The 270,629-nt window shown below is 40.0% G+C and overlaps 2 protein-coding genes across 9 annotated transcripts; both read left to right on the top strand.

Moving 5' to 3' along the window:
* The first annotated feature begins 80,243 nt into the window (after nucleotides 1-80,243).
* TMEM108 (transmembrane protein 108) lies at nucleotides 80,244-242,125 on the top strand. Of its 8 annotated transcripts, none has more exons than XM_039571751.1 (6): nucleotides 80,244-80,299; nucleotides 87,987-88,116; nucleotides 158,501-158,582; nucleotides 231,586-232,698; nucleotides 240,242-240,396; nucleotides 241,780-242,123. In XM_039571751.1, exons 3-6 carry the CDS (start codon nucleotides 158,543-158,545, stop codon nucleotides 241,900-241,902), a joined length of 1,431 nt encoding a protein of 476 aa, XP_039427685.1. In that variant the 5' UTR covers nucleotides 80,244-80,299; nucleotides 87,987-88,116; nucleotides 158,501-158,542; the 3' UTR covers nucleotides 241,903-242,123. The 8 variants fall into 8 exon arrangements, with proteins under 8 accessions (XP_039427685.1, XP_010397146.1, XP_019141407.1 ...); XM_010398844.2 differs by lacking the exon at nucleotides 80,244-80,299 and adding an exon at nucleotides 80,321-80,450; XM_019285862.3 differs by lacking the exons at nucleotides 80,244-80,299; nucleotides 87,987-88,116 and adding exons at nucleotides 95,119-95,213; nucleotides 95,500-95,645.
* A 3,261-nt stretch (nucleotides 242,126-245,386) lies between these two features.
* BFSP2 (beaded filament structural protein 2) lies at nucleotides 245,387-266,958 on the top strand. The gene is made up of 7 exons (XM_039570101.1): nucleotides 245,387-245,961; nucleotides 254,231-254,313; nucleotides 256,197-256,353; nucleotides 259,837-259,998; nucleotides 265,094-265,225; nucleotides 265,691-265,911; nucleotides 266,712-266,958. The coding sequence occupies exons 1-7, from the start codon at nucleotides 245,506-245,508 to the stop codon at nucleotides 266,713-266,715; spliced, it is 1,215 nt and encodes a 404-aa protein (XP_039426035.1). The 5' UTR covers nucleotides 245,387-245,505; the 3' UTR covers nucleotides 266,716-266,958.
* Nucleotides 266,959-270,629: the final 3,671 nt, after the last annotated feature.

The raw sequence follows: 270,629 nt of genomic DNA, 5'->3' as shown, positions 1-270,629 counted from the left end.
AGCTTCCTATTTACTGTTTCCATTATTTACATAATTTAGGCAGTTTGTTAAAACATTCCATGTGTGAAACATTCTGGGTTAACCTCAGCCAGCTCTTACTATTACATGATGTATTGTTGAAGTTTCTTACTCCTGACTTTATTTCATTTTTAGGAGTTGTTGGTGACTGTTGACAAACAAGTTCTATGGACCTAAGGATCTGTCCCATAGAGAAAAGTACAACTGCAGGAATTAGACCTTTGCAAGAAGGTTTGGTTTTTTCATGTATTATTAAGTTAATCTCTGAGTTAGTAGATGTTCATTTTAAAAAATAATGTATCTGATACCTCTGCATTCCAGTAAAATTTAGTGTACAAGGTCAAACAATGGCAAGATAAGGGGATGCTTAGGAAGGCTGAAGATGATAGGTTGCCAGAGATTAATTACGCAGTAAAAATGAGAGTTTCTTTGTTTAGAATGAATGGTGATAATGACCTGAAAACAGAAGGTGCTTTAAATGAAAGGCAAGTGACTAAACTTCTGTGCAATGTTCTTTCTGTTAACTCAGAGGCTGGAGTGACTTTTAAGGCTGTATGCTACATGCATAAGCAAAGTGTGTTAAAAATCCTTCATAAATCAGTATTAAATTGTTTTTGCCTACACTGAAGGGAGTTGAAAATATTATCTCATTCATTATTCAAAAATGTCTGTGTCTGATAGAACATGATAAGGGAATTCTAGTGAGGACATAGAGTTAAAAGATGTAGAATGCAATTCTTAAAAGATTGCTGTTGTCCTGGATTATACAGACTTTCTACAAGGGCATGGAGTGATAGCACAAGGGGTAATAACTGTTTAAACTGAAAGAGGGTATATTTAGATTAGATACTATGAAGAAGGGTTTTTTTGTGAGGGTGGTGAGGCACTGGAACAGGTTGCCCAGAGAAGCTGTGGATGCCCCATCCCTGGCAGTGTTCAAGGCCACGCTGGATGGGGCTCTGAGCAACCGGATCTAGTGGAAGGTGTCCCTGCCCATGGCAGGGGGGTTGGAACGAGATAATTTTTAAGGTCACTTCCAACCCAAGCCCCTTCATGAGTCTATGGTTCTATGGTATAAGGTTCCACTTTCCTCTTTTTAGAGATGATGACAACTTTGCTCTAAAAGGACACTTGCTATTTGGCTGTTCTTTATTAACTTGTCTCTCCCCAGTGCTCTACATTGAGCCCAAAGTGCAAGTCTGAATAAGCCAAATGGCTGATCTACTTACTCAGCTTCTTTGTTTTATATAACGAGGCCTGATGATTTTCCATTTAGATGATCTGTTTTGAATCTGGTACACTAGTTATTCCATAAAAGCCTGAGACTGCCACATCTTAGCTCTAAGCATGAGAATTACTTTGTTGTCTCTGCCCTGTTGTGACACCTGGATTTTGTTCATCTGCATGAAAGACATCTGTACATCTGCATCTGTCCTCCTTGGAGACCTTCACGCTAAGGGTCTGCAGTTCCATGATTCACCAGCCACTATTGCTGGTATGTAGGGTTCTGGAGCTGTGTGCAGCTGAGCTGATGGCTGATGGATAGGTAGATGTCTTCTTCCCTTTTTCATGTGTCGCAGCATGGCTGTGGCTGCATCCATCATTATGACTGGCTTGTACCTTGCAGTCTTTCTGTGACCCGACATGAAATTAAATAACTGGCATTTGAGTCATTTGAGGTGTTGTGATTATAGGAGACAGGGTGGCTAAGAATTTGATCACAGTTCATCATTACCTCAACAAATTAGAAATTAGCATTCATAAGCAAGACTTTGTCATAAACTTAAGTTTTAGAAGTAGGACTGTACAATTGAAGTCTGAAGAAATGTACTGAAAATCCCATATAAAGTCTTAACATAGTTTAATATGTTAATATGTAATAGGCACATTTATGAGAGTCTGTAATACATCTGCTTTTTCAAGCTAAAAATAATTAAACATACCTGTGGTTAATTGTAGACTGCCTAAAAAATTCAACCTTGGGGCATAGTTCTAAGTTCAAATAGCTACTGGACTTGCTATGTTTCACTCAGTCACTTTGCTACAGTCTGGCAAGTTGAAATCATCAACTTCTTTCAAGAATCCATTTGCTGAGAGTCCTGAAAGTTACCTGGAGCAGAGATGATGAAAATCGTAATGAAGGAGAGGACATCTGCTTTCAAACGCTCCCACAGCTTTAGCTGTCATAGCCCTTTGCCGCTAGAGGACAGCAAGACCTCAGGAAAATGGAGTTGTGTGAGGAGGTGAGAAAAAATGAGAGAAATTGCTTACACAAGAGTTAAAAAAGCGTTAGTTCAGAAGTTACATGCTTCTAGGTATAATCAATCTTCTTAAAGGTTGAGTCAGTTTTGGAAGATATTTTGAGACAAAATACAGAGGAGGCAGATAAATAAAAGCTGAAGTTTTAATGCAGTACTTTGTGTATCAGTTATAGGTAATGTTATTTGAAAAGTACAATACTAATTAGCTTTGAGAGATGTATGCTGTTTCCATTAAATTCATATATAGTTTTGTATTGATTTCAGCCAGAACAGGGCTTTGCTTTGAAACCTTAAATAACTGGTACGTGTTCTGATTTTTGATGAAGGAATTAGATACCCTTATGTAGAAAGGTTTTTACAGTCTGTTATTTAGAATGGAAATAATAGACTGAACACACTGAAAAGGAATCTCCTGCCTCTACGCCTATCTATTACTTTAATCATATTTATGTTTGTAACTTCTAATGCAAGGACTCATTAAAAGTTTCAACATAAGATACAGGAAATGTATTCGGAACAGTGCAATTCATAACTAAAATCAAACTTTTCACCTTCATGGCTTTAGTATATCACACAAGAAAAACTTATTTAATCTTTATGGTAAGTCACTTGGTGATATTTCTCCATTAAGAGTTCAAAAGCCTCTTTGAAGTGACCTTAGTTTGTCATAAATCTGAATTGAGTTTTAACCAAAAATTACACAATGAGTTATAATCCTAGTAAGAAGAGAGCTCTTGAACATCTATTTTATCATCACTGAATCATCACTGAACTGAGAAGGGCATATCAGATTTTGCAGTCTCATGGTCATTTTATCCCAGGCCAGCTGGATTAATGTGTATGACCACAATGCTGAGGAACAACTAATCTTGTTCACCAGAAAAGTGGGGTGAAAGTGAAGGAAATATCCAAACAAACAGCAAAATAGAGACATACTAATGACAAGCAATTGCTGTTGCCATGCTCTTTATTGCTTCAGCCAAGAGCCAGAAAACTACAGTGGTGCATAGCAAGGGATTAATATAGAGAAATATGCTGAAACTTGCACCTAATAATTTCGACGATCACTTACTTACAAAATCTTCTTGTGTTAGTGGGAATGTGAAATTCAGTAGGACCCAAGTGAAATTTCATGAGTAGTTTCATACTGCATTGTTCATCCCCAGACCATCTGCCTTCTTGGCAGAGCCAAGTGTCCCAATAAATTATCCTGTTTGGGTTTTGCAAATTAGGCCTCCTAAATCTGAACAAAATTTGCCTTGAAAACACATGGAAATGGTATTGTCGATTTTAAAAGTTTGGTACCTGAGTGAGTTCGCTGGCTTTTTTATCCTGCAGTGACTAGGTTCAGCATCTTTTGTTTCCCAGAAGGTTGCCTTGACCAAGGGGCTATAGGCAGGACTGGGCTCAGACCTTCTGCAGTTGTCTGGGGAGAACTAGTATGTCATACAGCAGAGTGCATATTTTGTGGGACCATAAGGAACTGTAAGAATCATGATTCTCTAAGTCAGGGATTAGGATTCCTCCTGCCTTCCAGCAAGCTAAAAAAAATGTATTTTGTCTCCAGATGTACTCAGCTGTACCCAGATGAGGATGAAATGATCTCTTACTTCATTTTAAATGCCTAATTCTGGGAAGCACCTGAGATCTCAAGAGTTATCAGGTATAAACCATAGTCATTTTTCATCATTCCTTTAGGTAGCTATTATCTCTCTCATTCTGTATTCTGTCTGTGGTCAAGTGTGACTCTGCCCTTGTAGTCTCTAGAGGTCAGACTTTTAAAGCCACAGAGTGCACTGTCAGGGCTTAAAATTTGGTGTGACAGTGCTAGAAGATGCCATATTTAAGTCTCTTTCTAGAACAGTCTTTATCCAGTGATGCAAATGGTTGCAGTTCTCTAAGGTACCAATTTAGCAATGTCCTTAATCATGCCTAATCTGTAATCATGTCAGTATTTACTTTGAAATCCAAGGGGCTAATTCGTTCCTGCCATTTTTTTCTTGAAGTTGGTGTCTTTCTTATCTTCAAGCACAATCAATTTTGGTTTTAGGAGTTATAAGGACAGCCACAGAGAATTTCTTTTTTCTGACTTGGTCAAATGCAAAAGAAATTATATTGAAATTGTGTGAGAAATTTCTTCAGAAATCCTTGCATTATTAGGCTAGTGGTAGAAGTGCCAGCAGAGGCATGGCATGTGGGATGTTGAATCCTAGCTTTAAGAAAAGAAATACTAGAAAGCTTCCCAGAAGTTCTTAGCCTGTGCATTTGAAACTCTGATTTCAGATCTGAGTGGGTCCCATCAAAGGACTATGCTCTGAACTTCCAGAGGCAGGTCCTTTTCATCTAGCTGAAAATTAAACACTAAGTTCCTTTAGTTTTTCATTGATGCCCCCAGTTTTAATTATGTAGATTGAAGTGCTTATTACTGAGGGGTGCTGCTATATTTTATTATGTGTACTGCTAAACAGGATACAATTTCAAGAAATTAATTGGATAGTGTGGAAATTGCTGAAATGAATGAAGAATCTTAGGTATTTTCCATGGAGTTCATGTTGTTAGACAGAAAATGTAGATACTTGTGTGCTACATTAGTTCTGCATTTATGAGCTGAAACTGACAACCACATGATGTAGAATTTTATCTCTAAACCATTATGTGGATATTTTTGAGTCAGTTTATGTAGTTTCCTAAAAAATTTCTCACGCTACTGGGGTAGCAGGTTTTTTTTAGCAATTCATTGTCTATTGAGTTTAAATTCTCTATATGAGACATGTATTGAAACCAAATTACGTTTCTCTTTTTATAACTGCAGCAGATTCTGAATATCCTGAGGCTATAACTGACTGGCATACAGAAAGATTAGATAACCATTGCATAATAGGAGTGGCTGGAGAACTGGAGCTGCATATACTCTTTTAAACATATGGAATTTAAAAAATGTGACTCAAATGAAGAAAGACTTCAGGTCAGATATATATTAAATTAAGTTACAGCTTTTGCCTTGAAGACTTCAAAAGAAAGGACATGCCACATGATTATTACTTCATTTCTGAAAAGTTGTTTGCCCAGTTGTTCTTTACCTTCCACAAACTAATTTTTTCCCCCTTTCAGTCTTCATTCCCATGTCACCTTTCACCATCTTTCAGTACATGCCAAAGGAATAGTCAGACAACCAGATAGACACTAGCAAGGCCTCTTCACTGCTGGTACTGAAGTAGGAGTGCTGCAACAGCCAAACATTTCTCTGGATTCTTTTAGGTATTGCTCTGCACCACAAGTCTGACCTCATTCCCTCAGACCCTAATTTAGTCTTCTGTCTCTTTAAAAAAAACCCCAAAAAATACTTCCAACAACTGCTGTTTGAAGAGGCATCACGTATGATAAAGGAAGGGGAAAAAGATAAGAGTTATCTTTTTGGCTTGGGGTCAACATAGATGAAAGTATGTTCTGGCAACTGGAAGACTGCAGTCTCATCAATATCTGTGGTAGGAAGCAGAGCACAGGTGTTTCAAATCGTGGAGAAAAGACAGGGCAAAGTGCTTGGTGTGAGGTACAGTCTTTAATACCTGCTGGTATCTCAAGTGCATTAGACGACAGTCTTTGCAGTCACAAGGGCTAAACTTCTTTTTGAAAGTTTCTGCTCTGCACAAAGAAAGCAAGCGCTAATGACAGGAAAGACCTAACTCCCCAGGGCAGTTTCTAAGAACAAACAAAGCAGACTTTTTCTATGTGTTTTAAAGACCTTTTAAGGTCCTTTTAAAGACTTTTAAAGACCATAATGAATTCAAAGGGAAACTAGGCTATAAAACATCTTTCAATGTACTTATAAACAGCAAAATATCACTTTATTCTTAAGCAAGGTAAATAAAGCCATGAAATACATAGCTCAGACTTGTCAAAAACATACTGCCTTTGAATCAGAAAAAATATTTCCCACTACATCTTCAAAACAATTTTCAAATTCTGTCTGGCAATGAGACTAGTCTTCAAAACAGTAATCCTACCTAGCTTTAAATTGTTAAATGTCAGAGCTGAGCTTATGTTCACAATGGAACTAAATGATGAACAGCACCAATCAAATGACCTTTATTGAGTAAACAATTTGTTGCAGTCTCTGGTGAAGCCTTTCCATTGACATGCCTTTAGATTAGATGATACGTTAGAATAAACACTACTGATAGCTAACAGTAAAGGAAACAGTCAAAATATTACTTTATTTCCCCATCCTCCCTAAAGCCTGCCACTTCATTCTCGTGTACCTGCTAAAGAAATGCCCAAGGCTGCTTGAACATTCAGAGATTTCTTTGAAAATTAGTCTGCATGGAAGAGAAATTGAGAGCAAGGGCAACCTTCTTCCTACCACATAGGTGATGGAAGAAAATAACTGTAATTTTTGGGTTAAAGGCCATCTTGTGTCAGGAAGTGAGGTTGCAACCAGCTTTTCTTTTCCCCCACAATACCTGAATATCTTGGAAATTAACTGGGCACAAGTGAAGTACCTTTGCTTTGGGGTATGATGGCAGTGCTTCCTCAGGGCATCAGGAATACCAAGGTGGGGCATTCATATCTAGTAAACAGCAAACTCATGTGCTTGGTTTCAGAACCAAGTGTCTCCAAATTCCTTCTGCTGGCAATGTGGCATTGCCTTTTTGGAATTGCATTTCAGGGTCCATTCCCTGCAGAATGTGCTATGGAAATAAGGCCATGTTTCTGTTCTCATCTTGTTGCAGTTTAGGGCATGGTATTAAGACAGGATAATGGCACAGAATTACAGAATATGCTGAGTTGGAAGAAAACCACAAGGACCATTGAGTTCAACTCCTGGCTCTGCACAGGAAACCCAAGAATCACACCATGTACCTGAGAGCATTGTCCAAATGCTTCTTGAACTACGTCAGGCTTGACTTGATGCTGTGACCACTTCCCTGGGGAGCCTGTTCCAGTGCCTGACCACCCTCTGGGTGAAGAACCTTTTCCTGATACCCAACCTAAACCTCCCCTGGCACAACTTCAGGCCATTCCCTCGAGTCCTGTCACTGGTCACCACGGAGAAGAGATCAGTGTCTGCCCCTTCTCTTCTCCTCATGAGGAAGCTGTAACTGCAATGAGGTCTCCCCTCAGTCTCCTCTTTTCCAGCTAAACAGAAAAAGTGACCTCATCCACTCCTCACCAGGCTTCCCCTCCAGACCCTTCACCATCCTTGTTGCATGCCTTTGGACACTGTCTAATAGCTTAATGTCTTTCTTATATTGTGGCACCCAAAACTGCCCCCCAGCACTTGAGGTGAGGCTGCCCCAGTGCAGAGCAGAGCGGGACAATCCCCTCCCTTCCCTGGCTGGTGATGCTGTGCCTGATGCCCCCCAGGACACACTTGGCCCTCCTGGCTGCCAGGGCACTGCTGACTCACATTCAACTCAACCAGGACCTGCCCTGGCGAGGATACTGCAGTGTTTGGATACATCTTTTCAAAGGCCAGTGTGTGCCTTTGGTTAGCCTGAAACATAGAATGGTGTTTAAGTGGTATGGCTTGTTTTTCTGAGCATAGGCAAATATGTGTTCCATATGAAGTGTCTCCTTAGGCACCAGGCACTTTCAGAAGGGTGTGAAAGCAGAATACTAGCCTAAGAATGCAGCTCACAGACAAATGATGAGAGCACAGATGGGTTGCAGTGCCTGAAGCCCACAGGGAATGAGCAACAGAGTTGAGCATGTGTTTTCCTCAATGATGGTTGGGTAGAGACTGTGTTCCATAGTGGGTTCTGATTTTGTATTTCAGTGCAGTCATGAATTTTCATGAGGTTCAGGAAGCTACCTATTTAGTTAGTCACACTGTAGGGAAATTTTCATATGCTGAATGTACGAGTATCTTGCTCTCTTATAGCATGTTGTCATTGGGGGAGAAGTATTGGAGTCTTCTTTTTTAAGTTATTTAAAACAAACTGGTGAAAAACAAGTGTAGTAAGCAATCAGGTCAGTGCTAAAAAGTTCTCTCCCCAATTCTGTGCTAATGAATGAGGAATTAACTTAAATCCATGACAAATTCAACTAAGAAAGTAATCCATCTTTCTGTGTGGTAAATGTCAACTTGAAAACTCTCAGTAAGTTTATCAGGTAAAGATAATTGATCTATGCATGTTCATACTTTTGATATTAATCCAGCTGTTTACCTCCTTTTATGTTTGCTCCTCATTAGTTGTCACACACATAATTTATGATCTAGTTTTTTAAAGCATAGATTTCTGTACATTGGTTCCTGTATATCTTCTTGTAAAGTTTTGCTGTAGAAAACTTAAAAACTGAGAGGATCATATCATACTAATGTATAAACCTGTACAGAATGACTGAAAGAAGCAGCATATATCCCCTGCAAACTGATATTTTCTCTTTGCAGTGTTCCAGCTACATGGAAAGGACATGAAATTATTTGATTGATTTTTCCAGTAAGTGATGCATATATTTGGTTACCTGGGACATCTAAAGTTCATCTAAAACAAGCTGTGCAAGATTTGGTGTATTTGGCAGGGTGCTTGTCAGCGTTCAAGGTCATGTGGCTGGGTGACCTGCAGGAGCTCTCGAAACAGCTGAGGTACAAAAGGATGGGAAGAGTAGGAGGCTGCAGGGGAGCAAAGGTGGAAGTAGGAGCCCACCCCAGGGCAACACGTCTGGGTGTAAGTGGGGAGGTGAGAAGTGGATATTAACAGAGCTTCGTGCAGCTACACTTCCATATGGTTAAACAGCTGTGTGCTTGCTCCTCTCAGAAACATGTTTTCCTATTACAGCTTGGAGCTGATTTATTCAGAGATGCACTCCAGACCACAGCATAATGAAGCAGAGCCTTGCTTTCTATCTGTGTTATGATATTTTAATTAAATACCAGGTAAAATATTAAAAAACCCTCTAGGTGACCTAGAAATCTAACTTACTTTTTCATCAGATTTCTTAGAACAATGTTGAATTGGTCTTAAGATCTGTTTGAACCAGTGCAAAAATGTGGCCTAAATACCAGTGTCTAATGTGCAGCCATAATTCTTTATTTTAAAGAATCTTTGTTAGGAAAGGTAGAAAATCAGAAATATTATTGTTGCACTCTTCCTTTAAATTACTTAGGCTGGCTTGTGAAAATGAAGAGTAAGCAGTGGTATTGGCAGAAAAAAGTAGGAATTTCATTAAAAATGTAAAGGAGAAACCAAAGGTGAAAGAAAATTAGTGCCCTGAAGAATTATTTTTCTTACTACATGATTCTTTCCTAGATCCATAACACCACTGAGCAGATTATTCTATTCTTAATTCTTGTATCTTAAAAGTCTACATTTTAATTTACTCAGACTGTGGAACCTTGCATTTTTAATCTTTGCTAATGTCTGTTGTAAATACCATGTTTGCTTTGATGAAAGAAATAATGTTTGGGGGAGTTAAGCTTTTTCTTCAGTCCCTCTTGCTTAACTTTGTTATAATCTTTTAGGTAAGCATTTTAAAATAAGACATTTTAAAGAGATTTGGAATTGAAATTTGGAATAAATTTGGAAGATTTTAGAACGATACCAAATCTTAAACATAGTTGAGATGTTTGCTGACATGTCTTTACTGGCTGACAGAATATACTGTATAACAAAGCTATAAAGAATGGCGAAATTACATAATACTTGGATTTGAGTCATTCTTCTGGGCTTTTGGTCCTGAGATAAAATACATCAACTTCAGATGTAGTTTCAACAGCTCTTGTTTTTCTCCATTTGTAAGTAGCGCAAACATTACTGAAGCATCTTTGTACAGACATAGGTAGGAGTCACTCATCCATGTCTTTTCTGCAAAGCTGGTGCAGTTAACAGGACTGGAAATCCACAGCCTTTACTCTTTGGACCTTCCTTCTTCTTCCTGTAGAAGTAATTTCTGCAGATCCAAATTAGCCTGAAATCAGTGAAGACAGAACTGAACCCAGACAGTTCCATAAATGACATGTCATCTTGAGGTGAGGCTGTGACAGGAAAGGACTTTCTACTGCTTATGTTTCTACTTCTGCAGAGGAAAAGCTCAACCTGGATATAAACAACTCTTACAGATTCTGTGGGATGGATGAAAATTGTGGTATAGTATCACACATTGCACCATTTTCATCACATTTCATAATTTTGTAGAAAACCGCCTACTTTATTTACCCACTTCTTTCAAGAAATCTATGTTAAAATACTTCAGTTGTGATAGCTCAGTGTCCATATTGCTTAGTCATATTTTGACTCAATCCCCCTGAACTTTATGGAAAAATATGTACTCTATTCCGTTTTTAAACCACCTATTCATGCATCCATATACCCAAAAGAAGTTGACTTTTAAAGAAGTGATTCCTAAAGGTTCCACTAAAATATGTACTCACTTTGCAAGCAAATGTGTGTTTCTTAACAAAGCAGATTGAAAAACGTAAAGGTGCTTGTGAAGAACTCTAGACCTTTACACAAAAGCATAAAGAATCACTAGTAACATCGCTGGATTTAATAAAAGATGTAAACAGAGAACTGCTTTTCCTTAAAAACAGGAGTAAAAAATTCTCTCCTATAAAAATCTTCTAAAAGAAGAAGTAGGATTATTTCAATTGCACAGTTCACATCATAAATTTTCTAAAGAAAGTGTAATCCTGTGTTAATGCAGCTTCTTTAACTTGACTGTACAAGGTTTGGTTTGAACCCAAAAACCTCTTCAGGAGTTTTAATATCTCTGTGAATAAGCTCTGGAAGAAGAGTGAAATTCTACAAAGGAGACTTTGCACCAGTTTTTTTAAGTCTTCCAAAAAGAGATTTTGCAATTTTCATACATCAGTGTGGGGGGGGGAGGGGGCGTTGTGTTTGCAGAAGCTCAGTCTTTTAAGTATATCTTCCTTTTTTTCATCACTTTGAGCATATGGTTATAAATCTCTTTTAGAGTGACTAATGATAAAATTCTTGTAAATACATCAGAACTGTATTTTCTAGGGTGGCAATTCTGCATCTCAGAATTTTTCAGTCAGCATTAGATTTCTTTTAGTCACTTGATTTCCTTCAACCACAATGGTGAGCTAGATTCAAGCACTGCACTATAATATCTAGGAGAATTTTTTTTTTTTTAATTTCGGTGTCAGGTGACATGATTGTAAATTCTTTTCAGATCTTGAGATGTTTCATTGTTCTCTTCATGGATACTGGATCTTGAAAAAGGGGGAGGGGATTGGGAAGGTGGCATGGGCATAGAAGTTAGAAACCACTAAATGAAGGCAGAAGACAAAATGGCATGAAAGGAGAAAAGTATAAAATAAATGAGATAAAGAAAGCTATAGATGAGCATTCAGCTTCAGAAAGTCAGAAGAATGTATCTGACAGACCACAAAAGCAAGTGCAAGGGGCAGAGTTGATTGAAAAACTGTTTGCTACATTGCACATTTTCATCAGAACCAAGCTCTGCACTTAGTTGCCCAAGCCTTCAACTTCTCAGGTACACTGGTTCCATCAAATGGAGCTAAATTGATCCCATCTTTCTTTTGCTTGATACCAATCAAAAGACAAGAAAATGAAGACATTCCGAGGGCCCGGCAGGCTATGAAATGTATTTTGAATAATGCAGCTACTTCTACAATACCAAATGAAATTTATCAGCTTTGCTACTGTGCCAATTAGCTATAAATAGATCTTGTCATTAGATAACACAACAGCTGTATATTTGATATGATTTACTTTGCTTCTTCTGATGGCAAACAATGCTACATCTTAGTGCCAGATTTATTTTGAAAAGGGGATTTCTAGCTGATATAAAATGTCATCATTCCACTGAGTTAAATCCATCTAAGTCTCAGTTTGAGTGTTTGGCCAAAGTGTTTGATAGCTGGTGCCAAGAAGGGTAACAGTAATGCAGTAGAAAAAAAGAAAGAGTGAGTGATGAGAGATCTTCATTTTATGAAACGCTTATCTGATTTGTGGGTTAAAAAGTTGTGAAATGATAGGGGCAAGTTCCTATCTTACTGAGCAGCTCATTTACTTTTATGGATACTGACCACAGAGTCCTGTAAACAGAACATATGACTGCATACCTTAATTCTACTGAGGGAAAAAATCTTTCAAATGCTCTTTTGCTTTGCTTTATGTCATGCAATGGCATTTAATTGTCCAGTGAATGAGAACAGCAATCTGCTGGCTTGTTTTGATAACTTCACAATGACAACAGGATAGTTCAATTACTGTTTCCCATCCTATAGTAATAGAGATGTATTTATTTAATAGAGATATATTATTTGAACTTACTGTTTTGGATCCATATCAGCTCTTGTTTTTCTCCACAGTTTCTAGTAAACTGGAGTCTGGTGTTTGTATCATTTCTAGATAGTATCAAAAGACTGTTCGATAATTTGTGCAGGAATTGGTTATGAATTTCTTCAGACATTTCTGAGGTTTGAATCAAATCCACCTCGGTTAGGACCTATGAACTATCACTGATTATACAAGAAATAAGACTGAAATGAGTTAAACTGCTACAAGGTATATCAGATGTACAGTGAGTACCCTGGATTACTACACTGGCTAAGAAGAATGCCTCAAGGTCCTAAAATTGCATGAATAGTGAGAGTTTTTCTACTGATGCAGTAGATAAAAATGCAGTTTCCTGATTTGCATTGACTTTTAAAATAATGGTAGTCCTACAGAGCCAAGTGCCAGCAATTAAAAAAGAAGCAAACCCAAACCCCCACATATATTTGAGATTTCCTCTTTACAAATTTAAGATTAATTGTGTTTGACCGCAGTCAAGTACAGTGTGATTTTCAAACCTTTCTAATTTTACTTAAAGGAGCATTGAAGTACTTCCATAGATTCTAGTTCATATTTCTGGTTAACCATATTAGAGCTTTGACAGTTGCATTTTTCCTCTGCTGATTTTATTCCTTTTGAAAACTGTTTCCCTCTGTCAACTGTATGGAACAAAAGCAATCTCTGGAGCTGATTGTCATGGTACTTTATTTCCATATTTTTAAACTGTGTGAAAAGAAAGAATCCAGCTTCATAAAGCGCTTCTAGCTTTCCAGAGCAAAGTTCACTCGGTGAACATATTCAATAGCAAGCATTTAACAGAAGGTACAAGGGCACTGTTATACTTTGGGCTTATATAGGTTCATAACTCCCCAGAGGACAGGAATAGTTGAAGTACAGACTGTTTGTAGTGTCTAAAATGAAACATATGCATTAAGTCTTTGAAGGAAAAAGGTCTAATTTTACTGGTTTTTAATGCCAGTAAAGAAGAACCCAGCTTAATGTTTGAGGCAGCTGTCACCTCCTTAAATGGCATACAATGGTGGATAATGCAAAATTAAAAGCAGTTTTGTTTAAAGGCAAAATCAAAGAAAGCTGTACCCTATGAGCTGTTCTGTAGCCCTCTGTATGTTCTAAGGTGCAATGATCTTTGCTGATGCTATCTTCAAATGGAAAATACAAGTGAATTTGAGTGGTCCACAGAACATCAAATTTGTAGTGTTGTTTATCAGAAGATATTGAAAGACTTTGGAGAATGTTCACAACTCTTACAATGCGGCATCTTCAGTTTGAGTACTTTACTATGAAAGTTGTGGGACTGTATAGTGAGAAAGATGTGAATGCCAGATGTTTACTGAAATAGAAATTCTTATGCTTCCCATCATGCCAAATCTTTTTGCACATTTTTAAATTATTATGCTGCATGTACTGAAGCACTGTGTTTAGATGTGATAGCTGTGATATTTCATTCCACAGTATTTTAGTTTAAATAAACAGTCTAATTTAATACTTCAAATAATATTTGCTAAATATGAAAAATGTCACCATGTTATATATGTCTCTTTAATGTATGGGGATGAAGCATTTTAATAAAGTACCTTTTTAATGAAATAAAGGAGAAATATCTACTTTAAAATATTTTTAAATTCTGAGTCCTTTTCAATAGCAGTATAAATTAGATGGAGTGGCAACCATTTGACTGTAGTGCCTTCAGTTTTCTTAAAAATAATTTGACTTGGGGAGGGAGCCTCAATACATGTAGAGCACAGGAGAGAGAGATGAAACCCTTTCCAGTGCCTTTCCAGTAAGGCAAGTGCTGATAATGCAAAGTTTGTTCAACATCCCTATGGAATTTCAACAGTGACACCTTGACCCTCGACTGGGATATGATAGTGCAGATTTCTGCATCTATGAAGAATCCTTTTTATGTCATTGGTGTACACCTAAGTGCTTTTCTATCACAGTTTATCATCTGTTCTATTTGTTTTAGAAGATCACAAGTATCTAACTATATAAAACTGGGCTTAATACAATTCAAAAAGATAGAGCAAGCTAAAGAAAAGGTTGATACCACAAAAATTGCCCTTTTAACAAAATAAGGTCAGTGTCAAACAGAGTTTTTAATCTTGTTTCAGGAAATAATGAAATGAAAACAATGCTGTTCTTGATTTCAGGTTCACCATTCATAACATTGCTTTTTCTCCCTGCAGAGAGAGAGGGAAGTGATCATTCTTATAATATTCTTTCTCCATCATGATAAGTAAGATATTGCACCTGCAGGCAGATTAAACCTACCAGCTGTAACTAAGACCAGAATTGCACCTCTCTTCTTTGAAGGAAGACATCGAGCACTTTGCCATATGCTTACAAAAATGTTTTCTTTTGGCTTCACTGTGCTCTGGCAGTTCAGCTACATAGATATCTTGTTTATTTACACTTGATTTTTATGTCCTTATGAAAAAGGTCTTCAAACAGCATAAGTAATGTATACTCATCAGTAAGCTGCAATACCTAAGCTTAAAGAAACATTGAATTACCTGTGTTTAACGCCATAGCTTGTACAGAAGAGTGTAATTATTTGCAAAGGGGAGATGGAGAGTCAGTAGCTTCCCCATTTAGAAAGGAGCATTTATGAAATCACTTGCCTTATGTTTATTGTGTTACATTAAATGCTAGGAAAAGCAACTATAGATTTTTCAGATCCACATCCTCAGATAGAACAATATGTTTGAGAAGCCAGGTTCAAATAGCAAGAGTGTTGTTATGCTGTGGGTCTCATTTTGTTGAGAACTGTGCACACACAAAAGAAGAATTGTGCTTTTAGCTTACAAATTATATCTTAAATAAAAGTCTATGTGTTATAAAATGGATATAAATGAAGACCAAAAGGGAGGACAAAGATTCATTGGGCTGGTTTTGGTCAATCTGATAGTCCATTGTGTTAGCACACTGGCACAGCAAAGATGTAAGGAGAATAAATAACAGGGCAGATATGCAGATGTTAAGGTTAACATATGCCCAAAGTATCACAGACAAGAGCAAGGAAAGCATAAATTATGTTACTGTTTGCTTGCTTGCCTGTTCATTTAGTAAACCTAAAATGAATTCAGCGTTGACAGATCACCATGTCAGTAAAATTTGTTTGATAGGTAGAGATGCATGCACACATTCTGAAAATGCATACCAGTCTTTTCTGGTTTCTTGCAAAAGAGAGGGCAGCCAGTGGAAAGATGCGAAGAAACAGCAGTTAAAATACGAACTTGGAAAATTACTTTTTCGGCAGCTTTCTGGATACGTATGAGCAGAGCCAGCTTGCACTGATCAGGACCAACAGAAAGGAGGTTGCAATATTGCAAGATAATGAGATGTAGATCCTATGGTTTGATAGCATGCACAGAATCTTAGAGGTGGAGTGTAAGTTTCTAACGATTGAGATTCAGATGCAATGTGGGTGTGAGGATTTTAGAGGGAAGTCTAACCCCAAAGTAGTGATCAGCTGCTGTTACGAATACTGATGAGAGAGATTTGGTGATTGGCAAAGGAAAGAGAAGGGAGAGATTAAAAGAAAATGTAAGAATGTCTTCGTTTTACTCATGTTGATGAATCTGTGAGACAGAAGGAGACAGTTGAGTCATTCAGTTTAACTCGTATTAGTGAATGTTACTGGGTGCTACATGGCTCTCCAATGTATTCTTACACAATCTCCAAAGTTGCAGCTTCTGCAACTTACTTACTTCTGCTACTTATCTATCTTTTACTGATTCACTACCTTTGTCAGTAAAATACTGTTTCTAATGTCTAACCTGAATTGATTTTGCTGCGGGTTGTGTGTCTCCTTCAGCCCTTTTTTTCCATATTATCTACCTTTCATTCTTCTCATGCAAAAATAATGTAATCACTTCCTTCATGGGAACAACTTTTTTCTGTATATGATCCTATGAAGTTGTTGAAGACCAAGATGCTTCTACTTTGGTGTTCTCTAGTAGCTGCTTTCTAGTATTAGAAACAAATACTGAGGAATATTTGCGCATAGCTCTTTTTGACCAATGTGTTTCAAGAGCTGAGTAGACAAAACATGTTCCTTCCCCAAAAGATATCTGAACAAGCTAACATCACTCATTCTCACCACTCAGTTTGTTTTGAATGATTTTGCAAAAGGCCTGCAGAAATCTTGATTTTTTTTTTTTTGATGATTTGGCTTTATGAGTAACCTTTCCAGAACAGATCCCCCCTTTTTCTTTCTTTTTCCTGTTCATTCTTATGCTTTCAGTGAGTTCATCCACATTCCAGGCTTCAGAGCAAATTCTTCATGTGCAAGCTAATGTCACCTTCTCTCTTCTTTCTCTTCTATCTTCCTGAGACAAACTAGGTTAAATGTGGGGCAACTGAGTTATGCATTTGCATCTCTTATTTCACACCCCTGATCATCTGCCACCTGATTTCTACCACCTTGTGTTTCTTTCTTTAGTATACAGACATCTAAGTTGATCAGTGATTTGCAACATTACTTCCTGTTGTTCTTCTCATTTCATCTTCAGCTATTTGCTCTGACAATATTTCTTTTGCCCATAATATTGTATTACTATTAGTAAAACTGGATTACAATACAATTTTAAAAATCGAAAGAATTTCTCACAGTAACGTGTTGAAAACAAACTGTTCCCATGGAGTGGGTTTTCTTCTGAAATGACCTGTAACACTACAAGTGTCGAGTCTGTAATGTAAAGAAAGATGACGAAAGAAGTTGTTTAAGTGTAAGTGCATGGCAAGTTATGGTGAGAACTGATATCTCATGTTCTAAAAGGATGATCACAAAGAATACAGCACTTTCAAGAATTTATTACTCTATAAACTGCACCTCAAATTTTAAATGAAGGGCTATAATCCTGTGAGATTGCAACATATAGGATGGATAAATTGAATTTATATATATTTATTTCCAAACATAACATAAGCAATAAAACAGTTAATATGCGCTATGCAGTAAGAATTGCACTAGCATTTTTATTACATAGTTAAGGGGAAAAAACATGTCAAAGGAAGGAAAATAACATAATTCTTAAGTTTAAAGTTACTTCTAGCAGCAGGGGAAGTAGTCTAAAACAAAAAATGCTTACTTTACAGAGTATTCTTGTCTATGAATGCTGAATGTGAAGGTCAACTGACCCTGTGGCCTCAACTTTTGTTTTGTAGTGTAATGTGTGCTTTGTTGGCTCTGATACACAAGTTCCTGTGATCAGAAAACATAATTATAGAAAAACAGCATTTGAGTATTGAAGGTTAATGACCTTAGTGAATTCGATTTCATGCTATCCACAAGACAATTACATTGAGTTTGTTATAAGGCTATTTTTAATAGCTGCTGGACATTTTCCATTTAAGAGAGCATTTCCCATAATTACAGAGCATGAAAAGCCCAAACAACTTCAAGAAATTTAACCCTTTTTATCGAGTCTGGGTTCATAGCTGATGAAATCATCTGACTCCTAGGTATCAAGGTTAACGTGGAGTTTTCTGGAAACCAGTCCCTGTGGGTGCAGTGAACAGGGTGCTGAGCTGTCTTTCCTCCCACGGACATCCAGTAGGAGCAACAAGATTGGACAGTCTAGATTAATCTACTTCAGGCTTTGTTCTTATCTTGACTAAGGAACTCTGGGCAAAGTATTTAGTGAATGTTTTTAGGCCATTACAGCACAAGGTGTCTGCTTTCTGACGCACCTTTGCTTCTGCAAAGAAAGTGCTCTTCAGACAAAGTTTCAGATTAACCTTCATTTTTGCTTTAATTCAAAACTATAATAACAGTACTGTAGATAAATAATGCCCTTGTAGCTAATGTTATTGAGTATATTCCATCTTCATCCAGAAACTTTGGTGTAGACTAATGATACTGATTGGGTGGCTCAAAGCAACTGTCTAATAACTGTCAAGGAAAACTCCATCCTTGTCACTCCTCTTGACCTTCAAATTTTTAGTGCTTTTCCTGATGGTCTTCTAATGAGTTTAACGATCCTGTAATTCTGCACAGGATAACTTACATATGTAAAATATATGTAATATATACAGCTAATTAGGCTTCACAAAGGAAAATTACTTTCTTCTCATAATAGTTTTAGAAAGGCAATTTATTCTCCTTTGACTGCAGAAGTAGTCTTTTTGTTTATATCTTATTTGACTTTCTACAAATATTTTGTTAACTGTTCTAGACTACTCACTAAGCTTTTGTTCAGGTTCCAATACCTGATAATCACAGGCTTATGAGTCTTCTAATTTAGGTGTGAAGACACTGTTGTGGTCTGTTGTCTATCTGTGCAGAATGCCTGTCTTGTAAAGAGCATTGCTCCCTTATAGTCAGTCCTTCAGGCTCTCTGCTGTTTCTTTCCTCAAGTTTAGTGATAAACAGAATTCTGCATCAGCAGCTAAGTATTTCCTGAAGAATTCAGTGGATTGCTAGAATCAAATCCTAATATAATACTATAATATTTCCTATAAAGAAACTGTTCATGTCTTTCAATGTCTGCAACACATGCCTGATGTTCTTTATGTTGTATCTTACATATCATATCTGTTTTGATCTGACATCCTGATTGCTCATTAAACTGTAACTGACAGGAAATTTTGACAGATATATAAAAGTATCATACTTGTTCTGTACTTGGTGTGCCATTACCTTATTTGTGTGCAACAAATCTCCTTTTAGATATTTGTTATATATATTCTTTTTTTTTTCTCATGTATTTATAGATCTGGAGGTGTACTTCAAATGTTTTAGGGAAAAAGCAAATGGATTAGAAATTTAATGTGATGTACCTGCATTATGAAAGGACAAGTTTATTGACTTTTGGCAAACATTTATTTGTTTTCTGTCATTCCATTATATTCTTAGACAGTAACGGATGGAATAAAGGAAATACCAGGTTTGCATCACTGTTTTCCAGTTTGGGGACATATTTTGTATTTGTGGCTTGAGACAGTATATTGTCTTGAAAGATTGTATCTATAAGGCAGTAGCTTGGAAGGATTAAGTTCCTCACATAGCTATCCATTTATCAGACACATGTTAATATATATGACCCCTTTTGGTTTTCTGTGAGCAAGGGAATGAATTGCTTTGTTCCTAGTTGCAGAGTTATATTGGTGAAAGACAGGAGAGTTTTCTCTGTTTCTGTAAACTGTCAGGAAATAACTTGTATGGTCATTTCAGTTTTACTACAAAATTAGTCATTTGATGTAAGATGCTTCACTCTTCTTGTAGATTACTATAATTGGATATAAGTAAGAGACTGTAACTACATTGACTTGAGAAGCTGCAATGCTGCTGAAACCAATCCCATGTCTGACAGTGATCCATAACTGCTGTATGCTTGATTATTTATAGAAATTTTTTTTTTGTTAGGTCAGTTTATTCCTCAGTTTAATTCCAGTCTTTCCAAGGGCGATTTAAAAAATGACACTGTTTACAGGCAGAATCCTGTGTTCTGGTTTCTGGTACAACTATAGACTTGATTTAATTGTCTCGTGGAATGGCAGTTTTCACTTACACAGTATTTGTGTTCTAGCAGTCAGCAGTTTTACAAATGCAGTGGATGCAAGGCTTTGTTTTTCAGGGTGTGTGGCAAATCATCATTGGATTGTAAATTGATGGTGGGTACTGCCATCAACGTCTTAGCTGCTTCACTGGTTACCAATCTGGAGCAACAATGTAAAGGAGGAATTTAGACCTTAATGACAACAAGTAAATTAAAATAATCTATTATTTACAATGGGAAAACCCCCTCAACTTTGTTCATTTTCTCTTGTGGGGTGGAGAGGTCAATACCACTTCTCATTTATGAGACTTCTAACTAGCTTGGAAAAATGAATCCTCTATGTCACTTAGGTTTATATTATATTTCTAGGCTGACTGCTATTGTCCCTTTAAATATTGTCAGTGCAAACCCATTACTGCTTTGTTTCTGCAACTATGCTCATCACCATTTTGTTTCTTGAAAGGAAGCAGACACAAAAGTAATTTTCCAGAAGCTTGTGACTTTCTAATTTTAACACTTTGAGATTTGAAACTCAGATCTCTCTTAAAGAAAACAGAATAGGAAAATTTGTTTTCTACTTTCCTTTGATGAGTGCTCTAAAACAGACTTCATTACCAAGCACTAAAACCAAAATTGTCTGGTTGTAGTCTGAATAAACAAGCTATTCTTCTAAGCAAGAATATATTTTGGAAGTCAGAGCAACTTTGAAAACAATGGAGACAAATTCAGTAAAGCAAATTCGGAACATCTGCAGGTGAGATGAGAGAAATGACTGTGCATGTTTCACAGTGACCTTAGAAATATAGTAGTCTGTGTATGGACTATAGCTATGGCTTAAGTATTGCATTGCAAAATTTAAGACATTAACATGAATTAAAACTTTAATTTAGAATTCCTATTTCACTCATTATATACTTCATAGCTGCAGTAATACAATTACAGAATAAATTAAACCTGTAATTTTTCTGATGATCTTTAGATGAGTCTTTGCAATTCTCCCAGTTTATGGAAATAAATTACTTACAACAGACCACAGGATGAAATGTAAAATGCCTTTTCCCTTCTCGTCTGTAGGTAGATGTTAGGCAGGAAAACAACAGGTAATAACCTTATTTTAAACAATATTTTGACTCCTGTAATTTTCGATAAGTGAGTTAAAAGCCTTAGCTGTGTATGGATCTAAGAAGCAATTACTTTGAACCTATAGTGATTTAATATTAATAGTAAGATGCTTCTTTACTTGAAGAAAAGCTAATGCAAGAAGAAACTGTCATGAGTAAAATTAGATGGTATAAAGGACCATTTGTTTTCATATTTTCAAATAAATGGGTGCTCCTGGGGGCTTCCAGAATGCAAATAATGGGGAATGTAGAAATTATTACTTCACTTGCCTTTAACTGAAAAAATTATTAGATTCCCATTTAGAAATGTTTTTGCAATGTTTTTATTAATTAATGGCTATTAAGAAGAACTCTAAGACTTAAAAGTAGGAGATAAATCTAGTCACCATGTAATTACTTTACAATTAGATTAGCAATAAAGACTTCATTAAAATTTTTGTAATATAAACTGACACAAAATATTTAGATATTTAAGAGCTCAGGCTTTAAAATTATTTAGATCTCACTTATAAGATTACAGCCTTTAGCTTCCCTCCCTTAGAGATAAACTCTTCTTCAGTCTACTGTGAAATAAATCCCTGCAAGATGGAAATCTTGAAATTGTTCTGTTGGAACTTGCTTGAATGCCATTAAAATATATAGAGGATAATTTTCTTTGTATCCCACTCACTTGTACCAGTAACTGTAATTTTAAATTGTAGTTCCACTCTGTCTCCTAGTATGGGCATCTCTTTACTTTGTGTGAAGCATTATTCTGCATACTTACTTTACTTATTGTATGTACTTAGTGTTAATACAGGAAATAGTGTTAACACAGGAAATTAGTGTGCATTAGCTATTGAATTTCAAATTCACCTGTTAACTTCCTCATCTAAACAGGACTATAGAGGAACAAAACACCCATTTCAGGCACAGTTTAAAATAGAATTTACTAGTCAATAGAATCTTGCATCTCCTTCCTGTAATTTCATTAATTTTCACATAAATAAAGGCAAGGGTGGATACTCTCATTAAATCACCTCTGTTCATGTAAATGCTAATATTTTTAAAATTCTGACCATTTTCACATACATTCCATACCATATATACCAACACCATATTTATGGGACATATAAATATGCATCTGTATATGCCTTTACATGTACCTAAGATACTATCTGTAACAAGAACATATAATTTAAAATTTTATGTTTGCTCCTGAATATCAAGATGTAAAAAGACCTTCTGTTTTCTCATTATTATGAAATGCATTTTGATGTACATGCATACATATCTGTTACTGAATTTTAGCCATGTTTTAATTTCAAAACTAACTTCACCTTTCTTCATTCTCTCACAAATATGGTTACAAGAACAGGCTGGTCTAAACTACTATCAGTGTCTGGCCGTTTAAAAGTCCAGTTGGATCATGCATCTTCAATTTAACCTCGTTTCTAGTGTGACCTGGATTATGGTTTTCAGTAATCCATAAAAAAGTTCTTCTCCAGGAATGTTTATTCAGTTGGCAGTAAACAAATGGGAAGTCTCTCATACATGTGTGGCTCTCTTGTACTCACGTGAAATTATTACTGGAAGAATTTTGTATTTTGAAGAAAAAGCTGTGGGTTTTAAGGTCTTGTCTTTACTGACAAACTGAATATCTAGAGCAGAGAAATGACAATCTATGGTATGTAGATTCAACACAATACAGAAGTTCTATTTTCTCCTCTTGCAACCATATGTTGATTATTTCTTTTATAAAAGCGATCAAGAGTGAGTTTGCTATGAAATGGTATAAAACCATTGCAGTCCATTCATCACTCTTACTGTTTGGATTTTGATAATTCGTATACTCTTTCAGAAAGAAAGGACAAAAGGCAAGAATAAAACTTTTTGCTTCATTTTTTTTTTAGGAAAGAGAATGTTTTTATCTGTTTGCAACAAAGACAAAGAAAGGAGGATTGGCTACTTCTTGCAGCCCTTTCAGCTGCTTCAGGCTGAGGTGACAGGAGGGCTCACAGAGAATAGTGATGGTGATATGAAGTTTAGTGGGATTTTGCATTGCTGTTTCAGAGGGGAAGCAGTAGCCCACACTGAGACAATGTGTGCCCTCATGAACTCATGCACTCATGAATATCAGAAGTAAAATGCAGCAGTATGTGACATCCTCTTGAGGCTATAGCACCTTCTATTCATCCAGCCCATTACTTGAATTTATAAAACTGACTGAAGAGCAATGTCAGGAGTTAATAAATACAGCTCTATTCAGAAAAGGAAATGCAGTTTTTAGCTGTATTTACTGAAGCACCATGGTAGATCTTGTAGGAAGATCTGCGAAAGGAACTGTTGTTTGTACACCAAATTAGGCAGATCACAGCACACAAAGGTGCTTTGTTTCAAAATTATATAATAAAAGCTCTGCCTGTATTCATGCTGTCCTTATGGATGTTGCCACTTCTTAGCTATTTTTCATTCATTCCCCTTTAGTTCAGAGGAGATACTAAAATATAAAAGGTCAGCTCAGCAAAGAAGATATTCTAAAGACAGTTATAACAGGAGGAAGCCTGGTGCATAAAATCCTAGTAATTAATAGAAAATAATTAGTAAATGCCTTAGGCAAGGAGAGATACTGAATTCCTCCTGGAAAAGAAGAAAATTATGTTATTCTGTTATATTTTATTCTTCTGAAACCTCTATAGAACTTGAAAGATCTCCTGAAATTAAAATGCATCGGTCAGAATCTAAATGCTTCAAAATTAAGCTAGAGATCCATGAGTCTATGTGGTCCTTTGTGATCACCAAAAGGTACAGAAACAATTAGAATAAAAGGTACTCGAATCATACGAAATATGCACAATATAAAATACATATATAGCTCAGCAATCTTCAGTTGTAAACATGGAATTAGACAAACCCAACAGTGTGATTTTATCTCTCAGCTGAATTCTCTTTGTTCAAAGAAAAAGAAAGCTTGCAAGATTGGGAAGAGGGTGAGATACACCTTTTCCCATGTATCTGTGGAAACAAGGTACCCACGTGAGGCAAGAGCCATTTGTACTAATCCCTGTGCCTCTGTTCATTGAGGGGTATCTTCCTTTCAGTCATGCCCTTTCTCTCGTGGCTTCATGAAATTTTTGCTGCCTATTTGCATGGAACTTGTATGAGAAAAGAACCTGGTCAGAAGAACTGTAGTTATTATATTGAAAATAGACATCAGCTTAGCTACAGCTGTAATAGAGCACATGACCATCATTAATGGCCTGGACTCTTCATGAAAAGTGTGGAAGAGCAGCACCATGGTCAGTATCGCTAGCAGGGCCATTCTAGGCTCATGCTTGTTGCCAGCTACTCTTCAAAATTGTCAGAGCATTTACATGATCTGGTGTTAGGCTAGAAGGATAGAGTTAGACACAGTTCCGTGGCAGTTAAGCTTGAGTATTAAAAGTGTTAGTCACAAGACAGTTTGGATCAGAAACTGTTAAGAACGTCCTGAGTATGTATCAAAGTATTTAAAAGGGGTGGCTAATTTTACATCAAGATTGTAAGCAAAATGCTAGGTAAAGAACAAAAAAATTGCTTTGGGAGTTGGAGAACAAACTGTATCGCCAAATAGGAGTTTTGACCCAGGAAGAACTGTGATTCTGTGCCCAAGCACTTAAATAAATCGTTTTTTCTTTATTTCCTTTGCTTCTGAAGTTTTAATACACAGAAAAGGCCAGTGTAGTGCTTTTGAAAGTAACCAAATTTCAGAACAGTATTTTTTTGCTGTGGTATTCTGCTCTCTTCGGGGAATATTACTTTGAAAAACTGAGGATTAAAACAACAGAGAACAATCTAGGCCTACTGGTGGGTGATGGGTAGGGAGAGAATATTTTACAGATTTCTTCCTTGCCTGGAAAGATGAAGGGCTGGTAAACACAGCATTGAAGAGGGGAAGATAGAAAGAAGTACCAAAAGTTATAATCTAAGATGCTTGGGTGGAAAAACAAAACTTAGGAGTATGAAGAGATGGTGTTGAAGATGTTCTGTTTGTTTTCAAAACAGAGGGGATAAGAAGGGTAGCAGGGGAATAGAGGAAATTGTGTGTGGTCCATGAATCCAGAAGTCTTTAAAAAATTAATTTAATTAAGCAATTTAAAAAATCTTATCTAAAAAATAAGTAATCTACATTGAGTATCCTCTGTCTGGTGGGGATATGAATCCATGACCCTCAGGGGATATAAGTCGTCCAAATGTTGTCCACAAAACTGGATGCTGCATTTGGGTTCCACTCTGACTGACAGATATGTAAAATCTCATGAAGACAGACAGCTCCCCACTGGCTCTGCATCTGAGGGAGGTTCCTGTGCAATGTTTTAATTAAGGTTATTTATTTCTTTATTATGATGATTGCATTTTAATTGCTCATGAAGCACCCCAGGGGTGGAGGTGGAGGTGCCTTATAAATATTATATGACAGCATGTAAGGGGAAAGTGTTGCAGTTTTAGAAAATAAACCAGCAGCTACATACTTCTGATGCAATCTAAGAATGAAAGCAGAAGTGCTTCTTTAAACCCTCTCATAGCTTTAGAATAAATAATATTATCTTATTAGTCTTCTCCATTTAACGTAGGTGACTGGCAGGGTAAGTCATAGTTGTGTCCAAGTCGTAGCTACATGAAAGATATCTGATGTACATCTCCACTTACAGAACTCAATGGGACCTTTTGGATAGGGTCAGGGTAGACATTTATACTTCCCGTGAAAGCTCTGCCTGAATAAATCTCTACTGGGGAGGTAGAATGGGAAAAATAGCAAAATAAGGGAAAAAATCCTGTTTTATGACAGCTAGTCCCTCAGTTGTTTCTTCTTCAAGTGTTGCTTATGTCTGTGTTTCACAAGTGGACAAGTTGGATGTGAGATCCACATTGTACAAAGGTGTGGTCTGCTTATATGGCTTTATATAAGCCTTAGGCTGTCTCTTTCTCATCCAAGGAATGGTTTTGAGCCAGGGACTCAAGATCCTTGTTTATATTTCTATATATCTCTCTTCATGTGCACAGATTCTGGCAGTTATAAATTCTTGTTCATGGCAGAAACTTGTATTATGATGCATTGCAAAATATGTGCATCGAGCTGAAGTGGTGTTTTTTGTTGTTTTTTCTATGAGCTATTTTTGCAATTTAATTCTTGATTCATGAAAGTGCTTATGGATGGACAAAGATTTATTTTCTTTCTACCCCATATTTATTTTCAATGCTTAATTTATGAATTCAGAAAGTGGTATTTTTCAAGATGTTTTTTTATCTGGCCAAACTGGGCTTTTTTTGCCTTCCTTCAAAATTGAAAACTGTTCCTTACAGAAAAAAAATAAAACTGAAGCATTTCATTATTCTTGAATTATTTGACATTGTACAACAATTTGGAATTTATTTGAGCATTTCAGGCTTAAATATGCACTTTAATTAGGAAGAGATTTGGCATTTTTTCACACAAACACTGAAAGAGGTACCTCATTGGGTTTATAAACAAGAACTTCAGTACTATCTATCAGAAGATGCTTTTATTCAGCAGTAAACATAAGACCATATGTATATCTCTCATTTTCTCCATCTTATTCTTTAAAGATTGCCGCATACAATAAAGCACAGGAGCCTGGCATACTGTCCAAATTGCAGTTTGTGTACTGTGACAGTAGAGCCTAAAGAGTTCTGGTGCTTGTCACACCTCTTTGACCACATAAAAAGTTGATTTAAACAATGGTTATCTTCAGGAATAAGGTACCCTAATTTGTGGCAGGATAGTTCCATGTAGTTTCTGTATGTATCATTAATACTATGGGTTGATATTAATGCCCTTAGAAACTGGCTGCTTTATAACTGTTACTTTTTCAGAGCTAATTCCCTTATCTCAAATAATATAGAATTCTGCATGTGAGAATATCCTGTTGTATCCTTGCTGCTAAAAATAGTGTAACTATTAATATGGCTACAGCTTGCTGTACATATGTGGGTGGTTTTCATGTACAGAAATCAAAACCACAACTTCCAAAACATTCTTCAGATCTGCTCTGTCTTTATTTTATCTGCCTCTGCTTTGTTTTGCTGGCAATGTTTCAGAAAGGATATTCTGCTTGTCCTTTGACAGTAAAGAATCTCCTCAGCCTCTGAAGAAAATAAAAATAAGTAGTGAGGGATATTTTATGTACCAAACATCCATGCTAATGATTCAGTTGCCAGAAGTGCATACACTGATGTTTGTTCCTTAGCCACTCATTATTACATGAAGTTGTGGTAGAGCCAGCTCTTCAGCACTGGGAACTCCCTTCTGTGTAGGTTCTGTACTTTGAGGGCCCTAGGTTCAGGGCAGCAGAGCCTTTGTAAATAATTTCTCTATCACACTGTGGTTATTCAGTCACTGCACACAAATAATTTGCATATGAAATCTGACAAAAATTGTTCAGTTGTTCCCTCTTTGCTTTCTTTGATGTCTCTTACCTGCTTCCCTTTTTGTCTTTACAGCCTGTTAGTTTATTTCTGCCTCTTCCCCTGGTCGTTCGTCATCTTCCATTTCCTCCTACCAATTCCATTTCCATCCCAAACAATGCTGTCTGATGCAGTGCTTGCAGTACTCAGACAGCTACAGCACACAGGGACATATATGAGCTGGCTTTGTAGTAGCTCATTTTGGTACTGATAGCACAGTTTCTGTTTTTGTCTAAAAGTCCAAATATGTACCCCTGCCCATGGAGCCACTGTTGATGTCTGAGCTAGTTCCCAAATGTGCAGGCACAGTGACTGCTTTTTTGGTACACCCTGAGACTAATGCAGACAAGGTTCAGTACATTCACTGCCTCTAGTTTTCAGATGCTTAGTTATTGTTTAGAGTGAAAAAGGCACCTAAATTATTAAGGAGCTACTGGCTTTAATCAGTTACTTACATGCAAGACCTGTTTACTCTGCAGGAAGCTGGTCTTAAACTCTGCAGGAGTCATGGCATCTGCAAGGCCCTGACTATGCTTTTCTTGATTGTCTGAATATTTTTAAAGTGTGTTAGAAGCATCACAAAGGGTACAGATAGAGAAATTTTTTAAGGGGATTTGAGGTTTTTTATTGATTGATAATTTATGGAAACTGTTTCTGAGCTTGAAAAAATTAATTCACTAATTATTTTAAATTTATCAGAGATTTAACTTCTTTTCATTATCACCTCCCTTGCATCTCAAACTGAGTTTAATATTAAAGCATCTTTATTTGATTTATTAGTTTGTGCACCTGCATCATCAAAAGTTTCAACATCTCTTTGAGAAGAGTGTTCAGTGTTTGCTGAATAGGCAGGGAGAAGGCATTGCTTAGCAGTGGTCAAATCTACAACAGACTGCATTTTAATGGGAGTGGATGACGTGAGTGAAAAAGTCAACCAGTCAACCACTTCACGAATCTGGAATAAACTGACTCAAAGCAGGACAGAGGTGATGCTTAAAGGAATTTATGCAGTTACTTTACATAACGATGATGTGGACAAAATATCCAGAGCAGTGGCTTACTCATGACTCTAGACAAAGAGTGCAAGGTGCTTAGAGAAAAAAGCCTCTAAAAAAGTGTTTTGATAGATCAGGACATTTCCCTTCAATCATGTTAATCTCCTTGAAGTAGTATCTTACAGTATGCCATTCCCTTACCTATTAGCAAATCTCTAACCAAGGATGGCTTAGTTATGTCAATAAACACATTTATTACTCTTCCTGGTCTTGCTGTTTCTACAGCATTGGAATAGTTTAGGAATTTGGAACATGCAGAGGATAGGGCAGCATATCAAATATATGGATTACTAAATGCCTGAAAGTTTTTTTTCCCAAGGAGGCCATTTTAAATGAGTTATGGAATACTAGGTTTGTGAGATATTAAGCTCTGTAGCAAACTGGGACAGTGCCAAGTTCCCTAACCCTGGTACCATTTGTTTGCTAGGTGGCATTTGTGCCTGTCTCTGCTTGGATAGAAGTGCTCTCTCTGTTTGTCTTAGCCACTATCCCACTCAGGTTTTCAGGTTTTTATACAACTGTATTTTTGTTAATTGCTGTAATGATTTTATTACATTGGTAGTAGATCTATTTCATATTGGAATTCAAGTAACATGTCTTGTAAGATGTTAGAAATGCCATGGTAAATTACATTAGCTCTAAGTGCATTTAGCAAATGATGATATAGTCTGACTTAATTTGAAAGACCTTGAAGGGTCAGATGCATACAACATATATGCTCAAGGTGGAAATTCTTTTCAAAAAGCATATTAAACCCAGTTTAACAGCAGGTTAGCTCAAAAAGAATAGAAAAGGCATATTCTGTATGTAGAATGAGTACAGAATATATCTGATTCTTTTTTATTCTTCTAGGTTTTTTAAAATCCATCTGCAGCCATCCACTGAGTGCTCTGGGCACTCTATGTGATGGATTAAGAATTACAATATAAGCTTTGACAAAACTTGTTACAATTGTATCTCCATTTTCTGAAAACTCCCTCAAAAGCTATATAAAATATGGAGAAAAATAGGGACTGGGAGAAAATTAGTCCTTTTGGTGTCCAGGAACTCCTCGGAGTTACCACGATCCTGTTGAAATAGTGCCACTATAACTGAAATGCTCATAGAGGGAAGGTCAGGGCCTGTGTATGTTTTGAGGGAAGAGTCTTGTTGTGAACAATTTAAATAGCAAAACAAAATGTCAAAAAATGCTTGGTATAATTTTTTTCAGATTGTCTGAAAGACTTTCTTTGAAAGATCTGAGACTTGATAGAATATTAGGTTTAAGTTTTTTCCATAATCTACACTGAATTACCTACTCCTCTTCTGCAGAGATACATGCAGCTGGAGACCTCTGTTTCAAGGTTATCTTTAAGGTGAGAAACCTTTGTTATTGCTTTTCAATCATAATACTTGAAACATGAAGAAATACTTTAAATCTTTATGGATACAATTACCTAGTCTTCAGCTTTCACACTTCAATCATAGTATGACTCTTAATAGAAACAAATTTTGCAAATGCCAAAACAACTTTATTTCTTGGACACACATTTCACTTTCTTCTTGTTAAATGCTACATTTAAATCCTGTAAAGTCCATTTTCTCTCATCCATTTTCTTAGCATATGAACACGATTGTTTAAAGAATAAACATAATCTATTTTTGTTCAATGCATTTAGTTCGATGCATTTATGTCAAGATTCTTTTGCCTTTCTTTTGCCTAGTTTTTCTTTGTGTGCCATTGTCCTGTTTCAGTACTGTCTTTACAAAAGATTCTGTTTATACTGTCTTCATATCTCTGCACTGATATAAATGACTATGTTAAATGCAAGGCAACAAGGAAGCCTGCTCTTACTTAGATTACAGCTCCCAGAGATAAAGATTTTCTTTCTTTGTATCTCAAGCTAAAAGTCTTTCCTTCTTTGTATCTTTTTTGTGCTGAAAATTCAGCCTATGGATATTAGGGAGAGATGAGGGAAGGAAGATTTTGTAATCACTGACAGGGGTACTTGATGATCTGAAAGGTCTTTTCCAGCCTAAATGATTCTGTGATCCTACTGGGAACTTTCTATTCCAAGGTGCAGGAGATCTATTTCTAATTGCCCCAATCAGGGATTATTTATGATAGACACAACTCACATTACACAAAACCATAAAAGTCTTTCAGGGTCCACAGATGTTCCTTTCTAAACATTTGATAAGTAGGTGCAACACATACCCAAGTCATAATGAAGTAATGTCAACTGGTGGGATGAACAGCAACTGAAGAATGCCAGTTACTCATTAACTCTCAAAGATTCTGTAGGAAACCAGACATCAATATGTTGCCATCATGGTGTTAATTTTCATTTCTGTGCTTTGTTTCTCCATGTAATTCCTTGGCTGGAAAACCAAGATAATTTTGAGTTTCCCCACTCTTCGTTCCAGAAAAGTCAGATACTGAAAGTATCTTGTGCATCATCTTGTCGTCTGTATTTTCGTAAGCCTGAAGGTATAATTTTATTTCCAGATGAATTTGGCTGTAATTCTTTTTTAGTGATTCACAAGTATTTTATTTAGCAGGCTTTGCTGAAGAGCACTGTCAGTGAAAATACCTGTGTATCTTTTTATTTAGCCTTTATTTAGGTGAGATCACTTTTGACTGGTAAAACTAAAGACCCTGCCAGGTGAAGATGTAGTTGAGATTCCTTGGAAGTTTGACAATGAAGCTTGTTTGGGGTTTTGTCTTTTCCAGTTCTCCTTGCTTCTGCATTGCAATTTCTTTTGGGGAAATCAGATTTCTTTGAGCCAGACAAGTTGTTTTTAGTTCTTGTGCAATTGGCTTGAGGGTATTTTCAGTTTCTGTCTGCTGTGTGAGACTGTCATTTTCATTTTCTGATGTTGGACTAATCTGGAGGTGTTTTGCTTTTTATGGTTTCTGTTGTATCCTCCCAGTATCTGTTTTCCAACAATAAAATTTATGAAAGTAAATTTATGATTGCTATTTATTTAGAGTTGCTGTGACAGACTGCTGAAGCTCTTTACCTAATTTCTGCTATTCCTGCTTGCCTTCAAATAGAGAGATATTTTCTAAAATACTGAAAATTAAAGTAGCTGTTGCAGTTGAGATATATTGTCATTCTGAGACATGATCAAGTGGTAGAAATATATTTAAAGTTATTGATTTATATTAGCCATCACAGAATGGGTATTCAATAACAAAACTGTATCTCCTAGAATGCTGAAAACATTGCTATACTTCAGTTGTGAAACATTCAATATTTGCATGCTTTTCCAATTCAGTTTACCTTGGCCAGCTGGTTATATATTCTTTCCAAAACCAAAGATATAGCTATTGATACATGTCTTAATGAACATTTAGAAATGTAGCCATATGTATGACGCACTGTTACCGGGTTTTTTAAATTTCTGTAAGGAGCCTGAAGATTTAGGCCTTTTCTATAACTTTTATTGATGTCACTGTTTTAAAAATAATAACTTTATGACTATATTCAGAACATAATCTTTTTCTGTGAATGTTTTTTTAATGTGAAAAGTACAACCTATGTGTCTGAAATAACAGCAGCTTTGCCTCCCATGACTATTGGGTAAGAAGATGACACTTTGAAGACTGTAATAATTTTGGCAGAAGCTATTCTGTTGAGAAACATCACAGTGTATGGAAATGCTACATGCTGTTATGTGGTGGTGTTAATTGGCATATAACAATGAATGCATTATAAACCTCTTACATTCTTTTAAAGTACAGTCATGCTATGTGTTTGGTGGTTGATGTATTTAGAAGTTTAAATAGACAAGCTTTGAAGAACTTCAAAGTGGTTTTGGTTTGAACCCCATCTAACAATAATGTGTAACTTACCTGAATTAAATTAGCAACCAAGAAAATGGTTTTCATCCTGCCTTCATTGAAAAGTCCTATTAGAATTATTTTGAAGTAGCATTTGCCCATGGTTGTTTTGGGAGAAAGAAGGAAACATACTAACTAGTAAGGATGATAATTTCCTTGTTGATTTCTACAAATAACTTCTTAGAGTCATATTGGTGTTGATTGTTTTCATTCTCCCTGGTTCTTCTACCATGTAGGGTTGGTCTTTGGTGAAATCCATATTGTGCAGAATGGATCACACAGTGTGACTTCATACTTGTATGTTGCTCTGTACATTGACTTTTCCTAATTCTGCTTCTTATTACGGAAAAATACCATTAGTAGAAGCCATGTGTCCTACATAGCTTTAGTGTTATACAGCATCCTAATACTAGAATCAAGGCTTTGATGGAGTTATTATAAATAAGACCATACACTTATACAAACTCTGACAATGGTGATTGCTTAATTCCATCAGTTATCAATCAGTTCCAAAAAAATACAGTATGTGCAAAAGATATGTAATAAAGGATTAAAAAAAAAATTAAAAGGAAATGTGTGTGTGTAAAAAAATACTTCTTATTACAGTTTGGATTGAAGGTGTTGTACAAAGCAGTTTCCTTTCGATTCAGTGTAAATGAAGGAACAGTTAATTCACTTTTGTTCAGCCACAGCAAAAATAGAAAAAGCAGAACACAGCAGAAGCCATTTTGGCTAATGCCTTTTCTTGGGAAATGATAACACACATGGAGGAACTAGGATTGACTGGAGAAAAGACAGAAGGAAAAGGAAATGCAAACAAATCAAAAGCAAAGAAGCCACAATGACCTTTAGAAAATTAAGGGAGAGGCATTCTTGGGTTCGGTACTGACTGCAGTAAGGCATGGAATTACTCGCTGGGGTTCAGGGAAACAGGAGTTTACACTCCTTTGTATACAAATAAGGATAGTATTAAAGGTACTTGGGCTTCCATTATCAATTATTCCTCCCCAAGGAACTAATTTGAAAGCTTTCAAATTCTAGAGACCAAGTAGGTATCCCAAGGCAGTCTTCTATTAGTAGCTCAGCTGATCTGGTCACCAAGAATAGTAAGGCATAACAAGACATTCGAAAATAACATACAAGGATGTACTGGAAATGTGTGTAACTGCTTGTTGGCTTGCTTCCAGGATTAGCTGCTTAGACTGTGGAATCAAAATGAGCATTTGGATGATCTAGCAGCTCCTACTGCAGAGCACAGATAATAAATCTGCAATTAGTAATTCGCTTACTAAATACATTTAGGAGGCCAGATATTTTTTAGTTAAAACTTGTAATGGCAGGGCACTTTCCATCTCTTGAGGCTTCTCTGCATTTATTCAGCAAGCAAGGGGTGGAGAAATCAACCCAGTCTTAATTTTCTAGCCTTGTTTTTCAGCTGTCAGAACAAGTTATAATTTTCGCCTACAAACTGCAAAATACTGACAATATAAATGGATGGATCAGATTTGCTATTCTTGTAAGTGGGTACGATTTCATTGAAATTAATAGAGTGCCATCAAATTTGTGTGAAAGTATCACTACACTCCTAAGGTTTCAATATGCAGTTCAGAAATACAATATTACCCTTGGGTTCATGTGCATGAACTTTTACTTGGATCTCTTCCACCTCTTTGCCACCTCATTCCTGTAACTGCAACTGAATCTGTCTATAAAAATATTTGTATGGTTAAGATGGTAATTTACCAGCTTGAGGAAAGCTTATTGTAGGAAAACTAGTTAAAGTTGAGTGAAGTTTTTCTATTTTATCCTACGCTAGCCAACACTCAGAATTTTAATACCTTGAAAAATAATGATATTAGAAGATTGAGGCAATCATTGATTGACAGTAAAAACATTGTTGCAATAGTATCAGTTTCCCACAGAAACAAAGGGAGAGGAGTTTTGAAAATATGTTCCAGCTTAGCCTTTCAAGTTAGCTTTCCTCTCAACACAGATGACTGACTGCTTTCTGAGCTAATCCTGACATTTCTTTCTGTAGTTGACCAAGTAGTAGAGCTACTGAAAATTCTCTTTGGCTTCACACAGATCAAGTACTCTGTAAGTTTTGACAGGATAGAAGTTGAAGAGAGCATTCTCTGACAGCATTATACTAGCTTAGAGGCAAGCACAAATGATTTGTTAGCCAGGTTGCCAGCAAGGTAAATAAGAATTAAGATATTTTTGGGAAATGTTGAAAGCTGTAATATTAAATACCAAGAGTCTGATTTGGCAAAATAAATGGGATATATAAACCAAAATTCAAACTTCAGTGATGTGATGTTTTCACTTCTCCACAAACCACTACTTAACTTTCTTTACCTCTTCAAGTTACAATTTCAGAAAAACTTGAGATGAAGTAACTTGACAAAAGGTTCCCAAAAGTAAATGTTTGTAAAGTAGAAAGAAATCAACAGATGTTATCTATATGGCATCTATGTCTTTCAGAGGCAGCTGATGCTGTTTCTGCCCTGGCAATAGAATAAGGATAGTGCTACCACAGTTAATATTTTCTTTGTTTACGGTCTCTTTTGCTCATATGAACTTCAGTTCTTATGTTCACTCTTTTGTTCATATTTACTTCAGTGGAGTAAATCCTTTTGAACATGAAACAAAGGAAAGGAGAGAATGAAAAATCCTGGAAAAAGAAGAATTATAAAGTAGTAGTAGTAGTAGTAGTAGTGGTTGTGGTGGTGGTAGAAGTATAGAAGTGACTGGAGTCCCAAGCTGCAGCTCTCAGAAATCCATTGAGGCAAGACCATAATTGCAACAGAGGAGAGTTTGTGCATCATTTTCCCAGCAACCTTTTCTTATTGTGGTTGTTGTGTTTGGGGTTTTTTTAATCCAATATTCATAAAATTTGCATGGGTCTGACATTTGCTGCTCGTTTTTCCTTATAAAACAGATCAACTACCCATCTGTCTACATAAGATAGAAATACTGTACAAACTGTGAGCCTGTATCCAGACAGGAAAATAATCACATCCTTTCATCTTCAGTGTATGGAGAGATGTCTGGAGTTGAAACAGACACAGAAGAAAAGAGACAGTGACTAAGTAATTCCTGCCTTTCTATTGTTAGGATTCAGACAGCTTGGTCAGCAGTCAACACAAATAAATTCCAGAAGGGAGTTACAATCAAGACACTCATGCTCTCCCATTCAGCCCAAAATAACATGGAACACTGTTACTTCTAAGATGTAACTCCAGAAATGATGGGTAATGGAAAACAAGAACCATAGTGAAGAAGTCAAGATGAGAATAACTAGCTATATCAACCTTTATTTTCAAATCTTAGTTTAAATTAAAGTCTGTACTGGTTGTGATCTATTATAATTCAGTTGTTTTCTTTGGAAGGGATTGAGTGAAAATTATTTTTATAGCTTTCTTCAGATGATTGTGAAAAAAATTCATGATAGAAAAAGACGTATTTTTGGTCAGCCTAATCTGAGGATTTTATAGTGTACCTGGCACTGTGGTTTCTTAAGAGTACCTCAAAAAGTGACTAAGGAAATTTCATACTTGGCTAGAAGTTTCTTACTGGCTCAGAAGCATATACTGAAGTGTATACTGAAACATCCTGTCTTTTATTTCCTGTAATGTGTTACTTTGCCTAGGAAAAAGATGCCAATTGTGTGAGATGTGGCTTGTGGGACAGGATGTGCTCATCCAAGGTAGTACAGAAGTTGCAGTTCCTGGTTACTTATTGATTCACCATGGCTGTTTTATAAAGTTTTGCCAGACTCTGCTTTTGCAGTACCTTGTAGCACTAGTTAACATTGTGTGTATATAAATAAAGTACTTAAAATATTGGTAAACACATGCTACTTGTTTGGATATTGTGCAGCATACAAATAGGGCTTTTTTTTTGAATATTTGATAGCTTAATATACCGACTGTGGTCAAATTGTATCTGAGTGTTATGTGTTTTGAATGTCCAAACCATGGCCTTACCCAAAGGTGCTAGATTCTGCTGAACTAGGAGCCATGGAATCTTCTCTCTGTGTTGGCTTTGGTGGGAGGGTTGAACATCTCTGACCTAAACCACCACTGGCATCATGTTAGTGCCCCTGGGATGGCTGTACAGTACGAGTCATGGGCAAGGATGAAATAAAGACCTTCATTTTAGGGGCTGAGGAATGGACTCAATATTTTCTGATGTCCAAGACCTGAGGGGTAGCCTAGAAGGTCTGACAGTGTTCTTTCATGTCTCTTCTGTTTTTCTGGCATATTCTCTTCTATTTTTTTTTTCGCCTGCCCCCACAGACTCTTCACATACAATGAAAAAAAAAATCTTTGAATTTTTGTTCTGGGTTAGGAATGGTACTCCCCAATTCAGTGCCCCCACTGAGTCTTTCAAAAACCACATTGCTGCTTTCTCTCACTCCCCTGTTTCCTGCTCCCTTCCCACTGCAGTGTGATGGAGTTGAGAATTGGAGGCACAAAAGGCAAAGATCACAGGCTGAGATAAGAACAATTTACTGGAAACAGCAATGAGATAAGAAAGTGAACAGTAAGACCTACAATATTAATAACAAAAGTGTACAAAAGAGAAAGCAGTTCACGTGCAAAATGCTCACTGGGCCTGACCTGACCCAGCCATACCCAGAGCCACCCTACTGCTCTCTCCAACTTGGGACTGGCACCATACTAACCCAATCCCCTCAACTATCCAGTTTTCTTGACTGGATGGAACCCCTTCTCCCTGGAAGAGAGTCCCTTCCCCCCACCCCTGGCAATGACATGAGGTGGTATAGAATAGTCTCAGTGTCCTAAGTCATGCTTCACTCCTGGTTACTGCAAAAACTAACCCTGTCCTGTCTAGAACCAGACACTTCCATTTGAATATTCCTCCAAAGTGTGGGAAACATTTTGGATTCTTACTTTTCTCTACCTCTATTTTTATTTTCTTTTGAGGTTCCTATTGTTAAGAAAGGTCCTGTGACAGTCTCTACCTGTCTGTGAGGCACAGCAATTTTTTTTTTTATTCTCTCTCTATTGTATTGGGGTTTTTGGGGATGAAATTCTACACCTGCATGTAATATTGAAAGTAAGGATATCACCAGTGATTTTTATATTAACATTATATCTTTAATTCCTTCTTAATGCAACCTAATGTGTTAGCATGGTTTTTAGGTACTGGCTGAATACTGAACAAATGTCTTTATTCAGTTCTCCTTGATGACTCCTTATTTTCTTTTTTTTTACCAGGATCTTATTACTAATTCAGAACTTATCAGTGCATATGAGTAGTTTAAATTGTTCTTTCCAAGGTGCACTGCCTTGCACTTTTCTACTTTCAATTTAATATGATCGTCATAACATCCAATTGCTTTGTTATAATAGGTCCTGGTGGAGCTCTTCAGAATCACTTGTTCAAAGGTTCCTGAGCGTTTTATCCTGCTGCCTTGTCTGTCAGTGCGGTAACATGAAGCACTTTTGCAGGAGTTAGGAGATCAATATGATACCCCAATGAGAAAGCCTTGTGCAAGCTAATAGAAATAAAACCAGTAGGTCTCCACATACATTATTATTAAAACCATGTTTCTCTTATTTAAAAATGACCTTTTTTCCTATGGGCTTTAAAATTATGCCTAATGTAACCCTTTATTTTTAGATGAACTTTACTTGGCAATTCAAAAGGATAAGACACCATGGAAAATCGGTGTTTTTTCTAAATTGCATTGTAAAAATCCCTTCCATAAGGGGAAGCCCTTAATGATGTATTTGAATAACAAAATGTACTTTCAAGGAGAAAATAAATGAGAAATTGTTCATCAATTTTAGAAAGCTCCTTTAAATAGACCCTACAAATATAGAGAAACAGATACAAAACATTACTAAAATATGGTAGTATTTCTGGCTTAGTGGATGCCATTTCAATCTTTTGCAGTATATGCATACCCCTACATTTGAAATATCTTTAGTATAGTATCAAATCCTTTATTGCTCTTGGCATTTGATGGTTTTCTAACTAGAGTTAGAAAACTAAAGTTAGAAAACCTGACCTTTTAAAATTTTATGTATTTGCACTTACTTGGCAAACCTTTTGCTCTCATTACACTTTTAATTAATAATACAAAAATATGCCATTTTGAAGTTTTGAATAAAATGGTTTTCCAAGGTATTGTTTTTTTTCCCCCAGGCAAGTTTTTGGTTTTCATTGTAAATTGAATCTTCTCTCCTGTTTTTTTGTTCTTACTTATCCCATGCTTCAATCTGTTTGTTGATTGATTCAGGAGGATCTTGAAAACCTTTTAAACAATTCCTCAAAATAAAATATGTTGCTATATTCAGGGTAAATTATTCTGACATGAAAAATAAAATTCACCCAAAATAAAAGCTATATTGAATACTGGCTTTAAGTTAAGATTCCAGTAAATTTACTTCTCTCCATGCAAGGCCATCTATAGCTCAATGAAATTATCATCTAGTAAACTGGTTGGTATAAATGAATTTTCTGTAATTTTGTGGTCACAAGGACCTAAATGTGTCAGTCAGGCTATTGTTACTCTTTCCCTTCCTGTGCATCAAACATTAGATTAGGAATTAAATTTTATGCTTGATTTTAGTAATATTTTCATTACTTAATTATACATAAAATCAAATCTCCGAGGATTTTTGTCTATGGAGTCATGAACCTCCCATCACATCCATATTTATCACTTGCACGAGAAGATTAAGTTGAAATGCTTGTGTGGTACATGTTGCATATGTAAGAAGGAATAGAAGAAGGTAGAAATTAAATCAAAATGGTGTTAATTGCTAATAAATGCAGGATGCACAGCTGGAACGAAATTTTGTTGTTGTAGGTAGAGTCAAGATTCATGTTATTTAGATGTTTAGCAGTATCTGCAAATCTGGTCTCCTTTATATATTCTTTCTATTTTCAGTGTTTCAAAATGTGGACTTGGAAAATGCGAAATCCACACTCATGCCCAACCCTCCCTATCTTCACTCTAGAGACAGCAATAACATAAACCTATGGGAGAATATTGCATTTGACAGAATATTGCTATTTATATAAGCTATTCATTTGCTTCCAATATATGTGAGGAATATTATATGGAAAGGTTCTTTCTTACTCCAAATACTCAATATTCCCTTACAAATAATATCAAGATATAGACTCAGAACAATGTAATTTTTCAGATTATCATAAATATAGGGATTTCACAGGGCACAAATACGCTCCCTCTCAAAAAACCATGCAAGATGCCAGTCAGTTCTTTCAATAAAATAAACTGCTTGCCTGTTGTAAACAAAGCACCAAGCCATATTTCACAATTGCATAATAGATGGAAATATTTTTCTTTAGTATTTTAAATAACAGCCCCATGAGAACTCCATTCTGTCTTTCATGATTAAAACATTTCTACAGAGGGAGTTAGAGATTAAAATCTATTCATTATGGAAACTATTTTCATGTTGTTGGAGCTTTTATGAAAGATTCCAAGTTTCCACACCATTTATTAGGTAATAACATCACAAGAGAGAACCCCCAGGAATATTTTAGATTGGAGGAAATCTAATAAGGACTTTCCGAACTGTGGCGAACATGATTTGAAAATATTTTAAAGAAATCTTATCATTGCTTTGGAAATAGGGAATAATCTCCCTGCCCCACCCTCCCATACTATCCATTTGGACCAAAGTCATAGCTTTGCAATTAAATCCAAGTTATTATGAGTCATATGGTGACTTTCCATTCGGTAATGGCAAACCAGGATGTTGGAGCAGTAGTCATCAAAAGGATTCACTGAACTGGAAAATGCAGTTTTGCCTATAACTCCAAATAATTTAAAACCTATGGAGATGTGATGATGGGCTTTGCTGGCTTTTTATGGAGAAATATTTAAAACTGTCATCTGTTTAACAGTAATTTTGCTGGAAGATACAGCAACTGAACAGTGTAAAAACATCCAAGGGGAAAAGGAGATAAAAGTGTGGTTTATTTTGTATTTGATTGCCCTGTAAAAAGGTCAAATGTAGACCTGTGACCCACTGGGTGAGAAGCCCACCTCTTTTTCCAGTGGAAAGTGATGGATTTTTCTTTCTCTTGCTAACATACCAAAATCCAGAAAGATAGCTGTGCTTTTCTTTTTTATTTTATCTGGAAGTTTCTCAGGGGGTTTTGTGGATTTTTTTTTCTTATACTGTAACCTTAGAGCTTAGAGAAAAAAAGAACTGGAAATCTTTTGTGCCCAGAACCAGTGCAGGGCAGGACTCCTGTTTTGACCACTATAATGCAGTTTAGCTCAAGTCTCAGAAGTCTCAGTATGCTTGTGAAACCTGTCAGATATAAGGGATTTTCTGATGGTAGGCAGCTGTCTATGCAGACCTGGTGAAAGACAAAGAATTCCCTGAAACTGCTCAATGTACTAAAGAGGTACTAATGTATCCTTAATATATGGTAAATACATCATCCTTGGCTGTCCTACTGTACCTGCCTTGTCGGAGCAGGCGCCGCATTTCTTTATTGACTTTATTTGTTCTATTTTAGTCTATTTCTTTAAAATATCATCCAACTCTGGCCCTGTGCAGGATACCCTGAGAATCACACCATGTGCCAGACAGCATTGTCCAAATGCTCCTTGAGCTCTGTCAGGCTTGGTGCTGTGACCACTTCCCTGGGGAGCCTGTTCAGTGCCCAACCACCATCAAGGTCTAAAACCTTTTCCTGATATCCAACCTAAACCTCCCCTGACACAGCATCAGGCCATTCTCTCAGGTCATGTCACTGATCACCTCAGAGAAGAGATCATTACCTGCTCTTTCTCCTCTCCTCAAGAGGAAGTTGTAGACAACAAAGAAGTAGCTGTGGGGTCTCGACTCAGTGTCCTCTTCTCCAGACTGAACAGACTGAGTGACCTCAGCCACTCCTCATATGGCTTCCCCTCAAGGCCCTTCACCATCTTTCTAGCCCTCCTCTGGACACTTAAAATTTTTTTTTTCATTTTATTTTAATGCTATTTTTACACAATTACTGTTTAAAGGCTTCAGATTTTCAAGGCCTGTAAAAGAGAGTGAATTTTTTAAAAGAAAGCACCAGTACTTCTTTAATCTATTGCCTTTGGCTTTATGTCCTGGAGCTGCTAATCTATATTTATTTGCTTTTATTTTTAGCATGTGGTCATAAAGATCTCTGCAAAATTATTTTGAAAAGCTTTGCATGTGTGTGTGTTTGTGCATGTGTTTATGTAGGGGAGTATATGATGGATCATTATTAATCCATACATTACAAATTCATTTCTCTTCTGTGGTATTTTTCAAAGCCTTCACAGACAGGAGCTTCTTTTCTTTTAGTATCTACCTGCTCTGGATGCTTTTATCCTTATTACAGTCTCATAAGTAATAAATTTTAGAGTCATCTGAAAACTGTAGTGTGTGATAAAAAGATTCAGCATTTGTCCAGGCCAGAAGGCTGCAGCTATCCAGCACAAAGCAACACTGTGCAGGGATATCTGCACGAGAATACTAGAAATTATATAGCTGTGTTCACCTAAAAGAAGAGCTGTGCTAAATGCCATTGCTGAGAACACATCTCTAGCATGAGACCAATAAAAATGTCAATAGAAACTGTTGCAAAATTAATCCAGTCAGGAGCCTGCCATTAGCAGGCAGAGTCCCCCTTCTATGGTAACTGATAAGTTCCTGGAATTGATCAGTAAGTACAAAAATTGGCAATCTATTTCTTCATAAGAGAGAACAGTGCAAGACAGTCTGAAAGATAATAAAGAGGTCTATTCTTTCACTGTGCATCATTTTGTGCCATAGAGATCATACTTCTTACTTCAGTATTTTCTAGCATTATATTTTATAGCTTTGTTTATTTGCATTTCACCATGCTTTTTTATTCTTTCTCAAATAATATAAATTATACTTCAGAAAAGGAGAATAATCTACTTGGAGGATTTTCTGACATTAGTCAGGGGTGTAAATACCTTATTGGATCAGTCAGTTTGCCCCTTTCCAGACACAGCTATTCCTTATGATATATAATGGCCACAACCAGTGTTTGAATGGGAATTATTTATTACTTTTATCTTTTCACTGGATAAACTATTCCATGCTCTGGGACAGCCCATGAACTAAAGGTATGTTCACTGCAGGGCAGACAAAGCTGGACGCACAGCAGGATGGTCACTAATTTAAAGTCGTATCAAAGTAAGATTTGTCAGAGTATGATTTTGATTTGGATGTAGAAAAATTTAAAATCGCTGAACAGAATGGAGTTACTAGGTATTCATGACAATGAAGAAGAGAAAAAACCCAGGAAAAATAACAGGAAAATAGAGGATGAAAAGGTAACAAAGGAAAAAAAAACAGTAAGGGAGGAGGATTTTAAAACAGATTTTGAATTTGTTAATATCTGGGCCCAGGTAGAGATCATATACAGACAAATTATAAAGAGGAGGTCATTAAACCCAGTAAACTTCCAGGAGTTTGTGGACGCAGAAATAAAAATCAAGCTGAATTGCAAAATGCGTAACAAGTTTCACAGTGCTCCTTACTATCATGGCTTTTGAGCATAGGATGGAGTCCAGCTGCTCAGTGCCTGAAGTTCAGAATATTCTTCAAGAGCTGGTAATAAAACCGTAGAAAACATGATCATGCATAAATGGAAATAAAAGCCAGAGCATAAAAAGAACGTTTTCTTGCAAAATCCCTTAATTCTGAAAGCTGCCAAAGGCTGAGATGAGCTGAAAAGATGACAGAAAGCTCAAAACAAGATAAATTATGTTCTTCATAATTAAGAACTAAAACTCTGAAGCTCCTTCTTCAAGGAAGAGATAAAATGGTTCAAAATAGGTAATTTTAGAACATTAGACATTAAGTCACCAAGCACCCTTCTGACTAGTGTTGCCCCCACTGACAACACTGAGTGTAAAAGCCAGGAGCTCTGAATGCAACTGCTTTGAAGTTCCTTAGCTGCTTTCATAGTAACTTTCCGTGAATGTTCTAGGTCAGAGACTGCTTTCATCTTGAACCCCTAATTCTGATGTTGCTTTTCCCAGTGGGTCACACAAAGAGTTGTGGAAAGTCACTATGAGTTTTCTAACTGGAACCGAATTCATAGCCCAGAGTGCAGTGCTTAAAAGGATGGAATATTTCATTCTTAGAATGGTGTGTTATGGCACAATTCCGTTAACTGGAACAGGAACAATCTGTTTATAAAACGCAGGCTTCATTTAGAGAAATGACTCTTTGTGAAGTTGTTTCCTAGACATCAGCAATTTCTCTGTGGCTGTTTAATTACAGAATAGCATTCTTAGTTATAACTTTTCTTATTTAAGAATGAGGTCAGAGAATAAGTCACAACAAAATAAAGATAACCTGAAGCTGGCTCATTTTGTTCTCAAGGGATAAAAATTCACAGTCTAATTAATAAATTTATTGGAGTTTTCTATTTTGTTTCTAGAAAGAAGAAAGTACTGCAAATAACTAACTGGAAGGTAGCATGTGTGCTGGTGAGTTACTTGTCTCCATAGCACATACCATGTTTAAATATTAAGCATTTCAGCAAAGACATGCTCCCACAATGAGCTAAGTTATAATGCCTTATGCTGTAGGTGGACAGAATGACCAGAAATTAAGTTAGGGTTTTCTCATGGAAGAGCGGAATTTGCAAATATACTCAGTGCCCTAATCCCCTAAACTCAAAACAGGTGAATATATTAATGTCTTCCTGGAGATCCAGTCTGCACTCTGAGCTATGAACTCAGTTCCAGTTACAAAATTCATAGTGACTTTCCAAAACTCTTTGCGTGCCCCACTGGGAAGAGCAAGAGCAGAATAAAGGATTCAAGATGGAAGCAATCTCCAACCTAGAACATTCACAGAAAGTTACCACAGAAGCAGCTGAGGATCTGCAAAGGAGTTGCATTCAGGGCTTCTGGCTTTTAAAATATGTACATCCCATAATTAGTTACTGCTCTTTGGTAGGGTTAATCAGAGCCAGGTGTAATTTTCCATTGTCATCTCTGAGTCTTCTCAGACGCTTCAATTAATAGGCTTTGTCTTATTGATCATAATTGGCTTAAAGCCAGGTATTTTGATTTTTCTGAATTTATATTTTCAAGTAGGAGCCAGAGAGGCAGATCTGTCATCACTAATCCACAGAATACAAGAATCTGCGAAGGACGTTTTCCTTCCCCTTTGGGTGGTACCTTGTAATCGTGGGTGATGCAGTTCTGAGAACACTGTGATGATAACTGATACTTTTAGTTGCACAGTAGGCATTACAGAGAACTGACAGCTAAGTGAAATTGGGCCCAAAATCCCAATAGAAAAAACGTGTAGACCAAAGTTTTCAGATAGATTATTTGTGATTAGAGATATAGGTTTTCTTCCTTTTAATTATATAATTCTGAAATCCAAATACTTCCAAATGAGTTCCAAACATACACATGCAGTTGCCGAGACTTAGGAATTTTGTATCTGAATTCTGCAGCCGAGCCCATTTCTAGAGTGGACCCTGATCACCTCTCAGTTGCCTTTCGGAGTGCTTACCTTCCAGGCATTAATTGTTGATATACTGGAGTTTTTTTAAGTACCACTGCATCCAGTGGTATGCTGTTTTCTGTCAGAACTTGGCTGGCCTTAAAAGAGAACTTAAAATATTTAATGTTAGAAGTCTCCGAGAGGGCATCTGGTCCAACACATCCCACGCCAACAGCTTTCTAAAAGCTGGGGGTGACTTGCTAACAGAAAAGACCTTGGGTGGAAAACAGTTTATATACACAATTTTGGAAAAAAACATTTTGTATACAGCTCTCAAGAAAAAAGGATGCTCAGCATTTTATAACGTTGGATCTAGAACTGTTGCAGAAAGTGAAATGTATTTCAGGTGAATGTGCTCACAGTATCCCAAGAAAAGTGACTTTGCACTCACATTCAAAATTTCATTGTTTTCCATCAATGTATGATGTTGGATTTCAAATAAGTATTATAAAAATAAACTAGTAAGTCTGGCAGTCAAGCCCATCTTGTGAATATACATGAAAGAGATCCTTAATTTTTCCATGTGTCATGATATATTTAAAAAATGGTGTATCTGCAAGTTTCTGAAATACAGATTAATTAAATAAATATAAATATGAACAAGAACAATTATCTAGCATCAAAAATATTAGCTATTTCATTTTCTCCCTTTGATATGTTTATTAAAATTATCCAAGATGCAGAAATTGCTGCTGTGTAACACTGTGATTCTCAGCAAGATATCTGTATTTTGTTATTAGTTCATTAAATCTTTATGCTGTTCATCTTTAAAATATTTTAAAATAGAATACAAATAAGCCCTAATTCTGGTTCCGATTTCTAGACTTTCAGAAAACTGGATAATGGCCCAAAACCAACAGGTTGATAAAAATGGAATACAAAGACTATTCATGGTATTATCACATGAACGGAATGGGAGTTCAGGGTCTTCACATTTTCATTAGAACTGGAAGAGAGTGAGTTGTTTAAAAACCATAAACCTGTTTATAGGAAGAACCTTTACGAGATCTATTTTCCCCTCAGATTATATCTTAAAGTAGGCAGCCAAACATAAAACTACTCTCCCTCCCCTCTCTGCACCACCATGAATCTTGGGATATCTTAAATACATAAGCTGAAGTTAAAATCTTGGCTATAGAACTAGGTGGTCCTCCTAGAAGGGAGTGCTTGCTCAGACATGGATTTCTTACCAACATAAAGTTTTGCTAAATGCACATGGAACTTGCAGTGTCCATACCATTCTCCTTGCCAGGTCAAGTGGACATTTGTCATGCAGCAGTTGTGTGGTTTTTGTTGCAGCAGTGATGGTCTTGTGAACACAATGAAATCAGTTATAAATCAGCTACTTTGGCTATTGCTTCCAGGCTCAACACAGAATGACCGTCTAGGTGTTTATTTCATTTCCTGGGTGCTTTTTGTGGCATAAACTGAGCTCCATGTTATTACAGCTTTGCATTTTGAAATTTCCTATGCAGCTTAAAGTTAACAAACTGATTAAACTATAATTTAATTACATACCTAAGCTGTCATCACTGTCATCACAGTGCAGACATGTCCTGCTTTGCACAGAGCTTATTTTGATAGGTTGATGAGATGGTGCAGAGACCTTGACATAACCTAGAATCATGCCATAGGGTTTCCCAGGAATTATTTGTCCCAACACTTTGCTCAGTCTGCAGTGCAGAGGTGACTGGCTTTGGAGTAGAAAGAGTTGAACATGTGCCTTTGATTTCGAGGGTACTTATATATTTGATTAATGATGCTGTGGATCTATATCCCTTTCTGGGAGCTGTATCCGGGAACGTTTTCTTCCCTGAATAGATCTTATCCAGCAGAGTATTATTGTGAAATAAGTCTTCTGTAAAGATGCAGAAATCTCACCTTTCGGTACTATTTTGCAGATCTGAAGATCACCTGGGGATATTACATTTTATTCTAGGTGGGTTATGAGGTTTTCACCATTGTGTGCAATCCTGCCTGTCTAAATTACATATTCAGATAAGAAAGAAATGATCTTTCTTTTCTCCTTGGTAAAAAATATCATGAAATGGGTTTTGGATGTAGGAAATGTTCTCGCATGAATATTTTAAGCCTAAGAAAATTACTGCAAAACATTGGTTAAGCAATAGGGATTCAAAATGTGTTTGACTACAACTTGAAATGATTGATTCACAGAAAAATTGACAGACATTTTTGAAAATTCTGGAGTTGCTCTTACATTGATAATCTTTATGTCTGAATTTGCAAAGTGTAATTTCTTTTAAAGTCTTTACATGAACAGCAGAAAGTGAATTCTGATATAATTTTAAGGGAATTATATCAGAAAGTCATTAACTAGCATTTAAAAACTACAGTCCAGACTCTATACATCTCAAAATTTAATATGGTTCTAATTGGGTTTTATTTTCAGAACATACATAATTCCTTCTTGCAAATTAGCCATTATTAGTGAATCATTCTCTACATGGTATGCATTATAAATCCTGATTTTGAGAATGGGTGATCTTGACTTTCTGGCTGCTACCTTTTCACCTGCCACTGCGTTTGCTTATTCCTGTGGGATGCTGAGAACCCTCAGCTCCCTCTGTCTTTCACACAACCAAGCTCTGAGCCTGCTTAGATTCCTTGATTAAAAGTTTGTTCTTCCGTTTGCTTTGTGCTCCCAAAGGCTTTTCTTCCAGGCAGCCCACATTCATTAAAGACTCTGTGGAAAACACATGGGACAGACTTAATTGAGCAGTGCCAGTCCAGAATAGCAATGCCTGTTCAGTGAGAACAAGGTGCAAGACAGTTGGCATCTTGGGGATTGTAAACCGTCACCAAGGTCTTCAGAGGCAGGTGCATTTGCTGTGGACAGCACGGTGCATCAGGGGATATTGCATCTCTCTGTTGTAGAAACAGTGATTTTAAAGGTTACTGTATATCTTTACCCATTACAAAATATCACACTACTCTTGAACTATATACTCTATACACTGTACTCTTCATCCCATTGCTTATTCCAGATAGTTTGGGTTTGGGTTTTTTTTATTGTACGTAACAGAAACGGACTTTGGTCCTGTTTCTGCATCTACTGAGATACAGGAAGTGTGCCATCCACTTAAACAAAGGGCAGGAGAAAAAAACCCAACACTGTCTTACTTGGTGTATTGAGCAGTGTATGTACTACCCAGCGTAATAAATACTTCACTGATAGCTAGCAAGTACTTTTGCATGTAAATTAGGCATGAAGTATAATGCAATTATTAATCTCTGATCTAAAATATTTACATTCTTAATTGAAATACAACTGCAAGTGTGATTTGCAAAGTTATCACAAATGCTACTTAACTAAAAAAAAAATAAGTAAGTACCAAGAAGACATGCAGATTTCCCAATAAGGTGATTCAGCAAAGAATATTTGATCTTGGTGAAGCAAATTCTGCATCTATTTCCCAAGGGACTTTAAGGAACTACAGAAATAGAATATTTATTTTTAAACGTAAATTAAAGTTCTGGATTTTTGCCTAAGGACTGGAATTTCTTCTCAGTGACAAAAAGTCATAGAACATAATATATTTTATAAAAATGCTATTCTAAGTAGTAACAGTAGAAACTGCAAAGCTATTTTTGATCAATATACAGATATCTTAAAAATATACACAATATACATAAAAAGGGGAAATTGGACATCCATATGCAGATGTACCAGTTTTGATGCAGTTTTTCCATGTTTCCAGAAAAAGAGATTTTTGCAGCTTGTGTGGGAGTCCAGACTCATGAAGCAACAGTCAGCACATAGAACCCCAAATCAAACAAAATTTGAAGCAGCCTGAATGCAAAATAACCCACCTGATAACCACCAGTGCTACTGGGGATGCAGTCAGGTCACTGTTTTGTTTCCTAGATATATTTTTACCTGTTTTCTGAAGAAAGGTGAATTGAGAGACTTTTCCTTTTTCCCACAGAAAGGAGAGGTGATGGAAAAGATTGTTTGAAGCAGTTTTTGAAAGAGAAGGAACTAAAGTTTGATGTGTTTTAGATTCAGAATGGATGAAGTATGGAGCTAAGACCCTTATGAAGTCAAAAAGATCTTGTTTAATTTTTCATCTTATGACATATGTCTAACATTTAGAAAAATCCATTAGATAGCACTGCCCCAAGTACAAAAGCTCATCTTTGGAATTTCCAGCATCTGCACAATAACGAAAATTTGCAGTTAAAAGCACAAATATCATATCATTTCTACTTTGTAAAGCTTTTTGATATCTATAGGAGCCATTTCTCCTTCTGATATTATTGAACCAGCCACTGATGTTTGGTGGGTTAGATGTATGCTGATGATTCTTCTTGCTGCTTTACTTGTAAAACTAGGACTTTTATGAACAAGTCTATTACATTTTTAAACTAGATTTCAGAGTCATTAATTTTGTTGGTTTTAATTGGAAGTTCTATCACCATTCTGGTGATTTTTGAGAACAGAAATAGCAAAAGCTTGGTTGGGTGGCCGTGCTTGAGAAGGATCCAGACCCAATCTCTTGCGAACGCAATGCTGGATGTGTTTGCTTACAGGTAAAGGAAGAATATGCCATTGAGCATTTTACTTTTAACTCCTTATGCACTATCATGAGCCCAAACTCTCAGAAATAGGTCACAGAAACTCTTTATATGTTGTCAGTTAAACTGAAACAGTTTAAAAACTGAAAGAGTTAACATAAACTGAAACAGTTGCCTTGCAGGGATGATTGATATGGCCAGTTAATTCATAGCATGTTATATGCAGCTGATATTTTTGAAATATTTCCCTGCAATCCCACATTTGTCCTGTTCTCAGGAACAAACTTATAACTCCCATGCTCTTGGATATGACATAAATAAAAGGAGAGAGTGAGATTGTTGGGGGAGTTGAAAATAAACCAAATAACTTTGCAAAATATCAAATATGGAAAAATTATGCAGAATTTAAGACAGGCGAAGACATTACTATTCTTAATATTTAATTTTTTTCATTCATTTCTGAGTGGTGAATGACAGCCTTTGAATAAATGACCAGCAAACCTTTTTCTTGGATGCAAATCAAGAGTATGATTTTTCACTAGGGAAATGTCAGAACCTTCAGAATTTACAGTTTATTTGATCAACACGTGTACAATTTAAGAATATATTTTCATCAAAAGTACTCTTAGTGGCAAGGCAGAATAAGATTTACATATCATACAGCTCAATCATTTAATCACCTTCTCAGAGCTATTATTTAATATTGAAGAGAGAATGTCAGGAGTCCTAAAAGCCTGCTTTTAAGAATTCTTTTTTTTCTACAGTTTATTTCATTTCTTTCAGAAATTGCATATGGTTTTTCCAATTCATTTGTGTTTGATAATGAGAACTTACTGTGTTTTATGGGCATAACTTGCCTAAGTGAAAGGTCCTGCTTCCATGCCAAGAACCTGTTTTTTAATAATAGAATCACAGAATGTTTGCGTTGGAAGAGACCTTTAAGATCACCTCTGGTTTTGCTGAGTCCCAATGCTGTGATACATTAGAGGTCTGTAGTCCAATGGAAATGTCCTGATGCAGAGTAAAGCTTATAAAAGCAATACTCAGAAATGTTTCTGCAGCACAAGTATGTTGTTGGATACTTCAATGACCACGCCAAAGAGTCACTCTGTTGTAAGTCTCCAAATGCAGTTGGGTTGTAATTGCCATCTACATTTGCTGTTTTCTCATCTTTCAACAACTTGCTCTGCTAGAAAAGCACTGTCTTCTCTGAAAGCATTGACTTCAGTCCCCCATGGCTGGTCATTTGATGAAACAGGTTTATTATGTGGGCTTCTGAGTGAGAAAACAAAAACAGCAATAAAAAGAAAGCAGATTGGCAGTTGCTATGGCAATTCCATCCTTTGCTAGGGTTTGACATAAGTCTTAGGAGCTAGGGGAAATGCTTGGAAACGGTAACTATTATTTTTTCAAGGGAATGTAATTTTCCATTGTGAACAGATATTATAAAGTCAACAATTTAACTGGTTCAACTGGAATCTAAATTTTATATTATCCATTTCTTAAGGAGGAGCGAGGGACATTTTCTGTAAAATAGTTGTATTGTTACCTGCATTTCCAATTATGTACTGTCAAATTCTCTTCCAGATAATTGACTTTTTCCAAGTATATATTGGTGACGATGGTTAATAATATCTGAGCAAACACAAACCCAGTAAAGTGTGCTATTTTTTGCAAAGAGTTTCATTAATTTCAATATAAAACATGGTGCTAAAATAACTTGTTTTTTTCCCAGAACCTGAGAGGAAATCATTAATTGAGTTTTGGGACACAACTTTGAGGGATGATCTCTGGGGATTTTCTGAAAATGATATAAAGTTGCAATTATGTGGTATTTATCCATACTGTGTGTTCAGTAGATAACAAAGGACTTCCAAATTAGAAGCTTGATACCAAGCCATTTTTCTCTGGAGAAGAAAATTCTAATGACAATGTACATACTACTGCAGCTAAGCTTATGAAATAGCTCTGCAGTTTGGGTAGACTAATGGAATATACAGTAATACTCTTCCCCATTTATTATTCCAATTCCAGACATCTAAAGGCTCGTATTTATATATTGCTTTCTTACTCTGAGACTCTTCTTATATTACTACTTATTAATTATTTTGCAGTGATGGACTTTTTATATTTCTAAGGATCTATTCTATATTGAATAGATTTAGTGGTTATTTTGGAAATGCAATACTCAAAATTCTCTGTAGAAAGTGCAGCACAACCATGGGACATCAGTTGTGTATTCTTTGATATTTGTTTCCAATAGAGTTGAATTTGTAGAAGATAATGGTTGTTGTCATGAAGGACAATCGATTCCTACTTCCTCTTTTAAAATCAGTGTACTTATAAGAAAATTTAAACTTCTACCATTTGGGAATAGTTGTATCCAATATCCTGTATTTTCTAGCACAGATGTAACATTGGGGAATATACAATGAAATGCTCTCACTGCTGTATCTGGAAAGACAAAGGAGACATTCTAGGAAAATGAGCTAAGAGTGGAGAAGAAGCCATTCAAAAATACTAACAGATGAAAATATGGAGTCTAGCTAACAGCTGAGTCACTGTATACGCTGAAATAAGCCTGCAAATTCAATCAGATCGTTGTCTGGCTTTCCTTTTTTTCCTCAGGTTTTCTGCAAGAAGATTTTTTGTCAAAGTACATTGACAAGGCAAGATAATAGTAATTTTTAGGGCCCCATTTTAATGAAAATGTCATTGCACTTTAAAAGATATTGTTTAAAGTATACGACAACAAAATGCAGTCAAATTTATAATTATGCTTGTGTTTCCACCAGAGTTGTAGTCTAAAAAGAACTTCAAAAGAGAGGGATCTCTAACTCACTATTTTCCTATTTTGATCCAAGAGATTATGATTTACAAAACAAAACAAAACCAACAGTCAAACCACAACACAAAAGGGAAGAAGTTAATTAATTGCAAGAAGGAGCACTTCAAAGGCTGAACATGATGTCTTTCTCTCTGGTTAGTACTAGTTGCTTCTGATTCACACAAATGAGAGCAACATTCTTGTGTGCTTCAGCTCTGAGGTACACAGGAATATCGGACACCTATGTGAAGAGAAGACTCTTCATGCATTTGGATGTATTCTTCCTCTGAGGAAGTCAGCTCCTCATTGTCACTAAATGTATAAAGACCCTCAACCCTTTAAGTGAAATGATTAAAAAAACCAGGGTAAACAACCTCTGGGTACTTCAGAAAGACATATTTCTGAAATTAGGGGATATTATCCTAAAATCCTCATATGCTTACTGTATCCTGGGAGGCTTTCAGGGCTGACTAAATAATATCCTTGTAACAGCTAGTACTTACTTTTTATTTGTTATGGGATATTAATTAGCCTTGGAGATGACCCAAAATTGTGCATAACCTACCTGCACAAATTTTCATACTCTGGTGTGCTCTGTAGGGAATGCCCAGGCATGACTGAGGGCTGCATTTGCCCAGTCTAAAAATGAAGACAATGGATGCGCAGAGCAGAACATCACTAGCTGACTGCGAATGTATATAGACTCATTCTCCTTTAAAAATACACCTCTGTATAAAGAGCTGGTTCAGTTCCCTTAAGCTTGTGTAAGAGCTTTTCGTGGAGACTTTGGGCTTAGCCTCAGCAGATCCCCTGACATTTCATACCCTGGTGTGCTCTGTAGGGAATGTCCAGGCATGACTGAGGGCTGCACTTGCCCAGTAAGTGACCCCAAATGTAAAAAATCAGGGACTGTGGGCTGGCAGCAACAAAGGTGTTACATAGCACTTGGCAGCTCTGAGAATCCATTAGGAGATCTCACAAAGAATATTTCTCCAAAAGAGATCATCTGACCAGAAGCCCACAGCAGAGCTCTTAGAGCCTCCAGGGAATTACTTTGCATGCTAACATGTCTAGGCTTTTTGAATAATCTGTGCTGTAGAGAGATGCTCCAAAAAGAGTCTAGAAAAATATTTTCTCAGGACTCTGAGGATGGAAGTATCTATTAAATTGTGCTGGTTAACATTTTATAGTATTTTCTTTGTATTACCATCCAGGCAGTAATTTCCTATTGGTTATATGCTGTAAGCCACTGAAACAGTTTAATACAGTGGGGCACACAAGAGCCAGTGTAGGTGGGAACGTTTTGTCCTCTGGCTGTCTGCATTACAGGCTCCTCACCAACAGGAATATACATGCAAGAATCCAGATTTTTTCTTTCCCTGTAATGGTCACAGACTTGAATGTGCTGAACAGACAAGTTGGAAAGGGTCTGCATTATTCAAGACAGACACAGAAGGACATCTCTAAGTCTATACAGTTGTTGCAGTGTTCTTTGCCATCTGTCTCACCTGGAGGTGCAGAGGTGAAGGAGGCCAGACTGATCTAACAAGAAGATTATACAAATAACTGTAATGTTGGAGAGTGAGATTTCATCTCTGCAGTCTCTGGCTCGACACAGAGATGACCCTGAGCACTAATCCTGGCACTGGAGACTAGTCTAAACCTAGTGCTCTACAGAGGTACTCAAGTTAGGGTCTTAAAAAAGTGTTGAGTCTTCTGTCAAATGCAATCGGCTACAGAGGTGTGGAACAATTATTCCAATCAGAAACACAACACACACATTTTCTTCTTCCCTAGCATCCTAATATCTGTCAAAGCAAGGCTTGCATTCATTGAGCTTGACCCTGTGTGCTGTGGCTAGGGATGGAAACATTTTGAGCTGCAGCCTGCATAAACAGAGAGGCTCAATTCCTTTGGCATCCTCTGAAAAGAAGAAAGAGAAGTAACAGTGGCGGAAGTGAATAACCCAATGAGTTGAAGAAAACAAAGCAGTGGGAGGTGTTCTGGAGCATCTACATATCTTGGTGCAAGAGCACCAGCTCAATGACATTATCTTTCCTGCCTTGGATAATGGAGGTTGCCAAAGTGAGACATGGATTCTAGCAGCTTTGGGAGAAACAAAGCAGGAATAGGCAGGATTTGCACACAGACAGATATTTTCTGAGCAATTAAACCTTTTTAGTTCTGCAGGTTTCTCTGTGATAATGTAATTCTGATAGTTTTACAATGTGATAAGCTTGGAGAGAACAGGGATTTCACATTAAATGGAGGTACAGTGAAAGTGTCTTGTAAGGTTCACACCCCATATATCAATGTATTTAAAAACCCAAGTAATTTTGGATGATATCTTACATTTTAATGTATTAGTTAAAATATGGTTCATGGTCTAAAATTAAACAGCCTAGGGTGATCATATGGTAGAGGATAAAATATTCATCTCATTATAATTACAGAACTTAAATATAGAAGATTTAAACCTAGTAATGTTGCATTTTGAAAAAAATATTTTATTGTAATTCTGGGGGGTTATGTCAGCAACATCCACCCTAGGATTTTGAAATATTATTTCCTAGCCTTAATAAATGCATTTTCTGTTGGATTCAACTTCTTTCCTCTGTAAAACAAGCAGACTAACAGTGTCTTTTTCACTGAGTGGCACAGAGAATCATGGTACAGAGAATTCCCGAATTAAAATGTACATTTGCAATAATACTACTACATGATTAATGGAAGAAGCTGTTTCCTTCCCTGCCAAAAATATACGCACAGCAGAAAAATCCCCTTGAAGTCTACCCAAGGAGGATGTGAAAAATAGTCTGGAGAAGAGTAATCAGAGGCAAGGTAATACCAGTTTTCAAATGGGCAAAAAGGTTGCTTAAGAAGAGATATTCTGGGTCCATCCACTCTGTTATTCTAAATGTAGCACCCTCAGAGGACATAAAAAAGCCAGTAATTTGTACCAAGAAACAGCAATCCACCTTCATTATGCACTCCCTCCCCTGTTTATTGGATGTCTTAGATACAGCAATTATGGCAAGACTACATGGCTGGGAGCTATCATGGAAAAAACATGGTTATGAGAGAACTAGAGAACCTGCTTAACTTGAAATGGGGACAGCTCCCATTCCAGCTGTGATTTACTATTAACTGCGAAGACACCAAGGTTTCCTGACTCAATAGCTTTTGAAGCACAAATTTCTGGCCTCTCTATGGCTATAAAAAGCCATAATAACATTATAATAGGATTTTAGATTGTAGCAAGGAATATAGGATGCAAATTCAAATACCACTGGGTAGATTTGTCATAAGAATATATGGCTATAGACAAAATATCAACAAATCAAAATATATGTAGATATTAGCTCAGACTTCAAAAAATGCTTGTAAAGGACAGAATGAAGTCAGACACGCATGAAGAAAGCTATTGCCAAACACCTCAGCCTTTTGCTACCTCTTCAAAGTCCACAAGGAATAGTTTAAGCAACAGCTCTAGTAAATAAATAAAAATCATAAAGGGGTATTAGATGTAGATCCTTTTCCACATTTTATCTTTTGATTACTGCAGACAGATGCTATTCATGTGGAGCATGCTTGTTTAATTGTGTTGCATTTATGATGCTTCCTTTGAAATTTTTTGTCATGTGAGCAACTTCTTCAGTAATAGCCTAAGCTGCTGGGTCTGTTTTATACTCTGAATCTCATTAAGCAGGTGACACATAGCTGTCTGGGAGGTCAGACCAGTGCTCACTCAATAATGTCGTATCATTTTAATGGTTCTTTCTTTCACTTTGTGGTATTGTTATTTCATGTTTGTAACACCCGGTAGTGCTAGAGAGCAGCAAAGCACAAGGACCTGTCAGGAAGAGGTCTCATTTAAAAAAAAAAAAACAGGGAAAATGGTACACTTTTGTTGGGTTTTTTGAGTGTTTGATATTGGCAGTCAATCAGGTTGTCATCAAATATAGTCAAACATGATCTTTCCTTCAGTCTTGTCAACAAAGCAAATGGCATTCTGCTCTTCATTGTATCTGTAGTTTTCTGTTCAAAATTCTGTACATTTCATGAGATTGAACATACACCTTTTATCAAGACTGATTTTGTTTTGTAATTAGATACTTGATAAGCCTCCAGCCACTTTGACTCTATTCTCCTTTTCCTCCTTGTATAAATCAGCAAAATTAAATGGAAACCTACACTTGTGTCACAGGCTGGTGCTGTACTCTTCTGGTGTCATGAAGAACAGGAGAGTTTGAGCAACTCTTTCCTTCCTACAAGAAGTAATAATTCCTCTGGCAATAGATTGCTTGCTAGGTGAAGTTAAGTGAACATGCTCTGACCTGACTACCAGCTCATTTTGTGCAAACTATTTGAACTATTTTCATTTTTTGGAAGCAGAAAAAAGTATTAGTTGCACAGAACAACTTGTGTGCCATGGATTTCTGGAGCAGATGTGCAGATGTGTCGATATTCCTGCTTCACTGCCTCCTCCATAACGGTTGAGGTAAAACTTGATCTTCTGTCCAATTAAAGACATTTTGACTAAAAAGTGGCATTTCTCAGGGCTGCATCCAAAGCTGTAGTAGCAGCAACAACAAGAAGAGGGGAAAGACTGCACAATTTCTATTGAGAAACAGTCCTTTGCTTTTCCCCATCCGCATACCAAAGCGAGTAAACCACTGCTAATCTTAACATCAACGATCTGAACCAGAAATTAGACCATGTCCATTATTTATGAGGATGGGTGGAAAGTAAATAATCTTTTTTAGCATTAAATTGCAAATTTGGAGAGAGATATGCTGGTTTTGGATGATATGACACAGAGAAATAAATCTTACTGCTTTCCCAATTTAACACATCAGATTCTAAAGACATAAAAGTGGTTTTATTTGCTGCATCCCATTCGGTTACTTCCCCCTTTTGGTCCTATATCTTAACGCATTTACTCTCTGCTGTTTTGCAAGAGACCAAAGTAAAGCTTGGGTATACTATCAAGATGGTATAAGGAAATGTGGGCCCTAAGCTTCCTTTCAATTACACCAATGTAAAGGAAAAATTTAATTGGAATTACATTTCCTTGGTGCAAGGCCTGCTGACATCAGTGGTCCCTCTACTATGAATCTAGTAAAGTAAAAGACAGTTGATGGATTTTTGTTCACTGTGGATGATGGTAGCATCTGCTTTTCTACTGCCCACACCTGAACACTAGGCTACAATAAAATTTGCTGCTTGTTAGTCTGTCATTGCAAATCGGGTGCTTTGATATAAAGGAGAAAAAAAATAGTACAATAATTTGTACAATGTTTGCCACTGGCAAATTTTAAGGAATTCTTATTTAACAAGAAGAGACATTCGTTCCCCATTCCTTCATGGTGGGTTTTTTTTCCCTCCTTTACCCAGTGTCACTTTAAAGTCTTGTTTCTTGAGTGATGGTGGAAAAATAAGTCCTTTTGTAAAGAAATAAGGACAACCTCTTTTAACTGTGCTCCAGGCTGCTTTCTTTGTCGATGTCACTCTGCAGCCACTTGATGTGAAACAGTCCATATTTACAATCTAGAAAGACAACTTTTGGAATGTGTTGGAGGCTATTGACCCTAGAAAAATAAGCTAGCATTTCCATTTAACTTCTACCCTGGAGGCTTCTCACTTGCATGTTAGAATTCATTATCTACACAGAAAATCAAGCTTAAAAAATAACAGGCAAAGGGTCTGGATACACAAGTGTAGAGCAAAACGGTTTCTTATATATCGCAGCAAATCTCAAAGGGCTTTCTGGTGATGCTGATGTAAATTCAAACAGAAAGCACAGTTTTCTTAATGTCAGGGATATAGCACACTCCCAACCATGCCATCAATTTTTGTAAGTAATGCTGTTTTTCTTCACCCTTCCTACTGCCATCCCTTTCACCCCCATGCCCTTTTCTGCCCTGACATTTGTACGTTTGATCCATTAGCTTTTTAACTCAGTGTTTTCCCTTTTTACTTTCCTCAAGGAAGATACACTCAAGGGCATAGCCTGGAGTCATTTACTTCTTCTTTGCAAGATGTTGCCTGTAAGAGTATATTACTATCAGGCAGATATTCTTCTGCTCCATTGAGTGCTTTTCCCTATGCACTACTTGCATTATGGAAGAATTCATTAGCTGATTGACTCCTATCTCTTTCCTCACAGCAGCTGGTAATGTTATCTATGAGCATTCAATTTAAATCCCAGTCCAACTCGATGTTGTATGGTCATGAAAGAGCAGGCTAAGGCTGTGTCTGTACTGAAGGATAGTGAGATCAAGCAGGAGAAAATTGGGTGTTTGTTCAGGAACTACAAATTCCTTATGTGCAGCACTATGTCCTTTTGAGAAAAGAAGTTTATAGTTTTCTCACACACAGAGTAGAGCTTATCTTCTGGTAATGGAAATGGACATTGATCCACTGACATTACTAGAGCTATTTGGATCAAAGCCAATTAAGGACTTGGCCCCTTAGTCTTGCTTTCCCTTTTTCTCAAGGAGAGGCTTCCAGTCAGAATATACCAACAGCAGAGATGGTTTATCATCACTGTTCAAAACAGACACATCTCTGTAAGGAGCACTAAAGAGAGCAGGGCACACCTGAGTTCCAAAGACCATTGATATGGGCTTGAGCAGCCTTGCTGCACATGTGCATCAGCTTAAACATAGCACAGTGCTATGTTATGCTGCTGTGTGTTTTCAGAAGTCAGTTGCTATCTCCACATGAGACTGGAGTATATGGAACTGCCATCCCAGCTGGAGCTGTTGTGGAAAGCAGTGAAAATAGGGTTTTACATAGCTGAGATCTACTCTGCTGCTATCTAGCACATTAGTGTGGTGGAGGATTGCCTATCAAGGAGAGAGTTGTCTTTGCTGGTGGCATCTGACTGCTGCTCTGAAGCAGAAATGAAAAAATAACTGCTAAGAATTTTTTTAGGCAAACTGCATATAAATTTCCCCTAAAATATAAAAGAATGGTGATTTCATTAGTCCTTCAAAGAGATGAGAGTCAAAGGACAGATTAAAAGAAATTAATGCCGATTTCTTAGGACTAAGCTTTTTCTGCATCCTTTGCAGTGTTCTGGTCTCTAAAGTAAACTAGGATTGCCGTACAGAAGGGAAGGTGAGGTTCAGTTCCTTGCTCAGCAGGAAGGTTTGTTTGACTCCATTCTAGTGGGGTTTTTTCCCCATGGCTTGGGGCTCTTCACCAATAAAATCACTGAGGTTCCAGAAATACAATCACCACGTTCCTGTTCTATCCAGTCTTTCAGGATCAATAAAACATTTGCATTTGAAATGTTAGTAAATTCTTGGTCCAATTTTATACTGGCTACAAGATTACCAACAGCAACTTTGGTATGTGCTTGGGCTTCAGACCTATGTTGTCAGTGTCATTCCTTCATTCCTTCTCCAGATGCATGCAAGTTACTTTACTTAACTAGTTGCACCAATTCAATAACAAAAACCAGGTGACTAGCATAGATTTGTAGATGATAACACACAGGATATTAGCTGAACTCTTGCTTATATTTACTGCTTAGCGAATATATTTTGCTGCAGATTTTAAATGTCCTTCTCCTTTTAGTTCGACCAAAACAGATGTTGGCTGATAAACATAAAAGACAGGCTGCAGGATGTTAAAATATCTTGAAATAAATATGGACACATGTCACAACCATCACAAATAAGGTGCCATATATCCATTTTTTACTCAAAATGTGTACATTTTTTACACAAAATGTAGCTTATGTTTCATGCTTATGAAGTTGTTAGATAAAAGTTTTGAAAGCAAAAGCCTAAAATCTGACATGTACAGCTGTATTCAGACACATAAATAGAAGTGCATGACTAAATTGATAATAAAGGTGCCTGGATTGCTATTTCTTTTAGACTCACAACTTAAGTGATGACTCATGATTTTGTAAATAACATTTCTTACACAGAACAGCTAAAGCAGGTCAGACAAGAAGGTGACCTTCCCTGGCATCTTTGGCAATGCCCAAGAGTGGATGCTTTGAAGAGAATATTAAAAAATGACAAGCATACAGTGACACTACTATCAGTATATCCTCCCAACTTCTGTCTGTTTAAAACCTTAGAGGCATCTCTTAGTTTGGAGTTCGCATCCATAACTTCAATCTCTAATACTATTTGATTCCCATTTAAGGATTTTTCTTGCATGAATTTATCTAGTAATCTTTTGAGTCTCTTCATACATTTGTTCTCCCATGGCCATCAGTTCTGCTGCTGAATTATTTCATTGTGTTAAATTGTTCTTCTCTTTTGTTTCTTATTCATGTCCCTACCTTTAAAATACTTTTAAAAACAATGTGGCAAGTTTGATCTCTCCTAGTCTCTAATTATTGCTTCAATATTTTAAGAATTATTTAAGAGTGCAATTTTCACTTAGGAAAAAATACAGTTCTCTTGTTTCTAGTGTTCTTTGGTGCTAACTAGGCTAAACTTTCCTCTCATGTAGAAACTCTCTGCTAGCTTCCAGGAGGCAGACAATGACAGTACCATATGTCAGTTTGTGATGTTCCCAGGTGGTAGGTAAGTGATTTCCAAACACAGGAACAGATTGGTGATGTTTAGACTCCTTGCTCTCTAAGGAAAAACACTCTAGTATATCTCACTGTTGTAAAAGCAAATCGATTTCTTCAAATATTCTTAGAGAAGTTGGTTCTCGAAATGCTAAAATTAGCACACACCCGAACATTTCAGATAAATTAGAACACAGAAATAAATCCCCAGTAGCAGAATGTGTTGTGGGACCTCATAGATCTCTTCCCTTTCTAACTTTTGTTATATTGTCATTCACGGTTTTTAAAATTTATGCGTCTGACAAATAGGAACCCTCTGGAACCTATTAGAGAGATGTAAGCAGCCTCTTAAAATGAGGGTGGTGTTTGCTAATGGTACACCAGTACCTCTGAAAGTTTGCAAAGATTACCTGTCCAATCTGCCCAGCAAATCTGAGCACTAGGTGAGAAATACATTTGCTGCTGGCCTTAGTGTGCCAAACCTACTATTTATTCCTCCCTAAGGCATCTCCTTCACATTTCTGCTACTATTTCAAACTGCTTGTTAAGGAAAAGATGGCACAAGTATGTCCTCAAATTCTGACTTTTTGAGAAAGAAACAGTAAAATAGAAACATACCAATTTTGATGGAAAAATATTAGGATCTTTTTAGATTCAGCATACAGACTCCTGCAAAAGGGCCATATGAAGAAAGAAAGATCCTCAGAGCAGCTAATAGCCACTAACCAAGACATTAATTTGGGTTAAAAACAGACCTGGTTAAATCAGGATGTTGAATATGGGGCAAGGGCTCAAGCAAGTGCCATTGTATCTGATGAATGCCTTACACTGAAATGATTGGCTTTTCCAGGATGGAAGTCTCCGAGACTCTCCGGATTCAGCTCCTGTGCTTTGTGTAAGAACTCCACCTCTCTTGGCAGCAGAGATATTAACTGTTGTGATGGATGGTTAGATCTCTCTTCTGTCCAGAATATGGGAGACTCAAGAAAGGCAGGACAGTGGACCTGTGCCTCTCATGTGTAAAGAGTTGGTTGCCTTGATTTAAGTAACCTGTGTTCAGCATGTCTCTCATTATTCCTGAGAAAATACTGGCAATTCTTTATAAAAGGAGCAGCAAATGACTGAAATCTCAGAATTTTTAATGCATTCTGGTTTTCTGACCCGTTGTACAAAAGCATACATCAAAGGGCCTAAATTGTGTCTTCCTTTGTAGGGGGAGTAGGTTTTAATTATACAGTACTTTTAAGAATGTGAGAAACACTGCAGAACAAAACCATTGTCCTTATAGTTACTGCTCCATCTAGATAGAAATGCTTTACATACAGTAAAGGTTTCTGAACAATGCAATGGACATATAGAAATATTTTCTATAAATTATGTGGCATATGCAATATGCAGCATGGCATAGATATTCAAGTGGTTCAATATGGGATGATACTCATGACTTCAGCACCCCAGAGTAACTGATCCTTCCACTGTTCCTTCTGTTTCTTGTCTCATTGCCAAACACATGTTCTTTCTTCTGTGAGTGCGATACACTAGGACTTTTTTAAACTTTTTCTATCATTATCCTTTAAACAGAATATAAACTCAAGGCAGTTTGTCACATTTTCAATCCATTTTATTATTGGGTTGCAATTGTTCAGCACAGACTCTGCTCCTTTCTCCATAACTGAAACTAATACTTAAGGGAGATCCAGAATAAATTTGTATCTTCTGTAGAATGCCAGTCATGTCTGCACAACGATACAACAAGGAATTTAAAAAAAAAGATACATAATCATCTTCTAAAAACAGCACTTGGAATTGCTCAGAATTAACTGCTGACTGTTCAGATCTTATAACTTTTAGTGGGTACTGTAGTGGAGATCATTGCATTTTTCACTAGTGTCTGCATGACCATGAAATAAGAGAAGTGTAATTTGGCATCATTTAATCAGAAGGATGTCTTTTCTGGTGTACAGCTATTATTTCTGTCCTATGATATATTTTTGAGCTTTAAGGTAATCAGATTTTACTCACCATGTAGACTAAGGGAAAACTGGCAACCTACAGACAGTATGAGACACTTGCCATGAACTGAGAAAGAAGTAAAAATAAATGTTTTTTTTTCACTGCTAGTCTGCAGACAGAACATTTATTTTTTTGAAGTATTTCTGTGTAATAAAATTCTGAGATTCTATTTGATTGTTTATCTTTCTTATTTTACTTACAATGCATGTGGGACTTAGTCCATATAGATAGTTATAATAGACAGTTAAATTGAATGAAGTTTTTACTAGCTGCACACTGGGGTTTGGGTTGAGTTGAAAAGTCTGAATCTGATTTCACATTCAACTCTCCTTATGAGTCAAAGACATATGACAGCACTGGAAGCATGAACACTGGAACAGCAAACTCTGTAAATAAAAGGCAAGTATGGATATGGAAGAAAAATGTCAAATTTAGATTCAGAGTTCATATCTGGCATTTTGATTTAAGTTAAACTCCCTTTATCTCTTTCAGCTTTCAATTAAAAAAGGTAGGCATTGTGTACTCTGTTGTTAGATTCCCAGAAACTAGGCAGTTCCTGCCAGCTGCATTCCATTTTTTCATGCTGTGCTTCCCATCATCATTTTCAATAAATCTGCTATGCAAACTGACCTTGATATTTAATGTAGGGATAAACTTGTCTATTGATACTGAGATATTGAATTTAAAGCATGGGAAATTGTGTATTCTCACTTCAGTGCATTTTGCTATTGATGGTATCTCTCAGCTTACTCCTTAAACTCTGGTGGTTGCTAAAAGCTGCATCAGAACCTGAAGTCACTTCTCATTTTTCACCCCTACCTAGGCAACCTTTTCTGGAAATCAATTTGATTAAAACAAAACAGGAATTTAAGCAATACTTTATATTTAGGTCTATTGGAAAAAAGAGCATTGTGTAGTACCAAAAGGCAGTGCTGGTTTCTCTTAGCTGGTCCTGGCAAAGCTACTCCAAGGGATGACACATCTCTGTTAGTCTCATTTCATGCAAAACCAGTGGAAATGCTAAATGTTGGATAAAGCAGTGAAAATAGAGATGATAATAGAACTGTAAAATAAAGCAGTAGGCCAGGTGCTGAGAAAACAGTCTGGTTTTGCTCCATTTGTAGATAAAGCTGTGACTGACTTTAATCATTTCACTTGTACTACGAATTAATTAGGACCTTAAGGGTTGACCAATGCTGAATAATCACTCTAGCAATCTACAGTGTGCAACCTATTTATGTAATGGAAAGGGCAGGAATAATTACAGGTTATAAATAACTTGGTAGACAAAACATGAAGACAGAGACCTCTCGTGTTTTTATATGAAATCAGTACCTTTTGATCCTTTTCCTCTTTGATTTCTTATTGAAGAAAAGATAGTAATCTCACATTAATATGCTGCTTTTCACCTCAAAGCACATCAAAAAGGTATACATGCATAGCAGCATGCGTGTGTAATGTCTTACATAAATATTAGGCGTTCTACTTAATAGGAAATGGCAAGGAGATGGAGGCTTAGAAGACGAAGTGGGAAAATGCCCCAAATAACCATTTGAAATTTGCTGGGCATTTAAATCTCCAGAATAGAATTATCCAGGTTGGTCTGGTTCTGGGAAAGGGATTCCTGAACTTTTTAGGCCATGTAGCATCCAGCATTTCAGGTTTATCAGTGCACAGAGCCACCATCTGCATGACAATATGGCTGCACAAATTTGGCACATATCACTGTGCCTTCCATGATACTGAAAGTAGTTTCATCAAAGCAATTGGGAATTTCAGTGATTTGCAAAGGCCAAAAGGATCAGTTTTGTTTCATCATCTGGGTGACAATCATGCCCATTGCCATGGTGATGAGGAACTGTGTGCTCTAACTGTTGATGGTCCGTGGCTTCGGGCTGGTGATTCCACTGCTGAGCACGGTGCTGGCCTGATCCTCCTGAACTTGCGGAAACAAAAGTCATAGCCTCAGGTTTTTCACAGGAGAGTGAGCTAGAGAATGAAGGAGAAGTAGTCCCTCCCTAGAGCTGGTTGCTGTGTGGCAGAGGACATCATTTAGGACTAATTTTGTCATTCCTTATCTGCAATAAGTACTACACGGGCCAACCAAAGTAAAGGGGGATCTGACAGCTCAGAATGAATGGTCTGAGAAGCACGTGCTAATGGACAGAAAAAAACCAGCAGGTGTGTTCCTCATGGTCAGAATAGAGGCAACAGTGTATGATCACTCCAATCCACACATCAGAATATAGAAACTTTGTGTCATATATATTAGGTTTCATTCTTAATTTTCTTTGTATATTAGAAATCCACAGAAAGGAGGTAGCTGTGTGGGACTGATATATGGAGAACTTTGCAAATGTTGCCAACACATAGAGTTAGCAAATAAATTTAGTAATAGAAAACCATAGAATCATAAATTGGGTTGGGATGCAGGGTTGGGTTGGGAAGGGACGTTAAAGATCATCTAGTTGCAACTCCCCTCCACCATGGACCGGGACATTTTCACTAGGCTGGGTTGCTCAGTACCCCATTCAGCCTGGCCTTGAACATTTCTTGGGATGGGACATCCACATCTTCCCTGGGCAGCCTGTGCCAGTGTCTCACCACCACAACAGCGAAGAATTTCTTCTTAATATCTAATCTAAACCTGCCCTCTTTCAGTTTAAAGCCTTTGTCCTATCACTACATGCCTGTGTAAAAAGTCCCTCTCCACCTCTCTTGTAAACTCCTTCAGGTACCAAATGATGCAATAAGGTCACCCTGGAGCCTTCTCTTTTCCAGGATGATCAACTCCAAACCCCAATTCTCTCATCCCTTCCTCTTAGGGCCCTAATGATGTAGCAGAGTCGTAGGCAAAAGTAGGAAGGCAGAGTCTGAGTATGCTTGGGAAAGAAGGGAAGAAACACCTTTCAGGGTGTGCTCAGAGCCTTGCAGGAGTGATCTGAAAGCAACAGTGGCATGGATGGAAACATAGGCAGGAAGTTTACATTTTGATGAAATCTGTCCAAGCCTTTCTTCCCCCTCAGTACTTCAAACAAAGCACCCTGTGTTACTCTAATGAATAATGGGTCCAGAAAGGTGAGCAGTAAATAGCATTTTCTATTGACCCATCAAGTAAATGATGCTTTACATAGCCTTTTAATCTTGGCTCCACTGCATTGTTGTGGTATGGTATAAGCCCTGCTAATGCTAACCTTGATTACAAAAAGCATTGAGTTTCTCAGATGTGCCATTTCCTTTTGAAACAGCAGCAGTTGAGACAGACTGGTTTCCCAAGGGCCCAGAGTAACTGTTTTCTTTGAAGTACTTTTCCCAGTTGATAATTTGGCCTGATCCTATGATGATAACAGCCAAGTTATTTGGTGGTTTTTCATTGTTGTTTTGTTTTATTTTGTTTTGTTTTTCCCATTAGCAGCATGAATATCTCCCTTTGTTCTATAATACCATCAGCCTGAGACCTCCTTTGGAATCACCAGTTCAGTGGTCCAGCAACTTAATGGTCAATCATAGTCTGGTCTATACCAAGTATTTTCTTCTTCTTTTGGTAGAACCACTGCTTTAATCTGCATGGTAAACGTAATATTGATATAGGACACACTCTGCCTCAGACTGACACATAAAAAACCCCCTCTTCATTGTCTTGTCTCTTACCTGGACAATAATTTCTTGATTTCACCAAGAAAAATCATCAAAAGCAATGATAGTGCTGACAACTTCTGTGATGACTGTCAGGGTAAGGACACAATAGATAGATTTCTAGAATTTTTTCTAGTGAGATTCAGAAAGAAGGTGTATCTTTAGTTAAGAGTTAGTAAAAAAATGTTTTAAATCTTACCCCTTGGTGATAAAATGGCAAGTGAGCGACAGCCTAGGGACATTGGTATATTGATATATTGGATTGAGATCCTAGTCAGGGGCCAAAAACTGTGTGGAAATGTCTGCAAAGGGCATCTGTAGCACTTATTTTTATTATGTGTTCCCAAATACTTGTGTGATTTCGTTCAGATGTGATAAGCTGCATTGAATTTTGCCTTTGCATAGTTATATATTGTTTCTTGACTTGGTTTCTCCAGTGTAACACTTTTCTTCATCAGCAAGAACCTTGGATTTTGTCCTCTTCTCACAGGTGTTTCCTTTTCCCAGACTAGTTTCTTAACATTTTCAACACTTCCCATTTATTACTCCCCAGCTGTCACATCACACCAATAAATTCATGCAGTAAACATCTCAACAACAGAATAACCTGAGAGAATGTAAATCAGCACAGAGCAGCTCAAAATCTGTCATGATCCAAATTTATGAAGCCCAGAGGTCTATAGATTTGAACCTCAATCACAGTCATCTCACAAAGAAATCTGCAGCCAGTTGTGTGCACCAACACCTACTTTATAACAATCTTCATAAGCAACAAAATCTATTGTTCCATTTCAGGGAAATTCAGTTTTTCTCTCTTAAATGTTTTTCTTACCTATTCTCCTCCCCTCCTTTTCCTTGACAAATCCTGGAAATCAGGCCTTATCGAAAAACTCTCATTTGAAATTTATGTGCAAGGCACAAGTTAAGTAGTCTGTGTGCATGATGTTTGTGTGTGTGTCCTGACAGAGAGACAAAACTTATGAAGAATGGCATTAAACCAGCTAATACATTTGGGACAAACAATTAGGCTCCAGATGCTTGTCCCTGGAAACACGTCCATTTTTCCTGACTCAGTCATTTGAGCTAGTAAGAGGTTGTGCCCATCCTACCATCCTAAATAGCATCCTTGCTATTTATCAGAACTATAATAATAGTTTTTTATGCATCAGGTTTTCCTCAACTCATGACTTGCTAGCAAAGCAAAGTCATCTACAGTAGTTAATCTGGATCTGCAATCCTGTCAGCACAGGGTAAATTTGAGTGACATGAAGGAATGGATGTGAGGGATCAAGCACTGAAACATCCAAATGATTCACTGAAAACTAAATGAAGATTTAAGAATACACCTGTTCATCAACCCTGAGACAGCAGTGAATAAATGTGTTTCAGTAATGATCCAAAGAAACAACAAGGCACAGCCCTCTATTACTAGGACTGACAGGAATAAGAGCATGGGAAAATAATTAATTGCTTGCTGCCTGTATTGGATTAAGAAGTGAGTTATCCAAACAAAGATGGAGAACATAAAGTGAATCGATACTTCTTTTTATACCTGATGGGGCAAAAATCTACATGCTTGACTTATGCTGGCACAACCTATTTATATCTGTGCTCCTGCAGACTTAGTGGAATTTTTCCTGTAATCAGATGTTCATTGCAGCACCAATGAACCTTCAGTCAGGACCATGCCTTTCTATTCTTCAGTAGAGCAGCACCTGCAGATGTGAATAAATGCGTCAGAATTGTCATCTTTTATTTTTAGCAAAGTGGATAAAAATTAGGAATTGAGCTATAGCAACCTCTCTCTCTCTCTGAAGTATTTTGTGCAGTTGGAGGTCATTATAGTTGATCTCTGATTTTATGAAGGCTTATGTAAATTAAAATCAGGATTACATAATTCTATGCATTGAAATCTGCTACTATTGTTTTCATGCCAGATAGCTAGCAAATTGATAATAGCACTGTGTATGCAGTGATTAATTCAGAATTACTTTCACAAGCAATGACTGATATAACTATCTTCCTTCTTAAAAAAAATTCCTGAAAATTATTTCCCTTTAAAAAAAATCCATTCTTTTTGTAAAATAACTAATTCCCATTGCTCCGTAATATTACTAATATTTTCCTCCAGACCCTTTAAAGATAAGACAAATAGGCAGCAATCTCAGAAGCATGCAAATCATAGAAACATTTAAATCCTGGCAAATGATTTCTGAGGAACAGTTTTTAAAACAATGTAAACAAGGCAGACTGGAAGGGCAGAATTGTGTTTTAACAACCAGGATTTAGAATCTGACAAAGTTGAAATGAGAGAGATGGAATTGAACTGCTTCTGGCTAGTGAAGTAAATGGCAACTTACCAGACTTTTCTGTTAAAGAAATGCATAAAGAATGCCTCACCTTATCAGGTGCTGCTATTTCCAGTGGCATATACTGTACATTCAATTAGGCAGAACCTTACAAAGAAACTCTGAGCTTCTAGACTACCCTATGTTGTCTTGCTGTACCACCTACAACCTTCAAAATTAACCTTCATTTATACCAAATCTGTAAATCTGTCTCCACATTTTGAGCAAACTCAGGTCTGTTTTTCAATTGTGTCTTCCCTCACATTTTCCATTCAAACAAGAGCAGTGTCCAGAAAATTACAAGTGTACTCATTTATATTTCAGTGAACTTGGGCAGCTCTTTAAGTATGAAGAAGCAGAAACCTTCTTCTAGCAGAAAATGTAGCTTGTTGAACAGGAAATACCTCCCAGGTCATCCTCTTGAATTGTCCCAGTTGCTAAAAAGAGTGGTGGTAAGACCAGGAAACTTAGTATGACTTGTGCCTTATCTATTTTCTTTTGTAATCCAGGGTGTCTGATGAAAATGAGTAAGCATTGCTAGACCATGCTCTAGGTATGTTTTCTTAAGCAACTTATTTTTCATTAAAATTGCCTATACACAAAGATTCATGTTTTTAATATTTCACAGTCATTTGCTGCTTTAGAAAACACTCTTGAAACTGAAATTTCATTTTAAGCAAAATGCAAGGAAAATTAATTCTGCAAGAGGAAACTGTCTGCTTCAAAGCCAGTACCAAACACACAGGGGTTTTTTGCAAGAGCATAATGTCCTTCTGGCCAAAAAAATGTCTGATACCTTACAAAACATTTGGGAATTTGCATCTTCTAAAGGAATTATTTCTTACTCTTTCTGTACAACATTTAGCACTGTTGTTGGTCCCATGACTGACTGGCGCAGTTTCATACTATTTTTAGTATTTCCTTAGACCTTCATTGCTCAGTTCTCTTTAATTTTTTCGCATTATGGACAAAAATATCCCCTGACTATTTGTATGTCTGCGATAAACTTATTAACCAAGATTGTTTGTGTCAGGCAAACAGATTTCATTTCAAAGTGAAATGTAGGTTGTTTCCCTTCCTTTCAATTCTTATGTGTTTCCTATCCTTTGGTCACGAAGTTGACCAATTACAATTACACTCCAGAGGAGATTATCCCGAACAGGTTTTGATCTAATGCAAAAGATAGCTCCGTTTTCTTTTCATTTCCCCTTGTATTCAGGGGCATTAGTTATTTATAACCTGGTAATTATTTTTAGTCATTCAGCGGAACAAGATAGGAAGAAAGCAACAGGTAAAGAGAAGGTAAAATCACTTCTGAAGCTAAAAGAAATACATTGTTTCAAAAGCAAAATCCTCATTTGGATCTAAAATAAAGTTCTTGATCCTTGGAGTCAACAGCAGGGCTTATATTGACGTCAGCTGGACAGTGCCACTGCCAGAGGTCTTGTGATGCCACTGCAAATGTGCAAAGGGATGAGAGAGCCAGTAGCAGCTATTGAAGTACAAAAATACTGGTAGGTCAGCATTATGTAAACCATGACTGTGTATTTAATTTTTCAAATTTTTTTTTTTTATAATTCTGGTGTTGTTCAGGCAGACTTTTAACCAAGTTTGTCTCTTTAGACTACATTTTCTTTTGCCTGGGTGTATTGTGTTCCTCATATGATCTTTCTTGCCATGGCTAGAACAGAAAGGAAATAAAAATCAGAAGGAAAGAGGAGAATCAGTTCTAGTTTGCTTTAATAGTGGTGGAGTCAAAGCTGATATTAATATAGATAATGTGAGAACACAAAGTTTTCCTGACAGTCATGAAGAGAAACTTTTGTGATTGGAAATACCTGTAGTGAGCAATGAAAATATATATATGTGCATGTAACTATGTGCATGCAGCTGACAAAGAAAAACAGGTTCCTTCACTGCTTACTTTGAGAAATGGAGAATTGCAGCTCTCCATTAGGTAAAGCATTTCTTGGAGGAGATGAATAAGCAAGTGCCTAGCAAGGCATTGGTGAAGGTTGAATAGGGCTGAGATGAGGCAGGTGCCACACTGAATGGCATTATAAATCAAAAGGCACGGAATAAATAAAAACACTGCTTGGAAGAAGTTGATTATGGATTGGCTAAAGTTTGCCTTGAATCTGTGATGAGGCTGGAGGGGCAGAGGAAGAATGAGTTTAGAGATTTCTTATTGAAGGAGGATGAACTCTGAAGACTTAGCTGTCTGAAACAGGTACTAAATAATTAAAGCTGTAAGTTGTCTAGGATAAAAATGGTTACATCAAAGCTGAAATGTGGTCAGTGTCTCCTAAAATGAATTCAGAAGGAGAAAGGAAAATTTAAACGTTTGTTTGAATTCAAACGTGTGTTGCATGAGTGCTAAAATTCCACAGGCAAATTACATTAGTTTTACAAATGTCCTTTGTTTTCTGTTCATTTCTTCATTCTTTCCTTCCATCATTCCAACAATAACTGTAGTGGGAAAAAACTACTCATGGTCCTCCTCTAAGGCAAAACAAATTGAAAAAAGAACAGCACCAAAACATATTCATTCTTTTTTACCAAATACAGCATTGCCTTTACATTTTCTCTAATTAATTCAATTTTTGAATGGCATCTTAGGAAAAATAATTTATACACTGAGGTACTACTCACACAAGTGAAAAATTCAGTAAACTGTTAATATTGTAAATCTGTTACAATTTTCTCTGCTCCATTACATGCACATGACTTAAGTTGAAGCTCAGCATATTTGAAAAGTCGGATGTAATTTTGAGTCCTGAGGGAGCAAGGCTTAATAAGTACTCATACTTCTTCTTGCTTCATTATTACTAGATTATTGCTTTCTTATTCCACTATCTTCACTTGTATGACTTGACAGTTCAAATAGAAACTCATTGACTTGAAAATGAGCCCTGTTCAGTTGGCTCTACAACTTTTGCCTTAGAGGAGAATTTTTAATGATGTAAACCTTGAGAAACTGCAGACACTTGCATAGGAAGAGAAAAGAATGAGGCAAATATTTCCACTTTGTCTTCAAGAGAAGAAAGGGTATGCAGCGAACAGGGTATTTTTTGTTCCTTTGTCTGCAGTTCTTAACCAAAAGCTTTAACATTTCTGAACTCCTTATTCAAGCAAAATTAACTTCAAAGTCTCAGAATAGTTTACAGGCCTGTAAAACCATTAGGCTCATCTTGGTTGATGTGTGAACTGCTAGAGGGTTAATAACAAGGCTGAATTAAGCAAACAGACACAGAGATTGGAAACCACCATTTTCCATGTACAGTGAGGAAGTTACAGGACAGATGGAAGACATGTAAACTCTTCAATGGCCTAAGAAAACTCCTGCGCTTTTGAGCTGAAAAGCTTGATGCTAATGCTGAAAAAATAGTTTATTTGGGAACACTGATGAAAGAGGACATGGATGCTGTGTTGGAATTGAGCTGCAAATCACAACATTTATTTGCTACTGCATGTGTGCACATTCACACTCAGACATAGTTTGCTATCTATTCTGTGAATTCACAGCATGGTGTGACGCCCCTAGTGAGGGATTCCCAAGCCCCCTAGGGTTGGTTGGTTCAAGTGCAGAAGTCCTGCTACTGTAAGTCTAGGCTCAGCAGCTACCAGCCCAACTCCTTACACTGCTACCACAGGGCTGGGTAAATTAGTACAAATGTCACAGCCTGAATACACCTATTTTCTTTCCAAGGATTGGCTTGCTGGCGTTCCAATGCATTGGATACTGTTCATTTCAGAGTGTGACCGATGTTCAGCTAAACGCCTCTAAGTGTGACATATTATGAACAAATTCACCCACATTTGGGACCCTCCTTTATACTGGACATGTGTAAGAAGCCAAAACATTTGCTGATCCATCCTTTCCAGGAAAGTCCCTACATGATTCATGCAAATATCAGCAATTGTGCTATCTGCACTGAGTAACTTGTAATTGCTTTAAAATCTAGACAAAGTGGAGGGTGTGCTTGCTTTATTGGATGTTCAGAGGTTATGGAGCTTGCCAAGAGACTAAAGACCTGCTTACAGCCATCTGCAGAAGTGTCAGTCTGTGGCTGCATCTGGTTGACAGTGGGAGGGTTATTACGAGTCCCTGAGGAGTGTCCTGACAGTGCATCACCTGAGCCCAGCACTCTTACCAACAGGAAACCAGGGAATGGCACTCTTTAAGACTCATCTCTCTGATCGTAATGCTGTGCCTGACAATTAATGTCAAAGTTAATTAATAGAGCTAATTCATACACATTATGAGATAAATACCCAAATAATATCATCAGAACTGATGTGGGAAATGTAGAATTTGGAGATTTGTATTGCAAAGCTACAGACTGGTCTTTCCAGAATTTTGGAAGAGTCAAACACCTGAACCCACAGGAAACCAATGGGCAGAGATTGTTCAGAGGGTAGGCCCTGTGAAAATGGCTGAGAACCTTTTACAAGCAGGGATGAAAGCAACAAATGGCAGAAATGGTAGGCAAAAAGAGGATGACCAAGTGGATGGAAAACAAAGAGGGTTTTTTTGCCCTGGACTATACTAAAAGAAAGGAGAGCACTCTCTCAAAATTATTTTATTTTTCCTGTAAACAAAAATATCACACTCTGTCAATAAAAATAATCAAAAGAAATCAATATACTAGAACAGAATTCTCCTGCCAGGTTTCCATGTAGTCAGTATTTTTACTCTTTTCTTTTTTTTTCCCCACAGAAAACAGCCATATTTTATTTGTTCTGTCAATGCTCCACATTTATTTTAATAATAAACAAAAGGCAGATACCTTGGCCATACCTTCTATTTGGCTGAAATACTTTCATACTTTAATTGGAAGTCATATTTAGACAAGATACCTTCTTTTTCTCAACAAAGTGATAAAAAATACTGTTGTCAGAACATGGAAGCTGTTGTGGAACTCTTCTGGAAAGCTGCTCTGCCTGGGGCATTTCCAGGAGTCACACCATCAGACAAGTAATGCACAACTGAATCAAAATCCAGCAGTATGCTTTGTGGTCGAATGCACTTAAAAATCTCTACAAAATGCTAATGTTTACATGGCTGAATTTACAGCCCCTGAAAAAGACTTATAAAATTGTTTTGTTAACGCAGTTGTTCAAATACTTTCATCCAGCTATCAAGAAGAGATCCAGCAGGCTCTAAATGGTTACATTTTCATAAAACCCAGAAATAACAGTGCCATGATGGCAGAGGGATAGTTTTCTAATTGGATCAGGGACAGTGGAAACAATTTTAATCAGACATCTGTTTCTGAAGTCTCACTTCCTAGACTTGTAAGTTATGTGACAATTAATTTTCAGTACAAAGTGTCGCAATATTTGAGGTTGGAAACATGAATTTTCTATTCCTTATCTATTCCTTCTCTCCCTGAAATGCACAGAAGAATGTCAGAAGAAGACAAATAGCACATCTTATTTTAGTCTTCTTAATTTGGAGAACTATAATAATTAATTAATCCAACACCTTGCTAATTGGAACATGATTGTAGTTTTAGAGATTTTTGCATTTAGGAATAAGAACTGCACTATCTTTTCAGGGGAACTTTTAGCTTAATATAACCCTTTGCAACTTATTTAAAGTCTTCGCTGTATATATAATTGTGGCTTCTGCAAAGTTATTTTACAAATAAATGCATCTAATAAAAAACTGCTGGAGATACTATAAATCTGGACAGAACAACTCCAAAGGAAAAGAGATGCAATTTAGGAAGAAAAAGCAAGGAAAATTTTACTTTACCTGTAAATGAAATGACACGTGACAGATGGTGAGCACAATCTTGGGTAATCTGTTAGTCCTTGTGAGTGAAATCAATTAAGTTTAGAAAATCTATTTATTGCCAGGGAGATTAAAAACTAATTAGCAATTATAAAGAAATCTGAAAAGATCCTAATTATAATGAAGCAATGAATTTAGTTTCTGCACAGGAGGGAGGTTCTAAATACATGGGAATTTTGTATATTATCTTTTGTTTATTAAGAAAATAGCAAGCCCTATCTTTTTGGTATTTTGGTGATGATGTCTGGAAAGGCCACCTGGATATTTTTATCACAATGCTGACACAATAGCAACATCCCAAATACCAGTTTATTAAAACCCGACTGCAGGATTAAGTACTTAGCTAAGAGCATTTTGCAACAGATAAGAAAATAATCTTGTATTTTTTTAAAATTTTCATATTCTTTCATCTTTTCCTGCAGTTGCATTTAGTTTTAATTAGCCTTTTACTTGCAACATTAAAATAATATTTTTTTCTTTTTCTAAGAGTTGGGCATAAGGAGAATAATTTAATTTCCACAATAAGTTTCCATGAGATGTACATCACCTGGGCTCTTTGACTGCTGGAAAGCACGTGTTAAACCCCAGCCTAAAGTTGGTGGTGGAACATTTCTGTCAACCATACAGACATAAACTAGAGAAACACCTGAAATGAAGGAAAAGTCAACAACAACAAATCCCTGGAGTTTATGGGACACGTGAAGATATGTGGCTTGTTGAAGAGACTTAGGTATGTTGTGGAGGGAGGTCTTATCGTCACTTGCTGTCCAGATTGCCTGAGTTTCTTCCCTGCTGTGCCACTGTTGTTATTCCTGACTCTGATAGACACATGGTAAAATGGAACTTAAGCCTCCACTGTTTTGGTGTGATGTGACGACCTTTCAGGAACACAGCTCCCACCAGCAGTGATTGCTCGAGCAGTACTAGGAATTCTTTATGGATAAGGGCTACTTTAAGCTAGTTTTCCTTGTTAACATGTTTTTAAAATTGCTTTTCTCTGTGTAAATTACTCTCTTTGTGCTGAACCAAAAAACCAAATAACCCTAAGTTTACTTTCAGCTACCAGTGATCTTCCTCATAAATGTGTTTCATTAAGATATGGGTGAGGTATACACACATCCTCAACACGTCTGGTTTTGAACAATCTCTTCAGCACATTTATAAGAGAAGCATCCACATTTCAAAACCTGGTATGTAATATTTAGATACAGAACTAAAATAATCGTGGCAAGCATTGAAAATGTTATACTTTAGTTTACTCTTTTCAGCGGTATACTCCATGCTCTTCTGCAGAACCCCTAAACAGCTACAGGCTCATCCAATCAAAAGTACTCTCAAAGTTTTTTGAATTCTCCTGTAAAACCTAAGGTTTTTCCTTCCCTCTATGAGAACTTTCAAAGCATTAGTAATTTTTTTTTGTTTTGTTGAAGGTTTTGTATTTTTAATATATTGCTTCTTTTCCAATCTCTAAGATATTATTTGCTTAATTAACTGCTTGGAGACTTCTGTTATGTTCATGCAACCAGCACAAGAACAACTTTCCCCTATTAATAGCTGCCTTTTTGAGAGCCCATCTTAATCAATATGCATAAAAACAAAATCTGTGATAACTTTCCTCAAACCATTTAATATATAAGCATGTCTTATGTGTAAATGCCTTTGGCATTCATAGCTGATCATCTTTTCCTTCTTCAGTCCTTCCCTTTCTCTTTACAAATTCTGGGGAGCTATGAGATGCTTCTGAGAGACAAAAGAGGATAAAAACCCCCAGACACTAAATTTAAGGTTTTTGAAGTCTGTAGGCTTAACGTTGGATTTCCAGGACCATGTATAAACATTTAATTAAAAAGTGCTCAGTCCTAGAGCTGATAGGTATTTATAACTTCTACAGGCAGGTAAGCATTTAAAATGCCTGAAAATCAAACTATTTAATTAAATATTTTAACCATGTATTCAGGGACCCAATGTTAAGCATAAGCATAAATACAAAATTACAGTAGTAAAAGAACACTCCACCACCTGCTGTTATCTGACTTCACAATCAAAATTAATCCATTGGATGCAAAATTAGAAACATTGTTTTTTAAACTTTCTAAAATACCTCAAGCCAATGCTGTGGTCCTGAATGAATGAAACTCCAGTATTTTCCTTATTCTTCACTACTTTTGTTGAATCTTTGTGAGGTCCTTCCTTCTTTCATTCTAACTTATCCTTCTTAGCACATACATAATTTCATGACTTTGTAAAGACCTAGAGATGAATTAAATTTGAGATGAAAGGAAAAGAGATTAATAGTGAAAAGGAAGAAGCTTTCTACTTTAAAAACGTGGCTCAAATACTACAGATTCATGGCCAGTGCTTTTCTGAGAGGTATTTATGATCACAGATGTTTATAAGCGAAGACATTTTTGTAAAAACCCTTCATGTTTCAGAGACAGTTTTATGCATCTAAGGAACATATTCTTAACTGATCTCCAGGTTTTATTTTTAGAGCAGTGCCACAATATTTTAGTATAATTTATTAAAAATTTAATATGCTGGTAGCTCTCAAGTTGTAAATGAAGCATGTAGGAGGAGAGGGATTACTACTGTACAGCTTCTGCAACAGGGAATAATTATAGTCCTTCTAGAAAAAGAAGGGGGTGGGAAAATACTGTGTAATAAGTTGTGTATAGTTTTTCCTTTCAGTGACAGACTGATTCAGTTTTAAAAACTGCAAACCTCCAAGCTCCTGCTGGGTGTTGGTTACCCACCATGCGACTGGCCTACAGAGAGAAGGAATGGATACAGTCAGAGGACTCATCTGTGATTCCTCGTGGCTGTAGCTCTGAGAGTCGACAACTCAGTGTTGCTTGTGCACCTCATCCTGCTCCTTTGAGGCTGATGGGGATCTATCAGGCTTCAGTTCTCTTGAGTGCTAAGGAGTCCTTCAAGGACAAAGAATTCTTGTATATACCCTTGTTCATCCCATTTTACAACTTCCTTTCATTTTGCAAAGATAAATTTTACTTTATGTCTAAATCAGTTCAATTTGGATTTTCTATGCACTAAAAATTTACATTTATTTTGGTTTGACACACCTTTTTTTTTTTTCCATTAGGTAGAAGATGAATAATGTCATGTGTTTTTACAAGTCCTATGAGGATTCTGAAAATTTCTTATAACTATAGTTATAACATCAAAAAGAATTTTTTTTCAGTGAGAAAGAAATTCCAATCTTTTCCATTTGTCCTTTATAATTACTTATGAATTACCTCAAAGGAGCCAAGCTTGCTAGCTTTTTTGACCAGAGACAACATAACCTCTCTTCAAAGTGTGAGTCTCTGAAGTGGCTGAACTTTAGTCTTCTTCAGAAAACATCTTTTAACCTGTAAATGTCTATTGCTGGCTAGTTAAATAAACTGCCTTAAAATGGTCAACCTCAGTATGTGAAACATAGGCAGATGAGTGATCTCTCTGAAATATGGTTTCCATATGTGGTTTGTGTGAACCCTGGGATAATGTTTTCTTAGCAGCTGAAATTTCCTCCTGAACTGCACTAAGCAACTATAGAAGAAAAAAAGCTTTCACAGAACAAAATTATTTTAGCATTAGTTTAGCAGAGTTGATGGACATTCTGCCAAACAAATCCCCTCTGTGAGGAGCAAAGGGGTCTATTTAACTTCAGGCTGTTAGTTTATTCCATATAGGGCAGCAGGTAGATTAGGCAGACTGATGCTCCTTCTCTGTTTCACTATTAACCAGAGTATCCACAGACTGGCAGACATAATTGAGGCTGCCAGCCTGGGAAACTCTCCTCATATCTATTTGCTCATCATATAGGAAGGTGAAAATCTTACACTTCCTAGTCAGTAATAGGTTACTCTTACTACAGCTTCATTAACACATTTAGCCTAATAATTTAATAGTTGTACTGTGATTGAAAACATAGCTAACTGCAGATGTTGTTGGTTGTTGGTGTATGATATAGATTCAGCCATTCATGCAGTGACTTGAAGGAAATTTGGGGCAAAAGAAGAAATGAGAAGGGAAAGCCTGAAAAACACAGCAGTGGTTGGTTTTTTTACTACTGACAAAGTAAAATCTCACCGAATAATCCATAGTTTCAATGTTGGTAATATTTTACCAGCAGCAACTCTTTCTTTAATTGGAAGGAAGACTACAAAGATCGTAAAGCCTCTTGAATGAAGTGCTGAGCAACCAGGCAGATGGGGAGACCTTGTTTGGCCTTTCAATGTCTAAAAGGGGGCTTATAAGAAAGATAAGAACAAAGTTTTCAGTTGGGGCAGTTGTGATAGGGTAAGGGGTAGTGGTTTTAATCTAATAGAGTGTAGGTTCAGAGGGTGGTAAAACACTGGGTTCCCCAGAGAGGTGCTGGATGCCCCATTCCCGGTAAGATTCAAGGTCGGGTTGGACAGAGCTTGGAACAACCTGATCTATTTGAAGTTGTCCTTGCTCATTGCAGGGGTGTTGGACTAAATGACCTTTAAAGGTCCTTTCCAACTCAAACCATTCTGTGATTGTTCTACACATCAGAATCTCTGTGTACCATTTTGCACTCTTAAGTCCTAAATTCCTGACACACTCAACATTTCCACTGAAGTAATAAGAAGTAAAAAGTAAGACAGCCTACACTGCCAGAAGACAGATGTAGCAGGTTTGTATTGGCTGAAAATAATTATACAGCAATAGCAAACCTAAGGCAAAAAGAGGTAACCAAAAAAAGGTAGGATTTTTCTCTCTATTGGTTAATATAAAAAAATGCCAACCAATAATGATTGTGGCTAACGAGGGGAGAGGAAGGAAAATGTTCGTGAAGCAGTAGTGCTTTGGGTAAGGCATTGAACAGGAAGGGACCTGGGTTGAGAGCTACCACCGTTTCTAGATCTGCACTTCCGAGGCTCAGTTTCTCTTGTACCAGCCACACCAAGGTCCCTGCAAACGTTCCCTTGCCTACGGGATAAATCCTAACTCAGCAGTAGTAAATGTCCTTTGGAGGTCTCTTCCAGCCAGGCTCAAACCTGTAAGAGTTGTCCTGATAGCATACGAGCCCTGGTGTAAACGAGTGGTAAAATACTGCCAGGATGTCAAACAACCCACTGCTCGCAGCGGAAGGGGCTGTGTGGAGGGAACCGCTGTGGCAGCCACCTGTAATTTCACTGGAACGCCGTATTCCTGCCAACACCTTCTGTCGTGCAGTTAACCTTTCCAGCCCGGCCACCCTAAGCCCCGGGCTTCCCCTCTCGGCGTACTTACGGCTAATCCCCCCTCCCAGCCCCGGTAAAACCCTGCCCCTGACAGCCCCTGCCGCAGCCGCGGCTTCTCATTTACATTCGCTGCCCGCGCCTCGCCCCCCGCCGCCGCTCCGCGCCCCCGCGGCGGGGCCGCCGCCTCCCCCGCCCTGCCGCAGCCAGGGACCCTTCCCGGGGAGGCCGGGCCGGCGGAGCCCCGCCCGCCGCCGGGGCAGCAGCAGCAGCAGCAGCAGCAGCAGCAGCAGGAGCAGCAAGAGCAGCAGCGCCGCTCGCTCCGCAGCGCAGCGGAGGTGAGCGGCGGCGGTAAGCGGCGGCCGGCTCGTTCTTGCCGGGGCTCCGCCGCCGGGGCGGGGGCTGCGCGCTTCGGTTCGGCGGCACAAGCTCCGGAGTCAGGGGTGCGAGAGGGATCAGGTTCCGCTTGTGAGACGCGTTCGCTTATCGGTTTGTCTTCTTATTCTTGTTTCACGAGAGATCATCTGAAGTGGCAGCAGCCTGGTGGCTTGCACCGATAGTTTAAGGAGCATTGCGTTGTAACTGTCCTTCTGCAGCGTAGTGGGCTCGGTTATATGTGAATAAGCAGTTTCAGGGGTAGGCATGTAGTGAAAATAGCGTGTGGATTTTTCCCACTTTTTCCGAATGGGTGGGAGCTGCGAGGGAAGGTGATATTAGTATCTATCATTGCATGAAAAGCATCGTATCTCGGGTAGAAGGCAGGATGTTTTTATTTTTTTTGTTTTTCAGGCAGGAACTACCAGGTGCTTGTCATGACCAGTTTGCAGAGATGTGTGTTAGTAATACACAGCCAAAGGCACGAGACTACTCCATATCGTAATGAACTGAGCCTGTGGCTTGCATGTTGTATTTAAAGTAGAACACTGCATGTAAGACGGCATTCTTTTTAAAAGATGTCTTGAAGTGTAACCACAGAAAAAGCCTGTTGTAGTAGTGATAGGCAGTTTACTAGAGGTAGCCTTCATGTATTTCTCTCATATAGTAGGAGGGGCCAGATGACTGTTTCAGGAAAATATTTTAAAATATTTTAAAGCATAGATGGTTGTAACAGAGATAAAACAACTATGGATAAGTAATTAAGGATTGAACAGACTTATATGGGAAAAATTGGGGAGGAAATTGAACTACGCTATGAATAAATGGCCATGCTTGTGCAGCAGAATTACAGAATACATACTGTATGAGAGAAAATTCACCTCTCTCAACTGCAGAAAGCAGTCAGGCATTCAAGGTCTGTGGAGGGAGTCCTTTATATCGAGAGGCTGCTGTGGAAAAAGCTGCTAATTAAAGCAAGCAGGATCAGTTCCTCTTTATCGACAATTTAATGTTTAAAAATGACCCTTTGACTGCCTGAGAAGGTAAATCAGCAATGAGAATGTGCTTTTGATGAATGAAGGTGTCATTCTACACCTGGCCTTTATTTTTTGGGGGGCATGGGGGAGGAGGGGAAAGTGTGCAAATTAGTAGATTGGGGAATGCAATCAAAAGAAAAAAAAAATTAAGCAATCATTTTCTGATAATGCTTTGCAGCACTACCTGTGGAAAGCAGATGCAACGGTTCAAATCTATGTTAAGTTCTGAGTCTGATGTTTGCAGAGTGATTTTAACCAGATAATTTGTAGGAATAGATAACAGTATAGTAACAGTGACACTACCTGTATCTGAAGATATTCTAGTGACTTAAAAACTTAATTAGATCTAAAACTACACATGCAAGCAACTGGCTGTTGCCTACTATGCTGTTGTCCCAGAGTGACCTATTCCCCTCTAGTTTATGTCAGACTTACTGTAAGTCATAATCATAAAGTAGTATTTTATGCAGTGAAATGATTATGCTAAATTTCTTACGAGCTATTCTGATTGTGGTGGACCCTGCTAATCAGTTGTGTGAACACCAGTTATTCCTTTAAAAAAAATGTGTTACTTCTGAGGATTCGAAAACTGCAGAAACATCTTTAATCCTATTAGAACTGATGGAATTTGCTCTGCCCTTGTAAACTGATGTTCTCTAGACTAATGCCAGGTATGGAACAGTTTGAACTTTTGTCTTTCCACTGGAGAGGTTAAAGAAAGAGGGAAGCCAGTTACAAGTGTTACAATGGCAGAGATGTAATTATGTGATTGCACCCAGGATCTGCAGTTACAACAGCCTAATGCAGAATAAAATAAAACAAAACTCAAGTTTATTATTGACAAAATCTTTTATTTCTGCTAATAAAATGGATGTGTCAATATAATGCTGACATATCTGCAATACTGTGCATACATTAAAGAGATTTTATGTGTTGTCACTGCCTTTAAAAGTTTGACAACACTGGGCAATCTTTCCTCTCCTGGCAACAGGAGGCAATATTCCTAAGTGCTTGTGCTGTAGCATCTGCTCTGGTGCTGCCTTCGATTGGAGGTCTTGCCAGGGCTGAGTTTTGCCTTAGCAGATAAGCTGAATCAGCACAGATTACATTTCTTCACAGCCTGTAGCTCCCTGAAACAAGAGTTCAGCTAAGCCAAATCCCTTGGTGGCCATGCAACAGACCTCAGTTGCATCAAGAAAACCAACCAACTCACGCTCCAGTCTAGTCACTGGATTGTAGGTAGACCAGAAGTTTTGGCCATGCTATAAATTAGATTGATCAATTGCCAGGTAAATTGAGGCAATTAATGTAATTAATTCTAGTGTATGTGTTTGCAAATGATTTATTCTTGTCAGAGTTTGTAGATCTGTGTAGAAAACCTTCCCTGACTTGTTCCATGACATCCTTGCTTGTGCAAAATATGAACTGGTATGCCTGGCTGTACTTACTAAATGACTAAATGAATTAATAAGAAACATATGATTTTTTATTAATAGGTACTAAGTTTTTGCATCCAAAGCTCAGCTGTGTTGTGGAGCAGAACTAAAGACAATATGGTGGTTAGAAGAGATCTCCTTTGAGTGATAGGGAGCAATTTCATGACTGTGATACTGAAGATATTTAATCAATAGAACTTAAAATCAATAGAAATTTAAGTGAACCAAAAATCCTGTTATTCCCTGAATTATTTCAGGGAAACCACTAGACACAGTTACTGTGGGGTAGCTATGAATGACTCATCTGGAGACATGTGCTGGCCACAGTAAATATACAAAATAGAAAGAATGAAAATTTCTGTTAAGTTTTTAACTTAGCAGCCAAAAAGAGAAAGCTTCATAGTTAACTCTCTTGTCTGACTGAAGACTGAGTTATTCTTCAAAAGAAACAGCAGTGAGTCCAGGTTACAACTTTGGATCTGCTCTGTAGTCTGTTATAAATAAAGCTTTTCAGACTTCGAATTTGAGATACTAGGACTCAGAATGGTGAGGTTAGAGGTGTTACCAGTAGATCATTAATAACAGGAGTGTGGTAAGTGTTGAAATAAGGAGTGATGTGTGTAGGAAAGGATGACCTATCTCTTGCTCCTGGCTGATGGAGGAAATGAATTATGCAGAACACTTAGCCCCCTCTTTGGGCAAGAACATGACACATCTCTGCTTGGTACTGAGTAATCCTTGCCACTGACGATGATACATGTAATCCACAGGTAAAACACTCATTGTGACCTTTGGTTTACTGATAGCATTCCCTGAAAGAACTGTATGAGCTGGCATGCTTGCCAGTTTTCCTTTGAAAAGCTCTCTGGAGCTGGGTAAGGGTCCAACTTGTTCTTTATTATGGCAATGAATTCTCTGTGCTTTCTCTTCATTCTTTCTGCATCAGAAAAGCAGGTTTTATCCAGTGTGCTGGGAGGCTGAGGGAAAGATTTGCTAAAAATTGCCTTGGCAGTCACCATTTGGGAGCATGATATAAAGGGCAAGACATAAATGTAATTCTACAAGTGGGTAATGCATTAAATGCTGAAAGTAGAAGTACTGATCTTGCTGCAGGCAGCAGTGACCACTGGAGCTTTTCTCCTAAGAAAAGCATAAAAGGAGCCGCATGATTCTTAGAGGAAGAAGCATCTCTAACATCTAGGTACATTTTCAAAGTCATTTTTTCATCAGTCCATTCCATCCCTGAAGCGTGGAGACCTCAACTGAAATTCTCACATACTGTTCAGGACCAAGTTTTTAATTTAGCCAGGTCAGTAACATACTATGGTGAACCTGTTTCAAAAAAAGAGTTAAGTAAATTTGGGAACAGGGTTCTGTTTACAGGGTTGTAGAATTGCTGATGTTGCAGGGGCCTCTGGATGTTGTGTGGTCCCATTCCCTGCTCAAAACATGTAGAGCAGGTTGTGCAGGACTGTGTGCAGCTGAATTTTGAATGTCTCCAGTCTCTGGGGTTGGCGACTCCACTGCCTCTCTGGGTCACCTGTATCTGTATTGGACCAATCTCACAGTGAGAGTTTTCTTCTGTTTAAATGCAGTTGCTTGTGTTTTCAGTTGTGCCTGTTTCATCTTGTTCATTCAGTGAGGCCCTGAGAAGAGCCTGGTTTCATCTTCTTTGCTGTCCCTTCTTTGTCATGTGGGCATGCTCCTTGTCTGTGGTCAGCTTGTCCACTAAGGGTCCCAGATCTTGCTCTGCAAATCCATTTTGCCAGCCAGTTGCCCTCCAACCTCTGCTAGTACAGAAGGAAAGAGAGGTCTAAACAGAAAGGCTGGAAGAAGAGAAAACGACAAAGGGAAAAGAGTAGGAGATGTGGTGGGAGGTGGGTGGGAGTGTGCAGAGGAATGCAGGCATCTGGAGACATTATGCTGGTTGCAGCAGGCTGGTTTACCTCAGCCCCATTATAGTGCTATTGAGGGAAGACCACATGTCAATCCACAAGTGCTTTTATGCCTGGTAATTTAAGCAGGATTTAATGCATCCTGTCATTATAAACAATGACATTAGTATGAATCAACAAGGATGTGTGAGTTTTTTCTCTGAGGTTGGTATATACGCTTCCAGGGCAGCCAAGAATTTTCAACAGTCTTTGCAATGGCATAAATTCAGGCAGTTTTAGTGTAATTTAATAAAAGGTTTGGCTGGGCAGCTCACTTTGCCTTATTAAGCTGTCTATTAAGGCAGACTTTTCCAGGAAGGGCCCTTCAGTAAAGCATCATGATGCCTAAAGGAACAGCAGTAGTTCTATGACAAGCCACTAGTAGAATATGTTAGTTATGGAAGAGATGGGTGAGAGAAGCCTTCTGTGGTCACTGGCATTCATATTTTAGTCCAGGGGTAGTAGTCCTCTAGAATAGATGGTGCAGGACTACATTTAGGAGTCCTTTATGGTGGTCGTCAGATGGAGGTTGTGCAATAAGGTTGGGTCTGATGTTTTGTAACACGTGTATGCGTGTGCATTAGAGCACAGAACTCCTTGGTGTTTGGAAATCACACAGGCATACTGAGAGTCTTTCATAGCTCAGAAGTAGTTGCAACTTGTCCTTATCATTAGTCCATACCCACATCCACTGTAAATAGGTCACTCAAAGTCATTGGAGCCATACCTGTCTGCCCATTGTACTTTTGTTTTTTCTTCCAGAAGATTGATAATCACCCAAGAAACATAAAACAGTTTTCCTTTTCAAAGTCACCAGAGGTATGATCCATGTGATCCATGCTAAGGTGTTAGAACAATGACATCAAAGTTCTCTTTACCTGCATCCAGGCACATGCCAAGGCCTATGTCCCAGATGTCCCTTTTCTTAACCTGCTGCCTCTTTCTGCCAGGTTGAGTGATCCTAGTCCATATTTCGGTGAAGCTCCTCTTAGTCCCACTATTCAAAGGACAGCAGCCACTCACCTCTGTCTAACCCTGCTTGCTTTAGGACTCCTTGGTGCTACAGGGAAATGGAGACTGATCACCTCACTGAGATGGTTGGCTGTGTAGAGACAAAAAGACTTGCTGGCTGCCTCTCCTGACCTACAGGCCCTGGTTCATCCAAAATAAGGGTTTAATGTGTTAAGACTGGTGGATTTGTATTCTGCAAGAGTGATACAGTATTATGCCAAAATCCCAGCACAAGCATGGTGTAGCAATTGTAATACATAGTGGAATTGCAATGCAAGCCGCTTCCCCATGCCAGTCTCTGCATGCTCCACTGTCATGAAGAAGGAGGATTTGTCCTAATTAGAGAGATCCCAAACTGTGTGTTGAATACAAATATAGCCTGGAAATTTTCAAATAACCTGCATAGTGTGGCACTTTCAGTGTTTTTTTCCTAGCAGTTTGCATTGTGGTGCTTAATTTGCAAGAGTGTGTTGTATTTTTTCCCAGTGTTAGGTCATAACTGTCATTTTACCCAGTACTTCTGGAGGACAGATCTTTTACTTCACAGAAACCAAGTCCTGAAACATTTTGGGAGTAAAAAGAGAGCCTGGGTAATGTTGGTGATTATTTGGAGATTCAAAGTCAAGGATTCTAGGGTAATTGTGCGTGACCTTTCAGATCTGAGATCTGTCTCCATCAAGGAGGAGGCACAGATCTATTAAAACATCTCTGAGGATCAAGGCTTTTTCTGGCTCCATCAGGAATTTCAGGTCTGAATAGCAATCAAACCAGATGTAACATGTGCCATCAGTGTGTGACGTGTCACCTCTGCCATGCAGGGATGGGATGGCTTTGTGTGCCACCCTTCATGGTGAGAATTTACATCAGGATGTAAGGCTACAAGTGGTTCATACAGCATAAAGTGTCACCACTGATGATTTTTAGGCATTCTGACTGAAGTGAGTTAATTTTCAATTTTCCATAATAAAAAGGGAGGGAGAGAGCAGCCTATGGAAGATGTGTATACTACAAACCACATACACACAAAGCCATACTAACCTTTGAAATACTCACGAACAATTTCTGTGGAGAGCAGGGACAGCTTTTAAGCAGCAGGAGCCAAAATGTGGAAAGCAGCAAATATGCATCCCATTTGCTGTGCCATGGTGCTGGAGCCAGGGGTGTCTGGTGAAATCTCATAATGAAACAGTTGTTAGAGCAGTTGAATACAGCTCAGCAAAGCAGCTCTTGAGCTAACACGGGCTGCCTGTCTGCCAGTAAACAGATAATTACACTCCGTTGTTTCATTGAACTTTTGTGAAAACAGAAATATGTTTATGTAAAATCCACCATGAAAATGTGTTCTGCTTGTGGATCCTGCATAGAGGGATCAGGATATTGGAGAGGGGTGTCAGGTACAGAAGTAATGCTCTATATGCTGAACAATCTGCAGTGGAGAGTCAAGCATATGTAAGTGGCTCCCTCATAGCTTTCGCAGAGGAAAACTGTATTGTATAAGCAGAGAACCTGTTGCTTGGTTTTCAGAGGTCCTTTTGATTCAGATGACCAAATTTAGATGCCTGGAAGGCACTGCATTCCTGGATACATTTGAGGAATCTCACTGTGATTCCCTGAGTACTTGAAGAAAAAAAAACCAAAAAAAAAAACTCTGACTGAATTTTCCTGCTGTCCCACTAATTCATTTTGTTCCTGAAAACCATTGAACAGTGGCCAAAGTCACTTTTTGGGAAGGTTTTTTCTTTTTTATTACCTTGATTGCTGAATATAAATCTTGGCCACTCTGTCAACCTCCAGTTTCTCAGATTAGTAGCTTTCTTATTCTGAAACTAGTATTTAAATTGAATTTAGTCTCTTTCCACAAGAATCAACCTTTAACAGATAAATTAACAAAGAAATTGACAATTCAGAGATGCAATTTTTGCCATGTTTTTTGTTAAGTGTTTGAATTTCATAAAATTAGGAGCATGTTGTCAAATATATGGGATATACACATATGGAATGTGACAGTCTGGAAAGTCTGAGTCTGCAAAGAAATCCTAAAGAGTCTTCTAATTATACTCCCCAAAATCAATAACCTACAGAAACAATGTTGTGTGTAATCTATTACAATGAAAGCTCTGGAGAGCAATGGGAGCCACATGGCACAGAGCCGTATGTATTTAAATTGAATGCCTTATAAAATGAGATGAATAAACGTCTTGGAATAACACACCCACTTCTGTAAATTTACAGGTTGCACCAGCTGGCAGATTGAAAATAAAGAAGCAAGAAGCTGGAAGAGTTTTTATCACCAGGAAGATCTGAACCAATGGACTGTATGGATATAGATATGTTTGAAGGCATCTGCTCTTCCCATTACAAGGTAAGGCACAAGTGGATTTCTCTGCTGGTTTGTGTCTCTTCAGTGCAGTGCAGCTCCCTTTTGTGGCACTGCCCAAGATGGTAGTAGAGGTGTTTTCCAAAGCTTGTTCAACTTAGTTGCTGACTGCTAGTAACTGTGGCCAGTTATTAATAACAATGTGTAAATGGATGATATGCATACCCAAAAAGCCTCAAGTTTCAAAAGCCAATAAATTCTGATCCTCGGGGCCTGTAAAATTCAAAATTTTATTATATGAAGTATCTGTTCAGATAGCTCTACAGGTTGTCTAATTTTAGCATGTGCTAATAGACCTTCCTACTTACCTAAGGCATATTTTTTTATGGGCTTATTAATTGCTGTAGATTGAAGCAGACTTGAAACCTGTACTTAGTGTAGTGGCTAATCAGGAGAAAAAGTCTCTGAACTGGATGCTAGAAAATGTCTCTGTCTGGAGATGCAAGTTATGCCATTTTCTTTGTACAGTTTTTGTGTTCTTTCACTTTCAGGATAATACGGTTTGTTTACAAAATCTCTTTAATTTTCCTTTTTTTTTTCCCTACCAGTAAAAATAATTACTTACTGGTCTAAGGTGAAGGTGATGGAGAGCTTGATAGATTTTCTGGGCATCTTTTGCCTGATGCCCAGATACACTGTCACTTGCTCTGAATGTTTTCTTTAATGAGTTGTTTCCAGGGAAGGTACAAAACACAGATCTTCAAAAAGCTACTTGAAACTGGTGGAAACACTTGAGAAACACATTAACTGAACTTGTTTTAAAGTAAAATTTCTCATTTTCAAGATGATGTAGTTCTGCATGTCTGGAGAGTGCCTATATGGGATGACTTCATATTTTAACAATTCTGATCAACACAAGTTTGCTAGAAGAAAATACAAAACCATACCAGTTCTGTGTTACTCAGGAGTTCATATCAGGCAGCTGAGCAGTTGGAAAAAGAGGCAGCTGCAACTGGGATTAGCTGGTCTCTGCTTTAACCCAGAGAGGCTGAAGAGAGGACATTCAGCTCAAGTCAGTGTGACACTTCATTTCTCCATTTTCACCAGCCAGTGTTAAATGATAAAGGACCAGTCCTGTGCAGTGCACTGCAATTACTTCTGTTCTGTGTGGGGAGATATGACCACCAGTGTTACAGTCTGCCATTTCCACAAGTGTGAGAGAACCAGTCTCCTTCTTCTGTTGTGGAAGAACTAAACTGAAGAGATCCTTAGGTGGGGAACATAAGAGACTGTGGCACCGCATCCTGTAGGTATTGGGGGGGCTCCCTTGCATGCTGAAATAACAGGGATGATATGTATTAAGTATTCAGAAAATGCAAAGATAAGCAATAGCAAACACAAGTTAAAAGGAAAAACACATTCAAACTCTTGAGTACTTGGGGCATTCCAGGAATTTTCTGTAACTGTTGTTAGGAAGGAATGTACATAGATCATAAAAACCTGTAGGATCTGGTCTAGATAGCAGACACTTCTCTGGAGAGTTTTATTTCCCCTACTAGATGGTTGTGTAACCCCTGGTGTCCACACTCAAGTGCCCCAGTGGAATCTTTATAGCCACCAGTTATTGCCAGCTCCCACAAGTACAAATGCCTGCTGCTGGTCTGTGCTTTCTTGTTTGAATGCACCTTTACATAAGACGTATGCAGTGGGGGTGGGGAATGACAGCTTTGGTTCTGCGTATGTGAAGGGACAATACCATTTCCTGTGCCACCTTGCCTGCTTTAATCATGTCCTTCTCTGGATCAGAGCTTCTGAGTTTGTGCTTCTTGGCACAGCAGGGAGCCCAGCCTTGGACAGGGCCTCTGGCTGTTGCGTGGCAAGTAATCCTTCCAAATAGGATTTGCGTTCTTGCAGCAGCCGTTCTGGGGATAGAGAATGAATACATGGAGGCAAATTGTGCTTACACAGACATAGCTCAAGCCCAGCCATTCAGAACACAAGTTGATGACAGAGTTGCACACAAGTTGAGTATCTGAAAAGAACATGTACTAGTGGCTAAGAAAAATGTACAGGGTCAGAGTAGCTGCAGTATCTTAGTTAACTGGATTTATTGGTGCTGCTTCACAGCACAAATGTTGTTAGAGCCCCAGAGTTGCTTTGTTACTTTTCATCTGCCAGAGTCTGTTGTCCCTCCAGTGTTGCTGTGTGGAAATGTGAGCTTGTTACCAGCTACTACTGTGAACGGTCTTGGTCTTCACTTAAAACTCCATTGCTCTTTTAGTGCTGTGCACTCCCTGCTTTAAAGCACCTGAGATGATCTACTATAGTGACTCTTGTATTGGTATAGTTTATATAGAATAGTTTATATGGTAGATGTTGTATAGTGATTCTTGATGGTAGCCTGCAACTGCAGGATAGAATAAAAAACTGGAGGTAATAGTGACTTAAATCAAAGCCAGAGTTTGAATTCCTGAGCTTTTAAATTGTGGTTTATTTGTGGGCATTATTCTTGATAGCCTTTTGGCTGTGTTTTTCTGGTTTTGGCTGAGAAATGCTTGAAACACCAAACAAAGCTTAGGAACTGGAGGAACAAGCTGCCTTCTGAGTTATACCCAACACAGATATTCCGATACTACAAGAAGCTGAGTTTCAGTTAATATTAATTTCATGAAAATGAAAGCCTGAAGAGGAAGCACCTGAAAACCTCTGAAATGTCCTAGATTAGAAAAGTTAAAAACTGAATAAACATATTCTTCAACTCATCCAAATGTTTTGTAGCTCTAGTTTTGTTGTGGGTTTTTTGTTTGTTTGTTTTCTCTGTAGAACATAAGGACATGTTTTTTCTCCGTATTGAAGCACTTGTAAGTTTTAATTGAAACATTTATTTTTAAACTTAAGGATAGGTGAATCAAAATGAGTTCACTTTGCTAGGAGTTTGCAGTCCAGTGAAAGATTTCCTTAAATTAAAAAAAAAAAAAAAAGGAATTTGCTTATGACTTAGTCCTGTCTTTCTCCTGGTGCACTGAATTTTATGTTCCTATTATTCACTTTTCTAGTAGTGCTAAGGGACCTCAGGCCTTGATGAGGCTTCAGTTGTTCTGCATACCGTGCTGGGTTCCACATAAATTGCAAATGCATCTTTCTGCAAAGACTATATGATCAAAGAGGCAAGAGAGATTAGATGGGTATGACCCAGGAGCATAGGGACAGTGAGACATTTTTCATCAGCATGGTAAGCAGTGCCTTCAGGAACCTGCAGGCAGCCATTTACATATACAGCTCTGTAGCCTTGAGGTGATCATGTTTTAAGGTGGTGGAGAATCAAAGCATTTCATCCACGCAAGTGGGGAAGGATCCGAAGAATTGCCCATCGTGTCACTATAGTACTCCCTCTATGCTGTTCTGATTTGAGTGAGAGCAGTTTGATTTAAATCAGCTTGGAAATGGGAGCAGGTTCTTGGCAGTGGGGGAAGCCTTTTCCTTTTGGAAGGGAACATGACATACAGCTCGCCTGTCCTGCTGGGTAATTTGTCCTGACATTTGCTGGCACAGTAAGTTCTTACTAACTGCAGTGACACTTGCCCCGTGTGACATAATTCGGAACACTTTTTCATAATACCTCCACTTGAACTGAAAGCAGCCAAACTGTCTTTTCTAATTTCAGCCCTCTTGATCCCTTGTCCCCAGTGATAAGTTTGCAGTTTCCCAGTGCTGCCTGAAGTAAAATGATGAGATAGCAGCTAGCAATCCAAGGTTTTTCCCTTGTTGCTACTCAAGAGCATGCTAGAAGTCACTGATCCTTTATGAGCTAAATCCTGAAGGAGTTAGCTTCACAAGTTCGCTCTCCCAAAGCAGACATTAAGATATAGAAGTAACAACAGAGCCACCTAATAATAAAATGTGTTGTTCTTGCCTCTATTACTGATAACATTGGTCATTAGTCACAGAATATTATATTCAAAACCCATCAAAAGGAAAATGGTATGAAGAAAGATCACAGTCTAAACACTCAGAAAGGATTTTTCGGGTTTTGATGTGGGGATTGTTTCAACTTTGTTTTCAATTTGTTTCTAAAAGGAAAGTATTCAGTATTCTTTAGTAAAGAATACCTAAACACTTGTTGCTGCTTATTCATCTATTCCAGCAGCCATGTGAGATGCAGCAGTTATTTCTTGATGACTAGGTGGAAAATAAAGTTGTTTTGATAACATTTTGTTTGTGTTGATGCCACTGAATGTACATAATTCAGTCTACTTGGTGACCTGGCCCTGACAAGTTTGATTACTATTTCTAACAGTAGATGATAGTGTATCTTTTGGGGTGGTAGGAGACAGTGGGGATGAAAAGTCTTTTGGATACAGTTAAATGTTGTTGAATGTGGTGGGGAATCCATCAGCAAGTGGAGAGAGTTTGGGAGTATGATCTCTTGTTCAGTATCTGGTATGAAGGTAAACTGGTATACTGTGTAAATCAGACTTGGAACTCTGATAAAAAGATGAACTTGCTATGAGACTAATCTAAGTGGGTCCATCAGTACTGGCAGAAAGAAAGAAGCAGGAATGTGGCTATGCAGCATGTCATAGTGCTTCCTCTGGCTTCTCACCAAACGTAGAAATGAAAGCTGGGAGACTTTTAGGTATTTAATTATTTAGCCTCAGGCTCCTCACAGCCCATAACAAGCCATAGTTTTGAGGACAACCTCGTATCAGCTGGATGGGGTGGGGAAATGCCCTTAACCCACCCCCATACAGATGGCCACTGAGATTAGCCCAGGATCATGCAAAGCAGAGAACTAAATTCCACTTCTAAAACTAAGCACCAGACCTGGCTATGCTCTTACATCCGTAGGCTGATCTTTCTGCAGAATGAGTGGGCCATACCATTCCTGTCCTCAGTTAGATTAAGGATCAGCTGTACATTTCTAGGTCAGATTTAAAGTGAGCAAAAAGGTCACACTTCAACTGTTTGCTCTTCAGGATGAGAACTGAAAATAGTAAATGGAATACAGAGAACTACAGAAATTCAAGAGAGATTCAGTTTTCAAGAAGCAGGCCACACTGAACTTTTAAACTCTAATCTGTCTGCAAAGGTGAAATTGCAGCTGAGGTAGCATCACTTTATGCTAAAGAGGTCCCGACAAATGAAGATCCTCATACAAGAAATTAAGTCAGGATAGAAAATGTATACAGGATGACTTGTGTATTTGTTTTTCTATCTGTGCTATTAATTGCATGTTAAATTACTAAAAGTAAATTTTTTAAAGCTCTATTTGTGATTTAACCTTTTCTTTTTTGTTTCTGTTTTCCCCTTGTTTTTTATTCCTCCTTACATGCATGTGGTGATTGCTTAGATTTAGTTAGACGTTAAACTGCTTAAAAACAAGCCTTTGCAAAAGCAAATGCAAAGTAACATTCTTTTTAAAAAACCTGTCTTTTGGCATTTAGCATGCCAACAGCAGTGCTGAGAAGTCAAGGGAATGCCTGCAAGTAGGAAGGCAGAAGCACATCAAGTGAAGTTTCACAAGTGAAAGGTAGCATCCTCTTTTGCAACTGGTTGGGGATGTTTACGGCTGTGAAAAGCTTGCTGACTGCCAAGCTGTCGAATCAAAGTGCTTAAAAAGTAGGGAAAGATTTTGACTTCAAAATGTTCTGTAAAAGCCTGTTTTCATGCACTTCAGTGTGGGATTCAGAGTTAAACTGTTGGTTGCTTTGTAAATGCTCAGGCATGAGAAACTGATATATATGATAGATTATGTCAGAAGAGGGCACAGTGGTGTTTTTTTGCTAGAGAGTGAGACAAAGATGATCTGAGCATGGTCATATGCTCGGGATCTCATTGGGGTTTTTTTGCATGGCTTTAGATAATTTCCTAATTATCCACCTTAAATCTTTCCTTTGGTTGAACGGAGTAATAGCTTGACTTCAGGAATGAAATGAGGGGTGGAAATATATGTGCAGCTGCTGAAGCTCCAGATTGTTAAAAGTTCAGAGTACTGCTGTTATACAACTTTGGTCTAGTTTGAACAACATGATCAGCAGGCAGCATTGTCTAGGCATCGTAGTGAGCTACCAAATAAGTGTTTAATATCCTAAATCCTCTATTGTGGTTGTCTTTTGTATGCATCAGTGTCATAACTCATGTTCTCTTTTATAGCTATTCAAAGAAAAGATTGGTGCTTTTTTTAAAGTTATGTTCTTTGTCCTAATCCTTTTTTTTTTAATACTGTGAAGAATTCTTGCTCATTTAGCTGCGTCCACTGCTGACTTTCCTTGCTCAGCTTAGTCAGATTTTGGGGGTAGTATATATTGTCTATAAACTTCAGGTAGTTCAGCTGCTCTGCCTTTCATGCTGAATCTTTTTTAATTTTCCACACCATTGTCCGGAAGAGACTTTCAAAGCTAAGAATGATTTCAGAGAGTCACCTTGTTCTGTTCTTTCTGATTTGGGCTATTAACTGCTCATGCCTGATCTTCTGGTAAAGGCAGCTGTTCACCAAAAATGGTGCATGTAAAATCTTATTCTCAGACCTTTTCTTTAAATTGAAAGATGGTTTACCTATCACAATAGAGATATCAGTTTGCAGTTGTTTCTTTCTCTTTTGAAATGTCATCCTCCTGCCCTTGAGTACAATCACTCTTAACATGATGTCTTAGGCAGGCAATGTTTACCTTTATTTCCTGATTCTGCCACACATCCTAGTAGCTTTCAGAATGGAAGCTGTCAGGTACCAACTGGCAGGAACCACCACACTTTTATTTTGCACTTTCTTTGGCAATTTAATAATACTGCATTTTTCAGTTTTCTGTTTCTCTGTTGTAGTTTGCATCTTTGTTCATCTTTCATTAAGGCAAGACATCATTTATGTCTTGCCTTGATTTTCTGCTTTTGGAGGATGTGACGTCTTTCATCCTTCCTCTTAGGCTGTTGAAATTCTTCCTTCATCTCACTGCACCTTTACAGGTTAATTTTAGTTGTCTGCTTATGGGTGATCACTCTGTTTTTATCCAGCTTTACACTAAGTGGAATCTTCTTTGTGTTTCCCTCCTGGGACTGTCTCGTCCCTTGAACTTCTGCTCTGTGGAGAAGTGGAAGTATTCTGCTGCTTGATCAGAAAAATACCAAAGACATTTTTATGCTAGCAGGTAGCTTTTTTTTGTGTCTTATCTAAATTCATAGCAAATAGATTTACATGGTGTCTCTTAATCTAATGCTAGCTTTCCTATAGTCTTGTGCTAAACTTACTAGGCATGGGTAACATCTGTCTCTTGCAGCATCAATTATATATGTATATATGTATGGAACCTGTGCTTTGTGCTCTTCACTTGTATATAACTTCCCAATTACTTTCTGCTGCATATCTGCTGAGTTTCCAGTCTTGTTCCATCCAGAATCTTTTCTAATTTAATGTTGCTGCTCTCATGATTCAAGGTGCAGAACACCTGGCTTCCAGACTTGGAAGAGTGAAGGAAACCTGGAACTTGTTAAAAAAATTTTGGCAAGAAGTGGAGGTGGTAATTTTCAACAAGCCAGCCAACAGCAGGTTGAGAAATCCTAATGCCTGGTTTCTCTCTGATGTAAGTGGTACCATGTATTTTAAAGTAAGCTCAGAAATAAACGACCGAAATAGAATAATTCATGTGCTGTACACATGGCAGATCAGAGCAAAGCAGTCCTAATGAAATAGCAGTCTTTCCACTCTTCACATAAGCTGCTGCTGGGACAGAAGTGTAGTGATTTTCTCCTGCACAGGTAGAAAAGGCATAGAAAAGCGATGTCATGAAACCTGTAAGGGAAATTTTCCTTAAAAATTTCCCTGGAGTATTGGCTTTCAAGTATGAAGACTGGCTACAATGATCAGTAGATCAGTTCAGGCATAGAAGAAGCCATTCTGCCTACTTTCCTGCAGATCTTTCCCTGCAAAACTGCAGAAAACTTCTAACTACCTCAGATATCAGAGGCACCGTCTCATCTAAGGTGTGCATCTGTTTCAGTGGAGCAAAAAAGAAATAATTGGCTACTTTCCAAAATGTGTGTTTAGTTTTTAAGAACCATAGGATAGAGAGTACCATCAGGGCTCCCTAAGAATTGCGTTTGGATAGATGGCTGCCAGCAGTGACTTTTTGTTAAAAGGAAAGGTGATTTTAGATACCAGCGACTAGTAGTACGAAACCAGTCTAGCACTCAGTCTGATAGCACAGCCGTTGAGGTTTGGTGCCGAGGCGGGAGCTGGGGAGAGAGAGTCGGGGAAGGCGTTGAGGGGGTGGGAAGATAATTTTCACACTCTGTACAAGTAACATAAGCTCTGTGTTTAATCTAGTATCCTGAAATCTGACATGGATGGCTGTCCTCAGGGGATATTCACATATTAGTTGTAAGTTCTTATTTGATGAGAGGAGAACTCACTGAAACATTGCAGGAAGGGTAGCTGTGAAAATTTTTCCACAAATTTTTTTTCAGTACTTCTTATCTCCTCATAACCTCATGTCCTACTGAATTGCCTTCATTTTCCCTGTCTGATATGAAATATATTACTGGGTTATGACAAATACTCAGACCTGTTGCAAAAATGGGATCATTCACTATTTTTCTTCAAAATTCCAGTAATATTGCTCAGTGGCTGTGGCATACAACCTTGCAGTGGTGCAATGACCTGGTCTCAGGCTTTCCAAGTGTTTTGTGTACATTAATTAAACTTCACAGTACCCTTCTGAGGCAGTGTCTGACCTGTGTTAGGCAGTGCTCTATGAGTAGTTATAGTGTAATGATTGCAGCTGTTTAGGAATGCAAGTATGGTGTTGGGTAAAATCACAGAAGCTGGCCCCATCACATACCATATATCCTCCTCTCAAGGTCTTAGCACTATGATAACAGGAATGACAGAAACTATGAGTCGCTACTCCTGGGAGAGTGATTTCATCATTGGGCAGTGTCTCTTCCCTTAGGACCTTCTGTGTAGTTGCTTTAACCCACCTTCTTTCTACCTTTGTTGCAAAGAAGTAGTCTGACTCTAAATCAAATTTTAAATGAAGCTATTCGCAGTAATACATCTCTTCCATAGGTGGTTTGCACTGTCTTTCTTTTTAAGTTAGATATACTAGGAATTATACTGAACTACTTGCTGTGTAGTCAATTGTGCATGAAAATTGACAACACTGAAGCACCTTTTCAGAATAGAATGCCCTTACTGATGATGCAAGGCAATTTAGTTCTGTTAGTTCTGTTTGTTGGAAATCAACCAAAGCACAACACCAGTTTTTGTTTCCTTCATCCCCATGTCACAACCCTCAATCTTTTGTGTAGATGTTAAAAGCTAAAATTCTCATTCTTTAGAGAGCCTGCACAACTTCACTCTATTATCATTTGGATTATCATGTGAGGTCTAATTGGGCTTTTTTTTATACTGTATAATAATTTTTGCATTATAAATGCAGCAAAACTTGCAAAACGTGATCACCAAAGAACTGTTAAAGCTGATTTCCTATCACTGGAGTTTACAGTCTGTAGCTGACAGCTCGGTATACATGTAACTGGGTAAAGGTCAGAAGTAATCCACCCCTTTGCATTCTGGCACTGCAGACCCATTCTAAATACAGTAACTAGCTGCAGTGGTGGGTTCTGTTCAGATCTCCCTCCTGGCATACACAATGCGATGAGAAAAGTAGCTAATGAAAGCTTAGTTTTCAGTTTTGAGAGGGCTTGCCCAATTCTGTTTACTAAAGATCAGGCTGCCTTCTGCTTTGCTTCAACATTACCATCATCCAAAATAAGACACTGACTGCTCCAGAATAACACACTGACCACAAATCATGTTTGGGAACAGAAAAAGTAGCTGATATCGTGGTGCTGCATGGTAGGGCAGCAGCTGTGACAGAGACACAGGTTCTGTGCATGTTTGTTCACTGGTTTCTGAGACCAGTCCCATGGCTGAATTTATTTGCTCTTTCTCCTTCTGTTTTTTGAACTGTGATTTTTTTATTTATTTATTTTAAAGTTGTAATTTGGTTTTGGTTTTGTTTGGTTTGGAGGTCTTTGTTTTATTTTGGTTTGGTGTGTTTTTTAACTTGGTATTGGAGATACCACCTCAAGGGAATCCACAGGGGAATTTTCTCCTATTTATGCAGCATTTTCTACTGGAAAGATAATGAGGTCCCTACTTAGTATGAGGCAATCTTCAGTAATTTATGCCTGTGTCTTGGCTGCAGAAAAGACTACATCATATTTATTTTTGGAAAAGCACGGGAGATCTCTTACTGAAATTAAAAGTAAACTTTCTGTTGACTTAATGGTTGAAATTCTTTTCAGTGGTTTTGTGCAGTTGTTTTCAATTTTTTGGACAGGACTGATCACAGGAGAATGATGAAGATTTAGTAGCAAGAAAATAGGATTAATTAGAAACTGTGAGGTCCTGCAATGACCCTAGAGATTTCTAAAGTAGGCATGACTTCAGTTAAACATGATATTGGCTTCTTGTCTCCAAAACAGTGACACCCCAAAGCGTGGATGAAGTTGTTGTAAAATGTGCTTCTTCAGAAGGTGTCATTCATCAAGATAAAGCACTTTTTTATGTTTCTGTTGAACTATTTGAATAAACATGAATCAGATACTCTCTTTCCTATTTACTCATGAGTCAACATGAGAGATGTTGATCCTGTGCTATTAATGATCGTAGTTTTAATTGCAATGGTTTTATGCAGTGCTTTTAGTTGGACTTCTTCTCTAAGAGGTTATATTATTTTTGTTACTTTATGTACTTCAGCATTGTTCAGCACATTTGAAAATTATATTTTGTCCTAATTCAGAATTTCTTCTTTCATTTTGCAGTACAGCAGTGTTATTATGTTACCATATTTTTATAATCTTCTGAAGAACACCACTCCTTGATTCCAGCATAATTTCTGTTTATTTAAAAGGCTGACACGTTATAGTTTACTCAGATCAGAAAAAATTAGTGAACACTCCAGGAACATCAGGGGTGAGTGACAATTATTAGTTTGTAATCTCTGCAACTTTTCTCTCTATTCCTTTTCCTTCATAGGAAGGAAGGATTCCACTATTAATATTATTCTTCTTTATTCATTGAAGATATAATTCAAAATGTATTAATAGCTAACTGCAGAGTGCCATAGAAGTCTAATAAGATAACAAACTACTTAAAAAACTAGGCAACTTTCTGTACATTTTCTTAATTCTAGACCATGTACTTTCACAGCTATGTACTTAAGCCAGTGTCCTCTCAAATATTCTCACCCAGTTATTGCAGTAGGTCAGTTTTGGCAAGTTCACTGTTCAGTGTGAACAGGAGTACAGACTCAGGTTTCAAAATAATTCATCTGTCTGTGAAATGAAACACCAGTAGTTTAATGTGTTTTTTTAAAATTAATAATTACAGTGTATTTATACTGTCAATTCACGTAATTCAACAGCAGATGATGAAAAAGATCATAGATAACTGGATTCGATGCCATGTCAAAGCAGGATTGTTCCTGGTGTCATGTTTTCCATTGTGTTACCCAGTACACTTTTTGGGAACTTGAAGGATAGATTGCCCTTAATTTCCAGCTTCTGTCTAGGTAAAGTTGAGGTTCTTACATGGGTTTTGATAAGAGGCTCATTCTTTGTTGCAGTCAGAAGTTCATCAATGTAGAATGACATTTGCCGAGATGAATCCATGTGTTTTGTGTAATAAAGGAGCAGTTTATAAACCTTAATGACTGGATGGTGAAATTGGAAGAGAAAGCCTGTGACCCCTTGACTTAGAAGGGTCTGAAAAGATAGAGGTGTTGCTTCTTGAGGGTCTTTTCAGCTGGTTTATTAAGTGATTGGTTTACGGACTCTGCAGTAAACATTGGGCTTTGTATTCCAACCTTGTGGGAGAATTCAGTGGTAAGTAGATTTCCTGGCTAGCAAGGGAAAAGTTGTGGATTCAGTCCCTCATTGCAGAAGTGGCAGTATTCCTTAACCAGAATTACTAACCATCTTGTAATCTAGAGAGAGAGGCTGATCTGTAGTACGAGTCTCTTCCTATTTTGTAACTCACTATCTACATGAAAGGATTGGCAGTCCCGCCTACTCACATAAAGTCATCTTAATCCAGGTAAACTTTTTTCTCCTCTCTTCTTTCCCACAGCCCACCAGGCTTACTCCTCAACTAAACTTTTAGTTGTATTTAAAAGATTACTTTAAAAATGTTTCCTTTACTTTTTGCAAAATTTCACTCAGTCTCTTCCAGAAATAATTTCCAGTGTGAAAGTGCTTCAAGTGAGCCCTTTCTTCAAGTGGAAAGTTTTTGCACTTTCTTCTTCTATTTAATAGAGGAAAACATTGAAGAAGTTACAGAACTTGACCTTCTGTGGCTTGTATTGTCACTTAAACCAGCTACCATAAGTGATGACTGAGGGATGTACAATCCAGCATTTATCTTGCTTGATTAGCAGATCTATCCACTGAATTTTGTTCTTCCTGACACTATGGAAGTGAAGCTGTTTGCCCAGCCTTCTCAATTCTGGCCAGCTAATTATCTCTGTAGGATTAAAAGCAAACAAACCACAACAGGCAAATGGTTTATGCTTGGTTTTCAAAAGAGATGTTAGATACTAATTTCCATTTGTTCTCATTGTTAAGGAATTGTGCTGACAAAAGCACTTTGCTCGTGAAATAAGAAGAATGGAAGGGAGAGGGGAAGGCAAGATTAATAGGACTGAGGGATGTGCGTGTGGCTTGGCAAATTGAGCAAGTGGAGGAGGTGGGGTCAGAGTTCCTGACTTCACAGCTGATAGACTGATTTTCTCAGTTTAACTGATTTACTCTGTGACACAGCGTGCCTTGGCTCTTCAGTATGCCCATCCATAAGATTATGTTACCTGATTTAATAAAGGGTTCTGCAGATTATTTTGTAAAATGCTTTGGGAAATTTGAATGAGAAGATTTATAGCTAGATGGGTACAGATGTAGAAATAAATACAGATATGCATCTTAGCCTACTGCAGTTACAGAGCACAGCATTACTGCCACCAGTGGAAAGGACTGAAAGAAATCCCGTGGAAGCTATTAAGTAATTCCTTGAATCTTTTCATACATATACTAGATGTTTCTTTTGTTTAGCAACAGATGTGGGGTGATATGCAACTTAGTGCATGGATAGAGGCAGAAGTGTGGGGAGAAAGGACCATTTGTTGAGGTTTTAAAATTCCTTTTTAACTTGTCATTAGAACCAATATTCATTTTTTCTCTCCTCTAGAGCCCTAGCTATTTACTCGGTGTTAAGTCACTGGCATTTTAAATGAAAGAATTTCAATACCCAAGAATTACATCCTGAGGAGAAGTAAAAAGGCTTTTTCAAGCATGCTTTTCTTGAAGACAGAGTACTGGGTAGATAGTTTCCCGGTCAGCTTCAGGATGGCACTTTTTAGATGTTTATAGCTGCTTTTCTCTGAACGCTTGCTTCTCCTATGGCTCATTAGTTCCATTTGCAAATCACTCAGGTTTTAAACCATTTAATGACTCATTCTTAAAAACTATTTTAAACCTGTAGTGATCTGCTGGAAATAACACTAACCTATTCTTCTACAGCACTATAGGATTCATTCCCCATGCTTTGTATCTTCCATATATTTTTGCTTTAGATTCCCTTTCCTCTTTCTTCAGTTTCAGCTATCTTTGTGTAGTGGTGTTCAGATGGAGTAGAAAGCAAGAAGGGAGAGTTCCCTTAAAGCATTTTGGTACACCATTGAGAGAGAAGCCTATTGGTGTGTGTCAGCGGGGACGCAGGCAAGAGGTAACAGGTGGCATGAAAGGAAAGCTAAGAAGCCATGAAGATACAATGGAACAGCATTTGTCAAAAAAAGATGAGTAATGTCAAAGCGATGTGCAGGGAAGGGAGACAGCTGGGGACCTAAGGCAATGGTGGTCAGAGCTTGAAAGTGGACAAACACCATTCTTCCCAGACAGAGCCTTCTCTGGAATGAGTGACCCATGGTGACCTGCTGACTACTGGGGGAAAACCTTTGGCCTCTTCACACTGAGCTGAAAGACCCTGGTTTCTAGATCAAAAGGCATACAGACTTCTCAAGTATTTTGATTCATGTTTCTTCTCAAAGGTGTCCTGTGCCATAAGTACATGGGTACAAATTGAAAGAGGGGAAATCTAGGTTCAATATTAGGAAGAAATTCTTTACTGTGAGGGTCATGAGACTCTGGAACAGGTTCCCCAGGGAGGTTGTGGATTCTCCAACTCTGGCATTGTTCAAGGCCAGGTTGAATAAGGCCATGAGCAACCTGGGAGGTGTCCCTGCGCCTGTTGGGACTAGATATCTTTAAGGTCCCTTCCAATCCCTTAACATTCTGTGGTTCTACGATTAAGCCATGCAGTGAGGGAAGAAGCTACAGTGCTGCAGGGTTTATTTTGCCTAATCAGTATAGCTGCATCAACATTAATAAATGTGGCCAGTGTGCCCAGCATCATTCTCAGGCCCTGAGCGCAGCTAGCTACATGGAGATCAGCTCTATATAATCAAACTTTTTGTAGGTTTTAGATGATAGCCACATGTAAACTGCTTGCTTGTGTAGTATCTGTAGATTGCTAACTCCCAAAGTGTGTCTGGGAATTGTCAAATCCAGGACAGTGACCCATGAGTGATTTATCACCATTGGTGATTGATTTCCAGCTCCCAGGGTGCAGTAGGTTGGCCTCCCCTGAAGGGTATAGAAAGGGTTGGAAAGCTGGCATTATAATGATAATGGAAGGTCAGACATAAGCAGTGAGGATGCACAATGAGACACGTTGATCTTGACAGTTCTTGACAGCCCATAATATTTTGGGTTGACTTTACTCCACCTTCAGGAACTGAGAGAATATTTTGAATAAGTTTTGCTTTTGAATGTCTGAAGTTTGTTTCAGCCTGAGGAGCTTGATTGGAAAAGTGAACAGGGACAGATTGCAAGTCTTCTTCCACAGAACTGCTTCAGTTTTTTCAGAACTCTCTGCACAAGATTATTGGGACGTTATTCCATGAGGACCTGCTATGAAACAAGGCTAAAGAGAGGCACTTTTCTGTTTACTGCACGAGGAATTACACTTGCCAATGCCATTATGTGAATATGATCCTAATGCCGATTTGCAGCAATGCTGTAAGCAAACTTATACCATGGTTTATTTCTTACTAATTAAAGTCTTATTTAGGAATGAGTAATTTCTACACCGGAATGATTTATTTATTTATTTAAAATCACAGAGGCAGGCATTTCGTACTGAGGTCTGCTGCCTCCGTAGTGCAACTTATTATCCCAAAAATGATCTGGGGTTGCTTCTCTCTGAATTCAGGAATCTGTAACATTAATGTTACTGCATTTTATAATTGGTACTTGATAATTTAAGTGGATAATCAGCTAAGACATAAATGCAGCTTACCAGGAAACAATTGAGAATTTAGGATCATAAGGCTGATTAGACACTGTGTTATGCCAGTCTCATGCTAAGATAATTCTACTGAGTTGAAGTGGTACAAATAATGCTGTAAGATGCACAGTGGTCAGGCAGGCCCCCTTCACATATGCTTGACTGCTTATCTTTGAGCAGACACTGAAAGGTCTGAAAGGTAGCAAGCTCTTGTTACTGAGAAAGATTATATGCTCCTCAAGTCTAGGACCATAGACATTTCCTGTGATCTTTGGTACTTCTTTCATAGAGAAGTTTGAAAAACATCTCAAAGCAGTCATCATTTCAAATGCTTGTCTCCTGTTATCTAGGCTCTTTATTTTAGTTTAAAACATTAAGGGAGAAGTATCTTGTCCAGCATTACATAAGCCTGGTGGCTTCTAGCATTCATTGGGAATGCTCGTGTGCTGCTAAAGCATGTGTTAGTGCTCTGTGGAGGAGGGAACTGGGTGCGTTTTTCTGGTGGACAAGCACAAGAGTAGCAGCACACAATTCGTACAGGCTCTTAAATCAGGGCCCAAGTAGTGGCCCAAGAGTGGCCATGTGGTCCGCTCGAGCTGTTAGGTAAAGGTGAACAAAGAAAGCTTTATATTATCTTTGGTACAAGGCTTCATGAGAACCAGTTTAGTCTATGTCACAAAAGATAATAGCCTTATTGTCTGGTCTCAAAGGGAGGCGGTGCAGAGCCTGGTGTGGAAGATGTTGTTGCTGGATGTAGTAGCACAGGAAGGAGACCACTCACTCTTTTGTCCCAAGGGCTCATTCTGGCCCTGTTTCCCATGGTATGGGGATGGAGAGCAAATGGAGAGAGTTCAGTGATGATAATTACAAGTTGTTTTTTTTCCTAGAGTGTGCTTCCCTGATACCAGGAAGTACTTTTACTGAGAGGATTAACCTGTCAGTATTTTGTGCTGCTCTGGGACTCGCATAACCTGAATCATTTGGATCTGTTTCTCAGATTCCTCTGGACTTACTAGGCTCATGAAATCTATGCACTCTGATGAGCAGTTAATGCTCTCTCCAAAAGTGCTGGCTAATCCCCGAGTGCCTGTTTGGCACGCCCCTGACAACTTCGATGTCGCAGGAGCAGCAGCTGGAGCTGTGTGTTCAGTGGCCATGTGATGGTTGGTTGGGGTGTGTTAGACATATGCTGTGTGTTCAGGCCTATTTAAAGGATTAATTTACATGAGCCATGCAACTGTATGGAAACTAGTGGTCTTCAGTCTGTGCTCATTACTCTGCCATACTTGAGCACAACAAACTATTCATCTTATTCCCAGTTTATTTTTCCTCCCAAAAATTCACCAAGGGAAAAAAAACTCCCATGAAAATAACAGAACAGCCTCCATGAGTGGTTGGAAGGGAAAGAATAAATTAATTTCCTTTGCTTTCCTGCTCTAGGCTCAGTCTGGCTGAAACCAGCTGCCCAGTCTGTCTGGTTCATAGCTCTGAGTGAGCCACTGTACCCAGGAAAGACACTGGAGTAGGTGGGCGGGGAGCTTTTCTGAGATCATTAAGGTAGAGGGGAAAGAAAATTACTGTTTAGGAAAACAGCTCCCAGTGAAATGATTGCTTTTTAAAGCAATTTAGTGGAATGACTGCTCTTTGAGGTAATATTCCCAAATTTCTTCTTTAGTTACTGACTATATATCAGGTTATTCTTTTAGGTCTTTACAACAGACTTTCTGTTTCATAATGGAACTTTTTTGTTTCCTGTACAATAAGGGTCATTTTACTCTGTCTTCTAAGCACAGGAAGCTTCACTTTTTTTGTTTTTCTTTGAACTTAATAGGTTTACTTTGTTGTTCTTAGGCTGAGAATTTTTTAATTATTACTTTGTTTGTAGAAGTATGGCAAAAGTCCTGAAAACTGTTGTCCAAAAGGAACTAGCCCCTGTTTGAATTTTTGCTTTGATGCCAAAGGAATTTCTGTGAAGGAAGGGAAAATTCTGATCTCTTTGTCACTGAGAGCATATCTGAACTGATTTGAGTAGTATCTGGTAAAATTGGCATCATCCATAACTACTGGAAAAAGACACATTACATTATTGTCTTACTTCTTAATAACAGTACAGTACCATTTCCATCAAGGTTAGGCAGTTTTGAAGTTTGCTAATAAATATCTAATTGCAGCTGTGCCAGTGGATCAGCATGGCTCTGAGTCAGGAAGGCTGAGATACTGATTTCTGTTCAGTCTTTGAGGTGCCAACTGTCCCTTGACCTGTCCTTCTATCAAGCTGCTGTTGCCGAGCTATACATTAACTTTCTAAGAGCCGACTTTTTCCTTTTCCCCCACAAATTTCTGGACTGCTTGTTTTATTTGTTTATGCATTTATTTATTCATTTATCATACATCCAGCAAGATGAATCTGTATGAAGAGCTGACTGTAATTCAGCCGTATCATCACAGAGGATTTTTCCAAGGAGAATTGGAAAATCCCACTATGAGAGTCACAGCCCAGCTGCACATATTAAAACTTATTGCAGCTCTGAACAACTCAATTGTACAATTTAAATAATGAAGTGGATCTCAAATGCTTTTATTGCAACCAAACAGACACACGATGAATGCGGCCCTGCCACTGTTGACCGACATAAAACATTAGGAAATGTCATATTTCATGGTGCAGTTAAATACCCATCTCAGCATGGATGTCATATTTATATTGTAACAGTGCTTTATGATGGCCATGATTTTTACTGATGACCCTTGCTACCCATATAAAACATGTTTTCTTCCAGCAACTGCGTTATCAAACTGACATCACCCCTCTTTGTCCTCCTTTCCTATTCCACATCCACAGCAACTTTTCACAGCAGATGGATTCCAGCATTTCACCTGTTTAGCTGCTTTAAAAAAAAAATCATTCATAGATTAAAACGACGAGATGAAATTATAACATTTCTTAGAGTTCCCCTCTCGAAAGTGTATGTGGCACAGAACTTTATGGGAAGGAAATGTCATGTTCAAATCTTACATAGCAAGAAAATCTAATCCATCTCCTGCTAAGGATGCTGATTTGTGGGGTTTGGGAATGATCTCAGCTTTGATAATGAACGGAATACAAATCACTTGAAAAATATGGCCATTTGCCTTGATCTTTCAGAGAAATTATACTAAACTTATGGTGAAATAGCCATTTCCAATATGGTCAGCCAAAGACAGTATTAAAGGACGGAAGTTTGTTAAAGTTCAGAGAAGCTAAATGAATTCTTTCAAACAGTCAGTAAGAATAGGGGGGAGTTTTTAATTATTTTGGCACTTTTTACATCCTTATTCTTGCAAAGCTGGAAATTCTGTGTGAATAGCGTCCCTCTGGGAAAAAAGTAGTATTTTATTTGCAGCCTGTCAAGAATAGAGATATCTGAAAGCTGGTTAAAGTGAAAACCAAAGAAAATTGTTTGGATTGGGCTGCTGCCTGAAAAAGCTTGCTCTGAATGCTGGCCTATGTATTACTTAATGCTAAAAATGCCCTCATTGTTCAAGCTGTCTTAGCTAGTGGATTGAATTTATTTAGGAATGTCAGCTGAAGGTGCATTCTATGTTGGGATGGGAAGTTATTTGTATGTTTTGTGGAAAGAAACCTGATATTTTTAGGAAAATTAGTTATAAATGCCAGGTACACTTGTGGCTGAAATTTTGGTCTGGTAACCTACTGAATTTACAGTCAGAATTTGGTTTTAGGTGGGATGCAAAATAGAGCAGGCTAGATAATCTTTCTAGCTAGATGGGTGAGCACTTTTTCTAGGAATAAACAACAGACTGATTTTTTCCTTTTCAAAGTAGTTAATGTTCTTCAAGGACTCTTCCTCAACCTTTACAAGCAGAGCATAAACAGTGAGGGATCAATCTTCAGTGCATCAGTTTCACATCAGCCTGCAAGAAGCATTTTACCTCTAAATGGTGCTGAGCCCTCACTGTACAGTGAGGCGTTGCCTGCACACATGCAGCAATTCTACTTCTTTCTAGTTGTGTTGGACACAGTGCACTTTGGAAGGTTTAATCTACAGGGCACATCTTGCACAGTTGGTGTGGGCAGCTACAGTTGTCAAATGCATTTTTGTGGTGAGGTAGTCCTCTGACCAGGGCTGTTTAGTGTCCAGAAATTCCAGACAAACAGTTGAATCTTTTTTCTTTTCCTTGTCTGTAAAATTCCTCAAGCAGTAAAAAAAAAGATGTGAAGACGAAAACAGGGTAGTGTTAATCACAGTTATCTGTTGTAATAGGCTTGGAATTCAAAGAAAGGCTGATAATCTTGAGGCTTTTGATGTCCTTTACTGCAAAAAAATTGCTCAGTCACAGTGGCTGCAGGCCCTGTCCCTTTGCTTGTCCTTCTGCATGGGCTTATGCCACTCATAAATAGGATCCTACTCTCCCGTGCTGAGTTCTGTGCAAGCTTGGTGTGGGTTCACTTGGAAAACTGAAGATAAAAAAGCAGATGTAGAAAATAGAATTATGTGTTCTCACCTGTTTTGTCTGAGGTAAAGCAAGTTGTTTACTGACCTTTTCTTGCTTTAATGATCTCTGTGTTCCATCTCTTATTCCAGGAAGCTTTGCTTATCTGCTGGTACCTGTGACTAGAGAGCATTAATTTGGACACCTGGATGACAAAGAATTGTTTATTTACACTTAAGCAGCTGCAGTGTTGTAGTGCATCCTTTGAGGATAAGAGAACATGATGGACGCTAATTGGAAGACTTTAAAAGCTGAGCAGTATCTGCCTTGAATTATAACCTTGTGCTGTGCTCTGCACAAGATCTGTAAGATCAAGGCAGAAAGTCTCACTGAGAACTAGTACAGAGTTTCAGAGATTGCGAAAAAAAGCATTGGCAGTCCTCGAAATGCCTCAGTGAGGGGTGAGTGGTAGACATACCTCTCAATTGCATTGACCTGAAGAAGAGGAAAAAATTTTGATGTGCTGTTGGAAATTCTAAGCTGTGTTGTGTTAGTTCTGCATGAATTGTAGATCTCTGTTAATTTAAGAGAGGGCTAAGCTTCAGGACCTGAACAGGCTGATTTTTCATGTGCAGAGTTCTGCAAAGACTGCTTTGTAGATTGTTTTTTTAGGTATCTGTGAGCTTTACAAGCCACTGTACAATGGGCAAAAGGAAAAGTATATAACCCCAGAAGTACAGACAGTGAAAACTATTATCTCACCAGGAAGTGTAAAACGGGAACATCACTGAGGCAAGCAGCTGGGTGAAAAACTTTGTCAAATGGTAACTTTCCCTCTTTGGAGCTTTTCTGGATTTGCAAAGCATTGAGTAGAGTATCAGCTGGGGCATAAAGCACCAGTTTTAGTGGGACATTTGTGGCAGCAACGACCATCACATGAGAGGAGACAGAGGGAAGGCAGCAGCCCGATGGAGATTTACCTTGTCATTCACCTAAGAATGCAGCATCTGAGAAAGGGGAACTAGAAGAAAAGCCAGTTGTATATTACAAGGTGTGCTGTTGTTGTAAGGTGTAGTGCAATGATGTTTGCCATTATCCTTTGCAGTACTGCCTGGCAGCCAGGCTGCTCTCTGGAGCAGTATGTTGATTCGCAACAGAGAAAGGCTTGCGGTGTCTTGGTCACTTTGGGTAGTTTCTGTAGTAGGCACCAGTTCAGTGACAAGATCCTGTGGTTTTTGTGTGTCCCCTAGAAAGGAGTCATTGCCCCTGCCCACCATTTCCTTTGTAGATGTGCAGCAGCCTGTGATGAAACATAAATTTAGACTATTGTCATGTGCCAAAAACCTGTTCAATGTTTTCATAATGCACCTAGAGTGATTTTAGGCATGTGTTTCTTTTCTTTAACTTGCTTGCTAGTCATGTTTATGACTCCAAGAGCACATCATTCAGGGTACCGTTTGGCCATCCTTGTGAAACCCCTTTTCAATTGTGTTGTTGGTTTACGTCTGAAGATGGAAAGCTTTTTAGTATTAGTCCTTCACAGAGGCACTTCAGTAAAGGTAAATACTTGGTATACAAAGTACAAGACTAGATATAATGAAAGAGCTGTTTGCTTGATTTCTTGATCCATGTTATTTGGGTGCAGTGATTTTTACATGGATGCAGCTAGTGCTGGTTTCCCATGTAGACAGGCTTTTAGCAGGGGGTATTCCCTGACAGGCCTGTTTTGGGGATTTGTTATATGCATCTCATATCATATAGGGAAAATGGTATTTTTAAAAATAACTTCTACATGATAGCTTTACTAACCCAGGTATCTGAAATGCAGATTTTACTTTTGTGGAGATTTGAGGATTAGAGGCTTACGGGTTCCTGTACAACAGAAAGCCCTTCATTACTATGTGTGTCTCATCTTGGTATGAAATGTTGACCTAAAGCCTTGCTTGTGTTTCTCTTTGTATATCCTGGCAGCAGAGTGGCTGGTGTTTCTGCTGCAGGAGTTACAAAAGCTTCCAATTACCATCTGTCCTGTCATACTTACAATTTTCAAGATCCAACCATGGCTCTCCTGGTACGATTGACTTCGAATCATGATTGACGTTAACAGCTATTTTTAAAAGTCAGAAACTAGGCTTTATTTCTGACAAGGGGAGCATGTTTGATATTGAACTCATTGCAATAATATAGTTGAGTCCAGGGGTCCTGCAGTGACATTTATGACAGCTTTCTTTCACGTGCACATGTACCGCTATGTCCTAGTTGTGTAGGGCCTGCTCCAATGCTTTGAATTTAATTCCGTGTTTGGGGGGCCCGAAGAAGGAAGAAGAAGGGAAGAGCGACCTAACAGAGACTGTGAACACCCCATTGAGAGAGTTGTCCTATTACTGAGTGGAGGAACATAAAATGTAGCTCTTGCACATTGACTTCAGACATATTTTTGTTTGCAGAGATGCATATACCTTTTTTTAAGCTGTGGCATGCTGGCAGTAGAATGCACAGGGAGTTGATAAGTTTTCTGCCTATTGAAAATGGCAAAAAACGCTCTGCAAGGGTAGTAAATAGTCTTTGGAACAGGCTCATTATATGCTTGAGGAAAGCAGACTTTTAATTAGCTTTACTTTTGTCGTTCATACCTGATTGCTTTTTATTTTGTATACAATAAGTAGTTATGACAGATGCAGGCAAAAAGTTTTGATAGTTTTGATTCAACTTTGAAGCCAAGCCAGAAATAAAATGGTTTTGCCAAAAAGTAAAAAAAAAAAAAAAAAAAAAAGGCAAACAGACTTGTGTGAACTAAGTTGGCAAAAGTAAATACTACAGTAGCTTTAGTTGCATTGATTACAAGAAAAAGAAGAGACAGCTGCGAATGAAGTCCAAAGGACAGCAGCTGTGGCCTGAAAAATCAATATATTAGAATAAATTGTGGAAAACACTGGCTGTAGTTGAAAAGCATGTTCTGTAGAGAAAATCTTTAGAAGTAGTTATTGTACGTCAGAACTTTCCCCTTGTATTCAGTGGTTTTTCTGCTTCTGTATATTTTTAATAATTTGTGAATGAACTAAAATGAAATTTTGAAGGTTTTTTTTCTTTTTTGTGGCATACTTCTAGACTTTTCAGTACTCAAAACACTTTAAGTGACAACACAGTAGCATTTAAGTCTGCCACCAAAATTAGTGCTATAATTTCTGTGCAATGTTAAGGTGTTTTTGATGATTATGAGCCTGTTTCTGTCCTGTATAATAAAGTTTTTAAAGGGTTTCCTTCCAACTCGCTGCCTCATTTTTCGTGTTGTGAGTTTGAAGGGCTAGGCTGGCACCAAATTAAACAGATCTCTCATCTCTGCTCTCTCTGTCTCCGTGAGACATGGAATAAGTAATAATAAACAGTAAAGACTAGATGAGCTTAGAAAATCTGCATAAATAAAAAATGGGATAAAAATCAAGTTTGTACAGAGTCGGGGGCAATTTTGATTTTATGCCAAGTGTCATAATTTTTAGAGAAACACCTTACAAATATGTAAGTTTATGTAATAATTTGTGAAAACAGCAAGCCATGAAAGGCAGGGTTCTTATAGGACTACATAGCGACATGATATGTGAGTAGAATTAATTATATCTAACTGTATCCAATGAAACTTCTAAAGTAAGGCAAAACTTTAAACAGGCATTTGTCATTACTTCCCTCTGTCAGAAGGTTGGACAGAATATATTTATCCTGCAGTGCCTGGGAGGACCACTAGTGCTTGGCTGCCAAACACTAAAGGTTTTCTAGCAAAATTATGTTCATGGCAAGAAGACAAACTCACATTTGAACAAGTATGTTGGATTATGGTGACTACAAGCAGATAGCAGTGCTTAGGATGCACAGCCAAGTGTTTGCATGTGTACGTAAAAGTCATTTATATTCTTGTAAGCAGTGCATGAACACTTTTGTAGGTAGTTATTAGACATTCTTGTGAAAACTTGATCTTTCAGTTGATAGCCTAATGGACTGATACGTATTTTAATTTTCATTAAAACACATATACTTGAATTGATTTTGTGTGAATGTCACTGAAGAAAGAATGTACCTTGTGTGCAGGCCTATTAAATTTTGTCTTTCTGATCTTTTCTAGGCTGTGCTTTAAAAAAAAAAAAAAAAAAAAAAAAATTGTAACAATTAGAGTGTTTCTTGGCATGAACTTGGAATGTCTTCTGAAGCAAACTTCCTTTTTTGAGCTGACTTAGCAAAGTGCCCTGTCTGCTCTGTAACATTCATGCTCTGAATGCAAGTTTGAAATGCAAAGAAGGTGTCTGTTTTAATACCACCGGCCAGGAGCAGTGAAAGGAGTGCAATTCTTCTTACCTTCGACATAATTCAGTGCTCCCAGTTCTTGGGAAGGGACTATGGAAAGAAGAGTCCTCAGTTTGGAAACAGCTAGTGATTTGTCTTTGATTTCAGGTCCTTGACCAGGTGAGATGCCTGACCAGGATGTAATGAGAGGATCATATTCTGAAGTAAAAAAACCCCCTAAGTAGAAATAGCTGAGGCAAACAATTTTCAGTATTTCTGTATATAACAGAGAATATTTTTTTCAAGTGCATGAGTGGATGTTTTCTGTGAAATTTGTAATGACCGTTATGTTCTTTTTGATTCTCATACATATTAAAAAGCTGAGACATGAGATATACAGTAAGGCAGATAAATTTGATCAAAGTTGGGTTTCTTTTATTTGAAAAAAACCCCAAAAACGAAGAGATATGAGACTTAGTACTACCCTCAATACTTGTGAGGTGTGCTAAGGAAGGCTTGTGTAATTGTTTCCACTGGGAACACAGAATTTCAGTACTAGTTAAATGTTCACTACTCTAGGGCATGCCCATGCCAGTATGAGTAGGCGCATGGAGGCTGCACTGTGGTCCTGGGGCTCACAGTCTACAGATGCCCAGGTATCACTGAGCTACTTCCTAAATGTTCTACAGCACAGAGCAAAGTAAAGTGAGTTTACTTCAGGAGGTTTAAAATTGATTGAAACCCAGGCTCATCTCCATTGGAGAACACCGAGGGGAGGTCTGCAAATGGAGAACAATTGAAAATAACTAGGCTACACAATTACTTATGTGTGGTTATTACAGGAAGCTAATCTAACTGCACATAAAAGCTCTCAGTGTGGGTTGCTTTGACATTTGGTGTCCTGTATATACTGGAAAAGAAATTGCTGTTCTTTTGATTTCTTCAGATGAAGTACATTTAAGTGTTAAAGAACACTTGTCCCATCTGGTGGGACAAAAAACCCAGATTGCTCATGAGAACTCTCACAAGTGTCTGGTCTGTTTTGAGCTATTTTAGCCAACAGACAGAATGCTTTTATGGTCAGCCATCAACTAACAAGATTTTAAAATCAATTATTTAGATATCAAATGCTACCTTGGCACAACTGTTACCTTCTAGCAATGACTTTTTAAGTAGATTGTACTCCAGAGAGAAATAAAAGTGTCTCTTGGCTGTTTGTGTGATTTATGCTTCAAGTGATGTGCATATCTTGAACAATAATATTTGCATACTCAATTCTATTTACAAGTGAAGCACTTTTTTTTTTTCTTTTAATTTCTAGTTAGTTCTGCTTCCATGATGGGTGGCATGGTTAAGATAGACCAAGTTTTAATGGATGGGACTAGTTGCTACAATATGGATGCTTTCTTGAGCAGACTTTATGCAGTTGAGGTGAGTTTTATGCATAAGTTATTATCAACTTTAGATATTACATGCTTACTTTTGTCTAAAGATTGAGGTGATCACATGTATAGATATTTGTAGATTGTTTCCATAAGTGAATGTTTAGTTCTAAACTGTAAGGCTAGACTAGAAATTAATAGCCTAGAATTTTAAGGAGATTCCAGTATGCTGAACAATCTATTGCTTTAACTTGGCTTCAATGTATTTGAGGTACCTCTTGTAATTTTTTAGCACATGCATATTGATGTTCTGGGCTGAGTTTTTTAATTGGATTATTTTTTGAATCCGAATTAAGAGCATTTGTGAGCTCTGTCTTAATTTCCTTTTAAAGAAGTAGGTTTTTATAATCTCAAGGGATGCTAGTCCTATAAACTCAGTACCTTGCATATGTGAACACCGCAGAGTACTACAAGGAGTTTTGCAAGTTCTTGTTCAGCAACCTTTTGCTAGAGAAAGGGCTTGTGGTGAGGGAGGGGACTTTGTAATTACTACAGACCTCTCTCTTAATCATCCATATGGTTATGTCTTACTTTGCTCACTGAAGATCATTTTCTTAGCCTTGGTCAGGATGGACAAAGCATTGTCTGTAACATCTCTTCCTTTTGCATGCATTCTTCTAATGTCAAAAGATAGTATTGTTCTGAGGATATGAGACAGCAGAGGATTCCAAACATATCCTTGTAAAATGAAGTCTTCCATTTCTAATTGTCAGTGAAGACTTGGATGAGAGAGGAGTGCTCTAAAAATAACTGTTCCAGGAGCAGTACCTTCTACATCTTAATACCTGACCAAAGTCACAGAATCATATAAATTGGTGATAAGCAGGGATCTCTGAAGGTCACTTGGTCCAGCCTCCAGCTCAATGGGGGCTACTGCCAGGAGTAGATTAGGTGAAGTGTGGCTTTGACTTGCTGAGTCTTGCAAACCTCCAAAGGAGGTTTCACAACCTCTTTGAGCAAAGTAGCACTCCAGCATGGTCATTTTGCTCTTGGGCAGGAGGTTCAGCTAGTAATCAGCTGGTGTTTCATAAGCACACAGCTCTAGGTGGAACAAGGAGGAATTAATCTCTCAAACTGTAAAACCTACACTGTAAATCAAAACATTCTACATAAGTAGGTTTGCTGAAGAAAGCATGAAGGGGAAATTCTGTGCTGGTTTCCTTTAATCATTTCAAAGCACAACAGAGGAATTTGAAAATCAGTTATACAGACATGACTGCAAGCCAACACATCTCTTTTGGAAACAGCAGAATTGCTACTCCTCATTTTGCTGATCATGTCATGAGGAATCTGAAGCAGCAATCTGAACAAACTGCAGCTTAGGCAATGCTTTATCAGCAAAACAGTTATGGATTTTTGGTTAGCAGCATATCGACCATGTATTTCAGTGTATTTGGCAGTTTTATCCTTTAATCTGCTTGTAAACCCTTTTCACTGGCTTGTAAGATAGGCTTTCTCAAAATATGTAAACTGCAGAGGTGATTTTGTGTAATGTTACACTGAGGTGAGCATCTCTTGTGGTTAATATGATGCCATTTTTTCATATTTGGTCTATGGGAAAAGTTTGATAAGAATGTAGTTATTGATTTCAGTAAAAAAGGGCAAGAACAGAGTAGGTCAAGCTGGACACAAGTAGATAACCACAGTAGGGGGTTTCAAAATACTTTTGAAAGTTGGAATGAACCCAGTGAAGTCTGCATTGGGGCAGTGAAATGTACCGAACACTATTGCTTTCAGAAGTAATTCCTGATTTCTGCTGGAAATAAGACCAAGTACATGGGAATAACAGTGATAGAGCTCCTTTGAGATACTCTTGGTTTTGCTGTGCGTAGAAACTCTTCAAGATTCTTTCAAACTATTTTCCACTGGAAATTTAGTGTGCATTTTGCAAGAAAATTTGCCTATGTCCTTGAGTTTCAAGAACAAGCAATTGGTTTAAGTTGCAACTCCTGCATGATGGAATACACCTGAAAATTTGCAATATTTGTTCCAACAATCCAGCAAGATTCAATATCTAGTTGTCAGGAATTCACCTGCCTTAGAGATGAGTGCCTGAGGGCAGGTTTTGCAGGTGTGACTTCGCTGCTGAGCCCTGCTGTCTAGGTCTGCTTATCTAGACATGGACTTCTTGCTGCAGTTGAGTATGCAGGCTGCCATGGGCATTAAGCAGTTCAAATTGTGTTCTCACATTTTAATAACAGCAAGTTCCTGCCCTTCCGGGGCTGGATGATAATAAAATTACTGTGTGGAGAGGGAGGGAGGACAAATGAAAAAGCTGAAAAGCTACATGTGACAAGCAATATGGAGGAATAAAACATTTCCAGGGCTTTCATTTGTGCTGCATTATGGGAAATGGATGAGAAATGGTTTCTTTGTTCAGTCAAGATTTTGTTATGAGGCAGCTAGGTCACCAAGGTTGACTTAGAGTGAAAACAGGGGAATATTGACGACCCCTCATTGCTAGCCAAAAGCAGGGGAGAGGAAACAGCAGTTCATTTAAAACTGAGAAGCGTAAAATGTCACAGAGGACAAGCTTTCTGTTTCATGAGAAAACCTAGGTAGAGGACTTCTTGTTTTCACTGTGAGTAGGCATCAGACTTGATTGTACGTACAGTCATAGATGTGCCAGGTAAAAGCTGTCCCATTAGCCATGGCCTTCCCTTGCAATCCATGCCAGCTTAGTAGTACTTGCATCCACTTATTGCATTGAAAAATAATGACTGAGAAGTTTGTGTTTCTTTCCATCTCTCTTTCCTCCCTCTAATAGATTAAACATTTTCTGTCTCTGTAAGAAATGAATCAATAAAAATGGCTGGAACTCCTTGAAATGTTCATCATGGTTTTTTTTTCAGTTAAAGGGTTTTTTGATGACAGCACTTCAAGTCTATTATGTAGTTAGGAATCCTAACCTTCCCCTAAGGTAGGTAAGTAATATTCTCTCCATTTACAGCTAGTTAAACTGCAGAAAAGCAATAAAGTAGCTTATCAAAAGCAGCGCAGCATCATTTCGTGAGAGGAATCTGGGACTCACAAGTTTCTAATGACACTGGAGTGTATTTTTGAAAGACTGTGCTGCTGGGTCCTGACATAATAATATGCACATAAAATTTGCAGGTAGCCACCCAAGTGAACAAGAATGCTGTTTTTTGTATTTCTTGACTGTTTCCACATGCCAGCCATATGCCACTCATTTAACCAGCACCATTTGCTAGTATTTTTGTTAATACAGGTTTTCTGAGTCCTTTGTCATCAATACACTGAGAATGTCCTAAATTGCTAGCAAAAGGGCAAGAGTCAACTTCACTAAGCAACTTCTTGAGGCCTTTTCTTCATTGGGTACAGATCCCTCTGCAGCATGTACCAAAGACTAATTGATTCCTTGGTACTGTAAAACCTACCTGTGATGGAATGGGATGAAATTCTTCAAAGGGTTAAAATAGTAATCTTCTCTCCCTGGTAGGGCTCCTTTTAAGTATGTTTGTTTATACCTTTTCAGATTGTCTCCATTCATCATTTTTCAATGCCTTGTTTTCTTCTCGCTTTTACTGTTTAAAAGTTACTGTGTTTTTTCTGCAAACAAGGAAAAAGAGTTTCTACATAAAGAGCGCTGTGGAATATTACCTCTCTGTGTTCAGAAAAATATGGAAACAAATGCAAACAACTAAGTGTACAAATTTTGAAAAAGAAAAATACTGTGCATATATATAAGCAAATAAATATATCTGCATACATAGGTAAACACACATGCCCATGCATACTTTTCCTAAGTCACTACAGCTGCTCTAGATGCATCTTGTTCACAATTGTATTTATGATATTATCAACTCATGTACATCAACACTTTATTTTTCCTGTATCCGAGAAAAAAAAATGGTTTTAGATGAAGTTGACATTGTATGATAGGTCCAGAAAAGAAGGGGTACTTGTTTTATGGTTGAATGCTGGCATAAGGTCCTTGAAAGCATAAGGTCCACCTAGCTTGTAGTTTTTCCAATCTCTCTGAGCTGGAGCTGCAGGAATTAAGTCCCTACAGCGCTCTAAAAAGAAAAAGTGGGACAGCACAAAAGACAGCACAGACCTTGATAAACACATCAGAGGACCTATTGATCCAGAAGTATTAAAATTGCTTGGAGTTTGATATGAGGAAAGCATGCAGTTATTTGTGTAGGTTCTGTTGGACAGCAGCTCAAAGTCAGTTCATGTTTAGGGCCAGATGATTGAAAATAGTATATGGCCCACATGGACAGGTGCCTTGAACCCTTGATATAATAATGCCTTTTTTCTGGCCAGTGAAGATGGGATAGTTAGAGACATATTGATTCTTGATGCAAGTTTGCTCTCTGCATTAAAAATTGGGCATGGAATGTTGCTGTTGGTCCAGGCAACTCATATCTGACACTGCTAGCTAGCCAAGGCATGCATGAGGTAGCAGAAGGTAAAACTTTTAAACTCCTATCTGCTCAGGACTTCTTTACACTGACTCAAGAACAGGATAAATTGTACAGGGTTGTAAGTGAAATTCTTCTACCTCTCCCTTCTGGATACAGTCACAGCTTAGTAATCTCTTAGCTGTGTAATACAAGAAAGAGTCAACACTGAAACTTAAAAAATCCATACTTCAGTGTTACTCTTGTGGTATCTTCTGCCCATCTGACACTGTCTTTGGTGCCTTGTACAGAGAAATTCTGGTCTCATACACAGATCATTTTTTGTTAAGCTGAGCAATCTCTGGAGCAGGAGATGGGCGACTTTAAAAAGCATGTCATGGCTTTGCAAGAGTATGGCTTTGAAATTGGGAGAGAATGTCTGTGGGCTGGCATTTCTCAGCGGAACATTAACAGTTGGTCATGATCTCCCAAATATACCTTGGAGTTTTTTCATCCTGGTACCTAATTTTTGCACCTCTAAAAGATGGCACCCCCAGCCCTTGATATCACATTCGTCTCCTCAGTCTTGACTCTGAGGTAAGACTGCCATCTATTGAATCCTCAACATTATCTCCCCCAAAATTTAGCTTTCTACCTAAATACTGACCAGTTGTAGTCCTGCTTTTTTTTATGGGATCTGATAAGATTGGAGGCCTCCCTGGCATGCCTTCAGGCTAGATCACCTTGCAAGCAGAGATCAAAGTGTCAGAAAGTAGCAGCTGAGCAAGAGCTCTTACCTTGCTGCACTGATTCTTTTTGCACTGAAAGGAGCCATTACAGATGCATCTTTCCAGAACGTGGTTGTCAGATGCATTTTTTGAGGGCTTGTCAACTGCAGTAGGATGCAGCTGTCTTCCATCAAAGAGAATTTCAGGCACTTGAGGATAATAGAAAGAAAGAGATAAGAATAACTTTCAGAAAACACAAAATTGGAACATGATTATAAGAAAAAAACCCTTCCATTCAGCTCATTGATTCCTCTCAATGGTTTTTCTCTGCTTTATATGCAAGAATACTATCAAGTGTAATAAGATTCGTACCCTGCACAGTAGTAGCAGAAATTTTTAAAAACACTGGCAGTATGCAATTCTGAAATCCTGCCTTCTCCCTAGACACCACTTCACCTTAATAGTTTGATAATGTGGAAATTCCATAAGCACAACACTTGAAATTTAAAATTTTTTTTTGCTTTTCAAGATGTATTAAGAGCCTGCTCCAAGGCCCATGGAAATCATCTGCTGAATGCAGCGGACTTTTAAATAAGATTCCCTCATTTAAAGAAGAAAACTGACCACAGCCCAAGGTTGTTTGAAGACATGTCTTTTCTGGATGCCAGTGCATTGGGGCTCTAGCAGTTTAGCTAAGCTGACAGGCCTTGAACATTCTTTGTTAACCTCCAGGGACTTCCCTTGCACAGCCAACAAGGGCCTGTGCGGGAGGATGGTGAGGAGGCTGACTGGCTCTAGACACGCAAGGATCACTACCAACCTAGCGCCTGTTGAGTTTTCAGACATTCCTTCTCCAGGCACTGGACAAGTTTAAAAACTTAATTTCACTTGACATATTCTGTGTATCTGTCTAGAGGACCTCTGTAAGGCTTTCCTTCCTTAGCAGTTTTCCCTGGAATATGTCCTCTGTATAATCATTTCCAATGGTATCACCTCTTTTAAGCAAAATCCTAAATACCATGCACTGCAGGATGGAGCTAAGCATCGAAGATGTGTGAGTTTAAGTTGTGAATCCCCAGAATATTAAGGATTCTTATTATTTTATGTTGCCTGCAATGGAAACGTTTGCAGCTATGCCAGCTGAAAAAGAAGGTGAATCACAGGCCCAGTTCTTCTTTGCTCTCCCAGAAACTGATGAGAATTACTGGGAGCACTCAATTCCAAAGTGTGGTATATTCCCCTTCAGTGATAAAGCAGCAAAGCTTTGGATTTAGGAAGGATAATGCTTTCCTATTCAGGCACCATAAATGAGATAACCCATCCCCATCAGAAGGCAATGGAAAAGACAAGGACCAAAGGTTAGCATGAATCTTATGCTAGTTTGTCATTGCCTGGACGTTGGAAATCCACTGTGCTGTGCTCACCTTCTACAGCCCAAGGAGCAGAGGCCTCATGTTGTTCTGCATGTAGTAGTCACTTGTGGCCCTTCTCCCAAGGCTGTATGAGCAGTGAACTCCTACGGGAGCCAGAATTGCTCGGCCATTGTAAAGTGCAGTATAAGAGATGGAAATGTCCTCATCCCTTAGGGAGATAAACTGGACGGACACAGAAATGAGAACAAAAGGTTTTGCAGTGGATTGAGCAAATAATACATTTTACCACAAGGAGGATCAGCTCATATTGGGTGAACATATTGCTCAAAAAGGTACGTTAAAGCACATAACTATTCACGCATGGACTTGTATGCTCCAGTGTTCTGTCTGTTGGTGGTCTTGTCACCCACTTTTCTCACTTATACACAGGCAAACGTGGGCTTCACCCAACCTAATTCTGCACAGTGATCCTGTACAAGGCCTTTCAGCGCAATAAAAGTACCTGTGCAACAACCTCTATCTGAACTGCATCTTGCAGGGGCGGGACTGACAGAAAATAACCTCAAAACTGAAACATGATTTTCTTCCTTGCAAAATCTCCATTTTCTCTCAGTCATGCTTGGGGGTTTTCATTCAGACATCAATAAATTCTTCCCTGACTGCCAGGCACCCAGAGAATGATGATGGCCCAAGAGCTCATTGTGTGCTCCAAATGGCAGTATCTTGTCCGTTTCTTGACTTCAAAGTCTAAGGGAGATTTGGTTCCCCTGAGCACATTGGGTAAAAAACTGGGAAGTAGTTGGGCATTTACAAAAATGAATTTCCCCACACTTGGTGTGAAGTATTAGCCAGAAAAACCAACTAATGAGTTAATGTATGTGTTTTATTCCTCCTGAGGCAAATATGAATATGGATCATCATTTGTTTATGCTGGACAAAGAATTTGCGTAACTTTAATAGGGCTTTCTATTAGTTTGTGACAAATAACAAAATGACAATATATTCATCGTTCCAAACCCATTAAGCCTGTCAGCTTTGCAAATGATTGATAAAATGCTCTGATTTAGACTCGCACATTTCATGCACATTTTACTACAACCACTGTTTCATGTATGAGGCACGGCATTCTCACCAGTTTCTCATCAGGGATAAGTAATTGGCCAATTAAGTCATTGGCCATGATATCTTGTAGAGTGGAGTTAAATCAGTGATAGTCTATCTCTGAACAATTTGAATCTTAATGTGGGGTAAATTAAGCTGCCTCTTTGCAGTTGCCTTCATATGGAATCCTCTGGTTTGAATAATGGAAAAACTGAATTTGTCAGTCAGGTAGGACTTTAGTTCCCTTTATTGTCACAGATTTGTTTCCAAACTGGGTTCCACCTCTACGTTTATTACTGAAAAGAAATTACCAGTTTGGTTGATAGAATAATGCCTCCCTTATTTATGGCTGAAGCCTGACATCTTGGTAGCAGGAAGAATTTTGTCAGGATGAGAACTCCAGGACTTGATTTTGGAGCTTTGACAGATTACTTTCCCCCAGTAATTTTGGCTTCTTAGTGCTAGGAGTTGAACTAATAGTGGCAGTCCAGTAGTGTCTATAGGTTTTGAGCTGTACCAGATCTCCACTGTATCACAGACACTGTATAAACCCATAGTGGGGAAAAGTCCCAATCCTGCAGAGACTGCAGTATAAACAGGCAAGATGATGGGTAACAAAGAGGAAATGGTATCTCTGTTTTTCAGATGGGGTTTCACTATTCACACAGGATAACAGAACAGTAAGGCTGTTTTCAGAAGTGTGGAGAAATAAAGCATTTTGCCAAATGTCAAAAAGAGAATTTTTGTTAGAGTAGGGTATAAGCCGAGGTTTCTTGAGTCCCAATACACTACTCTGATCAAAAGACAATCTTCCTGCTTTGTGATTTCTAAACAAAATTCAAGCATATCTCCCATAGGCTGGAAGCTAAGTAACATTCTTCTAGCAGATGAAGAAAAGCACTGTATCAAGTGGGGAAGGGGCAAAAAGTAAACAGAGATCATAAAAATAAATTAGCTTTTCTTTTTTTCCCCTCTAAATAATTTACAAATATCTTAGCAACACTGCTAAAAATGTAAGAATTGTTTCTGTTTGACTCAGAGCACTGCCTCATGGTTAGAATATCTCGTTTTAGCACTTAGGGTTAATCTGGCTGCTTGGATAAGAAGGAACAAAAGAGGTGAAGTGTGTGTTTAAGCTCCTAGTAACAAAAATTGTGTATGTGACTGAGGTTTGCTGTTTACACTCCTGGATCACTTTTCTGCATTCCTGTGCTGGCAGTGGGTGTTCCCTAACTCAGGACTGAATGTTTTTAGCAAAGGCCCTCCTTGAAATATGCAGCAAACTCAAATCCTTATTTTTAAAATGAGCCCAAGCCCAGGTATTTTTCCATAGAGGCAGGGACCTCCAGCAGGGGAGGTACAAAAGCACCGTTAAACCCATAAGTTCCCTTAAAAAACCAGAATCATAGAATCATTTAGAAGGGAAAAGACCTTTAAGATGCTCAAACCTGACCATAAAAAAAGCCAAACCCAAACCTTTTTGGTTTTGAAGAAGCTGATAAAATATAGTTTATCTATTCCTGACTCATCCTTTGGTTATGAGTCAGACAACACATATGCAGAAGCAGTAGCAGGACCACGAAAAGTCCTGACTTGGACTACATTTTCCACTGAATCTGTGGAGCTGCACCCAGTTTTCAGTAGTGAGGAATTTGGTGTGATGTCATGTGGCAGTTCCAGGGGCAGATTGTGGAAAACAGAGAAGCAGGAACTTCTACAAGCATTAGTAAATTTGATTTACAGCCTTGGAAAGAACTTGGATTAATGTAGTGGCAAAACTATACATACTTTAAGCAAAAGAAACATAAACCTGTGTTTCTATAGTTTTAAGTAAGAAAATGTATTGGGTGATATGGTGAAGGGTTTTAAGTATAGTAATGTGATTTTATAGTTTAAGTTAAGAATTTAGATGTTATGATAGAAGAATATGTGTGTACGCGAACTAATAAGTCATTGGTTGTGGAACAGACGCAATGCAGTAAAAAGTACTAAAGGTGACAGGTTTTAAAGTCAAAACAAAGTTTCGTGTTAATTGCTTATTGGACTAAAAAGTTATAAATTACGATGTAAATTATGGCGACTTGTTACTAAATCACGGCCTTTGAGACTGATGCCTTGTTTGTCTTTAAGTAATAAATCGTGATAATCGTGATCGTCCCATCTCTTGGATAATAAGGTGCCGACAAAATAACGAAAATGACACAGATGAGGAGGGCAGTAATGTTGCCTCTGCTTCGCCAGAAAGATTTCCTGATGACAAAAGCAAAATGTCAGCCCTGATTGTGGAGTTTTCCCAGCCCAGCATGGAAAAATGAGTCGTTGAGCATTTCTTTTTGGTGCTCTGTGAACTTTTTGTAGGTGGATCATGTGTTCATACGCTGAGAAAGGAACAGACTTGGCTTTTCACACCACATCAGAAGAGCTTGATTGCTTTTTTGGAGGGAATGCGCCCGGACACCATCAGGGGATAAGTAGTAACCAGCTGGTGAGAGGTATTTAGAACAGAGACACATTTGGCGATTAAGTTTTGACTGTTTCACTGATGGCCTTCAGCCTCCTTTCCTTAATGGGGCAGACTTGGCAGCATGGAGGAGTCGGAACACCTGTCTGTTGGCTTCCCCTGCTCTGGCTTCAACATCGTTTGAAACACTGGACATCTGCTGCTAGACCCTGTCTTTGTGAGCACTTGCATACATTTTCTAATACTTGCATATGAGATAAATGCCAAATTCATCTGGGGCAGGGTGTCAGGAGTCAAAAACTGAAGCTGAACACCTTGGCCTCTGGAGCAATCAGTGAGCTTATTTAAAAAGAGCTGCAGAACAGTAGTGCAGTGGGTCTCAGCTGTGATGCATGGTAGGCTTGTGCAGACTCTGAAAACAAGATGTAAAAAGCACCTGCATTTAATCAGTCTGGGGAGAGTTGTCTCTGAGCTTTATCAGGACTTCTGATCAACTGCTGGTGCCTAACAACAACCAGGGAGGTACTGGGAGTTGTTATTTCACTGGCAAGATATAATGCTGTTGTTAATTTAATGCTCTTTAGATTGTTTAATTTGGAAATTCAGATTTAATCAAATGTCAAACTCACTGTCCAAATTCCTAAATTAAACATGAATTGTTTGGAAGCTTCTCCAGAACTGCTGTTTGTTTCATCAGTCCCAGAGTCACTTTTATTGGTTGCAGAAGCAACCGTTATGCAACAAGGTAATTTGGCCCCTACTACAGGAGTAGGAATAGCTGTCTTGAGACATTCTGAGCCCATTTTCTGTAAGAACCTGTGATTTTTAATAACATCACCAAAGTCATTTTGGTGGGGGCTGAGCAGGAGTGGAATAAAAACCCACAAAAGAAAGGGCAATTCCCATTCTTATTAAGGCACTCATTTGGTCTCTGTATCTTGATGTTTGTCTGCTTAATGACTGTCATCTCCTCGATCCTCCCGAGGGTATTCATGTTTGTCTGCTTTTATAAGGAATGAGTCATCGAGTTTGGGCATCTTTGTCACATAAAAGCATCTACAAAGGTCTGAATGCTAGGGTTTGTTCTGTTGGTTAAAATCATGCTGTGGGATTCCTCTCTGCAAGCACTGTGCTGCCTAAAGTGGTATGTAATAGCTTTGCAAAAAAGGGGGAAGACCAGACTTGGAATGTAAATATGTATGATTATTTGTTAACAGTTGAAGCTCTGGAGCAACTTTTTGATACTGGAGTTTTTGGTGTAGTGTTGTACATGTCTGAGTGCTACAACACTGCAGTCTGGTTCCTTGTTAACAGCAAGGGCTTGTGTGAGCTGAGTGTTGCTGAAAAGCCTGTCCCACTTCTGCTTGTGAACGGTTCACAACAGATATACAGGTCCATCTGGTTTTTATTGACCTCCTTCCTCACTGGCACTTTGTAACGGCATTGAGGATGAGCTGTGAGACAGTAGCTGTTCTAGATTAGAGTACAAACGCCATGTGTCTCCCCCATGTTGTCCTTCTGAAGAGTTGAAGGATTGGAGCAAGGGCTTTGCACAAGCCTGTTACTGCATAAATGCGTGTGCTATCAGAACAGTTTTCAGGACAGTGTGGTTTCTGACCTTTTGTAAATCCAGAACAAATGAAACAGTTTTATTTCATACTTTTCTTAAGCTAACTGAAAGCATAATTTAGTCCTTAATGCAGTGTATAAGAAATAAAATGGTCATTAAGTCCCTTAAAATAGTGACATTGTACTCAGTCCAGGAGGACTTACTGAAACGTACTCTGCTCCTCAGCATCACAGACAATGCAAACCCCCCTTGCTCAAAAAATAGTCTTAATCAATACCACTCATATTTGTATATTTGTTGCATTTATGATTGTCTTCCAGCTTTTCTTAATATAAGCAGCTGGCTGTAGTTCACTAATTCTGTTCTTGTTGCTACTGGCAGAAAGGCAGTTAAAAATGTGTTGTGTTAGTGCAGAATGGGTTTTCAATATGCACCTAAATTTCGGCCTGACCCATGTACTTTTTTATGCCAAGAACACTGAGACTCGTGTCCCACAGCTGTTCAGAGATTGTCAGTGGTACCAAAAAACTTGCATTCTGGTCAGAGTGAAAAGAGATGAATCTTCACTGCAGTGCTGCAGGAGGTACTGGGGATGCTTCGTTGAGGCAGTTGTAGCATTTGGTATTGATGGGACCCTTGGCCTTGCCAGATCCATCGCAGCTGGAAGTGACTGAAACTTCTGAGCCTAAACCTGTAAAAGTGTTTTTGTTTGTGTGTAAGGTGGGACTTCCCTCAGTTCAGCTGAGCTGTTGAACATCATCAGAAGCCAGCAAACAGCTGCTGCTTACCTCTTCCTCACTCACTCTGTAGTTTTTGACCTGTAACTTTAATTTTGTTTCAGCCTTATTTTTACTCAAATGCGACTCAGACTTGTCGCTGGCACCTGCAGTATGTGGAGCAGGAAAGAAGGGAAAGCAGGAGGGAGAAAGGGATAGGAAAGGAGCTGGCAGTGTGGTCAAAGCCAGATGGTATATGAGTATGTTTGGGGAATGATATCTGGCTTCTGAGAATATTTTATACCCTTGTTATTTAATTTTTTTTAAATGACATAAGAGTCTGCAGTTAATATTGCTTCATCACCAATGTGTAACAGCTAAAATGTGTTCTTCCTAGTGCTGCAGAAAGCTGTGTCCCAACTAAAGTGTGAAGCAACGTGTCAGAAAAGCAAAGTGACATACTGAGTCCTGAGCAAGACTTTTCTTTTTTTGCTGAAGGGTAATGAAATCTGAAAAACATGGAAAGCTGTTTTGGTTTAATAAATCTTGCTTTAGTGCAAGACTGGTAAAGGGCAATATGAGTATGCTGTGAAGTGGACGTACAGAATGGGTAATTTAATTTTGTTGCTGTTGTAATCTGCTGGGCATTTTTCCAAAACAAGAGTAGGGAGTAACTGGCATATTTCATTACAACTGCCCAGATGACTAAGAGGAGATTAAGTCTTTAATTACAAGATGGAGCATCCTGAGCCAGCATTACAGCTTGTGACTGAAGCCACAGTCAGTCCTAGAAAAATCTAGAGGGTCTCAAATAGATGACCTGTATGTACCTGCTAAAGACTTTACATCTTGCCTATTTACATACTTATTTTATTGAAATTATACAAATATATGTGTAAGAGGATTAATATTTTCCATGAATTGGAAATATTGTCATGCATCTGGTCTCCTAGCCATGTGGCATTGAAACAAACTGACAGCTAGTTCTTTTCCTCTATGTTTGCATATCAGCAACATAATTTTTAAAAGGTGCTAGCCTGTGTGGATAGGACCTTTAAACACCACATTTAAACCCCTTGTCTCCTTTTTGACTTTTCCCTTCAAATTAGCAAGGCTGGTTGCTGTCAGCTGTTGTGAATGGTTAACATTCTTGCTGATCTTACTTGCCATCGGACTGTCAAGATAGGAGATGACATGCAATACTCATGTAAAAGTGGCAGAGAGAAGATTTTTGGTATTTTTTTTTCCCTTGTTGTAAAATAGTTAAAAAGCCAAATGGAGAGAAGATATCAAGTACCAAGAAGGGCTGTCTTTTGACAATATTTCATCAAACCAGTCTGTATGAAGGAGCTGATTTCTCTTTTACCCAGAACATTTATATGGAATAATGATCTATCATTTGAATGTTTTGGTTTTTAGGGAGCTCCTTCAACTCTATTTGTCTCTGATGGGAGTTGGAAGGGCTCAACTTATTACAGGAAAAGAGCCCTAAAATTATGCCTTTAGGCACAAGACTTGGGCAATTAAATTTGGGACATTTTCAGTAAATTATGCTGGAATAGTAGCTAGAGCAGAGTGAAAAAATTTATTGTGCTAGTTCATATACATATGTTGAAGATTTGGCATGGAAAGCTGTATTGTGCCAGTATTGGATGGTCTGCCAGCAAAATGAATGAGATAAGCATTCAATGCCATAACGCTGGGGTATTGCAAGCAGTACCTGGCTGTGAAGAGCTGTCATTCTCTGTCAGCTGCGCGAAGCTGCAGGATGTGGGTGATTTTGTTACTCAGATACCTTAAGGCCTGGAGCAGCACCCGACTTTAACAAAGCTCTGGTGGTGTGGATGGTTCTGTTCTCCTGCACCGGGAGCAGGGTGCATTAAAAGCGGCAGTTGAAAACAGCCATCAAGTCAGACCTTTTTTAACACACACTCAGTGTGTTTTCCTCACGTGTCTCACTCTGGTTGGCATGAGGTGGCCTCTTCCTGAGAGAGGTCTCTAAGAAGAAAGCATAAGTGCAGGGTTTTGAGACATTACAGTATGTTTGTCTGAGACAGCAAGAATGAAGTGGTTGCCGACATGTCAAATGTAGTTGAGTGACTGAAATATGGTGACCATCAGGAAAGACCTAAAAATGAGCACAAAATTCAGCTTTAATGGGATTACTGTGAAAAATGGTGTCCTGTGTGTGTGCAGTTTTTGATGTTGCTACTCAGAAATCCTCTGGATGACAAAAAGTGTTATGGAGAAGCTCTAATTTTGCATGGGATAAGTGCACTTTCTCTTTTGAAATACAGCATACGCTGGCAATGGCCTAGTGAGTTGATACTCTTCAGCATCTCAGTTCAGGCAACACTGCTGTTACATCAGTGGGATTTTTCTGCAACTTAATTGTCGCTTAATAAGAGGAGAGGATGTTTTCAAAAGTGAAAATATCCCTGCTAGCTTCTTTGGAAAGGAGTTTTATCTTGAGAGCTTTGAAGTTAACATTAGAGAAGTCAGTAAACTAGCAAGCATTTTGGTATGTAAAGGTCAAGGATAACTATTAGATAGAGTGGCTGGCAGAGAAAATCCAGGCATTTAGCAGTGAATTCATGCCACGGTGAGTTATGATCAGGCAGTTAAATAGCAGGGTGATTTGCATCATCCTTGTGGCACCACTATGCTATTAACCATTCCTCCTAGTGTCCTCTACAACAATGTTTTTGAGAGTTTGTATTTAATTGCATATATATCCTGAGGCCCAGACTTCTTCTTCTTGTGTGAGTGGCTTGGCAAGGATATCAAGAGCTGCAGGATAGGGCGCACTGCTTTAGCGTAAGAAATTCAAAGACTACATTAAAGTAGCTCTTTCCATTATTTGTTCTTATGTATTCTGCTTTTCATCCTTTGAACATGACAGGAATTTATTTTCTTTTCCCCAATAGCAGAGTGCATTGTGAGCACTGTATATGTCCCTCAGCTATGACTGAAAAATAAAGGAGAGAACAGTTGCAGCTATTCCGTAGCCAGCGGCAGCAATCACTGCATGCTGCGTCGCCTGCTTGGCAGGCTCTACAGCTCCCTGCTCAGTAGCTGGTGCAATTACCTCAGTTTATTTATGGTTATAGGGGTACATAAAGAGTAAATTTGGGGAAAATGTCCATTTTCATGGTATACCTGGAAGCCTCAGTCACTGCACAAACTCAGCAACCTTACCTCTGTTAAGGCAGAAGCTGAAAACCCATCCATTCCAACCCAGCTATAGACATCTTTCTTGGGCGTGCTTCTCTTGTGACCTCACATCTGTGTTCTCAGTGATCAGCCACATTGAAAAAGAAAGGCAGGCAGCAGAGGGTACATCCTAGCGTTGTAGTTTGGTTTAGGAATCTGGTTTGGATGAGAATCCCTCCAGTTGTCTGCGCTTCTTACGCTTTCATTCACAGCAGTCCTGGTGCTTATGAACTGGACTGCTTTTGGATAAAACTAAAAGAGAAGCTGCACCTCTGTATGCAAATTTCTCTTATTCAATCCATGGGAGACTAAAGCAAAGCTAATCCCAAGTAAACTGCCCTGAAACAATAGGATGTGGTTTCTGGACCTTTAGCAACGCTGCCATACAAAACTAGTCCGATTTGGCTACACTACTTGCTTAAGAGATGTAGCCTGGAACTACTGAGCTCTGTAGAGCAACTCGTTCTGTGGAGTTCAGCTCAAGCCTTCATGCATCTCTACTGCCATGTAGAAGACTCCTTATTCAAAACCTCTCTTGATGGAGGTGGTGATGGTGATTGTCTCAGCAGCCCCTAAGTACTCACAGCAGGGCAGGGTGAGAGGACCTCAGACACCAGCAGATTCACAGCTGCCCAGGGAGGAATGCTTTCTTTATCCTACAGTAACTGTGGTCCTTTGAAGGTGGATGATCCATATGAACTCCACTTTCATTTAACCTCAGTGTTGTGGTGAAATGCCACCACCAGGACTCTGGATTTGTTAAGGAATGGAAGAACAATTGCGACTTCTTCATTTCACATGCTGTGAATTAGAAGTTGCTGAATACAACACAGGATACAAGTACTTCCTGAGTAACAATGTTTGTTACTACTACCGTCTGGATGAAACAGGACAGATTATTGTAGGTATATAGTTGTTAAATGGTGTTGGGGTTTTAGGAGCTCTCTTGGTTTTTTGGGTTTTTTTTTCCTGCTAAAGGAATTTTCCCCCCATACATGCCGCTAGGGGAAGAAATGGCTAGGTACTTAAGAAAAACAAAAGAGCTGGGTGCTCTTTTTGTTTCACCTGTGTGTGTGGTCAGTCGGTCTCGGCGTTCGGACAGAGAGGGTGGCTGCTGTCTTTGGCTGCTTTTCCTTCTGCCAGAGAAACCCCGGGATCCCAAGCCCGCCTTCCCTGCCCCGCTGGGAGCCGGGCTGTGGCCGCCCTGCCCCGCCGCTGCTTCGAGCCTTCGCTGCGTTGTAGCCCTGCTCACCCTGCCTGCCCAGACCTCCGGGGAGTTCCCACCGCAGCTCCGCAGTTTGGATACATCTCGTCTGTCACCCGGGATTTGTGCTCGTCCCTGCCGTTCCAGCCTGCTGTTCCTGAGGGTCCGGCCGGACACCAGGATCGGCTGCCCAGGGGTTTGTGAAGCCTTTGTCCCATCCCTTCCCGGGATCCCAGGGCACCAGTGCCGCGTGCTCCCCGAGCTCGCTCCGGAGCGCCCCCTGCAGCCGCGGGGGAACCATCGCACCTGCCCTGCTCACCGGGAGCCGCCAGCGCCCCTGCCGGCTGCGAGCGGAACTGCACCCGAGGGGAAAGGGCCCGACAGCCGAGAGGGCTGGGACTGGGTTTGTGATTGTTTGCTGTTACTGCCATAGTTGTTGTTGTTTGTTTGACTGGTTATACACATATAGATATATAATAGTAAAGAACTGTTATTCCTATTTTCCACATCTTTGCCTAAAGGCCCCTTGATTTCAAAGTTATAATAACTCGGAGGGAAGGGGGGTTGCATCTGCCATTCCAAGGGAGGCTTCTGCCTTCCTTAGCAGACACCTGTCTTTCAAACCGAGACAATGGTCAACAGAGCACACATTGTGGGGAGGTCATGAAAGTTCAGAAGATGCCCCACAGCAGCTGAACAAAAGACTGGAGTTGCAGCTCATTCCCACCATGTGGGCTGGCTAGTAACCCACAGTTGCCCACTCTTGCCCCGACAACTGGGTGGGCCTGTTTTCTTTCATGCTGTATCAGAAACATGTCTGTGGTATCCAAACAATGCCAGTGTTTTCTGTATTACATTACCATAATTGAAAATACTACTGAATTGCTAGAAAACTGCCAAATCAAATGTTCCAAATAACCGTGGTGTCATTTGTCTGACAGATAATGTTTGATTTTCCGGAGAACCATACAGCATGCAGAATTAGGCGCGGGGAAATACACTGCATGGTTATTAATTCTTTAATGCTTGAAACTACTTAGCAAAGAACATGTAGATCAAAGCTTCTGCTTGAGAAGATTGAGCTTCCAAGACAGGAGATAGCGGGAGCAGTCTGAAGCAATATAACAGAATCCTGGAGGATAAAAAAAAGAACTGATTACATTTCCATTAGTTTTTAAATCTCATTTGTGTTCAATTTAGTCATATTCATGGCTCTTGTATTCCAGGTTAAATGTAACCTGTTAAGCCCTTGATCCATTTGCTTGAATTGACAGGCAGTAGCTTTACATTTTTAATAAATATATTTGGAATTTTGGTAGCCATCCTTTAAGAAGAAAGCTAAGATGCTTGTTGATTTCTGGTTGTTACCTTAGATTATGAAAGAATGAGATGGGTTGCAGTAATCCATTCTTCACTGAAACCATCCCCAAAAGAGGTATTTCAGACAGGTCAGATTTTCGTGACATCAATTGCTGTTACTCACAGAATGGAAAAAGGAGGGATAATCCTTTTTTTTCTTGTTGTGATGTGCATTTGATGATCTGATTCATATTTAAAGCCCAAGTCTACCATAAGTACATTCCCTACTGATTTCATTGAAAACAGAAATAGTATTTTATACCCAAAAATCCTGTAAATCCAAAATCTGACCCTCCTGAAGTCAATGACAATTATACCAGAGATCTTGTAAGTAGCAAAATTTGGCCTCAGGCTCCTCTGGATATATATGTGAGCTTTGGAAAAATTATTTGGAGCACTACCCCAGTTCAATTACATGGAAAAGAAAATAAAACATTAGGGGTCATTTTTCATCTCTTGGTAGCTTTTTAGCATTTAATGTACTCAGTAATTTGATAGTATCAAATCTTCTGAGGTTCTGTGCTAGTGTATATTGCAGTTCAGTGTTACTGAAAAGATCAGTTAAGCAAAATACTGATTTTCATTGAAAACCCATCATATTTCATTAGAAGGAATTGCATTTCTCTTTGTGTAAGTTATTGAAGAACCTGAATTCCATCTCATGTATCTCTAAATCAGTTGAAGCAAATTAAGATCCCTACAAATCCTGTATTAGTAAGAAGTTGATACAATGCATTCTTCATATTTCCCTGACATATAATGTGTGTTCATTTCTGTAATTAGCACAAGTGTGAAAAATAGCACAGATTAAGACAGCAAACAGTCCGGTTTACAGAGCTGTGACTTTGGGTCACTGGGAGGGGAGTGTTGAGCACTGGCTTAGTTAAATACACAAGCCAAGGAGTAAATCATCAGAACACAAAAGTAGGCTTTAGGAGATGTTAATGCTACTTATGCTAATAACCCTCCATGTGATACAAGAAAGTATATAAATGGTTCTTTCACCATTGCTTATTTTACCCTTTTGGTACTAACTGGCAAAGCTTCAATTAAGAAAAGGTCACCAAAAGCTTAAATTCTTAGTGGAAGGTTTTCAGCTCTTTAAATAAAAACCACTTTTGTATCTTCCTTCTTTTCCCCTCTCCACCCCTTTCCTGACCCCTTTTTAATGGGTATAAGCAATACTGGGGAGGATTTACAACATGTTTAAAAGTCAGTGTGGCTCCACTGACTTCAGTAGAGATATGTTGATTTTTGACCAAACACCTGATATTTTATCTTACTGTGTCTTTTCTTCCAAAGAGATGCCTGAATCTTGACTGGTTGGTTGGTTTGGTTTTGGAGTTTTTTTGCCTTACAAAAATGCTTCTAACATTGCTGGGTATCAACTGGCTGTTTTAAAACAGTGGGAGTAAATAAAAATGAACAGAAAGTATAAATATCCCATAACAAATATAACTCTATCTTCTACTGCTAATTAGAAGTTGAAAGTCAGATTTTTACATGTAATTTGTGTGTGAATAGAGAAAGTCTTTGTAATTGAAGGCTGTCAAAAGAGGAGATTTTTAACAGCCAGTTTTTAATTTATAAGGTGATTTGTTTGTTACCTGGTTCATGGCTGCCACAATTTTGGGTGCACCTGAGTCTGTGGGCCCCCAATGAGGTGCCCTGTGTTTTAGCCGTGTGCCTCTCCCCTGGAGGCACCATCACACCAGAGACTGTTGTCTCAGGGATGAAGCACTCCAGGCTATGTAGAATATATAACAGCACATAGCAACTTGGCTCTTGGTGTGCATCACAGCCCACTGAGCGCGCCTGAGGCATGTTGTGAAGCACCTCAGAAAGGCTCAATCATTTTTACAAACCCAGGTTTACTTACCTGCTCAGTATTGGTTCACTGGTACTGAAGTATTGAACTCCTTTATGAGGAGGTAAATGTGTAAAATTCAAAATGAAGGGGTTTCAGTGTGGTAGTCTGGATTGCACCTTGAGGCATTGTGTGAGTCAGAGCAGAAAGGAAAGCTTCTGGCTGGCAGTGGCAGGTGTATTGAACTTTTCATAGGTGTGATTTATGCTGCTCTCTGCTTTACAGCCACTTCAGTTGGGCTGAGGGTGACAGGAAACAATTTATCCCATACCTTTAAAAAACAAATCAAAGTAAGTTAAAAGCTGCTAAATTTTCTTCCCTCCTTCCTTCTTTTTTGACCTCGAATTCAGTGTAATGGTAGCATGTTTGCAGCAGCACAGACAGCACTGAAAACACTAAGAGAAAATCCTCAGGTAATGCCATAGCTAGAACAGATGAAGCACTACTTAGCAGGGCCTGGCTATGTTCTCTTGAATTTTGGACATGTTTTGTCAGTTCTCATCCATACTTCTTTGTTAGTGTAGCTTTATGGTTTGCATACATTTACTTCATGGCAGAGCATTTGCCACTGATGTCATTTTGTCTGTGCAAGTGAAGAGTTGTGCAGTCAGTACTCCTGTTAGCACCGAGCTTGGACCTCTTAGATATGAATTACAGCAAGCCTCGATGTTCAAAATGCAAAATATTTTGTCAGAAAATACTTTTGCATTGAAAGGAAAGTGTTCTTTTCCTGAACCATAGCAATTACACCTGATCTCTGCTTCTCAAGTCCAACATAAACTTTCTGGTCATAAGACAAAGAATGTCCCTCTCCAGGGAATGTAATGCCCTCCTGATGTAGACACTCATGTGAGAAGCTGGAGCTATAGATTCAAGTCCCTGGTTGAATCAGACAAAGGGACAATGTGAGCTGGTACTTTTGTAGATCCTAGGTGAGGTTTTGTTTAGGGTTTTTGGTTTTGTGGGGGTTTTTTATTATTTTTTTTATTTTTTTCCCAATAGAATTTTAAGCAAATTCCTTACCCCAGTGTGGAACAGAAAAATATTCAAAATGTTGACAATTTTCTTAACAGAAAAAAGATCCTGCCCTTTATCCAAGATTGCAAGAAGCTCTTTATTTAAGAGGTGTGTCCTTCAGGAGGAAAACATGATGGGTTAGTTTGTACATGTAGGATTCAGCAGTATGTGCTGTTCTGGAACGCCTGAAAAGTGAGAAACAAAGTCTCCAAACACTCCCTGCTGCAACAAGGGAGCTTTTGCATTAGCATGCAGGTTTTTGGAGCTGCTATATCCACACTGTTGTAAAGACGGAGGAATGTGGGAACACACTGTAAGCTCCTTTCTGCACTGTCTCCACTCGTGGGGAGTGAAGTTTGCAGTTTGGGACAGAGGGTGGTTCTTATGCTGTCTGGAGGACAAGGACATAGGTTCTTCCTGGCCGTTGTGGAGCTTCCCTGGGTGGGGAAGGTGCTTGGGGCTTCAGTAGGACTCTTACTATCTTCTGCTAGACTCAGAAGAAAGGCTTTGTTTTGTCCTTCTCCATCTTTCTCTCCATCACCCACATAAGAGTTGTGAAAAATCACTCCTTATAAATGCTCTTCAAATAAATACATGTCTGTGTGTTTAGGTACACACGCACTCACACGTGTGAGTGTATGTGGGTTGTCCTGGGGGACGTGCAGGTGGTCAGCAGGTGGAGAGCACTAGCATGTAGCAAATGACCCAATTAGTTTTCCCCTGTTAGTCCAAACAATGCCAGCCCTGCTAGTTATTTCTGGAATGTGTTACAGCAGAGCCATGTTCAGCAGACTAGCTTTGTTGCTAAGGAATAGTGGCAACCAGAGGGGAAAAAAAAAGCTGATTTCTAAGCTTTTCAAAACAATGTCTGGAGGGATTTCCCTCTGGACTTAAAGTACATTAATCTTTCTATCTCTTATCTGAATTGCAGTGTATTCATGTTCAGATATCATAGCTTGGCTGGGGGAACATTTGTAAACACAGACAAATGTGTTTTCTCTGAGTATTAGGGTCTTTTTATTTAAGGAAAGCAATTCAGCCACTTCAAATAAATTCTTTACATCTTGTGATTTCAGGAGCTGGGAATAGCTCTGGCTTGACAACCTCAGGTACATGGGGCTTTTGTTTTGCCAAACAGCTTTTCCTTAGAAAAGGGAGAAAGATGTTGTTTTTTCTAATATTTGGTGAACAGATCAGCAGCTGGTCCACAAAGAAGGAAACCTAAGTAATATGGCAGCAGCGTAGAGTTTTTCACGTCTGTGTCCATCCATATGGGCAGAGGGATTCTGCGGCACCCTTTTATAATTAGGTAGAATTAATCCCAGTGGTGGTTGTACAGCAGAACATGAGTTTGCTGTTGCTAGTGAATGGTAATATTTGTTCAGTTGCAGAAATGGGTGGATTTTGGTGCCTAAAGCCGCTTTGCTGCAGCTGGTCTGTGATGAACATATTACATTAATGTCTTAACTGTAGGTTTTTTAGCTGCTGTTCAATAAATTGTCTGAATTGGAGACTGCATCTTTCTTGAAAGAGCAGCAAGAAATAAACATGAAAGTAAAGAAGAAAATTGTGAGAGAGAAAAGTAAATCTGTGTATGCATCCCATCAATTGGAAGCATCACCTCTATACTGATAATTTGCTTAAAGCATCTACAAGAGCCAGGTACAATTTATTCCTGTAATAGAAGGGGGACTTTGCTATGTGTGCTCATGGCATACATGAACTTATCCAGAAAACTGGATAAGTATGATATTAATACATAAATAGCATCATAAATATGAATTACTACTCAACATAGCTCTCTGTTTTGCCTTCAGATACATGCTACAAAATTAAGCTTGTTTCAATAAAGAGTGAAAAAAAAGAAAGTTTGATCAAGAAACTGTTTCCTGCTTCGAGATAAATTCTCTGTAGCTAAAACATTTTTTGTACCACCAGAATTATAAAGCTGAATGTAGATTGTGTAAGTTGTTTTTTTTTTCTTGAGTATTACTGTCAAGAAAATCTATAAAGATTATTAAAAACTGGCTTCCTCTCAGCCCTTTCATTTGTAAGGATACAAATGTGCCAGTCTCAGCAAACAGATGTCCACATCATAACAATCATCATCACAGTTGGCTTGAAACCTTGCCTGCCTCATAAATCCATCTAAGGACTGAAGAGACGAGTAGTTTTACCCCTCTTGGTCTCTCTTAAGTCAGACCTAAAAGAATAGCAAAGGAGAGTAAAAAGAAATCTACTTTGTTCCTTGGATGTTATATTGTATGGGTTTTGAAATCCCATGCTCCCTGTTGCTGTCCTTTAGGGATATCTTGTTATTAAAACAGACTTGTAACCAAAAATATGTAGACAGTGTTGTTGTGTGATTGTTACTTTATTCACACAGTGCCGAGCCTGGGAGGGGGATGCATTAAGGATTTAGTGCAAAAGGAGTGGGAGAAGGAATTCAGTTTTATCCCCAGACCTGGCACAAGCACTTGGATCACTGTGAAGGAGGAAACTTACCAGAAGAGGGAGTTGATCTGAGTGCTCTTGGGCAATTTTGGGGAGCTTTGTGCAAATTCTTTTACTGACTCCTATAAGGGTGTAAGTCAGACTCATTGGATATGCCTGGGATCTAGCTGTATGTTTTTCAGATACAAAGATTGCATGAAAATGCAATTTTCTGAATCCTGGCTTTTTGTCTTTTCTCTGCATAACAACTCTTAAGAGCCAAGAGTGGGTTTACAGACAAAATAAGGTGTTTAGACCAATACTTTATTGAGGAACAACTTAAAATTTGCTGTGGGTGCTATAGCTTATCAGCCACCAGCATATGCAAGATGTAAGAGCAGGATGCTTTGGGGGTGTCTTTGTTCCTTAAAGGCTTTGTGGATTTACTAAAGCCTGAGATGTCTGCCAGTCAGCGTTGGTAAGTAGTGTCTCACTGCAGGATGAGTGTGGAGATTGCTGAAATGCTAAAGTCCCACTTCACAGATTATGGTGCTGTTCAGTGCCTGTGCAGAGAACAAAGAGGCTGTATCTCAAAGGACTTTTAATAACCCGAAATTGGGTTTTTTAGGGAAAGGACTGGGTGATTTTAGACTACTACGTTGTAGGGTAAGGTCCTGTAATCCCAAACTACCACAAACTGCTGTCTCTAGTTTTTATCAAGAGTTTATGGTGCCACAAATAAAGTCTACTGTGGCACTGGGATGGGATAGATCTTTCCTTACAGTCCTAAAAGTACTGTGAGTCTGACCTGTATGAGGAATCTTGCCGTTATGTGGTGTGCTGTGCACAGCATGTGTGTCTTCTGCTTCTTGTGCTGTGACCTGTCTTGTGTGTAGGATGGTGGGGGTGGAGAGAGGTGTCTGGGAATTATTTGTCCTTCAAAAGGGACTGCATCTTGTCTGCTTATACAGAAATGATAATGCTGAATTTCTTATACCGTTAATTTCCATGGCAACGAAAAATAATCTCATAAATGTGGGATTATTTCTTTAGGATCAAAGAGGGGAGAACCTGGGCTGTGAAAGAGAAAGTTCTTTATTTAGATATCTTAGCTGCAGGAGGAGTAACAAAACATCTCTTGAGATTCGCACATATTTTGCTTTTATTTCTTGATCACCTACAAACCCAAGCCTAAAATATTAAGCAAATAAAAGCTAGAATGTCCATCTCTCTTACTGTATTATCTAGTCAGCATTGTTCATTGCTTCTGAGTGCTCAGCAGACAATGAAATAATTGCAGTGGAGCAATAAAGTATATTTAAAAGAAATCCCTTCTGGCTCTTAGTAGTGCCCTCGCACTAGCCAGCTGGAAGGTTAGACCCCAAAAAAGAGCACAATACTGTCCACGTTGTGAGAATAGGTGACTCATCCCAAACAGCTCTTAATGGGGGCTCCAGTGGAAATATTTCTTCACAGCAGGCTGGTTGGAGGGCAGCAAAATCATTCATGAGCTTGCTGAAGAATTCTAGGTGGAGTCCACTGCAGTTTTCCCCATGAGAGGATTGCTGCAAGCATCTCAGTGTCCTCAGCTTCTTTTCATCACATGTCATTTTGAAGCTGTTTGTCTCTCACATACCTACTTACATACTGAGAAGCTACAGAGGAAATGTAGGTTTATAGAAAGGGGCTCACCAGCTGCCATTTTTCCCCAAAGAAAAGCTGCAATTTAACATTAACCTAGCAATTAAGCAAAAATTTACGCGAACATGCTGCTTTCTTGCATAAAAATCCCTCTCAGCAACTCTGAAAATTATCTACGAGAAAGGTAATAGAATAATTCCCAGCATCTTTGATTTGCAAAAGCCATTTTCTGGCATGATTGACATTTCCTTTGTGTTAGCATGGGAGGCCATAGAAAGAGGAGTAATCTCTCTAATGGGTGTACTCCATGCTGGTGCCTGGGGTCCATGATACATTTGTCAGGCTTTAATTAAAGCTCTGGAGTTGAATTTCCACAGTAATTAACTTTTATTTTCAGTTATACTATGTCTCTCATTTTTGACACTGACACTTTCCTGTTAGAGATAGGGGTAGCAATTGGCACAAAAAAAATGAAGAATGTGGAAATGAGGCATAACTTAAGAAAAAGCTTTGTATTTGCCGTGACTTCTGAAAGCAGACAAAATTGCGTTTTCCTTCCAAGCTGTTTTGTTGTAAGATACCTAATATGTTTTCTCTTCTGCATAAACACATATCCTATTCCCCTGGTTACCCTTCCTTATGCAATGGCCGGTAGTAAACAAGCAACTTTTGTTCAGTACATCCATGTTACAGCAGGTCTTTTGCATTATGTCTCACAGAAATACTTCGTTACCTTTAGGCAAATCTTGACTTTTACGTGTGAATGTGTGCTAGGGAGGCTATTCAACCATTATTTCTGGACTTCAACTTTTAGTTCAGTTCTGGGTTGGATTTTTAAGAGTAAATACCACAAGAGTCTACATTCCGTTGTCAATGGTGGGTTTGGATTGCAGGAATTTCTGTCTCATTGAACATACACACTGCTTTTATTAATAGAAGTTAGGCACTTGAATCTGCTCTTTAGATTTCAGGTATCTTTCTCTTCCACTTTTAATTTAGGTAGTTTTCACACATACTGGGAAGTACTATTATGTAGAAGCACAAATAGCAAAGTGACAGAGTCACTGACATTTGGCTTGGCCTTAACAAAACAGCCTTTCCAGGAACAGAGAAATGCAGACCTAGAATCCAGTCCCCTTCTGCCTGAACCACGGTATCAATAACTCTTTGACAGACCCACTGAGCTTCATTTTAAAAATTAAGGGGTTTTCTTTACACTACTGTGGTCTAAAATCTCTGCTATTTATTGACTGTCTTCTGATTTCTACTCTGAATGTGTTCCCAGTTGGCTTTCAACATGTCCTCACATGTGCCAGCCGGCATTTTCCAGTGCTCCCAGGTGAGATAGGTGAAAGCCTCCTTGCAGGATGCCGTAATTGAGTTTAAAATTCTGAGAAAAAATTAATTTCCCAGGTGTCCGAATGTTGTCTTGTCTCACTCTCAAGAATAATCTTCCAGAGAGGAGGTGGCTGCTTTCTAGCTTTACTTTTCTCAGACCTGTTGGTGTAAACTGACTTTGGAGTTTGCTTTCTGTAATTTGCAGCAGCATCTTCTTTCCCAAATACTTGAAATGTATCCCTTGTTTCTAAACTGCAGATCTGGTCTTGCTGCCATAGCTCTGAAACAGGTGATGGAACAGGCCCTCTGAATGCAATACTACCAGTAAAAAAGCAGCTAAGAATAGTATCACTTCTGAAATAAAGCACTAGAGATAATTAAGCAGAACAGTGTAGTAAATCAGTGTGGCACTTAAGGGCATGGCAAAGGCCATGAAAAAGAAAGGTAATAAATTGTATGGTGAGAGATGCTACTTGATCATTGTTTGCAATTTCAAGCTGTGTCTCCAGATTTCATTTTAATATTTCTTGTGGACTGAAAAGCAAGTGCAGAGCTGAACTGATGTTGATAAAATAGAAGAGTGGAAGCTGGGGAGAGACATGGGCTATTCAGGCATCAAATTCCTGTGAAGTAATTCTGACTAGCAATATGTTTCCAAGTGTTTTGCCTATCTGTTTTATAATGTGCCGGCTCTACTCACACCTCACAGAATGTGTCTGGGTACTGTAAAATCTTTTATGATATTTTTTCTATACTTTCTCTTTTTTAATTTGTCTTGATTCTTCCTTGATTCTACCATCCCTATACTTCATGTCTCCATAAATTATTTATCCACTGTCTATTAAAATTGTTCATTGTAGATAATTTTACCAGTTCTTTGATCAGCTTTATCCCTGAATGTGCTTCACTGCTAGCATCTGTTTAGCAGTGCTGTGTCAAGGACTGAGTGGCATTATTTTACATGCAGTTGCTCTAGAGATGTCATGGAGAGGAATCTCATCTATGTGTTCCACTGCAATATCCACTTGGAAGAGAAACCTGGGGTTTGTTTGATTTCTGACCCTGCTCAGGTTCCCAGATCTGATTTTGGACTAACCTGTGGTTAGTCACCCATCCTATTTTAATACAGGACCTAATCCCAACTTTGTTAAGATTAAAAAGGAGCTAATGTAAATGGCTTACATGAGATTCCCAAAGATGAAACTTGCCTCAAATCTGCCATTAAACTGTATAATATTTCCTCCAGACACCATGGAGTCTTGCAAAGAAAGAATTAATGTGCATGGGTCCTGCATTGGTAGAGAGGAATGGCCACTGATGAGGTCACAACTCTATAAACCATGTTTGCAGCATTGTTTGGAAACTCATGTGTGATATATTGTGTTGTATATCATTACTATTGATCTTTTTTGTTATAAGTACATTTCCAAAGTTTCCTTCTTCATCTGCAGAGCATTTTATGCCATAAATGTATAATGCAGTTCTTCCAGGATCTATCTGTTTTCCCCATAGAGCTATTAATTAATGTTTTACAGAGAAATCTCTTACCAGGAGTAGGGTTTCCTGCCTATTAGTTGTCCTTTGATGGAGTTTTTCAGACCGGTCTGAGTTCACTTTGATCTTGACTTCCCCAAACTCACAAGCTTGAATGGGAAGCCCTGTAGCTGACTTAGCTGTGCTTGATCCAATAAGCTCTCTCAGGAGGCTGGATTTATTCCCTAGAGCATAGTGCCACACTGTGTGCCTTTTGCCTTCAGCCAACTCACATTTTCAGTAAAATAGTCTGTCCTTATCTGCAAAAGGCTGTGTAGATGTAATACTGCTACGTAGAGTGAATGTGTCTTGCCTGGGACTGCAAGCTCTTGGCTCCCTGGGGAGGTAAGTCTTTATATGTAGAAGGTATCTAGGAGCAACAGTTGCATTCCCAAACCTTTAGGATGTTTGAAATCTTGCCCTTCATGTGGAGAAACAGACCACATGTGCATTCATAATGCTTTTATAGCATATACTAAAGGTGAAAATGCACTGTGACATTGACTGGAATCATCCCACCACACGGGGAGGCTTTCAAGGCACCTGCTAATCATTTACAGCATCTGTGGTCTTTCTTGACTCTTGCTGTAGCCAAAATATTGTCAACACAAGTTAGCTCAGCTGCTTTGCTTCCATGTGCTTAATATCTGTGACAAAATGAGCATCCATTGTGAACAGGATTTAATATTGACCAGAAATCTCAGGCTGTTGATGTTGATACATAGATGTCTCAGTCAAGAAATAGAGTGAGGAAATACCTATCTGAGTTTTAAATCTATGTGTGTAATTTTATTCTTTTCACCTAAACTGTAAATTAACAGGCTACAGTCAATCTGTGCACCTTAGTCCTGCTATAGCTGTTTTGTCTCAAATAAATAGTTCAGTGTTCATGGCCAGAGAAAGACAGAGAAACTGACCCTGTTGTTTAGTGGACATTTTAGGGCATTCTCACTACACAGAGGAGACTCAGGTTTTGTGTCTTATTTTTACAAAATGGAAAAATATCTCTAGGAGGGCAGGGAGGGAAGTCTTATGTTAGATAAGCCTTATGTTGGCATAATGATGGGTTAAGTACTTATCTAGCTAGCTTAACCACCAAACTGGAAGGAGCATTGTTTTTCTGAGAAAAGAGTTGAAAGGCCATTTTTCCATCCAAGAAGAGTAGTCAAATATCTGAAACCTCAATTAAAGAAAAAAAATTTGAGGTGGGAAAAATATCTAACATCTCACTGAACAGCACAGTTGTACACACCATCAGAAAGTGTCAACATCATATGTCACTCTTCAGTTTTATATTTCTACAGTTGACAAATCGGAGATCGGGGCAGCACTGTGTCAGCTCTGCTATCGCTGCAGTATTCTAGGCCTGTGTGCTGAGGCAGTAAAAAAACAAGCCAAAGCTTTAGCTCCTGTGTAAGCAATGATTCTCCAAAATGCACAAGTAGGTGAAACTGGAGTAAGAAATTGCATTACTCCTTGAATTTGCACTTTATGTCTAGTGCAGTTCCAAAGTGTAAATACATGGAACTTGCACATATGGTAAGCTCACATATACAAATTGTCCTCCTGCTGACATCTGTAGTGCTGTTTGCATGGCCAGCCTGCTTTTGGAGCAGTTAAATGTCGGTAGAAGTGCCACAAACCCTAGGTAAGATAAATCAGAATATATGGGTCTCATCTGCATTCATAGCACAGTGGGAAAGACTTAACAGAGTGATGAAGATGTAAGAAATGGGAGCTTGCAGGTGCTATGTGCTAAGTTACTTAGGCATTCTGAAGATGAAGATATGTCCTGTTTTTTCCTGAATCTGTGATAAGAAGGATTATTCAAAGCTGCAATTGATTCATGGATAATGCAGACGTAGTATATTTTCACTGGAATGCAGAGAGAACTGGTTCATACAGATAAGTTTTTAGAGAGGAATGGCACAAGATTTTCTTTCCAAGTGAATAATCAAGCATCTGCATTGCCCTCAAAATGTCTAATATTGACTTTTTCCAACAAAAGAACATCAGATTCAGTGGACCACTGCTTTTGTGACTGTGCCTGGTTTATAGATCCAGTGATCACTATGACAAATCCCACTGGTTTTTGGTGTGAGGTACGCTGTTTTTTCAAGACAACATTAAATGCTTTATATAAAGTCAGTCTCCCTCCTAGCCCTAACAAACTACTCCAGGATGGCTCTTTGTTTGCGTTGTTTCATGTGCATTTAGCCTTCTGGTGAATAGCAAGTGAAAGTTTTGTTCTGCTGTGTTACAGCATGCTCAGTTGTACTCCTACCTGGTGGGAACAGATGTATCTACTTCTCCTTCTTCAGAAATGCCTTGCAGGGCTTTGAGACTTGAAATGGCCTATTATCTACCAAATAACAGATGTCTTCACAGATTAGCCTCTTGGAGTAAAAACACAGGCACACCACACAAAAGATGATGATTAGCTAGTTGAATAACAATAGACAAACTCCAATGCAGATGTACAGGAAACAAGGAAAGGATCAGACACTTATATTTCTATTTTTCTGAGTTCATTATATACATTCATTTTTACAATGACATCTTAATGTTAAAGCTGCCATTACGCAGCTTTCTGTTTCAAAGCTTCTAACTTATGATTTTTTCAAATTAAAATAATGTATTAATATTTCTCCCAATTACATGCTGATAAAATACTTAATTCAGTTTGCCTACAATTAATGCATTTGTTGCAAAAGTATTCCATATGTTAGTTTAGGTTTTTCTTCAAATAATTTTCAGTTAAAGATTTGCATTCGGATCTTTCAATATGAAGGAGATTGAAGAACGCTTCAATGATAAATCCTGCAAATCATAATACACCTCTCGGTATATGGTTCCAGCAGAAGCCAGAAGGTTTACTCACATAATTTGGAGTGAAGCATATGAAGAATCAGACACATTTATCTACAGGACTTCCCCTTCTTGATGGTCTGATTGCCTCCTTGCAAAGACTCGAGTGCCTGCTATGGTTAGGTGGTCAGAGTCTTCCTGAATGCAGAAAAATATAGACTCTGTTGACCTTGAGTCTGGTAAAGGTTGCCTGATACCTATTTTAGTCTGTAATTTTTTTCATTTCAGTAAGAATAATTTAGTCTCTGAGAGGAAAAAAAAAAAAAAGAACAAAACTGGGGGACGGGCAATCATATTTCATTGCATTACAGTACATTGTATTATTTTGTGGGATTTCCATATCACAGATCAGGAAGTTGAAATCTGTCAGGGAGAGAGGACAATGCACAACAAAAACTAAGAGGGATTTCTGTAGTTGAAGTCAGGGTTAGCATTTTTTGCATAGTAGTGGAAAACTGCCACATTAGACTGCATTCTGGTCTGAAAAATCCTTATCCATGTATGTTTCTTTAAATTTTTCAGCTCCGCTATCTTAGGATTTTGTCAGAAGAGAGTATGCTTCAGATGGAGGAGATACGAAGGTTGTGGCCATGGCCTAAGTGGTTGACGCGTGTATTGAAATGATTAATAAAGGATAGGGCTGGGCTTTGGTCCCCATGTAAGGGAATCTAGGAAAGGGACAAAGTGATTATTAGTATGTGGGCATAAAGTGGTGAGACAGAGAGAGAAGGAGCAGAGGAGTGCTGAGGAGGAGAGGATGGGACATTTGAGAAGGGATGGAAGCAATGCAGAGGAGAGAGAGAGGGGTGGACAGGATTCTGGCAGTAGAGACCAGACTAGCAGTAAGACAAGGTCAGGTGTTAATCAGCCTAAGGGTTAAAGTCTGGGCTCAGAACAGAAAAGTCTCCAGTTCTCTGGAGGATTGTGTGGGTGTCAGTATGGCTGTGTTACACAGTCTCTGAGTTGGAGTCTTTTTTTTATCATTTTCTTTTTTTTTTTTTTAACTGTTTAAGTTACACTTAAAAGCCGTTGAAGGGTACAAAGCAAAGGTCTCAAATGTGGAGAGATTTCAGTCAACACTGCTCAGATGAATCAATATTTTATTTTATCACAGTAGTTCATTATGTCACCTCTTCCTCCCGTAACTGTACATCATTCAGATCCAGCTTTGAAGCCAGAGTTATTAATTTCCTGGGGAGCACTTCTGCGGCTCTCATTATTGCGGCATCCGAGTACTTTAAAAACATTAATGAATTTGTCTTCACAATGTGCCGATAAGGTGAAATGACATTATACACCAGGGAAAATGATGCACAGAATCATAATGTCAACAAAGGACATTTAATTTAGATGCCCAACATGAGATGTTCATGCTCTGATTTTCCAGAAACAGCACTGGATCATCCTCTCTTTGTTCTGGAGCTGGCTTCTGCTGAGTCCATCACAGTTGGAATTGTTCCATGCTTCCAAAGTTCAAAGCGCAGGTGTTCTGTGCTCTGCTCTAAGCAAACAAAGAAGATGCAATTAATGACGGCCTGCACAGAGTTTGGGTTTTGTGCCTTCCTTGGCATGAGGCCCTGGGACAGAGACAGAATCCAGTTCCCCAGGGCAGCTTTCCACTGCCCTAGGCACAACCATGGTGGTTTTCCAAGCCCTTACCTCAGTCTTGTTGGACTGTCCAGTGGTGAGGCAGCAATGCAGCAAACAGCAAGTTTCTTCTTGTTGTGACCTTGACTTGCTGAATGTGTGCAGTCAGTCCTTGCTCTTACACTGAGTGGGGCTGAATAGTAGATTAAAAACCAAGCTATGTGAGTTTATTATTTGCATCGTTGCAGCGTGTACAGACCATAGCCAGTGCAGATTTTTTTGCACTGCAGGGATAGGTGCACCAAAAGGGTATGCTCTCGTACCTTCATATTGATTCCTATCTTCTGTAACTCTGTTGTGGCAATCTTAGCACTCAGGAGCAGGGGCTCCTGAAGCAGAGAGAAGCTGCAATTTTATTTGAAAAGGATCCTTCATTGTGTCCCTGGGTGGCCTCAAATTGTGTGAGCTGATTTGGGATGAGGTGAGAAACACGTCACACAATACACCCGTGTCTGGGCATCTCCTGTCTTTGTCCTTGCAAGGCTGAACTCATGTCTCAAGTGCATTGCACCCAAAAGACACAACATATTTTCCCCAACTTTTTACAGCCTGTAGAAGCAAAGCCATGGTGCAGTCAAGCAGGATATGGAAGAGGCAGTCTCTATTTTGCTGAAAGACTTTTCTTTAGTAGTAAAAGAGAGGGATAGAAAGGTACAGAGAATGTTTTTCAGATGCACAAATAGAAGTTAGGCTCTATTAGCTTCACAATGAGAAGGGAGTCTCACTGAAGTCTGTACCTGCAAAAATCCTGCTGTATTAATCGAGTGTCCCCAGAATCCTCTCCTGTTCTGCTCAAGACCATTCTTCCCATTTTCCTTCATCAGTTCGTTTTTATATGGAATCTCATTGTGGTGGAACAAAGTCACTGGAATTACTCTGGGTTTGCAATCAGCATCTCAGAACATGGCTTAGCCCATTTCAGTTGTAGTGTAGCAAGTAATACCTGACACACCTGAAACTGTCCTCGTTACATTTTAGCTGCAGTCAGTTATTCAAGCAGATGTTTATTTATTAAATCCACCTATCAGTCCTTCACCTAAGCAGTCTTATTCTTTCCCTGTCTGGGCTCTTCCTTACCTCTGTCAGAAAAAAAAGGAACAGCCTTCTTCAAATGGTGCCATTTGCTTGCAGTGCTTTATGAATCCTGAGCCAGGTGCTGCATCTATGCTGAAATCTCCTGTCAGGGTCAGTGGGCTTCACCTGAGGAAGAACTTCACAGTCCCAGGCAGTAAATGAGACTCTTCACTAACCTATTAGAATAAGCTGTGCATCTGAGCATAATCTTACTTGACAGCATAATGTGTTTTTAGATGCTGGTGGTTTGAGATTTCCCATTTTTTAAAGATGCGTTTCCTTCTGGCTTACTTACACCTCTATATATGCCAGTGAACCTTTTGAAGGAGGAAAGATGAGCTGTTTAGCCAGTAGCCGTCTTGCTGGCTGCACAAAGTGAAAGGGAAGAAAATAAGACACGGGATGCTAAATCCTCTCTAAAGCTACAGACCTGTCGTGTAGAGCTAAATCTGTCAGTGCCAGGTTAGCATCTTGCCCTATCATCTTACCCTACCTCTCCTTCTTTTGCCTTCAGTCCCCCTCTCCAAAGCCTTAAGTTGTAGACATCACGTTGACACAGACTAGAGCATTATTATTATTCAGAGTTGCGTAAAAAGTGAATTTACATTGAGTAAAACCAATAAGCCGTGGTGCTCTGACATTTAATTTTCCTGGAAATTCTTCCTATTGAATCAGACAGCACTACATGCATTTTCAAATGGAATTCAGTGTTTGCACTACAGTAACCTTGTAGGCAGAAGAATGAATAATTTGGAAATTATCAAGAGCCTATTTCCTGCCACCTTCCTTCAAGCCTAAATTTTTATGGGGCTGTACTTCTATGTGATGCCATGTAAAATCTTCATTTTATTTCGACCCACTGTCTCAAAATGGTGTGCAAAATAGTCTTCTATAAAAAGGGTTGCTATTAATGGCTGGTTCACTGGTTGGTAGTCTCCTATTTTTTCTGTGGCCATTTCTTCCTTTGACATCAAACCCTGGGAAAGTTGAGGATAAATAAATGGTGTCCTTTGAACTAGACAAGGTTATAATAAACTCTGAGATGGAATGTCAAGTCTAAGCAGGTGTACTATTCTACTTTCCAGTGTATGTTGATCAGCCTGCCAAAGCAGAGCAGTCATATTTCAGAGCTCACTTTATCGCCCTTCTCTTCTTACCATATTGAATGTCTGATTATAAAGGAGGTTGTAAATGGCTCTGTTAAAAGGAGGTTTAACCAGAGAGACGTAGGTCAAGACATCATCTTACTTTCTCTGTCAAATGATTATGCATTTATGCATCCATCCATCCAGATCTGCCAAAAATGTCCCTATTCTTAGATCTGAAGTTGTTATAATTTCATAGAAGCAGCCACTTCAGACAGACTTTGTCTTTGAATTGATAGACTTCATTTCAAGATGAATGTGTGTTCTAAAATAGCTGAGCAAAGGAAACCAGCAAACACTCCACTTGGGAGTGCCCCTGAACTAACACCGTGTCATGTGGGCAAGAGGATCTGGCAAAGCACACAATGAGGTCTTAAAAATGCCCAACCTTTCACATTTGTTTACCATACTGATATTTTTACTAAAAATACTATTATGAACCATGTTGGGTTTTCTTGGGATTTATGGCCTGTTAAAAAAGCTGGCAATATAGGTTAGTATTAAATACATTAAAGCACCATTGAGACTGAATGGTTAAGAATTCAAAAGGTGGTTATGCTTTCCTACCATGCTTTTTTCAATTATAATAAAATGTTTCTTTCAATCTTAGGTACTTGTGTATGTCTATTATAACCTGTCATTGTGAAATTAGATCCTTATGCTGTACTTACACAATATGATTAGAGCTGGTTCAAAACATTCAATCCAAAACTGACATGGAAATAATCTTAAACATATATTTTGATGAGAAATTTAATATGATTTTTTTTTGACTGAAAAGAAAAAGGAGATATGTTGTATATATATATATATATACATATATATATATGTTATATATATATGTGTGTGTGTATATATATATTTCTTCTTTTTTCTTTTTTTTTCTCCTTTTATCACTGGGAGAGGCATGCTAGTATAAATAGGGAAGGAAAGGCAAACAGAAAACATAGCTATCATCTATACATATATACATAAATATATATGCAATTCAAAATTACAATAATGAATGCATTGCTTTTTATTTAATTTTTTGTGGCAGCTGAAGTGGTTATGTTCTCCTTAACTGTGGGGTATTGTTTGGTACAACCAAAATATGTGGGCAGGGCACTCTGACCTGATTCAAAGTTCTTCTTCTTCACCCATCTTCAGTTTTCAGAAAGGCTGGGTCAGCATCTGATGGAGCCAGAGAAGCACTACATTGGCATCCTTCACGGGTGGTTATTTCCTCTGTCCTTTGTAGATGTAAACCAGCCTAGGGAGTTGAGAGGCAAGGCAGAATGGATGGGTCTTGTACTTGGGTCTGCTGTGCTTATCTTACAGCAGGTCAGTTGAAATTCCCCTAGAGATGGCCCCCAACTTAATTAGCCTATCTCCATCTTTTTCTTCTTGCATATCCTTTAATCTCCTTAATCTTTACAGTCTCTTGAGGAAAGTTAGTACAAGGGACCTTTTTTACAGATGAAGTTTTCAAAGCCAAACCTCAGTATGTGAGATTTTTGTCAAAACAATCAGAGTCACTTTCCTCTCTTAGCTTGCATCTTTAGTTCACTGTAAATCAAATAATGCTGATGGACAATATCGAGCCTCCTTTGTGGTGGTGTCTTAAGGGTTATTTGTTTAGCTGGTTAATTGTGAGGTTCACTAAAGGGAAGATGATCTTGCAGTTAAGATGTTACATTGAGATGTTTCCATCTCTACTATAGATTTCCTTTAAAGTCATCTGGGGCCTGTGTAATACTGTTTTCAGGGCTCCAATACAGTATGTTTGACAGCACAGGACTTGATTTTAGAAGTACTTAAGCATCTTTGTGAAACTGGTATTTTGGCCTGAATTTCAGACATGCAGAGCATGCATACTCCTCTTTGTGTACAGCTGATGCTTTCCATTCTTGAAAATTTGTCAATCTGCCTTAGGAATACAGCGCCATATTATAAGAGAGGGGAAATAGTACCTTCTCTTTTGCGTGCTTTCTTTCTTCTCTACTTGAAATACTTGCATTTAATCAAGCTGAATAGTGTGAAAAGCTTGGTTTCAGCTGCTTCACAAAGGTAAACCCCTCTTCCACTCTCCTATGTTTATTATAATGCAGGCAAAGCTATTTGCTTGCCTGTCCTTTACATTAAGTCTTTTTTTATTGTATATCCTACACAATGGGAACAAGAGAGTAGTTTAACACAGCTGCAGAGAAGTTAACCCCATAAGCCTTGAAATCTCTCTAGCTGGAAAAAGCTCTGGGTGAGATTCCTTTTACAAATGTTGACATCCTCATTTTCAATATTACGGGCTGAAATCCATTGATTGACCTACAGCCGTCTGAAACTCAGTGGAGAGAAACAGCCCCACATAAGGGATGGGCCCCCTCCTCCCAAGAGAGGCATTTTAAACAGGACATAGGCATCAGGCTTCAGAGGAGCCAGTCCCTTGCTCTCTGCAGAGAGAGTTTCAGTGAATAAATTAAATGTCACATCCACAGTGTGGACATCCCGAGGCCCGCAAGATGCTATGGAAGATCCTTCAGGGAAAACCCACCATCACAAGAGTGATGTGGAAGTAGAGCTTGTTTCTACATCCATTCCCTGCTGTGACTGAGAAGGAAGAACAAGCTGTATTTTCCTTATTTTTCCAGAAGTTATAGAGATATCTTTACTAACATTGTCTTGTGTGCTAAAAAAGTCTTTTAGCAGGAGAGCTTCCAAAGGTTATAAAGTTTCCTGTCAAAGAGCAGGCAATTTCCACTGCTGAATGCTTCTTTGGTGTAGTCCAGCCAGTTAAATTTTCATCATGATCTTGAATATTAAAAGATTTTCTTTGGTTTGGCTCTCATAAGACCCACAAAGAAAATTCTGAAAAACTACACAACTTAGTCTTAAATATGTCATATTTCATTTTTTAAAAAAAAGTCTTTTCAAGATGACAGTGAAATGTGCTTTTCACTAAGGACTTTTTCTGTACAACTTTCTTGACTCAGTTGTTTCACTTTTTTTTTCATGTTGTATTGTGAAACATTATTCTCCTTGAAACTCAGAGAAGTTGGACTTTTTTTCTTCAGTTATCCAAAACAGCATGTTTCAAGGTGTACAATAAAATTTCTTTATCAAGGTTTCAAATGCCCATATATTCACATGTATTGAGGGGATTACTTACTAGGAAAGAGAATATTGCTAGGTGTCCACAGGGATTTCAAAAAAAAATTTCCTATTTCATCACTGAATATTTTATATTCAGTCTTATACAAGTTTTAAAATGAGCACAGAATTCTTCCCCTCTCCAACCCTAGTATGTGTTAATGACCAAATTCTAATTATCCCTACAGCTGCTAAGTCAGTTTGGTCTTTAGGAAGATGTTAGCTTCTCAGACATGAATGATGTAAAGGAAAGGCTTCTTCTTTTCTCATTCTAAAAATTTTCCAAAATGGTCATGTCTCTTGTGAAATGACCTTTCATTTCTGCCCTGATATTTTTCCCTACCCCTTGAATGACTGTCTTTTGCTGTTCAGTGATTGTTCATGAGATGACCATAGATGCCAAGACATTAAATAGCCAAAGGCAACAGCAGTTTCACCTGGCCTTCTCAGACTAAGTCCGTCCCCTGGCCGTGGTTGCTTAGATGTGAGGTTCTTCATGCCCATCTGTTTTTATGACAGTGAATCCCACGATTCTAGGCCTCTCCCTTTCATCAACGTGCCCCAGGTTTGACATGTGAACAAAGGAGGATGGGGAAGGGTGAGCTAGCTGTCAGTGTTCTCCACTTGCCACACAAATGACAGTAGACTTTAAGTGGTCATCTTGTCTAGAGTTGTTCATGGAAACACTGTCACAGCCGGGAGGAGGGCTGTGGGAACACAGTCATTTGGACTGTTATGTTAGAGAGATGGGGGATGGCGACTTCAACAGTTACTGATGAAGTAAGGAAGCTGAGGAAGAGGAAGAAATTGCTGTCAGGGTTTCCTTGAGTATCGACACTACTTTTTCTGTGTGTTTTTCTTGACTGGTGTTTATCTTTGTGCTAATGGGGAGGTATGGATTCAAACACCAGTACAAGAAAAACCACAGCCAGCCTCAGGCCCAGTGGGGATTGTAGATGTTCTGCATCTGAATTCAGAGAGGCGAGGCTTTGGGAAAGTTGGGGTTTTGTTCTGGATGCTCTGTGGTTCTCTGCTTCCAAGTGCTTGTCACATAGGATGCAAGAAAAGCATGGTAGTAGCTCTAGTTCAGTTCCTACCTGATTATTCCTTATGCACATATGACAAGGCCTGCACTCCACCACCAAGACTGGTTTTATTGAGCTGTGATATCCTGAGGGTAGACCCTACTCTGTGGAGACTTTAGGAAAGCAAAGGGTGTACACTTCTGAGGATAATTTTGGAAGTAGATATGAATTGCTCATTCTTAGATCAGCAAAGAGGAATCCACTTCAAAAAGTGCTGAAAGAACTAAGTATAAAGTGGACATAAATATAAAAAATGCTGCACTCAGGATGTTATGAAGAAAGATGGTGATGGTGGTTTGCATGTTCTAAGCAGTGGGAAATAAATCACAGCAAACAATGTGGCACATGTTGAACAAGAACAGAGAATTCTTACTCAGAGGAATCTTACTGCTGCAAGTTAATCATCTTTTTATTAGCATGCCCTGAAGCTTTTTGGGATATAAATTTTGCAAAATAACATCTGGATTGTGGAAGTAGGCCATAAAATTAAGAAACAAATCATGAAAGCTGGAAAACATAAAGCTGTGCTTGAGCCCTGTGTAGCCAAGAAGAGGATACCTGCTTCATTTTATGAGGCACACTGGAATACCCACTGTGACTAACCTGTGGGAAGCAGTGGATGAAGATCTTGGTGGTGGAACTTACACTGGGGGAGTAACTCCTGGGGGTGCTCCCAGCTCTCTTGAGTTGTAAGTGAGGAGCCTCTGCTGTTGATGTCTTGTAAGAAATTTGTTGAACATCCTGGGGCAATATTATACTGAAAGGATCAGGGCTGGGTTTCCTTGATAGGGGAGTAAAAAAAGATTAGAGATGGAAGTACTTCTGTCTCCTTTTTCTCCTTCATTTTCTGCAGAAATACTATTGTTGAAAACTGTCTGTGATGCAGCTTTTTCTTTTTTCCAGAATGATCCATAGTGGAGAGAAGGCAGTCAGGAATAGCATAATGAGGTTGATGTGCTTTATGGATGGGAGTGGCATGTCTTTTTCCTGTCTCCTCTTTTCATTACCATTTTTCAGCTTCATTGTTTCAGTCTCCTTGTTTCCATTTGACAGACAATGAAAAAGGGTTCTCCACTAACTGTTAGCTTTGCCTCAACGTGTATCTTCTGTTCTTTCTCCTCTATTTTTTTCTTTAATTTAAGGTCTGGTTGGCATTTTTTTTCCCATCAGACATAATGAATGGCTGGGAGCTGTCAGCTGTTTTGGACTCTTTTGTCTTCAATCCATCATTATGTCTTCATTGTCCTCTTTAATTTAACTGAGATGTTGAGGGGATCACTTACTGTGAAAGACAATATTGCTGGATGTCCACAGGGATTTCACACATCTATTCATCATCTTGGTAAGATAAACTATATGTGAAATATTGTGTTCTAAAAAATGCAAAATATGTTAGTCCATTTCAGACACAAAGTGCTTAACCAATATTTTTGAATACAGGTGTCTGTGGTGAGGCATGTGACACCTTTTCTGCATAAAAATTTCCTCTAATTTAAGTATTGAAGATGGGTATTTCAAACTTGAAATTGATTTGACTACAAACTTGCACTAACTTTATTACTTTGTTTCAAAGTATGTCAGTAGGTACACCAATATGACTTGCAGTATAGAACTGGGGTGAAAGTCCTAATTACACCTTTATTTCCTGGTTTTCAGAGGGAGTTCAGAGCAATTGGGAGCATGCCCATTCACGTGGAGACCAAAATCTAGGAAATTAAGTTTAGAATACTTTAAAAAAAAAAAAATCTCAAGGATCAGGTATATTTGTATCAGATAATTCCCTCAAATACTCAGAATGGCTTCTTGAACATTAAAACTCAGTATGTTTCAAAATTAATAATGTGGAGAAGTCTGCTCCCAAAAAACCTCAGGGAAGAGTTGGAGAAATGAGTGAGGAGTATGAAATTGATACAAAACTCAGAGACTCACATTAGATTTTGGATTATTGAAGTTTAGCACGCATTTTCCAACTAAATTTTTTTCCAAGACCACTTCTGTTTCTACTCATCCTTTTTTTTTTTTCTTGTAAGTGACAGTTTGTGTATTTAAAACAGGTGGTGTTACTCTGGTTTTAAATTAAACTGCCCAAAGTCAGGAGCTGGCTGTGTGTCTGCATTTTCCATCTGCATATGCACAACTTTGCTAATCTGTCAGTGCCTAAAATTACATACTTGCATACCTAAGAGAACACGGGTTGGTGAACTAGGGCACTCTCAGCTACCAGCCACTCAATCTGTAACCTTTCTTGATTGTGATAAATAAATGTATTTATCACAGGAGACCTGCAAAAGATTTTCATAAGATAAAGACTCCAAAATCCAGGGAAAGAATTTTTGGATTAGATGCGCCTGCAGGGCCATGCGAGAGTATTGTGATTGCTGGACATAGGTTGATACTCGGAAAGGAGGTTTCCTGTGCAGCTATTGAAATGTCTGACCATGAGACTTTGCTTTGTCTTCTTAGAGGTACAAAAGAATTGCCGTGATTGGAAGGTATTATTTTAGAGACTGTGGCAACTTCAGAAGTCCTTATATCCTATAGGTATAGATTTGTAGTGTAATAATATTAATAATAATAACAGCAATTCAGCTCTTCGTTGCTATCTCTCAGAAAAGTCAAGGTAGTAAATGATTGCATGGTAAAAATGGCAGATGAAATTCTGTGATGACAATTTCGAAGTCCCATCCACAGGCAAAAATTAGTCCTAGCTCTAAATACCTGAGGATAGACTTCAGGTGAGTTATTGTTACTCAGCAGTCAACTCTATAAAACAGTGGAGTGGAGCTCATGAAGACAAAGAGAATTGTAGGCACAACTGGAAAGAGAGTAGAGAGGAAACAGGAAATATCACTGCAATATAAAACTCCAGTACACACTCAAGTTTGGGTGGCTGCATGCGATTTTGTTCCCTACTCCTCAGATCTGAACTGGAATGGATATGTTCAGCTTAAGGCATGGTAGTTATCAGACATAAGGTATATCTTGTTTATGAAAGAAGCAAAAAGACAGGAATTCCTCAGCTTGAAAAAGAGATTCTAAATGATGTAATGAACGACTAAAATTGTATGAACTGGAAGAGATAAGTAAGGAATAATCATTTTCAAGTTAAAAAAATATGGCACCTTAGGTAATTTATTCCATTCAGGGTTGCTAGAGAGAGAACAAGCTAAATCAGGGTGTAAAGACTACCTTGCACCGAGGCTGTTTCACAAATTATTTCCCTGCTGTCCTGCTTGCAGCTCATGTTAAAGTTAGGGTAATGGGCTTGCTGGAGCTTTCACCTGGGTGGGTGCAGCAGTGGTTCCTCTGTCCTCAAGTCAGGTCTTGATTCAGGGACTTAAAGGGCTGGTTCTTCTGCCTCAATTTTGTGCAGCCTTGATAATCATTGCAAGCAGTCTCTGCCTTTGGCAAACCATCATTGGTGTTCCTGGGATTCCAAAGTTATACAAATAAATCTTACTAGATGTCTCTTGCCTTAAAGTAAAACAAATCCTTGTTTTTCATATATTTCCTGTATACAAGAAATAAGGTATCAAAACTGTGGAAAGCTTAATTGCAGTGTTTTCCATACGTTTAAATACAAATTAGTTGAACTAGATGATCAGTGTGGGTCCCTTCTGACTGAAATGTTCTCTTCTATTAAGCCCAAATCACACTAAGGACTTGGAAGAAATTGAGACATTGTAAATTAATGGCAACATTTCATTTACGTATGTTCACTGAGTTCTCTATGTATAAATTTATGGCCACGTGGTCAAAAGTGTAAATCTTCTAACTGAAACCAACAGAAGAACATAATTCAAGTTTTTCAGTGACAACCTTTGTTTCTTTCCCCATATGCACACTAGTTCATATTTCTTAGCACAAGTTAAATTACCGGTCTAAATAAAGATATATACAAAAGCATACAATTTATTTTAACCACAATACCAGAATTTATAAGTAAATACCTTTATTTATTATGGGTAGCATTAATATGGAGATGGAAGAGAAATACAAAAAAAAATTGTGGTTCACAGCCAAGAACTGCATCACGTCAACATTGCCAAGCATAGTTCAAATTATACAAAGCCAATAATGTCCATTTAGGGTTGCAATTTCAGATTTTCCCTTTTTTCCATTGTATTTTTATGACTTCAGATGGGTTAGTGCTTGTAAATCCTGTTTTAACACAATTTATTTGTACTTTGTAAGAGTACTTGGGTATATGGTAGCTACACTGCTGGTGGCTTATATGGTTTTTTTCTCTTCCTGCATGTATTTTTATTAATATCTTAGTGGCTGCTAAACACAGACCTTTTGTATATGCTTCTTTGAAGAGTGCTGTAATAGGCTATGTGATGTCTGTTTATGCATAAGGACTGAGGTTTTTTTACTACATCTGGTTTGTCATTTGGTAAACCATAAAGAAAAAAGGGCAAAAGAAGTCCCTCAGCAAGCTTCCATGAGAAAACTATGGCATGAATCTAACATTGATTCTAATTAAAAATTGGAAGATAATTTACAGGTGATTGCTTCTATTAAGGAGAAAACACCTAGCAACTACTGGCATTTCTGCAAGTTACTGAGATGTTTTTAAGGTCCAGTTTTAAATGGAAAGTGTCGGAGAATCCAAACACACAGCATTTGTGTGCATAAATTTCCGTGTGGACTAACTTAACAAAACCCATGCATCTTTTGTTACAGGCTAAAAAGTCATGATCATTTTGAGTTTCCACATAAAAGTCAAACATAGTTCTTTTTTCACAAACTCTGCAGCATTTATAAAGTTCAAAGGTGTTATTCATTGGTTTGACTTGTTTATCTTATGTCTTCAAGGTTGCATTTTAAGTAAGCTCTGAAATGACTCAGAAATGTCCCTAGGAGTTCAGAAGATGAAACTGTGTTGAATTGAAAGATAGAGGATACTACATTTTATTTAATGTTGACCAGGGACCTTTCAGGAAGGTGATCTCAGTGTCCTGCTTTTCAGAGGTTGTTTTGAATGTTTAGCAAATTCATTTTTCTGGAAAAAAGAGCTTAAATGCTGTGTTGTCTTTGGGTACTCAGTGCGACATTACTCACAGCAGTGCTTTGGGACCACATTTGCTTTTCACTTCTGATTTATGCATTTGTTTTCCTCACAGTGTGAATAATTAATATCAGCATGATTGGGATTTATTTTTTCATAATATTTTTTAAGCCAAAGTGAAAAAATATCCATGTCAAGTATTTGAAAATACCATCTGAGGACACATAACATGTTACTAGTTACTCCCCAAGTGGTCAAAGGCAGGGAGGTAGGGTGGTCACATATTTTTGCCACGTAGCATTTTCAGACAGCAGGTGCAAGAATTATGAGATCCCTTTCTACACCAAGACAGTTCTGTTTAGGAGAAACAGAAAATGTCTAAAGACACAGAGAAGGTTCTCCAGCCCAGGTAGCTGGTGGGATATATCAGGAAGGGATATGACCTGCAACAGCTGACTAACATGAAGCTAAAAATGCCAGGACAAAGCTGTCCTCTGTGCTACCATTTCAGCAGAGTATGAGATCTCCTCCATGCTGGCACCACTGAAATTTTCATTGGGGAAGGAGGGGGTGGGCTTTCTACTTGTACTTCTTGAGGGATGTGAAAAGAGGAGGCTCAGGGAGAAAACTACAGCCCCATGTGCCCAGCACAGTGGCCTGGTGGTGTTTGCATCTTGCGTTTGCTTCTCCGCTGAGGACTCTTTCTGCAAATGAAAAAGACTCATATAAAATTAATTTTATCAAGCCATAAGCACGACATGAAAGTGATTTTCAGTGTGTTTATTTTGTATACTCTTGAGAAATTTTCCCGTTTGGCCATAACTCTATCCGTCCCTGCCAAGCTCTTGGAGAGCATGGCTAAAGAAGCAAAGTGCAATTAGGCAATTTCCCATTGCTTATCAATACAATTTTCCTGTGAAGCTTCATCTTACTTTGTAATGAGCAGGTACATCAAGGCAACCTATATTTTTCATACATAATTTTCTCCTTCTCTTGATTTTTTTTGACAGAATCATGAATAAACTGGCAGACCAGCAGGACCACATGATACCATGAAGAGAAGCTTACAGGTCCTCTATTGCCAACTGTTTAGTAAGTAAATATTAATTTTTGTTCTGTAAGAAGGGAACTATTCAAATTCTTACGTAAGATAGTAATATTTATGCAGGGCACAATTCAAGGAAGTACTTAACCATGTGTCTTGCTTCAGGTACCTGGAGGAACCATATGGAAGTTAAATTACCCTGTTGTCTGAGATATTGGGAGATGTATTAAAAAAATGAGTTGAAGGATCAGCTGATTCTGCAGAGCTTTGTACAAGATTAAAATTTATTTGCTATGTCTTGTAACTGTGAACACCCTCAGAAAAATGAGATGTAGGTACAGAGGATGGTGGCTGGAAGAAATAATGCGACATTTTTGCAAGAGGGATCCATCCCACTTTGCATTTCTGGTGGTTGCCACTCAATAAAAGATGTATGAGTGAGGAAAAATCTAGACTCACACAGACCTAAATTCTGTGCCACTTCCTGAGATGACAAATTTCTTTTTATTCCTAAGATTTGGCTTTCTAAAGAGTCCATCCAGTATGAAAGTCCAGCAAAAACATCAGATGGAATTTAGACTGTGTAGACAGGGTCTGGCTCCCCTGTTCATGGAAGTAAGGGAAGGTTTTAGGTGTAAAACAGTATTGACTGTTGTTCTGTAAACTGAAAATTCTCAGTGCAAGCATCATAAGCAACAACTTTTCTTCAAAGTTGTAGAGATTAAATAAAGTAGGACTAGACAAAATATAGCTACTTGCTCTAATGTTTCTCAAGGGAAATTGCTAATTTCCAGTAAAAATGAAAAAAAAATGAGATTTTTAATGTTGTCACTTCAATTTGGCAGAATGTCTCTCTCCAATATACACGTTTTCATAGACAATTTTGTATGGATTTCCCTTATTCGGGCCCAAGCAAGAGAAAAACCAGGAAAACATGCTTAGTATGCATGGAATGAGCAATGGAAGGACTGTTAGTTTGGAGTGTGTGAAAATTAACTCTAAGGAGTAGTTTGTGGACTGTTACAGAAATCTGGTTACTATCATATCTTTACTCGTTGTCATCAGAGTATAGTGTGAGATTTCTTTTGCTTTGCTAGGTTGGTTGGTGTTCCTATTCCTATTTACAGTTTCTCCTATGACATAGGAGAAACAGAGCTGTGTCCTCATGACCTTAGAGGGAAGTCTCCAGAGGTGCACCCAAAGCTATCTTGCTTGAGCATAAAGCTAGGCCAGATGTGCCTACATGACCTGCCCAGCAGCACACCTTTGGTTCCCAGAGATTTCGTGCCTGGCTGGAGTGCAATGTAGGAAGAGCTCCTCAAGCAGAATTTTAACCAGAAACCCACTGAGAGCAGTGGGAGCTGTGATATTTTTACCATAGCTAAGGACCCAGAATACTTTGCTGCATCCATTTGCCATGTTGAAATGTGATTTAATTCTAAAACCAGCTTGTTGCTGGACCAACATTAGGTTCTTTGTAAAGAAAATATGAAGCAGAACTGTATAAATACATTTCTACCAACACATAGGGAAAAGGAGGGTATACTCTTCATCCAACCTATTACAGTGTTGAGTCTTTCTGTAACTATTTTAATTTTTTTTTGGTACCATGCTTTCCTGCTTGGCAGCATTTCCCTTTGTCATCCCTGCTGCTTTAAACTGTATTTTTCAGGGTAACATGTTTAAGAGATAGGTGGCAAATAGAGGAACACTGATAATAAAGAGGGAAAAATTGAGAAAACTGTGTATGTGTATATACACACACACATATATATGCAGTATGACTGTGCAAAAATGTTGTCAACTCTGTGATATAATGTGAAAAGATGGATTCTGAACTTACTACTTCTAATGAGAGATAAAGAAACTGCTTTATTTCTTTATTTATTTAATTTATGAGTGCAACAAAAATATGTAATAAATGTAGTTTTCATTAACAAATGCAGCAACTGTAGCTATATAAGCTATATATTTTGGGCATCTGGAATGAGCTTTTTGGCTGGTTGGTTTATAAAAAGCCTATGGCAAGATCCCCCAAGTTACTTAATTTCTATTATATCGACTTTCTTTTAGATGCACTGAGGTGTGTTACCTAAGCTCACTTTTTCCCCAGTTACATCACAGTGCTAAAAACAAACTCCAAGAGAGTGCATTCCGTCCAAGGAAGAGGAAATTACTTTAACATGTTTCCTGTAACTGTTCTTTATGGTATAAGAAGGGCCTGCAGCATGGCCTTATTTTTTTCATTTGGACAAAAGAGGAAAATTGCTGCTACTATACAGCTGAAGAAAAAGCAAACCTTCAGAGAAAGAATCAAAAGAGGATATTCTGCTTTGGACTGATTCACCAATGTCTTCCGCCTGCCCGCCTTCCTCATCTGCAACTGCAACAAGTGGGTCTGTGGTGCTGCCTTGACAACATGGCAGTGTTTTCATCTTGTCTGCTGTGACATGAGTGAGTGATTGAGGTTCAAGGCTACAGGGAGAAGTGCCCTATGTATGCATTCTTGCAAATATGTACATAGGGCATAAATAAATATAGAAAATCTAGGACAGCTGGAACAAAGTTTTGGTGTTTTTTGTAGAAACAGTGATCAGCTGGAGAGACAAGACTCTGTGTGTGCTTGTGGATGTGCGTGTGGTAAAGAAATGTAGGAAGAAGCAGTTTCACCTCCAAACTGGTGTGTTGTTATGAGGCTTGTCACATTTTGCTTGAGTCCCAGCTGTGCTACTGGGCCAGTAGTGGCTACACTCATCTGTGAATTCTTTTCCACCTCTGTTAATTTGTGCTGTGTTCAGCTGTGTTTGTGCAGTGTCTGAGACAGTAGGACTCTTGTACTCTAGAGGAGTTCTTGGCTTTGGGGCTGAAAGAAAAGACTTATGTAGATATTGGTTTGATTTTCAAACAGTGGGATTTGTTAGCTGTATTTTTGAAAATCAGACCCATAGATAAATAATATTTTGATTGTAGGTTATGTCTGGGTTTTTTGGTGAATTTCACATGAGTTATGTAAGCATTCTATTGCCATCCATATTCTTTTGCTGTGCTTTCCAAAAAGAGCACATTCCATCCATTCATGCTGATCAAGAATAGCATGTGAAAATGGCACCAGCAGCAGCTGCTCTTTTGAATAGAGTTGTAGCTGGCTTGAATCTGATCCCAGCTGCCAAGAGGCAGAGTTTGTAAAAATTGTAGCACTACACTTGGCCCAGGACAGGGGCTCCAGGCAATGCTACCTTACCTCTAGTCATTCATAATTTATGAATAAGTAATTAAACATGTGATGTAAAACTATAAAGAAGTAATGCTTTCATACTGTATCTTCAAAGATTCTATTTAATCTGAAATCTCTTAAGACATTAAAAGAAAAAAAAAACAGAAAAAGAATAAAACAAAAAATTTGGAAGAGGTTTCTTAGTAAGAGCTCTTTGAAGTCACTAGCTAGATTGAGTTGATGAGGACCAATTAAAGCAAAACATGTGTCCACAATTTGCTGCCATTTGTTCTAGGCACATCTTTATGGATGAAGTTTGTTGCCTCTCTAATGATGAAGATGCAAATGCCTTTCCCATGAGGCTGAGCAATCTCCATTTTTTATAAAGACCTAATGTGATGATTTAAGTCCTACAGCATGAGCCACAATATGTCTGCATTTTCTGTAATAAAACTTGCACATTGTAATTTGCCATGCGTGCACTGTTCACTCAGAGCTTCCAAGTTGCATGTAAGCTAGAGAAAAATGTGGGGACAGGTAACTGGTGGAGCTCTTGGTGCACAACCTGTATATAGGACTTTCTTCCTCAGGCATTTATTTTCCTGAAAAAATGCAAGGACTTTTATTTTCTGTTTACTTCCAGCACTAGGGTCTGTGTGAGGACCTGTCACCATGGCATTTGAAATAAACGCCCATCTGAGTGCTTCTTCATGTCATTATCACTTAATGTGTTCCCAAGTATCACTCTTTCATCTCAGAAGCCTGGCACGATGCCTAGTAATATCAATAGAAAGAGTTTTCTATTTGCAAGCATGTACCACTCTCTGTAATAAAATGAGCAAAAATGGCTCAAAAGTGGCTGTGCCTTATAACACAGGCTGTCATAAGTCTTGTATCCCCTTGCTCTCCTTCCCCAGTGTTAACTGGCAGCCTGACTGCCTTTCAGTCAAGTCTTTGCAGTGAAGTTCACCCCGTAGAAAGGGTTAACACAAGCCTGCACTCCATTCCAGTCTGAAACAAGTCCAGGGGGCTCATCCCTCTTCTCGCAAATATTTGATAAGCAATTGAGTTTGTCAAATTCCTGTATTAGAGAAGACCCAGTTCTAAGTACCTTCTGAGAGGTGTTGAGCATCATTACCTCCTAATGCCTCTTGCCTCTGATAGGAACCCACACCCACCAGCTTTTCTTTCTGTTGCCAAGTGCTGTCTGTGAATAATTACATGTTATTAATAAGATTGTATGCACTGATGGCTCGTTTATACAATTACTCATGGCTCGTTTAGAGCAAGTGAAGAGGCATGGTAACGGTACAAGAAACACTGCTGCCAGATGCAGGAGAATAACCTGTTCTCTGCCCAGAGTAGTAGATGAGCCATGAAGAAATGGATTTATAGAGGAGGTAGCTTGACATGAGGCATCAGGCAAAAATGCTTTAGCAGGTAAGATATTGAAACCCTAGAACAGGCTAGTCAGGAGGATTTAAGTCTGGCACTGAAGCACCGAATGGAAAAAGAAACATCTCTCAGGGGAGACAGAGGTCATCTAGATGATTTCAAAAGCTCCCATCAAACCCTCTGATCCTGTGACCATTAGGTGCTGTGTCCTTACTGCAGATGAGCCTGCTTGCTTCCACAGAGGGCTCTCAGCTTGCACAAGCCATGTATAATTAATCCACGTGCTAGAAATGTACAGCTGACATGAGCTTAAAGGTACTAGGGATCACTTGATACACATCAGCAGAGAGTGTCGTCTATCATTCACTAGAACTCAACAGAGAGAAAAAAACCCAGCATTTTTGTTGTGTTCTGTTAGACTGGCAGGTATTAGGTTGAGCAAAGACAGCAGCAGGGAGTAGTTATCCAGCAACAGATTCCATCTAGTTTGCTTAAAAATTAGAAAGGTAAACAGCCTCTGGCTATGCAGTGTATCATGTACAAAGCTTTTTGGGATACTCACTGGGCTGAGGCATTGGTATTTGAGAGTCATGTGGCTTGGTAACAGCCTGCCCATCGGGCAGCTCACAGCAAGCAGTCCCTCAACACTTCCTTTTCCCAGAATTCAATTAAAGGTTGTTGCTTCAGTTTCTCAGCAAAAATTGCCTTCTTGAAAGAAGCTGCAACCTTCCATTTTGCAGTTGTGTCCTGGAAAACAGACCTTTTTAAAGAGGATTCTAAAAGCAAAGCAATGCACCTTATAAAGAAACTAAATGGAATATACATTTTCTTATCAGATGTAGGCTCCAGTGTCTTTGATGTGCCCTTTAGTGAGATTTCAGCTGCACACACACATAAGAAGGAGGATTCCTGCTTGCTGCGTGAATAAGCACAACTCTGTGAATCGGATGGCTCTTGCCATTCAAAAGTGAGATTGTTCCCATTAATAGTTTGCAGTATTTATTTTAAATATGCTGTTTCCATGAACATTCCTGCCCTTAAAGGCATTGCAGTTTTGGTAGGATTTCACAGATAGCGTGAACTCTTTAACAAGTTTGAGGTACATCTGTGGGGTGGGGATGTTCTGCCTTGTTTTGCCAAGAGCAGATACAAATTTAGGACATAACAACACAAACAACTAACATATTGCGTAAAGTTCTCCAATTTTCTTGCAGCTTTGCTGAAACACAGAAAGATGTGTAATAGGCCTGGGGCTGTAGAATTTCAGGTCATGGTTTAGGTCCTTGACACTGAATTTGGGATAAAAAGCCAACAGGCAGTTACATTATTATATTTGCTCTTTATATTTGCAAACAAGCAATTCGTGCCTTTGCACATATCATTTGATAGTCTGAGTATGTTCTTGGCATTAAGCACCTTCAATTTTATACTTATACTGGTGCTATTTGCACTAGAACCCTCTGGATTTTTCAAAATTAATGAGAGCACGGATCTCTCACAGTGTTTATATTCATCAAGCATTCACACACCAGTTGTGTGACATTCTGGTAACAATGTCCATGATCAGTATGCTAGAAAACCAAGGAATATTAAATAAATACATATAAATACGTATGCTTAGCCAAATGTGAAAGTGCTGGACGGATTTGGTTTTAAAATTCCTTACCACCTTGTTAAAACGATAATCCAGTATGAACCTACAATATTATTTCCATCTTATGTTGTGAATTATTTGTGGTTTGGACCTGAAGTGATTCACATTGTATGACAACGTATCTGTCTGATCTATTTTAGATTCAGTACTGTTTCCCTCAAGCTTTGAGAGAGATGGTTTAGAGGGAGAGTGAATAGGCAGGAGCAGAAATGTGACTTTCCTCTATTTTCCCTTTCAAAAGACTATTCATCCATCTCTAACAGAAATGAAACTTCAGGAACAAAGACAGCAGCCTGTGCAATTTCACATGTGTGTTTTGAGACTCAGCGTCAAGTGGAGGAAGAAATGCTGCTGATGTGCAGGCCTAGCAACCATGAAATATGGGTCCTGTTGAGTTCAATGGCAAAGCTCTCATTGACATTAGTAGGATTGGGATTTTATTTCCAGCCTTCATGTTCCCAGCTTGCTTTGATATGTTGCAACATAGAACAAAAATATCCTGTCAAACATCTACTTCTTTCCCCAAAGCCTTCTTTTCTTCCTGGCTGTGCCTAAGAAACATTTTATGGTTTCTGACAATTTTGCAATCAAGGCGTGATTCAGCAAAGACAGTTAAATATGTAAATTGAGTTGTTAGCCCCAGCCAGACTGCTCCTACAGCAGCCACTAGCCTTGGGCTTGGATTGCTACTGCACTACATTCCAACAATCTGAAATAAGAAAATTTATAAGTCAACATGGGCTCACCGGTGTCTAATGGCCATGAATTATCCAATGCCTATGAGAGTGTTCCTGTGGGAAAGACAGAAAAAACTGCTGTTAGATACTCTGATACATTGTTATTTGATATTCCGCCGGTGTGAGAACTGCCCTGCGCCACAATTTGTACCACTGGTATCAGTAACGCAGCAATATTTAACCCCTGCCATGTTTAGGTGCTGAAACTTGTATAAGTTAAGTGTCTTTAACTTCTTGCAACGCCTTTGATCTTTTCTCCCTCCAGGCACCCCTTGGCATGCTACATTCTGTTATTTTTGAGCAGGAAAGACATAACTGTGGATGTTATGGCAGCTTCAATTGCTCGTGTGTGTGTCCATTGTAGCTCACTGCAGGCTGTGTAAATAATTTACTTGTGAAACCAGGCTCATTGCAGGCAGTGGAAACAGTTCAGAACAAATACACATACACCAAAATGCCATCCAGTTAGACAGCATGCGATGGGTACTGTCCCTGTCCCTTCTCTAAATAGAAAATATATGGATGTCCTCTGTGGTGCTACAGATTTTCCAAAGAACTTGAGATTATACCAAAACTTAAGCACATTCAACTCAATGAAAGACTTCAAAACTCTACCTGTGAAAAAACTTGGTGTGAAACATCATCCAAGTTATCCTTTGGAACAAAGTCTTTCCTTCTAGAGGCAGTGCATCTGTCTGGTCTTTATTTGAAGACGGGCAAAACTTCCTTGGCAAATCAAGGCCCTGTACATAATTAGTATGAATGTATTGTTTTGTAATATGTTACTGGTTTAAACTATGTATATCCTCTAATGCCTGAAACCTCAAGGGCAGGATGTGCTCCCAAGGTCTGGGAAAAGTCACAGTCTCATTTCACATGAGTTTATTCCCCCTATTATTCTTGGATAAGAGGAAGGTATTTGTTATATGTCATACACAAGATGTTTTAAAAGTCACCTTAGCAGGTAAAATACTCTACCCCTGCTATAGTAACTTAAAGGTTCTGGAAATGCGGAGAGAAAGTTTATAGCCAGTCACAGCCCTTCTGCTAGAGAAGGCAAGGGAACCACAACACTGAGGCCATGATTCCTTGGGGTAGAGATGCTGGGCCTCCACACTGGCTGGTATCTCATAATGTGCATCACGATTTCCCACGAGGAACCACCACTTCAGGTTTTGAAGGAGTAGTGCAGTGTAGCCCTGCCGGCTTTCCCATTACCGAACTATTCCTTTTGCTCAAGACCAGGCTCCTGGTCATATCCAGGGCCAAGGACAGGATTTCTGAGGCCAGGTTTTCCAAATCAGCAAATACTTAATAACTGATTTTGGCTCTCAGTGAATTTTCCGAAGTACCTAAGTAGATTAACCTGCTTTCTTCCTGGTGGCTAGAGCAGGAGACTTCTGCAGGTGCCTTGAAGAAGTGCACAATGCACATCTCTCTAATACAGAGTGCCAAGATATTTTGGAAAATCTGATCCCTTTTCCTCAAATGTAAGGGAGCAGACTTTGTTTCAAATCTATGTAGTACTATGCAGAGCATAAATATTTTGCTTCAGAATTGATGAGTATCATTCAGTGCTTTCTAAGACCAAGTTGAAAGGAAGGGGGAAAAAAAAAGAAGGCATGTGGAAGGAAGCAATACAGCAGGGATGGGTAGAGAGATGGCTGGATATTCCTCATTATAAAGTAAATATATTCATAATAAAGTAAATATATCCATTTCTTATTGCAGGTGTAATTGCAATCTTTAGGTGTATTTCACATACCCATTGAAACACTTGTGCTGATAGGATTTATTGTGTGCCTGTTCTGTATTCATTAGACCGTTGTTCCTCTACTTTCTACTGCAGGCACATGTAAATATCTTTCAAGCCACTGCCATCATCAGTAGAAATGTGTGTGCTGTGGCAGAATAAAGCTTGCTCTGCATGGAAACCTAAAATATTGCTTACAAGGAAATGTTCAGACCACTCAACAAACTCTATCTCATAAGATTTTTAACCCATGGACCTTCCTTATTGCTAGAAAAGGAACAAGCAATTCCCTCTCATCCCTGAGGAATATTGGTCTTAAATAAATTGATGATCAATGTCATCAGTAGTTGTGAGTCATTGCAGGAGACCCTGAAAGAGTTTGAAATTTTTGTGCACTTATAGAAGACCTCACATCACATTTTATTGTGACTTCCAGAGTGAATCATGGAGTATTAGTGACAGTGCTTTGGTGTAAACTGTGAAAAGCAGCATGGTTTCTGGCCACATTATAAATCCATTTTGTAAAACCCATGGCTTTGTTGCTGCTGGAATTCCCATGCATACAGCCTGTGAGGGATGTTCAGTTCTCTAATATGAAGTTTCTCATTCTTTATGCATTTGGAAAAGGCACTGCTTCTTAAAGTTAGCATTCCATGGGAAGGATGATGACTTTGCAGTATATTCTAAAGCATTATATATATATATATTCACTGGCTCCTGTAGAGGCTACAAATTCATTATGCCATTGCAGCTTCTCATTGCTGAGAGCATTAACAATTAACGTACAGACACCACAATGAAGATGTCAAAGAGAGGAAAGTAAAGATAACAAACCTGATAAATTAATAGCAGCATGCTTGCAGGGCAAAATACTTGTGTTTGTATAGACAGATTTAGGTTTGCCTTAAAGCACAGGGAGAGAAAAGAAAGTGGCTTAAAATCCTGTGAACTTTCAGCCTTGTCTTGGAGGTAGAATGGATCATCTCCCATTTTTTGTTGTTCACTTCAGTAGTGCTGGGGTTTGACAGTATTTTTTCCTTAGAGAACCTAGCCATTTCACCTAGTTCAAAGATGTTTTGTTGTGCCATTTCAGGAAGGAAGAACTGTTTTTCTGATCAAGGTTCTGTACATCCCCGAAAGCCTCATGTTAAATCCCTGCCCTGGGACCTACTTCGTAATGCTGAGGTTGTGAAGCATAAAGTTAATCACATTACAGTCTGTACTGCACAGAGGTACCCTGAAAGTTATTAAGGATGAAGCCTGTGCTGGAGAAAGAGCACTAGGTGCTTAGGGAAGAAGGATCCTCCAAGGCTGTTTCCCAGGAGCAGACAAGGAGGCTGTGCAAGAATGGAGTAGTGTTTACAGCTTATTAGGAATTGACAGTAGCAGGTTTTTAATTTTTTTTTTTTGAGCAGAGCAATCCTTTATGAGAGAGATCATCTACAAGATAAGAGTAATAGTACCATGGGCCTCAGCTATGCACACTGCAGTGCATCTTTTCTTGCCCTTGGGACATTTGTCACTGGGACCATTAGTTTCAGAGTCACTGCTGAGCATGCATGTGACTGACAGGGAATCAGATACAAATCCTGCAGTCTCTGAGGTGGAGAGGAATGAACTGGAGACAGAATAAAACAGACAATGCTTAGTGTACATTGTCAAAGAAAGGGCTTCTACAGGAAAAAGGAAGATCCTCTTTCCTTGTAGTTTACAGAGCTGAAGAAAACCTGGGGTGAGTGAGGTACAGTGTATGACTAGCTTTCTTTCAGGAAAATCTGTTTCAGAAATGAAAGGAAGTTCTGAGGAAAAGTCTTGGTCTGAATTGTTGTTGGGAACATCTCTTAATGCTCCTAGCCATTAAGCTTCTCTCAGTTCCAGGGCACCTGTCTTCGCCAGTATTTCCCCAATCTGGAAAAGATCCCTTTTTCTTGCAGAAGATGGTGACATCGTTTAATGACTTCTGTCAGTTCTTCTCAGCCCTGAGCAGGCCACTGTCCCCTCCTGTGGAATGTTCCCTGCTCCTGGCACTTCAGTTCTGCCAGAGTAATGTGCCTTTTCCACAGTGGTTTTCAGTGCTGCGTCAAAATTTTCAGCTTCATTCCCCTGGTTCACAGGCTCTGTGGCAACGCAGAGCTGCGCAGCACAGCTCAGCACAGCAGCCTGTGCTTCTGTGGACCATGGGCTGGCTGTGCTCCAGAGCAGCCCTATCACAGAAAGAACAGCTTGAGGGTTACAGTCAATTAGCATAAATTGCCAAGGGCCCAAAATATGTTGTAGAGCCAGTGTGGCTTGTTCAGCCTCAAAATATGTTCCCTTTTTCTTCCTTCCTTTTTTCTTTTCTGACTCTGTGGAGGAGAAAAGGCTTAGAGCTCATTTTTGTCATTCTCAGAGGAGGGATGTAGCTGATGCAGCTGGAAGAGTAAGGCCAAAAGCACCTCCTAATATCCAGGATACCCCGGGCTTTTGTTTTTGTCACTGTATGTCTTATCTTTTGAACTGTAAGCATCTGAGGCTAGGGGTTGGCAGTATTTGGATGTGTTATACAGTGCTGAACATACTTTTGGCTCTTATTTAGTAATTATAACAATTAATAAGAAATACCATATGGCTAAAAATATTGTAACTCTCAAAAGAATTCTTGGGCCACTTATTTTTTGTGCATATGAGTGTGTGCCTCATTTAAGCTAATTATTTTTGTATTAACAAGCATTGGTTATGCCATCCTTCTGCTTTTATTTTTAGAAATATTCAGGTTATTACAAAAAGTGTGAAGAGTGAATGAAAAAAAGAAATCCGTTTCCTAGTACTTGTCTTATAAAATTAAATTTTCTGGTTGGATAATCCTATATTTAATCCTCAAAGGGATGTGTCCCCTAGGGGGAACATTCTCTGCGCCCTCAGGTACCTGCTTTCAAAATGTCAGAGGATAGGAGATGAATCCAAATGAATTAATGAACCCAAATACTTGTTTGGAAATCAGGTGGTGTTTGATTATGGATTTACCATCTTTAACCACAAATGTGAAATTTATGGACTAGAGACACGTTACTCTCAAATTTTAATTTCTAGGTTGTGTTCTGCTTTTCAGACAATGCAGCAAAATACGATGGAGTCCCTCTTACTCCCTGTCTCATCAATTATGGGAGACCGGGAAATCTCAGTCTTCAGTGTTTCAAGATGAAATTTTTAGGTCTAACAGAGATGATCCTTTTTAGCATGGCATAGACAAGTGTAAAGCCTCTTTTGTCCTATGGTTTGAAGGGATTCAAGCTTTATATCCATGGAGGAATGGAGATCACACATGGTCCTGGTGTGTCTGCAGACTGCCTCTGTGTGTCCCACTTTTTGGACTGGAGACCTATTGTAACAGGCTATGACAAAAGTTTCTGTGCTTGTTCAGTGATATTTTGACAGCAGCATGTTGTTACTGAGCCCCTGATCTAGTGCAAAGGATGCATCCATGTGTGATTGTACTGGGCAACAGCATCCACAAGGGAACAGAAAACACAGACCAAGGACTTGGGTCACCTCAGTACTTAAATTATCAAAGTAGGACTTAGAGTTGATTTTTAAAGTAATGAATGAACTTACAGAGGTGTATTTCTCTAAAATTCAGCTGTGAGTAGAATATGATGCTTATTGCTGTTAAGGAAGGACTGACATAGCGTGCCCATTTCACTGATAATTTCAGAACTATTTCCTGTGTTTAAATATTAAGTAGAAATTATTGAAAAGCTTTAAGTACTGCCTTTTTGAGAACAAAGGTAAGTATATTTTTAAAGTGTGATCTGATATGCTGAAGGGGAACACAGGGGAGAGATGTGTAGAAGAATGCAGGTTTGTGTTAGTATTTTTTAAAAAAACAGCCAATTATTTTGTGAAGTAAAGTTGTTTTGTGGTGACAGATGTATAAAGACATTGGTTGTTTCAACATGAAGTGTCACTGCCAGATGAATAACAAGATTGTGTGAAGAACTGCAGTCGGATCAGCAAGGCCGATTCTTACCAGTCAGAGAGCTTTTGGAGATTACAGTATAGCATGGAGAATTTATTGAGGTGATTTATCCACAGTGCTTGTGAATATACTACATCCATACTCTGTCTCAACTAGTGTAGAGTGGATGTCAGTACCTACAAATGTATTATTAATGTTACTTTTGGAAAGCAGTACGTTTTTGCATAGTTTCAGTATCCTTCATGTTCATGGATTTTGAACATAACTCTAAAACTCACAGTAAATCTTCTGCTGTTGAAACAAATAAATTTTTGGGAAAACATAAAAAAATACTTTTAAAAATTACATTTGATAACAATACCCAGTCAGCCTTTCTGCTGCCAAGAGCCCCTGACAACCAGAAGTGGAAGCCTCTATAAAAGAGACTTCTGAAAGAAGCAAAGGAGGAAAACGGAATATTTTGGTTTTGCCTGTGGGGCTGTCTTCTTGTTTTGGAAGCTTCCATCAGTAGGTGTGGTTTGTAGAAAAGACAGGTGGAGAAAAGCAAGCTAAAAAAATGCAGCAGATGAAGCACTATTTCATGTTCAGTCCTCTGCTTTTCCTTTGCATCCCTAAGTTCTTCTGCTATGAGTGAAATGAAACCAAAAGGACTTGGTAGAGGAGGAGACCAAGAACTTTTCTTTTACAGTCAGCAGTAAGACAATTGTGTGAGAAAAGACTCTTCATCCTGTGTGGTTTCCTCTGTCATGATATCAGAGAGGGTGAGTTCTCCCTGCTTCACAATGTCGAGCAGTTCTTCATCTGTTCACCTCACGCTCACAAAATCTACTAGCCAACCATGCTGACGTTGCCTCCTGCCCAGCCTTGCAGATCCATATATTTTGTTGCTCAGCATCTACAGCCAGGGAAGAGTTACCAAAAGAAATAACTCCTTTACAGCCACCAAAGAAGGACCCCTGCCTAGAATTTCTTGTTGCACAAGTGCTCCTTGTGAAGTGCAGAGAAAGGAGTCTGGCAGAGCTGCCGATTTTGGCATCCCGTTGGAAACTACTACTGGAGGTAGGAGGAGAAGAGTGGAGTGGGCAAGGGTAGCTCCCCCAGCAAGGGTGGGGAAGATTGCTTTCAGACCAGTGTAGTACACTGCACTTCAAAGCTGTAGTGAGAAGGAAAATGAAGTTGTTCCAGGAGGCCAGTCATCTGTGTCTGATTTTTCATAGCAAAACATGTTTTCTACAGTGCATCTGTGCAAGAGTAGGAAACAGTCATGAATTTGGCAGTGAGAAAATTTTGCCTTTATAAAGTTATTAGATGCAATGGTTTCACTTTGACAGCCCTGAAATAAACAAGACACTGAAGTGAGAGCTTCTCAAGTTTGGAAAATTCAAAACTGGTGTCTTTGCTCTGAGTTATGGCAGAACACTGTGGAAGCCTCTGGTAAACGAGCTTTAGAGATTTACATCCTTATGTTTGCTTTTCTGAATAAGCCAATATATTTTAGTATAGAGGCAGTATCTTTTATGCAGGTAAGCTAGGATGCCAGTAGAGATGTGTTTGTCATTACATAAGATCAAAAATGCGTTCATTTATAATGTGCATTCCAATCTCAAGACCCTGTTAATTTCAATGAATTTCAGGGTCTAGTTTGAGGGACAGTGTTTTAATGAAGACATAAATCACCATTCATAAGCACCTTTGCTACTTTCATATATAAAATCAGTAGCTGCATTCGGGGTTCACTGGTATTCATAGTGCTTTTGGTCACTACTGAAGATGTATTTTTCTGACAGGTCATTTATAATGAACTGTGAGAATAATGAATTGGGAACTATATGTGTCTGAGGGAGAGAGGTACCTCTTAGTCTACTGAATTTGCCACATATTTCAGTGTTTTAAAATATTAATTTATTTTTATTCCATTACTTAATGCATTGTCCATTGTTCAGCATAAGAGAATTTCAACCTGTCTGCCATACATGCGTTATGCACATCTACTAGCCTCTGGTACACTCATCAGGCTCTGTAGGTTGTCAAGATATTGCCTCTAGGGCAAGTTTGCATATGAACTGCATCAATCTTGTGCTTTCTTCCCCTTCTCCTACCCCATTTTCTTTTGTAGAGGACATTGGCACTGCTGGCTGTCATAGGAATGTGGTAGGATTGTTCAACAGGAAAAGGGGAGATGCATAGCTTTCCCCATAATACATTTAGGTTGCTACCTCCAAGCTCTGCAACAGCAAGGGACACGACATGGAAAGAGTCATCAGTGACTTTGCAGTTGCAATAACATTCTGGTGAGGGCAGTGGAATTTCAGTACTCCTGTTTCGAGCCCAAAAGCCTTTACAACCCCCAGCGAGGACTGGGAACGTGTTGTTTAGGTGCTCTACAGACATAGAGGTGATAGATACGTGTGAGTGAAGTGTACACCCTGCTGTTCTGTGGTCTCGTGGAGAAGACATCGCTGTGATGCATTTCACAAAGATGTTGCAGAACTTCTCAAGTATTTGGTGGCAGGACAGAAAAGCTACCAAACTATATTCCCTACAGCCTTCACAGAAGAGGCAGAAGCTAAACTGTGTTGTGGATGGCATGTCTTCACCCAAGAAGAGTGCTTCGTGGCACAGTTTGGAGATGAGATAAAGGAGAGACCTCAGAAATGTATGTCTGACTGCTATGCTTCTGTAGTATTCCTGTCAGCAGCCTTCTAGCTGTTTACTCAGCTTTGAATGGAATTATATTTGTGATGGCTCCTCTCTAAAGCCAATTTCTGTGATGGAGGGGATTAATGGGTCTCTTTTTTAAGGGAGCTTTGCTTAGTTCTGTCAGTATGCTAAAAGCACCCTCAGGCTGTTTTTAATGTATACTGAGATTGCAGTACTCTAAAACACTGCTGGCAGTGATGGAGCACCTGCAGTTTTCATTCTTTTAATTTTATTTCCAAGCATTTGAACAGGAATTAATCAGACTGTGAGGAGAGTGCTGCAAAGTTTAGGTGGAGTTGTGGCTGCCCAAGCTGCTTCCTTCAAAAAAAGAATCTGTCCATTTCTCTGTGACCCTCTCTATGCTGGCAGTCACTACATCAAATACTTAGCCTGAACAAGAGAATGGAAGGTCTAGCTGAAGAGAAGATCCAGAATATTTGAATATCCTGAACTTCTCTAAAAGTTGTTAAAATTGAGATAAAAGTCCTTACCGTACTTTGGTAAAGAGGAGGCTCAGCAAGTACAGGTGAGTCAACAAAACAACAGTATGTGTAATGGGAATGTGGATGCTTTGGAAATGAGGACTAGTTTTTAGTGTTGCTTAAGAAATACCTGACACAAGTGAATGAGAATGCAGGAGCCTGAAACATGCTGCATTTACTCCACAACAAGGAGAAATATGTCACCAAAGGGAAACCCTGGGATCTCTGCTGCTCTGAGTACCACTTTCAGGTTTCTTTCTGAATTTTCATATTTCAGTGTTTGAACTTCTTGATACCAAATTGCTTCATTGCCATAAGGAAAAAGTAAAAGTAGGTTATTATTAATGCTTCTATTGAGTCTAAATCTATATTGATAGACTTCTATTGAGTCTATATCTACACTCTTATCTATATTTCTAGCAGTGTCACACCACTCAAATTTCTTTAATTCCCTGAATCAGATTCTTAATGGTCAAAAAGAAGTGCACGATTAGCTTGGTTTAAGTCATTATCACTTCACTGAAATACATCACACTCTTTTATATATACTTTATATATTGTGTATTATATTAGTAAAATGTGGGAATGGTACAGACAAGTATGAGAGTTGTGTCTGGCTTTCTCATGTCCTTCTGCTAGAGTTCACATTGTTGAAAACACTGTTTATTCTTCAGGACTCGATGAGATTATGCTCATCTTTTGGGCACAGCTTTACTGCAATTAATAAAATACTGATACTGTCTTGCAAACCCATATATTTAGTACAACATTTATTTGCAAAACCTGAAGCTAGTGGATATTCACTAAAGCATCTTTTTGAAGATGTTCCTACTGTTTTCTACATTATAGTAGTCTCACAGAAATATATATGTAAGGGCTGTGCAAGTCCTTTTTTACATGCAGGTACTCACATAAATCACTGAAATCCATCAAGCATCTCTTAATTTATTTTCTGGTTCTTGACAACTTCTTTCTTTTGCTAGTACAGGCATTTAAGCATTGTCGGAACACAGCTTCAGATTCTCATCTTGGTTGCTCTGATAATTTAATTTTGAGGAGAAAAATTTAATTCAATAGGTCATCTTTGGATTTATACTGTGATCTGGTTCACTCTGCATCTGTTCCAATGAGAAAGCCAATCTATTGAATTATTTTAACATTTTCATATCCCTTCTTTGCTGCATTTGCTTAAAATTTTGCCTATTTATGACAGCCCTAGATAGCAGCTATCTAGGCTGGTTTATTGTCACGTGAGAGACCAATAGTGGACATCTGGCCAGGGTAGGATGCTCCATAGGAAAATGATCCCCTGAAGTGTACCGATTTTGAGCTATGCGCAGCCCAAGGAGGAAAGTTGTGTGGAGTGACAGATGGATGCCTCTGGCTGACCTCGCTGTAGGTGCAGGAGGAGCAGATGGCAGGCAGGGTAATGTCCAGACATATGATTTGAGGTACCTTTGACCCTCAGCATAGCTGCATACAGTAGCAAAACTGGAGTCTTGTGAGTCACCTTTCCATGGTGCAATGTGCATCTCTGGTAATTCAGGCACAGGCACAGTTATGAGCAATTATGAAAGAATAATGTTGTCCATTATTTCTTCTTCTGAGGTTCTTGTGGTATCTTGCATGGATAAACTGAAGAACTCATACCTCATTAGTGAGGTCCACAAATTAATTGCCTCTAACTATTTCTGTCCTTCATGTGCTATAAATACATGTTGTAGGCAGAAACAGATAGTGTAACCATGCGCATAATTAGTTTCTTTGCCTGGTTTGCAGGTGGGAAGCCAAGTGTATGCAGGGGAAGTGATTATAGGTTACTAACTGAGATAGCTTACTATGGAAGTTATGTGAAGACCTTCAGCAAGTCAGTGGTAGAAGAGAGCTGCAGAGCCATTTTTTCTGTGTGATTCCTGGTTGTGGTAGATTTTTGGTGAACATGGCTCAAATTCTGAAGTTTTTCTTTAAACATTTGTTTTTCCTTGACTGGTCTTAGTTCAAATGATGACTTGATCAAAGGAGGAGTGTGGTGATTTAACCTGAGATTACTTTTATTTCTCTGAGTGATGGCTAAATAGTTCTCCTTCTTTCTTGGATGAAGTAATGCCTGATCATGTGAACAGACATTAATCTCTACTGAGAACATTTCATATAATGGGAAAATGGAAAGAAAATGAATCCAGGCTTTTATGCAGAACTTGGCTTTCTTCTTCTGTAGCAGAAAGACATTAGTGTTTTATAGGAAGGGTCCCAGTTCTTCCTTTTTTGGCCCCAGCCAGCAAGCAGCTAAAGGCTAGATACAGCAAAGTGACTGCACAGCCAGGGTATAGAGACCAGGCTAATCTCTGGTATGACAGACCCCTTTGACCACTGAGAAGCTCTGCAGTCGCCACAGCAGCAGTCTTGCCTGCAGTAATGGAGTCATATAAGGAAATGCCAATTATGGGAAGCTTCTTCCTCTCACCTTTGAGCAGATCCATCGGTCTCTCACACCTTTCAGGAGCCACTGGAAATCAGTATGTAGAGATAAATGAGGCTATTTAAAGTGAGGAGGGTGAAGTTCCTGCTACCAGAAGAGTTTCTCTCAAATACAGCCATTGTCAAGGTTGTGCTCCTCAAATGCCAGGGACAAAGGCACAAAAGTTGAGGAAAACTTTCTGTAGCTTATTATTTCTGGTGACAATAATAGTCTTTTTGTGTTCAAGCAGGAGAAGGGCTCATTTTTCAAACCTGTGCACATATGTGCAATACCATCCTGGATCCCAATGCATTTGAAATCTGAACTGAGAGAAGATGAGCAAAAGCATTATTTTAGCATTGGAAAACTGAAACAATGTATGATCTGGCTTCTGCAAGATTGGAGGGATATTTGATGGTTCTAAACTCTACTCTCAAGGCCCACTCAGTGCTTTAGTGCACGTTCTTCACTCATTTTGTCAACCAGTCTAGCTTACTGAATTGATCCTGTGTTAATTTCTCTTCTTTCTGGTCTTCAGTATTGTAGAAATTAAAACTAAGCCACAAAGAGTAAATAACTTGATTTTTGTTTCACTCAGAACTGTATAGTAATTGTAAATCCTGCAGATAGTTGTTGTGTGATAAGCACTAGGCTCGCACAGGGAGCTTATCTTCAGGGGAGGCAGAATTCCCCTATTTCCCTATAATCACTATGGCTTTATGAGGGAGAAAAGCAACACGTAGGTTATATTGACAAAGGGAGTTTTTATCGCCAAAGTGGATAAACTACAGTGGAATGGTAGTGCCTGTTGAGCACATGGTAGGGCATCATTGCCTGCCACAAGACATGAAATAGGTGTATTTCTTTCCCTTTTTAGTGTATACTGAAATCTTTGGCCCTTCTCTTCACTTGTCATCTTTGTTGGAAGCTGACCAAGAATATGGTATAATCATATTGCGTCATATCAGATCGTAGTACTCAATGGGTAGACTGAGCACACACTGAAATGTTTGTGTGCACCTCTTCCCTACTCACTTTCCCTGGGAGACGTGAGATTGCACATTCCATTAAGAATCACAGACTCAAATCCTCTTTGTTTATGTTGGATGTTTTTGGCTGTGTTGGATTTTCTTACTGTCTCGTGCACTTTCTTTTTTGACAGTTTCCTTGTCTGTCATGTATTTTTGTACTCGTTGTGCAGCTTCTCTCTCACATTTGCTCAGCTTGCTGACCATGGCCAGTGGCATTACCCTGCTGAGTAATGCCCAGCCAGGAGCCATGTCTTGTCTCAAGCATGGCAGAGCAGGGCTGAGATCTTGCTCTGAGTAACTGGCTCCACTGCCACCTTCCGTGTTTAAATCTCCCATTTAACCTTGAAAGATTTGGTCCATCTTTTGCCTTGTTTCCCCATCCCTGCACCCTGCCTGGCCCATATCCTGTGCAGAGACTGGGATGTGCAAACATAGCAGAACTCAAGGCCATAAGTAATGTGGTGGTTTAATGTCTTCTTGTGTTTTTTTTTTTTAATTGAAGCCAACTGCCTTCAGCAGCACCCACAGATGAAAAGGTCTTTCAGTGCTGGTGAGCTTTAGCAGGAAAGGAACCACTTACTCTGTGTGAACCTGAGTATGCCTTGGAGGCTTCTCTAAAACAACATTTGAAGAAGACAAGAGTTGATTTCAAGGCTGCTCAGAGCATCCTCTGCAAAACAGACTCAGTCCTGCCCTGTTCCTCTCATTCATGTTGGTTTGCAATTTGCAGCTAAAGAAGCTTTCATGCTGACCCTTTGGAATCACCCTTATAAACAAAAGCATAGACTTTTTGGGTTTGTTCCATGTGTGCACAGAGTTAGTGGCTTATCAGCTCAGGAGAGGTGTCCTGCTCTGGCAGTGGCTTCTGGATACATGCTCAGCGTGGTGAGTATGTAAGATGTTTGCACTGGGGATGAGCGCGTACTGAGCCTTTGAGGGAAGGGATGCTGCTCCTAACCTTGTGCTTACAAAGCATTTGGTGCCATGTGCCCAGTCACACTCATTCATTTGATACTCTGCTATTAAAAGCTGATTTTATAAAACTGCTTGTTTAGCACAAAATCACAGACACTGGAAACAGAAAAAAAAATATATTAGGACATAAAGTTTATTTTTACACTCTGCCAATTGTCTCCAGATGTTCCCAGCTCACACTTTCCAGCCTGATACAGTCCTCTCTTAAGTCACACCTTTCATCTAGAAGTTACCAAGAAATAAAAATTAAAGGTCTATTTTTATCTCTCCCAATACCTCATAACTACACAGGACATGAAACCTAATTTGTATGACACAGAGCTAGAATTATGTGGGAAAGGCCACAAAATTTTTCCTTGTCTCCTTATCTATGTGCCTTCGGTTTTGGTTGAGCTTCATTTATTTCCCGTTAACCCACATGTTCCGTTCCTGGTGTATTGTTCTTGTTTGGATGTAAAATGCAATGGGCAAATACTCCAGTGCATTGCAGAAATTGTCCAGGGAAAGTTAAAGGTTCCAGTAAACAGACTGCATATTTTGGAACTTTGGCTCTGTCAGACAGTCTCTCCTGACATTGATCAAAAACCTGATTAGGAGTGAATGTCCCCTTTTGTTCCTTCTTTTACACAAAGCTGGAGGTGGCTTGGAAAGTATGCTTGAGGAAGCCTTCACAATAACAAATCACTATATTGCTTAATATATAGTAATAATTACTGCTAGCTACTGCCAGGGAAAAAGCACATTGCACTTCTTCCTGCTGATGGAACCATGAACATGGTAGAATGAAGATATTTAATCTGTCAGCATTAGTATTCAGAGCGAACAGAGCATTGTAGTAAGTCGTAAGATACCACTTCCAGATCTGGAACTGCTGCTTATGCATTGTGCTGGTTGAAATTAAAAGGGGGTTTTGTTTATGTGTTTTTACTTTTTTATGTACTTGAAACACTAGCGATTTTAAATTGAATCTCAGAGGGGCATGAAGATTTGAACTTTAAAAATGAGACATTCCTGTGGCTCTTTCCATTCTCTCATAGCCCTGTATTCTGAGGAATTTGATTATTTTATTTCCTTGCACTCTTAATGATCAGACTGTAAAATCTCACTAATGGATTGACTGCTGTCTAATGTGCTGTGTGTACCTGCCAAAATGACCATGGCACCCCTTTAAAGGCCAAGCAGGGGCAGGGTCCCTGGCACCAGATGCTGGCTCTACAGTGAGAAATGGGTAGTCTGTATTCCCATCCAAACACTCTCACCTCTCATTTTCCTAGACGTTTCAAGAAAATAATTTTGGATTTGGCAAGGGAACAGGAGATCATGCATGGACAGATTCCCCTGCACAGATAGCAAAGCAGTTGCGTCCAATTTAAGACGACAGTCATCCAAGCTGTTCTCCGTGGAGCCAAATTGAAGTATACCCAAAGCAGATTGCAGCATGTGAGCCTAAATTTGAAACCTCAATATTCTTAGAACTTTTCTTTTATATTTAATTATTATTTACTGTTTGTTTATTTTGTAGCAGTTCTCCTCTCCTTCATCAAGCAGAGCATTTCCATAAAAATTAGCCAGTTGATTTCTGTAAACGTGTCAGAATCAAGCTTTCCTTATGAGTAATAAAGAATACATTTATGGAATGTCTCTTTTCCACAATGTAATGCCAGCTCTTCTTTGTACGAGGATAGACTGTCTCTTCCATGGCAACTGGAATAGAAATACAACTGTTCGGTTGAAATATTGTTAAGAGGCTCAAAACAATGAGGCCCACCTAGGACTGAGGGGTCCTAGACAGGGATGTTTTCTGAAACAGTAGGGCAGAAAGTCTCTGAAAACCCAAACACCATCAGGCAAAGAATTAACTTCTACTTTATAGCTGCTAAATTGAATTATCACTGGAAGGGAAAAAATCCCCTTAATGGTTTACCCAGATATTGATTCTCTGTTGTTGTCAAACCCCAGCTGTTCTGTGGAAAGGAATAGTGGGGTCAGAATATAACCCTTGTTCCACACCACAGAGGATCAATACCTTCAGTATAATTCAGGTAGTTGTAATTACAAGGTCTTGACAGCTTTGCCTGTAGGTTAAATGACAGTCAATACCAAGTTGGTAGATTTCTTTTTCCTGAAAGCCCCTAAACGTGTGGGGTTTGCTTCTTTTCTAACAAGAGGGGATCTTTGAGTCCTAGCATTTCTAGACTGTGTGCTCTGCAGACTAGCAGGTCTGCTGATGGTGGGTGGGTGTGTAGGATAAACTCTGGTGTCATTTACACCAAGGAATCACATTACTTTGCTTTCCATGCAGCCTGCAAATCATCCTATTTTATTATGTTAAGATATTTTGGGTCATGGTGGGAATGGGGACAGGCATTTCCAATGACCAGGACCAGTTTCCCTTTCATGTGAAAGACAAGGCTGAGGTTTCCAAAGCAGCAGCATGTGCTGGTGGATGGGATGGCAGCTCTGAAATCAAATCACCTGCACTCCAGAAGATATGCTGGAGAGCTTTCTGAATGTATTGCTGCTCCTGGATTTCAAGTGCTGTCTTGAAATTCTCATCGATGTCTGCTGTCACCGTGGATTAAATTATTTGTGTTTTTACCATACAACTATAGGACAAACCATAAGGCTCCTTGTGTACTTGTGTGAATGCAGGCACTCGTGCCTACTTAGCACTCCTGCTTGTGACCTAGTCTCAGGCTTTACAAGAGACATTCTACCCTGGGGGGCTCCTACTTTACTCCAGCACAGCTCACCACTGCTGCTCAGCTCTTATGGACTTCCATCAGTGGGAGGAAGAGGATGGTGCCCAAGACAGCAAGAGCTCAGTGAGACCAGTCACCATTGCACTGATAGGACCTGCTTGGCTGGCCCTACCTGTGAAATCGTGCAGGCAGTACGTCATTGAAACGATGCAGGTGCAACTCTATACGTAAAAAAATGATGGCATGGTGCTAATCAGCATTAAAATAAAAGCAGCACAGTCCACAGTCTGCTGTCCTAAGAGACCCCAGTGCTGGGGCTCTTCAAACCCAGCTGAGCACAGCCCAGCTCTGCATGCTGAGTCCCAAGAGCCCTGAAAGTAACCACGTGGGTATGGGCTGTTCGTGCTATGTGTGCATCAGTTTGATATTTTTGCATGCTGATGAGTGGTCCAACTTATATAGCATCAAGGAGGGAAAAAACCTAACTGAGTTACATCAGTTTGTGAATGTTGAATGCTTTTCCTGACATTCATTACAGTCTGTGGTGCTGGAAGAGTTTATGGACTGATCTATGTATTTCCTAGGTGTGTGTTCATGCTGAAAATTTTATATTGTCATCCTGCATTCCAAGGAAGAACAAGTAGATTTCTTACCTTGATCTCCCTATCCAGAACCTCTCAAAAAATTAATATTCACCTAATATCTGATGTGCACTTCCAATGGAGTTTTCCATGTCTTTGGAACAATCCAAAAGCTCAAAAATTTTAGTTGTCTGTCATGACAGTTCCCTCATCTGGAGAGAGTTAGATCACAAGTAGATACAAAAGGAAAAAATCCTGAACTTCAAACAAAGATATATTGTTAATTATTACCACTGATGGAAACGGAAAGAAAATCCCTGTCTCGCCCTTGAAAATAATATTTATTCTCCTGCTGTATATTTCATCTGAAAAAAATAGCCTCCTTAGTAGCATCTAGGAATCACACTGTAGTGACAGAGAGGGAAGTTTGCCACCCTATGAATAACAAATGAACTGTCAGTAGTACCCAAAACCTACGATTTTTTAGAGGTCTGTCATCTTAGAATTCACTAGACTAAACCATACTTAGCTGTTGAGACCAGATGAGATGATAGAGGAGTTACAGTCTGTCCCTGCTGTGGGCAGCTAGTAAAGTAATTTAATTTTTAGCTGGAGATTTATCTGCAGACTTTCACCTAAAAGACCCTGAATTCAGAAGCACAGAAAAGAATTATATCTGTTTATCTAAAAGTATATTTATAGTTCTTATGTATTTTAAAGAATGAGAACTTACTTCTGAGTCAGGATATAAGTTTTCAAGCTTAAGTTGTTCTAATAAAATAAAAATGGTTCGATACACCCAGTTCAAAAAATTTTTGAAGGACAGTGTGGGCAACATAACCTCATATTTTCCATATGAAGCTGTTTAACAAAATGGAGACATCTTTCAGTTTGAAATTTCTATAATCTCTCTGCAATTATGGAATAGACAGATAATCGATTGGAATTTTGATTTTTACTTACACTGAAAATCCACCCTGATCCTTGTTTTCACTGAAACATTTGGTGTTAAAATAATTTAGATCTCCTTTAGATAGGAATGCCTAGAATAGGATTTTCAACTAATATATGCAACAGAATGGGGAAGCAATGTTTACAGGTGTCCCTTGAGTCTCAATCAAGGCATTAGCAATGGTTATTGTAATAACAAAGGAAGGTGCATCCCCTCTTGGAAAATTCCTGTTGTTTGCTTATCTCGTGTGCAGCTCTCTGGTGTTTTATTTGAAGAACATTTATTGATTGTTCCTCATTAACAATCATGTTGTATTGAATGAAAGGAGTCAAGTCATGTTTGATATACTGCCCTCAAACCCTTAGGCTTAGCACATCCATCCTGGTTCCGTTTTTTCCCTGACTGATTCTATTCATTAGTTTTAATGGACACTTTGAAAACTGCATGATTAGGAACTGATTGTGTTTAATTGTTTTCTTTTTCTTTCTTTTTTTTTTTGAATGAGGGAAGACGTCTTATGTTGTAGGAACATACCAGCTCATTCAATTTGGCACATCCAACACCTAGATATGCATGTATCTAATCTGATACTATCTTACTGAGAATGGCAAATATGTTGGATGAGAGTACAGGAGGTTCCCTAGAGAGCAACTGCTACCTTAATTTTGCTTATGATTGACTTTTGTCATGAAACAAAAGAGCTTATTGTTCCATTTTAAGCTAGCTAGATTAGCAGTGTGCTGTTCTTTTTTTTTCCCCCCTTAGTTAGAGCTAGATTGGCTCTTGATGATTCTGATTAAATTCCCCTTTCTACAAGAATAACACAGACCGATTTGTGTTCATCTCTCCAGTTCAGAACCATATACCAAACCAATTTTATTTCTACAGCTTCTGTTTTCATACATCTTGCTATTCTACAATTCTAGATACTATTGAATTTCCAGACAGAGTAAATAGACATGTTAGATTTATCTATCGTTATTAGTGTGCAGAACTGTCTCACAATCCCTTTTGTGCATGTCATCTCTAAGCCTTAAATCTTCATCTCTTCAACTTATCCATAAGGATAATCCTGACAGACTTTAATTATTTTTAATATCATTCACATTTTCCTCCTGCCAGAAAAGGTATTGATAATTCTGGGGTTCAACATAATACTTTTTATCTGATTGTATCTATTCCTGAACCATACATCTATACTTCTGCTTCATCATATTTAGCAGAATATTGGCTACATAATTAAAAAGGAGAACAAGACGTTGTAATGCTACTTGATAATTGTATAAACAAACCATAACTCCAAGAAGTGACATTTTAACAATCATCAGCTAATTGGACTTAAACTTATAAATAATTGGGGATGCATGACCTCAGTTTGAAGAATGTAGTCCTGCTCCTTCAGTGTAACCATAATTCTGCTGTCTGAGTCATGAATTCCCAAGCTGCCTGTTTTTCTCTGGATGGCGATGCTGTGCACATGCATCATGCAGCACTGACACAAACACAGTTTATTAAGCCACTTTCATCTCTGGTGAAAGTAAATGCTACTGCTGATGCCTGCTGCAAAGTCATCTATATCAGCTGAAAAAGTTCTGCTATTGTCATATTATAGGCCATAAACCTTCAGAGCTCTGGAAAAAGAAAACAGTGCCAGCTACTGGTTGAATTGAAAAACAGATTATTTTTGGGGTGCCTAATATGCATTTTGGCATTTTTTTATTTCATTCTCAGCAAAGTCTATTCTACAGCAATAAAATTTTAATATGTATTTCCATCTCCTTGGCAACTAATGCACAGATTTATATCAAAATGCTGCCTGAACAGGAGTCAGGTGTGGCTAGATGCCCTACATCCCATGCCAAGTCAATTCTTTGTTCCCAAACCGTTAAGCAGATATGTCTGGTGGAATGATTATTCTCTCTAGCTGAAAACTAATTTCATTTTTCTCTCCACTGTCAGATGATTTCTTTCTTATTTTATTTTTAGTTGAAAGTGCAAAAGGGACAAGGGATACCTGACAATGGACAGGGTAGTGAGATTTTGTCCAAACATCCATTTCTGAGCAGGCAGTTTCTTTGTATATGACCTTAGCATGCATTTCAGTGAGCAAATTCAACGCCAGCTGCATTTCCCCTCACCCACAAAAAATTATCCTTCTGGGGCTCAGATTAGTTTTCCAAGAAACTTTTCTAGCCTTAAAAATTGTGGGAAAAGCTCAGGAATGTGACTTCAGTGTCACAGGACACCTCATTGTGGACAAGCCTTTTAGGTGGTTGATCTCTTGCTACGTTTTGGGATGTTTTGAAGCACTCCCAGTTTGCACACTGACCCTACTTGCAGCCTCCCCCCAGCCCATGCAGATGCTTTCCAACAGACACATACATGTGTGCATTTTGCTTACTAGACTTTACGGGGAGGTTTCCTGGCTCACTGCTCTCACCAAGCGGTGCTTGTCTTTCTCACTTTAACAAGATCTCACCTCTGGGAGTCACAGTTATTTCCAGTTTCCATCCTTCTTGGAATTCCCAAATTACCAGAGGCTATGAGCTCCTTTCACAAAAGCCAGACCCTCAGAATCAGGATCTCACAGCAGACACGGCGGGGTGGCTGTGGCTTGGTGCTCTTGGCTTGTTCTGGTTTGGAGTTGAATGCTTCCAGCAGCCACCAAGGTGCCTGGCTTCTCCTGGGAGCTGGAGCTCTGAGCCAAGAGAACTGAGCTATGATCCACTGCTCATCACACATTAAGAACCAGCTATCAAGGTTCTCCCAAGCCAATCTGTGCTACATTTTGGAGGCCAATGAGATAATGTGTGCTGATGTAGCCTCTGCTCTAGGACCCTACAGCTCATTTTTAGATGTCAGCTAAAATGTGCAACTGAGACAACTCAGAAACTGATTCCAGGGTCTGTATAATGGACTTTATCGCTACCTAAATTTGCAAATAGCCTGAAATACTGGCTTTGAGCAAATAGCCCCCCTTACTGAGATGCTTAGAAACAAAAGGCACAAAATGAAGCACTGAAAAAAATGGAGTACAATATAAGTAAAATCAGATTTTCTCTCAAAATAAGCAATAATAATGATGATTATTCTTCCTACTTAGTCCAATAGTCATATATTTTAAAATAATGTAACTCTGTCCCACAAATGTTGTAATATTTAGTTGCTTTGCAACAGAGCTTGAGTCATGCCACTGCTGAGCTATTGCAGTCAAGGCTGTAATTCATATGTCTATAGTGAGGAATTTGAGTGTATGTGAGTATTTGAAAATCAGAGTTTGACTTTGTGGTGGGTTGACCTTGGCTGGAAACCAGGTGCCCACCAAAGCTGCTTTATCACTTACCTCCTGAGCTGGGCAGGGGAGAAAAAAGTATAGCATAAGACTTGTGGGTTGAGATAAGGACAGGGAAAGATCACTCACCAGTTACTGTCACAGGCAAAACAGACCTGGCTTGGGGAAATGAGTTTAATTTACTGACAATCAAATCAGAGTAGGAACAGGAACAGACTGCTCTAGCATTAGTCCTGCACAGGGTCACAAGTCTTGCCAGCAAACCTGCTACAGCACAGGCATCCCCTGGCATCACAGCATCCTTCAGCATTTACCTGCTCTGGTGTGGGTCCCTCCTTGGGCTGCAGGTGGATCTCTGCTGCACAGTGGACCTGACAGGCTGCAGGGGACAGCTGCCTCACCATGGTCTTTGTCACAGGCTACAGGGGAATCTCTGTTCTGGTGCCTGGAGCACCCCCAGCCCTTTCTTCTCCACTGACCTTTGTGTCTACAGTGCTGTTTCACTCACATGCTCCCACTCCTCTCTTCTCTGACTGCAGTTTCTGTTGTGCCATTTTTTCCCACCTTGAATGTGTTCTCCCAGAAGCACTGCCACTGTCCCTGATGTGTTCAACTTTGGCTAGCAGGGGGTCTGTCTTGGAGCTGGCTGGCATTGGCTCTGATGGACACAGGGGAAACCTCCAGCAGCTTCTCACAGAAGCCCCCCCTGTAGACCTCCTGCTACCAAAACCTTGCCATGCAAACCTCAGACAGACTTACAAGAAGATAACCATCTCGGAGGAGCCAAATCCCTTGACAGAACTGTTGAGCAACACCAGTATGCTCAAATATCAAACTAAACAGAGGCCAACTGTCTGGAATCCCAGTCTCTGCCTGATTCTTCAAGACCCTGCTCATATCAGTATTTTGTGGAGGATAGCCAGTTGTCATCTCCGCAGATGAAGGTCCTCTCCTGACCTTTACAGTGCAAAGCTCGCAGGCAGTGATGCACAGTCCCCTGACACTGTTAATCTCAACAGCAAGCTGGAAGGTCTGCTGTGGGGACAGGTAGACCACTCATCACCCAGTGTCACCTTGTCTTCTTTCAAAATAAGAAACCAACCCCCCCACACAGTGCTTCATAGCAAAACTGACAAGAAGTCTTTATTTGTTACTTGTGCTGGCTGTTACCAATTTTGATTGTCAGCAACTTGGAGTGCTTCTGAAAATTGGTCTCTGCTTCATCAGTTGCCCACAGCTGCCAGCTGTACCATCAGATAAAATGGCAATATTGCCTCCAAATAATGATCCATTTAGCACTGTGTCCTAGTCAGGCCCATATCAAAGTATTTTGAAACTAATTGGTACCTGGTGAGTTTTTTATATGGGTGAAGGTAGCTCTACTGTAAATCTTGGGGTTGGTATCAGAGCACTAGAGCAAGCTTTGAAGCTTTTGTCCCTGAGTATTTCCTCCTCAACCCAAGACGGTTTATCCTATGGTCATGTGTAAACGGTAGCACACTGATGGATAAACAGTGTTCCTGCTGTGTCCTGTTTGGGAGCTGTAATTATTACTCAACGAATTACTGGATACCCTGCTGAGACATTATTTAATGCTACCTCAGGTGCACAGGAACTGATTAATTGAATGCCCCTGTAAGCAGCCACTACATTTCAATAGGATTTTATTGTTTTGTCTCCGCTCCGTTGGGTATTTAGAGGACTTTTTCATTGCTTAACTATCCCATATCACAGGCATTTACATCTAAGGCAGAGGGAGGAGATCTAGCCCTTCAAGGTCTGTCTGGGACCATGACTTGGCTTCTGTAAGAGTGTGCACCACATCAATTAACACAGATAATGATTGATGGTTAGTTCTTAAGCTAATATGACTGAAGGTTTTCCTCCCCATCTAATGCATACATTGGATTAGCAAAACCATTTAACATGACTTTTGGTCACAAAAGAGAACAGTAATCAGGGAACTTGAGCCTCCCAATCCAAATGAGTATGTCTGAAATAGATCTCACCCCTCATATTGCAGTCAGGATTGGGCTAATCAAGATGGGTTAATGGAAAGATGAGTTTGGGCTGCTTGTGAGTTAATCCACAGCAAAATTCTAAATTAGCTGTCTGGATACAGAGAGAATTAGGATATTTTATAAACCTTTAAACTGTTCACAGATCATGTATTATTCTGCATTTTAAATCAGTCTCATGCAAATCAGCTCTATGGGAGGAAAAAAGAGTTAGATCCTGATTTCTAACCTGCAGTTTTGCTTAAATTATGTTTTTCTGGCACTGATGTACAGACATGAAGTATAATTCTCTAATCAGAACCTCAGATGGACTAAAAAAACATGATTGCTATGGCTAGGGGAATGCTGTAATTCGGATCTGCCTCCATTTATGCTGCAGTAAAGGAAGAACTGTTTTGTTCTTTCATTTTGCTTTATTTGCTAGACTTCATCCTGCAGAGAAAGTAGATCTGCAGATAGCAAAAGATAGTTTGCAGCTCCATGAATATATTTTTGTTAAAACATAAACAAGTTCTTACTTTCAAAGTGGTTTTTAGTGTCTGCCTGCCAGATACTGAGACATCTAGTGGTTTTCATCAAAGTGTCTGTGAGCCTTGTTATGAATGCCTTGATGGTTTCTCAGCTCTAATTTCTCTCCCAGGTAACCAGCACTGTTTCCTGGATAGATTACCTTAAGCTCCCTGGTCAGATGGGTACCAGCACATGTGCATGACGACTTCTCCATCTCAGCTACAAATGAAAACTAGCCATACATACATGGAAAAACTAACCTGATGAGCAGCTCCTCTTTCTTCTTTCCCCTTGTGCTCCATAAAGACCTTAATTCATCTCAGTGGAAAAAAAAAACAATCAACACTTAAACAATGAGGTTTTGCTTGAGACCCTGGGCAGTGGTTTTTAAACAGCTCATGGTGGTTTAGTCATGTGCAACTCATTTGAACTCAGTGAGTGCTGCATGCCTGAAACTATGCAAAGCAGTTTGAAATTTGTACATACAGCAGTGTATAAAAATAAAGTATGAATGCTGTCTGCTTTCAGGTAGTTTTTCATCCCACATCGGGTACATGAAGAGGCACCAGTTCTGCTGACATCTTTATGTGGAAAGAGGAAATTACAGTTTTCCTGCTGTCACCTTCCCAGACAAAACACAAAGCTGGTAGTTTCTGTGAAAATTCTCACATCTTATTCAGTATCTTTTCCTTTGTCTATTTTTCTTTAGTCTACCTATAAATTCTTCTAACTCTAAAAGAGTAGTGTTGTCCGTTTTTTAATTTCTTGGGTGCCTAAAGTGGCTGCACTTAATGTGGCCTCAAAGTACTGTATTTAATTTGTGTCCTGTTACTTTGCCCAAGAGAACTATGGATTTCAGCAGCTGAATCTCATTTAGACTGCCAGTGTAGGCTAAGGCAGCATTTTTGTTTAGATTAGAATGATACTTCTGAAGTGAGTCTCCTGCCTGTCCCTGATTACTGCACTTTGGTTCTCATCAGGGAGCTTTCTTGGCATGCAACAGTTTGATCCCTGTGGATGAAACTAGGCTGAAGTGCTCACCCTGGGACCACGCTGTTGTACCCCAGCTGCTGATGCGGGCTAAAGATCATCAGAAGTAGCCCCCTGAAATGCACAGAGTGTAGGTGTTGGGTCCTTAGCAGCTCCAGCTGCACTCCAGCGTTTTGCCGTGGTTGCTGCTGGAGCTTCTAAGCTCCAGAGCTTCACAGCCATTGCTCCACACTATTTGCCAGCATGGATGTTGGCGTTTGTTTCTGGAGTCCTCTGCTGCTCTGAGTCACATTGGGCTGTGTGTGCTCTCTGCTCTGAGTCAGCATTTCTGGGTGAGCCAGGTGACTCCAAACAAGTCCCTAACTTCATGTCTACACCAAACCCATTATCATTCCATAGCAAGAACACTGCTGCTGTGAGATTTACTACGTATATATGCATAAGGTGAAATGAAGATTACAAATTTTTCTTTCAAAGCAGGTTGACAAGATAATGAATGAATGAATGAATGTGCAGCACTTACTGACACTGGATGCCTAATTCAAAAGTCATCCTGCCCATGTTAAAGTCATAATTACCATCAAGTGAGAAAAATATCCATTTAGCCCATGCTACATTTATTTTAAGTTGCTTATTTCTCAGTTTTCACGTGCTATCAGATTTCGAGTCCCCCATTGTCAGGTGTCATTACTTCAGAAGGTTCGGTCAGAAGAACCAAATCACAGCATTTTCAATATCCCTCTTGGTACAGTACTTCAAATCCTTTTGCCCATGATAGGAAATGCAGTACAACTAACTTGGTAAATGCTTGAAATAATTGAATAAAATCCTATTTTGAGAGCGGAATACAGAGGTTCAAAGCAAATGGTTTCAAATCCAGAGATCAAAATAGAAATGCTACGTAATGGGTGTTGAAGGAGCAGGGGAAAAAAATTCAGTTTTATTGTGGTGAAATGCTGGGTTCTTTCAGCTTCCCTTGCAGTGATTTTGATTTTTTTCATCACTCTATGTTTTAAACCACAATTTAGATTTAATACTATGCCAAATGAGATAATTTATCTTCGTCTGACTGCATATTTCTACTTAATCTACTTAACAGATTTCTACTAGCTCTGTGAACCATAAACACAACTCTACCCTTACACAGATTTGTTTCAGGGCTTATGGCTGTGTGATTACCTCTCCCATCTTTGCTTCTGTAAGCTTTCTTTCATGCATAATGGCTTACAGCTCAGTTGTGACTTCTCAAAAAAAAAGAAATGTTCTGTATGCATGTGGTTATGCTGTTGGGAATATAGCATCCCTTCTTAATCAGGAAATGCATTTGGAGTATACAGCAAAACTGCTACCCTGCCATAATTTTCACTGGTACTGTATTTAAGTCCCTTGCAACATGGAGTGTGCAGTTCTCAGTTATCTTTTTGTGCTACAAATAAACAAGCATAGTATTTTGCATATTCTCAAGTTGTGTAAACAGTTGTGAAATTGATTGCTGAGGCAGGCCCTGTGTTCTCCCGCCTTGCTCCCACTCAGCATGTGTTTAACATTGCACCTCTGGAAGTGGTTCCAGCTGGTCTTAATCTTATTCCACGTCTCTCATGGGCACTTCAAACTATTTATGCTGGTATCTACACTAGTAAATTAACCGTTCCCAAGAACAGTCCTGAGACCTGATGCCAATTGGCAGGAATCAGTGGGCTGCTGAGGTTTACTGACATCCCTAGGCTGGGAAACTCTCCCAGCCAGCACAAGAGGGTGGCTGGTCCCCACTGCACTTGGCAGCAGTTCGGTAGCCCCACTGGAGCAGCACCAGTACTATGCTTGAGAACCCTTTTGCTTTTGGATAACATGGACAGCTGCAACCCAGGACCTGGAGGTCTTCCCACGTCTTACTTAATTAACTAATATAGGCATAGCTTTATTCAAGGCTTGTGTGCTGTCTTCCAAGGAAGTTGGTAAGTAAAAGTCAGATTTGCAATTTAAGATTCATGTTTTTCTCAGATGGTGAGATTTCACAGCACTTCTGAAAGAAACATTTAAAATTATTCATACTGCCTGGTTGTCATGCAAGTGAAAAAGTGCTAATGGTGTAAAGGGGTTAGGAGTGAGATGAGGTTTTGCATGGCTGTTCTGTGGAGCACTCTAGTACTGAGCAAAATCAGAAACGTTAGACTTGGAGATCAACATCAGTGCTGTGTCACATAAAATGGGCATGGAATTACTCCTTTTAGTTAACTTATAGTCCCAATTTCTGTGATAAGGAAATAGGCTATTACCCAGCATGAAAGGCACAGAAAAATTTCTGTCTTTGTTCCAGAGTCAAGGAATGAAGAGAAAGGAACATACAGCAAACCTCACTGCTTTCTGTTAGGGAGCTCTGTTTGCTGTCTTCTATTGCAGTGTTATGATCGACTTTGATATTGAATTAATGTGTGGTAAGAGATCTCCACATAACAATTTATGTCTCTTGGATGAGGACTTTGCACTGAGATAATGAGAAAAGAGTTGCTTTCACTCAGTCTCCTTGAGTAATGGTTTTAGTTGCCAAATCATTCTTATTTTCAGTGGAGAAAGGGAAAAAAAGTTTTTAAACATTAATCAGGGTATATGGCAAATAGTTCTCCCTTTCAACTATTTTAACACAGTGCATGTTTTAGAAATAGATTCCATTGATAAAATAGTACTTAGCAAGCAAGAAAATTCTGACTCGTTTATTTTTTTTTCAATGATGTATTGTAATAAGGCTTATTCCTGTTTGAAGTTAATATATGTCAACTGATATTTATTTAATATTGGGCAAAAGAATTGCAAGAACAGCAATAGATCGTATTCTGTCGTGTCGCATTTTTGGTCCACTGAAATAGATGGTAACAGGAGCTGGTAGTGGTTTTTGCTGAATAAAGAAAAAAAGAAAGCTGATCTGGTCAGTTACTGACTAGCTCATCTCTTTTGGATGTTGTCACTTGTGTCACCTGTTCTTCATCTTTCCATAATAAACAAGATCAGCTGAGAAAGGTGAAGAATTTTTCTGCAATGAAATAAAAATGAGGAGATCGTCAATGCTCTGGTGTTAAACATTATCTCGATAGGGAGCTTCTGTCTCAGTTCAAGATAACAGACAATGAAGCTCTAAGACAGGAGCAATTTAAATTACATTTTAATCAACTCTCAGGAGGGAAGGCAGCATTATGTGAAACTGTTAATAGAAAAACAGCAATATTTCTTACTCTATCATTTGTGTGCATTATGCCTGAACAATCTGATGAATTAACAGATTATCTCCTAATTCAGTCAAACACTCTTCTGTGATGCTTTAAAAAAAAATCCCATCCTACCTTCATGACACTCTTTCAGAACAACAACATCAGATAATGAGAGTCTCTTATCTAATTTCATTGCATTTAAAGTCTGAGTAGTGAAGGCAGTGTGAATGTAAGAAGCAATGTTGTTCTCACTGCTGCATTTTGATTTTAATGGAATTACTTTTTCTTCCTTAGACTTCTATGCACCCTGTCACTGTTGCTGGAACAACCTATAATCTGTGTAATAAATGCTAGATATTTGGCCTAGAGTCCAATGAGTAGGCTGCATTTTCATGTAGCTTGTTCTTCTTCCAGAAGGCAGACTCAATCAGCAAAATCTACCAATTGTAACAATTATTTAGTGTGAGGTATCACTGACAGAGATGAAATGGCAAGTGTGCTGTGCTAATCCCACTTCCCAGGCTGGAAATGGAAACTGCTGATTAAGAGCAGCAAAGCAATTTGCTAACTATAGTTCTAAAAATAAGGTGTGCTGCAAATAGAAAATTAATGGGAAATGGATAATATTGAATGGATTGATCAATGGAAATGTAAGAGAAGACAAATGATGTGTAACTTTACTTTTCCCTTGGCTAATCAACTTCATGCCCGTAGGTAACCAATGAAAGGAGAGGGAGAGAGCACATTAGTAAAAATTAACCAACCACACTGAACACTGCTCCTTCATAACCTTGAGGAATTAGTGCAGGAAAGAGGAAAAATGTTTTACATGAAAAAAGCTTGTCTTTCCCAGGGTCTTGATTGAGCTGAAGTAGATCCACTGTGTGCTTTATGTTATCCCTGAATCTGAGGAGATACTGAGAAAGGGCAAAAATGGAGGTGGGGGCATTACTGGAGGGAGAAGGAGTAATGTCTAAGGAACTTGCACTGGGCTAGAGGAAATATTAAAGTTTAACTGCTCATTGCCATTACCGGGTTTAACTTGCAATGGTGACTGTGGTCATGGTTTCGCCTCACGTGCTAGCCCAGTGACTGATTTGGGATTACTCAGAGTGAAAGAAAGGGAAGAACTTTGCCTCTTAAGACTGGGCAGTGTTAGTGGAATTTGGAAGAAACAAAGCAAAAGTAGAGCTCCACAGCTCAGAGATGCAGTTGTGCTGCGACCCAGATTAATCTGAATACCTGCAGTTGTGCTGTCTTTTGAATTCCCTCCTTCTAGAGGCAAAACAGGTGGGTGATTCATGACCTCTTCTGGGCGTCACACAAATGTGTCTGCATGAGGCTCCAGTAGTGATCTTGTGCTCTTTGAGAGCACATATCCCTATGTTGCTCTACATCATATCTTGGTTCCTGATATGAAAACCACAGCAGTGTTTCTCATTCATCTCAAGCCAAGCATGTGGTGGTGGAGAGTCTGGAGAGAATCTAGTCTTTTTGGTGCAAAGGTCTTTTTTTCAGATAGTTTTCTTTCATAAAAGTTGGGGTTTTGAACATATTTTAAATAGGAAATATTGTTTTAATACATAAATGTGTACTAATCTCTGTAAAACTGAAAACACTGATAACATTCTGATTTTTGAAAAGATGGGGGAATCTGGTGAATGTTTGTCTTCAAGAAAATCAAAAGTAAATTCTTTTTTGTTGTGATGTTTGAAGATGTCCAAAATCTAGTTGCTTTTTAACTTTTAGAGTCTAGTTGCTTTTTTACTTATAGAATTAAAACAAACAAAGCACAAAAAAGCATTTCATGCAGAGACAATTCAAAGCCAATTCCTAATTTCTTTCAGGAATTATTTGCCAGTTTCTTTCAGGAATTATTTGCCAGCTTCTGACCAGGAGTTCCTCTGATCAGCAAGTTCAGGATTAAATCCAGCACAGAGCGAGGTCCTGATGATGTGGATGCCAGTGCTGTTTTCTGCAGGCTTCTCTGGGCAGCTGACTGTGTTTTAGCAGACCAGAGATGTCAGCAGCCCGCAGTGCAAAGCAGGCATGTCCTGATGAGGGTTTGTTGGCGTTATGCTACTGACTGCAATCATCACGGCGTAACTTCACGTTAAGGTCACAAAGCAGGTCCAATCCCAATGCCATCGTGGCTTGGCACAGCCTTTCCACAGCCAGGTATATTCATCAGTGGCTGGAGTGTTTTGTCAGATCAATGTATCTTCCCCATATCTGATCCTTCTGCTTGTGGCAGTAATAAGATTCACGAGACTTAAAGAAGAGTAATTGTCTTTTCAAAATTAATTGGATTTCCTACATGAAAAGCCAGTTTGTGATTACTCTGTAATTGTTTTGGGGTGCTGAGATATATTCTGAGGTGAGCTGTATATTTATTTAATTAATCAATTTCCTGAACATGCACAAATGTAGTAAACACAGTTGCCAGTCTGGAACAAGCCAGTGTTGATACCCAGCACAGTGGGACATCTAGCTGAGATCAAATCCAACTTGCATCTAGTGCCATAAGTCATAACAGGAGCTCGCTTGATTACTTGGGAACAGAGGAACTGGGAGAGGGAAGGTCTGAGGTGGAGATCCAGGTATGTGCATGAGATGACTGGGTGATCTTATAGATGGCATGTACAGTTGAACAAACCAAACAGCACTTTAACAAAAACCTGAATGATTTTGGAAACTCTCACAAGAAATGGTGCTTTGAGAGAGTGTATAAGTCAAATGACACCAGTGGTGCTCTTCATCTGGCTCTACAAGCTAAGCAACCTTGACGTTCCTGCATTAGGAGGTGATCATACTAATCTAGCATTTGTGATGCATGAAGTGTCCATGCTGTTGCCAGCGTCTGGATATATGGAGAGCTTTTAATCTGGCATGACATGTCATCCCAAGGAGAACACTGTGCCTGGATCTTCAAAGATGATCTTGTCTCATTGGCTTCCAGTTGTGTTTACTGGCAACCTGCAGCGTGTTGCCATGCAGCTGGTGTGCAAGCTGAGGAGAAAATAAACAACACAGTTGGGAGACAAAACATGCTGTTTCAAAAAAAGAAGAGAAGAAAAAAAGTCTGAAATGCAGTAGCCCGTTTTTATGAGAATTCCATATGGAAACAAAGCACAATAGAGAATCAATCACATAAATTATTATTTTTGTGGAAAACATTCCCTTTTCCCTGATGCTTTCTCTTCAGCGATCTTCCACTGTAATTCCTTACCATTGACTAAGGGTTTTGGCAGCCTACAGGGTCTAGCCTGCAGCTGGCCTTTTTGGATGCTGCCATCCTATAGGAAAGGGGTGCCAGGACCACCTTATCTTTGCTTTGCCATTACAAAGAGGCAGCTGTAGTAGTCCAGTAGCTCTAAGGCAGCAGCATCCATCAGCTCAGGGCTGTGGCCAGGACACCCAGCCATGCTCTGCATACACAGCAATGAATGTTGGAACACAGGCTGCTGGTGCTGAGAGCAATGGCAAAGTATGCTGCTGCAGGCCACATCCTCCCTAGGCTGTTAAGCTGGCAAGACAGCTTAACCTCCTGGTTGGCTTTCCTTCCTGGATCCCCTGCTCTTCCACCTAGAAGTGGCTTTTTTGCACAACATCTAGGTCTCACAGAGCATGTTTTCTTTTCTGGGTGTCATGACAGTAGCTCATGAGAGTTGGGTCTTACTCCAGCAGATACAACCTGCTGATGCTGAAAGCACTGCCTGTTTCCTCCCACTAATTGCATGAAAACTACTCAGTCTGCTTTAACCTCCTGCTTCCCTCTGTCTGCTAAGGACTGCAGAGCAGGAGCATGCCAGGAAAATAGGCAGAGGTCATATATGGATTTCATCTTTCCAGGGAGACCAGCATGTCAGAAAAGAACAGGAGGTCAAAGGCACCAGTGTGCTTCAACATCTTTGACTTCAGAGATAGCTTTTCTCATCACTGCTTGGCCTTTCCTTTGCTCTGTCAGTGTCTTGCAACCCTGGACCAGGTGTGTCTTACAGTCATCTTAAGCTGTGCTTGGTGAAGGCAGGATGTTGTCAGTGCTCTGTGTCTAGATTGAAAAAATACCTGCAGAGAGTCAGACTGGAGTGCCACAGCCTTCCTGCTGCAATGGGCTTTGGCTCTGCTTTTGTAAAACCAGATGTCAAGGATCAGACATGTGAAAAGGCAAGTAGCTGTTATAAAGTAATTTAGTAAATAAAATAAGTGGATATCACATCCCCAGCTGGAGTTTTTGCAGTCCTAAGTGCTTGAAAGTCATTAGTCAGGCTCCAAGAAATCCTGAAATTGGCTTAAATAATATGAGATTAGAAAGTGCTTTTGGGGTTCATGTGGATGCTTTTCAATATTGAAGCATTAAGGGCTCATGTGGGTTAGAAACATATTTTTATTAAAAAAAGTGAAGCAGGGATTTTCACTGAGGCTGCTTCCAGGTTTGAAGAATTTCACCAAATATGGCAGAACTCACTGAAGCAGTTTCCTCAGTTTTTGATCTGGGAAGGAGAGCAGCATCCGCTTTCAATGGGTAAGCACTTGCTTCCTCAAACTCTATAGGTGCCAAGGCAGCTGCTCCAAATTTACACTTGAGTGTGTGAGACCAGAGTCAAAGTAAACTTCAGCTGAAAAAAAATGGTACAATGAATTTATGATTAGTCCTTTCTTTGGTTGCCTTCTAATTACTTCATATACCTCTTAATTTTCTATGTCAGGCAGCAAAGCATAGGACAAAAAATGTGGACTATTGTATAATGAACATGACCTTCATATACTCAGAGTCATGTTTTTTGCAGTAAAGATGGTTATTTCTAGTCAATTCCATTTATATGCTGGCATGAAGATACCATATGAAGATGAGGATTTTCTTTTGAGATATTCATGTATCTTCAAGAAAGATAAAATCTTTTAATTCATGTAATCTCTAGCAGCAGCACCGAGGTACATTTTGATAAAAGCAAGCTAAGAATTTTTAAAATTCTGTATCTTCCTTATTGATACAAAGTAAACTCACAGCACTTTTAATTAAATTGTCAGTGTAGTGACAGTGACATTGAGAAGGTAGTTGCACAGTCATTCCTTTTTAATGATGTCTCTTCTTAGTAATTAGGGTAATTCCAGATTTATGAGGATTAAAAGAGCCATATACCTTAAACTTGTTCTTGGAGGGTCTTGTAAGAGACTGAAAGTATTGTGTCAATGTAGTAAAACCAGAGGCAAGGTAATGACAGATATATGATTCTCCCTTTCTGAAATCATGTCATTTGTCTTCTGAACATTTTTACATCTATTGTATGTGTGGCTGGAGAGAGAGCACAGGCTGCTCACAGACACAGAGACTGCACTGGCATGGAGGAATGATGGAAGAGCAGTTCCGAAGCAAAAAAGAGGTGCTGGTTATGGTGGTGAGAGTCTCCTACAGTAAAATCTTACCTGCTTTTTAAATGGGACTAATGATTTGGGGCACTTCCATCTAAAGCAATATGAAGGTTGGGGAGTAAGTTCTTAGAGGACAGGTAGTAGCAGCCTGTTCAAAATCAGTGCTCTGTCAGTTTCTGACATTGATGCTTCGAAATTGAGGCATCCATATCCAGAAAAGAGGTTGGTGGATGTGCCTGTCAAGTTCATTTCCTTTTATTCCCCACATTTTTCTTCACACACTGTAGTCTCTTTGTGTGCAGAGTTTCTGTTCAGCATGTAGTCTTGTTCAGGGTAGTGGAGGAGGCCAGGTGGTGGCAATGCCAAGGCAGGGTTAGCTCGGTGCCTCTATTCCCCATGTGCCGAGCTCTGTGCTGCCCACCCACACCAGCGGGACTTCCATTACTCGCCAGTGCTTCTCCCTGAAACAGCAGTGTGCAAATAAAGCTGGCAGAAAACCGGCCTCGAAACAGGAGCTGAGAAATACGGTCGCTGGGCAGGATGCAAGGTAGCAGCCAGTGCTGTGGCTGTCTTGCATGGAAGGGGGCACTGTGCACTTCACCCAAGCCCTGATGTCTCCTGCCCATATCTCTGGTTTGAGTAACAGCCTTTTCATGTATCAGAATTAAGGAACGAGGTATTCCTGTATAGACACCATTCCTGTTCCTCTAGTGCCTGTCTCTCCTGCACAGGAGGATAGATCACCATGCACTCTCTGCAGCATATATTTAATAACTATTTAACTACTGCCTGCCTTTTCACATGTCCAATTCTTGACATCTGTTCTTACAAAACCAGACAAAATCACACCTTACCTATCTGGATGGTGACTCGTTCACATGCTTGAAGTACTCAGCTGAGGTAAAATTGCCACTGATCCCAATGCAACTCTTATTTGGGGGATTGAAGGTTTAATTCCTTAACATAATACACACCTGCCACAGTGAGTGGCAGCCAGAAGAGCCAGTACCAGGAAGCCCTGGGTTGCAGGCAATGGTGGCACAGCTGCTCCCAGCCACACCGGGGCTGAGGCTGCATCCAGGGTGTCTGGAGCTGAGCAGGAGCACAGGCATTGTCCTCTTTCCCTGAACTGGGGCATGTTTTACCCAGTGGGCCAGTTGGCTTATGGGTGCAGACATCCTTTAAATGAAAATCTTATTCACTCAAGAATGCCTCATGATTCTAAAGGAAAATGCATAAATGAAAATACAAACAGTGAGCAGAAAGTGGTAATTAATGTCCAGTGCACATGTGCAGCATTGCTGATAATGTTGCCTGGTAACAGAGGAAGGGGTGGCAGAGCCTCACCAGGAGCCAGTGGCAGCCTGTGAGTCCTTTTCAAGTCTGGAGTTTTGCCCAGGGGAAAGAGAGAGCCCCACTGACAGCTCTCTCCTCCTTATTGACCCCCATTTACAGATGTACATGCATGCATACATGCATACTTACATTTCTTTTGGGGCTGTAAAATGCCATCCTGAATAAATAAACACATGCGCTTTCTCTTTTCATCTCATACCAGACACTCATGTTTTGCTGTGAGGTGCCTACAAAGGGCTTTGAATAGCAGCATGTTCCAGTGGGGGAAATTTTTGCATCCTGTTCCTTTGATCATGATAGCATGGTGAGAAGGAAGCAGACTGTCTTCATTTCTGTAACTAGGTAGGGTGCCCAACTTGACAAGGAAAAACAGTTCTTACCCTACCAATTTGCTTTTTATGACCTAAAGAGCATTAGAACAATTTATGTATTTGTAAGTGCATTAGAAAGAAGCTTGAAAAGAAAATTGGCAAATTCCTCAGGAATCAGCATTCTTTTTCAGTCCTTAACATATTCTGTTCTATGAAATTATAATCTGTTTTCCTTGGGGTTTTTTTACTATGTTTTCCACAGTTACAAGGCTAGTGTCCTTTTGTGTTCCTGCTGCAGTGCATGAGACTGTTAACTAAAATTTCTAAACCATGAATAAGCAAAAATATTTTATTGTTGCAGCAGCTACCAAGGCCACAAAGAGACACTCCTGAATTTACACTCCCAGCAGGCTGCAGCACACATTTTTAATTCATCCATTCTAAGTACCACCTGGTGCTGAGAGCTCAAGCCCAGGATGGAGTCCACCCAGAAACAACACGCATTGTTAAGTAAAACGTGCTCTCACAAACAAAATTTCCATCTTTTAAGGATGGAAGTAATTGTATTAGGTGTTTCAATGCTGATGTGAGTCAGGCAGATTACAAATGGTTCTCACCGGCTCTCACAAAAGTCAGGATAGTTTTTATGTGCAGCTGAGAGGTACCCCAAAAGGATGTGTATTTTCTTTTCTTTCAAAACTACCCTGTGAATTCAAATAAACTCCTTTCTGCCAGAGGTGTAGCAAAAATTGCTGGTGGCCAGCACGAGCTTCTGGGAGTCATCAACATCTTTCTCAACTGAGTTTTGCAATTCATTCAAGAAATAGTTTGTTGCTCTCAGTAATTCGTAAATGTTTTATTAAAATGTTGATGACATTGACTGGAAATGAAATAAAAGGATTTTTAATTTCTAAAAAGCCTGTAAATAATTACCAGTTCATGCCTAGGAAACCATTCAAGTTCAGTAGAGCCTCAGACCTTTTTTAGCATCTACCTCTATCTATTTTTTAGAGTGTAGAAGATTAGAATTAAGAAAACCTATTAAAGAATTGAATGACAGTTTTTACAATAACTGTAATCTAATAAAAGATTAATGCATCACAGCAGATCTGTGTATGTTGCCAGTGGAAGGTTTTTGACTGAGCCATTAGAGGTGTGACTTTCATCACAGGCTAATGACTACACAAATAAAACAACCTCACAGTAAAAGAGTTTCAGAAGGCTTTTTTATGGTAATAAAAATTAATTGCCTACAATCAAAAGTGAAAATATGAGTACACAAGGGAGATCCATTATTTGAAGTGAATCGTAAAAATTGTTAGGAGAATTAAAAAGTTACAACACAAACAATGTGATTCCTATCACCACAATCTAAGTTTGTGATGAACAGCAGAGTTACCAGCTTTGTTTTGAAATGATAGCAACACTTTCATTGTTTGAGGACAATAAAGAATAAAAATGTCGTCTTTTAAAGGCACTTTCCATTTATAGACTGCGTTATTCAGGGACCAAGCGCTGAATCCACCAAAAACTATATCATGTTTAAAATCATGACTCAAACAACTTTGCAGGAATGATATGCAGCCACAGTTCTAATTACTTGCAGTACACAGGATAGATGGATTTTCTGTTCACTTGGGATTGTCACAGCAGCAACGAGCTGGGTGTTTCTGAGCGAGACACTTAGTGAAATATTACCTGGCACATTGAGTAGCCATGAAATTGGAGGGAAGGTTGGACACCCTGAAAGGTGTTTTTCTGCAACTCTGAAGCCATGAAATTGAACAGCAGCCAATCCCTTTAAAAGACCGCTCAGTAATGAGCTGTAAAAAGCAGGATAGTTCAGTGAGATGCTGCTTTATAAACAGTAGGAGAGAGATTTTGGCTAGCAGACAAACTCCTTCCAGCATCTTGATGAAGCAAGCATCGTTTCCCTGCTGGGATGCTGCCCATTAGCATCAATCCTGACCACTGCACTTTGGGTCTTCCAAAGGAGTATTTTACACTAATGACATTAACAAATATAAATTCAGATAGCACTTTTTAGCCTTACTGTGTGTGTTACTAAACACAATTAGTAATCACAATAACAACGTATCTGAAGTAAAGTTAGGACATGGAAATACAGTAACACCTCCACAACTTGGTGTCAGGTTGATCATCTGATTTTAGTGGGAGCTTCAAGCGGCGGCAGTTGGATTGCTGTTTAATAATGCAAATACAGCTTCATGACTCCCTACACTGCGGAAGAGAACCTAGCCAGCAAAGGCTGTTTATTTTCCTTTTCTCTATTTGCTGTTATCCAACTGTATTTGGTTTTTTCCAAAGATCTGCTACTGCCACACAAAACACGTGGCAATGTCAATAGCTGTAAGGACATTATTTCCTGGAGGTTGTTGTGAGTGGTGTCCTCTCTCATTCTCAATGTAGAGCACAACCTGCTTTGGTAGGGTTCCTCCCTGACCACCTGCTCACTTCGAATATTTTCTGGTGACAGTCTAGCAGGATAAATGCCAACCATGAAAACTTTTGTTTAATGCTGTAGTATGAAGCTAATTGAGCCCCAGCAGCCATGAGGGAGTGACAGAGAAAAACAGGTAAGCACAGCAGGATGGACTTGGTACCATCTGGATTCAGGAGTTCTTCGGGGTTTTCTCATTTTCTCCAAATTACTTCTGCTAGGGAGGGGTTACCCCCTGGAAATGAGCTCACTTTTATTAGGTACTAAAATACATATTAACATACTGAACTTTACGTGTTCACATTTGGTGATCTCTGTCTAGGAACTCAAAGTTTGAATGGATGTGGGAGAAAACTTATGGAAAAGTTCATTTTTCTCTCATGTAAAATCTAATACATTTCTAATTTAGGCCATTCTGTTAGGCCTGTGGTCTTTGGACCAAATTTTTTCATCACTGTACCTCCTAGTTCCTAGGAGCTGAATACGGTTCAGAAAAGGAGTTAGCAAATAAAAAAGTAGGAATTTTTTATTGTAAGTTAATTCATTCTGGACATTGAGATGTGAGTAACCTTCATAACATCAAATTTTGAAGCACACAGGCCCTGTTTGCCTTCACTTTACCCATGGTTGAGGCAGCATATTTTGATTAGCCAGGGATCATTTAGACAATCCTTTAAAAGTTTGGCCAGTTTCATTAGTCTTTGTGAGCCTACTGAGCCCGTCTAGTTGGTTTGGAAAGCACCAAAATCAGATCCTTAGGATGTTTTTGTCTCTCAGAAGCTAAAAATTCTCACAAACAGAAGGGTTTATCTACTGGTGGCAAAGATGTGGTTTCATCTCAGTGCAATATTTGAGACAGTGTCTTGGCTAATCCCATCCTTCCTGGATGCTGTTAGCTGCAGCACCACTGGAATATAAACCTGATGGTGACCTTCTGTGCAATTATGAATTTCTTACCTTACCCCTGCTCTCTCAAGTGCCTGTGTATTAGGAAGAAAAAATGGCTCATAAGGATCTTGGGTATCCAAGTCTTTGTGTTCACTTGTATGTCAAAGCTGTTGAAACTGGAAGGATTCTCGCGTCCCATATGTATCCGTGTTGGATAGACCTCCACCATCTATGGCACAATAATAAGAACAAGATGCAGGCCTAGAAACTGACAAAAATGCAAACCTCAAAGCTGCCAAATTAAGTAAATTTGTCAGAGAAGCAGTGAAAGCATCTGCAGGCTGCATCTCATGAATTTCGTAAGGAAGAGAATTCCACCAAATTGGGGCCAGGCATATTCCAGATGGCACAGATGGTTTAGCAAGTGACAGATTGGAAACAGAACCCAAATTATGAGCAAGTACATAAACAGAAATCAAAATTTCTCCAATAGGTAGGAGTCAAAGTCTGAAGGGTCTTCAGAGACAATAATAACATGTTAATTTTAAGCCTTAAGAAGTAGCCAAATTGAACGCCTGAGTAAGGATGGAAGATGACAAGTTGTGAGAAGAGCGCACAACTTTTCAATAGCTGCCAAGCCTGGAGTAGATTCTCAACAAAACAGAGAGGCAGAAAAAGGCCCCCCAAATGCAGCTATAGTCCAACCTGTAAACTGCAGAAAAACAAGTCAAGATTTTGTTAACTGGCTCATTACAAAACCAGTCTGAAAGCTGCATAGAAAAAATGACATTGTTGTCTTTTTTAATCAAAATCCAATTCAGACTGGCTTTTATGAGAGCCAATTTATAGATGGGTGAAAATGTGTAAATTATAAAAACACTAAGTACCTGTGACCACGTGAAGAAAATGTGTGAAAACAATAGGAGCAATGAAAGAAGAATCAGAAGTCAGAATATTTCAGTGTCAGTAAGGGAGGGAAGGAAATCACAGCAAAGCTAATCCTCAAAATGGCACGTGGGGAAAAGTGAGGAATCTTAGCTCTGACTTAAACAAAGACTGATTATTTTATTATCCAGTAATACAAGCCACCATATGTACTGTCTTAAAATTCAAGACAGCAAAACATTTTAATTAATTGAATAATAATTACATTTTAAGGGCAGTATAAGAACTTTTGAGTGTGAGAACACCAATTATAGGTTTATGTGTATGTGTATGTACATATGTGCACACAGAGATATGTTTATACACACAGACATGTAAAATGCATGGATAAAATTTTACAGCTGCAAGTGTCTCCTACTCCCTTTAAGCCAATGGTAATAAGGCTTTCAAAAACCCATCCCCTTTGTGGCAATGCTGTCCTTCATTGCTGATGAATCCCTAGATGTTAAACACGGGCTATGGTCCTTATTCACGTGTGAGAGATGGTTTTGTGGCCCAGGGAAGGACTTCTATAGAATCAGAGTGACAGGGAACATGCTGTGGAGTGGCATGCTCTCTCTTAATACCTTCTAGACTTCTCCCGGCATTATGGACAACAAGTGTTTTCCTGGTAAAAGGTCAAAATCATAAAAGCAATGGTGGTTTGCTGTTTCAGGCACGGTTAGCTCTTCCGTGTGGTCCTTTTGCAGAGGGGCTGTGGACGTTCTTTTCCTGCTCTTCTTTAAGGAGCTGAGTATGTTCCATCTCCTATAGCCACATGAAGAAGGCTGGAGAGCCTCAGTAGCTTTGCTCTGTCCCACCATGCACACATACACCCTTCAGTTTTCAGGGTTGCAGAGGGCCATTTAATCTGATAGGTTTTGTTTATGCTTTTATCTGGCCAAGTGCACTAAATGCACATCCCCAGGATCCTGTCCAAGCTCTAGATTTATTCTAATGTGGATCCAAGGAACTGTCCTAAGCAGGGCTTGCTCCATAGTACTTTGGTGTAAAACTGTATCGTAGCTCTTCTGTCAACCACTGTCAGAAATTGTTCAAAGAGAGTATGTGTGGCCTATGAACAACCCATAAAACGTCTGAGAAAATTAAGGAGAAAAAAAAAGTGTGTTTATGTTGAGCAGTTTTGCCTGCTGGCCAGGCAGGTCACCTCTTTTTTTCATGTTTTAATCTGGTCTATCTGCAATATCATCTCTGTACCGTCTCCCTAGTTTCTTTATTTTCTTGTCAGTCTCTGCCCTACTCCTTGCCCCACTGCCTTTCTGAATTTCTTTGATATTCAGATTGACTGAAATATGCTCTCAGATCAAGCAGCGGAAAAAAAGCAGTAATTTAAGCCACGTTATAAATCCCAGATAGGCACTAGAGGTTTCTCTCCATATCTGCCTCCCTTCCCTCCAAACATCACCAGAATGTTTTCAGGGTCTGATACTGCCTGCCTCCTCTATCTTTCCTGAATAAGGGAGAAAAATCCCCGGTGGGTGGGGAAGGCAGAGATGCTAAAGCCTCTTGTCTCCTCTGATGTGCAGCACGTGCCGATTGCGCGGGAAGGAGGGGAGGGAGCGCTGCCGGGGGAAACGCGTGCTGTGTTCCTTGGGTAAAGGCAGCAAGCCTGTAGCTTAATGAATCAGCGGCTTTCATCTGAAGAGGGCCTTGCACAACGTCCCTAATTGGATTTCTCTGAAGAACTGCAGGTCCTAGATCATCGCTTGAAAGGGGGAGGTGGTAACAAATGTGGATGATGTGTGGTGTTGCTTAAAGGAAAGGGAAGGTACTGGGTTGGAGACAGTGTCAGCACCAGCCTCGTGTGGCTGCTGTGATATGACGAGTCCCACATCAGTGATGGCATTTCAGGCACAGCAGGAGACCCTATTAAAAATAGGAGAAAACTGCCAGCCTTTCTACAACCACACAACTTCCTGTGTGACAATTTATCCAACCCCAAAGGATGCCAGCATCCCTGGGGGACATCTGCATTCCCACCTCGCTCCCCCATCACTCACCCTGACTGAAGTTGTGCCTTCCATCTTTGGGCTCACCCCACTGACTCCACTGTCTCTGTGGGGTGTGTGATGTGGATGCTGGGGGCACTGGCAGGTGGTCTCTTGGGAGCTCATGAGGTAGGAGCCTGCATTAGGGCTATGCCAGGGAGCAGACAACTGACTGGTAATTAAACATGGCTTTAGGCTGTTGTCACTACACCTTTGAGAAGATGATTAAAGGAGAAATGCGTTGACGTGTTCTCTTTAAAAAAGAAGTGTTTAAAGTCTCCATGTATGTCCCACCATATTTGCAGGTGCAGGTGTGCTTTCAATGGGGGCTCGTGAAAATATGCGGTGGGCTCTCACTAAGTGAGAGGAGGCAGATACCAAGAAATTCTCCTGATGACTGGGAATTCCCCTGCAATCCTTGGATGACCATATTTTGTACCTCCTGTAGTTGCTGTTGATTTCAAAGAAAGCAAAGAGACAAATTGGGTTTCTCTGTGTATGAAAGAGTGTATTCACTGGTGACAGCTTTGTCAGAAACCAAATGGAGTCTTTAAACTAGGAGTAGATTATCTGACCTGTCTTTTTTTTTTCCTTATTCCCTCTATTATGACTGTTAATTTTTCTAAGTAATTTTGTTCTTTCCCTTTCACAGTTCCACTTCAGATGCTTGATCCTGCCTAGTACTTTCTCTCTGACCTCACAGGCTGTTGCCATGGAAATTCAGCTTGGTAACTTCAGTGATGGATTAGGCGGAAGACAAAAGATAGACTGGATAGAAAAATGTTACCAAAAATCCATGAAATAAAACGCCTTAACACCAATGTGGCATTAAGAAGCAGGATTCTTTACTTGGTGCCAGATGCACAAGGGGATATTTCCACCAAAATATTGCCCATGCTGAGTGCAGAAAAGGCTCCTCGTGTTTATATACTATAGTTTACATACATAGTCATTGTTTTCCCAGAAGAAATATACATATGATAATCATTTCCTCGGAGTCATCAGCACATTTCCTCCCCCCATCAGCACATGCGTTCTCTTGTCCCAGGGGTCTCTCTGGTGGGCTTTGGTGGTCACTAACCCTAAAGTTGTAGCTCGCTGCCTGATGAACTTGATATTACTTCCCAAAAATGGAGCTGAGGTGGCACAACTAGTCTAGTTTATTACTTTGGAGACCCTTGATCAACAAAGCATGTTCTCCCGTCCCTCTCCTTGGTTAATGTTTAACACGATCCTCCTCACAGTGCAGTTTCCTAGGTTGATGGTTTTGCAAAATAATCATTGTCTTTTCCCTACCAGCTGAGCAAACAGTTCTTCATCTGGCAACAAAATGAATCTTCATTTGCTGAAAGGGCAAGACTGGTTGTGGCTGTGCTACTACCAAGTCTGAGGAAGCTGCTGAAAGCAAAGTCCTGACTCTGGATTTGCCACATGATGCCTGGGATCAGGCTCTGGACCATGTGTGACTGCACCAGGAAAGTGGTATACCTGGCAGCCCAGTGCTGGAGGAGGGGGTTCAGTCTGTGCCTTTGCCCACCACAGGTGGGTCACATCTCAGTAGCTTGCAGACAGGTGCCAGATTTTAATCAGCATTTCATCAGCCCCTCCTGGGAACTAGGGCTACTAGGGCTCCAGTGGTCTATATGGCTGCAAATCCTTGATTGACCAAGCCAAAGCACACAAGGCTCCCTGAAATACTTGCATTTCTGTGGAAGTTCTTACAGAAATCCCCCAAGAAGAAGCTCTCTATTAGGAAGGCAAGGCCAGACATCCATTTAATGTTTTGTCTTACTGCACTTTATCTTTGCTGTAGAAAGTTGTGATGGGTATTCCTTGGCCTGTTTGCCCCCATGGGTTTATGTGGTGATTTCAGTGGGTTTCCAAGAGGGTGGGTGAGCAGTGCTGCTGCTCCCACACAGTGCTGCACGTGTTGCTGCGGGTGCATGGATAGGGTCACCAGATGTGCAGCACTTTGCCGATCAGCTCCTGAGAACCCCGCAGCTTCCAGGACGCTGCTTGACATTTTGGTACAATCTGACAACTTGCAGTGTGTGCCCAGAGCACTGTATTGCTGTCACTGTGCTGGATGTGGGCCAAGCATCCAAAGGGCAGTGAGTTGGTTAATATGGTAATCACGTTGCATCCTAGTCTCTCCATATCACAGAGCTTTCCATTCCTGTTCGTGACTCTGCCACATTTTTCTCTAAGGGCAAATGTGACTTAAGCGAAGTGGCAGAAGGGAAAGAGCCTAGTCAGCATTCATCAGGGAAAAGAGAGATCTGTGGTGTAAAACAGTAATATTTGGGATTATAAACATCAGGAGCAACTCCCACCACTGCTGGATACAGTCTGTTTGGTCTGATAAATCTTTGAGGACTGGGAGCCCAAATAGCAACAGGAGTGCTGGAAAATTAATAACCCAGTGAGGGTCAAGAAGCCTTGGGGTGGCAGGGACTTCCATGTCCAGTCCATCAAAAAGAAGGGGGAGCTGACATATTTCAGAAGAGGTGGTGCCTGTTCTCTGAGGGATGAAAGCTGCAGCAGCTGGAGATTGTGCAGCTGGCTACAGGCAGTGTTTAACAGCTGGCTTAGCATCCAGCCCTACTGAAGGGCAGAGCTGTCCTCACACCGTGGGAGTTATTTGGCTTCCCAGCATGATTTTATCCTCCTGCCAAGGATTAGAACAGTGCAGGGCCTCTGCCATTCTGTGGGGACGGAATAGGGCACAGGAGCTTGTACGAAATGAGAGCCAAGCTGAAGGTTTTGGCTAAAGCCACTTTAGATTGGTGGATCCACTGATGGCAGTGGCCCCAGGATCAGACCTTGAATCTTTGCATCTTGTCTTGAACAAACACGAACCTTTTTAAATGTGGGGTTATGTCATCCTAAGAATTTGCCAGCATTCCCAGCCCCAGAAATGAACTCCAGAGTCTCCAGCTGCACCTGCTTCTCCTGGGTTTGCGCAGGCTGAATTTGGTGGTATTACTCTGAGCTCCTTGGGACAAGGGCTCTCAGTTGCTACATGCTGGTAGTGGGCTTAAGCTCATGGAAACTTGCTTCTGGCTGCTTTTTCCAGTTTCTTGGGCACAGCTTGGCCTCATGAACAAGCAGAACATGGGTAAGCAGAGCATAGGGAAGGAAGAGGGCTGTGATGCACCCATCCAATTTCTTCTTTGTCACAATCCTTTGCTATTGAATTGGGTATTGTATTTTAATGGAGAATATAGAAACATTGTTCATGCAATGCACTGCTCATGCCATACATTTCCCACCATCAATCTGAAATAAAATACTGATTGATATGATCAGTATTTGATCAGCAAAGCTGTAATATCACCAGATGAACCACAAGAACTTTCAGCTCAGTGGCAGAATCCTTTCTTAATGTATCTATACAATACTTCAAAAATATTTGCAAGGGATTTATTTCCAGTTGGGTCTAAGTCCTTCAGAAAACTCTAGGTTTATTACCTCTGTCGTGTGCAAAATACCTTCTTTATACCTCATATCAGCTTCTTTTCAAACCAGGTGGTACTTAGAGTTTATGGCATAGTACATTATAGTCACTTAGCATCATGCATATTGTGTTCTTCCATGGCTCTAAATGTTAAAGGACACCTTTTTGCCCTATTTGAAAGGAGGGGGAGAGCAGAAAACACATGTATTAGCAAAATTGCTGTCATTTATTTCACCGCATCAAGGTTGAAATAACCAATCCATTATAAGAGAAGTAATGCATCATTCATTATTTGCTGCTTGCTATGGCAAGCCACTGGCTCAGCACATACAGACTTATGGATTTGGTATGTGGAAAACTGTAATGAATGTGCAGTTGTGATGAGCAAAATTGATGCTAATATTTACTGCTCTACACAACTGCTGTTTATCAACTGCTTCCCCCTCCCTTCCTATTTGCCCCCCTCTGTACATGCAGGCAAATGTTCCAGCTATTTAATTTCCATCCCAGCTATCACTCAGTAGCAAGCTCACCTGCAGGGGCTCCAACTCTTTAGAGAACAGAAATAGAACAGAAACCTGAGGGAGGCTGGTTTGCCATGCCACTGTGCCCTCCTCTTTGGCTGCTGTTGTGCCTGTGTGTGAGGGCACCTCCAAAAAGATGCTGGCTGTGAACTTCTCTCTCCACGAAATAATTTAATCAAAATATTTTGGATCAACTGGGGGATGTCTGGCTATGCAAAGTGGCAGTGAAATTTGGCATCAAATGTTTGGAACTACTGTAACAACATAATACCTTATGGTGGCGTATATATATTATACTTTTTATTTTTATATCTAGAAAGACATTAAAAGATATATGTGATAGATAGATAGATAGACAGACAGACAGATAGAGAGACAAATAGATCTGTTACTGTATTCTTACAAAGCCACCCGCTTGCAACACCCCATAATAAGACCCTTTATTTAAGCCCCTGCTCCATTCATGGCAGGGTCAGAGTGAGGCGTAAATAGGCTGGATCGGCTGTGTCCTGCCCACTGTGAGTGGGAAGAGGACAGGACACCATGGGGATACAACAGGCTCTGTCCTTGCACTCCCAGGAGTTGCAGACAGCCCTTCTGCAGCTTCAAAGGAGAGTTCCTTTGGCAAGTCCTGGAAAGGCAGGGATGGGCAGGGCAGCATGCCTAATGTCAAGGCTTGGGTGACTTTCCATGTGTTCCCTAATGTTCTTTGCATGCAGTCTTTAGGTTCCTTTTGAAGTAAAGCAGAAACATCTATATATACAAGCCTGGCTGTTCAGAGTCACCTGTCTAGCGATGCAACAGGGCATGCTTGAGGCTTGGTGCTTACAGTTTCTGGACTCATTAACTACATGTTCAGGCGGTGGATCCATAAAATTAATTAACCTTGAATGATGCATCAGTACTTCCTATGGTGCAGACATCAGCCCCATACTCTCATTTTTGCAGTATGGACAGCAAGAGCACGCTCCAGGATTAGTTCTAGCCAGAACACAGCTGCTCCACATGCACATCCCAGGCAGCCTGAGCCTGTGCTAAACCACCTGCCCTTTGGAAAGGCAGGGAGAAACACGGGGTCACTTGATCACCAATGTAAGTTGTTTCATACGCAGTGCAACAATATCATTGCTACTATTTCAGTGTATCATTATTTTCAGGATCTGATATGTTTTTCTAATAAAATTTTCCTGTTTTCCTGAATGCTGAGTTGCAGATGGTTTATAACTACCACTATCCTATTATTTTTAAATAGGAAGGCTGTATGCTCACTGAAAGTCTGAGTGGCAAACCTCCTATTAATTAGTTTCTCCACCTTTCAGCATTCCTGTGTCACCCACTTTAGTCAAATGGGAGTTGTGTGATGCACCTTGGGGGGCAAATCCCTGTAAATATGCAAACACGGAAACTTACTTCTAAAGAGGAACAGCTTCACTATTATGGCTGGTTTCTCAAAACAGCCAGAAGATAACGGGTCCAAACTTGCCCTCAGCTCTGTTTCTGTAACCCCTGTGATTTTAGTGCATTGCAGGTGCCTTGTGGACAGGCAGATCCTGCTTCTCTGTGTGTGTTGTGTCCTGATCATCGTCAGAGCACCAGGGTGAGATTGAACCTGACAGGGAAGCCTGGTGGCACAGGTGGACTATGCAGGCTTTTTGTGTTAGAAGCATGAAGCAAAAATGGCAGAGCAGGTACCTGGGTCCTTGAGCTATCTTCTGCCCACAGCACTTGCCCTTCGTCACCATAAAAAATGTATTTCAGCATCTCAGCGACCCTTCCTTCTGGTGATCAAGATATGGGCATTTCTGTCTCAGTATTTCTCTATTTGTTAGGAGAGCTTGAGCAGGAGCAAAACAAGTCATTCATGGCTCACTAGAGCAGTGAGTGGTTGCAGCTTCTGACAGCGTGACAACTGAGTAATAGCATGTTTTCACATGGTGGCCCCGCGTGATGTCCTCAGTGTCTTCATGCTGTGCTAGAGATTCCCTGTCCCAGGGAATGACATGTGAAACGGGGCAGTTACATGGTGTTTCATAACCACTGCCTTTGGCTAAGGATGTGCATGCAGTTACACTGGTCAGAGGGTTTTCAAGTGCAAATAATTTTTAGCTAAAAAGGGACTAGAGGTAAATCAGCTTTTTATTTGTCTGTGTATCTTATATGCAACAAAAGAAGTTGGTTTTTAATCACCCAACTCATATTCCTCCTTGAACCTTCTGATACGAGCATTTGGGGTTGGGGGTTTTACTTCCAGTGACTCAGACTTTTGAAAATCTCATTTACTCTATCAAAGCTGCAGAAGACAAGCATGGGTACAAGTATTCCTTGGAGAATGACCAGATGACTACAGTGTCCCTGCAATGCCTAACATAGAGGAGGCTCCTCATCTGACCAACATGTCTCAGTATGAAAGCCATAAATATATCAGATGATGATAATACCCTTGGGCAGGCTTTGTGAGCGTGCTTCTGGCCATGGTCTGGGGTGCAAGGTTCAGCTTGACAAATGGGGCTGCCAAAGCAGGTGGTGAGCAAGGCTGAGGGAAGTCCTACACACGTTCCCAATAGTCATTGTGGCAGGGTTCCTGTCTGTGAGACATAAGGAACAGATGAAAATTTCCCCAAACAGCCTATGATTATCTGATGCTAGGAGCAAAAATGTCTCTTCTAGGAAAGAAGAAAGCCACAGTCCCACTCAGGAGCATGTAGGCTCTTCCAAAGTTAATTTATGATGGAGGTGTGGGAATTGTTAATTACTTCTGTGGAAACAAAACCACTGTTACTGCTTCAGATTGGTTTCTTTTTCCAGGCTCTTCCCTAGTTTTCACTTGTTCCTAATTTTCTCAAGAAAGTTCCTTGAGGGGTAGCAATGTACCTTTCAGGCTTGGCTCAGTCTAAAGGTGAATATTTTGAGAACTCGCAGCAAAAGCAGCCTGGCTGTTTTTATGATATGTGGGTGTGAAGAGAAACCAGCTATTCCTATTTGTTCCGGTTGCAGCTTCTCTGACCTCATAACTCAAGAAGAGCTGATGCTAGGAAATTTGAACCCAGCTTGTTTTATAGACCTCAGTGATGAAGGAGAAAACAGTTCATGTCTGAAGAAAATCAATTCAATATTTCTGGAGTTGGGAGCAATTAGAATTGAAGGCCAAATTCTGCTTTGAAATACTGCAGCACAGTCCTGCTGAAATGCCAGTCCGAGGGCAGAGCTCATCCTGGCACAGTTTGTACATATTGATGAAGAATTTAATTTTTCCTCGAGTGTTAAACAGAGGTTGAAGGGAGGAATGTCAGATTTATTCTGCATGAAAGGTCCAGTTCCAGCTCTGATGCCAAACTATGAGCCAAAGTATAAATAATGTTCATTCAGCACAGAGTAAATATCTCAGCCATGTCAATGGGAGGAGGATATTGCCATATACAGCAATTAACTTTTTCAGATAACATTATTTATTCTGAACATACTTCTTATATCCAGTATTGCTTGGTAAGAAAATATGCCATCTTCCATTCTTACTTTATTCTGTTCCCCTTTTTCCTTTCTCTGTCTTTCTCCCTACTCCCTGTCTTGGGGTATCTCCTTTGTTCTTCCTTCTTCCTTTCCTTCCTTAGAGCAGTTCTCTAAGGCTGCTATCTGCAGAGGTTTCTCTAGTATCTTAACCCATTCCAGGGAGTAGTAAAGAGTTAATGCTGTAATTCAAGTATCATTTTGGGGCTTTGGCTCGACATGTTTGTGGCAGTAGAGAGAGACAAACTTTCAATTTTTAGAAACCCAGAACACAGGTATGGATTACATCTCATCAAAATGTTGAGGCATCGGTCATGTAAATCCATTGAGTAAGTTTGAATGAGCCTTTGACTTGGGTCTTTCATTGGGTAAATTTTGTTGTTTCTGTCAAGCTGAGCACTTGCGTGAAATTCCACATGAAATTCCACATGAAATTCCACATAAAATTCCACCAAATCTGCCCCTTCATCTTCAAATAAGCTTCTTGACCTAAGAAAAACCACTGTAGACTGCAAATCGTTAAAGGGAATAGATATATTAAAACCCCTTAAACCCATAATGTATTTACAGAGAGTGGATTTTTCCAGCTCCTGCCTTTATTGAATTGTCACGTGCTGTGTCAGGCGAACTGCAAATGAACAGCAGTTATGAAATCAAGTCTTCCTACTCCTAAACCATCAAAAGACACCTCCACAAATGACCAGCCATCCCCTGACATCTCTTGACAGAATTCTCTGCGTAGTCTGACAGAGGTGTCCCTCAGCAAAGCCCTCCAGGCCTAGCTGAGGTCAGTTTGTCAGCTAGGGCTCTGTACCACCCAGTTGAAAAGGATTCTGCTTGTGGTTTGGAGGCAGAGCACTCCATTCTTACACCTCAGCTGAGTGTCAGTTGTCATGACGTATATTTGGGGTTAAGCAAATGTGGTGGCTTCAGTTTGCTTTAGGAGGGATCTTTTTAAATGGACTTGATATTCATAAGCTGCATGCCATGTGTACATGGTAGAAGATTTTGCCATATGTAGAGATAATGCCTCCAAATGTGTGAATTTGCTCAGGGTCTGTAATAGAGACCGACAAGGAGACTCAAATGTCTGGATTTTTACCTTCTCTCCCAATGGATATGATGCCATGTGGACACTTCAGACCCATCTCAGAATGCTCCATCTGATTCATGGTACTGCCTTCCTTGGGCAGCTTGTGTCAGTAGCTTTTTCTAACTTCCAACAAATGAAAAACGTTGATTTGTTTACTGGAAAAGGAGCTAAGACCTAAACTACAGTAAATTGCATTTTTTCCAATTTGTTTTTTGATAAAAACATTAACAAAATGAAAACATGAAATATAAATGTATGTGTTAATTATAACTTACAGTGATATGCCCAGACTTATTCCCCCGCAACTCCTGCTATAACATACGTGTGCCTGTGGGTGCACAGGAGGGGCAGAGAAAACTCTTCAGCACGGTCATACACACATCATGGAAAGACATGTAAATGCATCCCACAAGGTTCCTGCTGGGAATGGATTTGCATAGCTGCCACCAGCAACTCTTTGTCTTTGCAGGGTGAGTTTGATCATATTCATGCCTGTGAATGAATGAATGAATGAATGAATGGGTGATTAAATTCTTTTTAAACAGAGATTACAATTGGTTAATTTGTCCTACCATCTTAAAATATTATTCCCTTTCTCCCTTCTGGTTGTGTCCTCCCTTTCCTTTCTTCCCCCTTGCAATCAGTGTACTTGTTTGAGGCCAGTGGCAGCACTGTCTCAGGAGGGAGGTGTAGGGAGAAGCCTGCACTGACATGATCCTGGTAATGGACTGTGCCACCAAGATGAGACTGGAGCTCTGGAGGGGTCAGTCTGCACTGCTGGCTCTAAGGGTGTGGTAATGATAGAGTGCTCTTGGCCTTGCAGCTCTCCAGCTACAGAGCCAGCCCCCGGATGGCTCCAGTTTGGCAGTGCTCTTTGGGTTTTAGTAGGGTCATGTCTACAGAGCCTGCAAGACAGTTGATATGTGTGTTGCCTGGGCCAGGAACTGAAAATGAAAGGTTAGGTGGGACCTGCTCACCCCACAGGTCATGGCGCTGAGAAAGCCAAATGAGCCTCTTCTGTCCATCCATTCATCCATCCATGTGGCTGGAGAGCTGTGTTCCACCAGCTCTTTACCTCCATGTTTTGTGAATAATTAACACCCTCTAGAGTTATATAGCCTCCATGGAATCACACAGGAAAAGTTTTAGCCTGCTGTAGAAAAAGATCTGATTCGTCATTAAAACTTAAAGGATATTAAAGAATAATTTCTGATGCAGCTTGCTGGTTTCATCCCTGCTAAGCTTTCCCTGAGGCTTTTGTCTATATGGGCTGCAGGGCAGCAAGCAGGAAAGCCCGGATGCAATGTGCATCTGGTGCCTGGCCCCAGAGCTTGTGATGCCCCCTCTTTCTCACCAGACAGTTGTTGTTCGGGAGCCACAAAGGGAGCAAGATTTAAAATGTTTCCCTTTCAAGCAGCAATGAAGCGCAGCAGCTCTCTGCGAAGTGACTCAGCCTGCCGTTGGGCACATCTCTTACGCTGCCATTCCAGAAACCACGAGGCAGAGCTCTCCAGCTGCATCCTCTCCCCTTCCTCCCCATCCCTGTCCTACACTCACATCAAGCTCCATCATAGGCAGCAGGATAGAGCTGTTAAGATAATTCAGTGCTACAGAGACAGTCCTCTTATATCAGAAAGGTCTTGTTGAGGGAGGTTGTGCTCTTCCTGTACCTCCAGAGATGCTGTATAGGTGACTGGGCAGTAAAGGATCAGGTAAAATCTCCTGCTCAGATAAAAGCTTGGTGTCAGATGTTTTGCTTTCCAATAACTCCATGTAAAACAATAAGTATCTCTTTTGTTTTCAGGGATCATTTTTAAACTATCTTGTGAGAATTGTCATCATATTCCCCTTTTACTCATGCTTTGCCAAGAGCAGCTGCTCCAGAGGTGAAAGGGTGTTTGTGTCCAGCTGCTCCCAAGACCCCAGTGAGTGAGCAGAGACAGCACTGCCTCTGTTTCAGTTCAGGGTTGAGCCTTGCATTGCTCCTTCTCCTCCTCTCTTCTGGAAATATCACCTCTGGACTGACTCCAAACCTGAAATGTTTTAGCCCTGTTAAATAATTATTGTGACAGTTATATGCCTCTTAAAACCACAGGCTTATTAGGGAGCCATAATTTTGGTCTGTGCCTTAGGTACATTCTTCCCTTTTACCCTCCTCTCAGTCCTTTCTAAACTGTTCCACATACATTTTTAACATGTGCCAAAGACTTCACATATGAAAAGAGGGAAAGTTTGGAAACAGCACTGGATAAGTTAGGTAATATGATGTCATTTCAGGGAATAAATCTGGATATTTTTTTCCTCCTGCATGGTATGTGCCACGTAGCTTGGAAGATCAGTTAGTGCCGTGGACACATGCATGGTAGCTTGATGATTTTTCAAGGGACATGCTGAAAAAATGAAGTAGCCAAGCCTGAACCCAGTGCAAAGAGTTATACAGCCTTTAAACTTCAGTTAGTAACTAAATCCAAAGATGAATCTGACTGTAGAAATTAAAAATATGTCAGAAAAAAAGCCTTGAAGGCACCCAAGGCACTGCTGATAAATATGGAACATTTGTGTCTTACGAAATGTATTTTTTCATAATTACCAGTATATGGATTTGTTCTGTCCAAAGCCCAAACAGTGAATGTTCTGTGATGGATGTGCAATAAAACAGGACTAATTGGAAGCATTAATTTAGACAGAGGCAGAAGTTGACATGGAGCTCTGAGTAAGAGATGCTTTATATTACCATAGCAAGTACAAAGTGCTTGCATGTAATTTGCAAGCTCAGATCACACCACCTTCACAAACGAATTGTTGCAAACTGTTGCTGTGTCATTTTTTCCTCTTTTTGTTTTATTACACGTCTGATAAATATCTTGGACCCAAGGTCATCTTAAGGAAATAGTTGTAATGCAATAGAGACGTTGCTGTAGGTGCTGCTGTGTTTCTGGCAATGTAATTGACAGTGAGTGAGCATGCAGGAGCAGCTCCCAGCAGGAATACTTTTGAATAAATATGCAATAAATAAGCACAGAGGAATGGGAAAGTAATGTATCTCCATAAAGAGCTGTATTCTGTACATCCCCCCAAAGCTCTTCTGTGGTTTAGGCCTGTAAGAGCAGAGGTACATGTCAATTTTGCTGCTCCCCCTGCTTTATCTGCCTGCTCCCGCTCCGGTCCCAGTTCAGTAAAGTGCGATCATGCATGACTGGCATGTGGGTGGTGCCACTGACATCAAATGGAAGCAGCTCTCTCTCCAGTGCCCTTCTGAGGCAGAGCTCAAAACAAGAAGTCAGATTCTGATCACATGAAGATGCAATCTTAGGCAGGTTTCTTGTTATCTTAGGGATTTCAGCTACTGACCTTGGTTCCTGCCAGATCACTTGTTTCCAGTCACTATATAGAAGTTACTGTTTGTAAGTAATCTTGGGCTAAGTAGCTGTTTTCCACATCTTTGGTTTTTGGTTACTGGTCTTCAACTCCCAACTGTGTTTCACTTCTTCAGGTTCATTTAGTGTTTCCTATGTTATCCTTTGAGAGTCATTTATATGTTGAATAATCTTCCTAATTGCACAGGAGCTGTCCTGGATTTATGCTGGTGCAGCAGAAGCCACCATCAGTCCCAAGGGAATTTTCCTGACACTGCTATCAATGGTCCTGGAATTGGTACCTCAAGCAAGCCTTCTGTTATTTATTTCCATCCAGTCCTTTGAACTCACACTGAACAGGGCTGAAACTCTGCACTTAAAATTATGTCCTTTGTATAATGCTTCTTGATATTCCTTCCTCCTGGTGTCCTGACCTTTCCTAAGGCTATTGCTAATAGATTCTCTTAGCCACGGTAGTTAATGCTAATGCAAGGACTAATGTTCTCCTGCAGCTTGAACGCTGATGTGCCCCACTTAGTGCTCTATCTCCAAACAGAGCTGCGTTCTGATACCGCACTTTACTGTGGGAGTGATTTTACTGTTCGGGTACAATGACAGCTGAGAATGCTTAAAAAGAGAGAGAGGGGGAAAATGTAATAAGGCAAAAGTGTGACAGGACACTTAGGTCAGTATTACCATTGCATTTCATGGGAATGTAATGTCTGATTGCCACACAGCCCTTCCAGCATCTGTCTGTTGAGGACTCAGAGTGACGTTTAATTGTAGTTCATTCAAAGTGCTTGAACAGAAAGTTCTTCGTTTGTCAACAGCGCTGCTGCACCCTAGTTTCAAGATTATGTTTTGCATATTAATAAGCTAAGTCCAGACCAAGGAGAGCGTGGAACTGAGCAGTGTAGGCAGTAAAAACATGTTATTATCTATTTCCGAGATGAATTTGTCTTCCCAAACGCACCTCTGGGTATGTTTGCACTTGCATTGTTTCTAAGGAAACAACCCACAGCTGTGTTGGAAGTTTGTTGCTAATGTGCCAGGAAATCTCAAGCCCTCTCTGAGGCCCAAGCAATGCAGTGAAGCCAGGTGCTACCACTGAGGTAGGCACTGACACTACCAGAAATTGAATGTTCCTGTTTCGTGGCTGGCATTTCTGCATTTCCACCAGAAAAAAAAATCAATAGCCTTCAAGAGCAGAGCAGCTGGGTTGTGGAGCAGAGGCACATCTCCCAGTAAAGCATTAGGACAAGCACCTCAGGACTTGGCTCCTGCAGTGCTTTCTCAGCATGGGACACCCATGTACTGTAAAGGCAGAGGTGTCTGAGCACTTGGTACTCTTGGTAGCCACCCAAGGGTGCTGCTCAGCTTTGCACAGCCACTGTGCTCTTGGAGGGGAGATGGTGCAGGGGAGAGATAGGAGAGCTGCTGCCCTCTGTTGCCAGCTCCCATCAGCAGTAGCTGAAGAATAAACACTGTGCTTTGGGAACTATGTTATAGCCTGACTGAAATGAAATGAGGCTCACAGTGCGGTTTCTGGAGGGGGAAGGAGAGAGATAAGGTGTCCACGTCATATCACCAACAACATAACTGGTATTAACGAAACAGAAGTCAAGGATGAATGAGCATCGAGGCTGAGCTAACTTTCACATCAAGAGAAGATCCCCAAAGGGCTGTGTGCTGACAGGGCAACATGGAAAAGCTGGTACACTTAATCTCTTCACAAGGGCTGTTCTGTGAATAATCAGAAGTTGTTAGGGTTGTCAGTCCAATTTCCTTCCAAAATAAAATTAAGTGTGGAGGTGATTCCATTTCAGAAATGGGTGAAGTAAATTCTCTCCTGAGTATAAATAGAGGCAGGTTCAACCAGAAATGAGAGACAAATAAAATATCTTACCTATAAAGTATTGTGTGAATAATGCTGCAGTAGGGGGCCTGCACATTATTATTGCTATAATTCCAAACAGTTATTCTGTGTTGATGGTGTCAAGTGCCAGCCTGTCATGTGTAAGGCAGGATGACTTTAGTCCACTATGAACACTTCAATTATTGAATGTAAATGATGCTTCAGACACACAATGTATTTCTGTGAAAAGACAAGACCAACACATGTTCAAAATTGCATTCCAAAGCAGCACACACATGTTGGTAGTGGATCTTTTATTTCTTTTTAATGCAAATGGACATGTACAAAGAGGCCATCCACAAAGGAAGGTGACACATTGAAACATTTTACTTTGTTGTGTAACTGCATTCATGCTGAATAATAAATAGAAATTGCAGAAGTGAAAGAACTGCAGAGTTGATAGAGCACATTTTTATAAAGTGAGATCCTCTTCCTAACTTCACGTGTATTTCCATTTAAATTACTGATCCCCTGACTAATCAAATATGCTGTGTCACCATGTCATCTCCCCCTGCTGTTCCTCGTGTATGTTATTGTATATCTCCACCTCTTGAATCGAATTCAGAAGCAATAACACTGAGTAAAATTCAAGCAGAGGAGTCCTGCTCTCATTAGCAGAAATTATATCCAGTGCCTGCTGTGACCTTACTTATAAGTACATATGATTTACTACACCAGCTTGAACCATCATTCCTTCCAGACCAAGACCCAGCTTCAAAGCACGGCAAAAAATCCATATCTCAATACCTGTGCAGTCTTGCAGTTCACCTAATGGAGCAAAAACCCCATTCTTCATCTCTGCAGCGAGCAGCTGATATTTTCAAGAAGGGAATTTGATCTTCCCATCTTTGTATGTCCTAATGCAGCATGCACCTCTGACATTCTACAGTTCCAGGCACGCACTTCTGCTTTTTTGCTGTGCAGGGTCTTTGCTGACCCCCTCCGGCCACAAGCAGAGCTCCTTGGAGAGTAGCTCACAGAGTGCCCTTGTGGCTCAGTGCAGATGGGCTGTGATGAACATCCAGGTTATTCTGAAATCAGCTTTAGCTGAAGCTGGGTTCAACTCATTCCTGCAAAGAGGCAGTACAGACTTTTGTCCCAGAAGTCAAAGGACAGCTGTCTCTCTTTGGTAGGAAGGATGAACAGAATTGAAAAGTAAAAGTTCACTTCTTTCCCTAGCAACCTTACATCCACTCCAGAGGCCTTGCTAGCCCTGTTTAATCCAGCATATAATAAAAGCAGCACATTACAGCCTTTCTGGCTGATTTATGTGCAACCTTACATCATTGTGCTGTTCTCACAGGAGAAAATATGGACATGGAAACTTTCACTCCCGATTATATCCCAAGCCCACTTTGGGAATAATGCTCATTTACATCTGACTCTTTGTATCCCCAAACCAGACCCCAGTCCCCCACACAGGAAATGCTGACTCCCTTGATCGTGACCTGGTTTGGTTCTCATTTGGCCAGATGATATACTGGGACCATAAATAACTTACACAATTCTCCCCTGCCTCACTCTGAGGCAGTGTCCCTTTTCCTTCAACTGGAAATGATCAAAAAATCAGAATAAAGCTTTCCTGCAGATAAATATAGTAATTACTCTCTAATTGTGTCTTACCTGCTCATATAACAAATCAGTACAAGCGCCTCATTACCAGCTCTTATTGGAGATCAAGCACAAGGATAACCAGGCACTTGGAAGTAATAATGTGTTTGAAAGGGGCATGTGTAATAAATCATCCAAATTACTTTCAGTGAACAGATGAAATGACAGAAATACCTTCAGGGTTTATAGGAGTCTGTCAGCCTGTGCATAACTGCAGCATTCCTCTGGCTGCAGTATCAGTGTTTCTGTACCTGCAGCTGGAGAATTTAAGCACAGCTTTTGCAAGTAGAGGAGAAGATGCTCTGCACTCTCGAAGCAGAGGGATCCACGAGTAGGGTGCTCTGCTCTGCCTCACCAGTTGTCATGCAGTGTGTTGCAATATTTGGAATCAGCCATGGATCAGGAGTTAGTGGGAAAGATAGACACAGGGTGGATAGAGGATGGATAGACAGGGTCTGTTCCTTTAAATGTTTCTTTGGAAAAGACAAGTTGAAATGACTGTGCTGTAATGAAAGAGTATCCTGAGTCTAGAATAAGCATCCTTGATTGATAAGTCAGTTTAAATTACTTAGGGCTGGAGGCTTAGTCCTGAAGAAATTAGGTTTGGAAAAGACATATCATCTGGTGCTGGAATCAAATGCCTTGGACTTGGTTGCCTCCAACAGCAAGTGGAAGGATTTTGAAAGGAGTGCAGCAGGCCCAAGAGCTGTGTGTTTTTGGAAAAAGGTTTATGCATGAAGAAGTGGCTCCTACTTCCTCATGCTACCCACCACTTTCCAGTTCAGCAGGCACCAGACATCTTGCCTTGCAGGGGCCAGGAACAGCTGATCCATAGTGTGCTGTTTCTTTGAGAGGCAGCAGCTCCAGTTTCAGTTGAATTAGTGTTTGCCCACTTACCCTCTAATATGTGAAAGAAAAATGCTTCCTAATGCATCACCATGGAAAAGCTGTCAGGCCCTGTTCTAGTCCACTCTTTATGCCAGTGAAGTATTGCTCTATAAAGCTTGTTGTTCATTTGGTGTTCTGTAAAACCTGGTTCTGAATGTCCAAAGCAGTGGGATTTAATCTCCTGGAAAGTATCACAATACAGAGACTGCATTTCACCTTTTCAAACATCACTTTTATTTATCCCTTTATGTTTACTTTATGATGATGCCATCTAAATAGCTAGAAGGATATGAGGTGGGATTCCTCTCACCTAATTTCCCTCACCTGAAGGATGAACATCAAGTTAAAACTCATCATCCTCAATGTGACCTCATTTGCTAATGGCAAGAGAGGTGCCTCTCTGAGGTACTGGTCAGCCTCTGGATGGAGTGAATTGCCTGCCAGAGCCACGGCTACCTTAACTTTCATGTATGTGAAGTTACTCACTGTTTGGGGAGTTTTCAGGAATGTTTTTAAGATGGCTTTGAATCCTCCTTTCCCCTTTCTTATCAGTGCCTGGGAAATGGATACCCTGGCTTGAGTTAGCATCAGTGACACCAACTACATCCTCTCTTTGGCAAGGTCCTATTTTAAGCTTTTTGTCAGAGGCCACAGCTATTTGTGTCATTGTCAAAACTCTTCAAAAGGTCCAGTGACATTGATGGTAGGTCTCTCAGAAGCCAAAGGTTCTGCAGTAACATAAATAGGATCAGCAGCACTAAGTGCAGGTGAAAGAAAAGCCAGCTGCACATCCTTTCTGTCTCCCTTGGCAACAGCATCCTGCCAACAAAAACTGCTGCCAAGTCAGGGCTGGAAAGGAAGGGATGTGCATTTGCAAAGCTGGGGCTGGACAAGCTTTGTGTGAGGTGGGAGCTGTCAGACCAAGGAATGCTCATGTGCTTTTAAAATTATTTTTGGTTTGTTCCATGTGTTTTTGGACAAGGGAATGCACAGAGCCTCTGTCCTTATGAAGAGTTTTCATCTGAAATTCCAAGTGACAGTCTTTGCAGTTTTGGGCCATGTGTTTCCATCCATGACAGCACACAGGGAAGAAATCTGTGGTGAATTACTACTTACAGATGTGGCAAATCCCCCAGTAAAGGTTCAAATACGTGGCATGGTTCTCTTGTTACACCAGCTGCAGCTTCATGCTAAATCATTGTTTCAGCAGCAAGCTCTTAATCAGCCCTGAGTTCTAGAAACTGCTAAACAAGCTGATATTTTTAAGGACCAATTTTTTTTTTTATAATGCACTAAATATCTTTTTTTAGAAAAACCTTCAGACTGGGAACAGTAAGGGCAAAAAGTGAACTGCAAATGGACGGGAGAAAAGGAGCATTGTCACAAAAGCACAGAAATGCAAAGCAGATCTAAGATTATTATTTGTACTCTGTTTTTCTACAGCCTTCATGGAATTATCATGGTTGTGAAGACAGAGTTTGTGTAACTGGGGGTAAAATATGCTTGTGATATATACACCTGTCTACTCTTCCTGATAGGGACTTCTATCCCCAAAAATCAGCATTGGGGTCACTGTCAGAGTCCCCATAGCTGCTAGTGCTGACAAGTCTCAAACTTATTGTCACAACATCATTTCTTACGGATTTGGCCACAGCGTCAACAAAGAAGTCTGGTGGCAACATGCTTACATCCAAAGTCTGAAAAAAATAGGATGTTCTCACCTGGTATAGTAAGAGAGAAGAAAGAACTGGCTTTTCTCTCTAGAAAAATATAAGGAATTAATTTTGTGAGGACCCCATGTAACAAACTGCTTGTGCTGTTGCAGCACCCTTGCATGCAACAGGAACTCTGAATCAAAAACTCTCAAGAAGCCCCCAACTTGTTGCTCCCTTAACATTTCCCTGTGCCTTTTGAGGGATTGGTACTTTGCTGCCCAGGGCACATTTTTGTGCCCTCCAGGCAGTGTGTTCTTCCAGACACCCAGCTGTGCCAAAGAGACAGAGAGAAACAGGAAAAAAAAGGAAAAAATGGAAGAAGGAAGGCAGGATTATGACTTCAGTAATCACAGGATCTGTGGACTTCTTTAAGGTTACAAGTTGAAATTGCCCGTTCACCACTGAGGAGTGAAGAAATAAAATACAGAGTATGTATTTTGATGCCAGGGAAGGAGAAGGAGAGAGGATGATCACTATTTCATTCCCTGTATTTCCCTCTGACAGGAATATTAATATCACTAGAGATAATTGAATAAATGCAAAGTCTGGTGGAGGTGCAGAAGCAGGAGATAGATCTGTAAAATCTATCCACACACAAAAAGCTAAGCACTGCTCTGGAGGGAGGGCACTCTGCCTTGAAACAGGGACTGAACAGCCTCACAAGGGCATGCAGCTGGGGTGCTTGTTGCTGTTTTGTTCCCAGAAAACGAGAACTGCCAGCAATCCTCTGGCATCTGAATAGACTCGTGTCAGACAAACTGTATCTGGACTTGATGGGAAACCAAGCTGGAATACCAAGCAGCCCTTCGATCTGCTGGCAGAGAGGGGGACTGGCTCAGTAAGTAATCTTGCCTTGCAGTTGCAAAGGTACTCCATAAAGGAGTGAGCCCTCTCGCTGCACAGCTCTGCAAGACACGCCTGCCTGGGCTGGCTCTGTCCTCATTCCTTCAAACCAGTTCCAACAATAACAGCAACTCCTGCATGCAACTGCCTCATTAGAGAGAAGATGTATTTTTCCTTTTTCTACTGAGGGATGAAGGTTCCAAATCCTTGTGATGTGAGCAGGTGAGAATGTCTGCTGACAAGTCCAAATGATATTTTCAGGTAAGTGCTTACCTTGAATGAACAGCTAGAGTCAGGCTTTTTCTTTTTATTACCCTCCTCTCAGTAATTACTGTTGCCCTGATTGTCAGTAAGCCTTTTCACAAGCTTGAATAGCTCCGATATCCGTATACATTGAGCTGAGTAGGGGATCTAAATAATTTCTAAAGCACCTATTCCTACAGTATCTGTGAGTGTATCTCTAGTGCAGTGTGAGAATGAATTGGGAACTGCTTGCTCTGTGACTGCATGACACTGTTCTTTTTGTATCACCCATTGTTTAACTCTCTGGAGGGCCAGAAATTAATTTTGATTCTCAGGCTCACGCTCTCAAAGTCTGTGGTGTAAGTGCATTTTAAGGCTGTAACAGTGGTCTGCAATGTTTATGTATCTTTAAAGGACTGGGGCTTCTTTCCAGATGAAAACCATAACTGCTCTTACTGTTGTTGCACAGGGAGTGTCAGCAAGTGCTGCTTAATTTGTTTTTGTACATGTGATTTCCAGAGCTTCTGCTGATGCTGTTTAGCATTACTGCAAATAGAGCTGTTACTCTGTGTGTCTCATTCTCTGCACTTTACCAAATGCTTGTGTGCTGAAGTTCGGGGTGATCACTCTGTCTAATACTTATCAGGGAAAAAAGACAATAACTTGTAAGTTAATATCTGGGACTTCTGGAATGACAGACAGACTGTCAGGGAAGAGAAATTTTCTGTGCAGAGTAACCTACTTTTTCTTCCCTCAGTTCTGCCACCAATCATGGAGATTAAATTTGCTTAACTCTTTGTTTGTACAAAGGCTGCTTTATTGTGAGTGAAAATCGTATTGCTTAGACAGACTACAAAGAAATGACCATAACGGAAGTAATAATACACACTTTGTGCACAGTTTCCACATATTAAAGATTCATTTTGCTCCCTGTAACATTTTAGGTTTGTTGAGAGACACATGAAAAGTTATTAGCATTGAGAAGAAAGCTTTTTTTAACAACAATAACATCATTGTTGCTTTGAAGAGGTTTTGCAGAATCTTCTCTCACTATTAGTAAGTGAAGACAGGAGCACGGAGAGGCTTCAGCATCCCGTACTGTGGCCATGTGCACCTAAGCCCTGGGTCTGTAGATAATGGGTCCTTTGTAGGACAGCTCCCGTTGCTTTCCTTGCCCACGGCAGTCTGAAATAATGAGTCCAGCAGTAGGTCTCTGCACAAAAAGCTCTTCCTGACTTCCTAGAGCAAAAATGTTTGCCAAGTACTGCTCAGGCTGACTCTGTTTGTCTTGCTGTAAGGTCCGAGGTAGCAGAGGCCAGAGGGGGTCAAACACCAGACTGAGCTTGTTGTGCGTGTTCATTTGCTGTAGAAAACGTAAATGTGCAGCTCAAAAGTTTCCACTGTATCTCTGGCAATTAGGACTTGATCCAAAGCTCGCTGAAGCCATTGGGAACCTTTCCACAGGCTTTAGAACAGGAGTTACATAAGTTTGTGTTCTTTAAAAGGGGTGCCCCAGGGAGGCTGAACGCATGAGCTGACTCGACAGCCACATGGCTGCTCTGCCATGTCATGCAAAAAGGCTGTTCTCAAAGTGCCCATGAAGTGTCCCGTGCAGCACCAGGCAGTGTTAACTCCTGAGTGAAAGCTTTTAGTGCTGTCCTGTGCCGGGACACCGGCTCCTAGTGGAGCCTCCCGAGGTCCTGAGACAAAACAGAGAGCATAAGCTGCTGAGGCCTGAATTGCTTATGTTTTCTGTTAAGGAGGGACACAGTTCTGCCACTTGTGTGCAAAGAAAAGGGTCACAAGGAAGTTTCCAAGTAGTAGAACCCTGAGGATTTCATAGTCTAGGAAAGTGAAGTATTCCTAATCTCAGACTTTTCTGAGACTTCTTGCAGACATAAATCACAGTCTTTTAAAACATTGGTGTAAAGGAACTGCTTAATTTCCTTCACATACACAACTGTACACACCATTTCTGGGCTCCTCATGTGAGTGTACAGTGGGAAGAAGCACTGCAGGGAGATCCCGTTGAGATTTGAACCATTGTACAATGTTGTCAGGAAGGAGTTTTTATGGCTAAATGCACATCAGCATCCTCTGTGTACATTCTGCTGTCACTCTGCTGTGTTTCATCCTTGAGTTAATTCATTTTGTACTTAATATGCCCTTCCTGGTGCACTGTGCACTATGCAAGACCACAGTTCACACCACAGGGATGTCAGGTCAATCAGCCTCCTTATTAGGGTTGAATGGTTTTAATGTAGCCATAAAATTAGGTTCCAAAAGCGTGAATTTGGCACACAGCATTTAAAAGACAAATCAGTTTGACCTGTTCTGACCCTGAGCTCCTGCACCTTAGAAACAGCCCCTTATGAAAAAATTTAATGGTGTGAGCTGACCTTTGAAAGTATTATTATTTGCTATAATGTGCTTGCATCAGTCTGTATTACTATTATGCCAGCAGATCATAAGGACTGCCGGTCCTTACTCCAAAGGTCTCATCCTCTAAGTAAAATCAGCTCTAAGAGTCTTAGGCAGCCAAAAATGAAGGATTTTGGCAAAGGCTGCAGTTCTGCACTTCGAACTAAACAAGAGCATTTGCTATCTCACCTGGCATATCAAAATTTGGCCAGGAGAACTTGATAGCAACCAGAAGGCTCCCTTTCAGTGGAAGTGGGATTGAAGGTGAGCTGAGGCACCAGAGGACAATTGGCCTACCGTGGGCAGCTGCATTTGTGAAGCACAGACAGAGGGAAGAGAAGGGAAGAACTTCAGAGGTGCTGGATAAGTGTATTTCTGTGGCAAATGCTTCCTGTGCCTTAGCAGGGAAATTCAGAATATCATTTTCCTAGACTTAAGCCAAAGTTGCCAGTAAGGGCAGTCCAGTATCAGGGACTTCAGTAAGAGCCCCACTTTGTAAGACTTTGCATATCCTCAATGATAGAAAAGTAAGTGGGAGTTCCAGGCAATCAAGTCACTGCAAATCCAGACAGAGCTTGCTTGGGTGATGATGCAGAGCATCTAAAAATACCAAATCCAGCTTTACTTTTGCTTTCCAGCAAATTAATTCTACTTAAAAGAGCCAACAAAACTCACTGTGAAGTCCTTATCATCAGCTGTTTCTCTCTAAATATACAGCACTAGCTATTTTTACAATGATCTGCAAAGCTGAGTATTTTTTCAGTACTTAGGGGCACAGATTAGCTCTAGTGGTTACTGAAGGAATTACTGTGGTCCATCCAACCAGCAGAAAAAAAATCCTAAGAAGCTGTAGGTTATAGGACCACAGTGGCTCTGCAGAGGCTGTTAGAGCAAGTGTAGCAGATGAGGAAAACCTGACTGCCACAACCTGAGATGGCCAAATGTCATGGGAGTTACTGTTTATTGTCAGATAAATTACTTCTGATGTAGTATTTCCTTTAAATATTTATTCATACTTTACAAGCCACCTAAAGGTACGAGCTAAATGCATCTGGTTTCCCATGCCTGATGTGTGGTGACCTGCTACCACAGCAGATTGCCTCAGAAAGACTATAAATCTTTATAGCAGCAAGCCTCAGATTTACCAGCATTTCAGGAAGTGGAGATGGATATTAGGTAGGTTTTCAGCAGAAGATCAGGGTTTCTAACCCCAGGGCACAATATGCAGAAAAGCTGACAACTTCTTTATTCCTTCAGGAATATCCTGGAGAAGAACATTAATCCAATAGTGATGGTTTTTTGTGTGTGAGGTGTGAGAGAAAGTAGTTACACAAAGAACATAAAAAAATTCTAGCAGGCATTACAATCATTATAATCTAGTATCTCATAATATCTGCCAACACACTTTATCTTGTGTGCTCAGAACAGCAGGCCCAAAGTTTCCTGGAACATTATCTCCACACACCAAATCCAAAATAAATCGTCATCCTTTCCTCTTCGAATTTGTTCTGTGGCAGCAACTTGTCTTGGCATGAAATATTAGCCATATGGACACTAGAATATCTGCTTTGACCTTGACCTCAGAGTAAGAGCTGCCAAAAAAGTGAAGATAACTCCCGCCTTTCGTTTCCAAGAGTGATGCTCCATGGGTACAGCCCGATCTGCTCTCCCGGTTGCATCTCAGTGTACAGAATCCATGGGTTTTAATTTGAATAGGTGTTCTGCTAAGAGCATATTGTCTGTGGCTGGCTAGGAACTGGGAAGCAGTATCCCAGACGATGGTTTATTTGGCAGAGATACTTATTCCAGAAATTTTTAAAAAAGGGATCTAATTTTAGCATCAGGCAGTGGAAAGTGCATTATTTGTAATTGGCTCTCACCATGTTATTTACTCAGTGTTTTCATCTTCTGGATGCTCTTCCAAGTAACAGGAGGCTGCTGGGGGCAAGATGAGCTGAATTTTGTTGGTTGCAGAGCTCTGCACTGCTCTGGTTCAGAAACGATGGTTAGTGATCAAAGTAGAACATTTAGGTGGGTAAGAGGAACAGACACTGCTCCTTTGGTGAGTTTTTGCTACGTGTATTGCAGTGATCATGAATGAGTGTGAATGATGCTCAGGATTCAGAATAAACGCATTTCATCACATTTGCATTTGCCCAACATGGAACAGAATCAGGGCCAGAAGACACCTAATCAGAGATCTTTAATTTTCCCAAGTCCCTGTCTTCCTTTGGCCCATAACAGACATTCCCAAATAGTGTAGAACTAAATGGTGTAACAACACTCATGGGGGAAGCTGGCCAGATAGGAAGGGTAGAGGAGGGGGCAGGAAGGCACTCACAGTCCTGGCTGGAAGGTGATCATCACCCAGTTTGGAGTCCTGTAGTTTTGATGAACTCATCTCCCTGATTTGTTGAGACTGTGGCATTTTTCACCTCGACGCTTCTGGTTGAAATTCACACTAGCACAGTGCTAATGGTGCCATCTGATGATGCTCAGTGGACTGTGCAAAATAGATTTATTCCATGTGCTTCCTAGTGGGCAGAGATCCACATTACACTCGACAGCTTCAACATACGGAAATGGTGACATGTGATTGATGTGGTCCCTGCAGGTCACGCTAACTCACGGCGTATTAGCCCTGCATCCCGGGGAGGCTTATGCTACTGCAGCTGCCCACCTCCATTATCTGAACTAGGAATAAATGAAAGAATTGATGTTCCCAGCGGTGTGAATCTGGCACCTCCTGAAATGATGTGCAGCACTGAGGGAGGTGGGATGCAAATTTCACACCATCCAACCCCACAGCACATGTGAGCACAGAACAGGTTACAACCAAACTTCAGTTATGGGTGCGAAGGGCTGTCATGTTAGATGACAATAATCACAATGTTTTTTGAAATGACTGGGATAGCTGTGTTTTCTTGTAAATTTCTGACATTTGGAGTGACTAGATTTTCCAAAGTCACTAAGTAAAGCACAGCATGTATAACCCAGGTAGCCCTCTCACCAGCCATCCCTTCTTGACCTAATTTTCAGCAAGGCCTAAGCAGCTGCTCTTTCAAAAAACAGATTGCTTAATGGCAGCCAAGACTGGAGGCAGTCAAATTTAGGGTTTTGCAGCCAAAGGAGTGAGCAGGCTAAGGTTTCCCATAATGATATGGACATTCATCTGGACACCTCCTGGCCACAATGAAAATGAGGACGTCTGTTGTTTCTGCCCCTGATATGTAGGATGCTTTTTAGCTTCTCCAGGGAAATCACCTGCTTATGGCTTTTTCACATGAGTCAATACTGCAAGCTCCTCTCTCTCTTTGCCACAGAAATTCCCTGTAATCTTGCTCATCGCTCTCATGGCCATGGGGTCACCACAGCTCCTGCAGATTTGTCTTTCTCTTCCTACTTTCACAGAGAAGCCAACAAAGTTGGACACCGACTCTTCTGCCCTTCTGCAGAACATGGAAGGTATTCCTTCCTGCCAGACACACAAGCCATGCCATTCCCATCCACTGGTCCCTCCCTAGTATCTCACCCTCCTTTTGTGTTTTTTCCTCAGGTGTTCTACTGATCTTGGCACTGACAGAAGAGCTGGTGTTTTCTGTTCAGGTTCTGTCTCCCACTGTCTCCTCCTCTCAGGGCTTCCCGATGAACACTACAACTATCACAGCCATGGGAGCAACACCTCACCACAAAGACCACCACACGGTAGATCCCCTTCCCACGTCTGCTCAAGCCATGTCCCACCCCATCAGCCTGGTGGAGAAAGCCCCTTCCACCGGGCAAGAGCAAGAGAGTGGCCCTCGCATCGGCGAGAGGGAAACTTATCATTTATACAACCAGAGTGCTTTGTACTCGGGACAGTCTCGCCCCAAGGGGAAAATATTCCAGGTTTTCAAAGGCAACTTCTCAGAGTCGTCAGAGCCTTACCTAAAGACAACCCTGCACTCTCCCTTCCCTACCCTGAGGAGCCCTTTCACAGACCACCCATTTCAGTCCCAGACCACAGCATCCAGTGATCCAAATGGAACGGGGCTGGAAAGAACTACACACTCAGACCCTTCTCCCCACCGCAGCACCTCGGGAAGCCTTAGGGAAGCAGAGCGAGGGGATGGGACCGAGGGAGTAGTGCAGGAGGCAGATTTTGCCACCACAACTGCTGGACCATCAACTGATCCTGAAGCAGTGTCGGTGCCTTTTAAACCCACCCGCTATGGCGTGTGGGATATGCTGAGCAAAAACAACTCTTGGGTAACCTTGAATCTCAGTACAAATGTCCCTCTGTTTGCTGGCTCTGGATCTGCAACAGCAGCAGCTGGTCACTCAGTTCAGACCAGTTTTGACGTCAGCATCTCATCCCCATCAGCAGGAGGCCCCGAGGGACTCGCTCCAACACAGCACGGCGTGGTGACCAATGCCACATCGCCGGGCAGTGCTCTCTCCTCAGCGCCTGCCACGAGGTTGTCCAGCTCCACTTCCACAGCGGGCTCCACCGCCACCGGGAACTTCCTGAACAGACTGGTTCCTGCCGGGACCTGGAAACCAGGGGTGCAAGGAAACATCTCTCATGTCACCGAGGGAGACAAACCCCAGCACAGAGCAACCATCTGTCTCAGCAAGATGGACATTGCCTGGATCATCCTGGCTATCAGCGTACCTATATCCTCATGTTGTAAGTTAATTGCCACTTTATTTTGCTTTCTCTTTAAGATTCAGATTTCAGCCCACGATTCAAGGACTAGCTGGAGACCTAATGGAGGCAGGTCAGCTTTGAATGGATAAGATGCACAAGGATCACATTCACTGACCAAAGTGCTTAACTTCAAAATGCAGTGCTAAAATGTTACACTCAATGCATACTTGCTCTATTGCTATTAAAAATCTTACTGGGTCACTCTCCATTTGAGGGTATAACACAAGGCTGAACAACTCTAGAATGTGAAGCAGCTTTACTTCAAGATGTTTAAGATGGTGACCAAAAACTGTACAATTCTTTAATTTAGGAACTAGTATTTGCTGCCCTGAAATTGGATTTTAAAAGCCCGCTGCTAACCCAAATTATTAATAACATCTGTAATGACTAATAATTTAGGCAGCACCAGTTTTCCAGTGCAATAAAATATTTCATTGTAGGCAGTTCATGAACTATCAGATTTAGAAATCTGAAAACCAAAGTGTGGTTTCCTCCATTTTAATTCCAACTTTACAGTTGCCAAGGGAAGAGAAAGAGTTGGAAAGCCTGGCCTTCAGACACCTGGAGTCAGCCACCTGCAGGACCGGGGCAGGTTTGGCTTTACAGAGCTGGCTCAGGGTCTTGTTGTTTGACTCAAAACACACAAGAAATTATGAGCAAGATTGTGAGTGCTTGCCAGGATGTCCCGTGACTAGCTGGGTTGTATCAGCTTGGTGGGACAACACAGTCTCTGGAGTCTCAGTGTAATGGGATGTGATTATTCTGTTTTCTGGAGTGAAAGAAAACCAAACATTTCCCAGCCTTTGCTGCCTGAGGAAACATAAAAGGGTAGCAGCCAACAATACTGAGTATTAATTCTGTTATTTACAGCTAAGAGATGTACTGAGGACAAGGCTAGATGAGCTGCCTGAGCCAGTCTCACACATAGCTTACTCCAGCCAAAAAAGACAGTGCTGCTCTCTCCTGCTTTCTCCTAGGTGCAGGCACCTGATCCTGCCCCTCTCCTTCTGCCTGGGCCTGATTTGTCACCTCCCTGAGACACTTTCAGATTGTTAAAGTGGCCAAAAAATACTCACTTTACTCTTTTGTACTTTCTGTCCACCCAGTGAGCTGAATCAGCGCCCCACAGTCAGATGAGCATGAGACCTGGAAAGGATGAGGCTGCAGGAATGTAAACCTGGAGAGGGGACCATACTAATCTTTTCAGCAGCTGCAAGTTATTGGATTGGGTCAGCATATTTTTTAGATTCACACCTCTGGGACCATCAGTTCTGCTATTGCCAACGTGGTTAAAACCACGAGTGAGAACAAAGCTTAAGGCTAAAAGATGAGCAATCAAAGAGAAATCAAAGCAGAATGTGCATATACATTTCTGTGTAAGATGGAGAGGAGGAACTGGGACATAGCAAGCACGTGGTCAGAAGCAGCAATATTTGACGATTTGATGAACTATGCTTTGTCTATCCATCAATAGAACTAGAGGATCAAATAAATTCTTCCAAGAATTATGTTTTAGGCCAATATCCAGAAAGAAAGATGAGCAGGATAGAAAGCATCCAAATAGAAAATAAGAAGTGTAAAACCATACAGCACAAGCATGGGAAGCATAGCCACTGGGTAAACTGGTCTGTGTGTACAGAGTGCCATATATGAGGTAAATAATAACAGTAACAATAATAATAATAGTAATGGTAATGGTAATAATAATAATAATAATGGTAATAATAATGTGAGAAGTCTGATAGCAGGACTTCTAATCTACTATTCATTAAATAGTGATGTTAACACTTTTTTCTTTTCATATGTGCCATAACGGTATGTGTTCATGTGACTCTGCCTATTCTGGTTCTTGTATTCATAAGCTGCATTTTTTAAAAACGTCAAATGCTATTTTGAAAGTTATGTGTATCAGTTCTAATACAGCTGAGTGTTTAAATGATTCGAGTATTTAAGTCCTGCTTTCAAGACCAGATTCCTGAGGCTGGCCTTCTTTGGGACTCTCCTTTTAAAATCTGGAGATCCTCGGATGTATTTGGAAGTTGAAATGAATGGGATTTTTTGGGGGTGATCTGGCTTTAGTGCCTAGGAAATTGCTTTCATCCCGACTGTTCAAACCGTGCTGCACACCGGAGGGACACTTCATTACAGTGTGTGTGTGTGCGGTGCGCGGTGGGAGGCGCACGGGCTGCGGGCTGTCCGAAGGGGACTGTCGCCACCTCCCGGGCACAAGCGCTGCAGCGGGACAGGACAGGCCCGCGCTGGCATATGCTCCTCTCTTCTCGGAGCCTTCCACGGGAGCCTGCCGCCGAGAGAAGGATGAAGAGCACAGATACCTGGGTTTCATTTCATCTTCAAAGGGGAAAGAAGTTTTCCGGGAGAGGCGTTCACAGCTGTTGCGAGCACGAATTGAGAAAAAACATTGTCGGGCTCCTGCCTTGGGATGCTGAAAGGCTATACTCAGTCCCATGCTGTAGCACGAGCCTGAAGAGCCGTGCCTCAGGAGCTCTCCTGCTTAAATAAGAGCTGGGGTTTAGCCTCCCACCCTTACAGTACATACTTCTTTGCAGATGCATAGATTTCTTGAGTCCCACTGAAATCCCAGAAACTGCTAGCCAGAAGAGTAATGCTTTGAGTAGGAATGCACAAGCCACGTCTGCTGCATGAACCTGGGGAAATCATTTTACCTTTTGGCAGCTCAGTTTCATGGTATAAATAATGAGGGTAATGTTGCTAATGCGATGGGAAGGCTGAAAAAATGAAGGGCTCTGTATCATTCCCTTCCCAGAATAGCAAAATCATATATAACAGTGATGTCATTATTTTCTGCATGTCACAGTTTGAGTTGGTTTTGCAGTGTCCTTCAGACAGCCTTGAACACTTTTGTGCACGTGCTGTTGTCCATGCATAGATGCCTCTCTCTGCAATGCAGAACAAGACACAACATGAGCTCATTTTAAAACCCACTGTTCCAGTCCTTGGGCTCCTGGTCCTTACATCACTGTAATTACAGAATGACACAATAAAACGTGGAAGAACAGGAACTTGCAAATCAGATGCACAGAAGTCAATTCATCCAGTCAGTTCTGCTGACACTTGAGAACACAGGAGGAAGGCTGAGCCTCTGAACACAGGCATCAGCAGAACTCAAAGAATATGTGAAGAATTGCCTTGGACCTAACCTCACTTAGCTCACATTGCCTGCACTGGAATGATTTCCAAAATTACCTCACTCACTTTCTCCATCACAAAACCTATGTTTGCTTCCCGGTCTGAAGCGAGAGTCATCCCAAGCCCTGAGTCCAATCCCCAGGTGTGAACTCAGGCTGAGCTGGAGACAGCCTCCTGTCTCCAGATGTAAGCAGTTGTAGTCAGTAACCAAACTCATCCTGATACCTGTATCACAGCTAAGTATTTGCTGCTACATACAGGAAACCAGGGAAATTGAAAGAAATATGGAAAAAGCACTATTTTGGTCATTGAGGGAGGGGTTCTGTAGAAACTTACTTGGTGTTGTGGTCTGCAGGCATAGGGAGAAGTAAATGAAGATCCTTCACCCTGAATATTGCATGACTTTTAAGTGCTTACAATTTCAGGTCTGTTAGCACCGTGTTTCCCTGTTTTGCGTGGGAGCTGGAAAGTGGGGGAAGGGAATATGCGGCATGTAAGATTGGTAAAATATTTTAGTGAGTTGAAGGGAAAGACTGTCAGAAAACTGTAGGAAATTGTAATGATCTTATTACACTGCATTAATGAAGCTGGTATTGAATGTGGTGTATAATCCTAATGGGTTTTGTTTAAAAAAAAACCCCAAAAGATTAGAAAAGAGCCATGGAACAATTCAGGAGTGGAGAAATGCAACATAATTCCACTTGTGCCATGATGCAGCACAAAAAGAGGCTGAAGCCTACATACACAGGGGACATTTCTGACAGCATAGTGGAAATTTCTAATAAAAAAGGCAAAAGAACACGGAGGAAGTGACAGTTGAAGGTGAAGGTATTTACACAAGGGGAATGTAAACGTGTTCCCACAATGGAAATTAAACATTGAAACAAACTTTGTGGGAATGGGGTGGATATCCAGTCACTCTGTATCCTTAAATAAAGCTGAGTATTTTCATATGAGATGTGCTGTACCTTAAATACAGATTATGCTAAAGGTAACAGGTGAAAGTCTCCTGGTGTGCAGGTGCTGTGTGGGTGTCAGTAGGTGTTGGACATGTTCCCACCAGCCTAGAAACCTGTAAGCCTGTGATAATCTTGTTTCCCCCATTTGTGGGGTGTATTATGTCCTGTTTCATGGGGGGGGGGGGGGTAGATAATGAAGATGTAACTTGCCTTATGGCCAAAGAATGTCCAGTGTCAGCTGGAGCTCATCATCAGCTCAGCCACTGAACACGTGAAAGGATATGGGTTAGAATTCTTCCAAAATCTCTGAACCTCCAGAGACTGCTTGTACTTCCTAACTTGTGTCACAGTCTCTGTACAAGGGACTTCAGGCTGACACAGGGACAACATTGACATGTCCTTCTCATGGCACTGGCTATTGGCTTGAACATGGAGCAGGCAAAGGGAAGTTAGTTGAGCTTTTCTGACTCCCAGAAAGCAAGCAGAGGATGGCTTGAAAACCAGGGTAGAGTAAACCACGTAATATACCAGGAAAGATAAGCAGGGTGTTGCAGCTACTATTTCTCTCTCTTCAGCTCTGTTGTTGTCATTACTGACATTTGTGTCTTCCAAACCATCTCTGCCCTCTGTGTATTTCATCCACTTAATATGTCCTCCCGGGACATCACGGTTGTCTGTCTCGGAGAGTTTTTCTGTAACACATGTAATTCTTAATATGGGAACAAAAGGATATCTAGGAATATTGGTAAAGCTGTACCCTGGTCCTAGTGTTGTTCTGGAAGTGAGAGGTCCTATGTTGGCTGAATTAATTTCACTAAAATATGCCCCAAATGTGGCATGTTTTTAGGTTATGTGGCACTTAATACCATAGCTTAGTGGTGGATCTGGCACTGTTATGTTAATGGTTGGACTCAATATTCTTAAAGGTCTTTTCCAACCTAAATGCTTCTATGATTTCTGGGAAAAGGGCTGCTAATAGAAGATGAAGAGGGAATAGCCCCATTCCAACTCTGCTGTCTTCACTCACCCTCTTAAATGAGGTCTCTTCTGCTTTGAATTGGGGCAACTTAGGTAGACATTCTTCTGCTAAAATACATATTTGAGGAAGCTCAGGAACCCATTTTCCATGCTCTTCTATCCATTTTCTTGTGTGTGCACCACAGTTGGAGGCCAAGAGTGTAATTAAGGGAGGGAGTATTACTGCTGTATATATCTGTACATGGCAAGGCCATTTCCTGCTGGAAGAAGCTGAGATCTCTCTCAGCTCAGTGTAACTGGTTTTCCAGCCCCTAAACCCCAAATCTGATACTTCTATGTCAGCAGCCACAATATTTTATGAGCTGTAAAACCTCAGGCTTTCAAAAAATTATTTGCAGAAAGTTGACTTTGCTGGGGCTCTCGTGTCCTCAGGCACCTTCAGAATTGCTCTGTGCCTTAGGGATGGATCACTTGTTGCTGGAGTACTGAGAAGCTCCAAGGGCTGTTGACTCTCACCAGCAGTGGTGAGGACTAAGTGCAAGTCCTGCATCACTTTCTAATCTTCCCAAGCCTGCAGGCTGGCCTGGGAAGGACACAGAGAGGGCAGCAGCCATAGTAGGGATAAAAGGAACCCTTCAGGAGGACAATCATTTCCCCAGGCAGGGAGAGCAGTTCTGGTGGCCCACAGGGTGCAGTAGCAGGACTCAGGCTGTCAGGCAGCAGATGAAGTTGTTAGTGACAGAGCTGCCTGAACTCAAACACATTATTTTTTTTTATTAGTAGATTATTCTTTTTTTTTAAATAGAGGTCTAGCCTTGCACTTTTGTGTTGCTATTTTGTGTGGCAGATGGGATAAGAAGTTAGACCCATGGCACATAGGTAACTGCAATATTTGTCAAAACATGCACAGCAGCCATGACCTCTCTGCAGTTTTTCCTTTCCTCTGAGTTCTAATACATAATTTTACCTGTAGCTGAGGAAATAATATATTTTTCTGCTTCATGAATAATTTCTCTCCTCTCTTCTACCATGAGGGATTCAGAAATGATAGAGGGAATTTACAGCAGGGCATTCCCTATTTCACAGGTACAAATCAAAGCAAGTTCATGTGCAGCTACCTGTCTGTATAAATCAGGCAGATTACAAACACAACTGGTCAATTAATTCCACAGGTGTAAGAGAAACAGACGCAGCTTACACATTACAGCCCTGAGCAAACCCTTGCACATGCCCCAGCTTCTGCCTGAGCAAGGGCCATTGGGAGAAGTAAGTCTGTTGCTGTGGGTTTGCCTGTCTCTCATAAAGTTGCCAAGATTACCCATCTGAATTGCAACAGAGGTGAATAAACTGAAAGCAATTCCAGAAAATAACACTCAGCCAGCTTTGTCTTGGGCTGCCTGCTGGGAGAGAATTGCCTTGGCATTTCTGGGGCCCGGGGGTGCCTGTGGCCCTGAGACCAGACACACAGTTACATCAGGAGTTTCACTTGCTGGTTGCTTCATCTTGCCTAACTGCTCTACTTTAAGTTCAAATATTTCAGATTGTGAAAGCTTCAATGTGCTCCCCAGGTGAGAAAAAAAGCCATGTTCAGACATTACCCAATGCCCAGGCAAGTGAGGGGAACAGGTTACCCTTATCAGTAGATCCCACATCCTGATGGAGCTGATGGAGACAGGCAGGAGAACCCCAACTCTGGGGTTAACACTATCCTGGAAGACAGGTGCAGCAGGGGATCTCCACGCCACCTTACCCCTGTCTCATCCTACTCAGGAACCCATCTGTTCCTCTGGCTGGTTGCTGATGTGTTGGAACATGGTCACAAACCGAAATCCAAGTTACAAATGGCGGGCAACAGAGGCAGGGTCAGTGGCACTTCAGGACTTCAGGCACTTCAGAAGCTTTTGGTATTGAAGGCATGCAACTGCAGGCATTTATGAATTTGCTGTTTGAGCTAGGACAGGTATCTCTCACTGCCCACTTGCTGATGTGCTCATCACTGCAGCCTCTAAACACACCAGACACAGAAAAGATCCCCACAGAAGCATCTTTCTCAGTCTCTGAGGAATGCCCTGTCTCCTAGAGGGTCTATAAATCCCTGCTTAGGTATTAAAACACCATCAGTTACAACAACAAAGCTTTTTATTAATCAGGCAGCCACATCTTCAAGATTATGCACTCACATCAAAAAGAAAGTAAAAACTGCATATTCTGCCAAGCCCAAAGCTTCGTCTGCGTAGCCCAGATTCTGACATAATTCTGTAGGGTTTGTTAGCAGAGAGCGAGGACTGACTGAGATTGAAGCGTATGAACACAGGTCACCAGCCCTCTCCTTAAATAACATAAAGTACAAATCCATTGTACTGATGAGTCCTTATTGAAAGGAAATAACCAAATTTTTGACATGTTTCTATTGACAGCAGTTCTGCTGACAGTCTGCTGCATGAGAAGGAAGAAGAAGACATCTAACCCAGAGAACAACCTGAGCTATTGGAATAATGCTATTACCATGGACTACTTCAACAGGCATGCTGTAGAGTTACCAAGAGAGATCCAGTCACTGGAAACTTCAGAGGTACCTCGCTTGCAGAACTGGTGTCTGAAAACTGTAACTGAAGCCATGCTGGGAGGAGGGGAGGGGAAGTCCTATTAATAAAGCCTTGAAATCCCTACACATGTTCAGGGAAACAGCTTTTTGAGGACTGACTCCTACACATATATTAGATGGGATAAATACGTCAGCAACACTGGATTGCCATCTTATTCCCAGCCACTGCAGATCTAATCCGTACTGCTGTGTGGTGACGGGCGTTAACCACCTCTAGGTGAATTTGTCCCTGGGTTTCTCTTCCTTGTGAGCGTTCAGCCAATGTCAAGCCATGCCATGGTGGCTTAAGGAGAGCCCTTTGGGCTGGCTCATTGCTGACAGTCAGTTTACTGTGCGTGTGCCACACAGCATCAAAGAAGGAGGATGGTGGGAGTTAATAATGCAAAGAAATTTTGTGCATTTATGTCTCAGGAGCTGCCTGTAACTTCTCAAACACCAGTTCAGGGAGTGAGTGTTCCCAGTACAAAAGTAATCAGAACATCAATATGTGGGGGTGTGTGGTGGTGGTGGTGTACACTCATCAGCCCCTTCCTAAGAGATCTGACTGGTTCAGTGGGATTATTCACACATGGGCAGGTGATCCTACTGATAGAAATGTATTCCCTGGCCTCAGAGACAGAGAATAATTCAGCTTAGTTCAAAAGTATTTAAAACCTAGAAACAGTGGAGAGTTTGAGTTTATGCTGAAGTGATTTTCAGATCAGCTAGCTGACTAGCTCATGTGATTAAAAAAAAAAAAAGAGGGTTAGAAAGGAACCTCTGAGATGTGATTAGACAAACAGTCACAGTTACTTCATTAACCCCACTTTGCTGGCAATCACGTTGCTCCATCTAAGGCAGGACCTGGTCTAGCTTGCCCAGAATCAAATGTCAGGCCTAGTCACATACAGGATGGTCTTCCAAAGGTGGGTCATTTAAACCTGATCAGAATATGACTGAACTGGGGCATACTCAGGTGGCTTGGACCCATATATGTGGCTTTCTGACCTGAAAAAGAAGCTGAAAATGCATCTTTGAGGAGTCAAGCACAGCTGAGAGACAGGAAACACTTGCAATGAGTCAATAAAGTGAAGAAACCCCAAGAAATGTGGAAGCTCCAAGTCTGCAAAGGGACTTGGTGCATCTGACTTGTGGGTCGCCACGCTGAGAAAGAATCAGCCAACCCTCAGAGGAACTCTTCACTCACAGCTCCTGCCTGACAAAGGGCAAAACCACCTCACCAAACCTGGCTCTCCAGAGTCACAGCCCACAACATTCAGGCACCTTTGGGGGATTGGGAGGAGTGCCCTGTGTGCTTGTGGAGGGTGAAGGGTGTGAAGTGCTCAATCTGCTGCTCTGTTTTTCCCCTAGGACCACCTGTCCGAGCCGCGCTCCCCGGCCAACGGCGACTACCGCGACAGCGGGATGGTCCTGGTGAACCCCTTCTGTCAGGAAACGCTCTTTGTGGGACACGAGCAAGTCTCCGAAATATGACCCCGCAGCTGCCCCTGTACTGCAGTTTCATCTCTACTGTCTCCAAATTATAAATAAATATATATATATTATAAATATAACCTTTGTGTAACCCTGAATTACAAGAAATGTTTTCAGCTTTTCTTTTGTCCCTCAGAATTGTCAGCCCCTTTTTTATAAGTGTGGTAAAACTTTACAGAACAAACTGTGGCTTTATAAAATAAAGGTATTTCTAAGCAAAACACCTGTCAGGTGGACTGTTTGCTTCACTCTCATTTACAAACTGCTGCTAAATATACGTGGTCTGGAAAAATACTGAGTAAGGCTGCTTTTGGTGCAGGCAGCATGTGGTGGGTACAGCATCCTGCATCCTACATGCTATCACTCAGCTGAGCATAAGCGTTCCTGCTCAGTGACTGTTCCTTCTTCTACTTCAGCATGACTTCAGTCGCTCCTTTCCTTTAGGCTGCCAAGCTGGAGTGCAAACCAGACAGGGCCAGCTCAGTTGCCAGAAGCAGTCTGTACAGCCCCTGTGCCAGCCTTGTATCCTTTGTGTGAGTCCAGTGCTGCCTGAGCACCGACTGGGATGAGCCCTTTACTGTCCCCCTTCCAGTCTCAGCTCCAAAACTCGTTTATACAAGCAAGAACAAGAATGGACCTTTTTTCCTGCGTAAGTGTTTTAGCCACACTACACACTGGACTCAGAGTTGCTACACCTCAGTCCAATAAGCCTAGAATTATTTCCTGAAGATCACGGAGCCTCAAAGGAAGCATATAGAGTGCTCTTTTCAAAGGAAGAGAAAATTCCTTTGAATTTATCAGAAATTTTGAGATCTGGTGACTAGGGACTGCCACCAATTGAATGCTGTGGCTTTGACCACATTTCCACTTCCCCACTGTTTTATTTATCTTATGTGCTTAGACTGCTGGTGTCACTGAATCAAGTTTCCTCATACACTCTTCTTCTCTCTGAGACTTTCCTTTCCCCCTTAGGAAGGAAAACACAGTGTTTCAGAGCAAAATGGCAATTCTGTCCTACCTTGTTAAGTACTAGGTTGCAGACTCTAATAGTGTTAAGGGAATAGTAAGGGTGCACGAAGCTTAAAGGATGGATTAAAAATAGGTTGCTACAAGACGAGACTAGTATGGAACATGGAATGACCTTGCCCAAATCGATGGTCTCTCTTTGAGTAACTCAGAACTGTTACTGTGGGACCAATTTTCAGTTTTGCTTCTCAAATAGCTTTCTGATATCATTCAGCAAGTGAAATGGCCTCTGTCATTTGAAGTCTCACCCTCCTTCTCCCCACCTCTGGCCACCAGTCCTGCTAGACTATTTTCTGCTTTCACTGCTCACTTCATCAGGAGCAGGCTGTGAGGGGCAGTTTACCCCCTGCTCCAGCTGGCTGCTCCCTGCCACTGGCTGTTCAGGTTTAATGCTTGCTCGGATGACAGGGAAGTTTGAGCAGGACAGGGTTAGTGTAGCATCATTAACCATATGCCTTGTTCAAGGTGAGCCACGGCTGCTATTAGAAAAGGGACTTACAGCAATGGCACATCTGGTCCAGCTGTTCCCACCCACTGACAGCGTCCCAGTGGCTGCTGTTAGTCAGAGCAATGTGACAGCTTTACTGAATGATGGATGCTGTCAGACCCAGACTTGGCTCAGTGGGCCACAGAGGCATCGTTGCTCCTCCTTTCTCCTCATCCCACACATGCACTTCTATGCCGAGGCACAAACCAGAATGTGGACTATGGGCTTCCAGAAACTGGAAGATTGTAATGTTACAGGGGCTCTCCTGGATATTTGTTTCTCTGCTCAGCATCAGAGAGTAATGCAGGGCTTTCTCATGAGGAGACCAGGGCAGGCAGGATGACAAGGCTGTGTATGAACATGGACAGGCACTTTGGGTATATATCTTTTCACTGTGGGATAAAAATTATGCAATATGATATCTGTGATCCTCATGATCAATTACTAATCAGCCTCCTGGAAACCACTGTTTGATAGGAGAGTAAAAATTTCCTGAGGGTATTGCCAAGAGCAAAAGCAATACCATAGGGATCTTAATTTTTATTTGAAGAGGTAGGTGGAAAGAGGGAACAAGGTTACAGAAAAGTAAATTCAGTTCTTTGAAAAAAAAGTCCCTATTATATTACATTTGCTTTCTGTACCTGTATTACTTGTGCAAGGTAGATTCTTTAATTTGACACAGAGCAACTACACTGAAAACTTTGTGTAAGAAGTACTGGAGGATTCTTCTCATTTAACCAGCATAGTTTGTTTGATAATCTCAAGGCAGAATACCTAAACTAGCCAGAAGTATTTGCAAGGCCTGAGAGATGCTGCACTGTTCCCAGTCTTCACACAACCTGGAAATGGTGACCTGAGTGTAGGCAGCCTTGCAGTTCTCAAAAAAAACTAGTGAAACAAACTCCAGCCATCAACCCGGCCAGCCAGGATTAGGCACCAGTGGAAGACAGGGATTTCTGATTGTATCCTGTCTCGACAAAGACACCACTGCCCCTGCACAGACCTACACTGCATTAGGGCAATGCCCAACATCAGCACATTACAATCGTGCCTACAAAGATGTGCACACAGTAATCCTACACTTGGAACGGCACCCTGGCTGTGAAGTATCCCTGGGTGTAGGTAGAAAAAGCTAGACCTGATACTGTATTGTGAAGGATCACACTGTGCCAGGAACACATCCTACTCATTACTTATTATTACCTATGAACTACCCACCTGATCACTAGCAGTTAAAGAACATTGACATGAGAAGAAGAGCAGGGGAAATCTTTCTCTTCCCCTGCAGTAAGTCTCTAGGACTCTTTTGCCCTTTTCTTTCAGTTCACAGTTGCCTCACTTTGTCACCACGTCATGCAGGCAAAAAGTGAAACAGGCCCTTGTTGAACAGAGAAAGTGCAATTGATTATGTGAAGTTAAGCTGACTAAGCAGGGGTGGACATGAAGCTGCTTGTCCCTATAAAATCTGCTGGGTTTATGTCAACGTGCCTTGGTTGGGTGGTGAAGCCAAAGCGCAGAGAAACCCAGAAGCTGCAGCAGACCCAAGGGAGCATTCAATGCTCTGCAGTGGCAAAAAGCTGGCTCGGTTCTGCTCAGTCGTGGCCCAGTTGACTCCACAGAGGTTCGGGTTTTGCTAAGCTTAAAAAATGTCTTGCTGAAGTAGACTATGCCTGCAACAAGCACTGGCATGAGAAGCAGATGCATTTGTAATATATATCTGGATGCTTGTGGCTATAAGAGTAGGAAATCATCTGGGTGTCAGCGTAGAAAACACTGCTGGTATTTTAACACGTACATTGTACTGAATCCCCGTCCCGCTGTCCCCGTAAACACCATTGTGCTTTTCATCTGCCACATTTGCAGCAGCAGCAGCAGGGAGATTTCTCCTGAAATGGGATTGCTGACCCAGCAGCCGCCCGGACAATGTGACGGGTGCTCCCAGGCAGCACAAAGCCCCCCTTCCAGAAAGCCGTCGCACAAAGCCGAAATCCCGCGCGAGCCCAACCTGCTGGGCTCGGCACATCCCTGCCGCCAGTGCGGGGCGAGGCGGCCGGGCTGAGCGGCGGTGCTCGGCAGGCTGGAGCGACAACATGCCCTTGCCGAGGCGCCGGTCGTCCTTCCTGGGGCAGCAGCCCTCTTCCTCCACGGCGGAGAGCTCGGGGCCGCCCGGCCGCCGGGTGAGCGTCGGAGGTGGAGGGAGCCTGTCGAGACCACCCGGCGTCTACGTGGGCACCGTTCCCACCGGCGGCGTGAGCAGCCTGGGCACCCGAGTGTCCCGTAGAGCCCTGGGCATCAGCAGCGTCTTCCTCCAGGGTCTCCGCAGCTCCGCCGCCGCCGTGCCCCTGGCCCCGGGGCTGGATAAGAGCAGGGGTCTCTCCTACGAAAGCCTGAATGGCTGCTTGGTGGAGTACATCGAGAAGGTGCGAGCTCTCGAGCAGGTCAACCAGGAGCTGGAGGAGCACATCCGAGTCTACCTGGACAAGAAGGCGGCCAGCGTGGGCAGCTGGGGAGCGCTGCGGGAGAACTGGGAGGCGATTTACCATCAGGTGAGCGCTGGAGCGGTGCCGGCAGCCGGGGGAGCGGGCGGGAGCTGCACGGGTCATTAGCGACTCCGGGCTGCTCATGAATGCCGTCTGATTTCAAAGCGCGGTGCCCTAGACAGAGGGTTTAAAATCTATCTTCATGATAATTAGCATTATCATTTCACAGTGTGTTGTGGAAAATGCCTATTAAGCAGGAGAATTGCCTCAGGCATCGTGCGCATGGGAGCGATTGAAGTGCACCCCAAGGCGCCGAAGTCTGGGCCGGTTAGAACGGGTCGGGGTTTTTTCTTTTTTTCTTTTTTTCTTTTTTTCTTTTTTTCTTTTTTTCTTTTTTTCTTTTTTTTTTTTTTTAATTTTTAAAGTCTGTGGTTATTACACTGAGTATCAAAATTATTAAAAGAAACCTGCTAGGACTGAATTAGGTTATCCCTCAACATAATATCATTACAAGCACGTTACAGGGTTTTTTTTAATCAGCAATTCAGATTTTTACTTTAATCCCTTATTTGCTTAATAACATTTCCAGAAGCTCTATTTATTTAAAAATAATGATTACATGGCTACAAATGAGTGACTCCCTTCCTTCCCTTTGTCATCACCCCACCATCCCTTTCTCCCATATTTTCCATACGGCACAAATTTTTATTGTGGGGGTCTGAAATGGTGTCTGCATTGACCTCACGGACAAGACAGAATTCCTTTTGCTGACCAGTTATACCAGTAAGGCCTTGCAGACTGATGTCCTGCTTACAGCAGACACAGAGCTCTGTCTGCTGAAGTCTTGGTGCACCACATGAGTCCTGGCTTCCCAGCTCCTAGCCAGTGGGAGCAGACAGGACTCCGAAGACCTGGAGTCCGGCATCTCGCACAGCTCTTCCCAACAGTGCTAGCGCAGGCACAAAAAATGCCATCAGTGGGTCTTCAGAAAGCCTGAAAGCCACCTTTAAGTTGTCTGGGACAATTGTGTGCTTTAACTTGGGCTGGCCAGGTTTACTTTGCATTTTTTAGGGCAGGTCTTCTCTCAGAATGCTACAAGCATTGCCTGAACTCTGAATGTGTTGGCATAAGCTGTTGTACAGAGATCATGTCAGCAGAAACACCCAGTTAAGAACCAGCTTTTAAAGTTGCTACCTTCTAGTATTAGCAAATGATGTTATTGCTTCCTGAAGGGAGCAGCTGCTAAAGGAAAGGGGTGCTCTGAACCTGGGGTACAAAAAGCCATCGCCTCGAAGCTATTAATTATCCCACTGGGACAGATGGGGATTTTGGTGGGGGACAGGGAGTTAATCCTTTGCAGCTGCCATCCCATGTTCTCCAGACCAGTGTCCCATTTTGTAGTTGTAGATTTCACCTGTAAATCCTACCAGGACTTACGGTTAAGACCAAAAATATGGGACCCTAGATACTTTAGAAAGGACTGTTTGATTTTGCTTTATATAAATCCCCAACAATAACAGTGCAGATGAATCTGCTCATGTAATAATTTTTCATCCAAATTACTTTCCTTTTGACCTTTCTTTGTAGTCATCCTTGCCTCTACCTTTCTTTTTCATGAGTAAATAAGAGAATCTCATAATGAAATCTAGACTGAATATTGGGCTCTTCCTATATGAAAATCAGAAAAATAAAGCTGTTTTGTAATAGCATTTGTGAGTATCATAGAAAAGAAGAGAAAAAGATTAGCATCATCCGTATCCATTTAACTATCAAAACACATCAGAGAACACATAAAATTTTCTGAATTGCTTCAATTAAATCAATAAAAGGGGCATCACTTAGTGGGTTTTGTCTTTTTGTCTTTGGGATATGATCCAAGCTGTTATGTGTGATTCTGATTAATAGATTTCTTTGCTTTTTTTACTAAACATTTAACCAAAAATGAAAGTAGGACCTCATCCAGCCCAAGCACCATTCAACTAATTTGTCCTAGAGCTAATTGGTAAAATTATGCTAGCATCAACATCAAAACCATTATTTATTAAAATAATGTCAAAGTCAGTTGCTACAGAAACAGCTGAAATCACACAAAGTCAGAACCCTCCTGCCACAACACATCCCAAACAGAAAAGTAGAAGGCATTCAGGAGCAAGGTGTAGCAGAAATGAGAGACACCTGGCAGATACATTCCTAAATGTCATTTTTGTAAATACATTCAGATTTTCTGCAGATGTCCACATCCACCTTGATTTCTTTATGAGTGACATACCCCATTTTCAGCTTCTTGTAAAATCTAAGCACTCATTTCAATTCCTGGCCAGGCCCACGGGTTCAGCCAGGACAGATGCCCGTGAGCCGTAAAACCCCTCGGTGCCATCTGCATAAAGCAGCTATGAAGGTTTTGGGCAGAAAACCACTCAAGCAGGTACCTGGTTTAGCCCAAGCACTCATAATAGAAACAGTTTTTGAACAAGAGGCAGCAAAGAGAAATACACAATGGGGAGGGGGTCTAGGCAGGAGCCTCTTCCTCTTGCCCTGGTAGTGAGAAGACAAGGATGTGGTGACGTAGGACTCTCCTGGTCCCAAAATCAGAAATGAGACAGGCCCATCTCTACAGTGGCACAGGCGAGACTTCAGCAGACCTGAAGTCTCATTTCCCTCCTGCCCTTCCTGGGATGTGCTCCAGCACTTCAAATTTTGGGTAGTTGCATTCCCAGCAAAAACAACTTGGTGCCAGCATATCCCCCAAACACAGAGCTAAGGGAAAAAATGTGTCAGTGGGTGACTCAGAGGGTGTGTGTGAGTGCAGGGTCCCTCAGGAAAAACCACTTGTGTTTCCTGGCAATTGTCAGAGCTGTGGCTGCAGCAGGGGATCACTGGTGGGAGCTGAATGATGGAAAGCCACTATCCAGCTCCCAGTGTTAATTATCTGCCTGGGCAGCTGGCTTCTAGCAGAGCAGGTGGACACACACTAATTGGGACAGGCGCAAAGTGAAAGGATTTTTGCAGGAAAAGAGGGAAATGAGAAATCCTTGCCAAGAGGAATTCACATGACAGAATTGCAATTTCATGACAGAAATATTAATTTTACCCTGCACATACTCTTCTTCTCCAGGCTTCATCCTGGTCTTCTTGTGGAAAATTCTACCTCTAATCAAATGTGTCTCTTCTGCAGAATAGGAGACTCTTTGCAATGGGAATTCCTTCCCAGGGAACAGGGCAGCACCTGGGAGAAGTGGATGCTTGAAACAATCTCAGTGAGTTTACAGAGAGAAGAGGGTAGCTCAACCTCCATGACTGTTTAATTAGGGCTGTGTGGGAGACACAGAGATTTATTTTGTCTATGAGATGGCAGGCACATAGTGCAGTTCAGATCACAGGAGAAAACACAAAAGTGGAAGAAGGAATCAACATCCTGGACCAATTTTATCACTGCGTGACTGAATATAACATCCTGTGTGTGGTTGGGAGCATTTGAAAGAACTCCAGAGTATTTCTGTAGAGCTACTTTTATTTGCACGTGGCCTTTCTATCAGCATGTAATCAGTGTGATTATTAAGCCTGGAGAATACACAGGTCTAACAGCCCAAGGCATTGCCACATTTGGACTCACACCCTGCAGGGCCAGGAGAGCTGCTGAGTATTACTTGTGACCCACTCTGGCACAACACAGTGCATAATCAGTGTCTGCAAATGGGTGAAATAGCACTCTGCTACTCATCTAAGGTACAACAAACTCCCACAAAGTGGCACAAAGCTTGATCCACTGCCCTACAGAGGATGGCAGTGAATTAGTTTTAATTATGTTCTCTCAGCCACCTCCAACATAAATTTGGGCTGCCTTCACAGGCAGCTGTGAGGGGGTGTGAGGTTTTCTCCTTGTACTTGGGCAACAGTTTTACAGATCATTTCTTTGAGAGGTATCTCCTGCTTTGAGAACCAGGCATTCTCTGATGCAGTCCTGTGTACTTACAAAATATTTGATGCATACATGAAGTCGAAATTCCCTGGATGCAGCAAGAATCAGCAAAGGAGCCATCAATCTTCTCAACCTCTCTCCAGGTATTACCTTTCCTGAGGTGATATAACAAATGTTGCTCTTGCTGCCTTCCAAGTTTCCTCCTTCAGGCTCTGAGAAAGGTTTCAACATGGAAAGCATGACCAGGACCATTATGAGTTTACTGCTTGGCAGTGCAGGTTGCAGGCTTTTAGCCTTGAGTTTAGCTGGGAATTAAGATGTGTTGGAGGCAATGGTCTGGTACCAACTATTCCCTTGCATGTGTGGAAGAAAAGACTAGATCGGCATCTTCTGATCTTTCTCCATGGAGACATTTGCTTTAACTGAAGTGAACTTAAAAGCCAGAGAAGTTTCCATTACATGAATAATTAAGCCATGAGATTCATTATTACAGGCCACACCTGAGGCCATGAATTTAGTAGCAGTCAGAAAGGATTTAGACACGTGTAAGAAAAGCAAAACTATACAAAGCCTACAGATGAAGCACAGCGAAGAATTTGAAAGGCACAGTAAATCTTGCCATGCCAAAGTTGGCCAAATCTCTGTTTAAAATCAAAAGTTGCTAGTCACCAGGGATAAGGAATAAATTCTCCCTGTAAGTGTCTGTATCACATCACACTTTATCAAGTCTGGCATCTGCCCACTCCCTTGAAGCAGCTGTTTTATCCTTGATGCCAGTTGTAGCCCAGCAAATGGGCCAGCATATTGATGCAGGTTTTGATGAGACTTTTCTTCCAAAAAATTAACATTGCATTTTCATGTCTATAAAATCACAACGAAATCAAAGAAAATTGTTGCTGCTTTGTACTTAAGATGTTTAATACCATGGATATTCACTGTTAATTCAAGAGCTGAAAAAAATTGTGATCAAAAGGTGTATGTGCATCACAGATCTGAGTGCTGAAAGAAAATGTGTGACTGGAAGGAGTTACTATTAGTAATAATATTTGCATTTTTTTTAACACTTCCCATTTTGTCTCTTTGAATGCCACATGAGCATCAGGGACTTAAGCCTCCCAGAAGCACATTGAGGCAGGACAGCACTGCCTTCTGCCTTACAAGCAGAGGAGGCAATGTCTAAGTGCTTGCAGCATTGCAAAGTCTCTCGTTTCCAATGGACACAAAGGGTGTTTCTTAAACTGCTGCATCAAGTGTTTTAGTACATGTGTCTCACTAATGCTGTGTGTTTGCAGCCAGCTGTTGATTAACACGAGAATTAAATCAAACAAAAGAGCCACTAGATGGAAGACTTACATCTCTTCTTCTGGAGCCTAGGAAAGGGCTTTCAGAGCTCATGCAAATCAGAGGGAATTTCTCAGGAAACATGGTTTGTACCATGTTAGACAGTAGTTAGAAATTACTGTCTAATTACCCTTCAAGTTCACTGTAGATTTAAAGGGTACACCGGTGATTTCCAGGAGGGCTGAAAAGTTGGTGCCTGCTGGTTTCCACTGCAACACTCATCCCTGAAGTCTTCAAAACATGCGTTTGGGGGGGTTTTTTATACCATTTTTACTTATGTGGCAGAGTTCAGGGGTTTGTGCAGCTTTGGAAAGCCCAGGACTTTCTCACTGAGCCCTTGGCTGTTGGTCTACAAAGAGGAGAATCGGGGTATTGACTGAATTCTCAGGAGTATGATAAAGACATGTACTGTGGGGCAGGTAAAAGTTACCTCAAATGCCTCAATAAATCCACAAAATCACTAATGAAAAACACTTTCAAAAACCAGTCTGTCTCCATATAGATGCAGAAATCTAGGCAGCAGAAATTCACCAGCTATTGCCTGCTTCTGCTTTTGTTGCAGCCCAAAAGCATTTCACGCTGGATTCAGCCTCTAAACTCAGCCATTAACATGCCTCTGAGTGACACTGGGCAGCTCACAGGATTTAATGTTACTTTTGCTCGCAGGATGTTCCCAATTCCCTCAAAGACATTAATTTGCATCAGGCTTTAGGTAAGATGTTGTAACTGCGTGGGATCCCTGCCAGAGGCAAACGGGTTTGTTTCAACGGAGCAGGGCAAATCACAGGGCAGCATTTCTGCTCCTTGATTGAGTCAAGAAAAAATGAAAGCTTCTCTGAAGATCCACACATGTATGAGTTGGCAGGAAGACAAAATGACTTCTGTAGGAAAGAAGAAAAGAAAAAATAAAGGTAGAAAAATAAAGCAACCAAGATTTCAGAGCTTGTGTCAAAGAAGTCCCTCTAATTCTGGGCTGACTAAATGCCAATTCTCCATCCTTCAGGGGAAATTCAGGTGTCCTGGTGCAAGGGAACCTGAGGACAGAAGAGTAGAATGTCCCCAAAGTCCCAGCTCTGCTCAGCTGCTATAAAATTCCACAGACGGACAACCCAGGGTTTGGGGAGTTAGGATAGTGCTGGTAAAGTGGGGCTGCAAAAAATCAGGGAGAAGGAAATGAGGGGTTGAACAATGAAGAGCAGCCAGTTCTGTGTGCAAGTGACCACACAGAATTCTTCTGTACACAGCAGGGCTGGCTGGTGTGTGGTGAGGGGCCATCTCTTTGCCCACACCCTGTGGCTTTTGTGACATCTCTGACTCCTGTGCTTTTGCTGCACTCCCCAGTTTTCCCATGCTGAAACTGGGACTTTTTTCTTTTTTTTTTTTTTCCAAGTGGCAGTATTTACAGGATCTCTCTTCTCTGTCCAGATGCTATTTTCATGAAACGTGTTAGAACTGGATGTCTCTGTGATGGCCTATCCCTCTATCATATTGGTTGGAACTGGACAAGAAATCCCACAGTTATTAAAGTAAAATAGGTTCCCCATGCAATGGTGTGAAACAAGCTCCAGCCTCAGGCTTCCAGCCACAGCCACCTTCCCTGTTTTTTCCTAACAGTAGGTGAGAATTAAGAAAACCACTTTCTTAACTCTTGTTCCTTGTCAGATTGAAAAGATGTAGAGTGCTTTTAACTTCATGATCCACTATGGACATAATGGATAGTGAAGGAACCGGTTCTTTCTCCACATTTCTTCTTACCAGTTGCCTTCAGGTATTACACATTTGTTGGTCCAAACATTTGTAAGACATTTGGAGCAGTAAGCCACTCTTCATGAAGGTAAATGTTAATGACCACCTTGAAATGCTTCAGCCTTGCATGTCCACCTCCACCCCATCACCAAGCAGCCTCAGAGCAGGTGGGAGCACAGGGCAACAATCCCACTTGAGATCCACTTGAGATAACTTGTCTGGATGCAGCCTTGATGTTTCCACATTGCATGGTGTGTTTCACCTTGGAGGAGCAGAATGCTTTGGGTGATTTGCAATCTTACTTAGTTATGGACTTAATTATCTAAGGAAAGATTTTTCTGCTTCAGGAACTCTTCTGGCCAAAAGAAGAAAAGCTGACCTTATTCATGTGGTGATTTAGTTTTAACTGCAAATCTTCATGGGTGTCTCCTGAAAAAGACCAACGAAATGTTCAGTTTAGCTTTTCCAGAGTGACAGCATGGATCACGGGATGTCAAGAGCTTCCAGACAGTTACTTGCAGAGGTGATCACTCTAAGCTTGGTACTGAATTCTGCATGGTTTTGGTCACCTCCAAGCTCAGAACATGTGTGACTCCAGAGCAGGCAGTGGTCTTTTTTCCCTTTTTATCATTTTATTTAACCTTCCTGAATCACAACAAGCTGCTAAGTCACAAACCTTTCAGGTTTACTTGCCCCTCCAAGTGCCTCTTGGACGTTAGAGATACACCCCAGAGCCATAGCCCAATGATACCACAGTCTGATTTGCACGATCTTTCCAATCAGTGTAATAATCTTTGAAGGCTTCTCAGGTCTCATATCTATCGCAAGAGCCTAGAGGATCCCATAAGAGAAGGAAAACGACGCTCTGGGAGCTGAGGAGGGCTCGCAGGCGGCATGAGCAACAAGTATTCCGTGGCTCCCTGAGGAGGACGACCCTGAAGAGGACTGCTGATATGGGAAGTAGAATAGGAACTGCATAAGTGCTGCTTAAATTTTATCTAGAAAGCATAAGTGGGACTTAAACAATGAAAATACCTTGTGCACAGCAATGAATTTTGCCCCTTGCAAACAGCTGGTGATCAGAATAAATGTGTTTCTACAAGAAGATGAGTACTTAGGAGGAATAAGCAGTTTGATGACAAATTACAGCCTAGTTGCAGAGAATTTGTGAACTTATATGTACAAAACTAATTGATTAAATTATTTGGAATGAGTCACTTGAACAGCCCTAGGATAAAGAATTATTTTCAGAATCAAAGCTGTACATCTGCTTAAGATACATGTGCTGAAGCTCTTCACTGCTTGAGCTCTGTTGTATCTTTCTTCTAGGTGGGTGAGGCAGTCCTTGAAAATGCTCGTCTTATGCTGCACACCGAGAATATTCAAGCCTGTGCTGAAGATTTTAAAGACAGGTAGTCCTGTGGTGGCACCTAGCTGGCCACTTTCTTTAAACTTTGCCTTGGTGAACACTTCTTTTTTAGGGGTGTAATGTTAGGGAGTAGAATGGGCTTGTTTTTTAAGTTGCATGTTCGTATTTAACACCCTGATTTGGGAGAAAAATAATGATGGTGCGAACATTATTTTGGAAGATTTTGAAGATTCATAGTAACAAAAATGTGCACAAGAAAAATTACCTAGGCTATTCTTAACAGAGACATTTGTCTTAACACAGGCATTAGTATCTCACGGAGAGGTCAGTATTCATTCAAAATTGGGTTGGCATTTTATAAAGGCAAACTTCCATTGGCATTTTAGTTGTAATTTTCAGTACCACACAAGTGTTTTTGGAAGTAACAATCATTCTGCTACAGCAGCTGAAAAAGCAAAACCTGCACCACTACAAACATCATTAGACAAGAAAACAGAAATGGGCTGTGCTGATTTTCCTTTACTGAGAAAAATAAGTAGTAAAAGAAGATTTTAAACACTGGAAAACTACTTTTTTATTGTCTTTCTGCTTGAAAAGCATGATATTCATGTGTATGAGTGCACAAAGATCTTTCGATTTTACTCGGGAGACATGATCCTTGTAGCTTTTTTTACTCATAATGGTTTCATTCATTTACAAATAGCTTTTTGCAAGCTCTGACACAAAAACTGTACTTCAAACTAATTGATTTTTATCTCCCATGGTTTTTATCATCCCTTAAACTTCTGTTTCTCTCTCTGTGGCATTAGTTTATTTAATCATAAAACCAAAATGTGTTCATCATTCTTAAGTTTGCCTTTTATTTCAGAAAGGTACAACTCTGAGATACTCATTTCACTTTACATCTAGCAAGTTATACTCATATTTTAAGTAGTTTTTAAAAAATACTCTATAGAAGTGTCAGCAGACTTGGACAAGCAGTTTACATAACAAAAAACAATGTTGTGTCCATCTACTGCATAGTGAAAGCTCCTGGGATCAGCTGCCACTCTCCCAAGCTTTAAACTCCCAGCAATGAAGGTGGCTATCAAGGAGCAGTGTTTATGAAGTGGGTTCCCAACTAACCTGCCAGCCCCTCCTGTCTAACCTTCCTGGCCACCAGGTCCCCAGGTTGGACAGGTTTGGCACAAATGTCTCCCACCCAAGGAGATTCACAATGCAATCCACGTTTTCAATGGAAAGCCCAAACCAAAAAGTTACAAACAAGAGCAATGCAGCAAGCAGTGCTGTGGAATAGAAACTGCTTGCCAAAATTTCCCTACTGTTACAGCCATGGTTTGGAAATGAGCCATTTGTTCTAACAGCAATTCTAATTGACAAACCAACCACTCAAATTTCCTCTTTATTTTGATACTTCTGGGATTTGGTCTTAGGGATGAGCCAGGACCCTGGAACACAGACCAGACTTCCATCAGCATGTCCGTTAGTAAAAGCAATGCTTGATGTGCGTGTGTTTAACCATTGCTCTGAAAGGTTTTTGTGTAGACAAGTGAGTAGGTATTCTCATTTTGCAGCCAAGACAACTGAGAAAAAGCCACCCATAGTGATACTGTATGTAAATATCAGATCTAGCAAGGGACCATGAGCCTCTCCATGCTTTTTCTGGAATCCTATGAGGTTGATAACCACCATAGCACATACTGCTAACTTGGCCTGTTTTCTTACACTCTGAATTAATGACAGGGCACTTCAGGCAGTTAACTTCAAGTATGAAGAGACAAGGTGAGAGCAAAGAATACTGTCTGTGTTTCTGTGCCTCTGTCTGGGACACATTAACTCATCAGCAGAAATAGTGTCATTCAAAAAAAAGGTTTTAATTGCTGAGCTGTGCTATGTTGAAGTTTGGCTTTTTTTTTTTCTCTGCAGGTACGAAAATGAGCAGCCATTCAGAAAGGCAGTGGAAGATGAAATTAATTCCCTATATAAAGTGATTGATGATGCTAATTTAACTAAAATGGATCTGGAGAGTCAGATAGAAAGCATGAAGGAAGAACTAACTTTGCTGTCCAAGAATCATGAAGAAGTAAGTCCAGACTCGGGACACTGCAAAGCCAGTGTGTGCCTGTTTCATCTGGTTGGTATCATACATCTAGTGCAAAGCAAACATTAAAAACTCCACCTGCCATGACTGGGTGGGGGGATTTTCCTGAAACCTACTCCTATTTCTTTCTTCTCTTTTAACTCAAAGGACTAACCCCTGAGGCATTATCAAATTACTCACATTTAGGTGTTAACCCTTTCTCATTTGAAAAATGTAACATGGGAGAGACACCATCACTTTGTTTCTTGTCAGATACCACGTGGTGGTCAAGGGGCTGCACAGTCATGTATGTGGGCATCTCAGCAGTGAGGTCTGATGGAAGGAGAAAGTTCATGTGCAGGGAACCAGCTCTGGTCCTGCTGCACTAATGTTGAGCATCAGCCAGGTTCTTAGGAATATTCCCTTCTTGGCTTAGCAAAGTGCTCGGTTCCCAAACCTGAGTCTCTCTTGAGAAGCACACCACTGAAGCAAGTCACAGGGACAGTGGTATGAAGGAGTGGCTCTAAAGAATCACCATCAAAGGTATTGGCAAAAGCAGGTTTAACATGAATTGTGAAAGTGCAATTTAACTTTGATGGCAAGGTTCATTTTATTACTTACTATATAATGAAGCTCACTAAGGAAAATTGGATTAGAATCAATCTAGAATGGTTTACATGGAAATCAGGGATGCAGAGGGTAAAGGTGCTAAAGGATAAAGGTTCAAAAGGGTTAGGGGAGGCCTTCCCATTGATCATGAGGTTCAGAGCAGACCTCCTGGCTTTCTAAACTCCTGATGGAGATTAGGTGCAGCTGAGTCCAAACTTTACCTCAGACTTGATTTATAGCTAAAGGATTTATCCACACCTGATCACTGACTAATTTAACATTTACAAAATGATCCAGTAGGATTTCCTATAAGCACAGCAGTAACTTAACTATAGATCTGGGATGGCACTATTCATACTATACTTGCTATAGGATATTTAAACCAATTCACACTCACACACAGCCAGGAAGAAGCATGTACAAAGGTGCCTGTTAAAAAATTCCCTCAAGTTCAGTGCAATACTCAAGTCAGATGCTTCTGCATCTCTCAACAGGTGAGGGCTGAGCCTTGAGGAGTAGTGGGGATATCCCAGGCCCCACCATCAGCTTTTGGCAACAGTCCTCTGAGTATTGCAAACTTGAGAGCTTGCGAGCAGATGTCCCAGTCAGAGGGAGATTGCTGCTCACAGCCCACTGCAGTCCAGGAAATCTCAAAGGGCGTCATTCAGGACTACTGTTTATAGAGTCACAAAATGATTGGTTCCAGTCATCTGTCAGTCTCCATCCTGGCTGTAATCCAAGATGGTAATTACTGGAGTTTTCCTCAGAAGCCTGGTAACAAAAATATTGTTCCACTAGGGCTATGATTCAGGCAAATAATATTCCAAGGTTATGCTAGGATAGCTGACTATCTCATCCCCTTCCTTTGTTAGGCAACAGAAGCTCCTAGGAGCAGACAGTGTTTCTGATAAGCTCAAGGGAAGCTTAATTAGCCAGGAGCCATCGATTGATTAAGGCTGAGGTCTATAAAGAATTCCTGAAATCACAGAGAGGCCCGAGGGGGTAGGGAGGATGCACCACCACAGACAGGCAGCCAGAAGAGAAGCCTGTACTACCCAATTTTGCAATACTTTCCTACTTACTCACTGCATTCACCAACACCATTTGCATGAAGGTGGTTTACTGCCTTCAGCAGGGATTTCAGGATTGAACACAAATCAGCATCTTTATTCATGGGGACTTGAATATGGAGCTGTTACTAATCTCTCATAAGGGACAGCAAGCAACTGTGCTGGTGCCTCAAAAGTAAGATTAGAGCTTGAATTTTGATAGCTCACAAAAGCAAGGCATTATCCTACCTTACATTTCTTACCAGTTGTTCCTCCAACCACAAGATTTCAGCAACACTGGTTTGCCAAGATGGGGTTGCATCACCAGCTCCCTACTTGCATCAGTCTAATTCCAAGGCTGGCATTTTGCAGAAAATAACCAGTGGCTTCAACACCAGTGCATGATAGGAGAAAGATGGAAGTTGTTTTAGATAAGAGGGTAAAGAGAAAAATGATAGAAATAAACAAGATCCCCTTTAAACCTCCAAGTATTGCAGTGACTGCTGTGAAACCAGAAAAGCTGGTGCTGATGCTGTTCTCTGTACATAGCTATGGCATAATGAGAACACCACCTGTCCCTCTTGATCCTCATGTAGCCAGCAAGGAGCCCTTGCAGGGTGGAGAGATGCTCCTTTCTTTACCTGTCAGGAGTACCTGAGCATTCACAGAACCACTTCAGCACAGGCCTGGTTTTCCCATGGCAGCAGCACCAGGGGAAGCTGCTTAAGAGAAGTCACAGAATAAAGGCTAGAAGCAACTGTTGCTGACCTCTGGCACAATAAAGTCCCAAGGAGTTCCTGAACTAATTCAAACCTTTCTTTCCACTGGTGCTCCCACTAGCAAATCCATGCCAAGTCCTTTTGAAGCTTTTGTGAACTTGGAGTGGGGCACATTTCGAGGTTTGCATTCTTGCAGGTTCATAATTCACATAATTTCCATCCATTTTTTCCAGTATTGTCATTGGCAGGGGCCATTGCTTACCAATACAATTCCCAGATGCTTTTACACTACCTTTTTTTTGTGCCAGTAACACAAATAAACAGATTGACATAAAAGGATTGCAGTGCCAAACAGTTAAGATACGTGTGAAAATCTCATTAATTCTTGTGTTCCTGAACATGAGGTACAACTGACATGCTACCTTGCAGTGTGCAGTTCTGGACCTGCTAATTCTCCACTGGTTACATGTTTTTGGAGCATTAAATGTAATGAAGGAACAGAATGCTGTCACAGAGGAGAATCCTCTTAATCTAACATGCACATGCAAAAACCACACACAATGTCTCACACAAGCTGCGAGGCTGTAGAGCTCCTGCTGCTTTGCACATCTTGTATCTCCAGTAGGTGCATGCCCATGCTCCTGCATGGTGCAGCAGCAAGGGAAGAGCAGTGTTTAATATCCTGTAAGCTGTTAGTTCCTTGGCCAAAGTCCACACTGCAGCTTTATTGGCAATATAATTGTGGTGATTTTGGGTCCCAGCTGTGCAGTGTGCATGTGTCAAGCACTGGCTGCTGGAGAAACTTGCCACTGTTCAGAGGGCTGCTCCAGGCACTGCCTTGGTTCAGGGCTTCAGTCTCCTTCCACCAAGGGGGAAACTCTTCCAGTACATAGATCTGCAGGAAGAGATCCCATGAAGAAGCAAAGCAAATCCACATCTGAAAAAGAAACCCTTCTGTGCACTAAATCATTAATGTAGAGATACCTTTTGGGACCAAATTTAATTACTCTCTCTGTTTGTGGCGCCAAAAGAGCTCTTCCTTGAGCTTCTCTGAAGATACCATTCAATTGTCCAGTTCACTTTCCTTATGTTTGTTATTTTTGTTCAAGGATGTGAAGGTATTATACAAGCAGCTTGCTGGATCTCAGCTGGAAGAACTTGATGTTCCCCTGGGAAGTGGCCTGGATGACATTCTGGAAAAAATCAGAATCCACTGGGAGAGAGACATTGAAAAGAATCGTGCTGAGACAGGTGCCCTGCTCCGTACCAAGGTCAGCACTCTGTAACCCTCTCCAGCATCACAGGATTTGAAGCAAACACAAAATCTCTCAAATATTCTGCAATAACTTTGAGGGTTGGGTGTTTGTTTGGGTTTTCTTTGAAACAAAAAAAGACGTTAAAAATCTAAGGTGTTTTGGTCCAAGTCCAAGGGAGAATGCACTTATAAATATAAAGGCTTTCTTGGGATGCATAGAGTTAAGCACTGGTGGAAATGGCCCTGCTCATATCTCAGGTATCTGTGGGAGCCTTTCAAGGGCTCTGAAATGTTGGCTAAGGAAAACAAACTTAATCAGTTGATACCTTCTGTGTAGGACAAGCCACTCTTATTACCTTTCTTACTAGGGCTGTTCCTCCACTTAATAATTTACAGGGGTCTATAAATCAAGAGGGCAAAACACATTGCCCTCTACACTACAGAGTCCTTGTTGGCTTCTCCTCAATATTGTTTCCTTTGGCAGCAGTGGGAAAACTAGATATTAACTTAGAAATGAAAAGAGATGATAATAGCCATTCCCTTTAAATAGGAATTCTCCTCTCCTGAGGCTGAGTCTGAACACAGCCTTTTAATGCAGCTTTTTCTGTGTCATGAAGGATCACTCATTTCCAAATTGTCTGGCTGAAGTAAGTACTTTTGCAGAGCTGAAGCATTAAGTTCAGTAGATGATCCTGTATATTAGAAGCCATCTCATTCTGAGTTGGCTCTTATTGCAGAGCATGACAGAGTAAATCAGGAGAGCAACGAAGATGGTGAAGGGCCTTCAGGGGAAACTGTATGAGGAGCGGCTGAGGTCACTTGATCTCTTCAGCCTGGAGAAGAGGAGACTGAGGGGAGACCTCACTGCAGTCTGCAACTTCCTTGTGAGGGGAAAAGGCAGGACAGGCATTGATCTCTTCTCTGTGGTGACCAGTGACATGGCTGGAGGGAATGGCCTGAAGCTGTGTCAGGGGAGGTTTAGGTTGGATATCAGGAAAAGGTTCCTCACCCAGAGGGTGGTCAGGCACTGGAACAGGCTCCCCAGGAAAATGGTCACAGCACCAATCCTGGCAGAGTTCAAGAAGTGTTTGGACAATGCTCTTGGGCACCTGGTGTGATTCTTGGGGATGGTCCTGTGCAGGGCCAGGAGTGGGACTCAGTGATCCTTGTGGGTCCCTTCCAACTCAGGATATTCTCTGAGTCTGTGAAATCATAACTGCAGCAGTACTGTAGAAATACTTAGCAAAACCATATAAACATATCAAACATATCCCCCCTGTTACAAGGTAAAGAGCTGCCATGAGAGGTGTAGGGGGTATCGAGGGCAAACAGCAAGGAAAAACAACAAAACCAAGAAATACGTTTTGTAAACATATGTGTAAGCTCTGAGTTAATTTTCAAAATAAAGAAGAAAAATCCTGTGACAACAGTGATACCAAAATTGCTGGGAAACACACAAGAAGCGAAGCAGAGGGGTTTATCCCAGAGGTCCCATCAAGTTTTTGAGAATGTCAGACTGTTACTAAGCAAAGTTTTCACAAGGTTAGTCTGTGGGGCCTGATTTTCAGCTCATACAGTCCAAAGGAAGTGAGTGACACAGTAATAAACTACACAAGCCTGGAGAGTGCCTCCACACAAAGCACATGCAGCCCTGAAAAGCCAGGGCATCCTCAGTAACCTATTGAGCTCTTCCCAGAAAATCTGTTCCTGACCCACTGCCAGGTTTCAGCAAAATGAGCATCACTCTGATGGTGCCAAGTTCTTCAGTGCTCCTACTTGCCTGTCCTGCTTGTTCCTCCTCCTTCTCCTCCTGTGCAAAAACACCCTAACAACTTCTTTCTTCCTATTTCTTTCATACCTTCAGTATCTGGTCTTTTAGCTGCTGAGAGATATCATTTGGGGAGAAAACTGCCAGCTCACAGTACACTGCTCTATCATGTCTGTGATACCCAACCCATCCCTACTCGGCCATCTTAGTCTAAGCTCTTACTAGTTTTAGTTGTTCCTGTTTTGGTTTGGTTTTTTAATGCAATGAAGAAGCAGAATATCACAGATTTCTGGAAAGATCAGTTCTGGTTCTGGTGTGACATTCTAGGGGCTTTTTCGCCACTAATTAAACCCAGATTATGCAGCTTTGTGTGATCTCCTACAGATGCAGATCTATTCAGATTACTACCATGTATGCAGATAACAAGAGTTTAGCTTTTATCAAATAAGCTTGTGGTTTTCTATAATCTCGGTGGCTAAGTTGTATTATTTGGTTATCCACACTGTGACAAACTTGCCCTTACTCTTTTGTGACATCACAGGAGGGAGAGCAGTTCCTTCCACTCCTTTGCTCTTCATTACCAGCTTTTTCAATGGAGGTTTTCCTTGGTCCCTAATATTTTAATTTCCTTTTTCTACACCTACTCCCTGGTGTAGCCATGACCAGCTCAGACCAAGGTTTTTCAAATCATGTCCTAGCACTGACTTAGACATGAGGGCAGTATTTTTGTTATTTTCTGACTAATTACCTTGCCTCATTTGCTTTGTCTTGTGACTAGATTTGCAGTCTTGGTTAGATTTTTCAAGGACATTTGGGCACCAAAACACACCAATTTAAAGTCATACCTAATGGGGTTTCACATGGGCCTTTTCTAGATGAATAACCTCAACACTCAAATCCATTGGTTTCACCTGTGCACTTTTTGGTCTGTAGTGGTCAAAACCTTCCCTTGAATTGACAGAAGTGATTTAAACCCTTGCAAGACATGCATACTATTTAATATTTTTCCCTGGAAAGATGCTTTGCTTCCTGATGAGCTGTTCATTCATGTAATTTGAGTCCACACATCTACCCCTGCTCATTGCTAATCTCTATGGTTTTCTGTCATCCATAAATCCTCCTAGTTCATAGTTCATTCCCAAGGCAGTAGACCTTGAGGCATCAAGCTGTTAAGCTTCTGTCTTAATGGAAGTAGACCTTAATTTTCCTCTTCATGTTCTGTCTCTTGACCAGCTAGCTGTTGATCCATGGAAATGTTCTGCCCTGAGCACGCAATTACACAGCTTTCTCTGTTGTTCTCATAAAAGATTTTGAAAAATCTTGTGAGTTATGCCAGTTGTTTCTCCCTTTTTTGCTAATTTGCTAAAATGTTCCCAGAACTCTCAAGAGCTTTCCAAAGTAACTTCCCTTCTTTAAATATTATGCTGGTCAACTCTGGGTGCTGGTGTTCCATTCCTAATCATCCTGTCATTAGCTGGATTCCATGAAATACAGACTGACCTGCACTCACGCACAATGCTTGGCTCAGAACTGTACAGACGTGTTTGAAATCCACAGATTCCTAGGAAACTTAACCAACAACATGATAAATATTTAGGAAGATGAGTTCATCCTCTCCCCCCATTAGTCCAGTTGTTTGTGGCCACCACATGTATAGTCTTTCCCTTATGGGGCATCTTGGATATAGGAAAAGTCCCCAGAAAACATGAATTGCCTAGTGAAGAGGACACACAGACAGCTCTTCTCCACAGAAGGAACCCCAAAGCTGGGGCCGAGTGTCATGCCCAGCAGCACCCCACACATGGACTCTTGGGGCTGGTAATCCTGTAAGAAGGGTGGGGAAACCTTGTGTGACCCAAAAGCTTTAGAGCGCATTCAGTGTGTGCTTCCTTGCTGTGTCCTCCTCCATGTTTAGGGCCTGACGTGGCCACTTGCATCTACTCCACCTGCCTGTTCTATTGTTCACACCACTAAGGTCAGGTTCACAGCTTAGGGTAGCTCCTGGAGGGGTTCCAGTGTCACCTGTGGTGAGGGCAAGCTAGATTTATAGGTAGCCACCAGCAGGGTAAATGTGAAAGCCAGGCTTCAGGTAATGGGTGTAGGCTATAAATATAGATGCAAAGGCACCTTCCCTTTTCGGTGTATCTCTTTAAAAAGAGGCATTTAAAGTCCTCGTAGCCTAATAACATGCAGACTACACTCTCAACACAATTTAGGAGGCACAATTTACTGAAGAGTGGCCGGTCCATGATCACTGATTCACCAGGAATAGTCAGGTAGAATTATGTCTCTCTGAAGCACAAGCCCCAACGAGGCATTTCCAGAAAACACAGAATCTGTGTAATTTGCTAGAAAGGACAGCTTTGGTGTTTGGATTGAAATTCATCTCTCTGCAACAGATTTTAGGTTCCTAAATCTAAAGTTCTGTTTAAGACTTAACTGGTACTTAAATGACCTTTTTCCAGTGAGGCTGTTTCGTTCACAATGTGCAAGGTGTGGGGTTCACACGATGGTACCAAAAGAAAAATTATTTTTGATGCATGGTCCTAGATTTTTTTAAAATTTGATTTTAAATAAAAGAATGCATAATCAGAAAAGCAGGGTCAAGATGAAGTTTCAGAGTGGGATGGAAGTATTTTGCATAGTTTAATTTTAGCATCAACCACAAGAAATGCAGGTTTTGACTGAAAAATTGTATTTTCTAGAGAGGCCAGAGCTCTGGGCTGAAAAACATTGATTTCAGCCCTTATTAAAAAGTATAGAAATTCTATTTTTACTAAGGTACTTTTTCCTTCACCTATTTTCAAGGAACCTGAACTAAACACCTATAAAACCTCCCAAGCCACAAGAGCAGGAAATAGCATAACAATGACTTAATTAACAGAAATTTTTTTTGACCCCTGTGATATGACTTACTGTCTGACTCATAGACTCTTACGTGAAAAACTAAGGTGTGAATAGTTCTGAAGTACAATAGACTAAGTGAAGACACCCAAGTTTTTAAGAAATATTATAGTATGGCTATAAAATGAACAATTACAGCAATGTTTTCTCTTTAGAAATAATTTGAAACATACAAGTATGAATTCTGAACAGCTGTTGTTGACACGGATTAAATATATACACATATGCATAAGCCATTTTACAGTAAATGCCTAGAAAACATGATAATTTTGACACTAAGAAGTATCTGGAATTGTTCAACAGAGGGATTTAATACACAGGAATCAAACTTAGAGTCAGAATTGCCACAAACTGTGAAAATACTACTGTCAGCTTGGTGTGTAAGGAAGCTAAACCATAATTTGTGTAGGTTGTGATGACAGTCACCTTCTTTTACCAGCAACAGGCTGAGACAACGGCTGCCATGCGAACCCAGGAGGAAGAGCTGGTGGAGGGCCTCAGAACCGAGTTCCATGAAACTGCCTGCAAAATACAGAGCTTGCAAGCAGAAACTGAATCTTTGAGAACCTTGGTAAGGAATGTTAGACTTTCAGCGGGTGTATTCTGTGTGAACTCAACACACCTTTTGAGGGGAACATTCCTGTCTTGGGATGCAGAGTTAAGAATGAATCCCATTTTCCACCAGATACTGTTTCCGGAGATGCCAGACATTTCTGGGCTCTTCTTGATTGACATGGTGCTCTAAGTGTCCCACATTTGACAACTAGGCTCCAAATTTCAATCTTAAGTGTATTCATACTCAATAATAACCTCACTGAGATTGCTCGGTAGTGTAGTACTAGAAAATGTGAGGAATATCTGCACCTTGTAAAAGTACTTCTACTTTTCTGAGGATAATACCTAGTATCAAGGTAGCTAAAGAAAGGAATTATCAAGATATATATAGTCAATAGAGATACTGGCCAAACCTGAATAAAAATCACTATGAAGCATATGAAAATTGACTGATTTATTTTCTCCTGCCCTGCCCTTGCAGAAGAGGGGTCTGGAGAACTCTTTATACGATGCCAAGCACTGGCACGACATCGAACTGCAGAACCTAGGCTCTGTAATTTCCAAGCTGGAGGCAGAGATGGGAGAAATCAAAGTAGAAACTGAGCAGCAGCAGAGGGATCGTGAAAATCTGCTGACTAGCAAACAGCAGCTGGAGAAAGACATTGCTGCATATCACTGCCTCCTGGATGGAGAGCAAAGCAGGTACTTGTCCTTAAAAGGGTGGAGAACATGCTCCCTGGGAGGGGGTTGTGAGGTTGCTGGAAGCAAGAGGACTGGGATGGTTCTCACGTTTCATAAGACTGGCTGGTAGATGGTGAGGTTTGGAGAATCTGCCAAAGGGGAAGAATACACCAAATCCCATCAAACAGAGATTCCTAATGTATTGGAGATGGGTGGTTTCCTGCACTACCACAGAAGGACATGGTTTGAAAACATGCCATGAGTTTCACTTCTCTGAAGATTTGAGATGCGATATTAAAAAGCTACTACAGCATCCAGGGGCTACATTAGTGGCTGCAAAGCAGATGTGTTGTTGTTTCTTGACTTGAATACATTGTGTCATCCCTCCTTCTCCCTCAATACAGTCCAAATATTATAGCTGTAACCTTGGGAAAATTCTCTTTCTAAGCTTTTAAGTTACCCCTGAAGTCCAAGGACAGAATCTGGACCGCTGACTGTACCTTTTGTGAAGGACTGTAGTTCCAACTCTTAACATTTTTCCTCTGGGAATAACCTGTGAATACCTTTACAGTGTTTGGGTTGGGTTGCTTGGTTGGACTTTTCTAAGATCCTTAATCACCCTTAGACATGAAACCTCTGAGAATCTGATCCACAGATTCTGACTCGCTTTTTTGCTCAAGCCAGGGAAAATTTTAAAATAATCAAATCTTGCTGAAGCTGGTGAGATTTCACCAGCTGAACTGAGGACAGGACTTGGCTCAGCAATTTTCCTATTTTTAGGAGTGACCAATCTTTATTTTTATCTTTTTTTTTACTTCCAGCTGATTATGAAACTCCCAGCCCACAGAAGACCATTGCCATTAAAGCAAAAGATGTCATTGCCAATTATGTTCGTGGAAGTTAAAAACCCATCAAAGCAGCCTGCTTTATACAGTTTGATTCAACAATCAAAGTAGGTTGTAGCTTGAACAACTTTATTAGACCCTCTTCATGTAATTGCTTTGCTTACAGATTTCAATTTACTCATGTTGTTAAAATTATAATAAAAATAAAGAATATCAGGCTTTTGTTTGATTTTTTCTTTCCTTCCAGTATATTTCATGATATCTGGAGGGGTGTCATGCTCTTTCCACTTCCCAGCAAGGAAACTCTTTCTTTGCACAGTACAAATATATCAAGACTGAGCCACCCCTCCACTGTGCACACAGCACCCACATGGAAATGGTGAGTGCTCTGTTGTGTCACAAGACCATCAGCTCAGTAGTGCAAAATCTTATTCAAATAATGCTGAAGGAGTTAAGTGCACTGTTAACTCAATGTGATTAATTTTGAAATATGTAAACCAGTAGAATCATTAATCCCAGCATCCCACAGTACTTTATAAACACATTTTTAAGTCTAGACTAAACTTCTGGAAAAGCTGAAGGTGCAGGAGAGCAACAGTTCTGCCTGCAGTCCAGGTTACATCCTTTTACTATATACTGAGAGTCCAAGCCAGGGTGTCAGTTTGCGCAAATGTGATACTTTCTGATATACTGATATATTTTTATATTTGTTTTTATATGGTTGTTCTTTCTTGATACCAACATCCCTCCAAGGAAGGTCAGCCAAACTTCTTTTGAACAGGAATCCACATAGCATCAACCTGTTGGCTGACCTTAGGTTGTTTCCTGTGTTTTGATGGCATCAAAAGGAAAAAGATTTGCCATCTTTCACCTCTGACTTTCTTTTATATTTTAAACTTTAATAACCTCATTGTATTGCATCTGCAGTATGGTCACATAAAGTGCCAAGATGGATCTTGCATTTTCAGAGAAACATAATGAACCTTAGCTCCTATCACGCAAAATTTTAGGCAGGTGGCTGGCTTTCCTTCACAAGTTTCCACACAGCGATGAAGTTAACCATACATGTGTTTGTTGGATTGGGACTTTACAAGACCAGTAGTTACACCAGGTGACAGCACAGTTCATTAAATGAACTCAAGGACTGCTGAGAAATGGCATATATTACAGAACACAGTGGCATACAGTATATATGGCAGGTAGACTATAGATATTTTGATTTTTAATTGAAACATTAGCTAAGAAAGCTACTTAGATTTTAATGACTGATAAAATCAAGTACCCTCTGAATCCACTAAACTCGATCCACCAGTGAATTACAGGAATAGGGACACAAGTGTTGTCATGCCTTACCGTGTACATTCCCCCCCCCACAAAAAATCCTTCCTGATACAGCTGCTTGACAAACAATCCTTCATTTAATCTCTGCAAAAAGTCCATCTGGCATGTACCACCTGCAACATTTTGATAAAAAATTACTGGATTAAAAGATCACCCAACAACAACCAAAAAAATAAAGGCAGATACTGGCAGATTCTGGGTTTTTTTTCTCAAAGAATGTAGGCTCCTCAGAGCAGCAATAATACCTTCTTATACATCAGTGCAGGCAGAATTTAGCAAGCTGAGACTCCATCAAGAATAGTGATGATGAGAGAAAATACAGACAAACAGTGATACAAGAAATTAGATGGTACACGCCCTTGGGTTGGGTCTAACTGGAGGGTGTCCAGCAATGATCACTTTTTGGCATTAACAAAACATAACCTCCCACTCATTCCTGACACAGAAGAGAACAATCTCCCTATGATTTGAAAGTAAAGAGGGAATTTTAAAAACATAACAATATACAATCTGGATTCAGATTCCTTTGCTATCTTCTAGTGATGTTTCAGGTATGAAAAGCAACTGCTGACTATCCCGCTGTGAAACTGTTCTTTATAAATGTCACTCAGGGAGATCAGCCTGATGAAATTCTGAGTCTACAGTTATACTCTGATGTGAAAGAAATATTTTTTTAAAGTTTTTTATATGCCATGATCCAGTATTTCATAAAAATTAAATTAGGTTAATACTAAGATGTTTATTCATTGGAATGGAAATAGTTTCTTGCAAAATCATCAAGGTATTTCAGCATGGAGAAGTGTCTGGAAAAGGAGGAAGCATCTAAGCATAAACAATGAATTTCCGGCAGCTTTTCTCTCTATTCCTAGCAAAGACCAAAAGCCACAGAAAAGATTATTTTTGTGCATAGTCCATCAGAAGTCAAATGTAGCATGTCTGGCCCTTCTAAATCAAAGTGCTTTCATATTAAGTGCTAAAGCTCTTGTGAAGAAATCTCTCTGCACTTTTACACTGACTGCTGTGGGTACCTAGCTAGCTATGAAGCCCCTCCAGGGTGCCTTGCCAGCCTGAATGCTGTCTAAGCACTGACAGCCTTCACCGTGTGAGATGGGAGATTGAGAGTACGAGAGCCTAAAGGCTTTCACAAGTATTTGTAGGCACTAAGGTTCTTAAACTGATTTAGCTTTATATTTATGCTGTAGTCTAGCAGTTGCTTTGTTAAATACATGTGAACGTGTTTCCAACTGGCTTTCCTCAGAAAATCAGGACCAGAAAACAGATTTTATTATCCTCCACTGCAGTATCTCTCACACCTATATTCCTGTGAAGGAATTTGTGGCATTTGCTGTTATGAACATTTGTCTGATGTCTCAGGAGACAGCTCAAGAATCAAAATCAGCAGAAATTTAGCCCTGTAAGATGATGGAAGGTGTTCCTGCCACTTAGTTCCCTGAATCAGGCCACTGCAGGGACAGACATGTACCAGTGGCAGCAGAGGGATGGGAAGGGGAAATGAACTAGTCCAGACTGTAAAGCACAGCCACCCCCTTAGTGATAGCTAGTAACTAGGTCAGATGAGCTGTGCTATCAAACCATATGTGTACTTTATACTTCTCCCAGCCAGGCACAGCTTCTTCTGCACCACAGTCTGAACACACACTGCTGCATCCTTAGGGGAAGCAGAAGGTGCCAGTTCTATGTGAGCCCCTGCCTCATTTAAGATTTCACACTAAGCAGCAACATAGCAGACCAACTAGGAACTGGTATTCTAGCCCATCATTCCACTCCTTACATTTTAGTGTAAGAATTATTATACTGATTCTGTGGTTAAAAGATTGTTTTTAAGGTCACTTTCAAGCTGGCATTTTCTAAAATTTAACACTTTAACAAACCACCATGCACTGCTGGCAACAGCGCCTGCTTTCAGATGGCAATTACTGGTGGAGAAATGTGTATGATAAAACTTCTCCCTTCTGACTGTACAGGTCTCAAACTACAGCAAACTCTGAGCTGAGAGGAAGATTAAGCTCCTAAAGAGAAGTGAGCCCATGCTGTGACAAGGGCTCCACCACAACCCTTCTGCAAGCTGCTCTGCACCTAAAGGCACCTTCTCCAATTTCCTTAAGCAGGCATCTGCCCAGGAGTTACTGAATGTTTTTCTGCTTGTGCTTTGCAAATGTCAAAGCAGTTCGCAGTGCCGTCACCTTCATGTCACAGAACTGAGATAACTGGGTACAAAGGAAGATGAAACAGTGGGGGACTGGAAATGGAAGTCTGCTCCTAACTCTTGCACCACCCACAACTCACTCCAACTTTCCTTCCTTCAGTTTCTCCATGTGAACAGTGACTGCTGCCTCACTTCCCCTACATGCAGTAATGCTTCATGCCTCAGGCTTTATAAAATGCACCAAGATGCACAGGGAACAGCATCATGGCAGGACTTGCCATAGCTACAGGATGGAGAAGAGGCAGGCAAGCACCACTGTGTGGGGGAGGAGAGAGATGAAGTCCTCAGAGTCCTGGGGGTAAACCTGTACATGAGCAGAAGCAAGA

Source organism: Corvus cornix, chromosome 2 (assembly GCF_000738735.6).
Source record: "Corvus cornix cornix isolate S_Up_H32 chromosome 2, ASM73873v5, whole genome shotgun sequence".
Lineage (NCBI taxonomy): Eukaryota > Metazoa > Chordata > Aves > Passeriformes > Corvidae > Corvus > Corvus cornix.
The sequence above is the reverse complement of the archived record's forward strand: the minus strand, read 5'-3'. Positions and strand labels throughout refer to the sequence as shown.

Coding starts and splice junctions, on each gene's coding strand:
- TMEM108 (XM_010398843.3), top strand. CDS start 231,383: ATGGCCATGGGGTCACCACAGCTCCTGCAGATTTGTCTTTCTCTTCCT. Junction 231,495..231,585: donor CCTTCTGCAGAACATGGAAG/GTATTCCTTCCT, acceptor TTTTTTCCTCAG/GTGTTCTACTGATCTTGGCA. Junction 232,699..240,241: donor CGTACCTATATCCTCATGTT/GTAAGTTAATTG, acceptor TTCTATTGACAG/CAGTTCTGCTGACAGTCTGC.
- BFSP2 (XM_039570101.1), top strand. CDS start 245,506: ATGCCCTTGCCGAGGCGCCGGTCGTCCTTCCTGGGGCAGCAGCCCTCT. Junction 259,999..265,093: donor GTGCCCTGCTCCGTACCAAG/GTCAGCACTCTG, acceptor TTCTTTTACCAG/CAACAGGCTGAGACAACGGC. Junction 265,226..265,690: donor CTGAATCTTTGAGAACCTTG/GTAAGGAATGTT, acceptor CTGCCCTTGCAG/AAGAGGGGTCTGGAGAACTC.